At 37.0% G+C, this 288,358-nt stretch overlaps 1 long non-coding RNA gene across 1 annotated transcript; it reads right to left on the bottom strand.

Annotated features, from left to right (window-relative positions):
• Positions 1–95,118: 95,118 nt before the first annotated feature.
• Positions 95,119–267,482, bottom strand: LOC145543402 (uncharacterized). The gene is made up of 5 exons (XR_014080697.1): positions 267,443–267,482; positions 149,077–149,217; positions 128,304–128,522; positions 99,759–99,862; positions 95,119–97,491 (listed from the first exon to the last, which is right to left on the bottom strand). It is a non-coding gene; the product is annotated as an uncharacterized LOC145543402 (long non-coding RNA).
• Positions 267,483–288,358: the final 20,876 nt, after the last annotated feature.

The raw sequence follows: 288,358 nt of genomic DNA, 5'->3' as shown, positions 1-288,358 counted from the left end.
TAGGTCCATACCATGTCTGTCCTTTATTTAGCCCATCTTTGCATGAAATGTTCCCTTGGTATCTCTAATTTTCTTGGTGTTGGCTTCAGGACACTTAATTGTATTGTGAAGGGAATCAAGTAGTGTGCTTCCTTTTGGTGTGATTGCCCTGTGAGGAAGACTGTGAGATAAGTAGACCTTTTGATATCATCTGCCTGAGTACATGCTGACCCAATTATCTCTGAAGGTAATATGAAAGAAGCAAGTACAGTTTGATTGTTCACGCTGCATTTATCTTGATGCATACTTTGTTTCACAGATGGTGAGCTATTTAGGGGTCAAGAAGACGAAGGTTTCAGAGATACTATAGCATAGAGGCTATATGGACTGCTGTTTGTGATATACTATCACAGTCCAAACTATAGCTTTTCCATTTACTAGTTGCATGGCCTCCGTCAAGTTAAGTAACCTATCTGTTCGGAAGTTTCCTCATCTTTAAATCTGGGGTAAAAATAGATTAAAGAAATTAATCCTAGTAAACTGCTTAGAATAATCCCTGGAAGACCGTAAGCACTCAATGTTCTGGTTGTTTTATAAGAGGTGATTTTATGAGCTGCTATATTCCTAGCTTGCCAATTCTTTGTAACAAAGCCAGGTACCGAAGCTGATCTACTGTGAATGTATTTAATGTTGTTCCTGAGTTGTTTCTAACTTCCCAAGGCTCATCAACATATTTTGTATTTTTTTTCTTCTTAAAACCTACCCCAAATTGTATCAACTTCAAGCCCAATGGAACTTAATTGCACCCCTGGTCAAGTAGGGTGGACTGATTTAGATAACTATTCAGAACTTTAAGAAAAACTACTTTATTCTTAAGAATGACAGTAACTAGACGAATACAGGGATTATACAGTAGGACTGTGACCATAACAACGTGCAGCAATGCTATTGTTTCAACCGCTGACTCTAGAGTCTTTTCAGGGGGAAAAGCTATCATTAAGAAAGTAGAGTTTCTTGAAATAGTGGATAGGATTCCCAGACCTTGGCTGCCAGCACTAAGCCATGATAGGAAGAAGAAATTAGAAAAAATTGCTCTATGTAATCAAAAGGGAGAAGAATTTAAAGTCCCCCCAAGCAAGCCGCACAAGGGAGGTGGAAGAAAGGAAAGCAGAGAGAGAAAAGCTGCACTTGGAACAAAGTGACTCCTCTTAGGGAGTCTTCTAAATTCTCAACAAAGTCTTTCAAATTTGTAAAAGTTGTGAGTATTTATTTTGGGAACTGAAGAGGTTGAGTTCTACCCCTGTATAGCTTATGAGGACACAGGGCCTCTAAAAATGTAACAGCCCTGGGAGTATATATAAATCTCAGAGAGGGTGCCATGGTTTGTGTGCCCTCAGAGACTGATGCTGAGACAAGGGTTCTAGTGCAAATAGTTTATTTGGAAGGAGAAGAAACCCCATGTAGGAAGCAAGGAAATGAGACAAGGAAGGAAAGATAGCCCCAAAATGTTCTTTATTAAGCCGTCTACCACTGTGGGTGACTGGACTTAATCCTGTTGGGGAAAAGGGAGCCAGTGTGAAACACACACCTCAGAGTTATTCTCCCCAAAGGACTGGGGTGTTTATGTATCACTGCTGTCAATCATTGGTTAAGGACTACTCCCAGAGGCTATTTCTTTGCACTTTTGCCCCAAGAGATAGAGGTAAATATGCAGGTGCTGGAAGTTGAAAGTTGAATGAGGTGATATGGGCAGGGCACCAACATCATTTACTCCAGCGGAGTTTTGATTTGCATTGACTCTGGAATAGACAGGAATTTAAGGAGAAGTTCACTTGATTTCTGAAGCTCAGAGGAACTCCCAATGTCTCCTGAACTGCATTACTGTATTGTATTTAGTTTTAAATTCACACCCACAAAGCACTGATTTTCCTTTATTTTTTTAATTAGTTTATTTATCTATTTTTTTAACTTTACAATATTGTGGTTTTTTTGCCATACATTGACAGAAAGTCTTTACACAGAATGGCTGGGAGATAACATTATGAGAGAGTGAGTTAGATACGCATTTTCCCCTTGAATCATTCAGCTTCTAATGATTCTCTTTAAATGTCCACTTTCTTTGTCCAAAGTCCTCCTATATTGAGATGGTTTTCCTTTTGCATAGTGCCACTAAAATCAGTTTGAAAACCTTCACTCTCCAATTTTAATACATAAGCTTTAAAATGATATTTAAAGGCATTTATTTTCTCTACGAATTGCTTATCTATTTGAAATGCTCTTATTTCTGTTTCTATGTCTATAATTTAATAATCTGCAGTATTAAGGTTTTATTCTTTTTGCTTTTAAAAAGAAAAAAAATTCCAGATGTAGCCCAAACAGAAAAAATTCTTAGATTTATAAAGAAATGTAGATATCATTCCACTGTCAACATAATACTTTTAAACATATGCACATCCCCTTCTCCAACTGTAGCAGCTCAAAGATTAACTGCTTAACCATCTCACATAACATTGAGTAGTCTCTGCAGGCATCATGTTGGATATGTATAAGTGTTCAATGCATACCTACAAACTGACATGTAGGAAAAAGAAAAATGATCAATGACTTCATTTATCTTGAAATGATTCTCCTAGGTCTGATAGAAACAGAAATGTGAATAAATTCAATGATTTGGAAAATATGCATTATCTTTCTTTCAGTCACCTCTCTAAAAGTTATTAATTGTTGGTTTTCCATCTAGTGTTTCATGTATCTTTTTTATTTTCTAATAGTTTCAACCCCAGTATTGAATTTTCTTTGGCCTGAAAACATTTCGTTCCTTTCCCAGTGAACAATGACTTCCTTTTCTTCCATCCTTTAACTCCCACAATAGAGTCTCAATACTGGGGGCCATTTCACTCTCCATGATTATGAAGACAGCTCTGGTTCTCTTCCTTCACAGTTCCACAAGGGTTATCAACCTGCTTCCTCTCTACTTCAGGTAGAAGTTTTTCTTCTGAACCAATTATCCTCCGTATCTTTGTCCTCTGAAGAATTGGTTTTCCACTCCCAGCTATTTTCTCTCTTAGGGTAAGTTTTCTGTCTGGGTCATTTTGCTTATTTCTCTATCCTCTTAAAAAGTGGATTCCTCTGCCTTAAAGAATTCTCAATTTCACATACTATTTGACATGTTTAAAATTTATTTGATTCAGAGGGAATTTTGTTTTGCTACTATTTGAGAAGTGTAAAGCAGGTCATCAGTTCAAAAACACAGAAACATACGTTACCTAAAGAAAGAACCCACAGCTGTATTTTGCAGGTGCTATAAAAATCATCTCCTGGTGAATTATCCAACTGGGTTTTACTTCCCCTTAACCACCAATAGCTACAGACTCTGGAAATTATTAAACTTTGCAAACATTTTATCAATGATTAAGAAGTGTTTCTTAGTTATACAACCAGTTTTTGTAATTTGTTGGCTATACCCTAATATGTATCTTATTAACAACAAAAGATGATTGAGTATGTACATCAAAACTGATTCTTTATGAAAATAACTCTTAATGCCTAAATATTTGTCTTAAGAACTCCAATATTATATTAGGAAAGGTTGACAGTTGTCACAAACCCATGGTAAAGGAGGACAGACTGCAATAACAAGGACATCCAGAAGACAGGAAGGGACTATGCAATGGCTTTTTGACTCACCCATGAAATGATTCTTCTCATATAATTAGTTAAGAAGAGAGAAACCTGGCAGTTACACAAGGCAAACATATAATCTTTTTGGCCATGGGGCAGAACATGTGTATACTTGGAGGGATTCAGACTTCTCCTCAAACAGTAGTAGTAGGTAATAGAGAATTCAAGTCAAAGTAAAAAGTTTTGAGATTGCCTAGAGGCTCTCTCCACCTACACAATGGACTTAACAGTAAAACCAAGAAAACACATACAGCCGTAAATCTGGCAAGGAGAGACGGTGGCCAAGCTTTTAGTCCTGGACCACTAGAATTATTTTCCATTTAACTCATACACTTGAAGCTGCTATAGTTTCTTCATCCTTCTCCATATAGTCATGGTAATTAGAAGGGTATTCAAATCAATATCAGTGTCAAGCCTATACTTCCGGAGCTGAAAGCCCCTCAGACCACAGAGACTGGAAAGGGAGAGAAAGTTGGTCCTTTCTAAGTGATTAGGCAGTGATTAATTTTTGCTTTTAATCTTTTTTAATTTTAATCTTTTTGATTAAAGAATGCGCAAACTATCACACAATTGCACTCATCTCACATGCTAGTAAAGTAATGCTCAAAATTCTCCAAGCCAGGCTTCAGCAATACGTGAACCGTGAAATTCTAGATGTTCAAGCTGGTTTTAGGAAAGGCAGAGGAACCAGAGATCAAACTGCCAACATCCGCTGGATCGTTTAAAAAACAAGAGAGTTCCAGAAAAACATCTATTTCTGCTTTATTGACTATGCCAAAGCCTTTGACTGTGTGGATCACAATAAACTGGAAAATTCTGAAAGAGATGGGAATACCAGACCACCTGACGTGTCTCTTGAGAAAGCTGTATGCAGATCAGGAAGCAACAGTTAGAATTGGACATGGAACAACAGACTGGTTCCAAATTGGGAAAGGAGTACGTCAAGGCTGTATATTGTCACCCTGCTTATTTAACTTATATGCAGAGTACATCATGAGAAACGCTGGGCTGGAAGAAGCACAAGCTGGAATCAAGATTACCGGGAGAAATACCAATAACTTCAGATATGCAGATAACATCACACTTATGGCAGAAAGTGAAGAAGAACTAAAGAGCCTCTTGATGAAAGTGAAAGAGGAGAGTGAAAAAGTTGGCTTAAAACTCAACGTTCAGAAAACTAAGATCATGGATTCTGGTCCCATCACTTCATGGGAAATAGATGGGGAAACAGTGGAAACAGTGTCAGACTTTATTTTTTGGGGCTCCAAAATCACTGCTGATGGTGATTGCAGCCATGAAATTAAAAGACTGTTACTCCTTGGAAGGAAGGTTATGGCCAACCTAGATAGCATATTTAAAAGCAGAGACATTACTTTGCCAACAAAGGTCCATCTAGTCAAGGCTATGGTTTTTCCAGTGGTCATGTATGGATGTGAGAGTTGGACGATGAAGAAAGCTGAGTGCAGAAGAATTGATGCTTTTGAACTGTGGTGTTGGAGAAGACTCTTGAGAGTCCCTTGGACTGCAAGGAGATCCAACCAGTCCATCCTAAAGGAGATCAGTCCTGAGTGTTCATTGGAAGGACTGATGTTGAAGCTGAGACTCCAATACTTTGGCCACCTCATGTGAAGAGTTGACTCATTGGAAAAGACCCTAATGCTGGGAAGGATTTGGGGCAGGAGGAGAAAGGGACGACTGAGGATGAGATGGCTGGATGGCATCACTAACTCTATGGACATGGGTTTGGATAAACTCCGAGATTTGCTGATGTACAGGGAGGCCTGGTGTGCTGTGATTCATGGGGTCACAAAGAGTCGGACACGACTGAGCGACTGAACTGAACTGACTGAATTTTTGCTTCCCTGGTGGCTCAGTGGCAAAGAATATGCCTGCCAAGAAGGATACATGGGTTCAATCCCTGGGTCAGGAAGATAACCTGAAGAAGGAATTGATAACCCATACCAGTATTCTTGCCTGTGGAATCCCATGGATAGAGGAGCCTGGTGGGCTACAGTCCATGGGGTCACAAAAGAGTTGGATGCAACTTAGCAACTTAACAGCAGCAGCAGCAGTGATTAATTACTGACTGACCACGGTGACAGGAATCCAGGCCTCCTAGTGGATGAATAAGAGACATTTCTTGGTTGCCATTATGTTTTACCTTCTTAAATATGTTACTATTATTTGATATGTGATAATAGATTTCAGTCCTGTCCTCCACTTCCTGCTTTCTGCACCCTTTCTGCATGGTTAGGCAGTGTTTTACTATCTTCTTCTAGCCACTCTATACCCATGTACTATAAAATACAGAGGCATTATTCAACATCCATTGAGAGCAGAAGATTTTGCATCAATATGCAAATCTACATCAAAGGCACTTGATCGTGTCTGACTCTTTGAAACCCCATAGACTGTACAGTCAGTGGAATTCTCCAGGCCAGAATACTGGAGTGGGTAGCCTTTCCCTTTTCCAGGGGATCTTCCCAACCCAGGGATCAAGCCCAGGTCTCCTGCATTGTAGGCAGATTCTTTACCAGCTTAGCCACAAAGGAAATCCAAGAATACTGGAGTGGGTAATTTATCCCTTCTCCAGCAGATCTTCACAACCCAGGGATCGTCCTGGGATTTCCTGCATCGCAGGCAGATTCTTTACCAACTGAGTTATCAGGGAACCTAGCAATGTTCTTAATGCCTCTAGATGTGCTCTTTCAATTTTCACAACAGTAGATACCATTGTTACCCTCACTATTTTACACAGGAAATCTAATTGGCATCTTTGTTGGTGATTTAGTCGCTAAGTTGTGTATGACTCTTGTGACCCATAGCCTGCCAGGCTTCTTTGTCCATGGGATTTTCCAGGCAAGAATACTGGAGTGGGTTGCTATTTCCTTCTCCAGGGAATCTTCCCAGCCCAGGGATTGAATTTGGGTCTTCTACACTTCAGGCAGATTCTTTACTGACTGAACTACCAGGGTTACTGATTGGTACTCTTGAAGTCAAAACAATAGAAGGAGTCAGAATTTGAACACAGGCAGTCTGTTTCCAGAGTCAGAACAATTAACAACTATTTCACCTAAGTAGGATAAAAACCAGGGAGAAATCAGGTCACAGGAACCAGAGTAAGGAAAAGTTTCAAGAAGATAATGGTCAATAGCGGCAAAAGTGCTCAGGTAGGTTATGTAGGATAAGGGTTGAGATGCATCCATTGGATTTAAACACAGAGAAACCACATTGTTGAGGATGGTTTGAGACAGTGGAGACCTGGAGTAGGGTAGTGAGGTGGGAAGATGAGTATAATGAGAAGATACAGGACTAGGAGGAGAGGCCGTGAAAACACTCACTGTTCAATAGTCTTTCCAAAAATTGAACCCTCAAAACAAAGTGAGATGAGATGGCTATGAGAAGGAAGATACAAGTATGGTTTTAAGGAAGCAACTCCAAATCACTAAGGCACATATAGACTTAAAATTAACCAGGTTTGCAGATTTACCCAGTATAAAGCTGGGGACTATATTGAAATGATTTTTTATGTCAGATGCCCTAAGAACATGCTAGTTTCCTACTTTGTTCAGTAAAACACCTGGAAATGTTGCATAAAGAGCACACCAAGAAATGTTTTTCATTCAATTCCAATAACAAAAAAATAAATAAATAAATCTCGTGGTAGGTCTAGACCTTATCTTATGTAGGCAGTATGAGAACCCAGTCCCTATTATTAACAGATGGCTTCGTCTAATATATAATAAAACAAAAACTACAACAAAGAAACTATTCAATATGAGATTATCAATTAAGCAGTCCACTTTCCAAGTTAAGTTTCCAAAAGAGTAAAACAGATTTCTTGTTTTGAAAACATCAGCTAGCTCTAGACATCTCAGAAATATATGAAAGAAACCAGCATTCTTGGTAGCCATAAAAAAGTAAAAAATAGTGTTGTAGAGAATAGCACAAGAGCTCTGTAAAGTGTTTTTGTGGGACAGATGTCCTCATAAATTCTTGATAAAGAAAAAGAAAAAAATGATGTGATGGCAAAAGAGGAAAAAGGGATGTTTTGAAAGGAATGTATTGTAATGGTTCCAATGGAATAAATTAAATGTATATTCTGTGTTTGTGCCTATGTATGTATTGTTCATGGGGATCTCAAGGCAAGAATACTAAGGAATTTGTTATTCCCTTCTCCAGTGGACCACGTTTTGTGTATATGTATGTACTCTATACATATGTATGTGTATGTATATGTATATGTATGCATTTAACTCCAACAAAACTCTAGAAAATATCATTCAGTTCAGCTCAGTCACTCAGTTGTGTCCAAGTCTTTGAGACCCCATGAGCTGCAGCATGCCAGTCCTCCCTGTCCAACACCAACTCCCGGAGCGGACCCAAACTCATGTCCATTGAGTCGGTGATGCCATCCAACCATCTCATCCTGTCATCCCCTTCTCCTCCTGCCCTCAATCTCAACCAGCATCAGGGTCTTTTCAAATGAGTCAGCTCTTCGCATCAGATGGTCAAAGTATTAGAGTTTCAGCTTCAACATCAGACCTTCCAGAACACCCAGGACTGATCTCCTTTAGGATGGACTGGTTGGATCTCCTTGCAGTCCAAGGGACTCTCAAGAGTCTTCTCCAACACCACACTTCAAAAGCATCAATTCTTCGGCGCTCAGCTTTCTTTATACTACAACTCTCACATCCGTACATGACTACTGGAAAAAATATAGCCTTGACTAGACGGACCTTTGTCGGCAAAGTAATGTCTCTGCTTTTTAATATGCTTTCTAGGTTGGTCATAACTTTCCTTCCAAGGAGTAAGCATCTTTTAATTTCATGGCTGCAATCACCATCTGCAGGGATTTTGGAGCCCAAGAAAATAAAGTCAGCCATCGTTTCCACTGTTTCCCTATCTATTTGCCATGAAGTGATGGGACCAGATGCTATGATTTTAGTTTTCTGAATGTTGATCTTTAAGCCAACTTTTTCACTCTCCTCTTTCACTTTCATCTAGAGGCTCTTTAGTTCTTCTTCACTTTCTGCCATAAGTGTGATGTCATCTGCATGTCTGAGATTATTGATATTTCTCCCGGCAATCTTGATTCCAGCTTGTGCTTCCTCCAGCCCAGCGTTTCTCATGATGTACTTTGCATATAAGTTAAATAAGCAGGGTGACAATATACAGCCTTGACGTACTCCTTTTCCTATTTGGAACCAGTCTGTTGTTCCATGTCCAGTTCTAACTGTTGCTTCCTGACCTGCATACAGGTTTCTCAAGAGGCAGGTCTGAACCAGTCTGTTATTCCATGTTCAGTTCTAACTGTTGCTTCCTGGCCTGCATACAGCTTTCTCAAGAGGCCAGTCTGGTGGTCTGGTATTCCCACCTCTTTCAGAATTTTCCACAGTTTATTGTGATCCACACAGTCAAAGGCTTTGGCACAGTCAATAAAGAAGAAATAGATGTTTTTCTGGAACTCTCTTGCTTTTTTGATGATCCAGTGGATGTTGGCAATTTGATCTCTGGTTCCTCTGCCTTTTCTAAAACCAGCTTGAACATCTGGAAGTTCACGGTTCACATATTGCTGAAGCCTGGCTTGGAGAATTTTGAGCATTGCTTTACTAGTGTGTGAGATGAGTGCAATTGTGCAGTAGTTTGAGCATTCTTTGGCATTGTCTTTCTTTGGTATTGGAATGTAAACTGATTTTTTCCAGTCCTGTGGCCACTGCTGAGTTTTCCAAATTTGCTGACATATTGAGTGCAGTGCTTTCACAGCATCATCTTTCAGGATTTGCAATAGCTCAACTGGAATTCCATCATCTCCACTAGCTTTTTTCATAGTGATGCTTCCTATGGCCCACTTGACTTCACATTCCAGGATGTCTGGCTCTAGGTGAGTGATCACACCATTGTGATTAACTGTGTCGTGAATATCTTTTTTGTACAGTTCTTCTGTGTATTCTTGCCACCTCATCTTAATATCTCCTGCTTCTGTCCAGTGCATACTATTTCTGTCCTTAGCAAATTTCATTAGGAGAGTAATTATAAATATATAAATATTAATAAAATGTAGTACATAATAAGTACTCACTAAAGTAGGTATTATTAATTATATAAGATGAAATTCAGTTTCAGACGGCTGAAGGTTAAAAACAATATATTTAAGAACACAAGACAGAAGTTCCAAGGCATAGCAAACTATGGCACAAAGACTAATTTAGAAATACCACAACCAAATGTAGAAATCATAGGGTCACAGAATATTAGAGCTGGGAGGAATTTTAGGAACATTTAGCTGTTTCCTTTACAGATAAGGGAATGACATAAATCTGTTAGGTTTCCAATGAATGGCCTACATGTTGAATTGAGAACTTGCCTCCCATGACACGTGATGTTTTACTAGAGAAGAAAAAAATAATATACAGTAGACGGACAATTCATTTGTGGCTAACTTTGAATGTTTTACAAGAAATAAGAAGAACATGTTTAAATTACTTATAAGAGAAAGTGTCCTAAAGGCAAGAGCAGTTTAACAATGGAATAGCCACCCAAAGAGGTCATTGAGGAAATATCAATAAGACATTCAGAAAGAGATTAAATATATTTCTAAAGGGAATAATAAAACTGGCAATAGAATGCTTTCGGTACAGAGGTCTGAATACAATGACCTGTCATTTTCCCCATAGTCCTGGTGTCTATGATTCACGTAAAATAATCATGACAGCAAATAGAGGTAAGGTGAATATCAAAGGGAGAAAAATCATGAGAAAAAAATCTAAAAGGACTACCAGAACTGACACGATAGTACAGAAGAAAACAATTCTTTTTTTGGATGAAGAGCTTACTAAGCAACATTCTGTTGGTACTTTTTTCTGCCTCTGTCTAGCGGAGCAATGGCAAGACAATCACTTACCATTCTGTCAAAAGACAAGATGTTTCAGAACTTTTTCCAATCCTTAATAGAAGCAAAGGCTGCCTTTAAGTTTTAATGGTCTCATCATTGAAGGGACCAAAAATATAACTTTCATAAGAACATATAAAGAGTCAGAATAAGCATTCAGTGCATTTAGTAACTTGTGAAGGTTTATGCTGATAGCAATAATGTTATAATGCAGGATCATAAAACCAGAAAATGTTTTAGCTGTAAGAAACGTTAAAGATCTTTAAGCAGAAAACTTCATGTGATTGGAAAACCTCATGTGATTAGAAAAGAGTAGTATGGTCAATGCTAAGGTACATTTTAGAATATAATCACACTTCCCTGGTGGCTAAGTGGTAAAGAATCTACCTGCAATGTAGGAGATCCAGGTTCAATCCCTGGGTCAAGAAGATACCCTGAAGGAGGAAATGGCAACCCACTCCAGTATTCTGGCCTTGAGAATTCCATGGACAGAGGAACCTGGCAGGCTACAGTTCATGGGGCCACAAACAGACACGACTGAGTGACTAAACAACAAAAAAATTTGGTAGTTTCTACTGTTTAATGAAAAGTAGTAAACATTCTGTCCATTGACTTTATAGTTATGCTGCCACTTAATTTGAAATGCTTAAATTAAAAGAGCACTGAAACGAAATATCACAGAACAAACACAATTTGCTTGAAGAATACAGGATGATTTCTTCTTGTTTTTAAACTTTTGAAAAACAGAACAGTTCTTAAGTAGTATTTATCTTTTTTAATTTTCTTATAAAATGGGAACTTGCCACTATGGTGGTGGTGGTTTATTCATATGAACTATAGTCCACCAGGCTCCTCTGTTCATGGGATTCTCCAGGCAAGAATACTGAAGTGGGTTGCCATTTCCTCCTCCAGGAAACCTTCCTGACCCAGGGATCAAACCCACGTCTCTTCCTGACCCAGGGATCAAACCCATGTATCCTGTACTGCAGGCAGTCTCCTGCATTACAGGTGGATTCTTGACCAACTGAGCCACCAGGGAATCCTATGGTATACACTTTTTATGTATAATGTAGTGCACAATACTGAGAATGGACTTTCATTATTAATGAAATTATTAATATGGATGGTACAGATATTGGTTCTTTTGCAAAAGAAAAACCAAATGGAAGAGGAGACTGTAACTTTATTTTCTATATTAGTTATTCAATTATTAATTAAATAGGAGAAAAGGAAAGATATACCCACATGAAAGCAGAGTTCCAAAGAATAGCAAGGAGAGATAAGAAAGCCTTCCTAAGTTAAAAAATAGAGGAAAACAATAGAATGGGAGAGACTAGAGATCTTTCAAGAAAATCAGAGATACCAAGGGAATATTTCATGCAAAGAAGGGCACAAAAAAGAATAGAAACAGGGTGGGCCTAACAAAAAAAAGATATTAAGAAGAGGTGGCAAGAATACACAGATGAACTATACAGAAAAGAAATAATGGCCCAGATAACCACGATGGTGTGACCACTCACCTAGAGTCAGACATCTTGGCGTGCGAAGTCAAGTGGGCCTTAGGAAGGATCACTATAAACAAAGCTAGTGGAGGTGATGGAATTCAGGCTATTTCAAATCCTAAAAGATGATGCTCTAAAAGTGCTGCACTCAATATGCTAGCAAATTTGGCAAACTCAGCAGTGGCCACAGGACTGGAAAATGTCATTTTTCATTCCAGTACCAAAGAAGGGCAATGACAAAGAATGTTCAAATTACCGCCCAATTGCGCTCATCTCACATACTAGCAGAATAATGCTCAAAATTCTCCAAGTGAGGCTTCAACTGTACGTGAACCAAGAACTTCCAGATAGTCAAGCTGGATTTAGAAAAGGCAGAGGAACCAGAGATCAAATTGCCAACATCAGTTGGATCATCGAAAAAGCAAGAGAATTCCAGAAAAATGTCTACTTCTGCTTCACTGACTACACTAAAGCCTTTGACTGTGTGAATCACAACAAACTATGGAAAATTCTTCAAGTGATGGGAATACCAAACCACCTCACCTGCCTCCTGTGAAACCTTGTGTGCAGTTCAAGAAGCAACTGTTAAAATTGGACATGAAACAATGGAGTGGTTCCAAACTGGGAAATAAGTATGTTGAGGCTTATGTTGTCACTCTGCTTATTTAACTTACAGGCAGAGTACATTATATGAAATGCCAGGCAGGATGAAGCACAAGTTGGGATCAAAATTGCCGGGAGAAATGTCAATAACCTCAGATATGCAAATGACACCACTCTTATGGCAGAAAGTGAAGAAGAACTAAAGAACCTCTTGATGAAAGTGAAAGAGGAGAGTGAAAAAGCTGGCTTAAAACTCAACATTCAAAAAATGAAGATTATAACATCCAGTCCCATCACTCCATGACTAACAGATGGGAAAACAATGGAAACAGTGAGATTTTACTTTTGGGGCTCCAAAATCACTGCAGATGGTAACTGCAGCCATGAAATTAAAAGATGCTTGCTCCTTAGGAGAAAAAGTTATGAGAAACCTAGACAGCATATTAAAAAGCAGAGACATTACTTTGCCAACAAATGTCTGGATAGTCAAAGCTATGGTTTTTCCAGTAGTTGTGTATGCATGTGAGAGTTGGACCATAAAGAATGCTTAGCACCAAAGAATGGAGACTTTTGAACTGTGGTGTTGGAGAAGACTCTTGAGAGTCCCTTGGACTGCAAGATACCAAATCAGTCAATTCTAAAGGAAATCAATCCTGAATATTCATTGTAGGGACTGATGCTGAGGCTCAAGCTCCAATAATTTGGCCAACTGGTGTGAAGAGCAGACTCATTGGAAAAGACCCTGTTGCTGGGAAAGATTGAAAACAGGAGGAGAAAGGTATGACAGAGGAAAAGATGGTTGTTGGCATCACTGACTAATGGACAGGAGTTTGAGCAATCTCCAGGAGATGATGGAGGACATGTAAGTCTGGTGAGCTGCAGTCCATGGGGTCACAAAGAGTTGGACACAACTGAGCAACTGAATGACAACAATTAATTAAATAAATCTTAGTGAAGGTCTACTTTGATCTAGTCACCAACTTAGTAGGGAGAGTATTTTTCTGACAGAATGTGTTTTAGAATAAAATGAGAAGATAGTCATGAAAAATCAAAACAAGCCATTGTTTTGGAAAAGTACTTTCATAATGAAGATGAATACAAAGTGTGCAGGAACCTAGGAGGATTGCTTTGGTCTATCTGGAAACTTTCAGAAGGAGCCAGAGAGATGATTGTCTTTGATCTGGACCCCAAGCAGACAAGCTAAGTTTAGCAAGAATGTGTTAGTAGTGTTAGTGTCTCAAACAGAGAAGTCATCTTGATGAAAGACACAGCTGTTTGGAAGAACATGATGTGTCCTGGAAATGCTAGTGCCAGAATATTGCTATGCCAAATGAAGAGAAGCAGAAGACAGAACCGGAGCAGTCGGGCAAAGGATGTTCTTGAAATGTAGAGGATTCCTCTTGCCTACAGAGCTTCCCTGGTGGCTAAGTCAGTAAAGAATTTGCCTGCAATGCAAGAGACGCATATTCAATCCAGGGGTGGGAAAAATCCTCCTGGAGTAGGAAACTGCAACCCACTCCAGTATTCTTGCCTGGGAAATCCTAAGGACAGAGGAGCCTGGTCCATGGGGTTGCAAGAGTCAAACTCAACTTAGCGACTAAATCACCACCATCCTTTGCTTATAAGCATAGTGGGGTGGCTGGGAGGAGGATAAATAAGCATCTTGGGCCAGGGTGTAGACACCCTACTTTAAGAATTTACTCAGATATTTCATATCTATGAATCTCAGCATGTCTGCTATTCATCTGAGGTATTTCTAGGGCATGGTGGATGGGAAGTCACTGAGTGATGGGCTGTAGAATTTATATATAGATGTTTGCATTCACTTTTTTGGTTACTACTACTTGACTGAATCTCTTTTGAGGAGCCAAAGGGAAGCTGAGAATTGTAATTCACCTCAGCGGTACTTCACCCTCATTCTGTGACTTCACATGTACTGCAGTCACTACAGCTATGGAATCAGTACAGGCTTTTTTGATATTTCAGAGATAACTACATGAGTTGGAATCAGCAATAAAGCTTTTAAGTAAAACAGTCAGTCCTGTGGTCAAATCCTGGCACCTCCATTATTCTCTGAGTCCATCTTTTTCCTTTATAAAAGAGGCTGAAATATCCTCCTTTAACAGAGAAGCTGATGGTTGTAAGAAGTGGAGAAATGTATCTGACATTTAGTAGGCAGGTGCTATTTTGATTATTTGGCTTTCCATCACACAAAGAATTAGGATGGGTTCAACCTAGTCTTATATGGTCCTCAGGACCAAGCTTGGTGACGCTGAATTTTTAAAACTGCTTTAATAGGTGGGGCTTATGCCAAGAGTCTCCTAAAGCTTGAGCAGCACCTGACGTTTTATTTTAAACAGTTAAAATGAAATACATATTAGATCCCCTGCTTCCCTAAGGAGCAGCCATTAGGTTTTACATTCCTACACATTAGCCTCTTGGATAAATAAACACAATAAGCAATAGAGCACTTTTTCTATTTTTATATTGTGGCAGAAACATCTTGCAAATGCTTTGAGTGTGAATAGCTTTCTAAATAGAGCTCTCTACCTACTGTCTTTTCATTTAACATGAAACCTATCCACAAAGCTATGGAAGCAAAGAGGATTTTCTCCCGTTCATATGGTCAAATACATGTGAGCATATTAGCCCATTTAGGTTGATACCTCCACATTCTTTTCTCCCTCCACACCCCCCAGGAAATATATAATTTATAAGAAGAAATGTGAAAATTTCAATTGAGGCAAATGCAATGGTATATAAAAATACTCAACTGTACTTCAGGCAGAATGAAAGGACATCTTGATTCCAGAGTCTTAACAACTGTTAAAATAGTACAGGTAGGGAAACCAGACTGTGGCTTGATTGCAACAATAACAAATCTCTAATCTTTAAATAACAGCATCAATGTAATTTCAAACAGATTAGAGGATTTAAAAACCTCCCAGAGTAAGCAGCTCATATTTCTTTTTCTTCCCCTCCAGGGAATACTTATTTGGTATCTAAAGTTTATCTCATAATATATTTGTTCTCATTTTTTCCAATGTATGACCAAAACATCCATGGACAAATATAAAATAAAGTATGTGTCATTAAAAAACTATTTTTACCTTCAATAATTTGGCTCTTGTGAAACAAATAACTGGAGAAACTATCCAAAAGGATTTTGTTAATTATTATAATGAGAAGAAAAAAATTATGTCAAAGGTGAAAAGATCTACAGAGAATTTTAAGAACTTTTTAGACCATAAGATCTCATAAGTTACATGATTCACAGTTTTCCTTTTATTAAACAGAGACTTTATAATTCTTTTGTATTTTCCTGCCACTGTGATAAAGATAGATAGCAACAAGAGAACAAGTAATAATACAATGTATTTATCAATTTATCATTTTATTTCATTTTACAGTGTATCTCCCATTATGGGAACTATAGATTTTGTATGTGTCTCTGCTTAAGACAAAGCTTTATAAGTAATATATTTTCTTATTTTAATTAAAGGAAGCAGTTATATTATTTGTGTGGGCTGAGACATCAAGAGGGTAGAATAGAATACATTCTTCGAAGATGTTCTTACAATATGAAACCTTAATACCCATTTTTAACCATTTTTGTTAACAGTGATTGTGCAGTTTATAAAGATTTATGTCTTGATATGACTAGAAAACAAGACAACAATTAGATGCAAGTAGACAGAAATATCTTAAATGTATATGTAAATAGTAAGGAAAAGTAATATAGTGATATACTGTCAATAATCTCAGAAAATTCATAAATATTCCTCTTATATTCTATAGTTAAATTGAAAATAGTATTGCTATTTCATTATATTTAAATTTAATTAATTTAAAAGGTAGGATATAAACATTTGGGAGCAATTCAAATGAGTACCAAATGTGACAGAATTTCAGTTTTATTCTTCACTGAGGATTCAAGCACATGAACATACACAGCTCATGCCCTTCAGGGTTGGGGTAGATAAGTACACTATAGCAATAACTAATGATATGTTTTCTCCTCTCTGTTTCCTACACAGGCATTGAAAAACAACAGAAGACTTCAATATAAAGGTATCAATCCAAGTTTATATGTTTAACTTCCTCCTTTCCTCAAATACTGTTGAAAAGTCTAAGGAAATATAGAAATAAGAAATACAGAATTAAGGATGGCAACCAGTTTACATCTTATCAAGCAGGCAGATTAAGTAAACTACCAACTAATAGATACTAGTTTTAATTTCAACCTTGGTGTTATGGGTTGAATTGTTGGTTCTCAAAATGTATATGTTTAAGTCTAACACTTAGTACCTCAGAAAGTAACAATTATTTAGAAACAGGGTCTTTAAAGAGGCAATTTAGTGAAAACAGGATAATTAGGGTGAATCCTAATCCAAAGAATAGGAAATGAAGACACAGATATAGAGGGAGGAAAGACCACTTGAAGACCCAGGGAGAAGATGGCCATCTACAAGCCAAAGAGGTAGATCTCAAAAGAAACCAACCCCGCAGATATCTTGATTTGGACTCTTAGTCTCCAAAACTATGAGGAAATAAATTTATGTTGTTTAAGCCAACCAGTTTCTGGTAGTTTCTTACAACAGTCAAAGCAAACTCATAAGCCTGGCAAAGTAAGGGCTTACCTCAAAAGTAATTGGAAGCATTTTCCAAACAAAAGTCTGGAAAACTCTCAAGCATGGCGTCATATTTGAAACAATACTATAAACTCAGTTTGGGGTGGCAAAAAAAAAAAAAGGTAGCAGAGAAAAATGATAGAGGAATCAAATGTTAATAGTTGAGCCCTAGACAAGTGGATGCAGCATTTGTCTGTATATTTCACTTAATGTAAGTGAACACTAATGACTTCTGATGGAGACACAAAGAGAAGACAGAATGAGGCTAGCAGCATAATAGATAAATTTGGGTTATCATAAAAAATGACTACAGAAAACCAAAATGTTCAGAACTCCAGCTAACTTCCATAACATCCCTAGTGTTGTGAGTTTCCACTGTCACCTGATGCAGACACCTACAAAATCCAACCAGAAGAAGCTGGAGGGAATGTTGGGGAGCAGACTCAACAGAAAACACATCAAGAAGCTTTGAGAATTTTACAAGAACTCTATATCTTAAATGACTTCTCTCAAAGTCTATTTGGCATAGAGAACTTGAACATTTCAGTGGAGCCTTTAAGCATGTTGAGTCTGGTGGACTTCCACACTGAATGCAGTAACTACATTCATCCTCAAGTCCAACTGGAGACTAAGCACCAAAAGGAAAAGGAAAACCACAAAATCAGGAGCCCCCAAGAGGGAGACCAAGACACATTATTTTAAATATCCCCCAAACTAATGTATACCAGAAGTACTGGTGAGTAATAAATTCAAAGAAATATATATTTAAGTATATTTTTATTTTTTCTAAATTTTAATTCTTAAGTTCTTAGACTCTAACTCTTAGGTTCTAAATTCTTATTTATACAGTTCACTTTAAACTTTACAAATACTTGTTTGTAATCATTTTAAAAATTACTTGACTAGAAAAGATCTAAGCAACAATGATGTAGTGGAATCAGTTTATAACAGTTCACAAGAATAAATTCAGCATGCTTTCCTAATTCCACATCTAGTGGTATGGATGTTTAAAAACTGAAATTTGCCAGGGCAGAAATATTTACACCATGAAAATCAGCAAATTCTAAAATTAGGGATTTTGTAATTCTTCCAGAGATTTACCTGTTAAGTATTTACCAGTACCCATAATTATAATAATTATAAAATGGAGTTTGCAAGTTTGAGAATGAATGATTCAATTCGTAACAATTAAAATACAAGATGTTGAGGTTTGAGTATAGTAAGAATTTCTTTCTTCTTATGAAGCTATAAAAAGTTACTGAGGAATATAGTAGAAGACTTATAAAGTAGGCAGGAAGTCTAAATTTTAGAAAAGATGTCAAATCTCCCCAAAAACTATTCTGTAAATTATTGTAATTCCAATAAAATGCCTACAGTTTGGGAGGTTGATCAAGTTGAAGTTTATTTTGTTCATTCCTGAAAGAAAAGAAATGCTATAGTATAGACAAAAAATGTTTGGAGCAAAATGATAACAGATTTCTCTAACTGGATATTGAAATATTTTATAAACTCATTTTATTAAAAAAATATGACAATGCAAAATAATGATTATATCCTTGAAACAATGTAGAGTATAGGAACTTAAATTTATTATATTAAAAATGACAGCATTTCAAATATGTGAATGAAAGGGCACATCACTTATAAATAATATTGAAAAACTGACAAAATTTGAGAAAAAGAGTTAGATCCTTGTTTCACATCACTCTACTACTAATATGTCGGAAAAACAGGACTCATAGGTTACAATTATAAACTAACTTTGTCTTGTCTCCTTTTTCCTTTAAATGTGATCTGAAGTCTGTTGATAACTGTCTGCCCAAATTGATGACTCTTAGGGACAAGACCAAAGCTGACCCTACCTAGTATGCTTTTGTGCTGAGGGGCATGATGAAGAAATTTTTGATCATAGGAAACACTCAGGAACCTCTGCTCTGAGAAATTTTGTCTACTCTGGAATGCAAGTCAGCCAATCGGCAGCAATTTCCCTTCATTCTAACATCAAAGAACCTATTAAACTAGTCACCTGTCCCTTAAGTTCTCCACCATGCATCAGATAATTATTATCCATCATGTCCTGAAATTTTAAGACAAACTGAACTTGCTAAATGGTCTCCTTAAAGTAAAGGGAGACCCACCTACATCATCCCTCCCCTTGACAATGATAGTAAGATGCATGGTACACTAGGAACTCTGTCTCAAGAATATTCATTCTTTTAATCAGCAACTTTTGACCTTTATTCTATCCTTGATGCAGTAAAGAAGTTTAAGAGTCCTGAAATCATTAGAATATAAAATTTTAGTGGCTGTATAATGTTCTGGTCCCTCTAGATATTTTAGCATAAGGGATCTATTGTATCTTCACACGGTAATATAACTTCCAATTGTAGGAGCTTCCTACACATATTTATAAAAATAAATTCAAAATGGATTTAATATACCATGAAGAATAAGAAGTACATATGAAGATATATTTATAATCTTGAATAAGAAAGGACCTTCATGGTAAAGAATCTGCCTGCCAATACAGGACATGTAAGAGACGTGGGTTCGATCCTCAGTCAGGAAGATCCCCTGGAAAAGGGAACGGCTACCTACTCCAGGATTCTTGCTGGAAAATTCCACTGACTATGGAGCCTCCATAGTCCATGGAGTCACAAAAAATCAGACATGACTGAGCAACTGAGTATGCACACACGTGCACACCTTAAAGGGTAGAAAAGACCTATAGATTTGACTGTATAAAAGACTACACTGAAGGAGACATAAAGAATATTAAAAAGAAATTACAAACTCAGAAAAACACATGTAACATATGTGACAAAGAAATGGTTAATATCCTTATTGTATAAAGATTAGCATAATAGAATATGACAAAAGGGGCATAAACTGGCAAGTCACTAAAGAAAAAATATGCATGACCTTTAAATACATGAAAAGATATTAATCTCATTAATAAACGAATGCAAATTAAAACAACAGTGAGGATGTTGTCTATCAGGTTGGCAAACATTACAAAGATTGATAGTTCTTCATGTTGTTAAAGGTTTGGGGTAACAAACATTCCACACACCGTTGATGGAATTAGTATATTTTAGCAAATTTTGGGATGGTAATCTGGATCTGGTACAATTTATCAATTTATATATGTATCAAGTTATATGACATGCACTGCCTATGACTCAGTGCAGTGATGCACACACAGAGCCCCCTTTCAGGAACTCATTGCCCCAGCTGCTAGGACTGCTGCTGGCAGGAAGCCTTCAGCTGTCAACAGTCTTTGGGTGTCTGAAGAGAACCACCTTTCTCAAGGGCCAGTCTCCTTCCCTGGGCAGCCTGCATCCATCATCTACCTCACTCCAGCATAAGAAAACTCAAGCTATCCCAGGGCCATCCCAGTTTAAAATTTCCCTGGAAGGTCTACTAAGGTTTCCTTAAGACTGCATGGCAGCTAACTGCTCATCAGTTCTGCTTCCTTCCCTTCCAATCCACAGGCATTGCCCCAGAAAAACTTCTTGATATACCTCCTAAGTGCAATCTTATCTTAGAGAGTGCTATTGGGAGACCTAACATGCAGCACCCAGCAATTCTACAGGTAAGATTTCACCATATGGAAACAGACACAGGTTTATAAAGGTATAAGGGGCAAAATGTCCATTGCATATTAGTCTATAAAAGGAAAGGGGAAAAAAAAAAACCCTAAATATCCATTAATAGGAGTGTGGTTAAATATATTATAGAAACTATACCATGAAGTTACAAAGCCAATTATAGAATGATACACATATGGTTAAATTTTTAAATATCCCTAGAGGTTATGTTTAGATATGTATTTATATATGTGTCAAAGAATTTGGAAAGACAGCACAGACTCTCAGCCATGTTTATCCAGGTCTCCACATACTATTGATACCTCTCTGTGTCTGATTTTGTTGTTACTGTTAGTTACATAAAAAGCTACTAAGAAACCCAATAAACAATGGAAAAGCAGGATCACTAAACAGATATAGGCTGAAGGTTTAGACTTGAACCTCTTCTTGGATAAAGAACACAATATGGGCCTTCTCTAACTTTATGGCCACTGGCATCGCCATGTTGCAAGTTCACAAATTATTTTGATTTTCTCAATTAAAAAATATTTCATTAGGATAACTGTTAGTATGTCTCTAGAAACAAAATCATTCCTCATTATGTATGTACATTCACATAAATGCAGAGACAACAACCGAAAATGAAAAGGACAACGGGCTATAACTTTAAACATACAGGTTCAGGGGGTGGTCCTAAGACAGTGGAGGAATAGGATGGGAAGACCACTTTTCCCCCCACAAATTCATCAAAATAACACTTAAACACCGAGCAAATTCCACAAAACAACTTCTGAATGCTGGCAGAGGACTTCAGGCACCCAGAAAGGCAGTCCATTTTCTTTGAAAGGAGGTAGGACAAAATATAAAGGATAAAAAGAGAGACAAAAGAGGTAGGGACGGAGATCCGTCCTGGGAAGGGAGTCTTAAAAAAGAGAGAAGTTTCCAAACACCAGGAAACACTCTCTCCAGTGGGCCTGTGGCGAGCCTTGGAATCTCAGAGGGCAAAATAACCAGGAGGAAAAATAAATGAATAATTAAAACCCACAAATTATGTGCCTAACAGCAACTCTCAGCAGAGCAGCAGCCCAGACACGCGCATCCCCCACTAGCAAGCGGGGGCTGGACAAGGAGGGGCAGGCTGCATTGCTTGGTAAGGACTGGGCCTGAATGCCCCGAGGGCAATCTGAGGGAACTAGCTTGAGACAGCAATCCAGACTGTGGGATAGCTATCCCCCCAAAAGCCGTAACCTAAGACACCATCAGGCCTGCTCACAGAACAAAGGACTGAGCAGAGATAGCTGGCTGCGGACCGGCCCATCCCCTGCCAGAGACAGGCAGGTGAGGGTAGCCAGAGCCGGAAGGGGGCAATCGCGGCCCCAGAGAGACATCCTATACCAAACTGCAAGCAGACTTTGCTGCTATCCAAGACTTCTTAGGATTCTGGACGGTCAACATCCGCTTGGAGCATCGCAACCAGAGATCAGCTCCCCAGAATAGACACACGGCACACCTGAGAAGGTGCACCCGTTGTACACCTAGAAAACTGAGGGGCTGGGATGGAGGAAGGGATAAGTTTCAGCCCCCAACTGCACTCGTCAAACACCTGGTCGCCTCAGCTGCTCGGAACTGGGAAGGGCACAAAACACAGGCCCAACCAAGTCTGCGCCTTTGTGGAGTACCCAAGAACCTGAACCTGAACCTGAGTGGCTTAGACCTGGGAAGTACAGGCAACCCAGGGGCCTGCCTCAGACAGTTCCCGGCAGAGCAACCTAGAGCCTGAGCAGTGTAGACTGGGAAAGCACACACACCGTGAGCAGGGACAAACCCAGGGTGGCTGAATCACTGTGAGCACACGCCAGTGATATTTGTTTGCAGTGTTCCTCCCTCCCCACAGCACGACTGAACAAGTGAGACTAAAAAAAGTGACCACCACCGCCGCCCTTGTTTTAGGGCGGAAATTAGACACTGAAGAGACCAGCAAACAGAAGAAGCTAAAATAAACAGAGGGAACTGCTTTGGAAGTGACAGGTGCAATAGACTAAAATTCTGTAGTTAGCACCAATTACATAGGAAGGGGCCTAGAGGCTTGAGAAGTACAAGATGGACCAAGGAACTATCTGAAAATGAACTGACCCTACACTGTCCACAACAGTTCCAGAGAAATTCCTAGATATATTTTTACTATTATCATTTTTTAAATTAAAAAAAATTATTTAAAAAAAAATTTTAAGTCCCCTATTACTCCTTCAATTGTCATTTTTATAAGCTACTATTACCTTGCAAAAAAAAAGACCCTATTTTTAAAATAAACTTCATATATATATATATATATATATTTTATAATTTTTGTGACTCTGGTTTTTTTTTAATATTGTATTTTTGAGAATCTAACCTCTACTCTAGATTTTTAATCTTTGCTTTTTGGTATTTGTTATCAACTTTGTATCTTTAAGAATCCAATTTTCAGTACACATTTTTACTTGGGAGCGAGATCACTGGCTTGATTGCTCTCTCCTCCTTTTGACTCTCTTTTTTCTCCACCAGGTCACCTCTATCTGCCCCCTCCCTCTTTTCTTCTCTACCCAACTCTGTGAATCTCTTTGTGTGTTCTGGGCTGTAGGGAACACTTAGAGAACTGATTACTGGCTGGATCTGTCTCTCTCCTTTTGATTCTCTCTTTTCTCCTCCTGGCCACCTCTGTCTCCTTCCTCCCTCTCCTCTTCTCTGTGTAACTCCATGGACATCTCTGAGGGATCCAGACTGTGGAGAGCACATAGGGAAGTTATTACGGGCTAGCTTGCTCTCTCCGCTTTTGATTCCCCTCTTCTCCTCCTGGTCACCTCTATCTCCCTCCTCCCTCTTCTCTTCTCCATGTAACTCTGTGTACCTCTCCAGGTGTCCCTCATTTTCATCATTAACCTAGATGTTTTATCATCAGTGCTGTATAGATGGAGAAATCTTGAGCTTCTGTAAGAATAAGACTGAAAACCAGAGGAAGGAGGCTTAAGTCCAAATCCTGAGAACACCAGAGAAATCCTGAATCCAGGAAGCATTAATCGATAGGAGCTCATCAAATGCCTCCATACCTACACTGAAACCAAACATCACCCAAGGGCCAACAAGTTCCAGAGTAAGACATACAACACAAATTCTCCAGCAACACAGGAACATAGCCCTGAGGTTCAATATACAGGCTGCCCAAAGTCACACCAAACCCATTGACATCTCAAAACTCATTACTGGACACTTCATTGCACTCCAGAGAGAAGAAATCAAGCTCCACCCACCAGAACACCGACACAAGCTTCCCTAACCAGGAAACCTTGACAAGCCACCCGTCCAACCCCACCCACAACGAGGAACTTCCACAATAAAGAGGAACCACAAACTGCCAGAATACAGAAAGGCCACCACAAACACAGCAATATAAACAAGGTGAAAAGGCAGAGAAATACCCAGCAGGTAAAGGAACAGGAATGCCCTCCAAACCAAACAAAAGAGGAAGAGATAGGGAATCTACCTGATAAAGACTTCCAAATAATGATAGTGAAAATGACCCAAAATCTGCAAAACAAATGGGAGTTACAGATAAATAACCTGGAGACAAGGATCGAGAAGATGCAAGAAAGGTTTAACAAGGACCTAAAAGAGATAAAAAAAATAGTCAATATATAATGAATAATGCAATAAATGAGATCAAAAACACTCTGGAGGGAACCAACAGTAGAATAATGGAGGCAGAAGATAGGATAAGTGAGGTGGAAGATAGAATGGTAGAAATAAATGAAACAGAGAGAAAAAAGAAAAAAAGAATTAAAAGAAATGAGGACCTTAGGAGAATGTTAAATGAACCAACATTTGAATCATAGGAGTCCCAGAAGAAGAAGACAAAAAGAAAGACCATGAGAAAACACTTGAGGAGATAATAGTCGAAAACTTCCTTAAAATGGGGAAAGAAATAGCCACCCAAGTCCAAGAAACCCAGAGAGTCCCAAACAGGATAAACCAAAGGCGAAACACCCCAAGACACATATTAATCAAATTAACAAAGATCAAACACAAAGAACAAATATTAAAAGTAGCAAGGGAAAAACAAGATATAACATAACAAGGGGATTCCCATAAGGATAACAGCTGATCTTTCAATAGAAACTCTTCAGGCCAGACAGGAATGGCAGGACATACTTAAGGTGATGAAAGAAAATAATCTTCAGCCCAGATTACTGTACCCAGCAAGGATGTCATTCAAATATGTAGGAGAAATCAAAAGCTTTGCAGACAAGCAAAAGCTCAGAGAATTTAGCACCACCAAATCAGCTCTCCAACAAATGCTAAAGGATCTTCTCTAGACAGGAAACACAGAAAGGGTGTATAAACTTGAACCCAAAACAATAAAGTAAATGGCAACGTGATCATACTTATCAATAATTACTTTAAATGTAAATGGGTTGAATGCCCCAACCAAAAGACAAAGACTGGCTGAATGGATACAAAAAGAAGACTCCTATATATGTTGTCTACAAGAGACCCACCTCGAAACAAGGGACAGATACAGACTGAAAGTGAAGGGCTGGAAAAAAAATATTTCATGCATTAGAGACCAAAAGAAAGCAGGAGTAGCAATACTCATATCAGATAAAACAGACTTTAAAACAAAGGCTGTGAAAAGAGACAAAGAAGGACACTACATAATGATCAAAGGATCAATCCAAGAAGAAGATATAACAATTATAAATATGTATGCATCCGACATAGGAGCACCGCGATATGTAAGGCAAATGCTAACAAGTATGAAAGGGTAAATTAACAATAACACAATAATAGTGGGAGACTTTAATACCCCACTCACACTTATGGATACATCAACTAAATGGAAAATTAACAAGGAAACACAAACTTTAAATGATACAATAGACCAGTTAGACCTAATTGATATCTGTACGACATTTCACCCCAAAACAATGACTTTCACCTTTTTCTCAAACACACATGGAACCTTCTCGAGAACAGATCACATCCTGGGCCATAAATCTAGTCTTGGTAAATTCAAAAAAATTGAAATCATCCTAAGCATCTTTTCTGACCACAATGCAGTAAGATTAGATGTCAATTACAGGAGGAAATCTATTAAAAATTCCAACATATGGAGGCTGAACAACACGCTGCTGAATAACCAACAAATCACAGAAGAAATCAAAAAAGAAATCAAAATATGCATAGAAATAAATGAAAATGAAAACACAACAACCCAAAACCTATGGGACACTGTAAAAGCAGTGCTAAGAGGAAGGTTCATAGCAATACAGGCTTACCTCAAGAAACAAGAAAAAAGTCAAATAAATAACCTAACTCTACACCTAAAGCAACTAGAAAAGGAAGAAATGAAGAACCCCAGAGTTAGTAGAAGGAAAGAAATCTTAAAAATTAGGCCAGAAATAAATGCAAAAGAAACAAAAGAGACCATAGCAAAAATCAACAAAGCCAAAAGCTGGTTCTTTGAGAAGATAACTAAAATTGACAAACCATTAGCCAGACTCATCCAGAAACAAAGGGAGAAAAATCAAATCAACAAAATTAGAAATGAAAACGGAGAGATCACAACAGACAACACAGAAATACAAAGGATCATAACAGACTATTATCAGCAACTATATGCAAATAAAATGGACAACTTGGAAGAAATGGACAAATTCTTAGAAAAGTATAACTTTCCAAAACTGAACCAGGAAGAAATAAAACATCTTAACAGACCCATCACAAGCATGGAAATTGAAACTGTAATTGGAAATCTTCCAGCAAACAAAAGCCCAGGACCAGACGGCTTCATAGCTGAATTCTACCAAAAATTTAGAGAAGAGCTAACACCTATCCTACTCAAACTCTTCCAGAAAATTGCAGAGGAAGGTAAACTTCCAAACTCATTCTATGAGGCCACTGTCACCCTAATACCAAAACCTGACAAAGATGCCACAAAAAAAGCAAACTACAGGCCAATATCACTGATAAACATAGATGTGAAAATCCTTAACAAAATTCTACCAAACAGAGTCCAACAACATATTAAAAAGATCATACATAATGACCAAGTGGGCTTTATCCCAGGGATGCAAAGATTCTTCAATATCTGCAAATCAATCAATCTAATACACCACATTAACAAATTGAAACATAAAAAACATAAGATTATTTCAATAGATTCAGGGAAAGCCTTTGACAAAATTCAACATCCATTTATGATAAAAACCCTCCAGAAAGCAGGAATAGAAGGAACATACCTCAACATAATAAAAGCTATATATGACAAACCCATGGCAAACATTATCCACAATGGTGAAAAATTGAAAGCATTTCCCCTAAAGTCAGGAACAAGACAAGGGTGCCCACTCTCACCACTACTATTCAACATAGTTTTGGAAGTTTTGGCCACAGCAATCAGAGCAGAAAAAGAAATAAAAGGAATCATATTGGAAAAGAAGAAGTAAAACACTCACTGTTTGCAGATGACATGATCCTCTACATAGAAAACCCTAAAGACTCCACCAAAAAATTACTAGAGCTAATCAATGAATATAGGAAAGTTGCAGAATATAAAATCAACACACAGAAATCCCTTGCATTCTTATACACTAACAATGAGAAAACAGAAAGAGAGATTAAGGAAACAATTCCATTCACCACTGCAACGAAAAGAATAAAATACTTAGGGATATATCTACCTAAAGAAACAAAAGACCTATATATAGAAAACTATAAAACACTGGTGAAAGAAATAAGGGAGGACACAAATAAATGGAGAAATATACCATGTTCGTGGATCGGAAGAATCAACATAGTGAAAATGAGTATACTACCCAAAGCAATCTATAGATTCAATGCAATCCCTATCAAGCTACCAATGGTATTTTTCAAAGAAATAGAACAAATAATTTCACAATTTGTATGGAAATACAAACCTCGAATAACCAAAGCAATCTTGAGAAAAAAGAATGGAACTGGAGGAATCAACCTGCCTGACTTCAGTATCTACTACAAAGCCACACGTCATCAAGACAGTATGGTACTGGCACAAGGACAGAAATATAGATCAATGGAAAAAAATAGAAAGCCTAGAGATAAATCCATGCACCTATGGACACCTTATCTTCGACAAAGGAGGCAAGAGTATACAATGGAGAAAAGACAATCTCTTTAACAAGTGGTGCTGGGAAAACTGGTCAACCACTTATAAAAGAAAGAAACTAGAACACTTTCTAACACCATACACAAAAATAAACTCAAAATGGATTAAAGATCTAAATGTAAGACCAGAGACTATAAAACTCCTAGAGGAAAACACAGGCAAAACACTCTCTGACATAAACCACAGCAGGATCCTCTTGACCCACCTCCCAGAATACTGGAAATAAAAGCAAAAATAAACAAATGGGACAACAAAGGAAACTATAAGCAAGGTGAAAAGACAGCCTTCAGAATGGGAGAAAATAATAGCAAACGAAGCAATGGACAAATAATTAATCTCAAAAATATACAAGCAACTCCTGTAGCTTAATGCCAGAAAAATAAACGACCCAATCAAAAAATGGGACAAAGAACTAAACAGACATTTCTCCAAAGAAGACATACAGATGGCTATAAACACATGAAAAGATGTTCAACATCACTCATTATCAGAGAAATGCAAATCAAAACCAAAATGAGGTACCACTTCATGCCAGTCAGAATGGCTGCTATCCAAAAGTCTACAAGCAATAAATGCTGGAGAGGGTGTGGAGAAAAGGGAATCCTATTACACTGTTGGTGGGAATGCAAACTAGTACAGCCACTATGGAGAACAGTATGGAGATTCCTTAAACAACTGGAAACAGAACTGCCATATGACCCAGCAATCCCACTGCTGGGCATACACACCGAGGAAACCAGAATTGAAAGAGACACATGTACCCCAATGTTCATCGCAGCACTGTTTGCAATAGCCAGGACATGGAAGCAACCTAGATGTCCATCAGCAGACGAATGGATAAGGAAGCTGTGGTACATATACACAATGGAATATTACTCAGCCATTAAACAGAATACATTCGAATCAGTTCTAAAGAGGTGGATGAAACTGGAGCCTATTATACAGAGTGAAGTAAGCCAGAAAGAAAAACACCAATACCGTATACTAACGCATATATATATGGAATTTAGAAAGATGGTAACAATAACCCTGTATGCAAGACAACAAAAGAGACACAGATGCACAGAACAGTCTTTTGGACTCTATGGCAGAGGGCGAGGGTGGGATGTTATGGGACAATGGCATTGAAGCATGTAAATTATCATATGTGAAACGAATTGCTAGTTCAGGTTCAATGCATGATACAGGGTGCTCAGGGCTGGTGCACCGGGATGACCCAGAGGGATGGGATGGGGAGGGAGGTGGGAGGGGTGTTCTGGATGGGGAACACACGTACACCCATGGCGGATTCATGTCAACGTATGGCAAAACCAATACAATATTGTAAAATAAAATAAATAAATAAATAAATAAATGGATTTTTAAAAAATAAATAAATAAAATAGTCTTTGGAAAAAATAAATAAAGATTTAGTTTCAAATTCTGGTTTGATCTCCAATTCAGTTTATAACCTGAAATACCTCTCTGTGTCTCCTGAAAGATGAGAAGTGAATTTAAGAATGCATGTCTTCCTCAGAGTTGTAAAGATCAGATGCAATTACATCTAGAAAGTTTCTTTGAAAAAAGAGGAAAGTTAGATTTTAACATAAAGGTAGAAATTAGGGCATAAATTTTAAATTGTTTTGCCATCTTGGAGATCTGTGTTATCTCACCTAAGTCTTAGAGACCTATTTATATTGGGCATTCTCATACAGTTCCAGTTCCCATATAACATCTGTGAGCTCGTTTGTTTGTGCCAAATGGAGAAGTATCTACTGGGTCCATGCATGAGAGAAACAGTATCTTTTCTATGATGTATAATGTGTGAGTGGGAGAGTGGTATTCTAGTCCAGGCTCTGCCAATAATTCCTGATATGACCTTCACTAGTCATTTGCTTCACTGGGCTTGTCATTTGATTAAAAATAATAGACACATGCATATATACAGACATCCATCCATCCACACATGCATAAGTAGTTCAAAAAATAGTGACGGTATCAAACAGTGCAATATCTAAGCCTTCTTCCAGTTCAGAAGCACTTTCACTATGTGTTTTTTGACCTATTGTTTATTTTGCTTTTAATATTCAGTTTCTCTGAGCTTCATTAATTAGTAAAATATGGACAAATAGTGGAAAAGAATAACCTCTGGGATCACTCTTGATTCTGACATTTAAAAACCTCTTTATGGAAAAACTGTGTCAAATGTGTGGATGTAGGTGTATGTATGTGTTTCACTTTGGCATCGAAAAAGCAAGAGAGTTCCAGAAAAACATCTACTTCTGCTTTATTGACAAACTGTGGAAAATTCTTCAAGAGATGGGAATACCAGACCATCTGACCTGCCTCCTGAGAAATCTGCATGCAGGTCAAGAAGCAACAGTTAGAACTGGACATGGAACAACAGACTGGTTCCAAACAGGAAAAGGAGTATATCAAGGCTGTATATTGTCACCCTGCTTATTTAACTTATGCAGAGTACATCACGAGAAATGCTGGATTGGATGAAGCACAAGCTGGAATCAAGATTGCTGGGAGAAATATCAATAACCTCAGATATGCAGATGACATCATCCTTATGGCAGAAAGCGAAGAAGAACTAAAGAGCCTCTTGATGAAGGTGAAAGAGGAGAGTGAAAAAGTTGGCTTAAAACTCAACATTCAGAAAACTAAGATCATGGCATCCGGTCCCATCACTTCATGGCAAAAAGATGGGGAAACAATGAAAACAGTGAGAGACTTTATTTTCTTGGGATCCAAAATTATTGCAGATGGTGACTGCAGCCATGAAATTAAAAGACGCTCATTTGAAGAAAAGTTATGACCAACCTAGACAGCATATTAAAAAGCAAAGACATTACTTTGCCAACAAAGATCCATCTAGTCAAAGCTATGGTTTTTCCAGTAGTCATGTAGAGATGTGAGAGTTGGACTTTATACTTTAATAAAACTTTATTACACAAAAGCAAAAAAATAAAAATAAAAAAAAGAAAGCTGAGGTCCGAACAACTGATGCTTTTGAACTGTGGTGTTGGAGAAGACTCTTGAGAGTCCCTTGGACAGCAAGGAGATCAAACCAGTCAACCCTAAAGGAAATCAGTACTGAATATTCATTGGAAGGACTGATGGTGAAGCTGAAGCTGCAATACTTTGGCCACCCTATGCAAAGAACTATCTCCCTGGAAAAGATCCTGGGAAAGATTGCATGCAGGAGGTGAAGGGGATGACAGAGGATGAGATGGTTGGATGGTATCACCGACTCAATGGACATGAGTTTGAGTAGGCTCCGGGTGTTGGTGATGAACAGGGAGGCCTGGTGTGCTGCACTCGGTGGGGTTGCAAAGTCAGACATGACTGAGCGACTGAACTGAACTGCCTGACTGACGCTTTAGCAGTTAGTCCCCAAGTGACAAACCTCAAGTGGGGAGGCACTGACTCATTTACACATTTTAATAATCTTAGTATTTATTTTTGGTAAAGCAGTATGGTGAATGTAAAAGTGAACAACACAAAAATCCTCTTTCCCTGGACAAACATTTAAATAGGAAAAATAAAAATTGTATGGAAAAAATGATAGCATAAGGTAGAACCTAATAAGAAATGCATGAGAAGTATAGATGAAACATTAGAAATTCAGAGTAAGGAGATGATAGTGCTCTCACCTGAGGGAGTCCTGGAAAACTTCACTAACAATATGATCTTTGAACGAAGCCTTAAATATGGGGAACAACCATTCCAAAATTCTTTGTCTACAAAGATCACAGGAAAAAATTCAAGAGCAGTATCAGAATTTCTTCCTCTACCAGCAAGTCACATACTAAGTAAGTTGCTGTTTATTATACATTTTAGAAAGTTCTTGCCTTGTATTGATAGCAAATTAAATGAAAATTTACTGGATTTTTTCCCCCTTGGATTTACTTTTGAAAAAATACCATATTACTGCCTAGCTGACTAGTATAGAAAACCTAAATATCAATATTACTCCAAAGGTGACCTGGGGGTCTCTGAATAGGTGCACTAATGCTACTTATTGATAACATTCTCAATAATAAAGCTATTTGGATGTGAAAGACAAGAAACATGTGAGTTTCTCTCTTGTTTTATTGCCCTAATAGACAAAAACCCCTATAGCCAATAAAGTGAATCTGCTTTTGTTCTTATTGCTTTGTCTTTGAAGTTATTGCCCTTGGTATTAAAACCAATGATAGAGTAGTTATAGATGAGGAAAAACAATGGTCACTTTGGAGTGTGATGCTTACTTCCTAGAAATAAATAAGCCATTTTTAAAAAATAAAACTGACTTAACTCTGTACTAAGATCTCAGACTTAATAGCCACTCCAATTCTCTCTGACATTTAAAAATTATAAGGCACAGCAAAAAAGAAATTCTTAAATGTCAGAATCCTCATAATTTCTTCAACTTTTGCTACTGAATTCTTAACTCTTTCCCCACACCCCCTGCTACCACCCCCTCCTGAGAGTACCACATACACAGCTCTGCTGGTAGCCAGGCCAGTCAGCCTGAGACCCACTTCACATCATCGTCTTCCAGCCGGCTTCTTTGAGAGGCTCCTTCAGAATCATTTCACTGCATCATTAGACATATGTTAAAGGTGGAGTTAATGAAAGGAGAAAGACTGAGAAACTGAGGCACCAGTTCTCTCTCCTGTGTTTCTCTTCCATTAGCTTATCAAGAGAATTCTATTTTTGACCACTGCAGTTGTGTCACATTTGCCTTTTATCGAGTGAAGTCTGAGTCAAGAGACAGCTGAAATCATATGGTAATTCTAAATGGGGAGGCAGTGGCAGGGGATTTAAAAATAATAAGATGATGAAGAAGGAAAAATCAAAGGCAAGAGGAAGACAAGAAGGAGGGGGAAGAGGACAAGGTGGAAGGAAAAAGCATAGAATTTATTCATATTTACAATAGGGGGGACACTTTGGAATCTTGTATAAACCATGATATCAGCACAGTGCAAATGGCATAGTAACACCTCTTTTATATACAAATAACCAGTGTTTGAGGTTCAGAAGTGTATATAACTTGCCTATAATCACATAACTAATAAGTGGGAGAACTGGGATTCAAACTCACACACTATGTCTCCCTAAGACAGGAAGCTGGTAGCTCTAAGTAGATGCTTATGCTTAGGAAAATTTACATATAATAGTCCTCAATCTAAAAATACCAATACATTTCACATGATTTATTGAATGTCTCTTAGTATAATAACATCTTCCAGTCTGTTTCTTCTAGTTTCAGTCATAACACTGAAATAAAGCAGAGACATTCTCATCTCTTTCTTAGTATTTTATGTGAAATTATTTCTTATAAATTCCAATTTTAGAGATCATAAAATAAGGGAAGGCTGCATTCACTTTTTTCTCCTATCAAATTTCAACATATATTCTCAGAGATGATGTGCATGCATATGTGTGTGTGAGAGAGAGAAAGAATAATATGTACACATTACACTGCACTTCATATATTGTTGGGCAACATCTTAGTCAATCCCCTTTTCTCAGTTCCACATTCTGAGGAATCCTGCTGATTCTGTTTTCAGGTTTGGTTTTTTTTCAACATTTACTGACTGCCAACAAAGGAGATTTTATTTTCTACCAGTTTCCTCAATTTAGAAATATAGTAATTATAATTATGGAGAGTATTGCCTAATGTTCTAAAAAAAGGAGATTTAGAAAAGGAAACCTCATTTCCTACTCTATCAAACCATCACATTATTATAGGAACGTTTTCTCTTAATTCTTAAAATATTGTCTAATCAAACAATGCAGAAAAACCTTGATTTGAGTGTAACCGTTTATAGCAACAGACGATTTTATATTGCCTTGTCAGAAGTAAACGCACTGTATTCTCTCTAAATTCTACCATGTGTGCTCATTCTGATTTTGTTTAGTTATTAGTTACTACTACTAAGCAATAAAACACAGGTCAAAAGTATTAAACCCTTGTTGCAAATGCCGCCAAATTATAACAAGGAAATATCAACTGAAAGCCACAATTCCTAGCATTTACTTGTAAAATAAAGTTTAAATAACAGGATTTTTTTTCTTCTTGTAGTGGCTTAAGATTCTGCATTGTTCCCATTGCTTGCCATCCAAATGAAAGTAACTGTTCCTAGCAATTTCTTTATTAAATTCTACTTGACAATAAACTATCTTCAATTATTAAATATTAACAGAGGATTTGGGTTATATTAATTTTGTCTGGCAAGGAATTGGTGCCATATAACATTTCGTGGCTTAGATGGTAAGGAATCTGCCTGCAATGCGGAAGACCTGGGTTTGATCCCCGGGTTAGGAAGATCCCCTGGAGAAGAAAATGGCAACCCACTCCACTATTCTTACCTGGAGAATTCCATGGACAGAGGAGCCTGGCAGGCTATATAGTCCATGGGGTCGCAGAGTCAGACACGACTGAAGACTAACATACAACCATTTGTCTCTAAAGTATAATGAAGGAGGATGAATGTTTATAATACTTGCTCTGGCTAATTCTTCCCAATCCATTTCGCTTCTTTTAAAATGACAGTACAGTTTTGATCTTTTTTATGATGTTTAAGGTTCCATAGAGCTCTTAGAAATGTTCTCTGACTTGTAGTTCTACATAAGGCTATAACACTCATGCAGCTCAAGACAACAAGGGACAAAATAGTGAGACAGTGAGTTACAGGGGAGAGCTTGGGCAAAACCAAGCAAGCAAAGCTAAAAAACAATGCTCTGTGGTGATAATGTTGACTTTTTATTATTACATGACATCTTTCATTAATAAAAACTTACTTGACGAAATATTTGTTCCATTTTCCTCCTTTAATTTGACATCTCAATAGATTTATGGCTAGCATTTCTCAACATACATCATTTTTTATTGGAGTATAATTGCTTTACATTGTTGTGTTAGTTTCTACTGTACAATGAAGTGAATCAACTATATGTATACATACATCCCCTCCTTCTTGGACCTCTCTCACATCCCCCGTCCCACTCATCTAGGTCATCACAGAGCACCAAGCTGAGCTCCCTGGGCCATACAGCAGCTTCCCACTAGGTACCTATTTTATACATGGTAGTGTATATATGTCAATGCTACTCTCTCAATCCTTCCCATCCTCCCCTTCCCCAACCACCATGTCTACAGTCCCCAGGACATGGAAGCAATCTAAATGTCCATCAACAGCTGAATGGATAAAAAGATGTGGTACATATATACAATGGGATATTATTCAGCCATAAAAAGGAACAAAAGTGAGTTATTCACAGAGACATGGATGGATCTAGAGTCTGTCATACTGAGGGAAGTAAGTCAGAAAGAGAAAAACAAATGCCATATATTAATTCATATATGCAGAATCTAGAAAAATGGTACTGCTGCTGCTGCTGCTAAGTCACTTCAGTCATGTCCTACTCTGTGCGACCCCGTAGACGGCAGCCCACCAGGCTCCTCCATCTCTGGGATTCTCCAGGCAAGAATACTGGAGTGGGTTGCCATTTCCTTCTCCAATGCATGAAAGTGAAAAGTGAAAGTGAAGTCGCTCAGTCGTGTCTGACTCTTCGCAACCCCATGGACTGTAGCCTACCAGGTTCCTCCGTCCATCCAGGCAAGAGTACTGGAGTGGGTTGCCGTTTCCTTCTCCAAGAAAAATGGTACAGATGAACCTATTTGCAGGGCAGGAATAGAGATACAGATATAGAGAATCAACATACATTTTTAACAAATGGCTGAAAGAAATGTTAGCAGATGTTAACTTGAAAAAGTGTTTCAAGATCAAAGAAGTCTGGGGAATACTAGACTGCAGAAAGTCAAACAGGTTTTTTTCTCAAGATCTTCTTAGAACTTTTAGTATGATAAACATTTGCTGTGAATCATAAGAAGCATACAGATTTGCAACATTTCTTTAATATATCTGTCCTGTGAAAATTTTTTCATACAGTATGTTTATCAGAATAATGCTTGACAGAATCCATTTTGGGAGACACTGAAATACACGACAAAATTACTGCTGTGTGCATCTTTAAGTGAAAGAGGCAGGCAAAGGGGTGGGTAAATGAAGAGTTTACCTCCTCTAATTCTGAAATAATTGGCTAGAAAGAGAAAGGAATTTGAAACCATTCCAGGAGAAACAATTAATAGAAAAATGAGCATTTTACATGGAAATACTAACACCAACATGATGTGATATGGCATTTTCTTACATAGATGGATTTAACTTTATTCTAACCTCATGAGGTCAAACTGGTCACGATAATTGTGGTTACAGTGTAGACTATCTCAAAAGGTGATGAAACTTCTGTCACTGTAGATATGAAATACAAACTGAATGACTACCTTAAAGCAAGTTGAAGGACAATGGGATTTTGTTTTGTTGGGTAAGATACTCTAAAGAACCCTTCCAACCTTAACAATCTATGGTTCCAAGATTGTAGTTTATAGAAATCTGAAAAGTGTTAGTCACTCAGTAGTGCCAGACTCTTTGCAACCTCATGGACTATAGCCTGCCAGGCTCCTCTGCCCATGGAATTCTCCAGGAAAGAATACTGGAGTGAGTAGCCATTTCCTTCTCCAGGGGATCTTCCTGACCCAGGGATCAAACCTAGGTCTCCTGCATTGCAGGCAGATTCTTCACCATCAGAGCCACCAGGGAAACTCACTTACAGTAATCTGTTCCTGTACAATATTACAAACCTACAATCAGTAGTACATTTTCCTCTTAAGAGATTCTTTAAAGAGTGTCAAAATTGATTATTTGTTTCTTGTCCCCAAATGATTTGGTGACTCTCATAATGTGGGAGGTAGGAATGCAGGAGGCATTCATATAGCACATCTGCTGCTGCTGCTGCTAAGTCGCATCAGTCGTATCCGACTCTGTGCGACCCCATGGACTGCAGCCTACCAGGCTCCTCAGTCCATGGGATCTTCCGGGCAAGAGTACTGGAATGGGTCACCAATGCCTTCTCCAATAGCACATCTACTCGCACAGATTTATAGGGAGAGATTCTTATCTATGTTTCAAACTATTTTTCTCATATCCTATAGAAAATCTCAATGTTTCACTCTAAAATTCTGAAAGAACCTTATCTGTCTCCATAAATCACAGAATTAAAGATAGTAGTCTCAGTTCATGTACTGCAAATGAATTCATGGAATCTTACAAGGTTTAGCTAGCATGAGAACGTATACACATGTATTTTTGAAGATGAAATTATTATCATCCATAAAGACTTTGTGAATATTTGCTATTTATTTTTTTAATATTTATAAATTATACATGTGAACTTGTTAAAACGTTATGTTTTTTAAATAGCTGGTAAAACAACTTCATTTAGCAGTATCATGATATCTGCAACCACTTTGTTTTATATATGGCCAGATGCTAATTTTAAAGGATTCAACAGCCCACATACTCAGCCCAGGAGCTGACAAGGAAAACAAGTTCAGCGTTATGTGACTGCTGTCACTGCAGGACAATGTTTCTCTCCATTGCTAAGTTGATAGCATGAGTGGGAGGAATTATTAGTTTATCTCCTTCAAATTAATGAAGCCTTTACTCTTTCATGAATTGTGTTTATTCCTTACAAATACCGTATCTATTTGAGGAAGATTCAGGCTCCTAGGTTTCTCAGTCTCCCATAATGTCCCTCACTCCAGAATCATGGGTTGAAATTCATTTATTCCTTAAATCCCATATAATTTTTATCATCCTGATGCATTATTTCATATAGTTACATAATAAGGCTTTAAAAGATAGCTTATGTACACATATATGTCAGGGGAGCCTGGCATGTTGCAGTCCATAGTGTCACAAAGAGTTGGATACAACTCAGCAACTAAACAACAGCAATATTCATATGCACAACTATTTAAGCTCTTCTGTCATATAAGTAAGTACTAATAATGGAGGATTCCTACCAATTTTCTTCTCAGCATGATATAAAAAAACAACCTGGAACTAAGAGCTAAAAGATCTCTAGGACCAATCTTTTGCACATATATGTGAACTGTGCCTTTAACTCATGTATCACCAATAGTGTAATTCTCTCCAAGACATACTCCTCAAAATTTAACAAACTCTCAAGACACAATCTTCACACTTAACAAGTTTCCAGTAAAGCCCACTTTCTAGACTACTGCTTTAAAATAATATTATTTAAATGACAATATCCAGTTGAATATGGGTTTCATTCTTTTATAAGATCAGTAGTGTTATTTCATCTATATCTAAATTTTCTATTGACTATATTTCTACTCAATAGAAATTATAATGAATAGGTTATACATTTGCTTCAAAATTGTCAAGGTTAATCTGTCTCCATAAAGTTCATTTCTTTTCACTTATAACTAGGAAAATTCATGACATATGTATTTGGCTTTATGTGTAGCACGGAAACCCTTGGGCTCTAATGTTGAATCTATCACCACAACCCTCAGGGGAAGAGCTAGAAAAAAGGCAGCCTACCATACCAGGGTTATCAACACCCCCAACACACACACATACCCTATCTCTCTCTTGTTACAACAAGTAATATTCACAACATAAAGCATAACTGTGTTGCGGGTGGTCTTTGCCTGGGGATCATTGAGAGAAAAGAGAATTCCCAGATTTTGTTTCTCTATTTTATCCATTTTGTTTCATTTTAAATGAGAAATTAAAGTTAATGAAGACTGTGTGTTGCTTTTTTCCAACTTGATTTAAAATATTCAATATGCACTTATTAGTCAAGTGTGCAAATTCAAATTAGCCAATATGCACTTATTAGTCAAATATCTTATTTACTGACAAAGTATCTACTTGGATGATTAATTCACTGTGAAAGCAAAGTGAGAATAGTGGAAAGAGCGAAAAATCTTATTGTGAATAAGACAGAATTTATTATTGTGAATATGATATAACAAATTCACTTCTTATTGTGAGTATCTTATTAAGAATATGACATAACTTCTTAACATGCTTGGTCAAATTAATAATAAATACATTGATCTTCAGTCACTACCAATTTCAAACACTCAAACTTCAACCATATTTTAAGAAAGCAATAAATAACTAATAGATTTAAATCTATATGGAGCTATAATTTTTTGTCACACAAGTGAAATAAAATTAGTTACAATGAGCATGTGTTGTTTAAATTGCCAGTCAATGGTTTCCTTCATTATTTACTTAATATATTTTTGTTTCTATCATTATATATGAAAAGGAATATTTACATAAGAAATATGGTAAACTATAAATCCTGCTTTTTCCAGTAAATAGTAGAAAAATACTTTATTTTTCATTGTTTTTGACATGATATAATATAATCAGATGTGACTGATGCAATCTGAAAAATCCAGTCACACTATGAAATGTCACAGGAAATAAGGGAAAACTACTTCTTTATCCAAACTGAAAAGAAAAAAAAAATACTTATCATGAAATATAAAAACAAAGGTTTTAGAATATGAGCAAACAATATACCAGCATAGAGTTTGTTCAAATATCTTATATTTAGCCCTTTTGATACATGTACTATGAAGGATATTAGGCTAATATCAGGGATTTTAGAAATTATTTTTTCCACCAGAAAGCATCAGAAATATCACAACCTGAAGCCCTTTTCTGTTTTTAAACCTGTTTAAAATACAACTGGAAACCCATGATTTCTAAAGGACCTCTCATCTGTGGTGTTCATAATTCAAAGTTTGTGCTTTCTCATAGGCTCCAAGGTAATTCTAAATGGACTTCACTTCAGCTGAGCTGTTTTTCTGAGACTGTACCCTGCCTCTGAACTGTGCTAAAATAACCTTGCATTACCCTAATTAGGATTATTCACAATACACATACATATTGCAAAGGGCCATTTTCATTTTCAATTAGTTGAAAAGGATTAGTTGCAGTGATATTCATATGGTCCTGAATGCTATTATTATTAAACCCAATATTTTTTATTGCTCTTAAAATTATGCTTCTTAGAGATGTAACTTAGCTAATGGAGTAAAAAGATGGTCTCTTACTGACAAATCATTCTCTTATCACGAAAACTGTGAAAGTAACAATACATAAACGGAAGAAAATATATGTGTGGTAAAGAGGCTGTTTAATCACAAGTGATGGCAAACGTAAAATTAGTTCCAATTAGAAGAGAAATGCATGAAAACCAATCTGAACATAGCAGATAAAGGGTGGCATGAGAGATTATTAAGCAGTAGCATATAACAGGCCTCCAGGTGCAGTGCTTTCTCATTATACCTATTCTTGAACACCAATATACTGAATGTACAGTAAACCAGAAAAAAAAAAATACTTCAAGAAATAATTTTACACACTGGCTACACTTCAGATGAACAAGTACATGTTTTTTTGGAAGAACAACCATAACATCTTGGTTTTTACTTCCAAAATACACTGGCATGTTAATTGCTTGATCAGCCAAATGAAACTCAATGTAATTAAGACTAGTGCGGGGTTAATTTGATCCATAATTATGTTATATAAAGTAAATGAAAATTGTTTCTTTCCTAAATTGCAATTCATTAAAATTACAGATATTAAAATAAGATACTATAAAATTACATGAAGCATGTACACGTTAATAGCCATTAGTAATAGCTTTATATTTCTATCTAAGCAACAGTTTATTAGAATGCCAAAAGGTTAGATATTTGACCACTCACATGACTAATTTTTTTTATTTTGTTTTCCTGCTCCAAGAAATTATTTTTTAATGAAGCAAAGTTTTCTAATCTTACTCTGTTTTGCCATTTTCTAGTTATTTATCATCTGCTTAAATATTTTTGGATCAATCCTCATTGAATCTTCATTAAAATACAAACATATGTATTTAAAAAATCAAAATGGCATACAGGTATGTACATTTCATTATAACGTCAAATGCTTACAAGTAATTGGAAGATTATTTTTCAAAGGGCAAAGTCTGCATCTCTAATTAGAATTATCATATGTCTATTTATAGAAGATTTTTGTCTTAACTTCATTAAAAAAGAATTGAATGTAAAAAAATATTAATTGAAGGAAAAGGAACTAACATTTATTGAGTGCTTATCCTGTTTCAAGCACAATGTTTTGTGTACTTTAAAGAAGCTATTGTCACCCCCTTATGAAATTGATGTGATTTATTCTTCTTTTACATGTAAGAGAGTTGAGATTCAAATAGATTAAGGATTTTGCCTTAAATCATGGTGCCCCTTACTTGTGCCATTTACTGTGAGCTGGAGTAGGATTCTGTTTCTATTAGACATGATGGCAAAACAAAGAAAAACAATCAATTTGTTGTGAAACAACATAGTGTTTTAGTTCCCACTTTAGATTCTTTTTCATTGAAGATAACTTGTTTATTTCTGTGAAAACAAAAACCAGAAAGTCATAGGCTTTAATCTTTGTGCCCACTCATGTGACACTAAATACAATTTGGCCAAATAATCCTACCATTCCAATTCCCCAAAATTATCTAACAAAGCCTCTTTAGTAATAGAGAAGGAAATACTGATGGTTATGGATCTATCCTATTGAGTAGTAATAAATGCCTTATACAAGATTACACACATGGAAAGACTTATTTAGACTAGGAACAGAAATGATTGTTATACTGCTCAATTGGAGGAAAAACAAAGAGGACTGGTGGAAAGGAGTATAAGACAGTAGAAGGTGTTTCCAGATTCTACTGAAGAAGCCTGGCCTAATATGTATAATGCCTTTACATTTACTTGTTTTGGGATTGAGGACAAGAGTGGTGACTTTGAAGATCTGATATAATTCAAAAGGAAAAGCATTTACAATAGGATTTGCTTATAATACAATACACAGCAACAACAGTGTATCGATTAAAGCCCAGAGATATTAACACCAAGTCTAGCTGAAACTTCAGTGTGCCAAAATACGTTCATTTATTGCTATGAAGCAAGGTATCTGCATACCTGGGAGAATCTGATATACTCTGTTTGCAGAATAAAGTATCACTATATTACTATTAACAGTAGCATGCAAACATTAACAAATATTTCTCAGTAATTGATTGCTCTGTGCTAATAAGGACAACAATCCTTTACATTTCTGGGAAATCATCTGCATTTCTCCTTAAGTTAAAGCCAGATTTCATCCATTAAAAAAAAAACAAAACTAAAGGATAATTGTATTTAGTAAGTCGCCAGAACACATTATTTACAGTAAGCATGTGTGCTTAACAAACCAAATATTTAATATTTCATGCATGAGAAATGGGCAGACATAATTGTCATTAGTATTCCAGGTGAGGCAGAACATGAGAATTTACTCAGCTCTTAAAGAATGAGTCATATGTTACTTAATACAACAAAATAGTTCATGTATATTAGAGTAAACAGTGAAATCACAATAGGAAAAAAAAAATGGATTTGGTTCAGATGTTGAGCTGCTCTGTAAACCAATTATCTCTCCGGAGGGAAACTGCTCTGTCTACAACTACTTAGGCTCTAGGGCCTATTACAAACCCTGGAGTGGGCTGTTGTTGATGTTCTCAAGGGAATTTACCACGTCACACTAGAAATAGCTGACAATAATTAGAAAGCCTGCTTCTGCCAGTATTGCACACATTTTTAATACCTTCCTAAGTATTATGGGAGATAATACACAAGGTCTTTAGAATTCTAGTCATGTCACAACAAGCCATGGAAAGGACAACTAGACAATAGCCCCAAACTGGACTGTGACAGGCTAATTATTGTGGCTTCATTATAAAACCTCTTTTTTACATAGGTCACCTGGGAAGTGTAATTAAAAATGCATTATTGGTGTATTTTTTATTGAAGCAATTAAATTAAAAAGCCAAAAAAATAATTATATGAGGAGCAAATAATAATGTTGGTCAACAGCGTTTATCTAAGAAAGAGAGAACGCGTTAGTGGTTCATTAGCAGTAAATGTGTTAACGGGAATCTGTTTGAAAAATGAGCCATAGAACAGCTTTTAAATACGCAGATTAAAGGATTTATAATGTCAAGTTTAACACAGAAATTACAGATAGTATTACATAACCATGAGTAATAGCACCTTTAATCTGACTTAGTAAAATGATTTACATCATACTTTGTGCTGCTTCAATTGTATGTGTGTTATATGTGCTGCATCTCAGATGGATAATTTCCTTTGTATTTTTTACACACTTATGGATCTATTCTTCCTGTTTTCTAATTATGTGGTACATCTAAATAATTAGATGTTAAAATATGTATTATCTAGGGGCAGGATGCTTGTTGTGGACATCCATTCTATGCAGGAATACCAGAACACAACACCGTTTATTTAGGAAAACTTTAACAAAGCTCTAAATGCATCATGTCAAATCATCCTTCTCTTATTTCAAAATTCTCCTGGTACTTCTTTATATCATCATCATCATCACTCTGTAATTATCATGATCACTAATAATTAATGAATGCTTTCTACTTGCCAGGAACTAAACATTGCCTACATTGTTTAGACATTTAATTCTCTAAATAACCTTCCGAGATTGGTATTTTAATCTCCATTTTTTTTAATGAGGATAATCAATTAAAATGTAATCAATCTCTCTGGATATATCTATATAAATATTCTCTTCAATAAGCTAGTCTAAAATCACAATTACTTTTTCCTCTGTCTTACTGGAAATCTATCATGTCTTAAGCCTGTTTATTTTAACTGGATATTTTCCAAATATATAAAAGCAATAGTAAGCATATACTAAGTAAGAATCTCACAAGCAACCCTTATTGCCCCTTTGGAGAGGAAAATCAAATTCAGAGAAGTAGAGGAACATCAGTTATGAAAGGTTGTGGATTTCAAGATGAATAAGTAAATGAATGGATAAATGAGAACTTTTGTTGTTAAAATATGGGAATTTTGATTCAATAAAAACATTTTTATGGTTTACAAAAAAACAGTTCTATTTATTTTTCATATTAAAGCTGAGTATTGATCTAGAGCTAGTTTTTGCCTTGTTGCTGTTGTTCAGGCACTAAGTCATGTCTAACTCTTTGCAACCCTGTGAACTGCATCATTCCAGGCTATCTCATGTCCATCATTCTCTCCTGGAGTTTGCTCATATTCATGTCCATTGAGTCGGTGATGCTATCAACCATTTCATCACTGAAATTATGTCTTGACATATTATGATTAGCTAAATTAATAATTTTAGTATTGTTATGTTGCATTATTTCTTTATTAATGATATTATTTTTTAATATCAGTAGCACCACTTTTGAATATCTACTGTAAATCAGGTCTTGTGCCAGGGGTTCTACATGCATTATCTCTAAGCTTTCACATATCACAGAATCAAATTATTCTCATTTTAGACATGAGAAATTTGTAGATCAGTCGGTCCAGTGACTTTTTCAATGCCATGTGACTGATAAATTGAAAAGCTGAGATTTGATTTCCAATCTATCTGATTCAAAATTTCTTGTTTTTCTCCAGTCTTCAGCTTTATTTATGAAAGAATGTATAAAAGGTATCAACATAATTTTTAGTTTTTTACATGTAAATCATCCTTAACCCAAATTTCAAATCCAAATTCATTCAAAATTCAGAAATTTCAAGTGACCAAAACGGTTTGCTGAGTAGTATATATTGGTAATTGGGACTTATCAGGACAACTATAATTATTATAACTTTTTGGGCTTCTGAGGGAAAAAAACAGATGAACTAGAATTGCTATGAATTCAGTGTTAAGTATCTTTATAGTAGAGTTATTAAAAATTGGAAATCCAAAATCCATAAGTGATATGCACATCTGTTACTTTGACTATTAATAAATATTTATGTCCTCAATATTAAATACATGGGAAAGTACTGATTTATCATCTATAAAATATGATATACTAAAAACCTACTTTTTTAAATAGCTTGATAGTTTTTTATTATAGTCATGTTTTAATAGTATATTTGCTGTTTACAATAGTAGCTGCTTTAAATTTTTATGGGCCTAATTGTATGTATTGATTGTCAGAACATTATATACAAAGTGAATCAAAAAAACAGAATCTATAATTCACGAAATAGGACCTCTTTAGAGTTTTTCCTTTGAAACATCAAACTAATAGCAATGTCTTGGCATAAGATGAGCTAAAAATTAGAGTCTAGGATAATGGAATAAATATAGTAATGTTAGATCTTTAAAGCATTTGGCAATAAATTGTGAGAACAAAATGAAAGAGAATTAAAGAGCTTGTTCCCAAAGTAAACAGATCTTATTTTAAGAAAATAGGTAACTGGATAATCATTGGGTGGGTGCATTCTCCAAACGGTTATCTTAAACCCTCTTTAGAGCATTGTTCTCCTCTTCTATAACCCAGCTGGAGAAAGATATCATTTCTGTAGATAGTCACAAATAACATAGCTGTTCAAATAGAGCACCCAATACATCAAGCACTTTGGGAAGTTCAAAGTTGACTGTAAAAGACCGGGCTCTGAATATCAAGAACTGACACCAAATTCAAACTAACATACTTGAAATATAGAAAACTCAAGTTCATTTGTCTATAACATCTATCACCTCATGTATCTGTTACCTGTGTCTAGTATAATGCTAATGCCTTATAAATGAGTCCCAGAGGCAGTCCAGTTTACCAAACTAAAGTTACTGAAGTTAATGGAATTCTTTCTGAACCAGCCACTAACACATTGCCTTCCTTTGTTTGTTTGGAAGAGGAGGCGTCATTTCTGGTCACTCCTTCAGGCCTTCTACTTAACATCTGAAACTCGTCCTTTTGATGTTAAAATTTTTCATTGCCAAAATTGCTAAAAATGTTCTCTTGACATACCAGCTCTGATTTCAAGATGTAACTAAAAATAGGGCTACCTAGAATTTAGTACATGCTAGACACTACCTGCAACATGCTTTATATTGTTCAGTTGCTAAGTCACGTCCAACTCTTTGTGACCCCATGGACTGTAGCATGCCGGGTTTCCCTGTCCTTCACTGTCTCCCAGAATTCAGTCAAATTCATGTCCACTGAGTTGGTGACGCTATCCAACCATCTCATCCTCTGCCACTCCCTCCTCCTCTGGCCTTCAATCTTTCCCAGCATCAGGATTTTTTCCAACATATGTCTCACTTAGTCCTCAGAGTAAATATGAGGTAGATAGGACTATTATTCCTATTTTATGAATGAAAAAAATTGAGACTCAGTAAGGTTAAATAGGGCCACACAGATCACAAGTATTAGAGCTGGGATGCAAAATTAGGTCCATTTGACTTTAAACCAACAGTTTCCAACTTCTGTAGCACCAGGGACCAATTTCATTGAAGGCAATTTTTCCAGAGACTGGGGTGGGGGGTTTGGGGTGGGTGGAGGGAGAATGATTTGGGCTCAGATGGTAAAGCATCTGTCTACAATGCGGAAGACCTGGGTTCGATCCCTGGGTGGGGAAGATCCTCTGGAGAAGGAAATGGCAACCCACTCCAGTACTCTTGCCTGGAAAATCCCATGGACGAAGGAGCGTGATAGGCTACAGCCTGTGGGGTGCAAAGGGTCGGACACGACTGAGCAACTTCACAATTTCTTTCACCTTTCAAAAGCATTACATTTATTTTGAACTTTATTTCTATTTTTATTCCACCTCAGATCATCATCATTAGATCCTGGAGGTTGGAGATGGCTGCTTTAAACTCTTGTTCTTTTCCGTTATGTCCTACTGCCTCAACTAGACTATGAAGAAACAATCTCCTTTCTAGTCTCTTAAGTTGACATCCCCATTCAGACCCTATTCTTTAGAATCGATTTTACAGGCAATACTGATTAGAAGGAACTCATGCCTGCCCCAAGCACTGCTGTCCGTCATAAGGCAAGTGAAACATTTAATTCAAGAATTACACTGAGTCCCAAACAATATCTGCGATGCCCGGACTGAAGCTAGAAGCCTATAATTTGGGGAACCTTGGTAGGTAGAAACTTAGGGGGGAAAAAAAATAACTAAAAGTATCACTTTAAAGTTGCAAAAGCTTCTTATCTGACAAGAGATGGAGAATTCTGGACGGATTTCTTCTGAGAAAACCACACTAAAATGGTCCTTTTAGATAAACAAATAAAAACCAAAGACTTCCTACCAAAATGGAAACTAGAACTCCTTCAGATGCAAAAATATACATATTCTCTATATTTGAGACCAAGGAAACTTTAAAAGAAATTTCTTATCTAGGAGGCATGACAGAGTTGAGATGTCATATTATTGAATAAGATATAAGAGAGTAAGGGCCAGAAGCCGATAGATCTGTCATCAAAAGAACATTTGTGAGACTTTAAACAGAAGTAGAACTTCTAGAAGGGGGCATGGCAACCCACTCCAGTATTCGTGGTTGGAGAATCCTATGGACAAGGGAGCCGAGTGGGCTACCGTCCATAGGGTTGCAGAGTTGGACATGACTGAAGTGACTGAGCATGCACACACACAGAATTTCTTCAAAGTACAAGATTTGAACTGAGGCACAGAATTAAGGAAATGTTTCAGTCTTCCATTCTCTGCTCCAGCACGTTGATGTTGATAGACTATTTTGCATGGCATCTTCCTTTTTTTTTCTTTTTTAGCTATCCATTTTAAGTTTTCATGGTATAAATTCTATAACTGACAAGTGATGAATATGCTTTCTTCTTAGCCTTAGTTTGCATATTTTTCTTATATTATCAGGGTCCTGTAATCACAATTATTTTAAAATGATATGAAGTCATTAAAACTGAGTTTTCAAGCATCTTTGGGAAGGATAGACTTGAAAAAGAGAGATCAGAAGGAAAATGAACAGCTAAGATGTTATTTTGTAATATGATGATGGTTAGGACTGGGGCAACAATTATGGCAATCAAAACGAAGGAATATATCTGAGAGACTTTGGTCCCAGTAAGTGGGGAAATGATTTCAAATTTCCCCAAACTTCAAATCTACATCATAACTTTAATTTACTATGACCATAAATTTAATATTTTACTTTTATTTTTTTAATTTCATTTATTTATTTTTGGTCGTACCATGTGGCATGCAGATCTTAGTTCCCCAAATAGGGATCGAACCTGTGCCCCCTGCATTGGGAGCAGGGAGTCTTAACCACTGGACCATCAGAGAATTCTCAATTGTATTTTAAAAGTAGATACTAATATATCCATCAAGGCAAAAGAAATTTATTAAAATGATCATTTTACAAAAGAGCTTAAAAAGATTAATTAGAAGATTAAAGAGAAATTAAGATATTTAAATGTTTTATGTGAAAGAGGAGAGTGAAAAAATTGGCTTAAAACTCAACATTCAAAAAACTAAGATCATGGCATCCAGTTCCATCACTTCATGGCAAATAGAAGAGGAAAAGTGGAAGTAGTGACAGATTTTATATTCTTGGGCTCCAAAATCATTGCAGAGAGTGACTGCAGCCATAAAATTAAATGACACTTGCTTCATGGAAGGAAAGCTATGACAAACCTAGTTCAGTTCAGTTCAGTCACTCAGTCAAGTCCAACTCTTTGCGACCCCATGAACTTCAGCATGCCAGGCCACCCTGTCCATCACCAACTGCCGGAGTCCACCCAAACCCATGTCCACTGAGTCGGTGATGCCAACCAACAATCTCATCCTCTGTTGTCCCCTTCTCCTCCTGCCCTCAATCTTTACCAGCATCAGGGTCTTTTCATATTAGTCAGCTCTTTGCATCAGGTGGCCAAAGTACTGGAGTTTCAGCTTCAACATCAGTCCTTCCAATGAACACCCAGGACTGATCTCCTTTAGGAGGGACTGGTTGGATCTCCTTGCAGCCCAAGGGGCTCTCAAGAGTCTTCTCCAACACCATAGTTCAAAAGCATCAATTCTTTGGCTCTCAGCTTTCTTTATAGTCCAAGTCTCACATTCATACATGACTACTGGAAAAACCATAGCCTTGACTAGACGGACCTTCATGGACAAAGTAATGTCTCTGCTTTTTAATATGCTGTCTAGGTTGGTCATAACTTTCCTTCCAAGGAGTAAGCGTTGTTTAATTTCATGGCTGCCATCACCATCTGCATGGATTTTGGAGCCCCCAAAAATAAAGTCTGACACTGTTTCCACTGTTTCCCCATCTATTTGCCATGAAGAGATCGGACCAGATGCCATGATCTTAGTTTTCTGAATGTTGAGCTTTAAGCCAACTTTTTCACTCTCCTCTTGCACTTTCATCTAGAGGCTCTTTAGTTCTTCTTCACTTTCTGCCATAAGGGTGGTGTCATCTACATATCTGAGGTTATTCATATTTCTCCCAGCAATCTTGATTCCAGCTTGTGCTTCTTCCAGCCCAGCGTTTCTCATGATGTACTCTGCATATAAGTTAAATAAGCAGGGTGACAATATACAGCCTTGACGTACTCCTTTTCCTATTTGGAACCAGTCTGTTGTTCCATGTCCACTTCTAACTGTTGCTTCCTGACCTGCATACAGGTTTCTCAAGAGGCAGGTCAAGGCTATAATCAGATTTAAATTGTAAAAGAATAACTTGAATTATCAAGGAGATGGTACTAGAGAAAGATGAGGCTAGAAGCAGTAAGACTAGTTAAAAGGTTATACTTAGGTCCATGTGAAAAATGTGGGCTCTATCGAAGTGGAAATTGGGGGACACATTGAGGAAATATTCAGGAAATATTCAGAAAACAGAAATGACAAGATTGGCCATTATATATGGGTGGCAAGTAAGAGAAAGGGATTGAGAAAGGTTTCCTGGGTTTCTGACTTGATCTACCCTATGAATATATTGTCTTCTGATTTGGATAGAGAATGCAGGGAGAGGGACTGTTCTACCTAAGGGAGAACAGTGTGTGAAGTTTGGAGCATCTCTTGGAATGTAGGTACTCTAAATCAGCCCCTCTTAAACTTGAATATGCTTCCGTGAATCATTTGAGGATATTGTTAAAAGTCAGATCCTGATTTAGAAGCTCTGTGGTAGGGCCTACAATTGTGCATTTCTAACAAGCTCCTGTATGATGTCAACACCACTTGTTCTCAAAGTACAGTTCGAATCACAAGACTACAGCGTGCTGATATTTTTCACCTAAAGTGCAAACAAGATTCCTGCTAATGACAAGGTGAGGTTTGTGAAAGGAAGGAAGAGAGGGAGGGAAGGAGGAAGAAAGAAAATAAGAGAGGAGGAGGAGGTGGAGGAGGGCCATAGGTAAAGCAGAGAGAATGAAGATGCTGCAAGAAAAATGAGAAGAAATGTGCTTAAAAAAAGAAGCATGGATAAGTAGCAGTTTGTTAGCAACATAACTTTAGTTGCTTTTATGTCACATCTGTGTCAAAGGATACCTATCCCTCCCCATCTAGAAAATATTATAAAGTGATTTTAAAAAAGCTTGTTAGAATTTGCCAAAGTTTAGTATCAAAGAGCCAATGTGAACAAGAGAGACATAAAGGCTGTTCTTTTGAACCCAAAGCTTTTATTTTATTTAACCAATGTAATGAATGTTATAGAAGGATACAGTTGGTACATTTGTAGCAAGATGGCCAATACTTCTTAAGGAGTAATATTGAAACCCAAAATAACATATGAAAAAATTATTTTTTCTGGAAAAAATAAAGAGAAATTCAAGAGACCCAAATCCATCTCCCATTCTATGGGATTTTAGTTTTTAACATTGTTTTGCATGGTTTTCAACATTAGACTGAATTCTTACAGGCTTAGTAGTTTTTAGTGTGGTCCTGCCAGAAAGGTGGTAACCTCCATGACCTCTCCAAGTCCTTCCCAACTCTCAAATTCTATGGCTGTTTCTCCTTTTATCTGTGAAGGCTTAACTTGTCTTTTCCTATTGCATTCAATTCAACAAATACCAAGCATACTTCGTTTTTGTAAATTTAGTAACTGTTACTCATTTTCATTCAATTATTTATTTTTTTCCACCAAATTGTTTCAAAATGTTTTCAAGTATAACTAAAAGAGAAAATAACCAAATGCCCATAAATGTATTCCATTTTAAGAAGCAACCTCTGGTCTATATATTCTCTTTCTCATCATCTAAACATAGTCATAGACCAGGAAATTACTAGGTTAATAGCAGAAAATAATCATTTACCAGGAAAAAATCAAAGGCAAGCTATTTTTAGCATTATCTTACCTAGGTAGTTTAGTTCTATCAAATATCTGTTCTGGTGCCAAATTATGCCAAAAGTTTAATTTTTACTGCTTTTATATAACATATATATGAGTACTAAAAAGTAACTCTGATTACTGAGACATTCTATGAAAGCCATAAATAATTATTTTCATTTTTCATTCAGATATCCCACGTGCTTTAATATTTTACAATAATTAACTCATTAATCCTTACCTACTCTGATGGTACAGGTAAATAATCTGATTAACCTTGCTTTGCTGCTTTTTTTTTTTTTTTTAAGATAATTGTAAAATGACTTGCAGTGCTGTTGTGTCTGGAGGGGGACAGGGATAATAGTCAGTTCTTGACTCTTACAGTCTTCACTGAGACTATTTTACCACCAAGTCTCAGTGAATGAATTTCCACAAAATTGACTGATGTTTCTGTTTCTATTTTTTCTTTGTTTTTCAAAATTTATTTTTTAGCAAACCACATCTTGCTTGCCTTCTTACCCTGTCAGCAGTTATCTCTTTCATAACTTGTTCACTGGGCTTCTTTCTGGCTCACCTCATTACCAAGTTTTTCTGCTTGAATATTCTTCTAGTTGAATGCTTTCTCTTAGTATTATTATACATTGAATTCTTCCTTCAAGACAGTGTATCTTATTGTGTAATATAAAATTCTATTCCATGTTGGCTAATTTTACTTTAAAATTAAGTCATTTGTTCATCCCAGAGGACACTAAATTGGATACCACCACTTCTCTTCCCTTTCTGCCTTTTTTTCTCTTGAAAAATCATTCATATACATTTCAGGAGGAATCATCTTCTCCAAACCTTTTGCCTTAGATGTATCTTGAGCATAACCCACGAGCATGCTAGCAGTGTCAATTTGATTTTTTTAAAGGTTTAATACTTTAATTACATTTTCATATACCAAACTCATTCACTATTTTCTTAACTTCTTTTATAACACAGTCGCTGGAGAAGAATGACAAAAAAATTAACTTTTTAAAGTTAAATAAATTTTAATAAAATTTTAAATAAAAATTTAACTTTATTTTAGCTAAATAATTCTTTTTTTTTTCCATCACATTGAAAATCAGAGCAAAACATCCCAAAGCTTTAACTATCAGTACAGTATGTTTTTGGAATGGAGTGGACAGTTCAGTTCAGTTCAGTTGCTCAGTCGTGTCCAACTCTTTGTGACCCCATGAATCGCAGCACGCCAGGCCTCCCTGTCCATCACTAACTCCCTGAGTCTACCCAATCCCATGTCCATCGAGTCGGTGATGCCATCCAACCATCTCATCCTCTGTCGTCCCCTTCTCCTCCTGCCCTCAATCTTTACCAGCATCAGGGTCTTTTCAAATGAGTCAGATCTTTGCATCAGGTGGCCAAAGTATTGGAGTTTCAGCTTCAACATCAGTCCTTCCAATGAACAACCAGGACTGATCTCCTTTAGGATGGACTGGTTGGATCTCCTTGAAGTCCAAGGGACTCTCAAGAGTCTTCTCCAACAACACAGTTCAAAAGCATCAATTCTTCGGCACTCAGCTTTCTTCACAGTCCAACTCTCACATTCATACATAACTACTGGAAAAACCATAGCCTTGACTAGACAGACCTTTGTTGGCAAAGTAATGTCTCTGTTTTTTAATATGCTATCTAGGTTGGTCATAACTTTCCTTCCAAGCAGTAAGTGTCTTTTAGTTTCATGGCTGCAGTCACCATATGGGATAGCAGTAAAAAATAGTGTACAAAAATCTTGAAATAAAATTATAAAATTAAGGCTACTTCTCCATATATTTTTGCAAATTAAGGCCCACCTAGATTTGAAGATGTGGTCCCATCTGTGAGCTTTAAATAAATGTGAATCTTATATATATATCTCTTGAAGTTATCCTCTGCTTTATGCAACTTCCCTGTAAATAAACTGAATCCAGTGCTAATAGTTTTGCAGAACACTGTATAACATGAACTTAGAGTTAGGTCTATTTCTTTGTTTTAACTCTTTCATGTATCCTTCTAGCTCAGAGAGATACTGAGGGAGTCCTTTTTTGTACGTCTTCACCCTCTGATAATCTTGCAAGGTAACTAGTTAAAGAAAGAAGTAGCATATGTAGCAAATATACAGCAAATTGGTAAATAAAATAGCCTAGCTGGGAAATTATGCTAAAAGAATAAAGACATTAAAGAGGAGGAGAATAAGGAGGACAATATCTAAAGGTATAAATAGCAAGATGATTGAAAAGATGATCTACTAGGTCATTGGTCCTATCTTTAATTTTAGTTTATCAAGGAAGATTTTCATATTGAAACTAAAAAAAATTCTTCCATGTGTCAAGCATTTCTTCTTTGTGTGTACCTGATATGTTTCTCAAAATGTACACCAACAATCTTTCTGCCAATATAGCCAATCAAGTTCATTCCTTACTAGTCTCCGAGGAAACCACTACAGCTTCAGAAATGGACAACAGAGAGTGGAAGAAAACAAAGGGGTAACCAACTCCCCATTTTAATGTCTTAAAAAATGTGCAGTTTTGTCATTATTTAATTGCTAAAAATTAGATATGTACACCCATTATATGAGGACCACCTGAAAAATTCTCCTGTAAGGGAGAATATTTATTTAACCTTATCAGTTTAATTTTCACAGGAAAAGAGAAAGATGTGGAAAAGTTTTGACTGACTGCTCAAATGTGAAATATGGTAGCCCTTAGTTTTTTACAAATATGTTGTGGCAGTTTTGCTTATGGCTATGTCTCTTCTCAGCAACACTCTTTTACTTGCCACCATTCAGTAACGTGGCTTCAGTAACAGTGGTAAACAATCTGCCTGCCACTGCGGGAGACACACGAATTCAATCCCTGGTCTGAGAAGATCCCCTGGAGTAGGAAATGGCAACTTGTTTCAATATGCTTGCCTGGAAAATTCCATGAACAGAAGAGCCTGGACAGCTACAGTCCATGGGGTTGCAAAGAGTAGGATACAACTGAGCATGCATACACACCATGCACTATTCAGTAATATAAGCACTGTTTTCATTTATAAAAATCCACTCTTTCATAATTGTATCTTCCAAATAGACAGTTTATTTATAGATTTACTAGTATATCCAAAACCTTACGTGCTGAATCTCTTGACTCTAAACCCATAATTCCTTCTCAATAGTGTCTCTAAGTTCTCAGTGGGAAGAAAAAGAACTACCCAGCATTTCCAAAGAAAAAAAGTGAGTATCGCCCAAGTAAAATTCCAAACACATACACAAAAAATTAGAAAGTGGTTTCTCCTAAACCTCCTGTCAGGACACACAAACAGGCCTTTGGTATTCACCTTTTTTTAATTTACTCTCCTCAAGCTATGGCTATTTGAGCAGTAGCCAACCAGTGTGCCATCCCCAGGCTTATTACCAGGCCTTGAGTACTCCTGTTATCCTCTAGTATCTAGTTGTTCCTGTAACATATTCTTTTTTTCAAGTAGTAATAACTGCTGTGAAATAGCGACTAGGCTGATAGTAGACAATTGCAGAGAGGCATTAGACAGGACATTTATGCATCCTGCCACATTCTCACTGGCATGTGGTTGTGGTGACAGTAGTGGCAATCTGTTTTGACTTTCCTCACCCTACAGTAAGTGAGTGATGACACAAAGTAGTGCCCTTTCCCTTCCTACTAGGGAAGCAGAAGAGTACTTCTTTTATCTGTCCTACTCCAGGTAGTGCCAGCAGTGGGGTGGCAACACCTCCTTACTCCACTCTGTAACAGCAGCGCCTGAAAGGTGAAGTTCTTTTGACTCTCTTGGCTCTCTTTCAGATCTCTCAATAAGAGCCAGCCACCCAACTAAGCTCTTACAGTAGCAGCAGTGGCAGCAAAGGCAACTCTGGAGGCCCTCAAACTCTTTTGTCTTGCTGTCTAACCACAACAAAAATTAACAATCCTCTGAGGAACTCAATAAAAGAATTGAAAGAATTAGTAAACCTGAAGATAGAACAATAAAATTATTCATATTGAAATGTATAGGAGAATAACAACTTTTAAAAGTGAACAGAGCCTCAGTTACCTGTAAGAAAACATCAAAATGTCTAACATTCACATCATAAAAGAGTCCCAGAAGGAAAGGAGTAATAGATTGGCACAGAAAACATTTGAAGAAGAGTGGCTGAAAATTTTCCAAATTTAATGACAGATACAAATTTAGCAGATCCAAGAAACTCTGCAAACCCTACGCCAGAAACAGGATAGACATAAATAAACAAATAAAAACTTAAAAGCAGTCAGAGAAAAGAATACATTACTGAGAAAAGGAATAATGATTGGAAAGACTATAGATTTCTCATTAGGAACCATGGAGGCCATGAGACAATGGAACAATATTTAGAAAGTGATGAGAAGAAGAAACTGTCAATCCAGAGTTCTATATCCAATGAAAATATCCTTCAGAAATGGAAACAAACTAAAAGAATTTTCAGGTTGAGGAAAACTTATGACATTTTGTTAATAGTAGATCAGCTTTAAAAGGAATGCTAAGTTCTCCAAGTGGAAAGGAAATAACAGGAGAGGGAAACCTGAAAAATCAAGATTGAAGAGAGAAAAGGTGAATTATCTAGGTAAATGAAATATGTAGGGTAGTCAAACTACATTTCTTTAACCAGTGATAGTTGAACTGAAACTTTAATGAAATAAAGGTGTGAAACCTAGAGATAGCTGAGTGGAGCACATTCTAGGCAGAGGGGATAACATGAGCAATGGACCTAGTTGGGAGTGTTTTTGAGAAACTAAAAGAAAGCCAGTGGAAAAAAGTGGGAAGGGTAGTAAGAAACAAATTGTAAAACATAGCCAGGAGTATTTCTCATTAATTTAGATTATCTGTTTGATAGGTAGAACCATTTAAGCCATCATGAGAATTTTGGAATTTAGTTTAAATATAAAAATAAGCTCTTGAAAACTTTTATGTAGGGGAGGGACATAATTTAATATATACCTCTGGCTGCTACATGAAGAACAGACTGCAAAGGGACAAGAGTGAAAGCAAAGATACCAGCTAGGAGCATTGTAGATGTTGAGGTAAGGCTCATGGTGGATTGGACTATGTTTATAACATTGGAATGATTAGTTCGGGATACATTTTGAAGACCGAGTTTGACAGAATTTAATTAAAGATTAGACTGAGATATTAGGGGCGGGGGGAAAGCCCAAAGTGTTTGGTCTAAGTAATTAGGCCAAAAATACCTTAGAGGGAAAAGATTTCTGGGAAGTTATCAATATCAATAAATCAGATTTAGACATACAGGTTTGAGATACACAGTAGATATGCAAGTAGAGATATCACTTAGGCAGATGAATACATGAGTTTGGAGTTTAAGGACTAGATCAAGCTAGGGATAAAAATCTGACAATTGTCAGCATATAAAAAATTTAGAATAAATGGTAAGGTTTCCTATCCAATAACTACAAAAAGAGAACACTGAGGCTTAGGCCCTCTAATTAAGTGATTTGGGTTAGAGGAATAATAACACACAACTTTCTATTTGGTTACCAAATGTTTTCAAGATGTAAGAAAGTGGTCAATTAAAAATCACAATAACAAATATCACATGGATATCTAAGAAGTAAGTATAAAATACTAATAAAATAGAACATAGTAAATTGCCTGAATAGAGTGAACTCTTGATTATAACAACTTTGAAAGTTACCTCACAACGTGTCTACTTTCCCTGGTAGTGCAATGGATAGAAATTTGCCTGCCAATGCAGGCGACACAGGTTCTACTCCTGGTCCAGGAAGATTCATCATGTCTCAGAGCAACTGGGTCTGTGCACCACAAAAACTGAGCCCACGCTCCAGGGCCTGTGAGACACAATTAGTTAAGCCCACGTGCCTAGAGCCTGTGCTACGCAACAAGAGAAGCTACCACAATGAGAAGCCCACACACCAAAACAAAGAGTAGTCCCTGTTCAGCACAACTAAAAAAAGCCCCACAAAGCAATGAAGACCCAGCACAGCCAAAAATAAATAAATAAATAAGTAAATCAATAATTAAAAAAAAAGTGTCTGTATGTTTTACCCACAAAATCCCAGGAAGACTAATGTTCATAAGGTACTCACTGATCTTAATGAACATATAAAAAGCATGGAGTTCAGCACTTCTAAAGGCATTATTTAAACATCAACACAGCTCTGTAAGTTATTTCTACTTATCCAGATAACAAAATCTGACTCACTGAGGTTAAATGACTTGCCCAACATCATATATAAGTGATATAACTAATGGAAGAGGTGAGTAGAAGAGAGGATTATAGAAAAGGAAATGAAAAGGCAACTGCTGCTGCTGCTGCTGCTAAGTCGCTTCAGTCGTGTCCGACTCTATGTGACCCCATAGACAGAAGCCCAACAGGCTCCACCGTCCCTGGGATTCTCCAGGCAAGAATACTGGAGTGGGTTGCCATTTCCTTCTCCAGTGCATGAAAGGGAAAAGTGAAAGTGAAGTCACTCACTCGTGTCTGACTCTTAGCGACCCCATGGACTGTAGCCTACCAGGCTCCTTCGTCCATGGGATTTTCCAGGCAAGACTACTGGAGTGGGGCGCCACTGCCTTCTCCAGAAAAGGCAACTGGGTGAAAGTCTACCTATGGAAGCAGGAAAGCACAGAGGAGAAAGGGACGGGGTGGGGACAGGGTGGGGGGAATGGGTGGGAAGAGTGAATAAGAGAAAGGGAAAAGGGAAAAAAGAAAAGAAGCTGATACTCCCTGGAGTTCAGAAGTACAGATTTATGTGTGGTCTCATAAAGAACACCCCTCCCAGATAGGCCGTGGTTGGTTGGTGTGGTGGTGACATCAGGGGTGGTGGAGGGCAACAGTGGAAGTGTCCACATGTCCAGGTTCCTGAGCACTGGGTGTGGATGTCCATGAGTAATTGGAACAAATTTGGGCCTAGATGTTATGTAACCATAATAAGCATTAATTCCAAAGAGGAGCAGAGAAGGCAATGGCAACCCAATCCAGTACTCTTGCCTAGAAAATCCCATGGACGGAGGAGCCTGGTAGGCTGCAGTCCATGGGGTCGCACAGAGTCGGACACGACTGAAGTGACTCTGCAGCAGCAGCAGCCAAAGAGGAGAGTCCAGGAGAGGATTCTTGAAGAACAAAAAGGAATAATATTATCTTTCATGAAAATTAGTTAAAAGTAATTAGTCATAAAAGGGTTGTCCCCTGAGGCCTAAGCAGCAACTGGCCCTAATAAACTTGCCTGTTTCACCCTGAGGCAAGGAAAAGCTATTTCAGACAGCAAGTAACAATAACTGGTGCTAACAAGAGTATTCAAGAGTAGGTGTACAGTGAATGTTTGTTGAAAAAATAAATATCCACATGAATGATTTGGTAAATGAGTGCCAGACTACGAGTCCCAAGATCTGAGCTCTAAACCTATTTTAATTCCCTAATATATGGGTTATCTTAGGCTAAACACTAAACTTCATTTTTTACAAAATCAAACAAACAAATTATCAGTCAAAATCTCTGCCAACTATGGAACAGAACCCTTAGGAGAAACAAATGAAACTCTGAGGATGAAAGTTAATACTAAGTCCGAATCACTACAGGGATGAAAGATATTCTATTTATTATTTGGAATCCATTGGAAAATGTAAAGTTCTGGGTCAACGAAAGACAAAGATTTGGGATAAAAATCATGGTTTTCATAATAATCCTTTTCAGAAAGAAAAAAGTAATGGGAATTAATTACAGCCAATTAAGGATCCATAAATATACTCTATATTGTGAATATCATTATATTTAAATAAAAGAAAAATAACAGTAAGAAAAAAAACAGTTTGCACATTCTAGTTTAAATTTTTTTCTTTGCTTTTTCCTGTATAAAGTAAGCGAGGCATAAAATAATACTGTGGTAAACTGCCTTATCTCAAAAAGTATAATATAGAATATAGCAAAGTAAAGTAATACATACTGAGTGATCATTAATGGTTACATTATACTTTTCATATGTAATTTACATTTCCTCTACAATTTACCCTTTTTCAGCCTTTACCATTTATAATTTATCACCTTTCTAATAAGCTGAATCTCCTCAGTTATACAGTTTCCAAAAATGCTTGGTAACTATCCTGTTGTTTTCTGCAGAAGAGGTTTTTGTAAAACAGTCGGAGATTCTTAAACATGCTTCTAATAAATGCCTTGCACCCTTAGAGATGTTTCCTGAGCTGTTGTCCAAGTTAATACTGAAGAATAGGGTTTAATGATTTGTCCCTTGAGATTTTTCTGTTGGTTCCTAGAAATGTATAAAGTCTACAATAATCCCTTTATTAAATGCTTGTGACATGCTTTGTTACTATTGATGTATTTTAAAAAAAGACAATTTTCCACAATTCTTGCTTCTATCTGCAACAACTTTTGTTAAGAAAAAGAGAAAGGTTTCATTGTAAATCTATCAAGTTGTAAACAGATAGTTGTTATTTCAGCAGATACCTAAACATATACAATCCAAGCATGGCCTCTCCCTTATTTAAATACACTGGATTTTGCTTCCTTGAGGGAAGAAATTTCTTGCACTAAACCATGTAACATTAAGAGTCCTACATATACTACAAATAAATCAATTTATCATAATATTTATTTCCTAAAATTGTTTGATCTCCATTACATAATTTTCATTTTTATGTATCCAAAAGTATTCTCAATATTAGTTTGTGAGGAAGAGAAAGACAGGAATTTATGTCAACAAAACTAGACACAAAACCCAGCGGCTCATGGGAATGCAGGTGATTAATTCATGCTTTGGCACAATTCTGCGGCCATTAGGAGGCGAGGTCTGAGTTCATTGTAGCATGCTTGATGCTATGCGGCTTTGGCCAAGTTCCCTACTCCATCAAGCTTCTGTATCGTGAAATGAAAGTCTATGAACTTTCTGTAAACATCACCTATGAATCTATAAGTTGCTCACTGAGAAAGGCATAGATTGTGACAATTAGATTTATTTGGTTACCAACAAAGACAATTGATTGGCTAGCTTACAGAGGAATGGAATTTATCAGAAAGATACTGTGCACTCCACAGAAACTATACAGTTGGACAATCAGACCCTAAAAAGAACAAGAGAAGAGAGTAGCTCCCAGGTTCCATAAGAAATAAAGAGCAACTTCTTCAAGGAGCCAGTTTTGCATCTGTTTGTTTTTTTTTTTCCTATCTTTGCAACATTTTCTCCTGTTAGAAGAAGAAAGAGTTCCATGGGCCTACCTGAAGATATAGGCTAGAGGGCATTGAACCCCCTTATTTAAAGTTTTCCTAAGCGGACTCATAATTATGAACAGTATTTATTTTGAAGAACAAGGATCTGTTATTAATTACATTAGATAAGATTAGATTGACTAGAAATTAGACTATCTCAAGGTATATTCAGGGCTTTCCAGGTGGCACTAGTGGTAAAGAACCTGCCTGCCAATGCAGGAGATAAAAGACATGCAAGTTAGATCGATCCCTGGGTTGGGAAGATCCTCTGGAGGAGAGCACGGCAACCCACTCCAGTATTCTTGCCTCGAGAGTCCCATGGACAGAGGAGCCTGGTAGGCTACAGTCCATAGGGTTTCAAAGAGTTGGACATGACAAAAGCAACTTAGGCATGCAAGGTGAATTCAGAAGTGAAGAGTTGATTCTAAAAAGCAACAGAAGGAGAAGCATCAAACATTTAGTTGGTCTTTTAGCATTATCATTGTATTAGACTTTTTGTAATGTGAACACATCTTTTATGGAGCCTAGGATTAATATTACAAATGCAATTCATTTCCAAAGAGTGGAAATTAACTGACCACTGATCAAGAGAAATGGTGATTCCACAGAAATTAGGCTCAAGTAGATACTTGGGTTAATAGATTTGCTTTCAAGCACTGAAAATAGCCAGAGGAAACATTTAGATATATTATATCTCCTGGATTTTTCAAACAATTGAGAAGACTTGTGTGCTATTTTCTTCAAACAGAGGAAACTTTTTAAATTTGATGGCATACAATACTGTTTTACTCGACAAGATTCTCTTTCAAATCACCTCTAAATTCTATGACCAGAGAACCACCATTTTTGCCTCTCTCTTTCATTCATGTGTCCGTTTGTTTACTTGTCCATTCATTGGTTTTTAGCACACAAACCCCCCTACTAGATATAACCCTTTGTATCAAGAAAGTGTTAATAATAAGTACTACCTGAGTGCCTTTGTTCTTCACAAAAGGCAGCGTGGACATCTGGATGTGTGTTAGAAACCTAACAGAGGCACTTAAGAGGCAAAGAGAAGGCAAGCTCTGGAAACAGGGAGGCTGCCTGAGGTCAACTCTACTGAAACTCACTCTGGGTTTCTCCACTCAACAATCTCACCTAAAATCCCTAGTGGCTGATGAAACTGAAAAACCGAATCTATGTGCATTTTACATAAAAGCTAAAGCCCTGATTTTTTTTTAAAGCCCTGATTTTTGTATCAACTTCCCACTCCCAATTATCTGTATTTGTAGCTTGTTTTTGCTTGAAATATAGACAAAATATTTCATAGAGCTAGTTAACCAACAACTGTTATACGTGTTGGACATGATAAACTGTGAGTTTTTCCTTCCCTCAGTTATGTTGTGCCTCTTTAATTTCACTTCAAATTATTGATTTTATTGTAAAAAGCTAAAAATTCAATCAAAATGTTCTTTTTAATATAATAAATAAAAAACAAGTCAGTAACCATTTTTAAAATTGTATATCTATCTCAAACTTGAAGTTTCACAGCTTTGTGGTACATTGTAAAAATATTAAAATATTATATTATAAAACAACAATATGGAATAGCCTGAATTTCTTATGGCAAAATGTTCTTTGGGTCACTGAATTTAATTAAAAGATTGTAACAAGCTTACACTTAAACACATAGAATATGCTTACAATTATTTTCATAATGTTTAAATATCTTAAGAGTGAACAAAATAGATGACCATTTTATTTGTTTGCATGATATTTTTTAAAGTCTGGCTGATTTTTTTCCCACACTGGATCAACTTACCACTTAGCTTTATTTTATCACAGTAATGATGAATTTTGCATTTTAAGTACATACAATCAATAGTTAAAATAAAAGTGTTCTAATATTTAAAAATATAAAAAGAACCTCTGAACAATATTCCTCAAGAGTAGTATAAAGGTAACAGGGTATAAGTAGTTTTTACATTTATCCTGGCATTTATAACATACACTGTTTGGATCATTATAGTAAAATATACAGTGACACTAAAGTGAAATTTCACTTTTGAAATCAAAACTAAAAGAAAAGAAGCATGAGGCAGCCGTCACAAAATACAAATAATTTTAAGTAACTTTTAACTTGGAATGGGAGCATAACTATTTACTGATGGAACATTCCAAACTGAATTGCCCCAGGGCTGAGTGCCATTACCTCTCTTGGTTTTCTTCCATCTGTCTCTCACTGTCTAGATTTTGATTTCAGACTTGTCAAATTTTCTTTTTCTCAGCAGTACACATTTTTGACAGTAGAGGGCACTTTGAATTTAGACAAAGCCCATGAAATCTCTGCATCTTCATTCAGAGAGCTTTTGTTTGACTAGAAAGAAATAAAATGCAATTTTAGTGTACATTTAAAATGACACATTTTAAAACTATGTGATGCTAAAGTTTGTTTCTGTCATGTGAAATCAGTCTCTCAGTATATATTATTTTATAAGAATACTGTAATATGAATTTCACGAAATATCACTGTGTCTAGAAAAGATCTGGGACACAATAAAATAACACACAAATTAGGATCAATCCATGAATGAATAAATCTTTGATTTTCTTCTAGCGAAAAGAGCCAATGAAGAACAAAATTGCATGTCCATATTAAGTGACACATCATAAACTACATCTAAATCCTAAAATTACACTGCAAAAATATAAAGTGTCTAAAGGAAATTGGAGACACAATAATTCTATTTACTCATATCACCACAGAAATATAAAGACTTTCTCCTTCTTCCTCTTTTTATAGCTACTTAAAGAATATTCTTAACGGAATATAAGTTTTCATATAATCTAACATAACATTTTACAAAAATTCCTTCAATTTCACATTGAAAAAAGTATTTAAATGATCTGATAGTCTATTAATTAACTGGTCTTAAGGGAATTATTTTTAGAATTTTCTAAAACACTACATCATGTTGTTGAAATATATAAAATAATTTACCTAAATGTAGTATAATCGTTTTTATAATACAAATGAGTATCTTGATCACATTCACTTCTGTGACAAATGCAATGTTACTTGTAATTATTTTACTCCATTTCAAATAACCAAATAATAAAATGTAATGCATTTTAAAACTTCAAAATAGACAATTGCTTCTTCTGTATACTTCAGTCACATAAAGTAATTACCTCTTCTAATTTAAAGCACCAATTTCTTTCGCACTTAAAATATTTTAATTTCTTCATTTAATTGAAACCAATTATCTTTTTTGCACAAGTTGAAATTTTGAAGTTTGGCTTATTTGTCCTTCCCACCCAAAAATACACCTACTTATGGCTAATTGTGAGGCTGGTAGCTTCCAAACTATGGAGAAATCCCCAGTTTTGCTGTTCAGGCACTTATACTTCAAAATCAATTAATTTAAATCTCCAGCAAGTGAACAACTTGCCTAAACTCTTCAACTGTTAAGTGACCAAGTGTATAAAGACATTGTAACTGTACAGCAGGGTTAAACTGCATATATGGGAAATACTGCAGACTTGTAGGGTAGAATTTAAAAGTCATATGGGATAGGCTTAATGAAGGCAAACAGGTTGATTATAAAAGCCAAAAATGTACAGTTAGTTTTGCTTGAATATTTACTAGAGGAGAGAAATCCATACTAAAAAGGCTTATTTATTGTTTTTGTTTACCTAATTAAGGAAAATAAAATTGAATGCCTCCACTCACCCTGACTTCCAAAAATATGAGAAAAAAAATATATATATATATAAAGATATGTCTCACATATAGCCCTGCCCTGACTAATTTTCATAAAAGAAAACCAAATAAACAGCAATTGCCACTACTCTAAATGTAACGCCGCACTCCCTAAGATTTATCTTTACTCCTTCCCTCATTTATTATTGCTGGTAAACGGTGTATTTGCCACTAACATGGTCTGAATAGATTTGAAACAGTAAGTGTAACAGGCTCAAATGGACGGTGCCTATTATCCCTTCCCTCTTCCCTCTTGGCCTTTAATGGCCTACCACTTCATTCAATCTGTAGCTACATTTGTGTTCCTTTTACAACAAAAAGGGTCATAATGTTGTATCTGATAATACTGAAATTGCCTCATTTGTTCATCTTTCGGTGGCTTGGAGCTGGTCACCCTCTCAAGTGATGCCTAGGTTTATCCCAATCAACTTGTGAAAATTAAGGTCTTGTTTAGTCCCCGGCAATTTCACCCACCAAATGCTTTGGGGTTTGATGGGCCACCCCACAGACAGATGCGAGAGAGGCCCAAGGTCTAACTGGCTCCGGCAGCTCACGCCTGAGGCCGCAGGGACACCTACTAGAACAAATCCGGGTGTCACTGGCGTGCTCCGCGGAAAAAAGAAAGGCGGCTTTGCCAATCCCCAAGGCGAGGGAGAGGCTGCAGCCGGTCAGCTGACGCTGAGAAGGCGAGAGTGAAGGAATGAGAAGAATGTGCTTGCTCAGAAGATGGGAGCGATAGGGACTCCCCACTCTGACCCCCGGCGCTGCAGCCTCGAGGAGAAGCCGGGCCTCCGCACAGCTGTTGCCACTCGGGCTGTCACCGCGGCGGCCGCCGCCTGCGCCACCAGGACGGGTTTATGCCGGTGTTGGGCCGGCCGCGGCAGCTGCTTCTGCCTTGACTGTTGCCCCTGACCCTTCTACTGTTTCTTCCTTGATTTCAGCATCAGCTTTTTTTCTCCCGCCCTCCCTCCCTAACCCCACCACCACCTCCTGGCAGTACCTCTTGTAAAAGGCAGAAAATAGCCTCTACGTTTGCCAGAGAGCGAGGGCGCGGGGAGAGGAGGGTAGGGTGGGATGCGGAAAGCTTCTGACAAAGCTGGGTTCCTGGGGCCCCTCCTGTCTTTCTCTCCCCAGCTCTGTTTAGCATTTTCCTTCCCGCAGCATCAATGCTTTGTCAGCCTTGGGCTGGGAACTAACTCCCCGCGTAGTCTCCACCTCCTCTCTGACTTTCCAGGATGCTTCATGCCTCACCTCTCCAACAAGGGGAAAAAATACCAAAGGGAGAAATGGGAAGTGAATCCTCCAAGAGAACTTCATCGTTGGCAATGCAGATTTTACTGGGATTCCTGTAAGAGCAAACGGATCTTTTCAAGTCCTGGAACAATAAAATAAAAATTAAAATGGATGAATATGGCAGGTTGGGGAGCAATTAACTGGGAATTTAAAAGAGCTCTTCTTGAGGATTTTCCTGACCTGCCCACTCAGGTTACTTCCCTTTCTAAGATCCTCTTCCCCTTTCCAGGCTAGAAGCTGGGTATAACTCAGCTCATAAAAATATGTGGCAGCAATTGGAATTTACCCTTTGACCTTCCCTCTCTCACCACCACCTCTCCTACACACACACACACACACACACACACACACACACACACACACACGCACACGCACACACAGTCACACACAGAAGCTGCAATTCACTATCTAGCCCTGTTTTCACCAAACAGATGACTGTGTCACTGGTGAAAACTCCCTTTTTGCACAAGATAAAACTTCCAAGATCCTAGGATGGGACTTACTTGCAAAAGGAGCTCAAAGCTACATTTTCTCTGGTGCCTATGTGAATGCTGAGATAGTTTGGGTGATAGATTGATAGAGAGACAGAGAGAGACAGAGATTGTACACAAAAGTACACACACACACATAAAACTCTGTCAGTAAATAGCAATCTTTCTTTTAACACCATTTTCTATGGAATTTGTTTTTGTGGGTCAGTTTGTATGATTATATTCAGAATTTCTTGCAGGTGTTCTAGTGACTAGATGTAAAACACAGAAAAGGGGCAGAAAGCTGAGTCTAAAATGTATGAGGAGAATTTTCTAGTTTTTCTTAAAACCTGTTCACCTTTCCAAATAATTTTTCCTTGCCTTTGTGCTGTGAAAGCCCCATTACCAGGTATGGAAAAAATAGTGCTAAGTGTTTCGTACAATTTCTTTTTGTGTGTGTGAAGCTTGAAAAGCCAAGAAAATGGGCAAAATACTGAATCAGGCCACCAGGGCCAGTTCAAATGCACAGAGAGACATTTTTACTGCATTATTTGAACTATTACTAAATAAAATGCTTTCTTCCTCGGAGCTTGGCTAAGTACTAATTTTCCAAAACATGAACACAACTTCTGGTGGAAAGTTAGAACTAATTTAAATGCAGGACTACACCATTGTACCCTCTCAAATTAACAATGTTCCCTTAGCCCTTCCCTACATCCTGAGCATGCAGACTCAAATTACATTAGGAAGGCCTGAAATGTCCAGGAAGCCTTTGAATCTAGAGGTTTGAGAACATAAGGGACAAGTTTTAACACTGTTTTCTCCGTGAATGTGGGGACTAGAAACGATAAATCGAAACAGTTTCTGGCAACTCATTACCAGGTGCCTAAGTAGTGACTGACAAGTTAAAGATATTGTCTGACAGCAATTTAGTTTTTAACATTAAAATAATTATACTCTTCTTTTTGAAACAATTATTTTGCTCCTCTGTGTTTCCACAATATGCTGTGAACACTCACTGGCTTGAACCCACAACCCAGAACATACAATAACAACAATGCATACACAACTACTTAAGGTCTTTACTAAGTAACTCAGCACCATTTTTCTCAAATCTGTATGTAAAGCTCAAATTTTCCATAGTAATTTTTCACATTTGTTAATACTATCTCTGCTTAGCACAGCATAGATGATAATTTAAAAACATCTGTCTATAGGTAACAAATTTTTCTCTGCTGTTTTTATGTGATGATTAAAGTTTGGGGGTTTTTTCCTTCTTTTTAAACTCTCCATTTTGTTTGGAATTCATAGATAAAGACAAATCTGCAAATAAACCTGGATACTCTATCACTGTCACTAGCTTAGTGGTGGTCTGCCATTTTTATTGAAACTTGGGCACCAACTGCTGGTTAGAAATATTTTTCATGGAATTCACTGTACTTTAAATAAACTACTACTTCAAGATCTACCATGTGTCCTTCATTCATCTTTAAGGCACAGAATCTCGTACTTTCTGGGAGCTTTGACTCTGAAATATCTGTCTCATATGCAGTCTCTAGCAATCTCTGAACTCAATGCAATTTTGTTAATGACTTTCAGCAAATTAGGGCAGAAATATGTTTTGAAGGTTTGTGCTATGATTCATCTTAAGCAAAAAAAAAAAAAAATCATTTTGAAAAATCAAGCCTATATTCATTTTCCACTCTTTTTGCCAAAGACTAGTTTTAAAAGGTTTCTGTGTGGGTTTCACATAATGAACATCACAGAGAGGGGAAAAAATTGCTATTCCCTTTGGCATTTCTCCTCTTAAGGTGGTAGAAAAGTACGCATCTGCTTTTCCCGTGGAGAGGGAGATAATATGATAACCTTCTGATTATATACATAAGCGGAAACTGATCAGCTTCTCTTGTGGTTCGTTTTTAAGGGCAAGTTCCAGTTGGATTGTGCTAATGCACATATTCATGAATCTCTCCAAACAGGATTCACGGCTCTCCAGGGAACCCTTGAAGTATGCATCATTGTTTCAATGAAGTATCTTCATTATAAAACATAGGGACTATAAAAGGTGAATACCATTTGCCTCAGCCTAATGTAATCTCTGGCCTGACTTTTCTCCACTCTGATTTCTTTCCTTCCTTTCTTTTGCCTACTATCCTTCCCTTCTTTCTTTCTTTCTCTTTTTCTTCCTTTCTTTCTTCAATTGTTTTTTAACAAACAGAAAAAAATGAGAAAAAATCAAATTAGGTATTAGACAAAATCAAGGAAAAGATATGTTTGCTTTCAAAGCCAAACTTAATCTCCTTTGAAATGTTATGTATGTAGGGGTAGGAATCTTAACTCTAAAATCCAAAACTTCTTTTATTTATACAAATGTTTTATTTGATTAAAAGCAGCCAGCTTATGGAAATGTTTGGTCTCTGGGTGTGCATAAGTTTCTTGAAAACAATAAAGCCAAAGGTGGAAAGTATAAAAAAAAAATAAGTAGGTAAACACCATTAAAGCAGGCAAAGAGGAGAGACACTATCATCAGAACAATGTAATAAAAAAAAAAACAGGCACACAGATTTTTCATCTCATTGGCCTTACTGTAAAGGGTACAATATCTTGAACTGATCAGTCTTTTATTTGTACCAAATATAAATCCTAATGTTTCCCCCTCTTCTCTTTAGAATTCTTCCAGAGAACCTGAGATTTTAAGGAGTTCTACTAATGTGTGTGTTACAAAGAGGTCTTTATTAGAGAGGACATGAATGGAGGTCTAAGTGAGACTACAAAAGCCTTACACTGCACTCGGGTATAAAGGGGTGCTTTATAGGGAAGGAACACTGTCTTTGGGGGATGAAGGACAGTTTAATACAACATCTATTGCAAGGGAACAAAGGAGTTATGTAGCTCACAAATTAGGGTATTCACATCCAGATATATTAGTGGTAGAGTGTAGAGACTTGGAATTCAGTGTAAAATGATCTTGTCCTCCAACAGAGCACTGGAATGTGGCATTCCTTGGATGTAAGTTGTATGGTCATCAAAATAGATTGTACAAGTCACAAATAACTGACACTCGGTGACTCTGCTGCGATTAGCTCCCAAAGATAGTAATTCTTGGTGGCACTAAAAATAAGATGAGACATCTACGATTAAGCAGGAAATGACAAATGCAATTCAAGATACTATATATTCCACTTGTCTTAGTCTCTCAGTGAAAATTAATTGAGGATAATATTTTTTAAGAGGCATAAGGGGCAGAGCACATACAACGTGGAGTCCATGATTTACTGTTGCAGTTTAAGTCACCACTTCAGATGGACAGTCAAATCTCAAATCTCTACCGTTTGATATGCCACGAGATGAGAAAGGGAGACAAGATTTGAACAAAAATTCAAGAACTCAGCACCATGCTACAGGAGCTCCTTGTCAAGTAGACAGGCCAACTACAGTATGCTCCCTCCTCACCACTGAAGTTAGCAAGGTCATGGCTAATTCCATGTTGCTAAATCCTCTAGATTTACTTTCAATCCTTGATTTACTGTTACTGTTTTACATTTGACATTTGTATTTGACACTGTTAACCAGACACACTCTCATTCCCTTGGCTTTCCCATACTGAATCTTCATAACTTTACCCCAGACCCCTCTAGCCACTCTTTTTCACTCTGCTTCTTAGAATCCTTTGTCTTAGCCCACTCCTAAAATGGAAGTATTCCTCTTAAATCTGTCTTCAAACCTTTGTTCTGACTGTTCTAAACCTTCTACTTGGATGGTATCATCTGTTCTCGTGACTTTAATTATCTGTATAATGATGAGGCTACCCCAGTCCTGATTTCTCCTCTGAGCCCAAGCTCATGGAACTCACTCTTTCATTGAAAACCACGTAGATCCCCCATAAAAATCCTAAATTCACTGTTTCCAAAGCTGAATTCATATTGTCCTCCCCCATCTTCCATATTTAACCTATGTCTGTCTCCTGTATCCTCAGTTTAGAAAAGCATTACCACCCAAACCACTACTTAAGTCAGAAAGCTATGAATCATTCTTCTCTTGTATGCTTTATTACAAATCAGTCATTAATCCCTATCCTAAATGTATGGATTTCCCTCCAGATCCATCACCATTCTCTTGGTTCAAGTCACCATGATCTATCATTATGATTATTGCAACAGACTTAATCTGTTCCTCCTTATTGGTCTCCTTACTTCTAGTTATATATACTTTCATCTAATACTTTCTCCCCATTTTCCTTTACAAAATACAAATCTGACTATGACAAAAGTATAATGTGTTTATGTAGAGTGGAGGAGAAAACAGGGAAGATAGATATTACATACAGCATCATACTATGAATACCCAATCTATTAACAAGTCCTTTTGGTTCTATCATAAAAATATGATTTAAATTAGATTCTTCACATAAATTACTGCAACAGTCCATAATTAGTCTCCCTATGTCATCTTTATTATCCTAGAGTCTATTTTTAAGAGAACACTAAGAGTAATAGTGTTACCCCTAAGTCAGATTGAGTTGTGTCTCTACTCAAAAGCCTCTAGTGATTTTCCATTTCATTCAAACTCAAGTCCAACTCTTAATGGCCTACAAGGACCTACTTGACCCAGCTACTGATTTCATGTGATTTCATCCCCCACCATTCTTTCTCTAGTTCACCACAAATTCAACATTTAGCAGCACAGAACAAGAAAATCAAGTTGACCAATGCCAGGGTAATTTTGGGACAGTATCCAGGTTCTATAATTACCTGGTTTGGAAACCTTCAGCAAATCATTTTATCCCACTGAGCATCAGCTTCTTTATCTTTCAAAATAGAATGAAGTGCCCAGTTTAAAGGGCTTTTGTGAAGAAATCAGGTATATAAAAAGATGTATGCCTGCCATTATAAAATTTTATTTTTCCCCATTTAATCACCTTCAAAAGCAATTCAAGGACGATTTCTACTTTAAACTAGTACAACATTAATTTTTCCTGAAAACAGAGTTATGTTTATTAATTTTTAAGCCTAATAGTTCATATAATACCTTATAGTAGACCAGATTTCAAAATGAATCTTTGTGTTACTTTATCCTCAGAAAATTCACTGAATTGTCTTCACTTATCATTACAATTTAAAAACATATAAGGTACTTCCTGGAAGTCCAGTGGTAAGACTCTGTGCTTCTGCTGCAGGGGGTGTGGGTTTGATCTCTGGTCTGGAAACTAAGATCCCACATGTCACGGGGTGCAGCCAAATAAATAAATTTTAAAAAACACATAGAATCCTATTGTCTCTGATAATCTTGTTATAGTTTTCTCTTTTTTAATTTTCTAAAATATTGTAATGTAAGAAAAAAATGCTGACATAACATACTGAATCAATTAATTGAGCTGTATTGAAATTTCTTCAGTAGAATGCTAAATTATACCCTGGAAGAACTCAAATTATTTAGGTTAAGACTTTAGAGCAATGTCATAGGTTTCATATCATACATTAAAAGAAAAAGAAGATGAGTCTGTACTCAAATTCTAATGTCAACTTTTACTAGTTCTGCAACCTTGAGAACACTGTATAACTACTCTGAGTCTCAATTTCTTATTCCATAAAATGTGCTTAATAAATAGTAATCACCTCATAGGAACGTTTTGAAAATTTAATAAGATATGCAAGTAAGACAGCTCAATAATGGTAACTAACAGTAGCAGAGGAAAGAGTAATAATAATAGTAGGATATTAGTCTCCTTATAGTAAGACTAGGATTCTGGAAAAGGATGCTGAGTTATCTTGAAAACTCTATATTATGATTGCTTTCTTCATTCTCTTAAGGGACAACCAAGTATTTCTTCACCCTTTGATTTTTATAATTTTCTTAAATTCTCACATATGATTCAAACATCAAACCTGTTTTTGATAGAGTCAGGAAATCACCATTTGATACTGTTTCTGAAAAGTCAAAGGATCACACTCAGATATCCTTAGCCAGATTTTTCTGAGGCTGAGATTCATTGTCATATGAAGAAAACAGCCATCAAAAGACTTGGTTTTAAAATATGTAGGTTTTATTTTCAGGTCAATACTCACTAGTTATAGGTACCTAAAAACAAAAACAACAACAACAACAAAAGTAACACACACAAATCCATTCATTGAATACCTATTAAGGGCTCTGGTGTCCACTGGGGGTAGAAGGCAGAGAAAAAGATAAATTTCATGTAGTCCCTGACTGTCACAGCATAGTACAGTGGTGAGACATATACAAAGGTAAGTGTGTTCCTTCACTTATTTATTTTAGGCAAATTTAAGAGCCTCCTGTGTATCAGACACTATTCTAGGCAATGGGGCAAGAACACTGAAGAGTTAAATAAATAAACAAACAAAAATTAAAATCTCACCTCATTGAGCTTATATCCCAGTGAACAGAAATAGACAAAAACCAAAATATATAAGTATGATATATGATATGTTATATATATATATATAATTATAAGTTATATATATGTTATATATTATAAGTTCTCCAGGCAAGACTGCAGGAGTGGGTTGCCATGCCCTCCTCCAGGGGATTTTCCCAACCCAGGGATCAAACCCAGGTCTCCTGCATTGCAGGCAAATTCTTTAAAGTCTGAGCCACCAGGGAAGCCATGTTATATAAGTTCTACACAGAATATAGTGCAAGGAAGGAGGTTGGAGGCCCAAGCCTTAAATACATTTATCTCATGAGACCTCACTAAGATGACATTAGAGCAAAGATCTGAAGAAGATGAGAGAAAACTCAGGCAGGTATTTAGAGAAAGAGAATTCATGGAAAGAACAGCAACTACTAAGTCGTTGGGTCAGAAACATGTGTGATGATTGTGGGAAGCAGAAATTTCTTATACCCAGAGCAGAGTGAGCAAGGGGATGAGATCAAAGAGATAGAAGAGAGGCAAGATTGTTCAGGGCCCCAGAGACAAGCCTGTGAACAGATGTCACTTGGTATTACAGGGACAGAATGTGTTGAAGATAGAGTACAGGAAGCGAAGGGCAGAAACAGGGAGATGCAGTAGGCACTCTTGTAACAGTCAATGAGAGATGTGCTGTTGGAAGTTGCAAGAAGTTATGACTTCCCCAGTGGTCCTGTGGCTAAGACTCCATGCTTCCAATGCAGGGGCTCTGGTTTGATCCCTGGTCAGGGAACCAGATCCCACATGCCACCACTGCAGCTAAAGATTCTGCAACTAAAAATCCTGCTTGCCACAGTGAAGACTGAAGACGCTGTGTGCCACAACTAAGACCAGGTGCAACCGAGATAAATTAAAAAATAAATATGCTTTTTAAAAAGAAGTTATCTGATTCTGGGTAGATTTTGAAGGTAGAGCTGACTTCATTTACTGATGGATAGGAGGAGTAACTCTAATATCATATTTATCATATTACAAAACATGCAACCGTAGTCTGGGTCTCTTTTTTCTCTCTTCTTACCACCTCTAAACATGCATACACCACAGATTAATTTTGTCTGAGAGGTTAGGAAAGACTGCACAGGAAAAATAGCATTTGACAGTTTTTCTTAAAGAATGACTAAAATTTCTGACTGAGAGAAAGCAAAAAATATTACAGGGTTTTCCAATTAGTAAATCATTGAAAACTTTGACAAAGTCAGTGTCAGTGGAGAGTTGTAATACATTACACTTACAAAACATGTGAGAGTATCCGTCCACGGCCTGACAGGGAAAAGGCAAAGAAGCATGTGCACGTGGGTGGAGTTGGGCCAGGAGCTTTTGGTTATATGATACAGAACTAAATTCAAATGATTTTATTTAAAAAGGAGAGCAAACATGGCTGCATCCAGGATCAGAAAATATTTTTTAGAGTTTGCTCTATTATTCTCCATTTCTCATCTCTGCTTTCCTATATATGTTGCCTTTATTCTGCAGACAGGCTCTCTTCATGAGGGAGTAAAATGATTGCAATAGCTTCAGTAAAAAGAGAAATTTGTTTCTCCCATACTCTAATATTTCCCATCAATGGAAGAATTCCTGTTGCAAGGAAAAGGCCAATAGGGTTTGTTCAACCTGCAGCCCATCTCTGTACCTCTCACAGACACTGTGTAATGATGGAGAGGTGCCCTATTCCCTCAGGGGAAATGGAAGTGTGGGGCACATAAAACAACAAATAGATACTCCAGTTAGCAAAGGAGTTTAGGTCAGATAAAGGGTCTGATGAGCTCAGGGAAGAAGTTTATATTTTATCCAAAATGCAAACCAACAGATTTTAGGCCAGGAATTAACATGATAAAGTTCACATGTATAAGAGTTAGTGGTTAATAAGGAAAATAGTTTGGGTTGGGAAGGAGCTACTCAGTCTGGTAGCTTGTATCATTGGTTCCAAGTCTTCATTCATCCCTGTATCCACTGCTTTTGTCATATGACAAAAGCAGCAGAGTATATTTCCCCACTCCATGACTTTGAGTACAAGTCAACATGACTTGCTTTAGCAATTAAACAAACTATAAGTGGTGGGCTAATTTCCAACCTAGAACACAAGAAGCCTTCAGAGTCTTTGCTTTCACTCATGTGACACTACAATTGCCGTGCCTGGGCTATATTCTTGTCCTAGGAAGAGGAAGAAAGACAGGTGGAGCAGAGTCAAACTGCCCCAAAGCTTATGTCAGTCTAGATCAACCAACAACCAGATGGAAACATAAGCCAGCCAAGATCAACAAAACCCCTGAGCTCCGTCTAACATAAAGAGCTGACCCACTGATCCGTGCGAATAAATTATTCCTGTTTTAAGCAACTGAATGTGGGGTAATTTGTTATAACAAAATTGTAAGTTTGGCCACAGTTAACTGGATACTGTCAGTGCTCTGATATCGAAGACTGCTATAATAATAAGCAAGAAATAGCAGGCAATAAATCATGATTGTCAAGAGGAGTTACAGAGGGGCATCTAAGTCGTGATAGACACTTAGAGAGTATCTTAGAATGATGAAAGAGTTTCTTACTTAATGAGGGTAGAAGTAGAGAGAACCTTTGGGGCAAATATTGGAGGTGGCAATAGCCAACTTTTGAACAAACTCCAGGAGACAGCAGAGGACAGGGGAGCCTGGATGCTGCAGTCCACTGGGTCACAAAGACTCAGATACAACTTGGTGACTGAACAACAATACCCAACTGGCCCTGGAACTGGGGATCTACTTTAAATGAACAGGACATAAGTGAGGCTGAAAAAGTTAATAATGTCACTAGGAAGAAGATGCAGAATGAGAAAGAATCAAAATCCTGGAGAGCCCCAATAATAAGGATAAGAGAAATAAATATAAGAGAAACAGCAAAACATTATGTTGCTGAAGTCAATGGAGAAAGCATTGGAATGCTTGATTTCTATACTCAATCATTATAGGGACATTAATTTATTATTTAAGGTGTCTTTTTAAAAAATTTTTTAATTGAAGGATAATTGGTTTACAGAATTTTGTGATTTTTCTATCATACATCAACAAGAATCAGCCATAGTTTAAAATATACATTGACAATGGAGAGCTTAGTGGCAATCTTGATGAGATTGACTTTAATACAATGAGAAAGAGTGACCATGTTGGGATGGGTTGAGTGTCAATGGAAAAAGGTGGCAGGTAGTAGGAAATTTTCACAAAGTTCATTAATGACAGGAGAGAGTTTGTTTGACATGTCCAAAAGGAACATGGCGCAACTTAATAAGAAGAAATTGAAGATAGTGAAGAGGGTAACCCAAGAATAAAAACTTGCTTTCCAAAAATCTGTGAACCTAAATTAGACAATAATAATGAAATTACTGTGTGAAAGCAAGGCAATAACAATAATACTCAGAATGCTGAGCATTTTACATGTATTGAGATTCCCCAGTAATGCTAGTGGTAAAGAATCCACCTGCCAATGCAGGAGACACAAGAGACGTGGGTTTGATTCCTGGTTTGGGAAGATCCCCTAGAAAAAAGAAGTAATAATTGCATTTAAATTCTAAAATAGTCCATGAGGTACAAAAAATTATTATTGGTGAGAGATCTGAGGCTTAGAGACATCAAATAACTTGACTAAAGTTACATATAAATCACAAGAAGTGGGGTGGAATTCTGGAGTCAGAATTCTATCCTTTCTTAGCATATCAGATATAACTTTTTGAAGTTTTCTAGTGACTGCCCTAGAGTTTGCAATGTATCTTTTTCACTAATCCAAGTAAACTTTCAAACACTATACCACTTCACACATTCTACAAGTACCTTACAATAAAAAACAATCTAATTTCTACTCTGTCCTTGTATCCATACTGTCATTCATTTCACTTACATATATATATATGTATGTATATATATATGTATGTATGTATGTATGTATACATATATAGACTTAATTGTCTATACACAATTGTCACCCTGCTTATTTAACTTATATGCAAAGTACATCATGCAAAATGCCAGGCTGGATGAAGCACAAGCTGGAATCCAGACTGCTCGGAGAAATATCAATAACCTCAGATATGCAGATGACACCGCCCTTATGGCAGAAGGTGAAGAGGAACTAAAGGGCCTCTTGATGAAGGTGAAAGAGGAGAGTGAAAAAGTTGGCTTAAAACTCAACATTCAAAAAACTAAGATCATGGCATGCGGTCCCATCACTTCATGGCAAATAGATGGGGAAACAATGGAAACAGTGACAGACTTTATCGTTTTGGGCTCCAAAATCACTGAGGACGGTGGTTGCAGCCAGGAAGTTAAAATACACTTGCTCCTTGAAAGAAAAGCTATGATAAACCTGGACAGCTTATTAAAAAGCAGAGACATTACTTTGCCAACAAAGTCTAGTCAAAGCTATGGTTTTTCCAGTAGTCATGTATAGATGTAAGAGTTGGACCAAAAAGAAAGCTGAGTGCCAAATTGATGCTTTTGAACTGTGGTGTTGGAGAACACTCTTGAGAGTCCCTTGGACTGCAAGGAGGTGAAAGCAGTCAATCCTAAAGGAAATCAACCCTGAATACTCACTGGAAGAACTGATGCTGAAGCTGAAGCTCCAATCTTTGGCCAACTGATGCGAAGAGTTGACTCATTGGAAAAGGCTCTGATGCTGGGAAAGATTGAAAGCAGGAGGAGAAGGGGACAACTCAATGGACATGAGTTTCAGCAAGCTCTGGGAGATGGTAAGGGACAGGGAGGCCTGGCATGCTGCAGCCCATGGGGTCGCAAAGAATCGGACACGACTGAGTGACTGAACAACAACAACGATACATATTTAAAGTATACACCCATCATAAATATATATGTAGATACATATATAAATTAAACATACATAATAAAAGTATACATACATGTAAGAATACATAATTGAATACACTGCTGCTATTATTACTTTGAAAAAAATATATCACCTGTTAAACTAAGTATAAAATATGTAAACTTTTATTTCACCTTCACTTTTTCCTTCTCTGGTACTTTTCCTTTCTTTATGTAGACCTAAGTTTCCAACCTGTATCATCTTCCTTCTCTCTGAAAGACTTTTTAATAGTTCCTGATAGTAAGGACTACTAGCAACAAATTCCTTCAACTTTTGTTTGCCTGAGGAAGTCTTTATTTTGCTTTGTTTTTGAAGGATAATTTCACAGGGTACAGAATGCCAGCTGGTATTTTTTCCCCTTAATAGCCTAAATATTTCAGTGCACTTTCTTCTTGCTTGCATGCCTTCTGAGAAGTTGAATGTAATTCTTTTCTTTGCTCCTCTATAAGTAAGGTGTTTTTTCTTCTGATTTCTTTCAAGGTTTTTCTTTTAGCTGTGATTTTCTGAAGACTGAATATCACATGTCTCCGTTGTAGGTTCCTTGGGCATTTATCTTGCTTGGAGCTCTTTGAGGTTCCTGCATGTGTGATTTTGTGTCTGACATTAGCTTTGGGGAAATTCTCAGTCATTATTGCTTCATTTATTACTTCTGTTCCTTTCTTTCTTCTCCTTCTGATATTCCCATTGCATGTGTATTTCATCTTTTGTAGTTGTCCCACAGCTCTTGGATATTTTCTTTTTTTTCAGTCTTTTTTCCTTTTGTTCTTTCATTTTAGAAGTTTCTGTTGATACATCCTCAAGCTCAGAGATTCATTCCTCAGTGAGTCCAGTCTACTAATGAGTCCATCAAAGGCATTCTTTATTTCTGTAACACTGTTTTTGATCTCTAGTATTCCTTCTTGATTCTTTCTTAGAATTTTCATACCTCTGCTTACACTGCCCATTTGTTCTTGTATTACTTTATCCAGTAGAGTCTTTTGCATATTAATCATCATTGTTTTAAATTCCCCCCTTGATAATAACATCTCTGGTAATCTGAGCCTGGTTCTGACTCTTGCTCTATTTCTTTAAACAGTGTGCTTTTTGCCTTTTCTTATGCCTTGTAACTTTTTTTGATGACTGGACTAAGAAAGGCACTGAGGTAGACAGGCCTTTAGTAATGTGGTGGTAAGATATGAGGGGCAGAGCAAGCATTCTGTGATGTTATAGTTAGATCTCAGTCTTTTAGTGATCCTGTGACTCTGGACTGTGAACAAGGGTTTTTCAGTCCTCCCCTCCCCCCAACTCCCTAGGTGGGACAAGATGTCTAGGGTGGACTGGGGCTGGGTATTTCCCTTCTCCTATCTAAAAGCATAGTGGGGGTTGGAACTGCATATTTCCTTCTCTTACACTGATGGCTAAAGCCAACTGGGATTCAGTATTTCTCACCCTTGAGTCAGTTAGGCTCTGACAGAAGCCTAATAGTTTAGGCTCTGGTAAAATATTTTCTCTTGAGGTCAGGTCTTACTAAGAACAGAATGCTCGGATATAATATGGTTCCTTTCCCTCCAGAGGGAATTTTTCTCTAGTATTCACCAGAAGAGCCTAATCAAGATTGTGCAAGTAAAACTCACAAAAGTTTTGGGACTCTTCCCAGGACCAGAATTTTTAACTCTCAGTCTTATCCACTTTAAGCTGCTGGCAATTCTTCATGGGTACTTCAAGTTTTCCTACCTTGACACTGCTTCCCAGAGAGGTTTCTGCCAGGGGATATGCTGTGATTCTCTGTATTCATTTGTTTTTAGGGATAGCGGTTTGCCTTGTGACCTCATTTTTCTGACAAATCTAGAAAGAGTTGTTGATTTTTCAATTTGTTCAGCTTTTTCATTGTTGGTAGGGCAGAGGGACAACTTCCACACTCCCTCAAGCTAGGACCAAAACCAGATGTCAAAACTGGCTTTTAAAATAAATTTCTTAAATCTGCTGTTAAATTATTTTCATAAAGATAGAAATAGGCAAAAAATGTGCTGAGTTTTCTTTTATATTAATTTCACCTAGATGTCTTCGTATTTATTGGGCAATTGTAGATGATTTAGACTGATATTTATAGTTTTATAATGCCAAAGTCATATCACCATGGCATCATCTTTCTTTACATTTTGGCCAGGCTTTTTAGTTGCAAACAGCAGAAATTTTCTCATGTTAACTTAAACTGAAGAGGAATTTATTAGAAGGGTGTGAATTAGCATAAATGAGAATCAGAAAGGCCGGAACACAGGCCTGGCAAGACTCCAAGAGACTAAAGAATAGCCAAAATCCTCTCCATCTGTTTAAGATGTCACCTAAGGACACCTAAGAACCCTTGAGGGATCAAACCATAAATCCTCAACACCACTGATTTTGCTATAAAAACAACTTCAGTAGGACTTATTATCTTTGTTTCAGGTACCTAATATTCAAACTTGGGTAGGAGTGCCTGACTGGACACACATAGGTCACTTGCCTTCCTCTCTAGGGTGTAAGAGGTGAATTGTTTGCCAATATTATGAATGCCATTTACATTTGACTTTGGAAGGCACTGCGTGGTTTGTATAGCAAACTTATCCCCTGGTTATACTTACATTTAGTAAGAAACATAAAACAAAACTAGTAATTCCTTGAGCCCATTCTACTGACCAGTAGGGGAAGATAGCTCAGAGGCGTACTGGGTGTCATTAACCATCTACATAGACTTAGTCAAATAATGGTTAATCAAGGATTAAGGAGTATTTACTAAAGTAGTTTGCTGTGGTTTGGAAGGATACTTAAATTTAGTGAGAGATTTTGGTACAACTTGAAAGTTGCTTATCCTAAGCTTTTTAGAAACTATCTGAACCTGTTCGGTCAGAAAATTGGGCTGCAAATCCCATGATACTAAATATTTCTTATAAGATATCAAGAACATATATGTTTAAATTGGATTAGAAATTTTGCAGAAAGAGCATTTTTTACAGTACTGCCTTATTTCTGACTGATGCCTGTCTTAATCCAGGCCATGCATGCATAGCTTCATGAAATGTGCAGCATCAAATAAATTACCAAACTTTTTGAACCTTGGGAAAAAAAACAAAAACAAAAGCTAAAAGTTTAAAAATTCCTTTATTCAAGCCAAATTGTAACAACCTATTTTAAAAACCTCAAATAAATAAGTTATCCATGTAATCTTGTCACTTCAATTTGTAGATGTTCCTTTTATCTCTGGGCTTGTATACCATACCACACTTACATCTCTGTCTCTTTCTACTATGTGCTACAGACCATATTATAACAGAGTTTCAAAACTGCCAAGCATCATGGGAAAGGTAATATTCATGCAAAAAAAAAAAAAAAGCACAGGAGCTGACATCTGTTCCCTTGATATTCACCTTCAAAAGTTCCTCAGGTGCCCTCTTTCTACTCCCAGCCCCTGCTATAGCATAACTCTAGGATATTAAGCTAAGGAGCCATTTGAAGAAAAAATAGTGGAAAGTGAGTTTGGGCTACAAATTAACATGCCCCTGCATTAACAAAGTCTTTCTTGCATTCAGCACTTTCAACTAGGATTAAAATTAAAAACAATTTCCAAGAGAATAAGAATTAAAAACTCCCATTGTTAATTAAATGCATTTAATTATAAGAGAGCAATTTCTTCCACTAAAAAATAATAAAATACTTGATTATTAAGAGGAACAGGAGTTGGGACTACTTTAACAAAAGGAGAAAATAGGGATTAATGAATCTAAGAAAAGCTAAATTTCTAAAAGAAGAGATTATACATTATTACTTTCATGTAAGCTGGCTAATTAGTTATAATGCAAGTAAATAAGGTAAATCAGTAGTAGTCAGTATTCATATTGAGCATCTATTTTGTGCCAGGAGTATGTGCTATGTGACGATACTGTTCAGATGAAGGAAAAATAGTCCATAACCTCAAGAGTTCATATTTTAGTGTAGGAGGACAGTAATACAAGCAAATGACTCAAACATATTACATTTAAAGATATATTACTATCTTTTATAGAATGTGTGAAACACTTTAAAGCTAAGATTATTCAGAGTCTTTTATTTGATTTAACATTAGAACAAAATAAAATAATCTCAAACTCTACAAACCTGGGCTTCATGCCATGTATATAGTGTTTTATTTTGTTTTTAGCCTAGAAACAAAAAGAGAAATTATAGTTCTCACATTTCATAAATTTTTTTAGTAACTAGATTGTACTGTCATATCCTTAAAGAACAACAATTTTGCTGGTAACAGACAACTGACTTAGATAAAATCCAGTCCTTGCCTGGGAGACTCTATCAATAAAGAGAAAATGAAAGACACTAGGAAAAGGTGTGTGACTCACATTTTGGGAAAGTAGCTGTTGTTAGTTTCAATTTTCTTCAATTAGGATGGATGTTAGTGAAGATGTTGACCCCGTCATTCTGGCTTAAGTCCAGCTTGGGTAATTACATCCTGCCTACTTAAATTCTCTCTGGGTCCAACGAGATCCTTCATTCTCACCTCACACTGTTGTGTGATGATGCTGGCATATAGCTAAATCAAGTCCACATTTAACCCTGGGAATGGCAGTGTCTCTGTGGTGAAAATATGATCCTTCTGCACAGTATCAGTATAAATTCACTTTTGGGGTAAAGGTTTTAGAACATATAATGTAATAAAGCAAAATAAGTCATATGACATCCTTAACTAAAGATACACACACACAAATATCCAATAGAATGAAATGTCTCTGACAGGGTCTCTGCTCTCTGCAGTAATGGGAGACTTTTTTTTTTGCTTGCCCTAGCTGCAAATGTAAGATCATTATCATTAGATCTTTAAAATACCAACAAGCAAAATATGAAGAGATTTAAAGTCACCTTTAAAACCACCCCAAAAGTTCATTCTCAATTATCTACAATCAATGTCATTCTTCTTGCCTAGAAATTGGTACCAGAGAATAAATTCTAAGAGGAAAATTTAAAAGTACAATTGATGCTGACAGTTTATCAATGGAAGTGCATTTCTAAGTCGTGTTCATCTATGCACCAAACCTCTGTTTATTTCTCTGCTCCATCTACTTTGCACGTTTGCCACATTTTTGTAGGGACATTAGACAGTGCTCAAGAGTAACCTTTCCTACAAATACTTCAAACCATTTCTGTAAGATTTAATTTGGTGATATGCATTGAGCTTCATGTACTGTGAGATGGCAAAAATTTTTACAAATGTTTGAAAGTTTCCATGAATATCTCTTTCTGTCTGTAATACCTCTGAATAAAGCTGCTCAAAGTTTATATTGCTTAAAACCAATTTTTAAATGACAATATATACACAAGATTATACTTATGTATTATAGCTATGGTACAATTGCCATATAAAATAAATACCAATTTTAAGATATATTAAGCTAAAAATAGATAAACTGACAAGACAGAGATAACACAAAACACTAATAGGTAATTGGACAAAGAATTATTATAGGTGATTTATAAAGATGGAAAGAGCACAGACAACTTATAAAAGTATTATAACAAAGGCAACTTATGAAAGTAACAAATGAGACATTTTTAATGTCATAGGAATTGCAGTTAAATAACCAACATATAATATTTTTGGCAAACAAACTGTCAAAAATGAAACTCTCAATAATGATAAATATTTAATAAGCATTTTTACATTGTTGGTGAGAATGTAAATTGGTACAATCCACCTGGATGATATTTATCAAGGAGTCCTATTCTCAGTAACTGTATCACTGGGAATCTATTTTAGGAAAATAATCCTTTTAACTAGATGAAGATTTATGGACAAAGGTGTTTATGTTAGTAAACCATAAAATTGCAATCAATCAACTAATAAGTAAAAGAAACACTAAATGCCCAACTCTAGTCCCCAGAGAGCTTACATCTATTTGGGTGAGAAAAACAATAAATAATAATGTGAACTGTAAATTACTTATATAGTACGTTAGATGGTGATAACTGCTAAAGAAAGAGAAGGTCAAGCAGTATAACAGGGAATGGGAATACTTAAGAAGGGGCAGGCTGTAGTATTAAATAGGATAGTCAAAGTTATTCCTCACTCATAATCAGATATTTGAGCAAAGTAAGAAGGATGTATGAAAGTTAGTCTCACAAATACTGATGCAATGAGCATTACAGGCTAAAGGCCCTAAGGTAAAAACATGCCCTGTCCTGTTTAAGGAACAACATACATGCCAGAATGGTCCAAGCAGGATGAGCAAAGGAGAGATAAGTGGTCCATGAGGGTGGGACGGCAGAAGACAGCTAGAGCATGGGTCCTTGTGAGCCACTGCAATGACTTAGATCTACTTGGAATGGCATGTGAGTCCCAGACGTGGGTTCTGGGCAGAGAAATGACTTGGCCTGACATGTTTTCATGGTACCTGTTTAGCTGTAGGCTTGATTAAAAAAAAAAAAATACTGGCTGCCAGAATAGCAGCAGAGAGGCCTATTAAAGAAATCATTATGGTCATATACAGATAAGAGAAACTGGTGACTTGGACCAAGATGTTATCAAAATGAGAAGTGATCATATTATGAAAATATTTTGAAGAAAAAATCAATAGGATTTCCTAACAAACAATGTGGAAGTAAGGAAAGGGAAGGGTAATAGATGATTCCCAGTTTTTTGGCCTGAGAAACTAGAGGGAAGATTTGAGGTCAACTGAGCTTGCAAAGGCAGAAGAAATAGGGTTGAGGATGAGAGAGATCAGGAATTCCATTTTAAGAATGCTGACTTGAGATGTCTATTAGATGTGGACAGAGAGATGTTGAATCGGTGGTTAGATATATGAGTCCAGAGTCCAGAGCAGAGGTCAAGATCAGAGATACAAATTAGGGAGTCCTCAAAAAAATGGAAGATTTATTAGCATATAGATAATATACAAAGTAATGACTCTGGATGAAATCACTAGGAAAGTAAATATAAATGAAGAGGAAAGAGATAGAAGGACAGAGCTTTAGGATTCTCCAATGTTAAGATTTGAGTAGAAGAGGAGAAATAAGAAAAGAGTGATCAGTGAGGTAGGAAAAATAGTGTATGAGGCAGGGGAAATAGTGTATGAGGGAGGAAAAATAGTCTATGAGGTAGGAAAAACAGTGTATGAAGTTCTTGAATTTGAATAAGGGAAGTACACGAAAATAGAAGCATTGTATTACACAATGTTGATAATCAAGATGAAAACCAACAATTGATCATGGCATTTAGTAACATGGAGATCATAGGTAACTGAGATAAGGGCAGTTTTGTGGAGTGACAGGAATGAAATCTTGTTTGGACCAGGTTTAAGATAATATGTTAAGGAGAACTGCATCATCTCTATCAGACAGTCACCTCAATAATTTTATTTTTATGGTTTTTCTATTGTCTAGGACTGACCATATGTGGTGGTTATTTTATTCTATTTTGTTTATTCCTATTGCAGCTATATTCAGAAAATGTATGTTTAAATTGAATAACGGCTCTATATACAACTTCATTTACCTTTTGATAGGAGTATATAAGAAGAAAATCTATCTAAATTTATGCCCTCATGGTTAGTGATTCACTGCAATTTTACTCACAAGATCTTGATATTATTATTATAAAATTAAAAATATATATATACAATTGGCTTTGCTCAAACACAAAGCTTGAAGCACTTAACTATTCTAATTAAGATATGCTGAAACTCTATTTCAGTTTTGAGCCTTACCTATGTATTAGCTTTGATACCAGGAAAACACTGTGTAGCTGGAGAATGTAAACTCTGTTCTTCAGAAGTGGTCCTAAATACTCATGGGTCATCAGGACTTCACAGATGGCATATGGGATGGATAGGAGGCAGTTCTTTGCCAGTTTTCAAAAGTTAGCTCCCTTAGGGATGGATGGTACTCTCAACTCAAACTTATCCCATCTGACATCCTACTCAGTACTTTAAATAGCTTCAGACACTTTGGTAAAGAGATCAAAAGGAGGACATAGATTCTTAAAGGTAGGAGAGAGACTGTTGAGGGTTGGCTGGACAAAGTAGCAAAAAATAAAAACCTGAAAGGAGAAATTAAAGAGGACAAATTAAGGGTACTAATTAATTTAAATATTATATACTTTTCAAAATTGCATGTGACCAATCCCCTCGAAGGGGCTTCCCTGGTGGCTTAGATGGTAAAGAATCTGCCTGCCAATGCAGGAGACCTCCATTCTATCCCTGGGTAGGGAAGTTCCCCTGGAGAAGGAAATGGCTCCTCACTCCAGTATTCTTGCCTGGAGAATCCCATGGACAGAGGAGCCTGTCAGGCTATGGTCCATAGGGTCACAAAAAGTCAGACACAATTGAAGTGACTTAGCACAAAGAAACACTACAACACCAAGACAGAAAATGAAACAAGGCACAAACCAAACAAGTAAACACACAAACATACAAAGATAAAGGATTCAGGGCTAAAGGGAAACCAGTCAAATCATAATTAATCTAATGACAAGTGTTACATATGCCACAAACTGTGTTAAATACTATAAATTATATTATTGAATCTTCATATTAATTCTGTGAGGAAGGTATTTTTAGTTTCTTACTTATAGATGAAGAAGTGAAGCCTTAGAGAATTTAAGTTACTTGTCTAAGTTCAGAGTGCTAATGATTATCAAAAGCTGGGATTCTAGTCCCTGGTTGGCTGACTCCAAAGATGATACTTTTAACCACCTAGACATTAAATTGCATAAAGTGTACATCATAAAGTCTCATACAATTAAAAGGAGTTTATGTTTGGAATCAGAGTCCCAGTGGCCAAAGAAAACAATAAACCACATTACAAGATGTTCAGATGAAACAAACAAAACTTATTCTTAGGAAAAGTAAAATCTTCACTCCCCCATCCCCACAGCCACATACACATCTTCATTTATTCCTGAAAAGGATATGTAAAATGTAGTGGATTCTATCCTCAACAATATCCTATAATAAATATAATACCAAGTTTTGTATAGTTTTTGTTCATCGAGTCTCTCAACACAAGTCAATGCAAAAATTCAAAATAGAATTCTTTAATTGGATTTCAGGTTATGGAAGAAGTAGGAAAGGAATGCAAGCCAGTTAGGCAGCTATCTGATGGTCTGCTAGATACGGTTATCATGGAGAGTATTTAGGATATCTCGGTGGATGGTTCTCAATTGGTGACAGACTTCATCACTTGCCTGCTTCATCACCGGCTTGCCCCCTACAAGGTACAAGGATCTCAGGATAGAAGCATGAATTATGAGGCATATTCAAAATTATTATTTAACATTCACAATATTAAATAATATTATTATTAGAATGCAATATCACTAGAAAGTAAAACACAACTTATTGACTGGCAGAAATATGCAGAAAATAATTATATTCAATAGATAAGCCTTGAAGATTCTAGGAAAGTATGAGATTTTTATGTTTATGAAGCAGGAGCATAGGTTTATAAAGGTTGGGAAACATTGATTTTGATGAGTACGGACCACGTATTCTTTGTGCAGCACTCACTGTAGCAAATCTGAGATGGAATCTTGAAATTTTGTGTTACTGATTAAGAGCAGATACATAAGCTTTAATAATGAAATGAGCCAAAAATAAAGTTTCCATCCTTTCATAACAATTCATAAGTCTAAACATGACCTTAATCTAATCAGATAGTCCCACTTCCACACAGAACTAGGCCACAGGAAAGTTTATGTAAAACAAACAAACAAAATTATCTTTTCCAAATGGTCCTGAGTCCATTTTATAGACAAGCAGCCATTTGCACTCTTACTTATCTCCTCCTTCAAGATTAACATTCTGAGAACAGTTATATTTAGAGAGTAGTTCTGTTGATCATCATTTGGGAGCATGATCATGTAAAGAATACTCAACTTTATAAGATTTTTGTAAGAATTTAGTAGGCAGCCAAGGTCTTGTTGTCACTTGTGAATACATGCTCTTTCTTAACCCTTCCTTAAACAGAAATTATTCTAAACCAAACTATCTTCACTCTGTTTGAAGATAATGTGGTTTGCCATTCTACACAGTACACAGAAAGAAAACGGGCAAATTTGAGGCCAACTTGATGAAGATAAGATAATTTCAAAGAAATTTATTTTATGTCTCCTCATAGACATGGACTTAAAATAAACAAAAAATAAACTTAAAATAAAGAGAAAGTTTAATAACAACATTAGCTTAGAATAACATTACCTCAGTCTCTTAAAATGTAGGGCAATAGATTTGCTTCTTGGTTCTACTTGTGGTAAACAGGCAGTTGCCATGTACCTATAAACACTTGGAAAAAAACAAAAGAACACTTGGAAGTTAAATAATTTCAGCTCTGTGTTTTCACAAGCTGTATATTTCCAGCCTAGAATCAGAAGGCCAATTTTCTCTCTCTACACTCCAATCTTGCTTTCAATCTTCATCCATGGTTCCTAAGCCCAAAGTTTAGTCTGTTTTCCTGGTGGGACGTTATTGTTTCCCTTCCATCAGTGAAAATTATATAAGAAAGCCCCCAGGGTGAATGGTTAGGTGAGTATTGCTGAACAACAAGGTCTCTTGGATGCTACATGTTTCAGTGGCACTCTCAGCCATTAGCACTTGCTCCTGCTACCCACACACACCAACAGCTTCCTGTGATTTCACAGCTCCTCCAAAGGATGGCAGCTTTTTACAGAATCCTGAATAGCTATAGGAATCCTTCACTATCTAAAATCAACTCTAGCCTCCCTTAAAAATTTCAGAGCTAATGCTCAACTTTTACTTAATGAATGAAGTTTTAATAAGCCTTTATGCTCTCCCGAAAACTCCAAGGATGACATCAATGTTGTATAGTTTTCTGTAGAAATAAGGTCATAGTACTTTTGATGTGCAGAAGCCTTTGACCGTATGGATCACAACAAACTGTGGAAAATTCTTAAAAAGATGGGAATAACAGACCACCTTACCTGCCTCCTGAGAAATCTGTATGCAGGTCAAGAATCAACAGTTAGAACCGGACATGGAACAATGGACTAGTTCAAAATTGGAAAAGGAGTACATCAAGGCTGTATATTGTCACCCTACTTATTTAACTTATATGCAGAGCACATCATGCAAAATGCTGGGGTGAATGAAGCTCAAGCTGGAATCAAGATTGCTGGGAGGAATATCAGAAACCTCAGATATGCAGATGACACCACACTTATGGCAGAAAGCAAAGAGGAACTAAAGTGTCTCTTGATGAAGGTGAAAGAGAGTGAAAAAACTGGCTTAAAACTCAACATTCAGAAAACTAAGATCATGGCACTTAGTCCGATCACTTCATAGCAAATAGATGGGAAAATAACAGAAACAGTGACAGACTTTATTTTCTTGGGCTCCAAATCACTGCAGATTGTGACTGCCGCCATGAAATTATAAGATGCTTGCTCCTTAGAAGAAAAGCTATGACAAAACTAGACAGCCTATTGAAAAGCAGACATCACTTTGCTGACAAAGGTCCATATAATCAAACCTATGCTTTCTCCAGTAGTCACGTACAGATGTAAGAGTTGGACCATAAAGAAGGCTGAGCGCCAAAGATTTGACACGTTAGAACTGGGATGTCGGAGAAGACACTTGAGTGTCCCTTGGACTGCAAGGAGATCAAAGCAGTCAATCCTAAAGTAAATCATCCCTGAATATTCATTAGGGCTGAATCAGAAGGAATGATGCTGAAGCTGAAGCTCCAATACTTTGGCCACTTGATGTGAAGAGCTGACTCATTGGAAAAGACCCTGATGCTGGGAAAGATTGAGGGCAGGAGAAGGGGGCAACAAAGGATGAGATGGTTGGATGGCATTATCGACTCAATGGACATGAATTTGAGCAAACTCTGGAAGATGGTGAGGGACAGGGAAGCCTGGTGTGCTGCAGCCCTTGGGGTCACAAAGAGTCAGACATACTGAGGGACTGAGTAACAAAAGAACTTTTGATATATAAAATGAACACAAGTTTCTATCAACTACAGTGTCACATTTCTAGCTATTTTCCTGGAACTGTTGCTGTTGCAGCCAGTATTGTTGTTTCAGGCAGACTAAACTGACATTTCCGTATATCCCTCCTGGCAATGATCAAATACAAGTATCTACACCAGATATTTCTTTTGTCTTGCCAGTTGTAAATTAAGACTATGAAATTACAGCTGAATAACCTAGATTAAAGCTAAAACTATATTTACTCTACACACATACACACACACACACAGTTTCCTTACTAAATAAAATTGCTCCTTTTTGTGCCTCATGAGTTTGCAACATAAGCTTAATTCTGACATCAATATCAAATTTATTCTACTTGTGTTTTTACCCCAACGCAGTGTTCTCAAGGTCCATTTAACATTTTGCATTACCTTATGATTTAGGACCATGACTCAAAAAATATATATATTATCTATTAGCACTTGCACACTTCCCAGATTTTAGAAGAAACCAAATCATACTATGATCTCTTATAGCATAGTATGATGCCACTGAGACCAGAAGAAAGCTGAAGAATCAACTGAGAAAATAATTTTCTTAGGGAGTTTTTTATACCTCTGTGTTGAGTGATTACAATCTTTCTCTTCATTTCAGACTCTAGTCACTGACAGTGCCAGCAGGAAAAAGGTAAGAACCACTATGCAGAGCAAGGTGCCATCAACCTCTGCAGTCATCACCAGAATATATCGCTCTTCAGAGCATTTCATCTGTGGCCAGCCACCTCTGCTATCAATGCACCAAATTCATAAAAAGTAAAGAACCCCATTGGATTCTGCTAGTGTAGAATTCAGAAAAAGAGGAGAAATATAAAATGATATGCTAATGAAAGCATTGAAGTCATCTAATAATTTGAGAACACACTGCATTAATATCAGTAAGAATGCTGGCATTTTTATTCCATCACATGGAATATTCCATGACATGGCATAGTCAATTCTTCTCTTCCCATCCTGGTGTGTGCCTTCTAGCAAAGATCTAACTCATTGTTTAAGGTCCTGCTCCAATGTCTTCTCTTCTTTCAGCTTTCTTTGAGGACAGTTTTCTCACAATTATCCAGATGAAATTAATTGCTTCCTCTTTTGTATTCAGATAATACATTACACAAACCTTAATTTACAGCATTTTCTGCATTAAATTATATCCTGCCACCCACACATATCAACAGCTTCCCATGTTTCGGAAGCTTCCCACCATGTAGTGTGTCTGCACAAAAGAAGAGCTTTTGTTCTTTCCTAGTAGGCCATGAGGACAGTATTCTGTCTCATTATCTTGAAATCTTCATTACCATGCTTTATGCTTAGTATAGAGTAGGAGCTAAGTAAACATTTGTTTCAACTTTTTCTCTTGCTAGTTCTGCTTATAAGAAAAATGACTGCCTTGTATGAACTGTATTATTTATTCAGTATGTTCCAAAACTATGATACTGTATACACTAAGCGATAATAGGAATATGAAGAAAGAAAAAACTAGTTAATGCTCAAAACATAATGGCTTATTAAAAGATACATAAAACTATGGGTGTTTTGCTAGTTGTTCTGTATTGTGCAGACTTTCTAGTTTCATTTATTCATTTTATAAGAAATATAAACAAATGCTCACCAATTTATAAAGCAATGGAGTGAGATCTGAGTTTCAATTCCAAAAATGTTTAACTAAATGGGTTTATATGCTTACATTCTATTTTTAAAACAATATCAACTGTTGATGTCAACCCCAGATTATTGATATATTATATAGCTATGATTACATATAAGTAATTACACATGTAAATAATACTGGTAAGATGTAAATAATACTGGTAAACTAGCAGATATAGAACATACATCCAGCAACAAAATTGGAATCACTAGTTCGTTAAAACCAGAATAAAAAATACACATGATTGTCACCGATAGTATTTTTTGAGAGAACTGTTCTGTACAGCAACTTTTCTACTAGGTTCATTCTTAAGGTTCTTTTAGTCACTGAAAAAGAGAGTATAAGATCAAAGTTCTTCTAAAGTACCAAGAATTATCTGTGGCATATATGCCCCCATTAGATCCTGCAAGATGACTAGATGAGTTACTAACAGTTCAAAGTGGTGAACCAAGAGAGGAAGTGCTTCTGCCAATGTAACATGAACTGAAGCTTTGAAGTCTACATTATAAAATTCTGAAATTCTTCACTCTACCAATTATAAAGAAGTCCTTAAGATAAGACTCTGTAGACATACTAGAGTAGAATTCAAGACTAACTTTACTTCTCTACAGACTTTACTGTATTTCAGTTCATGATAATGCATGTATATTCACATGTATGTGTGTGTAATAATGCATTTAAACATGTAATATGCACATGATAGCCTATTTGCTATTCCAATCTTTTTTATCCAAATTAACAACCCACAAAACTGCCAAATGCTGCTAAATAAGCAATATCTACATGCATATTAATCTTTTAAAATATTTTTAATTACAGAAAATAACATAGCCTGGTAGATCAGACGGTAAAGAATCTACCTGCCAATGCAGGAGACGTGGGCTCGATCCCTGGGTCAGGATGATCCCCTGGAGAAGGGAATGGCAACCAGTATTCTTGCCTGGAGACTCCCATGGACAGAGTAGCCAAGCAACTACAGTCGATGGCATTGCAGAGTCAGGCACAATTGAGCAGACATGACTGACTGAATATTTTAAAATAGTATATGTTCTTGATCCTACTGACTCCAACACAACTGTCACTTTCGTGTCAGTTTTTCAGGTCTTTAATACTTGTATATGTTGGCATAATTATAATCATTGTATGACAGTGAAATCTTTCATTTTTCCTTTACTTATTTACTTAACTACTTCACTATTTGGCTATATAGTTTCTGAAAGTATTTGTTCTGCTAAAACTTTTTTATTTCACTTTTTCTGTTTGCCCCAAAAGTGTACACCAGGTTTGTAATCAATAAATAGAGAAAGGTATAACAAATAAAGGAAAAACCCCTTCAAATTCCACAATATGAACACAAGCAACCACAAATGGAATTTTGCTGAATAACTATAACAGTTTATGATTCAGTACAAAAATATACTTATCAACATATAGGAAGTACATAATTCAAGTAAACAAATTCCTTCTATATAAGCTGCTCTGCAGCCCACTTCTCTCAACAATATTTTGTAAAGGTTTTACCATATCAATGTATGTCTTTTTATACATGTTTCATAATTTACATAGCTGATGATTACAGAAAAATTTTTAAGCATGCTCCCCCACTGAATCTTATATTCATGTATATTTACACATTTGTCTAAGTATTTCCTCCAGATAAATTCCTACTTGGGAATATCAATTTAAAGAATACAAACTGCCTTTTGCAATACAAATATGACACTGATTTGTTCAGGTAGGTCTATATTTTAAAATCTGTCCCATAAGAATTTTTAACTTCTTCCTCAAAATCATGCCATAGCATAAGTGAGGCAAGTGATGCTTTCTGCAGGAAGTTGCTGTGACTCTTACTACATGCACTGAGGAAAACCAGACATGCTACACAGGACCACACACTGAGAAGAGAGATAAGAGCATAAATCAAAAGGATGCACTCAGCAGCTGGGCCTGAATAAGGACAACAAAGTTTGTTAAGTCTTAGGAAGAAAACAGTCTGATGAAAAAGAGAGTAGCTAAGGAAAACCACTTTAAACAGGTTGATCAGAGAAGACCTCTCTGAGGAAGCGACATTGAACTTAGTCCTCTATCACCTGAGTCAAGTTCTGTCTGTTCCAGGACAAGAACAAAGCAAACAAGTACAAAGTTCTGGAGCTGAGAAAAAAACGAAAGTCCAGTGAGTATGGGGTGAGTTGCATGAGATGAAATTAGAGATGGGATCACAGAGAGAAATTTGGATTTTATTCTAAAAGCTGCAGATTGCCACTGAATAAATTTGAGTATGTGAGGGATGTGGGGATGGGGATATGAGGGTGTGTATTTGTGACAAAAACCAGATTTAGAGTTCAAAAAATTCACTGGTTGCTTTGTAGAAAATGTTTTATGGTGAACAAAAATGAAAGCAGAGAAATCATTTAAGCAGTTCTAGGTGTAAAGAATTGTTATGCTTTAGATTACGGGGTGGCAGCAGAAACAGAGAGAAGAGCCTGGTTTCTGCAAGATTTTCTGAGTGATCATAGGTTTTTATCCCTCTGAAGCTTTTGAAACTCACAAACAACAGAATAGTACAATTTTTAAAGCTCAGAATCTTAAGATTTTTATCAGAGGCTTAGAACATCAAGGAAAGCAGATGTTATTGTACATAGTAGAATTCTGGAATAACTCATGAAAATTCATATGGGAAAAATGCAAGGGGATTTTGGTCTTTAAAAGCCATGAAATAAAATAAGTAAAACATTTTCATTCTCCAGAAATATTGCATATGCATGTTTGTGATATTATCCACTGCAGTATTCCCTCAGTACCTTTTTTACAAAAATCGTTAACATGTTATCCATGTGTCCCCTAAAATAGGACACTGTCACTATTGTGCATATTACTTATTGCTTAAACACTGCGCTTGCTACCAAAGAAAACTGGAATCCTAATCACAATAATTCTGACCATTTAAAGCAATGGGCAAAGAATGTCACTGAAAATTGTGACCTCATTACTGGAGATTTTGCTCCCAAGTTCAAGGGAAGTTGGGGCTGTGTGGACTAATTTTAAATTAACAAGCAAGATGACAGGACATCTTTCTAGAGGTTTTAGATTGTCAGTGAGGAGGCAAAGGATGAAAGTTAACATTATTTAGCCCTATTTTAGAAGGTATATCAAACTCAGTTACTCAGGGTTGATTATACAGTCATAACCAGTGTCTTGGCTTCTCTCCTTTCTAAATTCTAAAATTAAAGCATTTCACTAGTCTTTAAAATCCTGGTTTGGACTTCATATTGATGTCTGAGTGCCCTTTCGATTGAGATGAACAAAGCTCATTCTAGTCACTTAAATACATTAGAAACTTGCTTTAATGATACACAAAGGAATATCAAGAAGTTCCACCATGTTGCTAGGCTTTAAGAAGACAGGACTATCTTCGGGGTCCAAACAGCTTTAGTAGGATGACAAATTCCAAAAATGTCATTCCAACACACATAATTAATTCCAAAAATGTACAAGTATTCCTGAGCAGTAGGTACCCTTGATTCTTACTTTAACACTCTGAAAATATGCCTTGTATATGCCTCCATTATGTTTACAAATAAACCCACTACCAGTTGATTATTTTCCTATATTTGGCTAAGATTTTTGAAAAAGAGAAAACTGGGCTGGTTGATCACCATTTTACATTTCTGGGCAGAATTTACATTCAAGGACAAATCATAGATACTTAGGGTTAGGAATCTACTCGTCCAGTTATCCATGTTACCAGGCCTATGGGATAAAGCCCAAAAAGAACTACAAGAACTATTTCTTCAGTGAAGACTGTGGCCAAATGATGGTTACTAAACTGTGGCATATGTGAAAATAACCTAAAGACCTTAATTCAGATGTGAATTCCTACAATCACCAAACTTTCCTCTTCTTCAGTAGTTTTGCCTGGATACCCAACAGACTTCCTTCCTGATAAGGGTAGCCCTTATAGCTCAAATAAGAGAACTTACAATCAACTATAGGAAACAGCTGTATCTGCAGGTCAAAATAGTTTAATATCAACAATTGCATATGGTTCAACATAACTAGAGGGTTAGAGGGTACTATCCTCCTTTATAAAGTTTCTTTTTAGCTGTTCAGTTACCTCTGATTCATCTTAATTCTTAGTCTCCTTTTGTGCCATAGCCCTGTTACTTTGAATATTTCTCCTTAACACTGAAACTCTATACATACACAAACACACAATCTTTCTACCCATTTACTTTTTTGAAAACGTAGCCCTGCCCCCAAATTCTTTAAAAAATACACTTCCTGATTCTAAGCATTTATTATTATTCATCATTATGCATTTTTTGAATGTATGTACATTGCTTTATAGTTTCTGCCTCAGTCTTCAGTGATTTTTGTGTGCATGCAGTCTGAGTTGCCATCATATTTTAAATCCTTTTTAAAGGCAGGAACTCATTTTCTACCACCTTTGCCACAATCGAGTTTCTTCGCTTCTTGTTCTCAGAAGTGTGCCTGTTCTGGATGACTCATTTTGGGGTTAACTGAGGATTCTCAGGTGGTGCAATAGTAAAGAATCTGCCTGCCAATGCAAGAGTCACAGGAGATGCAGGTTCAATTCCTGGGTCTGAAAGATCCCCTGGAGAAGGGAATGACTACCCTACTTTTGCCTGGAAAATTCCACGGACAGAGGAGCCCGGTGGGATCACAAAGAATAGGACACAACTGAGCATGCAGGCATGCCACGGACTGAAAAATCAAAAAGCAATTGTATTTTCAGCATTATAAATGTATAATTTGTAAACATTTACACACTTTTCTATTTATTAGAAACTATTGTAAAAGATTTGGAGAGATAAGAGATTTTAAACTCATATATATGTTTTCCTTATTGTATTTGATGATTTTATATAGTTTTATAATTACACTGTAATGAGGATTAGCTATACTGGGAGATTTATTATTCATGATTAACCTTTCAAATATTATTTTAAAATCACTAGGATTTGGTAGATTGTGAAGCTTTCAGAACTTCACAGGTTTCAGATGATACAGGATTTCTCAACAATGTTTTATAACTTAAAAATATAATCAGCCTGTGGTTAAATTGTGTAGCTCTGAGAAGTAGAGTGGAACTTTCCAGTATCTACCTGGAAATTACTGCAAATTTTCTAATAATATTTTCTAAAAATGTGTTCAGCTACTCCTGCATAATGATTTATGACTAAAGACTATATTATAGAAAATTTTGAGGGTATTTTGAGCTCATGATAATTTCATTTTGCAGACTAGTGCTTAATAAAAAATATAGTTAAGTAAACTGTATCAATCTGATGGGAAAAAAATATTTTCTTCCAACATGAGATCATCTCTTTTTAAGAGGAGCTCAGCTTTCTTATTAAATTTTTAGACAAATAATGATGTTAATGCAAATATATTTAAGAGCTCTCTAATCATTTGGCAAGAAGAGATTCCCACATGGAAACAAGCCATTGAAAATAGGCCATGCCTTCAGTTAACACTACGTCATTTTCCCAAGCACTCTTAATAAATATTATTTGTTGATAATGGTTTATGAAGTCAACAATATGGGTAGTTTTAAAAATACTGGAGATTTTTATCCGATGATCGCAGAATGCTGCCCGCATCGTTTTGAAGAACTGGCCATTAGTTCTGTGATTCCTCAATGCGTCATTCCCCTTCTTGACCTCAGTTTCTTTTTAACACTGTTGGCCTTGTTAGCATACTTAACCTTGAGTTTCAGGGACAATGAATAATACTGGAAGTGTATAACCAAGAGGTGAGAAGGGCCACTGTGTAAATGGAAGAATGTATGTTTTGTATATTATAGTACAAGTCAAACCAAGGCAAAGAAGTAGATTTAACAGAAGACAGATTTCAGTTAGAGAAAGGAAAGGACCTTACAGTAGTTCAAGATAATGAAGACCAAATTGCTTCTCCAAGCACATTCTCCCTTCACTGGTATGTTTCAGGAAGAACTGTACTCTTGAGGATGGTATGAAAAGAAATCTTGCATTAGTAGGGAGTTTGCACCACTGGGTGATTCCTAATGTCTCTTCTACAGAAGCACTTATAAATCTAGGAAAAGCTAGGCACAACCATGTACTTTATTGCTAAAAATATCTCCCAATAAACTTATTATGTCTTTTCAAATTTTACCTTTAATCTCAAATCTTAAATTCATAAAACTGGCATAATCTTGGTATTTTGCTTTCATGCATAAAGTCAAAAAGTATCCAAGTGTAACATCAGCCCCTTGAACTTGAGAAACAAATTAAAAGTTTTGGCTTTTGAGTCAGGAAGACCAAATTCTTAATTCCTACTCAGATATCCAAAGTATTTAGCTCATGAGCTTTGGTTTCCTCATCAGGAAAGTGGGAATAACATGGCCAGTAATTGTATCCTGAAGGACATCGCATGTTATGCTAGCAAAGATAAGACACTTTGGAGATATAGATACTTCTCTAAGACTTGTCATGATATACAGACTGGAAAGTCTTGAGTTTTCCATCTGATTAAAATTTCTGCTGATGTAAAACACAACATAAAGACACCAAGAAAAATAACATACCTTACAGATGGTCTTCCAATCTGCTTAAGAGCATTGCTAAAACTAAAATCTTCATCTTACCAATGTGGGCATTAGGTTAGGCACACTGTATGTGAGTATTCACAGCATGTCCATATTATTTTTTTCTCTCACATTTTTTTTCATGGTATTCTTTATTCTCATCTGTTATTTGTTTCTAAGCAAAAAAAAAAAAAAAGGGAGTTTCCTTCAAGAGGATAAATTAGCTTTTTTTAAGAAAACATGTCACTCAAGTCATTCAAATAAATCTCCAGCATCTTAGAAACTCCTTAAGCATTGTGCTTTTATCCTTGACTTTGGGAATCAAATATCATTAGAGATGCTGTAGAAACTGTGCTCTAGTAACAAACACTAAAATCTACTAGATTTGAAATATGACCCAGATTCTTTTAGGGCCAGGAATAAACAGACAACTTGGGCCTGTGGAAAGCCAGATTTGTGCCAACTTTGACATCTGGATCTCCTTAGGTAGGTTACACTGGGTTTCTGTCCCCTTTGGCGCTAGGGCCAATGCTAAGGCCATCCTTAGACACAGCAGCCACTTTAGAGTCAACCTTTGGAAACCAACTAAAGAAGGTTGTTTCTTCAGGTGGAAAATATGTGGAAAATTTCAGAGGTGTAATTATCCATGTCTGACCCTTAAAAAAAAAAATAGAATTATTTATACAGAAAGCCACTAGAGGTATTTATAAAATGTATCTTATGCATTTTGAACAAGTTACACTTGGTCACTTGATATACTGACAGTAATAAGAGACAGAATTTAGGGTCAAGTCAAAATTGACAATTGTTGAAGCCTAAAACCCATCATCTTATTAATCTATGCTATAATTAGTGGTTTATCTTCTTTCCTTGCACCATGTTATCAAGTCCTCCTGTGCAGAGAAAATATCTTATTCCCTGAATCTGTCAAATATTCGAGATTTACAAGACACTTTGAGAATGTGCTAATACAACAAAATAGCAATAAAAAATGAAAATTGGTAGGTAGCTGATACCCTTCATGGGTTCCACGAAAATAATTATAAGAAACTTTTAATTTTAAGCACAACTTTAATTATATTTCTTCATATAGAGCATACTGACAGTTTTATACTGAATTATTGGTTTATCAGTACTTATTATTGAATTTAACAAATAGCCAGGAAGCCTGTATCTAAAGATAACTATTGCACAACCAAAAGGACCCTGGATTTGGAGACAAGAATCTGAGATCTGATCCCAATTTCTCTACTGAATTGGTGGATGACAATGGAAACGAATTTCAGCTCTCTGAGCCTCAGTTTCCATATTTATAAAACAGAGAAAATCATTCTTTCCTTGTTAATCACATACAGTCACTGTGAGAATTGGATGATATAGTGGATGAGAAATCATGCTGAATGCCCCAACAAGTCATTATCTCTATTTAGCCCTAGACTAGGAATCATTCTTTGCAATTAAAGCAAACCATTTTTTTCACAATAGCTAGAATCATGTCATAGTATTTTCGAGAATGTTGACTCTAGCTATTAGAAAATAGCCACATTTATAGCATTGACTAATTGAAATAACACACACAAAAAAATGTGTTAATGAAATTCTTCCGTTTTCTCTCACCCCTAGAAGAAGCAAAATACTAGAAACTGTCACTGTCCTCAGAGTCTCCACAACGAACATACTGTTTGAACTGAAACAGTGCTTTTTACACAGCAAAAATATACATGATCTCTTAAATAAACTATTATTATCATCAATAATGGCTATGAAAATCTTTGACTGAAAAGCTAAGCAAGAACTTTACAATGGACAGATAACACTGATAATATGTATGTAAATCCAATGACCAAACTAAATATTGTAAAAAGAGACATAATAGATGACATATGATTCCTGGTGCATCACAATGGAAAATATACACCACTTTTATAGCTTCCTTGCGAAAATTCAATCCTGAGTCTGGTCAAATTGGGATGACAGATCATATTAAACAACACCACAAAAATGCAATCAGCAAAATCCAATACATAGGAAATTCTTTCATAAATAAATGGCAATAGAGTGAGAGGAAACTTCATTTGAAATATCTTGTGTTCATCGTTCAGTCATGTCTGACTCTTTGCGACCCCATGAACTGTAGCCCACCAGGCTCCTCTGTCCATGGAATTTTCTAGGCAAGAATACTGGAGTGGGTTGCAATTTCATGAAACAAATGCAATACTGGAAACATGTTTGGGCTCTGATCTGAACAAACCAAATGGAAAAAAAAAAAAAAAAATATATATATATATATATATAGAGAGAGAGAGAGAGAGAGAGGGAGAGAGGTATGTGTATATATATGACAGTAAGGGAAATTAATATACTGTATATTTAGTGATGCTAAGAATTATTTTAACTATTTTAGATATGACAATGTTCTATCTTATATAAAAGAGTTCTTACATTTTAAGGCTATAGACTGCAATACTTATGGATGAAACAATATGATGCTTACAGCTTTCTTCAATACAGTCCAATGACAACAGCAGGAGAGTGAGAATCTTACCCTACGCAGCAAAGAGAACTAGAATTAATGAAGACACATACACAAGAAAAAAAAAAAAATATATATATATATATATATTATGCCCTCAATAATATAATTAGAGAGAATACACACATGGCTGAATTCTCAATTACTGGATGTGTTCCTAAATATAGAGTAATACAAGACACTAGAAATCTCTTATAATGACACTAAGTAATAAATGCATTTTCCAAAGAAGAGAGACTACATCAGTTCAGGTCAGTTGAGTCTCTCAGTTGTGTCCAACTCTCTGCGACCCCATGAACCGCAGCACTCCAAACCTCCCTGTCCATCACCAACTGATGGAGTCTACTCAAATGCATGTCCACTGAGTTGGTGATGCCATCCAACCATCTCATCCTCTGTCGTTCCCTTCTCCTCCTGCCCTCAATCCTTCCCATCATCAGGGTCTTTTCAAATGAGTCAGCTCTTTGCATTAGGTGGCCAAAATATTGGAGTTTCAGCTTCAACATCAGTCCTTCCAATGAACACCCAGGACTGATCTCCTTTAGGATGGACTGGTTGGATCTCCTTGCAGTCCAAGGGACTCTCAAGAGTCTTCTCCAACACCACAGTTCAAAAGCACCAATACTTGGGCACTCAGCTTTCTTTTTTTTTTTTTAACAAATTTATTTATTTTAGTTGGGTGCTAATTACTTAACAATATTATAGTAGTTTTTGCCATACATTGACATGAATCAGCCATGGGTTTACATGTGTTCCCCTTCCTGGACCTCCCTCCCCATCCCATCCCTCTGGGGTGTCCCATTACCCCAGTCCTGAGCATTTGTCTCATGCATCGAACATGGAATGGTGTTCTGTTTCACATATGATAATATACATGTTTCAATGCTATTCTCCCAGAACGTCCCACCCTCACCTTCTCCCTCAGAGTCCATAAGACTTTCTCTATAGTCCAACTCTCACATCCATACGTGACTACTGGAAAAACCACAGCCTTGACTAGATGGACCTTTGCTGGTAAATTAATGTCTCTGATTTTTAATATACTGTCTAGATTTGTCATAGCTTTCCTTCCAAGGAGTAAGTGTCTTTTAATTTCATGGCTGCAATCACCATCTGCAGTTATTTTGGACCACAAAAAAATAAAGTCAGCCACTGTTTCCTCATCTATTTGCCATGAAGTGATGGGACCAGATGCCATGATCTTAGTTTTCTGAATGTTGAGTTTTAAGCCAGCTTTTTCACTCTCCTCTTTCACTTTCATCAAGAGGCTCCTTAGTTCTTCTTCATGTTCTGCCATAAGGGTGGTGTCATCTGCCTATCTGAGGTTATTGATATTTCTCCCAGCAATCCTGATTCCAGCTTGTGTTTCCTCCAGCCCAGAGTTTCTCATGATGTACACTGTATATAAGTTAAATAAGCAGGGTGACAATATACAGCCTTGATGTACTCCTTTTCCTATTTGGAACCAGTCTGTTGTTCCATGTCCAGTTCTAACTGTTGCTTCCTGACCTGCATACAGGTTTCTTAAGAATAGGTCAGGTGGTCTGGTATTCGCATCTCTTTAAGAATTTTCCACAGTTTATTGTGATCCACACAGTCAAAGGCTTTGGCATAATCAATAAAGCAGAAATAGATGTTTTTCTGGAACTCTCTTGCTTTTTCGATGATCCAGCGGATGTTGGCAATTTGATCTCTGCTTCCTCTGTCTTTTCTATAACCAGCTTGAACATCTGGAATTTCATGGTTCACATACTCTTGAAGTCTGGCTTGGAGAATTTTGAGCATTGCTTACTAGTGTGTGAGATGAGTGCAATTGTGCAGTGATTTGAGCATTTTTTGGCATTACTTTTCTTTGGGATTGGAATGAAAACTGACCTTTTCCAGTCCTGTGACCACTGCTGAGTTTTCCAAATTTGCTGACATATTGAGTGCAGCACTTTCACAGCATCATCTTCCAGGATTTGAAATAGCTCAACTGGAATTCCATCACCTCCATTAGCTTTGTTCATAGTGATGCTTCCTAAGGCCCACTTGACTTCGCATTCCAGAATGTCTGGCTCTAGTTGAGTGATCACACCATCGTGATTATCTGAGTCATGAAGATCATTTTTGTACAGTTCTTCTGTGTATTCTTGCCACCTCTTCTTAATATCTTCTGCTTCTCTTAGGTCCATACCATTTCTGTCTTTTGTTGAGCCCATCTTTGCATGAAATATTTCCTTGGTATCTCTAATTTTCTTGAAGAGATCTCTAGTCTTTTCCATTCTATTGTTTTCCTCTATTTATTTGCACTGATCACTGAGGAAGGCTTTCTTATCTCTTCTTGCTATTCTTTGGAAATCTGCATTCAAATGGGTATATCTTTCCTTTTCTCTTTTGCTTTTCACTTCTCTTCTTTTCTCAGCTATTTGTAAGGCCTCCTCAGACAGCCATTTTGATTTTTTGCATTTCTTTTTCTTGGGGATGGTCTTGATTTCTGTGTCCTGTACAATGTCATGAACCTCCATCCATAGTTTATCAGGCACTCTGTATATCAGATCCCTTAAATCTATTTGTCACTTATACTGTATAATCATAAGGGATTTGATTGAGATCATACCTGAATGGTCTAGTGGTTTTCCCCCACTTTCTTCAATTTAAGTCTGAATTTGGCAATAAGGAGTTCATGATCTGAGGCACAGTCAGCTCCTGGTCTTCTTTTTGCTGACTGTATAGAGCTTCTCCATCTTTGGCCGCAAAGAATATAATCAATCTGATTTCGGTGTCGACCATCTGGTGATGTCCATGTGTAGAGTCTTCTCTTGTGTTGTTGGAAGAGGGTTTTGCTATGACCAGTGTGTTCTCTTGGCAGAACTCTATTAGCTTTGTCCTGCTTCATTCTGTACTCCAAGGCCAAATTTGCCTGTTACTCCAGGTGTTTCTTGACTTCCTACTTTTCCTTCCAGTACCCTATAATGAAAAGGTCATCTTTTTCGGGTGTTAGTTCTAGAAGGTTTTGTAGGTCTTCATAGAACCGTTCAACTTCAGCTTCTTCAGCATTACTGGTTGGGGCATAGACTTGGATTACTGTGATATCGAATTGTTTCCCTTGGAAACGAACATGGATCATTCTGTCGTTTTTGAGATTGCATCCAAGTACTGCCTTTCGGACTCTTTTGTTGACTATGATGGCTATTCCACTTCTTCTAAGTGATTCCTGCCTACAGTAGTAGATATAATGGTCATCTGAGTTAAATTCACCCATTCCAGTCCATCTTAGTTCACTGATTTCTAGAATGTTGACATTCACTCTTGCCATCTCCTGTTTGACCGCTTCCAATTTGCCTTATTTGTGGACCTAACATTCCAGGTTCCTATGCAATATTGGTCTTTACAGCATTGAACCTTGCTTCCATCACCAGTCCCATATAACTGGGTGCTGTTTTTGCTTTGGCTGCATCCATTCATTCTTTCTAGAGTTATTTCTACACTGATCTCCAGTAGCATATTGAGCACCCACAGACCTGGCAGGAGCAGTGGCTGCCAACGGTGCAGGAGCAGCCGAGAGGAGCTATCCCACGTCCATGGTCAGGGGCGGCGGCCAAGAGGAGCTACCCCACGTCTCAGGTAAGGAGCAGTGGCTGTGCTTTGCTGGAGCAACCGTGAAGAAATACTCCACATCCAAGGTATGAGAAACCCAAGTAAGACGGTAGGCGCTGAGAGAGGGCATCAGAGGTCAGACAGACTGAAACCACAATCATAGACAACTAGCCAATCTGATCACACAGACCACAGCCTTGTCTAACTCAATGAAACTAAGCCATGCCATGTGGGGCCACCCAAGATGGATGGGTCATGGTGGAGAGGTCTGACAGAATGTGGTCTACTGGAGAAGGGAATGGCAAACCATTTCAGTACCCTTGCCTTGAGAACCCCATGAATAGTGTGAAAAGGCAAAAAGATAGGACACTGAAAGATGAACTCCCCAGGTTGGTAGGAGAGACTACATAGTTCTTGGAAGAAAACTTCATACCTGTTAGAATGGCTATCACCAAAAAGATAAGAGATAACAAATGCTCGTGAGGATGTGGGCAAAAGGAAACCCTTGTGCACAGTTTGTGGTGATGCAAATTGGTACAGTCATTATGGAAACTAATATGGAGGTGCCTCAAAATATTAAAAATAGAGCTACCATGTGATCCAACAATTCCACTTCTGGGTATATATCTGGAGGAAATGAAATCACTGTTCCGAATACATATCTGCACCCCCGTGTTCCCTGCAGCTTTATTTACAATAGTCAAAACCTGGAAAAAACCTAAGTACCCACATACAGATAAATGGGTAAAGAAATGCGACATACATATATATATGTGTATATATATATGTGTGTGTGTATATACACACACACAACGGAATATTCTTCAGCCATTAAAAAAGACACAAAGGAAAATCTGCCAATTGTAGTAACATGGATGGACCTTGAGTGTATTATGCTAAGAGAAATAAGTCAAAGAAAGACAAATTATGTATGTTCTCACTAACATGTAGAATCTATAGAAAACTCAGAAAAACAGATATGAATGTAATCGTATGAGTTTTTAATGTGTACTAATTTACATATTAATAATTGCTGTATTATTTTTTCTGTATTAATTTTTATACTTAAAAAGCTCAATCTGTTTCCAATGGAAAAACATTTCAGAACTGAAATAATGGAGTTTTAAATGTCAAGGTGGTCAAGATCACAAATTCCAGATTTGGCTGACTGTCAAACATTGTTCCCCTCTGTTAGAACTCAGCAGGTACTTGTGAGTGCATTGTTATTGCTACTAGAAGTTTTAGGGAATTAAAACTGGAGCCCATTATACAGAGTGAAGTAAGCCAGAAAGAAAAACAACAATACAGTATACTAATGCATATATATGGAATTTGAAAGATGGTAACAATAACCCTATATGCGAGACAGAATAAGAGACACAGATGCATAGAACAGTCATATGGACTCTGAGGGAGAAGGTGAGGGTGGGACCTTCTGGGAGAATAGCATTGAAACATGTATATTATCATATGTGAAACAGAACACCATTCCAGGTTCAATGCATGAGACAAAGGCTCAGGGCTGGGGCAATGGGATGACCCAGAGGGATGGGATGAGAAGGGAGGTGGGAGGGGGGTTCAGGATGGGGAACACATGTAAACCCATGGCTGATTCATGTCAATGTATGGCAAAAACCACTACAATATTGTAAAGTAATTATCCCCCAACTAAAATAAATAAATTTATTAATAAATAAATAAATAAACAAATAAATAAAAAGCTAATGTAGAGTTTCTACACTTTAGAACACTGAAAAGTAAAAAAAATATCTCCACAAGCTATCCATTCCTCATGTTAAGAGTTGCTGCTTAACAAACAGCAGTGAAGAGTGCTCTTAAATTTTTTACAGTAAAGTAGTCCCTTCCATGTTCTGAGAAATAAAAGTAATGGTTTTCTTAACTGCCTTTAAACACACACACACACACACACACAGCTAATGAATGGCTATTTTAAAGTCAAAACATAAACACCAAATGCTAGGACTAGTCAATTTCTCAGGTGTATCTTGCAATCCATCTGTACCATATGTTAGAATCACTTAATATACCTTAGATGTCTGACTAAATCCTTAGGGAACCATAGTTACTTTTTTCCTGGAACTTTCTGTTTATCACAATATCACAATCAAAGAAAGGAATTTGTCTTCTATAGAACAGGTGATAATAGTCACCATAAGAAGTCATTCTGTAACAATCCACTCTTTGTCTTTGAGAATATTCCGATTTTCATACATATCAGAAAGTGCAGTGTTCCTTTGGATTCTCACTTTCACCAGGCTCAAATGACTTCAAGTAAATCTGTGACTTAAGTATAATTTATGTGCATAAAGACCACTTAATTCTCAGAAACTTGTCCTAGGCTATCAAAGTCTTCTCAATGCCAAATAGTGGTCAAAATATATACAACCCAAAATATTTCTCTACTTCAATGGAGTTATTTAATAACCCCATTTATTTCTTTCCTGTATTTCTTGCAAATCTGTCTTCTATTTCTACTAGAACGAATTTTGCAGGTTTAAAGTCTAAAACCTAAAATTTTAAAAAATAAAGAAAACCAAAAGCCATCTATTATCATTATTCTGCAACAAAATTAACTGGATTAAATGCACGTGACAAGAAAGTGTTACAGTAGAATTCCAAACCATATGTCAGGGGCATAAATTCTGAGTATACTTTGCAATCTTTATTGTTTTATTTATGTAATTTTCTGAAAATATCAAATCTAGTACATTAATGATGGACAATTTTTTTTTTTTTGGTAGAGTTCAGGCAGTTACTAACCAAAATGGTTAAATTCATTAAAGATATACATCATAAGAAAGGAGAAAAGCCAAGGCAGAGTTTTAAGACCAATAAGCAAGCCCTCCATTATTATCACAGTATCTGAGGGTGATCACAGGCATGACATTCAGGGACCTAGGTGGGCTTCTCTCTGAGCACAGTATTTAAAGCACAAAGCCTGATCTGAGTCAGCTAAGCTGACACACAGCTTACAGAGGGTACCCCTTTCAGTTTCTAAATGTTCAGTTACTGCAATGGGAGAAAAGTGCTGCTTCTGTGAACTGTAACTGACATTAATTGTATGTGTCTGTATTTCATCTTCCCTGGGGAAAAAAATCTGTCAGAATATAAGAATTCATGAAGAGGAAATATTTACTGTATTATTTCACGGTAGCCTATTATACTTTCAGAATGTTACAAAGCAGACAAAAACGAGTCATTGTCCAGAGATCACAGAGCAACAAAGGGGAACAAACCTTTCAGAAGAGCTAATATTTCAGAAGTTGTTTGCTACATGTAAATTGACAAAAGAAAAGTAATCTGAATTGTCCTCCAATTAAAAAAAAAGTAATCTGAGTTTCACTTTCTCAAACCTTAGTATATTGTTAACTATAGTAAGGGGGACTAGGGTAGAAGACTTATCTGTTAGAAAAAAAAGTAAATAAAAATGCCCTAAATCTGAATCAGAGGAAAATGAGTTTACTTTTAACCTCTTCCTAGAAATGGATATTAAATTTGGGCAACCCTGTGTAGTGTTTCAGCCAGTATAGGTTAATATTAGAAAAAGTAAACAAAGGCTTGCTCTCTTCAAATATGCAGAGAACATTTCCTTTAAAGAAGTGTGGATATACTGCACTTACCAAACTCAGAGACTTAAGGGGTTAGAAGTAGCCTTAGAATTTGTCTAGTCTCATCCCCTGCTTCAATTAACTATTGGTTTCGTAGGTGGGACAATGAAGGCCCAGAGAGCATCCTGGACTAAACCAAGGTCTTCAACCTAGTATGACGGTGGGTATTAAAACTGAACTATGACAATGTGTGTGTCCCTAGAGTTTCCTCTTTTAATGAGTACAACACACTGTTGCTGATATCTTGATATTAAACTCCAAAAACATATTTTAAACTTCACTGTAAACTCAGTACATTCTTTCAAAATGTTCATATAACTTCCCACAGGTGCCCTTTTCTTATCTTTGGAATAGCACAAGAAACTTCAGATGTTGGAGAACACAGACAATATATCCATCAGCAGACAGTAAGGCAGAATTGTGTTCCTTCCTTCTTATTATGAAAGTTATGTTGTTTCTACATCTACACAACATAGGCATAAATCTTTAACAAATATTTTCCAAAAATCTGAAATCATACTTACTGAACAGCTGAAATAATCACAATAAAGCTTTACTGACTTTTAAAAATTGTGAGATATCCCCTCAGTTCCACTCCAGTATTCTTGCCTGGAGAATCCCATGGACAGAGGAGCCTGGCAGGCTACAGTCCATGGGGTCACAACGAGTCAGACATGACTGAGCAACTCACACACACACATAGCATAACCATTTTCAGTGATAAGGAACAACATTGTTCCTAATCAAAATTTACAAAATAAAGGTAGAATTCACACCAAAGGAACATGTTTTATAGACCTGGGATATATGGAATTTATTTTTCCAAAAGGCAGTGATCTCATTGAAAATAGGACTGAACTAGACTTAATGTGTTTATGTAAAAATAGCAGATACATATTGAGGCTTTACCTATTCATGTTGAGATATACTGAGGACCTGGAGGAGATTAAAGAAAAAAACAACAACACATATTGGGGCTACAAGAGAATTATAAGAGGTAGGGTTATTTGACCTGAAAAAGGAATAAAATATGATTCTACATGGGCCTCAACAACTACATGAAGGTCTTCATTATTGAGAGGACATACCTTTTTAAAGCTCTAAGGAAGATCAAAGACAAATAAAAGAGATTAGATGTGTTAAGAGAATTGTTTAATGAGACCACAAAGAGATTGTAGAATTCTTGCTATATTAGTCCACATCTTCCAAGGAGCAAACAACATGACAAAATTAGATGTTCAAGAGATTGATTGGGAAAAACACGTATGAAAGATAAGGAGAAGCCCAAGCAGGAGTAAGCATGTTAAACTTACAGGGCATGATGCAGGTCTGATAGCTGGAAAAGGACAGAGAGAAGAAAGCAGAACTGAATAGGAAAAGCACAGTTCTGAGAAAGCTTGGGCCAGGCTAAGGAAGAGTCCCAGAAAAAGGACTGCCTTCATAGGAGCGCCTCATTGCCTGGATAGCCTGGTGCTAGTACTCCCCCATGCTTAGTCACTGGCTGGGCGAAGCCCAGGAAGAATGCGGCTTTAATCTGAACATTTAGGTAGATCAGAAGTTGTGACCACTGGAAAATGTCTACCAACTATGTCCCTAGGATCAGCTTCTCCTGAAGGAAGAGCTGAGCCAGTTCACCTGGATTGTCTCCACAGGGACTTAACAGATTACAGTCATCAGTAAAGTTATAATTATTTTAATTTCAAAATGCCAGGGTTTGAGGAAGTGAAAGCAATAACCATTGGTTAACACTTCCATCACATTCACTTTTGTTTTCAACATTTATTTGGCAATATGTTTAAACAAAAAGATACCAAATTTTAAACGGAATTATTCAATCTCAGTCTTATGTTTCATAAATTAAAAACATTTGGTTCATTTTATGTTAAGTAAGCATTTCACAAGAGCTAGTATATTGAATTAAAATAAATTTTAATTCTTTTTTGAAGATAGATCACAGCATATTGCCTTTTATTCTTCTAGACTGATTTAAAGCAAATTGCTTTATGTGCTACAGCAATTTTAAATGTATTTAAAGTGTTTTTTTAAAAATTAGAATTATGTGAAATAGTCTAACAGTTTAAGTTTAAAGGAGGCAATTAGCTGGTTACAACTGAAACTACCATCCCCTATTTAAAATAATGAGGTCTGACAGTTATGGAATCTGAATTATTCATTGATAACTAGCTTTTCCTCATCTGCAAACCACGGCTAACATTAATAACAGAGGTGTAAGTGTGATAACCAAAGAGTCTGACATTAAGAACATACATGAAAAGTGCTAAATTCTTATTTAATTAAAAAGGATCAAGATAGCAATATTTTTCCTGAGAGAAAATCATTAGGCAAAATGTGTTTCCTCATATGCTTTATCTTTCCCTTTTCTGATGTAGATTTTGCATAAGGAAATAGTTGTTTTTGATTGCATGCCACAAAATAATTTCCTACCTATGTACTGTCAGTAAAATATAAGGAAACATAAATATTTCTAATTGTTAAATATTTAAGATAATCATTTTAGAATTCTAGTTCTCTTGTAATCCCTAGAATCAAGTAAATTATATATTCCAACTTCCTAATTGAAAGAGAAAAGTAGACCATAATAAATTACATGCAAAAAGGCAAATAACTCAATTGATGATCATTTAATCGAAGTGAATACTGTGATTACCATGAACCAATTTACTTATTGGCAGTGTAGTACAAAACTCATGGAATAAATCAAGTTGTTGTTCCCCATAATTTTGCAACAAAGAAAGAAAACTTGTAAGAGGTCACTAAGCATAAATCCTTATTGTCCTTTACAGTCAAGTGCTTTAACTAGAGGGAGGACTACCCTTGTATGAATGCATGCATGTGCAAAACTAAAAGGCATGACTACAAACTGTTCCTTTGTAACGTTTGCAAAAAAAAATGTAAACAAGCAAAACTATAAAACCTATCCCCTGGTTTGTTACCCTGGTGGCCCTATGTACCTCTCAACATTGGGACAAAATGAGAAATTCAATTTCTAATTTCCCCATGCTCATATTTAGGTTGTCTACAGCCTACACTAATCAGGTTGACTATATGACCCACTAAACTCAGGATAGCACTGGCTTATGCCTGTTGTTTCACTGTAACTATTAAAAACATATATATATAGTGATCCTGTTTACCTCCAAATTATCCTGATTTGGCCATCCTAATGATACTAGTAATAATGATCCCACTTATTGAGGACTTACTATAAGGCAGGCCCTGAGCTTGAGGCATGTATTACTATTATCTCCAATTCACACTTTAAGAAAACTGAACTTCTGAGAGGTCAAGTAACTTGCCCAAAGTCACCCATTTAGGTTGAGTGTCATGATTCAGACTTTTGCCACCATAAATAAAAATTAATGCTCTTATTCATTACAGTAGATTCTTATCGCTCTTCAATTCATGAAAAGTCATGCCATATTATAGAAAACTGTAAAATGACAGACACACATACATCTCATATTGGAAAAGGCTCTGATGCTGGGAAAGACAGAAGGCAAATGAGAAGAGGGTGGCAGAGGATGAGATGGTTAGATAGCATCTAGCATGAATTTGGACATGAATTTGAGCAAACTCCAGGAGACAGTGAAGGACAAGGAAGCCTGGTGTGCTGCAGTCCGTGGGGTTGCAAAGAGTCGGACACAACTTATTGACTGAACATCAACAAAATATATCTCATATGTGCCCTGACATCAGAAAGCCAAAGAGTTTTATAAAGCATGAGTGGCAAAATAATTTCAGGCCGAGAAATTTACACAAAGAAAAATATACATCCATATAGATGAAGTAAGATAGCACAGCCAGCTAACAGTGCCAGAAAATTCCATATGTTTCAAGTTTTCTCCCTGGTATTCCTCAGCAGCACAACCTAGAGAAAGAGTAAGTGACTCTCGTTAAGACTGGAGTGTCCCAGGAGTCCAAGTAAAGGATATCCCAAAATGGGCTTTCAGATATGTCTCCGTTACTGGATTTATGGCTCAATGCCTATGCATTTGTAACACAGTGGTCTTTTAGTAAGACTTTCAAAAGGAGGATTTGAAAAATGGGTTTTTTTATTAGTGCAGATATATATGCCATAACCTGATTTTTTTCCAGTACAGATGTCAGTGACAGTATACCTATCATGCTCTGCAGATTGTGTCATTGGTCAAGAAAGGACAGAAACCCCAATATAATGATTAATAATCAATGTGTCTGGCCTTTAAGCCCACCCAGAGGAGAAATGAAACACTGATACAGAATCTCTCCCTGAAGGAAGAAAAACACTGAGGGTGGAAAAAGAGGGCAGGATGAGCTACCCTTAGAGGAATATAAATAGTGGAGCTGTCGAGTGTTGGGTTCTGTTTGGTTTGGTCTAAAATGTTGTAAGTGAATGATACATGAAGTTTACATCATAGTTTCTTTTTGTAATAAAACCATTAATATAAAATAAAGCAAGTAAAATATAAGAATATCATTTAGCGGGTTTCTTTTTTTTTTTTGACAGCTGCCCTGATGTGTCCCTTTTTCTCCCGGCTGAAAACAGCTTGAAAACAGATAAATGAAGATTTGACCATTGTGTCTATTACTAATGATATCTGGGCAGGGAATTATTGCAGTTTATTCCCAGACTAGAATCTAGTGAGACTATCTCTTTAAAAACACTAATCTGTATGCCTGCTGTTGCCTGTCTCCTTATTTTTTAACTCTTTTCTCCTCTCTTTCCCTCTCTGTTTTCTCCTGCTGACTACATTTGTCCCCTAAAAGAAAATCTGGCAGAGGTATTTGAAACTCCAGTATACAACTGCCCTGATTATTTTATGCTAATGAATGAACTATCTAGCAATATAATATTTCACTTTTTGTGCCCTCCTGGTGGGAGCATAAGATAAATTCTGGAGTATCTTTAATTAACTAAAGGAAGCAGAAAGAAATCTCTGTGGATTAATAATATTTATGGCCCTAAAATGAATAAAATAACAGATGAGGGTGGGAGGGGGCAACTAAATGGTAGACAAATCTTAGAGAGTTAATTAAAACAAAACTCATGATTATTTTGGCCTTTTTATCTGCATATGGTTCTCATGGCAGGGAACAATAAATAGAGAATTTTAAATGTTCTCATTCTTTCTCCAAGCCTAGTTAGTCTAAATATACCACCCTCCTACACACCTCTTGCTCCCAACCTCCATCGCCATCCTACACACATATTCTCAGACGTGGCCCTCACACCTTCTCACAAAACTCCAGACTTTGTTCACATTGATGGTGGCAAAGCTCCTCAGGCAGGGGCCCTCCCTCAAAATCTGCTTGATTTGCAGATTGAAATGAATTATTTAAAATAAATGAAGCTGCGTGTATACTAACAGCCTAACTGCTTTGTTCCCAAGCATGGAGAGAGGCTATCATTGAAGATTCTTTTAGAAAGAACCAAACTAATTCATAGAATTTGTTTGGCTCTAGTTATTTTCCCAAAAGTTATAGTGAGAACCAAGCTATTAGCAACAAAACTGGTTATCTGAAAAAAAAAAAAAACTTTAAAAGATTGAATAGAATTCATGGATGACAATGGTCAAGTAATCTGAGGCTGATAAAAGAAGAAACAGGGAATGGGTCAAAGACACGCAGATTGGATTGGCCTTGATATCTGGTCTGCAGTAGACACTCTAGTCTTGAAGACAAATGAACAGCATCTTCTTATTTTAACTATATAGGAAAGAAAAAGAAACAGACATGTTTGGGATAAGACTTGTATCTCTTAATGGGATTGTAAATTAATTTCCATTTCATTCTCAATATTTTTGTATTTTAAAAATTTTATATGACAAGATACATTACTTTCACAATGACTACTACTGCTCGCAGGATAAACATAGTAAAATGATATATCAATATACAATATTGTTAACTAAGTAACAGGTTCAAGAAATATTCAAGCCCAGTTCCTAAAGAGAAACCTGGAGCCCCTTACTTGGAAATTAAAATAATGCCTTCTTTAAAAAGAGTTTTGACATCTTCATAGTCTGCTATAATAGTTCTTCCTATAGACTAGTTAAAATGCCATGATAATTGATACCCCCTCAGCAAAAAGCTAAATACATCTAGATCGTTTTCTAGGCTCACTATTAGAAGGAGGTCACTCTGACAACATCTTCAAATAACTATGATTCTTCCTGAGCCAAATCTCATAGTTTTCACATTAGTTCCAGCTTCTACTCTACAGGGTAGAGTGTCAGTGAACCCATAGCTGTGTGAAGCAGCTAGCACTTCTTGCTGCCAGGTTACACCAAAGACAAGTGGAAGGTTCAGGCTTAAATAACTGGTTCTCAAGTTGATAATAAGCATAATTAGTATTAGTCGCTGTCATGTCCCACTCTTTGCAACCTCATGGACTGTAGCATGCCTCTGTCCAGTGGAATTCTCCAGGCAAGAATACTGGAGTGGTTTGCCATTCCCTTCTCCAGGGATCTTCTCAACCCAGGGATCAAACCCAGGTCTCTTGCATTGCAGGCAGATTCTTTACCATCTGAGCCACCAGGGAAGCCTGCTAATAAGCATATCTTTCTTCATTTTCCCAGGGGCCTATGATCTCCACTGGGGAAAGCTGGGGCTGCCAAGTAAGGTTGTGTAGGTTGTGCACACAGGTACTGAGGCAAGGAGGAATACATGAAACTGGAGTTCAGCTCGGACTCCCCACAACAACTTTGTGCCCTGGCTTGAGACTACATCATTTGGGAAGAAAAGTGTCTTTTAGTAATTCAACCACATAGAATGAGTGCCTTTTTATAATTTATCCTCAAAGAGGGAAGCTTTTATAAATTCACAAAAAGGTGCTAGCAGTGACCATAAGGGAAGCTCAGTTTGACAGTTTGACAGCCTCTTAGCTGTTCAATTTCAAACATTCCCCAAGATTCTGAATCTTTGAACTCATTGTTGCAATTTCCCTGACTTATGTCCCATGCCATTGGGGCTCCATTTGGAGATAAAATCTGAAAAATAATTCAAACTAAATATTAATGGTTAAGATCATAATGTGTTTGTCTTTCTAGAAAGCATTTCAACATTTTAACTGATGGCTCTGACTTGTTTCTACAGCCGCAGGAAACTATGACAGGAAGTCTGCCTACTTAAGGGCAGAGCTGGTCCCTCCAGCTCTTCTTTGTACTTCAACAATATACTTTATACATTCTTTAAATTTGATCCAGGGTCTATGCACTCAAAAAATGTGGAGGTTGTACAAAATCATTGGCTCAAGATATAAAAAAATGAAGAGGCCAATATCCGACTATATAGAAAGAGACTTTTAAAAAATTTCAGCTCAAATCCTGAATACTTATAACCTGTGTGACTTTAGTCATGTCACCCCACTTACTTGAATACAGGATTATTTTGAAGAATAAATTAGACATTTAAGGCAAAATGGCAGAAAAAACAGCATGCACACAAATACAATGTGTAAAATTGGAAGTTGAAAAATTCATAGCTTTATGGATCTGGTACCACATATACTGCTGCTGCTGCTGCTGCTAAGTCGTATCAGTCATGTCCAACTCTGTGCGACCCCATAGACGGCAGCCCATCAGGCTCCTCTGTCCCTGGGATTCTCCAGGCAAGAACACTGGAGTGGGTTGCCATTTCCTTCTCCAGTGCATGAAAGTGAAAAGTGGAAGTGAAGTCGCTCAGTCGTGTCCACCTCCTCGCGACCCCGTGGACTGTAGCTAACCAGGCTCCTCTGTCCATGGGATTTCCCAGGCAAGAGTACTGGAGTGGGTTGCCATTGCCTTCTCTGCCACATATACTACTAGCATACAAATAAGCCAAAGATGAGTTCATCGGATTGGGTAATTTTAATAGAAAAATGCAATCTATAACACAAGGGTAGTGATTTTTAATTTGTTTTTGAATTTATAGTATTACTGTGCTAAGATGAAAATTAAAGACCATGGGCATAGATGTGTTTGAAACATTACCAACCATACCAGGCTTACCATGGCAAAATATTTCTTTAACATTAGAATTCCTTCTTGGCCTCTCCCCTCATGGGACTTGTTCTTTCACTGGAATTACTCATTTTAATTGAGAATTATAAAACCACATAGGGGGTATCATCATGCTGAGATGAAAATGACTGAAGTTTTTATAGACTTCTTTTGTGTGGTAGCATGATGATGGCAAGCTCTAGCTTAATTTAATAGATAAAACAGTTCTATTTCTTAAATACAGAAAACAGATGAAATAATGTTTGCTTTTCACAGCCCAGGTCTAAATAATTATATTCCTAATTTTCATCTTCCACTAAAACATTCACAGAATCTTTCATCAATAAAGTGTGCCGTTTCTTAACATTATTGTCACTGATTTTTAAACTGTTTCTATTAACTTCAGGAAAACACACTCCCACTCATACTTCCTATGGGTGTCTTAATATCCTAAAATTTTCCATGATTCCATAGCCAAATCATACTGTGAAAACCCTGCCCTATAAACAAAACATAAAGTCAGTGAAATGTGTAAAGGAAAAAGTTAGTGGTATAACAAGATCAGTTTGTAACAAAATATTTAAACTCAGACTGGGAATTCCCTGGTGGCTCAGATGGTAAAGCGCCTGCCTACAATGTGGGAGACCCAGGTTCAATCCCTAGGTTGGGAAGATCCCCTGGAGAAGGAAATGGCAACCCACTCCAGTACTCTTGCCTGGAGAATTCTATGGACGGAGGAGCCTGGTAAGCTACAGTCCATGGGGCTGCAAAGAGTCAGACACGACTGAGCAACTTCACTTTCATTCTACACAAAATAAAAACATTAAGAATTATATCTTAAAATTAATCCTGCACATAGCATGACTTTGCCCAAAATGAAACAGTAAAAGGAGCATTTTTTAAAAAAATTACTAAGTATCGATACTAAGATTCTAGAATTGCAGACATTTTTAAAAACTGTAATATTAGAAAGAGCTATGGAAATGATGTGATTCGTATGTTTTCCTCTTAAAGATAAGGAATCTGAGCTCCAAGGGTCTAAGTGTTTTGCCCCAGATCAAAAAAAGATTAGACTCTGAGCCAGAGCAACCTGGTTTCCTGATTACTATTTGAAGTTTCCTCAGAACACTGTGAAGCTACTGGATCTGGATTCTACTGGAGGAAGGCAAATGGAAGGATATGTTGATGGAAGCTGAAGTTAGAGAAGGACAATGGGAAGAAGCCTGCAGGAAAGTAAGAAGGAGCAAGTGTGTCTGCACAGAAATCCATCTTCCCCACTTTCCTCACATGGAGCTCTCTCAGTCTCCTTGCGCTTGTTTTTCTAGTCTTTGTTCCTTTTTTTAAAAAAGCCTTCTTATGACTTTGGAAGAAGTCCCATTCACATTAATTTCTCATTTGTCAAATGGTCCATCTTCTTTAAAATCATTTCCAAAATGTTAGCTTTCATTGGAAACCTACTATCATAATAAAAATAACTGACATTTATTGAACAGTCGACCTGTGCTCCCAAGTGAAGAACAAAGATTGATGGCCACCTATAACTGTCACAGCTCCTCCTCTCTCACAAGGCTGCGTACATACCATGACTATATTCCACTTGGAATGCTTACTGTTCTAAGAAGTGTGGAGGCTGCAGTTACGGAGTCTGAGATGAAGTCCTATCAAGACTCTGCATCTTAATAGCCATGCTTCATTAAGCAATTTACTCTTTGATTTAATTTCCTCATTTATGAAATGGGCTAATAGTATCTCATTGATTAAAGGAATTGATACTCTTAAAGCATTTAGAACTTTTCCTTGTAAGCCTCTGGTAAGTTTAGATATTATTATTAGTTTATCTTTAGTTATTTAACTAAATTCTGCTTCTAGACAGAAAGCTCATTGAAAGCAAGGACCATGCGTGACTCATGTTGAGTGCTTTTCTCAAGAGAGATCTTAATTTGGAATGCAGTCCCCGTGATAGAGATACACACTCGACATATTGCCTCTTCCTGGGCACACAGCTTAATTATACTCCGCAGCCCTTTGTACCAAGGTGAAGCCATGAATTGGATCTCACTAATGAACTAGGAGCTACAGTGACTTGTCTCTTCCAGGATGATTAAGCTAAGAATGGCTGTGACTTAGCCATTCTTTCTGTCTTCCTGATTGGGGGTTGGATGTTGAATTTCATGCATTGGAGATGGTGGAACAACTAACTATCAGCCAGGCTCTCTAAATAACTACGTGGAGCAACCTACCATCTTTAACCTGCACTGAACCACAAAGTGAGAAAGGAGAAAAAAGTCTTTGACTTGTTAAATACACTTAAATTTTGCAGTTGCTTGTTACAGAAATTAGCCTGCCATGGTGAGTAAAGTCCCTGTCAGTCAGACATCTCTGAAGAATGTGGAAGACAACAGGAAACAACCACTGAAAAACAGGTTAGTTGCTTTCAGTTTCCCTAGCAGCACTTCTCTCTGAAAACTTTCCTCCCAGGATCACAAGAATAAATTATTTAAACCCTTTAATATATTTTTCTTATTAAGTGTCCATATCAAAGATTTTTTAACGGCTTAAAAACCATTGGATTGTGGAATAAACTCATATTTTCTTTATTCTCATAGCTTATTTTAGATACTGGATAAATGTTAAGTAAACAGTGAATTGAGGTAAAAAGATTAAGGCAGAGTTTTTCTGTCTGACTTAGTCCAGTTCAGTTCAGACGCTCAGTCATGTCCCACTGTTTGCGACCCCATGGACTGCAGTATGCCAGGCTTCCCTGTCCCTGTTCAGTTCCCTGTCGGACTTAACTGAATCTTAAAAGAGACATATAAATCAAAGCATTATGCTCTATACCTTAAACTTATACAGTGCTATATGTCAATTATATCTCAATAAAACTGGAAAACAAAATATTTGAAAATAATAAAATAAAAATAAATATTTGGTACAATTCATCAGGGGAGAAAAAGATATCACGTTCAGCTGCTTAAAAGATAAAATTAACCATGATATTTTGTTATATGAAAACCTACAAGAGTTCTCACTTGACAACTTACTGTCCTAGCATTCAAGGCTCCTTATGTTCTGGCTCCACCTTATCTCAGTCTTTAAGCTAGTATGGTATCATAGTTAAAAACTCAAAGTCTGGGAACTGATTTCTCAGATTTTAATCCTGGCTCTGCTAGCACTGTGTGCATATCCTGAGCAAGTTATACAGCTTCTCAAGCCTCATCTGCAAAAATGGAAATGTCTCATGTAGTTTTTAAGAGGTTTAAATGGATTAATATATCTTATGCTCTTAGAACAGCATCTGACACAGTATGATCAGTCATGTTAATTTTTGTTGTGATTACACATCCTTGTATAATCAAATTTTATACTATAATTTATGCTCAAGGGACTATATTGGTTATGTAGGAGAATCAATAACAACAAAAACAGAAGAATTTGAATTAGAATTTGTCAGGTCAGGTAAAAAAATCTTAAGCTAGAAAAAATACTAGTTTTAGTAGGTTCATGATATATGCTTAATTTAACTGAAAATGTTAAAGAAAGGCTTACACTATGTTTTAAATATGTTCTTTGAAAACAAGCTTCATACCAAAACCCCTTTTCATAAAAATTTTATTAAGTTTTTCTGTTTTTAAACTATACACTCAACATTTTACCAGGAGGGAAAAATAATTTTTATCTTTAGAGATTTAAAAATGTTTAATATTAGAAATCATATTTCAGATAATAAAAGTAAATATCAATTAGCCATATTGAAAATGTGAAACTTCCTAAAGCTTGTTAATGTTGCTCAGTGTACTTGTTAGATATGCAAACAAAAAATAAACTGTATCATTTTTTTGTTCCACAAAGATTATCTTCAATAGTGAGTTTTTAGAGCTCTGTTCACTCTGAGATTAAATATGCAAATAAGAGCTTTCCCATATTTTATTCCCTTACTATTTTTTAATAAAAGATTAACTTCTGCTATGAGCACTTTTGTGTTCTTTAACTTACAAATCCTTCTCCTAATTTTACTTTACTATTTCTGGTTCTATCACCTTGAATCAGACCCTTCTCTTGCTGTTTTTCCAACCTTTCAAAAGCTTGTAGACAATGATGGAGGTAGGGAGAATGCCAGCAAACACAGTTCCAAGACCTCTTTGCCCCACCAGCCCGTAACTCATTTAACAGTATACAAATGATTTAACAATAATACCAGCCGAGTTCCCACAGGAAATCATTTCCATTCCCACCACTGCTTGCAGATGGAGGTCATGTCTCCCTCTCTCCTTAGTCACTGCTCAGCCAAACTATTCATATTTACATAATGCTCCCAGTAGTATCAGGTAGACTTTTTGAAATCAGAGCAGTTTGGAGAGTTGTATATCCAGGAAGGGTTGTGGACGGGAGGACTGAAGAGATCCTGCGCCAGGGCATGGATAGTTTTTATTTGCTCTGTCCTGGAATATTCTCCATTTTCTCTTCCATATCCACTCCTTCCTTTATCTATTCTTCTTTGTGCCCTTGGAGGCTAACTTGTATGGCCTTGTTCTATGATTTTCTGTCGGGTTTGATCAAACTGAGGCACCGAGGAGATCAGAGGGCACGAAGAAACTGGAGCTAGAGTATATATAATTACTGGCTTTCTCCCTGCTGTGCCTCAGATTGGCAATGAGTATATTCCTACACTGACAGACACAGTTTATTGCTGAAGGCCAACTCTTATACCTACAAATATTTCTAGAAACAGTTTTTTCTTCTTCCCTCTTTAGGCTTTCATTTGTTAACATTTCTCCTACCATTGCTAGTCCCAGAGTGATTCACTATCCCTTAGTTTCCCTTAATATTACCTACTTCTTTGAAAATAGTGCCTTTGCTGAAGTCTCTTCTATTGCCCTTTATAAGTGTTCTCTCCTTTGCTTACTGGGATGCAAGCTGATATTGCCCTAAACCTGGATTATACAGATAATATCAGATGGGCTCAACCAGGTTCAAACTGGTGCTATCTAGATGGTATCTAAATAACCAGAAAAGAATGACTTTATTTTTTTCTGAAAATTCAGTAACATTTGTGTTATTGGGAATCCAGAATTACGGACAAATTTAAGGCAAGATTACTCAGAAAAAAAAATTGATTAGAAGTCTATTAACTTCAAAGCTCCTCAGGGAACTTATCATTTCTTTCATGTATTAAACTTCTTAGTCCTCTCATATATCAGCAAATACCTCCATCTGATGAGACCAGCAGATGATACAATGGGTTTGATACTGATCTAGGAGCCAGAAACCCTTGTTCCAGTACCAGCTTTTCACTGATAAATTATTTGACCTTGGACAAGTCACTTAATTTTCCTAACTTCAGCACTTTTTCAGTCTTCAATAGGACAAAGCTATAATTCATAGCCTTTCAGTTCCCACTCCATCTTTAACATAGGCACAGTCCTCTTGACAGCAAAATCCACTGGTGAAGTACTGGCCTGATCATGTGTGCCAAATCCTAAAGTCTATACTTTAATGTGGCCTATAAACCACTCTGCATCCTCATGAGTTAAGTCAATGACAGAGGAGGGAACCTGCCCAGCAAAATGTGCACTGATGTCTTCTCAGCTTAAACAGGATTTTCTACCTGACCTCTCAAAACTCTGTGGCTGATGGGGTGGTGTTTGTGAGCTGAAATTTAAATGTGAATCAGGACTCTTTCCTGACCTAGAAAGGATGGACAAACACTAACATATCATTATTTGATGTCTATTGTCTAGATAAACAGCTTCTATATCTGATCTGATCACACTGTATTATTTCCCTAATAAGCTAAGCCTTTTCACAACTCTGTAGTTTTGAATATACTATTCCCTCTGCCCAAAATATTTATGTTCAAGTTTTCTAATTTCTCCTTTATCTTCAAAACCTCACTGAAATATTAATTCTTGTGTGAAACATTTTCTTGCACTCCCACTTTTTCTCTGCTCCTCCTGCCTTTACTATGACTTTATATTACATTGTTTCTCCCTTTACCTATCGCAGTCCAGTTCAGTCACCCAGTGGTGTCCGACTCTATGTGACCCCATGGACTGCAGCATGTCGGACCTCCCTGTCCATCACCAACTCCCAGAGCTTGCTCAAACTCTTGTCCATCGAGTCGGTGATGCCATCCCACCATCTCATCCTCTGTCGTCCCCTTCTCCTCCTGTCATCAATCTTTCCCAGCATCAGGGTCTTTTCCAATGAGTCAGTTCTTCCCATTAGGTAGCCAAAGTATTGGAGTTACAGCTCCATCATCAGTCCTTCCAAAGAATATTCAGGGTTGATTTCCTTTAGGATTGACTAGTTTTTATCTCCTTGCAGTCCAAGGGACTTTCAAGAGTCTTCTCCAACAGCAGAATTCAAAAATATTAATTCTTTGGCACTCAGCCTTCTTTATGTTCCAACTATCACATCTACACATGACTACTGGAAAAAAACATAGCTTTGGCTCTAAAGATCTTTGTTGGCAAAGTGATGTCTCTGCTTTTTAATATGCTGTCTAGGTTTGTCATAGCTTTCCTCCCAAGAAGCAAGCGTCTTTCAATTTCATGGCTGCAGTCACTGTCTACCGTGATTTTGGAGCCCAAGAAAATAAATTCTATCACAGCTCCCACTTTTTCCCCTTCCGTATGCCATGAAGTGATGGGCCCAGATACCATGATCTTAGCTTTTTGAATGTTGAGTTTCAAGCCAGCCTTTTCACTTACCTCTTTCACCCTCATCAAGAAGCTATTTAGTTCCTCTTCACTTTCAGCCATTAAAGTGGTATCATCTGCATATATGAGGTTGTTGATATTCCTCCCAGGATTCTTGATACCAGCTTGAGATTCATCCAGTCTGGCATGTCACATGCTGTACTCTACATATGCTTCCCTGGTGGCTCAGTGGTAAAGAATTCCCCTGCCAATGCAGGAGACTCAGGTTCAATCCTGGGTCAGAAAGATCCCCTGGAGAAGGAAATGGCAACTTACTACAGTATTCTTGCCTGGGAAATCCCATGGACAGAGGAGCCTGGTGGGGTATATAGCCCATGGGGTTTCAAAAGAGTTGGACATGACTTAATGACTAAACAACAACTCTGCGCTTGAGTTAAATAAGCAGGGTGACAATATGCAGCCTTGACGTACTCCTTTCCCAATTTCAAACCAGTCTGTTGTTTCGTGTCCGGTTCTAACTGTTGCTTCTTGACCTGCATACAGATTTCTCAGGAGGCAGGTAAGGTGGTCTGGTACTCCATCTCTTTAAGAATTTTCCACAATTTGTTGTGATCCACACAGTCAAAGGCTTTAGCAAAGTCGATGAAGCAGAGGTAGATGTTATTCTGGAACTCCCTTGCTTTCTCTATGATCCAATAAATGTTAGCAATTTGATCTCTGGTTCCTCTGCCTCTTCAAAATGAAGCTTGTACATCTGAAATTTCACAGTTAACATACTGCAGAAGCCTAGCTTAAAGAATTTTGAGCATAATCTTGTTAGCATGTGAAATGAGCATGACTGTTCAATAGTTTGAACATTCTTTGGCATTCTCCTTCTTTGGGATTGGAATGAAACTGACATCCTCCAGTCCTGGGCCACTGCTAGGTTTTCTAAATTTGCTGACATATTGAGTGCAGCACTTTAACAGCATCATGATTTAGGATTTTAAATAGTTCAGTTGGAATTCCATCACATCCACTAGCTTTGTTCATAGAATTACTTCCTAAGAACCACTTGACTTCACCCTGCAGGATGTCTGGCTCTAGGTGAGTGAGCACACCATCGTAGTTATCGGATCATGAAGACTATTTTTGTATAGTTCTTCTGTGTATTCTAGCCACCTCTTCTTAATCTCTTCTGCTTCTGTGGCAAAGGAGCTTACATGACTCAATTAAGCCATGAGCCATGCCATTCAGGACCACCCAAGACAGACGGGTCAAGATGAAGAGTTCTGATAAAACGTGGTCTACTGAAACAGGAAATGATAACTAACTCCAGTATTCTTGCCTGGAAAACCCCATGGACATTATGAAAATGCTAAAAGATATGATGCTGAAAGATGAGCCCCCTTGATCAGAAGGTGTCCAACATGCTACTGGGGAAGAGCAGAGGGCAATTACCGTGTCCCCTTAGACCTCAAGAAAAAACACAGAATAAAAATCTGTGCTTTGAGTCATCAAACATTTTAATGAAGAAATGCATGATAAAATAAAACACATTTCTAATGTTAGAGCTGCAAGATATCCTTGCTTTAACTTTCTTTTAAAACCAGTGACTCTTCCTTTGTATAAAGAAAGTGAAAGTGTTAGTCACTTAGTCATATCCAACACTTTGGGACTCCATGGACTGAAGCCCGCCAGGCTCCTCTGTCCATGGGAATCTCCAGACAAGAATACTGGAGTGGGTAGCCTTTCCCTCTCCAGGGAATCTTCCTAACCCAGGGATCGAACCCAAGTCTCCAGCATTGTAGGCAGATTCTTGCCATCTGAGCCACCAGGGAAGCTCCTTCCTTTGTATGGATCCACCCTCAAAGCCAACACACAACTCGCCTGACTAAGAGCAACAACAGCAATAAAACAACTACAAAGTGTAAGGACCTAAAATCCTTAGCAGCAGAAGGGAGCTGTAATAGCTTTGAAAGAAAGCTGTCCTGTCAGTAGACATAGAGCTAGGAATAAGAGAATATGAGGAAAAGTTTATTTAGTGATGGTGGTGCTGATGGGGTTGTTGTTGTTACTATTTTCCCAAAGTCTTTTGAAAGCTGAACATTATGGCCTAAACTGGAGTGCAAAATAAGTCAGCATACAGCTCTCATGACCTCTGCAAAATTTTTACTAGGGTATGTTGTTGCAGTTTCTCTAGTGCAAAATACTCACAAAGTCAGTTTTATCATGGACTTATATGTTCTTAGCTCTAGAAACAAAATTTGCTGTCCTTGTCTCTAAGGACTCCTTAATCTGGCTTGGGGAATTTACCCATAAACAACTTACTCATCTGCATAAATAACTACAAACATATTTGGAGGAAGAGAAGGAAAGTAGAGTGAGATCTGACAAGAAGAAAACAAAATCAACACAGGGAGATATATAAGTACACATCCTAAGGTGTAGTAAGAGATATGGCCAGAGATGTGACTTAGAAAAAGGGGGTTGTGGAATGATGCTGGGAAGGTCTCTGAGACACCCAGGAATCATTGACAAAAGATTTGCTCTATGCTAGGCATTTGTGATTCAAGAATGAAAAACATCCTCCAATGCATTAGAAAAGAACACAAAGGAAACAACTTTACTATTTTTCTTGCTTCTGTTTTTTTTATGGATCTTGTGACTAAACCTGATTCCTTCAAACAGGCATTCACTCTTTGCTCTTAATCCCTGTCCTTATCAATGCAACCTTTTAACATAATCCTATTCACTTGACTTCACTATTAGTCATGTAGTCATCTATTGCCTACATGAATGAAATTTTTAAATCAAATAAATTGTGAGTATTTATGTCTTCCACTCCCCTGGGAGATACTACTTTATGTTTTGAGGAGGATAAACCCAAACCATTTATTGATACATTAATTTATGAGCTTGTGAGGTCTTCAAGAGTAGGAAATCAAGTTTTCAGTTTAATAATGTACCAGCTAGGGAAATTCTAAAATCTAAGCTTAGAATTTTCAGTGGCTGAATAGTCTTTGCTAAGGTCAAAAAAAATTTCAGATTGGATCATTTAAATATTAAGTATTTTTAATAAGGAATATACTAGGGGTATAAAGAATTTCAAAGTAAATTTGTAATTGGTATACTGTAAAGTTTTTTGAACGGTTTTCTCCATTCATTACTTATGTTCTATTGCTGTTATTGTCATTATGTATTTGTAAAAGGGCAGAATAACATTTTATGTCAACTATTGCTACTCATCTAACTACATATAGTCACCATAAGATATGATAGTTACAGCTTTACAGTCTTTTTTCTTTCTTTGTTTTTAACGTTTCAGGAATATTTTAAGACTATCAGAAGAAATCAGCCTTACACTATGCTCAAATTTTTGCTTTATATTTTATTTTCCTATAGTACTACATGACTTGAAGAAGCTAAAAATTGTCAGAATGTTGTCAGGGGCAAAGCATGCAAAAACCAATCTAGTTTTACCAACCTTATTAGCTTTTCTACTTTCCATGCAAAAATTATTTCTGTCAATATTTTAATTTCAACTAGATGGGGCGGAAGGAATGAGTGACATCTAAGCAGATGGTTGTCAGAAAATTGATGACTGCATACAGTAGTGTGATTAAGAATTAGGGAATAAATATATGCAGCTAGTTGTAAATACCTAGCATTTACATACATCCCCCTAGAGAACTCAGTCTTAAGAATTATATTTGATTAATAGAAACATATTTTGATAATATATTTTAATAAATGACTAAAGTGTTACATAAATATTGGCTATGCTTTAAAGGTCCAATAAAAAATTTAGTTTAGGTAGACATAAATATGACCTTAAAATCATTATTCAGCTTTCTTATTAACTTTCTAAACACCTTGAAAGATGTGTGTCAGCTGCTCAAATAGAAAGAAGTATAATTAGAATCATACAAATTATTTGCCTGTGGTTATTAGGGTCAGAGAGGACCACCCCAAATCAGTACACTTTATACCATACTGCATCCTTAAATCAATACACAATTTTGCTTTTTTTGAACAGCTTGGTTTTACGGGCCAAATGTGAACAAGGAACGCCTGTGCAGAGACTTTCAAACTTTTTTGATCATGATCTATCTCATGGGTTGAACTGGGGCCCAAAGAGACGTTAAACTCCTAGTTCCCAGGTGTTCCTGAATGTGGACTTATTTGGAAATAAGGTCTCTGAAGATGAGTTAAGAAGTCTTCGAGTGGGCCTGAACACAACATGACTGTCATTAAAAGGAGAAATCTGCACACAGAAAGAGAAATCCACATATAGAGAATGCTGTACGAAAATGAAGGCAAAGATCTGGGTGATGTGTCTATAAGCTGAGGAACACTAAAGGTTGCCAAGAAACCAACAGTAAATAGGAGAGACACATGGAATAGATTCTCCCTCACAACCCTCAGAAGAAACCAATCCTGCTGAAATCTCGATCTAAGATTTCTAGCCTCAGGACTATGAAAAAATGCATTGCTGTTGCCTAAGTCATCTAGTTAGTGGTAGTTTGTTATGGCAGCTCTCACAAAATTATACAACCCATAATCAGAAAGGCACTGAAATCCACAACAGCCACACCCATATAGAATGTAAAATTTTCACAAAACAATGTTTGCCATTATTCTGTGTGATGCACTCTGATGCTTTCTAATCTACATATTTTAAGTTTTTTTCTGGTAAAAACTCATAAAATTGATTTTTTACAGATTGGAAAATAATAGCCTAATAGGAAGAGCAATATTTAGCTCCTATACATTGGGTCCCTTTTATTTGTTGTAACTGAATAAGATTTGAGATGAGATAACATTTTGTAAGGACATGGTAGACATCACTAATGGAAAACAACATCAAGTCTCAAAAACATGACAAAAATTATTTACAGAAGATCTTTATTATCATCACTACAAACTCTAGATGAGTAGAATTCTGAACAGTCTTCAAGTATTTTTCTGACCTCAGCTGCTATCCAAAGAATAATTCCTACCCCAGTCACATTCTGGTTGTAGTTTATCTTGAACAATGTTGAGCAGGTTTAAGTAGGGGAAAATCTGTGAGCAATGGTTAAATCACTAATCAAATTTTAGTAATCTCTAAATGAGAGGTGGTCTTACTCTTTAGCTTACAACTAAAAAAGGCATTTTCTCACTGGAGTCCCTACTTATGGATTACCAATACTCTGTGTCCTTATATCTATCATTTTCCTTTTCAATCTTTTTTGCTTTTAAAATTCTTTATGAGTTCTCTTACCTCTCACACTGGTCAAATTTTTGATTTCTCCTTCGTGCTAGTATACCTCAATTTCATTGTTTCTATATCTGCTTCCTTGTCTTTTCTTGACTAGGTCTTTTATCTTTCCTTCTTCATCTTTCTCTGGGTTTTTACTGCTTTATCTGTCTCTAATTTACATTGATACACAGCAGTTGTATAAGATAAACTAAAGTTAACAACATATCTTGATTGCAACAATAGGAAATTGAGTATCATTTTTTTTAATTTAATGCATTTTTAACATGTAAATAGTTACTTTTCATATGTAGTCATCCCAATGGCCAGTAGCTCCTGTTAAGGGAAAAAATAAAAGGGTTCTTATCCCTCCTTAAAAAGCAACCCTTCCTTGTAAGTGGTTTCAAAAGTGTTGGTTTGTATATTATTAACTTATTTAACAGAGATGGGGAGTTTAAGAGAAACTTTAAAACTAAAGTGATGGAAATTAATGGCAATGAAATATCAACAGAAACAGAAAAGGAAATTTTAATAGTTTAATTGAAGTCAACAGAAAATTGATTTTCAAAATCTGATTTCTCATACATTTTTAAAGCAGATACATAAAGAATCTTGCAATGTTTCAAGTATAAAGATTTGCTAGTGGACAATTTAATATCACGTAAAAATATGGTCATGATGACTCTAAGGAAGCTACACTTTTATCAGGCAAAATTGCTTATTGTGTTTCTTTTGCATCTCTGAGAATAATTCACCCAGTTCTAGCCTTCACTCTTATGTTCCCCAAAACCCTGTTCTCTCGTCTTCTCCAAACCCCAAATCTCCCAAATACACCAAGTCCTTTTCTATTGCTGCCAAATTCCTCTCTCTTTCAATATAGCACATTAAAATAATAATTCTCTGAAGACTCAGAAAGCAATCCATAAAGACAGATTTGGAACATTATTCAGATTTAAGGATTTCACCACTTACATTTAAATAGGGGAAATGTACAATACCATATTCTCACCTTCCACAGGAATCTCAAACAAAAGAAATCTAGTTAAAAATATTCTTGAACTAAATTCTACCATCTTGCCACCACAAACCTCCTATATCTACCATAATCCATCTGTGAGAAAAGAGAAAGTCAGTTATGTTATTGCTTCTTATACTGAGGTCCATATATACATTTGTTTTCTTAGGAGTCTGGAAAAAAAACTGTGTTTTTTTTTTAAAGGAATCTTTAGGGAGAGGGATTGTGGTAGGTTGAATTATTTGCCCATGTATCTACCATGCACAGATTTCACATTTTAACCATATAACTTTTACTTTCTCTCTCACACACACAGACATAGTGTATTTCCTGTACTCTTGACTTTTGGCTCAGCTATATGACTTACTTTACCTTTGGAATACTAGCAGAAGCAATGCAAGAAGTCATCTAAAAGGTGCTTGTGCTTCCCCTGTACAGATGCTGCCCTCTTGGTTTGGACTTCAGAAAGAACACACATGAAGCATATGCATATTAAAGCCAGGCAAGTACACTTGGTCTTTTAGCCCAGCACAGTCGAGCTCAGCCAGGCCCTAGTCAATTGCCAGAAATGTGAGCAGCCCTCCTGAGATCCTGAAGATGGATGAGAAAAAAAAGCACTTGTGATTTTGTATGCTATTGAGATGCTATGTTTTTTTGTTAATAACTGACTTACCCTATGCAAGAGTAAAAGAAGTTCAAGAATTTTAAGGTCATCACAGTAACTATAAAGCGGGAAAGGTACTAATTTATGTTAGAGGCTAAAAAGGCAAATATATGTGTCTCAATTTTTAAGTAATTACTCTAATGTTAATAAAAGGGTAAACACGATAAATTGGCTCCATCCCTTCATTCTTTCTGGAGTTATTTCTCCACTGATCTCCCGTAGCATACTGGGCACCTACTGACCTGGGGAGTTCATCTTTCAGTGTCTTATCTTTTTGCCTTTTCATACTGTTCATGGGGTTCTCAAGGCAAGAATACTGAAGTGGTCTGCCATTCCCTTCTCCAGTGAACCACACTCTGTCAGACCTCTACACCATGACCCATCCATCTTGGGTGGTCCCACATGGCCTGGATTAGTTTCACTGAGTCAGACAAGGCTGTGGTCCATGTGATTAGATTGGCTAGTTGTCTGTGATTGTGGTTTCAGTCTGTTTGCCCTCCGATGCCTTCTCTCAGTGCCTACCATCTTACTTGGGTTTCTCTTACTTTGGATGTGGGGTATCTCTTCACAGGTGCTCCAGCAAAGTGCAGCCACTGCTCCGGACCTCAGACATGGGGTAGCTCCTCCCAGCCACTGCCCCTGACCTCGGGCGTGGGGTAGCTCCTCTCAGCCGCCCTTGTGTGCCCTTGTGTGTCAGTTGTGGATGGGACTGGTGATACAAGCAAGATTCGATGCTATAAGAGCAATACTGCATAGGAACCTGGAATGTTAGGTCCACGAATCAAGGCAAATTGGAAGTGGTCAAACAGGAGATGACAAGAGTGAACATTGACATTCTAGGAATCAGTGAACTAAGATGGACTGGAACGGGTGAATTTAACTCAGATGACCATTATATCTACTACTGTAGGCAGGAATCCCTTAGAAGAAATGGAGTAGCCATCAGGGTCAACAAAAGAGTCTGAAATGCAGTATTTGGATGCAATCTAAAAAACAAAAGAATGATTTCTGTTCGTTTCCAAGGCAAACCATTCAATATCACGGTAATCCAAGTCTATGCCCCGATCAGTAACGCTGAAGAAGCTGAAGTTGAACAGTTCTATGAAGACCTACAAAACCTTCTAAAACTAACACACAAAAGAGATGTCCTTTTCATTATAGGGGACTGGAATGCAAAAGTAGGAAGACAAGAAACACTTGGAATAACAGGCAAATTTGGCCTTGGAATACAGAATGAAGCAGGGCAAAGGCTAATAGAGTTCTGCCAAGAGAAACGTACTGGTCATAGCAAACAGCCTCTTCAAACAACATAAGGGAAGACTCTACACATGGACATCACCAGATGGTCAACACCGAAATCAGATTGATTATATTCTTTGCAGCCAAAGATGGAGAAGCTCTATACAGTCAGCAAAAACAAGACCGGGAGCTGACAGTGGCTCAGATCATGAACTCCTTATTGTTAAATTCAGACTGAAATTGAAGAAAGTGGGGGAAAATCACTAGACCATTCAGGTATGACCTAAATAAAATCCCTTATGACTATACAGTGGAAGTGAGAAATAGATTTAAAGGAATGGATCTGATAGACAGAGTGCCTGATGAACTATGGATGGGGGTTCGTGACTTGGGACAGGAGACAAGGCTCAAGACCATCCCCAAGAAAAAGAAATGCAGAAAAGCAAAATGGCTGTCTGAGGAGGCCTTATAAATACCTGTGAAAAGAAGAGAAGTGAAAAGCAAAGGGGAAAAGGAAAGATATACCCATTTGAATGCAGAGTTCCAAAGAATAGCAAGGAGAGATAAGAAAGCTTTCCTCAGCAACCATTACAAAGAAATAGAGGAAAACAATAGAATGGGAAAGACTAGAGATCTCTTCAAGAAAATTAGATACCAAGGGAATATTTCATGCAAAGATGGGCTCAATAAAGGACAGAAATGGTAGGGACCTAAAAGAAGCAGAAGATATTAAGAAGAGGTGGCAAGAATACACAGAGGAACTGTACAAAAAAGATCTTCACGACCCAGATAATCATGACAGTGTGATCATTCACCTAGAGCCAGACATCCTGGAATGTGAAGTCAAGTGGGCCTTAGGAAGCATCACTATGAACAAAGCTAGTGGAGGTGATGGAATTCCAAATCCTGAACGATGAGGCTGTGAAAGTGCCGCACTCAATATGCCAGCACATTTGGAAAACTCAGCAGTGGCCACAGGAATGAAAAAGGTCAGTTTTTATTACAATCCCAAAGAAAGGCAATGCCAAAGAATGCTCAAACCACCACACACTTGCACTCATCTCACACGCTAGTAAAGAAATGCTTAAAATTCTCCAAGCCAGGCTTCAGCAATACGTGAACCATGAATTTCCAGATGTTCAAGCTGGTTTTAGAAAAGGCAGAGGAACCAAAGATTAAACTGCCAATATTCACTGGATCATCGAAAAAGCAAGAGAGTTCCAGAAAAACACCAACTTCTGCTTTATTGATCATGCCAAAGCCTTTGACTGTGTGGATCACAATAATCTGGAAAATTCTTAAAGAGATGGGAATACCAGACCACCTTACCTGCCTCCTGAGAAATCTGTATGCAGGTCAGGAAGCAACAGTTAGAACTGGACATGGAACAACAGACTCATTCTAAATAGGAAAAGGAGAACGTCAAGGCTGTATATTGTCACCATGCTTATTTAACTTATATGCAGAGTACATCATGAGAAACGCTGGGCTGGAAGAAGCACAAGCAGGAATCAAGATTTCCTGGAGAAATATCAATAACCTCAGATATGCACATGACACTACCCTTATGGCAGAAAGTGAAGAAGAAATAAGAGCCTCTTGATGAAAGTGAAAGAGGAGAGTGAAAAAGTTGGCTTAAAGCTCAATGTTCAGACAACTAAGATCATGGCATCTGGTCCCATCACTTCATGGGAAATAGATGGGGAAACAGTGGAAACAGTGGCTGACTTTATTTTTCTGGGCTCCAAAATCACTGCAGGTGGTGATTGCAGCCATGAAAATAAAAGATGCTTACTCCTTGGAAGGAAATTTATGACCCACCTAGACAGCATGTTAAAAAGCAGAGACATTACTTTGCCAACAAAGGTCCGTCTAGTCAAGGCTATGGTTTTTCCAGTGGTCATGTATGGATGTGAGAGTTGGACTATAAAGAAAGCTGAGCGCCGAAGAATTGATGCTTTTGAACTGTGGTATTGGAGAAGACTCTTGAGAGTCCCTTGGACTGCAAGGAGATCCAACCAGTCCATCCTAAAGGAGATTAGTCCTGAGTGTTCATTTGAAGGACTGATGTTGAAGCTGAAACTCCAATCCTTTGGCCACCTGATGCGAAGAGCTGACTCATTGGAAAAGACCCTGATGCTGGGAAAGATTGAGGGCAGGAGACGGGGATGACAGAGGATGAGATGTTTGGATGGCATCACCGACTCGATGGACATGGGTTTGGGTGGACTCCAGGAGTTGGTGATGGACAGGGAGGCCTGGCGTGCTGTGGTTCATGGGGTTGCAAAGAGTCGGACATGACTGAGCAACTGAACTGAACTGACTGATGATAAATTGATGGGTTGGGGTAAAATAACAATGCAAGATTAGTCAGAAAAATTAAAGTGAGAGAAAAAGAATATGAACAGGTGGGAAATAGAAGACAATAGGTATAAACCCTTAAGTGTAAACAAAGTACTTCAATTAAAATACTAATATTTTTTAACAAGTTAAAAAGTTTAAACTCAAACTCAGAGTCCTTACTCAAAACTCAACTTTTGTAAGAACACAGAAAGAAAACTCAATTTTAATAAGAATATAGAAAAATTAAATGTAAAATGATGGAAAAAAGATTTAACATGTTCAAACTGAGTTAAAGCAAGCTATTGATGATACATTAGTAGCATATAGAAGACATTTTAAGAAAATAAGTTTTAGCAGAAATAGGGAGAAATTTTTAATAAAGATAAAGGAGATAATCACCAGGAATATATAACTATTCTGAATTTATATGCCTCCAATAACATCTCCTCAGACTTTATAAAGAAATTGACAAAACTAAATAGAAAAATCCATCCACACTCACAGTGAAAGATAACCATATTTACAACGGCAAATAAGCACCCCCAAATTTATCTCTAAAAATATAGATCTATAAAATCTATAAAAATCTGGATCTGAAAAATATGATTAATAACGTTAATCTAATTTACATGTATAGATCACTGAATCCAACAGAGTATATATTCTTTTCAAGTGAATAGCAATAGAAATAAATATATATAATATAAGAAATGAAAATCACAATCTAACTTTCTTATAACATAGAGGCAAAAATCCTAAATAAAAAATCCTAAATCAAATCCAGTGATATATAAGAACATAATATACCACAACCAATTAGATTTATTTCAGGGATATAAAAAATAAAACGTACTATACTAAGTAAATGAACAGCATAAGGGAAAACAGTCAAAATGGTGGCGAAGAAAGACCCTAAGCTCATGAGCACACAGAAATCACAACAATGTGCAGAAGAACCATCTTTGAAAAAGTCTGAAACCTATCAGAAAAGATCTTCTACAACTAAAGACATGAAGAAGAAATGAAAACAAGACTGGTAGGAGGAGTGGACTCACCATATAATCAGACCCCATAATCCTCAGATGCACAGCCCACAAATTGGAGAATAATTATATTACAGAGGTTCTCCCACCAGAGTGAGAACGTTGAGCCCCGTGTCAGGACCCCAGTCTGCAGGTCCAGCACTGGGAATAGGAGCCTCCAGACCATTTGACTTTGAAGGCCAGTGGGGCTTGATTGCAGGAGCCCCACAGGACTGGGGGAAATAGAGATTGCCCTCAAAGGCACACGCAAAATCTTATTCACACCAGAGAGAAGGGTGGTGTTTTAGTCGGTAAGTCGTGTCCAACTCTTGTGACCCCACGGACTGTAGCCTGCAGGCTTCTCTGTCCATGGGATTTTCCAGGCAAGAATACTGGAGTGAGTTGCGATTCCCTTCTCCAGGGAATCTGCCCAACCTAGGGATCGAACCCAGGTCTCCTGCATTGTGGGCAAATTCTTTACCAACTGAGCTACAAGGGAAGCTGAGCCACCTGGGAAGCCTCAGGACAAAGGGTAAGAGCAGTAATTTCATAGCAGAATAGGCCAGACCTTCCTGCTCATCTTGGAAGGCCTCTTGGGGAGGCAGGGAGCAGCTGTGGCTCACCCTGGGGACAAAGATGCTGGTGGTGAACATATCTGAGAGTATTCATCTGCATCTCTCGTGAGGGCTGACATCTTGCTTGGGTCATTAGCCGCAAGACTTGGCCCCATTCAACAGCCTCTAGGCTCCAGTGCTGGAATGCCTCAGGCTAAAGAACTGAGTGGGGGCACATGCAGACCTATCAACAGATAGACTACCTAAAGATTTCCTTAGCCCACAGCTGCCACTAGACACATTCCTAGAAATGGCCGTCTGCCAGAGGGCCGAGACCTATCTCCATCCACTAGTGGGCAGGCACCAGCCCCTCCTGCCAGAAAGCCTGCAGAAACCTCTAAACCAACTTTGTCTAAGACAGGACAGATACCACAGGCACGAAAACTGTGATCCCACAACCTATATACAGAATCCACAAATGCAGGTTAGATACTACTCTGGGACCAGCTGGCTCTGGCACTTGGATGACAATAAAAGAGTGCACTGTTGGAATATATAGGACATCTGTTACAGAGGGCTACTTCTCCAGGGTGAGAAAACATAACTAATCTACCACATACTTAAAAATAGCAATTTAGACAAAACAAGATGACAGAGGAATATATTACACAAGAAGGAACAAGATAAACCCCCAGAAGAAGAACTGGCAATAGGAGACAAGAAATCTACCTGAGAAAGGGTTTAGAGTAATGATCAAAAAAATGATCAAAGGACTTGGGATAAGAATGGAGGCACAGGGCAAGAAATTATAATTTTTTAACAAAGAATTAGAAAATATGGAAAACAAACAAACATAATTGATGAATATAACTGAAATGAAAAATACACTAGAAGGTAACAATAGTAGACATTATTAGCTTTAGTCATAATAACAACCGTACATCACCTTTAGAGTGAATATATAATTTGTGATATTTCCATGTTATGAGAATAAACATATACTGATACACTTAGCAACATAAGTTAATCTTAGAAACACAAACCAGACACAAATTCCATTCACAGAAATTGCATTCACAGAAAGTTTTCAAACAGGCAAACTAGTCAATGGTTATTAGGAGAATAGTGACTAAGAAAGCACGTGGGCACTCACTTATGTCCTATTTCTTGATATATGGTAATTACATGATATTTTTATGAAAAATTGTATGCAAAACATACAATTTACCCTTTTGCAGTAATACTATAATTAAATAAAATATTTACTTAAAAATTAAGAATTTTAAATAGAAACATATAAATTACTGATTTTGAGACACAATAAATTACATATCAAGAAACCACCATCTTCACTTCTGCCCATTCTGACTGACCAGACACAGTGTAACAAATCTAGAAGTGTTGCAGGAAGGGGGACCCCTTCCAGGGCCCGAAACTGGGATCTTGTCTAACACTCGGAAATAAATTGTCTGAGGAGACATATGTGCCGACAAAGCAAGAGATTTTATTGGGAAAGGGCACCCAGGTGGAGAGCAGTAGGGTAAAGGAACCCAGGAGAACAGCTCTGCCATGTGGCTCACAGTCTCAGGTTTTATGGTGATGGGGTCAGTTTTCGGGTTGTCTTTAGCCAATCATTCTGACTCAGAGTCCTTCCTGGTGGTGCACGCCTTGTTCAGCCAAGATGGATGCCAGAGAGAAGGATTCTGGGAGGTGGTGGGACATGTGGTGTCTCATTTTGACCTTTCCCAAACACTTCCGGTCGGTGGTAGCTTATTAGTTCCATGTTCCTTACCAGGACCTCCTGTCGTAAAACAACTCATGCAAATGTTTACTATGGTGCCTGGCCAGGGTGGGCAGTTTTAGTCAGTGTGCTTCTCCTAACAGAAGCAGTGTTTAATATTTGTTGAAGGTTTCTATATGCTGGGATAAATGCATCCCATGAATTAGCACATAAATTCCTCAAACTATGCTATGAATAAATATAATTATCTTAATTTTACAGATGGCCAAACTGTGGTTTAAAGCAACTACATAATTTACTCAAGGTTACAAAGCCCCAGGCATGTCAACACAACACAATTGTCTTTGCTTAATGTTCAATCTCTTGATCCTCACAGACTCCCTTTCTATGAGAGCACTTGACCTGGAGTAAATAGGGAAGTGAAGTATTGCAAAAGATAAGAGTTCCTAGTCCTGGTAAGAGACTAGGGGAAGGGGAGAGGGATTCTTCTGCACCAATTGCATCTAGAGTCCAGGGGTAAAGATGACCAGGTTTGGTGTCTCAAATATAATATCAGAGAAAAATGGACAGGAGACTTCATCTGGGTCCTTCTGTTTATTTGCCTCCTGAGTTCCCCAAGTGGATGAACATTGGAGTCACAATTTAGTCCTGCTGAATAACTAAACCATATTTAAGATACACTTCAGTTCTAACACTATGGTTCTTCATTTCTCAGAAATGTCGTAAGTGTGAGAGATGCTAAAACATTTTTCCTAAGCAAGAGAGTAAACAAATACTGCTATGAGAGTGTTGGATTCAATATTTTCTGAAGTTTCTCCCCGTGGTGAAGAAATGATGTCTTGTGAATAGCAAAACAGTTTCAGGGATGCACACCTTAAATGCTGTCTCCATCTCAAGATTCAAGGATTTACAAACGCTGATTCACAGAGGCCTTTCCTAAAGACTTTGTCAAAATAGCATAGATTTGGAATACATACTCATGGCAATATTATAGAATAAGACGGATAAAAAATGGACTGCCATCCCTTCTTCAATAGAGTAAATCTTTAATATCACAAGGGATGTTATAATTCCCCCAAATACCATCTCATTGTAGGCCAAAATCTAATTTCCTTCCTATTTTCAAATTATAGACACTGATGAAATAAAATGAGCAAGAGAGTACATGAAATATTTTACTTAGAATAGAAGAGAACTAAAATAGTACCAATAATTTTACACTACAAAAGTTCTTTAACAGTGGGGAAGTATGCCAAGAAAGAGAATGTCATTTAGAACCAATTCGTATTTGACACCATTCTGGGAACTCCTGCAAAGAAACAAATGCCTTTGGGAAAAAAGGTTGGACTGAGGAACATAGATTGAAATGAATAGGATTTAGCACAATCATTTTGAAGGTAGAAAATAAAATGGAAGTATCCAATCTTGACAAAATATATGAGAGTCTACAATTAATTTTTGGCATTTTCAAATTCATCCTGTGATAGTAACTATGGTGCTTGATATTTAAAATGATAGACAATTTTAAGTTCTTAAAAAGTAGATAATGCTAACATTTTTGCTGTTTATTTCACAGAACTGAAAAGCCAAACTAAAACAGGTGTGGAATTCACCTTGTTAAGACTGAAGCTGAATTTGAGATGTTAAAAGAAGTTGCAGAGTTTATTAAAAATAAAAAAAATCAGGTGTTGAAATATGTCCCAACGAGAAATAAGGCCACACTCCAAACATGTTGTTGAGAAGTAAAAAAACAAAAAAGTAATTCTGTGAAGATACTGAATGTTTCCCATATATTACTCTGCTATTGTGGTGTTATAATTACATAACTTTTTTAGTTAATGGAAAAAATGAATTCTAAGAAATAAAACAACTTCTTATAGATTCTTCATAAACAGTACCTATCTTATCAGATTGATAAGGTTAAAAAGAAAATTTATACAAAGTGTTTAACATCTTGCAAGGCATATAGTTAGGCACTAAATAAACCTTAAATTCATTATTAACATCTTATTTGTTTCATCACAGCAAGGATTTAAGAGTAAATAAGCAAAACATGTAAAGCAGTATATATTTAAATCTTTAAAATATGAATGCAATTTTATTTTGGAAATAATTTGTGTTTTATTTGGTAGAGTTAAATATCATAGAGTAAAATTCAGATGCTAAGAAGCAATGTTTTTAAAGAAGAGGTGTCATAATTACTAAAGGAATACATTTATTGAGAAACTACTGTGTGCAGTATTTTTGCCAGATGCTGCTTTAGCAACTCAAACTTTAGACTCTGAAGTCACTGCTATTTAGAATGTCACTTAACTCAGAATTTTATTGAGGTCTTCCATGAAAACATGTTTCTTTAATATTTTTTTTTAACCACCACCACCATCACCCTTCATGATGACTGAGTTTAGGAAGGAAATTCTCATTTTAAACAGTGTGTTTTTATAGCAACTTATCAAACAGTGGCCTTTAGTGATTGTTCTGTGACAGTCACTCTATTAAAATCTTGATGTAAACAAGGGGAGAAGGTGAACTAGAAGTGCAGGTATTTGCACAGCATTACCGTCAGGTAAAATTTTTTAAAGATAGGTTTTATGAACCCATTACTTGCAGTCAAGGCTTTTGACTGCAGCATCTGAAATCATTTTAGGAGACAAAATGTTTTGTCAAAACATACTGCTGGGAGTCAGTGTGTAGCTTCTTTTTATGTAATTCAATTTAGTCCTGTTGTTTGCATGAAAGAGAAATTCTAGCTGGGCAGCCATAGTGAGCCAGTAAAAAGTGACAATATGGTGCACATCAGAGGCAATTAAAATTAAATGCTTTTAGTCTTACGTTTTATTTCTTAATAAATGGGTAATTGCGTGTACCTGGTGACAGGATAAAGTAAGTAGATACCAGGCATCTTTGCTAGCTCTGCCCATCAAACATAAATTTATTTTTGAATTCTATATCAGATGAAGGAAAACCCTAAGTAACTATCCTTTCCAAAAATATGTCTGAAAAACAGGGCCCCCATGCCATCAGGGGGAGTTATTTTGACATAGGTAGGACCTAGTTTAGAAACAACAAACAATGGGATAAGATAAATGAAGAAAGATATATTTAGAGCTCAGTCTGATACTAGTGGAAATGTTAAATTATGGGAGGTACATAATCAGTACAAAATTATGGTGGGTAAGTAATCCAGAATCCTTGAGTTTCCAATGCAAACTTCTCTTTCTAGCAAAGTATGAAGTTTCAAAAATACATACATTCTTTAAATTAATATGAATGGACAGAAGTGTGAGGATATGAATAAGCTTTGATCATTTGGGTCCAACTTATTAAACAATTTATACAAGATTTTATCAAATACCTATTATTCACCAAGCACTTTACTTGGATCTGAGAATGAATGCAAAATTAGATGTGAAATTCCTGCCCTCAAGCAATGCATAGTCTGGTGGGAGAGAAAGGCTTGTAAATGAATAAATGCAACAGAAGATTAAGGTCCTACAGAAACAGCATTAAAGTTTACCATAGAGATTCAAAAGTAACTGTTTCTCTCTTAAAAGGCATTGTAGATGAGATTGTTCAGAGTTCAGGACATGTTCCCCATATTGCAGCATGGGTAGAGAAGACATTGCTGGAAGAAGGTTCCAAGCAGTAGACGTGTAAAACAGTATAAAATGTTGGGGGAAAAGAGAAGTGGCATGAGGGTGGGGGTGGATATTTGGAGATTTGGGAGCTATGATATTTACGATTGTGAGTTTACTAGAGATAATTCAGGAGGTTTTGGAGAGACCAGAGAATATGGAGTCATTGATGAAAGCAGAGAAGAAAAATCAGATTTGTATATTAGAAACATTAGTTTAGCAACAACACAAAGTATTAAAGCAAAATATAATCAACAGCAATAATTCAGCTGTCACTTATCATAATTATAGGACTAAGGCCTGGACTAAGGAAGTAGAAAGTAGGGACAGAGAAGAAGGTAGAAAAGAGACATATGGAGAAGAGATATTCTGCTGACATAGAACTGACTGCACCAGTGGAAGCTGACATCAAAGAGTTTCACTGGAAGTGGCCGCCATTTGGAGTTTGGGTGATCAAGTGGGTGGTGGCATTCTTGACTACAATTGTGTGAATAATGGTAATAACAACTAACCCTGAGAGCTTAGACATTCATCATCTCTTTGATTTTTATAATATCTAAATAAAGCAGGCACAATTACTATTTGTCTTAGTGTAAAAAAAAAAAAAAAATGAGGCTTAGATTGGTTTACTAGCTTGCCCAGAGTCTCTCAGATAGTATGTGATAGAAGCTATACTGGAACCCAGAAAATCTTGACTCAAAAGTAAGTTATTCTAGATACTATTATATATCAAAGAAAATGAGCATGGGTTATTTTTGACACACTGAGTTTGAGATGCCTGTTGAGATATTTTGTAGGCAGGTGGATAGAAAAGTCTGGAGTTCTCAGCATGTGACTGACAGTTGAAGCTACAGAGTGTATATACAAGAAACAGAGAAGAGAATTGCAGACAGAAATCAATTATTTTACATTTAAATGTCAGGGAGAAGATAATGAACACCTAAACGAGTCTGAGAGACTAAAAGACGGAGAAGAAAAGAGAATCTTGGTGATCAATTCTACTTTATACTGTGCTCAGATTCATGCGTGTCTGCATGCTAAATTGCTTCAGTTGTGTCCAACTCTTTGTGACTCTATGGGCTATATAGCCCACTAGGCTCCTCTGTCCATGGGATTCTCTGGGTTTCAGTATTCTCCAGGAATACCAGAGTTCCAGGGGATCTTCCCAACCCAGGGATCAAACCTGTATCTCCTGTGGCTCCAGCTGCTGCTGCTAAGTCGCTTCAGTCATGTCCGACTCTGTGCGACCCCACAGACAGCAGCCCACCAGGCTCCTCTGTCCCTGGGATTCTCCAGGCAAGAATACTGGAGTGGGTTGCCATTTCTTTCTCCAACGCATGAAAATGAAAAGTGAAAGTAAAGTCGCTCAGTCGTGTCCGGCTCCAGCACTGCAAGCGGATTCTTTACCTCTGAGCTGTTGGGTAAGTCCCATTCACATCCATACATGTTTGCAAATCTTGCCAGTCATTTAAGACCTAAGAAAAATGTTACCTCCTCCAAGAGGTCCTTTCTGATATTCCTCTTCATAATTAATCTTTTTCCTGAACTCTTTATACTAATTTTCATAATTTTTACCACTTTCTGTCCTTGCAATGTATTGATATATACATTATTTCCATCCACCTATAGTTTTACTCAAGGCAACGTTAATCTTTTTCAGCTTGTATCCCCCTATAATATATTTAGGTGGTCAGTGGCAATTAGCTGAGGGTATGGATTAATGGATACTCTTGTCAAAATGTTAATAAAATTATAGGCATCAAGGAATCTATTGGAAGAACAGAATAACAACCAGCAACATGATGTTAATCCCAATGATAAAACACAAATGCATATGCAACAAATCACTAAAAAATTCCTATCATTGCATTTTACACATGATATTATTGGATTCACACATATTATTATTACAGAAAAAAACTTAAGCTATCAAAGTGCAGGAATGATGCAAATGTACAGCAGACTCAAAAAGTCAGTCAACCAGAGAGGGGAAATCCTTGAAGTCTTTAATACCATGAGTGATACAGTAAGTTGAGACATTAAAAGGTAGTCAGTAAGTTACAATTTTGAAAAATCTTATATTTCTTACTTTAAATTTCAATTTTGTCATTTGCCAATTGTGTGACCTTGGTCAAATTATTTAATACACTGAAGTTTATCTGTTCTTTAAAATTAGAAAAATAAACTGTAATTTGTACAGATGTTAAATTTCAGTATATGTCAAACACTTAGCATAACGGGGTTCATTCAACAAATCATCCAACTAATTACTGTTGTTGCTGCTGCTGTGGTTGTTGCTAATAAATGTTCAGGGAAAAGCAATTAGAATAAATCTAAGTATTTCCTACTTTATCCAGAAGATTATAGACTACTGTAATCCATTATCACTAAGATGTGGTGTTAAATAAAGGAAACAGCAAGATTTTAGAAAAGATGTGACAGACACCATAATCCAGAGATGAAGTTAAGTGTATACCCAGGAAGGATGTCATGCCCTCCTGGGAATACTGGATATTTCCAATTAATACCAACAAGAAGAGAATAGCAGAGGATGAGATGGTTAGATGGCATCACCAACTCGAGGACATGAATTTGAGCAAACTCCAGGAGATAATGAAGGACAGGGAAGCCTGGCAGTCCATGGGGTCACAGAGAGCTGGACACGACTTAGCAACTGAACAACAACAACCATGGAATGCTAGACTAGCAGACCATGTGGTCAACTCTTTCTAATAAATATTTAAGTAAGAGCTATGCTATTTGTTTAATTGTATTTCTAAAATATCAATGTAAGTAAATAATTGTGTGAAAAAATAAAGAATAAATTCTTCTGTATAAAAGAACTGCAAATAATTGGGATAGACACTCTGCCCTTAGAAGGTAGAACATAACGGCTCCTCTCAATAAGTGCAAGCTGTACAAAGTAATTTTCCAAAGAGGAGAGTGTGAGAATGAAGGGGAAAAAAAGAGTAGGTTTACAGTGAAGAAACCTGACAAATACTACCTCAGCCAGGTGACCAAGGGTAACATCAATGCTGGGAGCTCACATATACCTTTGATATACGTGAAGATAATTTTACTTTATCTCTGTGGTCTTCTCCCCCAAAACTCACAGACCCAGTCTAATCATGATAAAAATATCAGAAAAATCTCACTGAGGGACATTCTACAAAACTACCTGATCAATAATCCTCAAAACTGTCAGGGTCATTAAAAACAAGAAATGTTGGAGAGACTGTCACAAGCAAGTGGAGCCTACAGAGATGTGAGAACTAAATGTAATGTGGTATCCTAGACGGGATCTTGAAAGAGAAAAAGGACATTAAGGGGAAACTGAGGAAATCTGAATGACGTGTGAACTTTCAAATACTGAAAATATTGAGCATCAATATTGGCTCATTCATTGTGACAAATGTATCATACTTATGTAAGATGTCAATAATTGGCAAAATGCAGTGTGGGGTCTATAAGAACTCTCTGTACTCCTTCATAATAATTTTGTATATATTAAACTGTTCTAAAATAAAATTTTATTTTAAAAACTAAGAATCTCTGTAGAAAGTATGGACTTTGGTTAATAATAATATATCAATATTGGTTTATTAATTCTAACAAATATAGCATACTAATATAAGATGTTGATAACATAGGAAACAGCATGTAGGTCACATAGGAACTTTCTGTATCATCTTGCAACTTTTCTGTAAATATAAAACCATCTTAAGATAAAGTTTTACTTTTTAAAATATAAGTGTAATAACATTTTAATTAAGATGTTTTATTTTTTCACTTTTCTCAATTGTTATTTCAAGAGGTGCATTCTACCCGGATATATCAGATTTTATGACCTTAAATCTCTACAATTTTTTGAGAGGTGGAGAAAATTCCCCAAAATCTACAATTCACATGCATATTCAATAAAATATTTTTATTGCTTGCTGTTCAGTTCAGTCGCTCAGTCGTGTCCGACTCTTTGTGACCCCATGAATTGCAGTACGCCAGGCCTCTCTGTCCATCACCAACTCCTGGAGTCTACCCAAACCCATGTCCATCAAGTCGGTAATGCCATCCAACCATCTCATCCTCTGTCATCCCCTTCTCCTCCCGCCCCCAGTCCTACCCAGCATTAGGGTCTTTTCCAATGAGTCAACCCTTCGCATGAGGTGCCCAAAGTATTGGAGTTTCAGCTTCAACATCAGACCTTCCAATGAACACCCAGGATTGATCTCTTTTAGGATGGATTGATTGGATCTCCTTGCAGTCCAAGGGACTCTCGAGAGTCTTCTCCAACACCACAGTTCAAATGCATCAGTTCTTCGGTGCTCAGCTTTCTTCACCGTCCAACTCTCACATCCATACATGACCACTGGAAAAACCATAGCCTTGACTAGACGGACTCTTTTAGGATGGATTGATTGGATCTCCTTGCAGTCCAAGGGACTCTCGAGAGTCTTCTCCAACACCACAGTTCAAATGCATCAATTCTTCGGCGCTCAGCTTTCTTCACCGTCCAACTCTCACATCCATACATGACCACTGGAAAAACCATAGCCTTGACTAGACGGACTTTTGTTGGCAAAGTAATGTCTCTGCTTTTAAATATGCTATCTAGGTTGGCCATAACCTTCCTTCCAAGGAGTAAGCGTCTTTTAATTTCATGGCTGCAATCACCATCAGCAGTGATTTTGGAGCCCAAAAAAATAAAGTCTGACACTGTTTCCACTGTTTCCCCATCTATTTCCCATGAAGTGATGGGACCAGATGCCATGATCTTAGTTTTCTGAACGTTGAGCTTTAAGCCAACTTTTTCACTCTCCTCTTTCACCTTCATCAAGAGGCTCTTTAGTATAAGTCTATAAAACAGTATAGTTAATTCAAGCAGATCACCACAGCTGATTTGAAATAGGAACACAAGAATTAAAAAAAGATAATATTTCCACACAATTATAGAAAGGTCACTTTCTCATTCACAATTTCTAGGTTCAACTAGACTGTCTATGTCATATATCGTAACATTGAGATGTGTTAAGTGAGGATTTCTGTTTAGGATGCCAGAAACTGCAGAAATACCAAAGTCACTTATCCTTTTTTGTCTTTTCTTCTACTTGCATGTTTATTATTGTACTTTTTAAATGGTTGAGCCTTGACATGAGAATCCAGAGGGTTGTTTTTTTTTTTTTAAATGGTGTCTCTAAGCATCAGATGTGAAGCATGTATGTCTGCTTTGGACAAGAATTTCATAACTCCATATCAAGCTGCCAATATAACCTTGGCATTGAAATTTGTCAGACTAAAGTCACTGTGTGTTCCATACCGCAGAGAAGTACTTACTGTCTAAAAGAATGTGAATAAAAAGAAAAAACAGTACTAAAGAAAAAAAACTATTCCTATAAGAACTATAGCTAACTATGTCAGTTAGTGAGATTTAAAAAAAAAAAAATCATTTTCAATGAAATGTTATTTTTCTCCATTTTACCGACTATACCAAATGTCCAAAAAATTAAATCTGAATAAATCTTGTTTTCAGTAGCCATTACTACTTTTATGGTAACCTGACAAAATGATTATTTTTGTATGGTATCTTTCTCAGTTCAAGGATTGATCTCCAAGGAAAAGTATCAGGCAAAGATAGATAATGGATGGATGGATAGATAGATGATAGAAGATTCAGTTCAGTCGCTCAGTCACGTCTGACTCTTTGTGACCTCATGGACTACAGCACTCCAGGCCTCCCTGTCCATCACCAACTCCTGGAGTTTACCCAAACTCATGTCCATTGAGTCGGTGATGCCATCCAACCATCTCATCCTCTTGTCATCCCCTTGTTCTCCCACATTCAATCTTTCCCAGCATCAGGGTCTTTTCAAATAAATCAGTTATTCACATCAGGTGGCCAAAGTATTGGAGTTTCAGCTTCAAGTTATATGTGTTATATATCACACATATAACACAAACACTTGAATACAGAAATAGTATATTCTGCATACATTTGTGGCTTGCTTTCGGAATATCTGGGCTTCCCTGGTAACTCAGATGGTAAAGAATCTGCTTGCAAAGCGGGACACCCAGGTTCAATCCCTGGGTTGGGAAGATACCCTGGAGCAGGGAATGGCAATCTGCTCCAGTACTCTTGCCTGGAGAATTCCATGGACAGAGGAGCCTGGTGGGCTACAGTCCATGGTGTTTGCGAAGAGTCAGACACTACTGAGAGACTAACACTTTCACTTCTTTCAGAATATCTATATTCTGCTTTATCAGAAGCCCATTTAGGGTCTCTGTGGTTTCAAGGACACGTAGGTGATCTAACTTAAACCAAGCAGAGCATTTTATCTCTGTGACCACAGTAACTGACTTAGGGGCAATCAGCAACTTAAACTGGCTCATTCATGAAGACAATCAGGACTTCTCTAAGAAATACTGAGACCAACACACTTTTCCTTGCTGAATGTGAGTAAGGAAGCATTTTCCTCTTATGTGACTGGCATCCATCTTGGGAAAACAGACTCTTGAGACTGAAGGAAACTGAGTTCTTAATGACATCATAGAATCAATAAATCAAGCCTTGCCTGAAGCAACTGCTATTTCTAGTCTTGTTAGTTATGTGAACCAGTAAATTATTTTTACTCTAGCTAGCAGTTTAGGTTAGGGTGATACTTGCAACTAAAGGCATCCTAAATAATATACTATTCTTGAATTAAGAAAAAAAAGTGGGGTTAGTTCAGGTCAACTGTCAGGAAAACAGACTCTGTAGCCCAACTGCCAGGCTTCAAATCTCTGGTCTGTGATATATTAGCTGTCTAAACTAAGTTTAGTTTACTTTAGCTTTATGGATCAGTTTCCTCATCTGAATAAAGGAGGTAATAAGAGTACCATTTTATAAGGTGATAATGAGGTTTAAAAGAATCAATGCATATAGAATATAGTATGTGCTACTGACACAAAGTATGTCAGTAAGAGTTTGCTATTATTACTAAATAATAAGCTAATGCTATTTGACAAAAACAAGATAGTTCAGTTCAGATCAGTCGCTTAGTCTTGTCTGACTCTTTGCGACCCCATGAATTGCAGCACGCCAGGCCTCCCCGTCCATCACCAACTCCCAGAGTTTACCCAAACTCATGTCCATCGAGTCAGTGATGCCATCCAGCCATCTCATCCTCTGTCATCCCCTTCTCCTCTTGCCCCCAATCCTTCCCATCATCAGGGTCCTTTCCAATGAGTCAACACTTCGCGTGAGGTGGCCAAAGTATTGGAGTTTCAGCTTCAACATCAGTCCTTCCAATGAACACCCAGGACTGATCTCCTTTAGGATGGACTGGTTGGATCTCTTTGCAGTTCAAGGGACTCTCAAGAGTCTTCTCCAACACCACAGGTCAAAAGCATCAATTCTTCGGTGCTCAGCTTTCTTCACAGTCCAACTCTCACATCCACACATGACTACTGGAAAAACCATAGCCTTGACTAGACAGACCTTTGTTGGCAAAGTAATGTCTCTGCTTTTTAACATGCTATCTAGGTTGGTCATAACTTTCTTTCCAAGGAGTAAGCGTCTTTTAATTTCATGGCTGCAGTCACCATCTGCAGTGATTTTGGAGCCCAAAAAAATAGTCTGACACTGTTTCCCCATCTATTTCCCATGAAGTGAACATTTCCCATGAAGATGCCATGATCTTAGTTTATTATATATTCCATGAAGCCTAAATTTACAGATGATCTGATGCAATTGTAGGAAAAGATTGACATAAAAAAAAATAGACATGATTTAATTTCACTCCCTAGAAATCGTGTAAGTTAAAACAACAGTAACCAAACCCTCCTGAGATTAAACCTATTTCAACTCTTCAACTTCATAAAGCAATGCACTAATTCTTTCAAGGTACATGATTATATTTTAGAAATTTGTATTTTGTCAATTGTCTGAATATACTAAATTTTTAGCAACTTGAATCAAATTAATTAGTTGCTCCAAGACATTTTAAGTCATATTGGTATTCAAATTTGCTTACATGACAGAAAGAATACCTGGTGATCATGATGTTGTTTCTAGAACATAAAACAAAAAACATACTAAGCTTAAAAAGTCATAATTCTAAAACTATCTAAAATAAGCTACAGCATAAAAAAGCAATATCAAGTATCAAACATTTAAGAAAACTAGCAGGGCTAAAACTAAAATTGATAAAACACTAAGCAGTAAGCTAACTAATACTTTCTAGAAACCGGGAAAAAATGCCTTTATTTTATTTGAATGACAAGACCCACCTAGCTCTGCCTAAAACACACCAGGAGCATAGTTTAAAAAAAAGAGCAGAGACAAAACTATACACTTAATACAATTCTTTACACACAGAGGGCACATAACAAACGTTTTTGATTGGACGACTGGGAGAATCTGGTTTAACATTTATTCTTCACCTAACCACTGCAGCTTACAAAGTACCCACAGAGATGTTACACTTTCAAATATTACACATGGCCCACTGAGTACAATTGTGCTGTGCCCTTTCAAAATATCTTCCATTATGATCTTCTATCAATGCTGAATGAAATATTAAAGTGAAGTATGCATGCAGTGATTAGTGATCTTGCCTTTCATTTCCTGAAGATCTGGGAGTGATTTGACTGCTTGCACCAATCCAAAAGGGGGATTAGCTATTAGGGCCTGAAAGAAATCAGTATACAATATCCTAGCAGCATTTTCAGCATGTCTTCTGAATAGGAACAAATCCACATCATTGTATTTATAGAAGATAATATTTTTCTGATGTACTACATTTAGTATCTCTTAGATCCTGTGCTTAATACTATAATAAAAGAAAATCTGTGAGCAATGAACAAGCTCAGTATCTTCGATGTGTTTGTTTCTGACAGATGATGCCCAGCCTCATGACAACTGGTAGACACTCATATAAAACTGCAATAAGTTCCCAGTAAATTTTACAGAAGGTTGCAGATTTTCAATTTTGCTTTTGTTGTTTTACACTACCATAGGAACCTTTAGCTTTTGTTGTTTCACACTATCACAGAAAACTATGAAACCAGGTGTATACTTATCAGAAGATAATAGTTATCTCATCTATGTCAACAATGGTCAGAGTGAAAATGTAATGTGTAGATCCAAAATAAAGTTGTTTAGCCACATATCTCAACTCAGATAAATGGTAAGTATTTCCACAGCACATGGAAGAGGTATGAAGACATGGGAAAGCAAAACATCCATGGTTGAATTTGAAATCACTATTGTCATAAATTAACTAAAAATCTTAAATGTAAATTACAATGGTTAGCAAAATAGGGTGGAAAACTATTCCTTCTTAAAGACACTTAGCTATCAAATTTAAAATTAAGGCTAAAATATTTATTATAACACAGTAGAGGCTGCATTATGGGAGTAAGAACCTTTCAACTGCAAAAGTTAAGAAGCACATAAGATGCAAATACGCTTTTTATGTTGCAGGTATTCTGGAATTTATTCTATTTGAGTCAAAAAGTGGGCAAAGAAATGGCCCTTTGACATATCTAAACCAAGTCGACAAAGAATTGTTTAAAGTATAAGGATTTCAGTAGATGGGTTAGTAAGGAAACTCTCTAAAATATGTTTAAAAAGCAAAGTATAAATGCCCTGAAGATCCTAGATTTTTAAGCAAAATAAACTTCCATTCTGTGAGTGTGTTTTAGGGGGGTCAAAAATAAACAAATGCATTTCCTGAAGTCATAAATAACAATTTCAAGATTGACAAGTATTAGAAATCTATAAGTTTGTAGAGGTTGCAACTGCAGTTGGCAGCTCCATGTAAAGCTGGTTACAAAAGCCTTGTTTATGCCTTGTATTTTATTTCATTCAAGTTGCAATTTATGGTAAGGTCTTTGCACTAGCGCATTTTCCACAAAACTGACAATGTGGGAGGTTAAGGATGACAAACAAGTGGTAGGTGAGCCCCACTTACCCGTGCTCACCAGTGAAAGCCACTGTTCAGAGTTCATTGCACTCCCTGGAACCCGCTTCACAATCCTTCTCAGCACAAGACTCCAGGCAGCCACTCAGCATGAGCTGAACGTCGTTTACCATCCTCACAGTGGCTGGAAATCTGCTGTGATGAGAAATTATTTAGAAAGCTTAGTTGAACTATATTGACACAATTAAGGTAATCCTTTGTCAGTTTTCTGGGCCCAGATTCAGAGGAGACAAGCACTTCTCTGCAGGATGTGTCATTGTCAAATAGTAATTACTAGTATTCCAGGGGAAGCATGCTCAGAACAGGTTCAGGAATAGGAAAGAGTTCAAATCTCATCAAACTCAACCCCCTCTATTTTCCAAATAAGGAAACTGAAGACTACAGAAATGAAACGACTTGTACAGTGAAACCCACAGGCGTAGGAAGATAGAACACAAGATTCCTTCCTTTTTTGACTTCCAGCCAAGCACTTTAGTTTTTGCATAATATAGTCTCTGAATTAAATATATATATATATTGTTTATCCTTCCCAGTGTATGTGAGTGAAAGACAGAGACTGAGAAGGGTGAGAGGAGAGACAGAGCCGGGGGGGGGGTGGTTGGGGGGGGAGAAAGGGATACAGGAAGAAAAGGAGGAAATGAAAAAGGATAGAACTTTGTTCAATGTACTCAACTACCCACTGATGAGTTGAAGTCACATCAGTAGGATTCAATTATTTGAAAACAGCAGACAGAAAGAAACGGTGTTGTTGTTGTTTAGTCACTCAGTGGTGTCCGACTGTCTTGCAACCCCATGGACTGTAGCCCGCCAGGCTCCTCTGTCCATGAGATTTCCCAGGAAAGAATCCTGGAGTGGATTGTTACTTCCTTCTTCAGGGCATCTTCCTGATGCAGAGATTGACATATGTCTCCTGTGCTGGCAGGTGGGTTCTTTATCACTGAGCCATCAGCGAAGCCAAAAATAAACTGTACCTAATGACAAATCCAATCCTCTTGATACCTAAATTTCCTTAGCTGGCGTGTGATAACCATGGGTGTCATAGTGGGTGGTGACTGCATTTGAGCACATCTGCCTTTCCACAGACCTGGAGAGTTAAAATGCAGGCATTTCAAGGTGAGTTTCTCTCTCAATCAGACTCAAAAATTCAAAAGATTTGAAAGCTAATAGCTATGATATTAGGATTATGACAGATGATCCTCTTTCAGACACCTTTATTTTCTACTGACAAGCTGTGGTTAAAAATTAAAGTAAAAAGAGGCCTCCTTTTTGGCTGCACATTTTTAATAGACCTGAAGCCAAAATAAGTCAGACTAAATTATGGGAGTAAATGACCTCCCAGGAAGTATTAGACTAAATTCCAAAGTATTGTAAAGACTTTCATTTGATCTTTTCAGATCCACAGCCTGAAATTCAAAATCTGTATTTAATTTTAGATTGCATTTACCAACTTTTAAATTTTCTTTCCAAAACGATATATCATTTTTAAAGATAAGACACTTTTAACTTGTATTTCCTAAAACTGCTGACTATCATTTCTTTATTCTTTCACTCTATAAAAACAGATATAGGTATAATTAATTGCCAGAAGTATTTGGAGTTGGGTGCTATAATGGATAAATCACTGACTTTCAGTTAAAAGACAGCACTTTAAACTCAACCTTAGCTCCTAAGTGAAATGATTCTGATCCAAAATGAAACTTTCAGTTCACACCTGAGAAAGAAGCTGAATAGAGGAAAAAAGAAGACTAAAAAGAGACAAGGCTTTATAATCCCTGCTCTTTTCTGTTATTATTGTTGTTTGTTTTGGATAACTATATCTTATCCTCAATGCATCTTTTAGCAGGTTGCAAACAGGTGCACTCATTTTCAACACAATCCTTTCTCTAGTTCCACAGATGCCTTACTTGAGCAGCTTTCAACAATAATGCAGGCCCATTAACACCTGTAAATCATTCCACATTCTCTAACAGAGACCGCCCACTCTTGGCAGGTAAAATGAATCTCTTGTTGGACCTTTTCTGTAGATGCTGACTACATGTGTCTTCATTAGCATGTTTGTAAAGATTAGTGAGGCATTGGCTAAGATAAAATACAAGTACACAACAATAGTTTGATTTCATAGCTAAGGCTTACCAAAATTTAACTGTCATCTGTTAATTCAGTTTTAAGCCTGATTGATGTGGTAGAGATCAACAAAAACAAGAAGTAATAAAGTCAATGTGTACAACCAAGGAATCAAAAATATTATTCAGGTTGTGAAGCACGTGATATGGGGACTGATACAATGAAATTTACATTTACTACCCCTGCTCTAAAGTATTCACATGGCTTTGATCTAAGTTTGACAAGCACTGCACTTGGTTTTCAGATACTGTACAAAAAATTGTGTATTCTACTCATATTTACCAAACTTATTTTCTATTTCCCTTGATCAGTCTTCCAGGTTCCAATATGGCCTTAGGGAAATCACATTGTCTTTCTATGCCTGTTTCCATGACTACAAAGTCAAGAGAATAAATTTTGGTCTACCCACCCCAGGTAGAACTAACTGATGGCAGGGTGAGACAAGTGAGGAGCCAAGGGCACAAAATTTAAGGAGGCACTCACTCCTAGGCTCATGCAAATGTAGGGACATTTAGTTGCAGCGTTGAAACTCTCACGACCTTAAGAACGAGTACACACTCAGTCATGTCCGATTCCTTGTGACCCTATGGACTGGAGCCTGCCAGGCTCCTCTGCCCATGGGACTGTACAGGCAAGAGTACAGGAGTGGGTTGCCATTTCCTTCTCCAAGGGATCTTCCTGACCCAGGAATCAAATCCGTCTCTCCTGCATTGGCAGGTAGATTCTTTACCACTGTGCCACCTGGGAAGCCCCCTTAAGAGTACCTTCTTAAATTTTATGCCCTTGTTTTCTAAACAGAAACAAGAAGGTCTACTAATTTTAAGAGGAGTAATTGCCATATATATATATGTATATACGTGTGTGTGCATATAAACAGCACATTAAAACTTAAAACAATTAAGGACAAAGATAAATTCCTAAAAGTAGGTTTATAAAAATGACAGTAGTTGCAAAGGAATAGTTAGAAAAATATTCCACTTTAAACATAAACAAGGAAATCCATCAAAAAAGAAATGACAGATTTAAAACATTAAAATTTTAAAAAACCAACATCAAATGAATCTCTAAAAATCTCACTCTGGTTGCAGAATCATTTTCATTTTTATAGGTATGAAAAAATTCTCTTTTGATGAAATATTTCATATCAAATTTTCTAATTTTTCTTTTGATGAAATATTTCATATCAAATTTTCTAATTTTTCTTACTTTTTCCTTTCCTATCAGTTGTAAATATTGTAATGAGTGCTTAGTCTGGTGATATTAATGTATATTGTATTATTTTAGTACAGTTATAGTGTTATTGCTAAAAACACAATGCTGTGTCATCTACTTTGATAACAAAATAATTCACACTCCACTGTGCCTTTATGCATGACATTCAGAGGTCATATTTTCTTTTGCCATGGTGGCTCTCCATTGTGTAAGAAAACAAAGTGTTGCAGTTCAGCAAAGTGTATGGCTCTCAGAACTCAGATGAGTTAAAACTGCAATGTGCAGTGCACTTAGCAGCAATGCAGAGAGATGAGAGCATCATATACAGTCTACATCACAGTGACTGCCTAACTGCTGTTTGCTGGGAAAGCAGCCAGAGAAAACACACAATGAGTGAGTGTGATTGCTTTTCAATAAAACTTTATGAACATAAATTTTACATAGTTTTCACATATCTAAATACTATTTCTTTTGATTTTTTTAAAAAACCATTTACAAGTGTAACAACCAATCTCAGCCTGTACCTGCATGATAAGTTGCTTCAGTTGAGTCTGACTCTTTGCGACCCTATGGACTATAGCCCACTAGGCTCCTCTATCCACAGGATTTTCCAGGCAAAAATACTGGAGTGCGTTGTCGTGTCCTCCTCCAGAGGATCTTCCCGACCTGGGGATTGAACTCACATCTGCCTGTGTCTCTTGAATTACAGGTGGATTCTTTACCCACTGAGCCACCTGGGAAGCCCACAAGTCATTGAAAAAAAAATCAGGCAGTGGGCAGAATTTTGCCTATGGGGAATAGTTTCCCAACTCCTACTTTAAATAATGATAAAAGATGTTGGAGCTTTAAAATACATTCAGAAATAAGACAGATAAATGGAGTTAAATGTCTTAAGATGAAAGTAGCTCAGTTGTGTCTGATTCTTTGCAACCCCATGGACTATATAATCCATGGAATTCTCCAGGCCAGAACACTGGAGTGGGTAGCCTTTCCCTTCTCCAGGGGATCTTCCCATCCCAGGGATCAAACCCAGATCTCCTGCATCTCAGGTGGATTCTTTACCAGCTGCGCCACAAGGGAAGTCCTTAAAGCCCCTGTATTTTCTAACAAGTGGAAAAAGTAATGATTTAAGGTAGAGTCTAGTAAGTTAAGTGTGTACATTATAACCTCTTAAGTAACTACTAAAATATCAATATATTAATGTATAAATAAAAAGGTGACAGAGCAGGAAAATGTAAAGAAAAAAGAAAAAATAGGATAAATAGAAAACAATACTTCAGTGGTAGATTTAAGCCTCTCAACATCCATAATTACTTTGAATTAAAATGAACAATATATATATATATTAAAATCCAAGATATGAGACTAAACATGAAATTGAAGACAACTGTATGCTGCTGACATCTTTTCACATAAGGAAATAGGCTGAAAGTTAAAAAAAAAAGAATAAAAGCTGGTACACATATATTAGCAAAGTAGATTTAAAGTCAAGCAGTATAACTAGAGACTAGGAGAAAAATTTCATAACAATTAAAGGGTCAGTTAAATGTGAAGATACAACAATCTTAATTTTGCAAGCATTAACATGAAAGATTCAATATACATAAAGCAAAACTTTACACAGCTTAAAGGAAGAAAAATCTCTGAAGTTAAAGATTTAGTCTGTGTATAGAACAAGCAAACAAAAAATTAACACATAGAAGCTTTCCAAAATGACAGAACACATTTTTTTTCCACACTTACTTAAAACATTTAACAAATTGACATTGTTATGGAACATAAAACAATTGTGAACAATTTTACTCTGAGGGTAATGAAATAAAGCTTGATATAAATTATAACACACTACTAAAAAATCCCCCCAAATTAAGTAATTAGGAAGTAAAATAGTAAATAACTCATGGGTCAAAGAAATCACTATGGAAATTTATACATATATATATATATATATATATATATATATATATTACTACTGATTGAGATTAGATATTCAGTTCAGTTCAGTCACTCAGTTGGGTCTGATTCTTTGCGACCCCATGGAATGCAGCACACCAGGCTTCCCTGTCCCTCACCAGTTCCCAGATCTTGCTTAAACTCATGTCCATTGAGTCAGTGATATCATCCAATCATCTCCTCTGTTGTCCCCTTCTCCTCCTGCCTACGATCTTTCCCAGCATCAGGGTCTTTTCCAGTGAGTCAGTTCTTTGCATCAGGTGGCCAAAAGTATTGGAATCTCAGCTTCCAGCATCAGTCCTTCCAATGAATATTCAGGACTGATCTCCTTTAGGATGGACTGGTTGGATCTCCTTGCAGTCCAAGGGACTCTCAAGAGTCTTCTCCAACACCACAGTTTGAAAGCATCAATTCTTCGGTGCTCAGCTTTCTTTACAGATACATATCTAATGACATGTATTAGAAAGCTGAATTCTCAAAATATGTGGGATACAGATGAAACTTTACTTACATGAAATCTGTCATCTTAAATGGATATTGTAAAAGAAGAAAGGTACAAAATAAATGATCCGAAAATGACTCTCAATTAGGCAGGGAAAAGCAGTTAAGTAAACAAAAAGTTAAGTGGGCTTCCCTGGTAGCTCAGTTGGTAAAGACTCTGCCTTCAGTGCAGGAGACTGGGTTCGATCCCTGGGTCAGGAAGATCTCCTGGAGAAGGAAATGGCAACCCACTCCAGTATCCTGGCCTGGAAAATCCTATGGACAGAGGAGCCTGGCAGGCTACAGTCCATGGGGTTGCAAAGAGTCAGGCATGACTGAGCTACTAACACTATAAACAAAAATCAAATAATAATAAAAATAAAACTACTAAACATTAAATAAAAAAGTGTGCAATAGCAAATTCAACAAAGCCAAAGATTTGCCATTTTAAAAAAACAGTAACATTTGTAAACTCCAAGAAGAATAATGAACAGTGCAAAATTCACTGATCACTCATTGTTGTGTTACTGGTTTGTTTTTATCATACTGGATACTTGAAAAATAAACGAAATGAGAAAAAAATAGGGAAAATCAGTTTTAGTACAGGTTGATGACAAATGCAGGATTATCCAGTCTAAGAATTTTAAGGTCATATTTGTCTAGGGGAAATGACTTTGCAAATAACATTCCTGATGAATATTTGTTTTTGTTTTTTTTTTTAACTGTATGTTATCATATTGCATTTATTTTTCCCAGAGCAAAGAGACTGGGTCTATCAGTTTCTACTGACGATATATTAGTCTAAATTTACTCTCAATGTTTAAACTTTAAAAATCCAAAAAGTTGAAGATTCTCAGTGGAGCTATCCATTATATCATGAATTACTAAGGTTTTGTATTTCAAGGATCACAAATGTTTAAACTGTGAACATATTTGATCTCATTTGCCTCTAGGAAGACAGAGTTTTCTAATTGAAAAATAAAGCAAAAAAAAAAATTCCATCATTTCTCCTATTTGTTTTTATATTTCTGGAAAAAAAAAAAGATGGGGGTAATGAATTAATAGACGTTCAGTTCAGCTCACTTCAGTCACTCAGTTGTGTCTGACTCTGCAACCCCATGGAGAGCAGCAGACCAGGGTTCCCTGTCCATCACTAACTCCGGGGTTTACTCAAACTCATGCCCATTGAGTCAGTGATGCCATCCAACCATCTCATTGTCTGTCATCCCCTTCTCCTCCCACCTTCAATCTTTCCCAGCATCACAGTCTTTTCAAATGAGCCAGCTCTTCACATCAGGTAGCCAAAGTTTGGAGTTTCAGCTTCAACATCAGTCCTTCCAATGAATATTCAGGACTGATTTCCCTTAGGATGGACTGACTGGCTCTCCTTGCAATCCAAGGGACTCTCAAGAGTCTTCTCCAACACCACAGTTAAAAAGCATCAATACTTCGGCGATCAGCTTTCCTTATACTCCAAATCTGACATCCATATATGACTACTGGAAAAAACATAGCCTTGACTAGACAGATCTTTGTTGGCAAGGTAATGTCTCTGCTTTTTTAATAGCTGTCTAGGTTGGTCATAACTTTTCTTCTGGAAGTTCATTTCAGTCGTGTCCGACTCTTTGTGACCCCATGAACCGCAGCACAACAGGCCTCCCTGTCCATCACCAACTCCCGGAGTCCAACCCAAACCCATGTCCATTGAGTCAGTGATGCCATCTAACCATCTCATCCTCTGACATCCCCTTCTCCTCCTGCCCTCAATCTTTCCCAGCATCAGGGTCTTTTCAAATGCATCAGCTCATCACATCAGGTGGCCAAAATATTGGAGTTTCAGCTTCAACATCAGTCCTTCCAATGAACACACAGGATTTCCATTAGGATGGACTGGTTTGATCTCCTTGCAGTCCAAGGGACTCTCAAGAGTCTTCTCCAACACCACAGTTCAAAAGTATCAAATCTTCTGTGCTCTGTTTTCTTTATAGTCCAACTCTCACATCCATACATGACCACTGGCAAAACCATAGACTTGACTAAACGGACCTTTGTTGGCAAAGTAATGTCTCTGCTTTTAAATATGCCCTCTAGGTTGGTCATAACTTTCCTTCTAAGGAGTAAGCGTCTTTTAATTTCATGGCTGCAATCACCATCTGCAGTGATTGTGGAGCCCCCAAAAATAAGGTCAGTCATTGTTTCCACTTTCTCCATTTATTGCCATGAAATTATGGGACCGGATGCCATGATCTTTGTTTTCTGAATGCTGAGCTTTAAGCCAACTTTTTCACTCTTCTCTTTCACTTTCATCAAGAGGCTCTTTAGTTCTTCTTTGGTTTCTGCCATAAGAGTGGTGTCATCTGCATATCTGAGGTTATTGATATTTCTCCCAGCAATCTTGATTTCAGCTTGTGCTTCCTACAGCCTAGCGTTTCTCATGATGTACTCTGCATATATGTTAAATAAGCAGGGTGACAATATACAGCCTTGACATACTCCTTTCCCGATTTGGAACCAGTCTGTTGTTCCATGTCCAGTTCTAACTGTTGCTTCCTGACCTGCATACAGGTTTCTCAAGAGTAGGTCAGGTGGTCTGGTACTCCCATCTCTTTCAGAATTTTGCACAGTTTATTGTGATCCACACAGTCAAAGGCTTTGGCATAGTCAATAAAGAAGAAATAGATGTTTTTCTGGAACTCTCTTACTTTTTTGATGGTCCAATGGATGTTAGCAATTTGATCTCTGGTTCCTCTGCCTTTTCTAAATCCAGCTGGAACATCTGGAAGTTCACGGTTCATGTATTGTTGAAGCCAGGCTTGGAGAATTTTAAGCATTACTTTACTGGCATGTTAGATGAGTGTAATTGTGCAGTAGTTTGAGCATTCTTTGGCATTGCCTTTCTTTGGGATTGGAATGAAAACTGACCTTTTCCAATCCTGTGGCCACTGCTGAGTTTTCCAAATTTGCTAGTATATTGAGTGTAGCACTTTCATAGCATCACCTTTTAGGGTTTGAAATAGCTCATCTGGAATTCCATCACCTCCAAGAACTTTGTTCGTAGTGATGCTTCCTAAGGCCCACTTGACTTCACATTCCAGGATGTCTGGCTCTAGGTGAGTCATCACACCATCATGATTATCTGGGTCGTGAAGATCTTTATTGTACAATTCTTCTGTGTATTCTTGCCACCTCTTATTAATATCTTCTGCTTCTGTTAGGTCCATACCATTTCTGTCCTTTATTGAGCCCATCTTTGCATGAAATGTTCCCTTGCTATCTCTAATTTTCTTGAAGATATCTCTAGTCTTTCCCATTTTATTGTTTTCCTCTATTTCTTTGCACTAATCACTGAGGAAGGCTTTCTTACTTCTCCTGGCTATTCTTTGGAATTCTGCAATGAAACAGGTATATCTTTCCTTTTCTCCTTTGCCTTTCACTTCTCTTCTTTTCACAACTATTTGTAAGGCCTCCTCAGACAGCCATTGTTTTTTTTAATTTCTTTTCCTGGGGATGATCTTCTCACTTCCACTGTATAATCATTAGGGATTTGATTTAGATCATACCTGAATGGTCTAGTGGTTTTCCCTACTTTCTTGAACTTAAGTCTGAATTTGGCAATAAGGAGTTCATGATCTGAGCCACAGTCAGCTCCTGGTCTTGTTTTTGCTGACTGTATAGAGCTTCTCCATCTTTGGCTGCAAAGAATATAGTCAATCTGATTTCGGTGTGGATCATCTGGTGATGTCCATGTGTAGAGTCTTCTCTTGTGTTGTTGGAAGAGGGTGTTTGCTATGACCAGTGCGTTTCTCTTGGCAAAACTCTATTAGCCTTTCCCCTACTTCATTCTGTACTCCAGGGCCAAATTTGCCTGTTATTCCAGGTGTTTCTTGACTTCCTACTTTTTCATCCCAGTCCCCTATAATGAAAAGGCCATCTTTTTTGGGTATTAGTTCTAGAAGTTCTCGTAGGTCTTCATAGAACCATTCAACTTCAGCTTCTTCAGCATTACTGGTCAGGGCTAGACTTGGATTACCATATTGAATGGTTTGCCTTGGAAAGGAACAGAGATCATTCTGTTGTTTTTGAGATTGCATCCAAGTACTGCATTTCAGACTCTCTTGTTGACTATGATGGCTACTCCATTTCGTTTAAGGGTTTGTTGCCTCAGTAGTAGATATAATGGTCATCTGAGTTAAATTCACTCATTCTAGTCCATTTTCAGAGAAGGCAATGGCACCCCACTCCAGTACTCTTGCCTGGAAAATCCCATGGATGGAGGAGCCTAGTAGGCTATAGTCCATGGGGTCGCTAAGAGTCGGACACAACTGAGCGACTTCACTTTCACTTTCCCCTTTCATGCACTGGAGAAGGAAATGGCAACCCACTCCAGTATTCTTGCCTGGAGAATCCTAGGGATGGCAGAGCCTGGTGAGCTGCCGTCTATGGGGTCGCACAGAGTCGGGCACGACTGAACCAACTTAGCAGCAGCAGCAGCAGTCCATTTTAGTTCGCTGATTCCTAAAATGTCAGTGTTCACTCTTGCTATCTACTGTTTGATCACTTCCAATTTGCCTTGATTCATGGACCTAACATTCCCAGTTCCTATGCAATATTGCTCTTTACAGAATCAGTTCTTGCTTCCATCACCAGTCACATCCACAACTGGGTGTTGTTTTTCTTTTGGCTCAGTCTCTTCATTCTTTCTGGAGTTAACAGACCTTATCTCCTTTTAACTCAGTTGGGGATTCCCATACTATGTGGACCTTGTAAATGATATGAATAAAACCTCAGTCTGCATAAATTTATAGGTAACTCATTTTTACCAGATTATTTTTTATCACATCAAAACTAAAATACTGGGTATTGTGAAACAATAATTTTAATTTCTATATTTACTTCTTAAAGCCATCTTATAATTCTTTTTTTTCTTATAGGATTATCTTTGTCAGACACTTTATGCTTTAGCATTGGGAATTCAAATAACAATTTATAAAAATGAACAGCGTTCAAAGATACTCTACAATGGAATTTTCCGACTTTGGCTCTGAATTAAATGATTATTTTCTCTGTATAGAAACTAGAAAGTAAACATATTTGATGAGGAGGAGGAGGAAGGGGGGAGAATAAATAAAGGAAACAGAGAGAAAGAAAGTAGATGGAAAGAAGGGAGTGAGAAAGTGAGGAAGAAAGGAGGAAAGAAAGGAACGGAGTGAGGAAAATTAGGAGAGAGGGAGAGCGAGAACTGTAGTTTTCTTTTGGAGGATAGGTCAATTAAACTTATTCTGACCCTAATAGTGATGAAGAGACTTGTAAAGGCTTTTAACAGAGTGAGCAATGAGATTTTTACTATAAAAATGCAACTCTGGCTATGAAGATAAATTGGACTGCGGGGGTCCAATGAAAGCAGCTAAGAGTAGTAAAAAATAGTCCTAGTCAGAAAACATATTAATAAAAACCTGGCCTGATATGGTAAATAAAGAAGGAGATAGATTCAAAATATAGATTTATTGTGAAAGTCACTCAGTCATGTCCCACTCTTTGAGACCTCATGGACTACACAGTCCATGGAATTCTCCAGGCCAGAACACTGCAGTGGGTAGCCTTTCCCCTCTCCAGGGGATCTTCCCGACCCAGGAATCGAACCCATGTCTCCCACGTTGCAGGCAGAGTCTTTACCAGCTGAGCCACAAGGGAAGACCAAGAATTAAACTTATATCAAACATATACTGTGTGAATAATGTACAAAACACTACCCATAGCACTGTTTTCTGATTGTCCTGGCTTCTTATCGGCCAAATTCAATTCAATATCTAGCTGTACTATAGATATTTTAAACTTTCTCTGTGTCTATGTCATTCTCATGTTTCACTGCACTATTCCAAATCCCGTCTGTATATATAGGCTATCTTCACTTAAGCAGACAAATGCCACCTCAAACTCAACAAGTCTGCAATTTCATATTTAACAACTACCACTTCTACCCAATAATCAACTGATAGCCAGATCACTCTTATAAACATCCACGTTTAAAACCCTGAAGTCCCCTTTTAGTCCTTGATATTTTAATGTTGTCAAATTCACTATTAAATTTTTTTTTCTTGTAAATATCTCATAGGTTTGTCTTTTTCTCTCAGTCCTCATTGCCATGCCATCATGTTCTTACTCGATGATCTAATAGCATGGTTACTGTCCTGATTTTAGCCTTCAAGTTGGCCCCCTAATGATCTTCAGCTGATATTCACACCTTCGTGTAGTTCCTCCAACATATTATCAAAGTTGGTCTTAAGACCAATACAATAAGGGAGAAAAGAAAGTATGTAACTTTCCATATTACATTATAAAAAGACATCAGCTTCCTTCTTGAGGACATTCTCTCTACTTTCTTATTTTCTCTCTTATTCTAGAATCACTCATTTTGGTGGAAACCATCTGCTAGGCTGTAAGAACATTCAGGAAGCCTACATAGAAGTCTGTGTTAAGTAATGGAGGTCTTTAACCAACAGCTAGTGAGAAATTAAAGCCTGCCAATAGCTATATGACAAAGCTTAGAAGTAGATTTTGAAGCCCCAGCAGACCTATCTTGACATTTTGTGAGATAACTTGACCCGGAACCCTCAAGCTAAAATACTCCCAAATTTCTGATCTTACAAAACTATGAGATAATAAATATTTAATATTCTAAGCTGCTAAATTTGGATGGGGGGTTGTTACACAGCAATAGATAATGTATATAATCTCCATTTTATATATGCTTGTTGTCTTGCTATGCTTGAGTCGATTTCTCTGCTTACATTCCAGGCCTTTTTATTATCTGATTCCATCCCTTCCAATGTAGACCTCTGAACAATCAAAGTTTCTCTGAACTTAATTGCTTGAACCAGTGTTCCCTTTGCTTATGTTTTTCCACCTTCCTGAATATCTTTTATCTTTCCTTATCCATCTTCAAGGACCACATCATGTATAATTACCTCCAGAACACCTTTTTTGATAGCTCTGTTCTGTGCATTGATTTCTTGTATAGAGTTAACTGAATTTTGCTCTAATTATTTCATGTAAGTTGGCTGTGCAGAGTTCATTACTTTGAATCCATTCCCCAACCCTCACCACCTTCACAATATCCACCTCCTTTTCACTCAGTTTCTAGATAACCACTAATTAAAGGGATGTTTAATCCTATCACCATTCATTTTCTGAAATGTTTGTCCCAACAAAATTTGATCACAATAGCATTTTGAAACCAATGGTTATTTCTTGTGATCCTTACACTGATGTTATTATAACCTCATGTAATTGTACAAGTGCTTAGAAATGTTATTAATATCTTAGAATAAAGAAAAGAGGTCTGTAGATTGAAAGTATACAAATGAAATTTGCATAAGATACAGTCAAATAGCTTTCATCATATTAGGGAATTTGAAACAGGGACAAACAGGAAAATATTTTAATATAAGTACTGATGGATATAGTCAGTCTTTAATATTTAAGTCATGAAAAATCTAGAAGAAAAGTAAAAAAATGAACAGGTGAACTAATAAGATAACTATAATAAAGTGACCATATGACTTTAATCTCACTCTTAGGAAGTTACTTCTTTCTCTGAAATTAGAAACTTTGCCTTATTAAAATAGTCAATCGTCATTTAACCATCCTTTCCTTATTTTTAATCCATGCTTGGTGCCTAAGTGTGGTGTCAGTGGACTTATATAACAAGAAGATGAAAATGCAGATTCTTTTTTTATGGGACTGTTTTGTTAATTTGTGGCTGAATTTTTATGTTAAGGTCTCATTTTTTTAATTGTTTCATGTTAGTGCAGCTTATGTATACTACTGCATTTGTATATTGCATATACAAAATCCTAAAATAATAAAAGAAGTAAGAGATTTATATTTCTCCAAACTTGAAGGATTCAGAGTAGTGAATGAGGAATCTTCTATCAGGGACACTCTCCCAAGGGACTCTGGTAGCTTTTGAAGTTCTAAAATCTAATGCAAACTATCTGGTGTCTTAAAATAATTTTTTAAATAATGAAACCTACATAGAATCATGATTTTGAAATCAAACTAAGCTTTTCCTTTTAAGCCTTTATAAATAAAATTATATTAAGGGGAACTTTGTTTCAGACTAATTACCAAGTATCTTTATTCTAAGAGGCAATATCCAACATCATTTTTCAGGGAAATATCCTCTAAAGAGTTTTAAAATTTCTAAAAATCAAAAACAAAAAATAAAACTACAGCACAAAACCCTGGAAATACCAGGTGATTTTAGGAAAAGTCTAGAAGCAACTAAAGAATCTCAGCACCAGTCTGAAATGTCACTTATTCAAAGTGAATTTTCTCCTGAGCATCCTCGGAGATTTTATGCTCAAAGATCAGATAGGGATGCTTTTGGTGAAATGAAACTTCAGGGAGACAACATAAATTTAGAATCAATTTTACAAAAGCTAGACAGTTGTTGCTGGAAAGATACACTTACCATTCATTTATTAATACAAAAAATTTTACAAAAGGTCTACTCTGGCCAATACCTGCCTCTATTCTCTAGGTACTCACTATACAAATACAGTAAGTATGTATGTATATAATGTATATATTTCTCACTTTAGTACATTCAAGTTATGAGCCAGGTACCACGGGGTACAGAGGGCTGAGAATTTAATGCTATCTGAAGACACAGGATAGGGCTGAAAGGAGGCTTGCTAGAGAAGATAACAATTGAGCTGAGTAGTGAAGGATGAGAAACAATTTCCCAGGTGGACAAGAGGTGAGAGGAGAGTGTTCAGAAAAGAGAAACAGTATGATCAAAGGCAGAGAAGCAAGAAATCCCATGGTTCCTTTCCAGGAATGGGAATAACTAATCCAGATTGAGGCACAGAGTACAGTGTGGACAATGCAAGGAGTAGGGTTGGATGGTTGGTAAGGGGCCAACCATCAAGGGAAACATTTGCCATACAGAGACTTCTGACCCTAAGAGTGATGAAGAGGCTTGTAAAGGATTTTAACAGAGTGAGCAATGAGATTTGTACTGTGAGAATGCAACTCTGGCTATGAAGATAAATTGGACTGGAGGTGACCAATGAAAGCAGCTGCTGCTGCTGCTGCTAAGTCGCATCAGTTGTGTCTGACTCTGTGCGCCCCATAGATGGCAGCCCACCAGGCTCCTCTGCCCATGGGATTCTCCAGGCAAGAGTAATGGAGTGGGTCGCCAGTGCCTTCTCCGGAAAGCAGCTAAGAGTAGTAAGAATAGTCCCAGTAAGAAATTATATTAATAAAAACCTGGCCTGATATGGTAAATAAAGAAGGAGATAGATTCAAAATAGAGATTTAATGTGAAAGTTGCTCAGTTGTGTCTGACTCTTTGTGAGGCCATGGACTATACGGTCCATGAAATTCTCCAGGCAAGAACACTGGAGAGGGTAGCCTTTCCCTTCTCCAGAGGATCTTCCCAACCCAGAGATCAAACCCAGGTCTCCCACATTGCAGGTGGATTCTTTACAAAGTGAGCCACAGGGAAGCCCAAGAGTATTGGAGTGGATAGCCTATCCCTTCTCCAGCAGATCTTCCTGACCCAGGAATTGAACCAGGGTCTCCTGCATTGCAGGTGGATTCTTAACCAATGGAGCTATCAGGGAAGCCCAAAAAAAGAGATTTATTAAGGAAACATAATTACAATTTAGTGACCAACTAGGGGTTTCCCAGGTGGCTCAATGGTAAAGAATCCGCCTGCAAAGTAGGAGACATGGGTTCGATACCTGGATCGAGAAGATCCCCTGGAAGAGAGCACAGCAGTATTTTTGCCTGGAGTATTCCATGAACAGAATTCCATGGGGTCTCAAAGAGTTGGACACGACTGAAGCATCTTAATACACACACATGGAAGGACCAACTGGATATATAGAGTTAGTAACTGTAGTATGACTTCCACATTCTGAGTTGGATAGCAAGGTAAAGGTTACTATTCTGAACCAGGTTATGGTAGATAAAGGACAAGGAACTAGTTTTCACACTGCTCTCTTGATATATTTTACAGTCTATTGAAAATAGCCAGTGGATTATTAGATATTTAACTTAGACTAGCAAGAAAGAAGCCCGAGTTCAAGCTATAGATTTGGGTGACACCAACAGAGCTGGCATTTAACACCTTAGAAGTAGATAAACATGTCTAAGGAACTGTGACAAGAATATAGGTGTCATTTCAAAATTAATAGGCATAATTTTTCAAAATCTACTACATATTCAGGTTTTTATAGCTTATCCTGCTGTACCTATCCTAGAATCTTGGAAGAGAATGGATATTTTAGGATGGAACTGATCATTTGAGCAGCTGATCAAATGCTGGACAGACTGACTAGACTAGAGATGGAGACACTGACATGAATTTGATTCAGTCAGTAGTAGATCATGAGAAGGTTCAATGGTGAGATGGGACTGTAGAACATTAGAAGGAAGGTGAAGGTAGGAAGTGCACTAAGGAGTGAGGAGAAAAAATAAAATAGAAATAATCATTCTTTCAAGAATGGGTATCACCCCCAGTAGTCATGTATGGATGTGAAAGTTGGTCCATAAAGAAGATTGAGTGTCGAAGACCGGATGCTTTTTAATTGTAATGCTGGAGAAGACTCTAGAGAGTCCCTTGTACTGCAAGGAGATCAAACCAGTCCATCCTAAAGGAAATCAACCTTAAATATTCATTGGAAGGACTGATGCTGCAGCTGAAGCTCCAATACTTTGGTTATCTGATACAAAGAGCCACTCCTTGAAAAGACCCTGATGCTGGGAAAGATTGAGGGCAGGAGGAGAAGGAGGCGACAGAGGATGAGATGGTTAGATAGCATCACCAACTCAATAGACATGAATTTGATCAAGCTCCAGGAGATAGTGAAAGACAGAGGAATCTGGCATGCTGTAGTCTAAGGAGTCACAAACAGTCAGACATGACTTAGTAACTGAACAATAAAACCACCACCAAGAAGTTTAGCTGTGAAGGGAAAGAGGTAGATAAGCTCCTAGAGAGACAGCATCTAGAAAGGGACATCCATTATTTGACAATGTTTGTAGGCTGAATTGAAAGCTGACAACAAAACTTTTAGTTCATAATTACTATTTTCCTTTGAGAGAATGAAACAAAATTACACATATTTTCAGGAGCTGACATTATAGCTACTCAACTGCCCAACTGCCAGTTATTAACCAAGTTTAATATTTGGCTGCCATCTTACGAGTATCTCCCAGTCATTTATTTTCCACAAGAACCACACAACTCAAAATTATCATTTATAAATTTTAGAAGAGAATAATTTTGTTGATTCTGTGCCTATTCAAAATCTCCAGTAGAATTCATTTTTCTTAGAAGTTTCTCCATCTCTCCCACAGATACAGGGGCCAAATGATACACTTCTCATTAAATTACCAAGGGGTAACAGTTGAGGGAGATAGTAGGGATGACAAAACGGTTCTTCACTTTCTCAGATTACAAACAGCAGCAGGAGAATCTAACATTTTACCCCAGGAGAAGGGGAAAAGAAAGAAGAGGAAGAAAAAGAGGGAAAGGGACAGGAGAGTAGAACCATAAAGATACTTTTTTTTTCCAACTCATGTATTTTCTCTAGTGTTCCAGAAATAATTAAATTAATAAAAAGAAACCTTGATGAACATTCTCTTTATCTGAGACATATTGTTTGCTTTGGGATAAAAATAACTATCCTGAAAATTATATTTTAAAGAGAAATGTGAGTACCTAAAGACAGATATTTTATGTAAGTGAATAATGATTAAATCCTGAAAGTGAAAATTTTGAATACTTCTTAAGTTAGTGAAAATTAAGAAAAAAATATGTAAAATTTGTTTCAGCTTTTTAGGAATCTTCTAGTATTCCTGAATCAAACTTTGTACCTAACTGCAAAAGATTATTTACATGTATTTTACAGAAAGTTTGTGATACCTGTAAAGAAAGGGGAAGATATCAAAGTGATAAATTGTTTGTATTTTAATTGAAAGGAAAAGAAACCATCAAATGTGAAAAGGTTAAAAAAATTAGATCAAGTTACAATCAAAGAATCCCTAATCCCCTCCACAGGTGCTGTTTATGTGAACATCTACTTACTGGCACTGATAATACAAGGGTCTGATTGCCCCTGTTGCATGAATGTATTATCTATGTTTTCCATTAGCATTAATGGGTGTTACATATGCAAAGGAAGAGAAGAACAGACTCCATCTATGACTAATAACAACAGTGCTTTCCACTCTGGTGTAAGCTTCCTAGGAAAGCATATTTTATCATCCAGTTCAACAAACTGGACTCCTTCCACGGGACAGGTAGAGATATAGTGTATCTACATAAAACAGAGAGTTTAAAAAAAAAAAAATTGCAAAGGCGGAACTAAATCTCCAAGACCTGGTTGTTACAGACCTTGTCAATAGTTCAGATTTGTGTAACAACATTAGACTTAGTAAATTGAGCCCTCCAGGTTCTGAGGCACTGAGTATCTTCCACACTCATCAATTAATACTCCTGACCAGTGTTTTGTTTTTCTTTCCCCTTGGGAAATGGGAGGGTGGACAGAGAAAAGAATGAATATTCAGCCCTTGGTAACTTCAATTAGTTGCCAACCAAAGATTTTATCCTAGTAGCAAAACCAGGAGGAAAAAAATATTTTAAATTAATTTTAAGTTGCCTACATTTCTAGAATGGCATTGCTTTAACACAGCTATGCAAATGAGTCCAATTTAGCATCTTGTATTCAGCTGGAAACCATTGCTAAATGATCAGGATAGCCAGTCACAGATATTAAAATGAATTATATCTAATCTGAATTTTAGTCACGCTACATTAACTAATAGAAAGTTATTAACATTTCAAGGGAAAAAAAGCTTTTGCCTGCAAAATTAACAGTGGCTGAGATGTGACCTGTGAGCCATGAAGCCTGATCACTGTAATGACAGTGTAATGGCATATTTACATTAAAATCTCTGCAGCTAATATAGGATTCAGAATTGGACGGTAAGTCGAGGATTATTTAGTCTGGCCTGTTGGCCTTTCTCTAAGTAGTTTTTTTTTTTTTTTTTAACTTCAATACAAATCTGAAACTTTTCATTTCATGACTATTTATGTGACCAGTTTCTACAGCTCAGTCTCTCCATCTTTATAGGACTAATTTTTGCTTTCATTTTCTCTCTTGCTTGTTTTTCAATATTTTTTTTATGTATAACTGTGTTTCTTTCTCTCCTTGTCCTTTTTTCCTTCTTACTTCCACCGGTTGGTTTCATGGACTCCAGCAAATTGGGGCTCAATTGCAAACCAGTGGAAGAAAGGGGAGCAACTTCTTTTTCATTTTTATTATGATTTGGTTTCAAAAATTAGACCACTTTGATTTTTTTAAATTTTATGTTTGCAAAACACACACTGGAGAAGGCATTTCTGCAACAAGCACTGGTTTAAAATGAGTAAAAATACAACTATCCTTATTAATTTCTAGAAATATGGAAGGCATTCAGGTTATCAGATTGTTTTTTCTATAGTCAGTTTAAAGGTTAAAGATTCAACGATAGCACTCATTTACCCTGTAGATTTAAGTCATTGCTTTTCTTTTTTTCATTGAGGTGAATAAAAAAGATTACAAGCAGAATAATAGGAAGAATATTAACAATAAGAAGAATCAAACTGGACATTAATTTTGCAATTTTATAAGTGTTTGGACTTGAAAGAACCTTTGTTAAAGAAATCATCTAGAGAATGGCATAAAATCTAGATTAGAGAGACATAAGTTCATAAGTTCTCAAATATGTCATCTGTAGACTAGTTTATTTTTTAACCTGTCAAATTTGCAAATATTGAACTCTGAACAAAACTTTGATAATGAAATATAATAAAGAGGCATTTATCTTTTTTAAAAGGACAGAGAACAAAAGACAAATAATAGGTTCTTTTAATGCAGTTAATGTTCAACACAGATATTTTGCTACAATTCTGCTTCAAAAATTAATTCAATCCCTTCTTCTCCAATCATAATAAACAAAGTATATACATATTTCTAAACTGTAACTTCTAACAATTTAGTATTTTATTGCCTTTTCCATTTTCAAAGAGGGTGTTGTCAAATATCCCTTTGCCTTTCTTGAATTTTCAAGTCTTCTAAAAGAAGGCTTTATCTGAAGGCAAATTATCCTGCTTACACTATGAATTTGCACACAAATGTATTTCAGCACAGACATGTGTCAGTTATAAAGGACGTCATGATAAAAATGTCACCTCAGTTCCATTTCCCAATTAGAAAAAGAGTATCAATACGGTGACACTGGTTTGACTAACATGAATCTATGCTAATGTCTGCTAGGCTAATATCTATAATAACTACAGACAATGCATTTGTAGTAAAATCAATCCTTCACTCTATTTCTTAGATCTTTGATAGAGTACAGGCATATTATAAATGTTGACTGAAGAAATAACTAGAAATTTGAGCTGATGTAATGCGTTACTAATTAAGTTTAAACAGTTTGAACTTTATTTGATATTTCTGAATGCACTGTCGTATTTTGAATTTTTTAATAAAAAAATAAAATTCCTAGGCTAAAATAAACTAACAACTAGTGTCTAATTTTTCTTCTAAAACCTATTTCTCTCTCCTGATTCACCAATGATAATGGATACTTCTTCTGTTTTTAGGGAATATATAGAATCTACATAACTTTGACTATAAACATTAATCATATAAAAGCTTGCTGGTTAAACTGAATCACAGGATGTCAATAAAACAACAATATTTCCAATTCTGGATACTTGGTAACACCCTAAATATGACAAGGCTCATGTTGTATTAGGTATTTATTTTCTAATATGTTAGACATGTGATCATGTTCTTAAAATTAGCAGTATAAATGCTTGGAAAACAAGACATAGAGCCTTACTTAATAACAAATAAGCCATATGTATCTGCAGTTTACACTAAGGTCAATTATAAAATTCAGAATAGATTTCCTACACACAAATTTCTTGGCTGTACTATTAAAACTACTTGGAGGTTCCAACACCCAGACTTAGATTTGTTGTTCTTAGAAGCAAGAGGGAACACTGCTAAAATCCCTTTTCCTTTCATAATTTTGTGATTTCATTTTGAAAGGAAGAACAAATTATATATTTATAAACGGGTCCAGGAGATAGGAGGCTGGTGACCTCTGAGAATATTGGTGCTTTAGGGGCGAAAATGACAAAAATATCTCCTTACGTTCTTGACCAAAAGCATCATCTGTATCAATTTTTTTCTTTCCAAAATAGCATGTGGTGGCCTTAGGGAGATGGAAAGACTACACCGATTTTCATCTCTTCTTTCTGTCTTAGGTTTTCTTGCCTGCTATCCATTTGGTTTATGGATTGACAGTTCTAATAAGCAAGTACTCTGTAAAACACATAGGATAGTTCTTTTTAAACAGTGGTTATGCAAGTCTAATAATTGTATTTAAGTGTAGTCATTAAATCGTTTACACAAAAATCTATCTTTCTGCTGTTTTACTCAGTTTTCTCAACAAATTCTGAGGCTATGAAGATAATAGTGAAGTAAATATTAATACAAATAACCATAACAATTTTTTTTCTGAAAACTCTTGCACACATATAAAAAGACTAGACTGAAATACTAATACAATACAATGTGGTATATGTAATAAATAATATATATATATGTGCGAGTGTGCTCAGTCACTTGGTTGTGTTCGACTCATGGTGGCTCAATGGACTGTAGCCCGCAAGGTTCCTCTGCCCAAGGGATTCTCCAGGCAAGAATACGGAAATGGGATGCATTTCTTACTCCAGGGGATCTTCCTGACCCAGGGATCAAACCCACATCTCTTGTATCTCCTGTATTGGCAGGTGGATTGTTTACCACTAGCGCTACCAGGTACACAAACACACAACCACAGACATGCACATCTATTAACTCATTATTGAAACAGAGGCAATAGGCTGCACTTGTTTAGAGCACAGATCCCAAAGCCAGATTCCAAACTAAAGTTCTTGGCTTGGCCATTGTATTAGCTGTGTGACTTCAGACACAGCTAGTGGACTTCCATCTCCTCATTTATCAATGACCATTTTTTACCAATTTCATAAAGATTTTTGAGGATCAAATACTTTGGTAGTATGAAGCACTTATAATAGTGCCTAGTTTATATTAAGTGCTCAATAAATATTCTCTATGATATTAAGCATTACTATTGTTACCATTATTAATTACATCACCATCTACAAGAAACAGAAGACAGAATTACAGGTAAAAAAGTTTAAATAATTCATATCTATCATTAGACACTTTGGTTTACAAATAAAAGCATAGGTTATGTAGGGCCAAATAATAAATATATGTGTTTCTAAGCAAGAAAGAAGGAACTCCTCTCTGTTACCCCATAAACTGTAGCCCACCAGGATCCTCTGTCTATGGGATTTTCCAAGCAAGAATACTGGACTGGGTTTCCATTTCCTTCTCTAGGGCTTCTTCCCAACACAGGGATCAAACCTGTGTCTCCTGCACTGCAGACAGATTCTTTACCCACTGAGCCAATGGATATAATTTTAAGGGTATAACCAAAGTTCTCTCATTCATATTTGCCTCTGTATCAGCAATTCATGTCAGCAATTCATTTAAGCTTTCTGGGACTCCATTTCCTCTCCTATAAAATGAAGAGATTGAAGTAGATGATTTTTAAACTCTTTCTGATCTTGTTGATATTCTCTTTGTTATTATTCAGTAACAACTTACATTTTTAAAGATAAAGGAAAGTTTTAAAATCCTTATATATAAATGTCTGAAATATGACATCTATTCCTTAGCTTGCACTTTTCTTTCTTGAGCTTTAGCAGAGAAGAATATGAGTAATAATAGGGCATATTTCCTCTACCACCCTCTTCTCCTTTTGCCTTCATTCTTTCCCAGCATCAGGTGGCAGAGTGTGAGATGATTAGATAGAATCACCAACTCAATAGACATGAACTTGAGCAAACTTCAGGAGATAGTAGAGGACAGGGAAGCCTGGTGCTATAGCCCATGAGGTCGCAGAGAGTTTAACATGAATTAATAACTGAATAACAACAGGGCTTACATAAAGAGAAAATGATCAGATTTACAGAACATGGGGAACATTATTTTAATGTGGAGATGAGGGCCCCTAAACAAGAACTACAAATACATCACATCAACTCCAAGGACTGACAAGCATTCTAGGGTATGTAGAAATCTCCTAGCCAACTTACCAAAGCAAAAAGACATCAAGCAAAAAACAATTAAGTTTTCTATGATCTTGCAATCTCACTCCTGGGCATATATCCAGAGAAAAATGAGGTCCTAAAGGACACAAACACCCCTGTGTTCACTACAGCACTGTTTACAATAGCCAAGACATGGATGCAACCTAAATGTCCACTGACAGAGGAATGGATAAAGGAGATGTGGTACATATACACATGGAATATTACTCAGCCATTAAAAAGAATGAAATAATGCTATTTTCAGCAACGGGATGGACCTAGAGATTGTCATATTAAATTAAATAAGTCAGAGAAAGAAAGAGAAATATTATATGATATCACTTACATGTGAAACCTAATAAAAATGATACAAAGGAACCCATTTACAAAGCAGAAACAGACTCACAGACTTAGAGAATGAACTTATAATTACCAGGGGGAAGGGTACAGGGGAGGGATAGTTAGCGAGTTTGGCACTGATATGTACACACTGCTATATTTTAAATGGATAATCAAAAAGGGCCTACTGTATAACACAAGGAATTCTGCTCAATATTATGTAATAATCTAAATATGAAAAGAATTTGAAAAAGAATAGATACATCTACACATACAACTGAATCACTTTGTTGTAAGACTGAAACTAACACGACACTGTTAATCAACTATACTCTAATATAAAGTCTAAAATGAATACATAGATAAAATTTTAAAAAAATACAATAACCCACTGTGATTCTGAGAATCACAATAATGTCTTCCTGGCTAGAGTAAGACATTGAAACCAACAGAGGAAGGAACCAAGACCTTTTTCAGGATCAAACTCAGTTGTGAAGTACATATATACAATGGAATATTACTCATCCCTAAAAAAAGAACAAAACAATGTCATTTGAAGTAACCTGGCTGGACCTAGAGATTCCCATACTGAGTGAAGTCAGTCAGAAAGAGAAAGACAAATACCATATGATATCACTTACATGTGGAATCTTTAAAAAAGGCTACAAATGAACTTATCTACAAAACCAAAATAGAGTTACAGATATAGAAAATAAACTTATGGTTAGCAGGGGGTAAGAGGGGAATGATAAATCAGAAGGTTGGGACTGACACATATACAGTACTATATACAAAATAGGTAACTAATAAGGACCTCCAGTATAGCACAGGGAACTCTACTCAGTACTCTGGAGTGGCCTATATGGGAAGAGAATCTTAAGAAGAGTGGATTTATGTATTTGTATAACAGATTCACTCTGCTGTACACCCGAAACTAACACAATATTGCAAATCAGTTATGCCCCAATAGTTTTTTTTTAATTGAATTAAATTAGAAAAAGAACTTAGTTGTGAAAAGTGTATTGCAACAAGACTAGGAAGAGAAAACATCCTGTATTTTTGGTGAAGATGCAAAAATCATGCTTGTATGCAGCAGGCCTCATGGTGTAGATAAGTCTGATTATCTAAATCATTTGAATTTTTTCATTCTCTTACTTTTAAGAATGTGACCAAAGTAGAACATGGAAGAACATATGCATTTGTGACCACAGCTAAATATATGTCTTATCCTTTCCAGACACAGAACTTCTTAAAAGACAGGAACCTATACTTCGCAGAAAGTGAGGCATGTCAAAAGACAGCAGTCTAGTGGTTAATTAAGCTGGATGTCATGCCAGCTTGGGTTTGAATTTGGCAATATTTCCTGCCTGTGTAGACAAGTCATCCTTTCTTTCAAAGACACATTTCCTCACCAACAAAATGGGAATAATAATAGGGCTGTTGTGACCTAATACTTATGAAAGACTTACAGTATCCAGCAATGGTATTGATTAGGAAGAATGGTAGCAGTAATATTAAACATTTTAAAATATGGAGCATTTCATCTTGGATACAAAAATATGGGTAGAATAGTCCTTCGATTTACTGGGAAAAGCAGTAACATCACTTGTTTGCATTTACCAATGGCCTTAGGAAAGTCTGCACTCGCTCAAAATTATCTCGACTTGTTCAAAGAGGGGGAATAAAATCAACAGGATGAAATTTATCAGAGATAAATGTAAGTATTAAACAGGAGATTATTACAAGTTAGACTTGAGACTTCTCTTCACGTGAAAAGAACATGACGATGGGATAAGGCAGTAAACGTAAAATGTATTAATGAAGATATAGTGTCCAGATTAAGGAGATTAACATCTTAACCACTGAGGAATGAAAGAAGTCTGAGGAAGATGTAGGCAGGAAAGAAGAAAAGAAATAATAAATGTGCAACACTTTGTTATTATCCCTCTATAGTCAAAACAGTATCATATTCAAGAGGTAGTCCACTAATTCTGTACCTTTCTAGAGCCCATAATTTGAATCAAAAGAATGAAGAGGAGGCAGATGTTATCACATGTAAATTTATTAGTCAAGGTTTAGACTAAACTGCTTCAACAAAGAAACTTCAAAATACAGTGGTGTTGGAAGGAGATGGAATGGTCCATGGTAGGAAGGTGGTCTAGACAGGTAGAAAAAATCTACTCTATGATTTATCCAGGTATTTAAACTGGAAAATCAACCAGTCATCTCCAACATATGGCTCCATTCCTAAGTCTAAAGTTACCTCTGCAGTTGTTGCCACATCCCAACTACCAAGATATTCAGGACAAGTAGTCTTGTCTATAAACAGATGACCTGGAAGTCCACAAATTACTTTAGCTCACATCCTACCAGCCCAAACTTAATTGCATGGCCACATTTGAATCAAATCCCTTATAATTATACAGAGAAAGTGACAAATAGATTCAAGGGACTAGATCTGATAGACAGAGTGCCTGAAGAACTATGGACAGAGGTTTGTGACATTGTTCAAGAGGCAGTGATCAAGACCATCCCGAAGAAAAAGAAAAGCAAAAAGGCAAAATGCCTGTCTGAGGAGACCTTACAAATAGCTGAGAAAAGAAGAGAAGCTAAAGGCAAAGGAGAAAACGAAAGATATACCCATTTGAATGCAGGGTTCCAAAGAATAGCAAGGAGAGATAAGAAAGCCTTCCTCAGCAAGCAGTGCAAAGAAGTAGATGAAAATAATAGAATGGGAAAGGCTAGAGATCTCTTCAAGAAAACTAGAGACACCAAGGGGACATTTCATGTAAAGACGGGATAAATAAAGGACAGAAATGGTATGGACCTAACAGAAGCAGAAGATATTAAGAAAAGGTGGCAAGAATACACAGAAGAACTATAAAAAAAAACAGACCCTCATGACCCAGATAACCACAATGATGTGGTCACTCATCTAGAGCCAGATATCTTGGATTGTGAAGTCATCAATATGAACAAAGCTAGTGGAGGTGATGGAATTCCAGTTGAGCTATTTCAAATCCTAAAAGATGATGCTGTGAAAGTGCTGCACTCAATAATGACAGCAAATCTGGAAAACTCAGCAGTGGCCACAGGACTGGAAAAGGGCAGTTTTCATTCCAATCCCAAAGAAAGGCAACGCCAAAGAATGCTCAAATTACCACACAATAGCACTGATCTCACACGCTAGCAAAGTAATCCTCAAAATTCTCCAAGGCAGGCTTCAACAGTACGTGAACCGTGAACTTCCAGATGTTCAAGATGGATTTAGAAAAGGGAGAGGAACCAGAGATCAAATTGTCAACATCCATTGGATCATCGAAAAAGCAAGAAAGTTCCAAAAAAACAATCTACTTCTGCTTTATTGACTACAACAAAGCCTTTGTGTGGATAACAACAAACTGTAGAAAATTCTTCAAGAGATGGGAATACCAGACCACCTGATCTGCCTCTTGAGAAATCTGTATGCAGGTCAAGAAGCAATAGTTAGAACTGGACATGGAACAACAGACTGGTTCCAAATTGGGAAGGCGTACATCAAGGCTGTATATTGTCACCCTGCTTATTTAACTTATATGCAGAGTACATCATGAGAAATGCTGGACTGGATGAAGCATAAGCTGGAATCAAGATTGCTGGGAGAAATATCAGTAACCTCAGATATGTAGACGACACCACCCTTATGGCAGAAAGCAAAGAAGAACTAAAGAGCCTCTTGATGAAAATGAAAGAAGAGAGTGAAATAGCTGGTTTAAAACTTAACATTCAGAAAACTAAGATCATGGCATCCAGTGCCATCACTTCATGGCAAATAGACGGGGAAACAATGGAAACAGTGAGAGACTTTCTTTTCTTGGGCTCCAAAATCCCTGCAGATGGTGATTGTAGCCATGAAACTAAAAGATGCTTGCTCCTTGGAAGAAAAGCTATGACCAACCTAGACAATATATTAAAAAGCAGAGAGATTACTATGCCAACAAAGGTCCGTCTCGTCAAAGTTATGGTTTTTCCAGTAGTCATGTATGGATGTGAGAGTTGGACAATAAAGAAAACTGAGCGCTGAAGAATAGATGCTTTTGAACTGTGGTGTTGGAGAAGACTCTTGAGAGTCTCTTGGGCTGCAAGGAGATCCAACCAGTCCACCCTAAAGGAAAACAGCCCTGAATATTCATTGGAAGGACTGATGTTGAAGCTGAAACTCCAATACTTTGGCCACCTGATGCAAAGAACTGACTCATTTGAAAGACCCTGATGCTAGGAAAGATTGAACATAGGAGGAGAAGGGGACAACTATGAGATGGTTGGATGGCATCATCAACTTGATGGACATGAGTTTGAGTAAGCTCTGGGAGTTGATTATGGACAGGGAAGCCTGGCATGCTACAGTCCATAGGGTCATAAAGAGTCGGACATGACTGAGTGACTGAACTGAACTGATCTCACTGTTAGAGAAGTTGAGAAATGTGGTCTCCAGATACATCAGCATAAACCAGCCAAAAGTCAATGTGTTGGGGTGGGAGGGAGGTGTGATCATTAATTAAAGAGAGAAGTGGAGAATAGACACAAAGAAGGGAGAAGTTGAAAGTTTCTGCTACAGGATCATACAAACATTATAGCCAATCAGTACTAGAATTATCACTCTTATGAGCCTACAGCACTTTATTATTATTCAGAGTTAGTCACGGATACAATAGAAAATATTCCTGAATTCAATAGTGGATGGCACTATATGGTAAATGTGGTTCCTTCTAACCTTGACATTTTGTCATTTTAAAATGGCCTTTCAACAAGTTTTCTCTGCTTAACACTCTGTTGGATGGAATTTGAAAGTGACTACTCTATGCCCTGATGTCTCATTCCACTTCTTGTATCATTAGGGTAAATGGCTATATTCCTAACTTCTGTCAGTGCAGATACTATATTTCATTCATCATAATTTAAAGGGGTACCTATTTTTAAAATAAACATAAATGAAATGTTAGTCAATCTCAGACCTCAACTCAGCCATAACTCATAGTATTATACATCTAATATTTATTTTTTCAGAAAATAAAAAAAAAAATGGTAGAAAGTTAATAGATAATTTTGTAGCATATATTCAGTTAAAAATATATAGCTACTGCATTCTTTAACTATTAATTTATATGAGTTATACTAAGGATCTGTTATGAATGTTTGTTATAGACCGATATTACAGATAGGCAAAAGTTTCTCCAAATGAAACTACTCACCTTTGGTGGCAGCGGGGGAGGGGGTAATATGTGAAGGAAAAAGAATTAAAACTTAATCCTGGCTGATTTTTCTGAAGTTGTGACTTTTATGACAAAGATGTAATTTATGACAAAGATGTAATTCAACAAAATGGAGGCAGAGGGAGGAAATCAGTCAATTTGTCAGTTTCATTCTACTAGTTACTTTTTTCAAACTTTGACCTAACTGTCCCATAAAGATATAGTCTCAAAAGGTTTACTGTATAATTGAAAGTTAAACTTGAATTAAAACTACACAGTGCCTATTAGACATTTCTGTGGGAATTAGAGGAGGTGGAGGATGCCTCCCCCAAAGCAATGACTTGTTCAGTTTAGAAGAGGCTGGATTTACAGTTTTGCCCAGACCTTCAGTCATTTTCATGCAGTATACAAATGCACAGTCTTCTGCAGCACTGAATCATTTTGGGAGGGCTGAGCAAAGAATTAAATTACATGTAAAGCTTTTCTTCAAAGGGTTCATGTTGTTTCTAATAGAATATATTTACTGTCTTCAGATAAGATAGTAAATTGTGGTAAATAAACATGATTTGTCTGGATTCACTTTTCAAAATAATAGTAAATCCAATGAGAATTTCAGAATACCTCAAGAGTAGATTCTTTATTTCATTCAGTAGTTAGGGGAATCTTTACTCTCACTCAGGCTTCATTTTTTTAAAGATCACATAAGTGCTCATGAAATTGAAACTCTGGTAAATATTGGGAAACTTACCCTTAGTGACTATTTTGATTATTTTCTCTCAGTAAAAATTAATTTACTCACATAAACCCTTACCTGTCTTACACTGACAGACTGTATTGGGAGATAAATTAGATACATTTATGATTGAATTTCAAGAGCTACAAAACATGTATTTATGTATATGCATACATATGCACAACAGTAATTTATTTCTCTTTAGAATAAGTAATGTTAGAGAAAATTTATTATTCAAATCCAGACTCAGAGTTGAGTAATCTAAAAAGGACTTACTTCTAAATAACTAGATAAGTATTCAGAATTAAAATTAAATATTTTTCAGAATTTTTCAATCTGGCTGCAAAGTAACACATTCAGTTTTCCATTGTTTCAAGTAAAAATGATTGAAGTGCTCATGAAAAATCGTGCTTCATGTGTGATTAAACTGATTTATTTCTACTTCTAATTCCATTTACTTTAATAAAATGCTAACATTAAAGGAGTGATCAAGGCTTAAGATGCTGACAGGAAGTTTAATTTTCAAGTAAAATCATGGGATTGGAGCCCATGCTTGTCTACACCATGATCACTGGCATTTACAGGAAGGAATTTGTGCAATGGGCAGGAAGATTATTGCTAACGCCTTCCAGAGATCATGAGGCTTGCATTTAACAAACATAACTTTATACTTTCCAAGGCCAACCCCTAGCTAGGAGTCAGAATATAGCCCCTTGGCAATTAGGCTGGGGACACGGGTTATTGACTGACGTACCATGAAATACCACCAGACCTTAGAAGGGGAGCTCACTGCAGAATGTGCTGACACTTAATTGAGACAGTAAGATCTCCATGGCAAATTGTAATATGTAATTTATGCCATTCATGTATCTGCTGCAAACACTCCAATAAAATAAATTATTTTCTAGCACGGAGAAAAATCACAAACTGCTAAACCTTGAAAAGTACAGGATTTATCTCTACCTACAGCCTTTGGAGTTTTGTTCCTTAGTCTTGCTTAAAAATCTTTATGACCAGCATTTGACTTCCATTCAATATTTAAAGTACATACTGATTTTTTTTTTTTTTTAGCATTTTCCTTGGAAGACAGCCTGATAGCTCTTTCTCCACAAGAATGCTTAAATGATTGACACCCGACTTGCAAGTGGAAGTGGGTAATCAAAGAGTCTACAGAGATCCTTTTTATTTGCTTCCTACCCCACACCAACTCTTCCAATTCAGTAATTAATGTCTTCTCCTGGTAACTTAGGAACAGCAAAGGAAATTTAGAGATGTGGCCATATTACCCTGTATCAAAACTCCCACTCTGACGTATTCTTTTTTTTTTGGCAGCACCACCTGGCAAACCTGGGACCCGTGCAGTGGAAGCACAGTCTTACCCACTGGACCACCAGGGATGTCCCCACTCTGATGAATTCTTATGATTATTTCTCACTTCTTATGGTGGAAGGAGGAAGTTTTCATGTGAAGTTCCTTCACCCTCTCTATCTTGTGGGCAGATTCACAGAAACAGCCAGGGTCACACAATCGAACAGCAGTCAGATTCCTCTCACCACGATAGAGCAGAACCCTTCCCAAGTACTGAGCTCAGAGAAGTCAATAGAATCACATTGAGCTTGTCTGAAGAGAAAAATTCACACCACTCCAGGATCCACCTTAATGGCTAAGCTCTCACTAACCAGGCCCTAGACCACAGACCTTTCCCTCTTTCTTCCTTTCTTATTAAGATTTCCTACTATATCTTATATAGCATTTAGCTTCTGATATTAGGTTTGTTGATATCAAAAATTAATTCACACTACAGTGTTAGGAATTCACCATAGTTTAAAAGTTTTATCTTTCCCCAGGGACATCAACATTTCAAGGAAGACTTCCAGGAATGCAATTTCCTAGTTGTCAGAGTGAATGTCTAAGGGTAGGAATTTCAACCAACCAATAACACAGGATGCCAGGAGTGATATTTCAGTGACTTCCACTCCCTATATCATAGTATATATAATAGTTTTATTTAGTGAGCTCCATCCCAGACACTACACTATGTATATATGGAAAAGGACCTCATTAAACAACTTCCTCTGCCTACTTGTAAGGTTGATGCATACCCAGCAAAATACACACAATATTTGGTTCTAACTAGACTATAAGCTTTGCCTAAACTGAGTAATTTAAGAATTATTTATTTCACAAAAGTGCTGTGTGTGCCAATTATTGCCTAAGCTTGAACTAGTTTCTGACGACTCAAAAGTGAATTATACAAGACTCATGAAATTTAAGGATTCATTGTCCCATAAGATATAGCTCATAGTCAAAATATATAATATATGTATTATTACAAGACAGGCTATGGAACTAGTCAACACAACCTCCCTTATAACTCTTCCTGCACTAGTGAAGTTGCCAGTTTACTTGTCTGCTCCCTGCCCATCCCCTGATATCCTTGCGGGACAAGACTGTATCTTACCCATCTTTGTAATTTACTTACCTAACTTCAGGATACAAAACACATTAGATAAGATAGGCAGGTGTGGATAGAGAAACTGACACTCAGAGATGTTGAGGGTCTAGTCACAATGAAAAACTAGTAAGATCAGAAATGGATTCAAATCTAGGTCCTTTAGCTGTAGGTGACATACTCTTACCTTAACATCATTCATCTGTTGACATTTCTTTTCAGGAATCAACCTGATGGTAATGTACAGGTAAACATAAATGCTAAGCATATACACCTACAGTCATTTCTAGTAATCTACAGATCACCTGCATGTAAATTACCTGCTTTGTGGCGTATCTGTTAGAAATGACTGCTATCAGAGTGGTTTCCACGTGCCAGTGCCATAAATACAGCTCTGCACCTTCTCCCCTCATTACTGCTTGCACAGGAAATGCAGACCACAAAGATTCTAATATTAGCATAGGAGCAACATAATTTAAATAACAAATCTGATGCAACCTACCCATTGCCAATTGACAAAATTTAATATAAATGGTTCTTAAGAGATGTATATCCCTGCATTAATACAGATAATTATTAATATCTCTGCATTAATTACAGATTAATTTAGAGTTTATTATAAATACTTAACTTTGCTGTAACTTACATTAAGAGATTCTGTTTTCAGTAGGGGTATTTAAGAATATTGATATGTTCTTTCCTCTCTGAAGCTGCCCACCTCCAGGACACACTGTATATCCTTCACTCTTGGAGGCCCAAAAACTCATGTAATCTTAGAAGGTAAATCTGGGAAATGCAGCCCTCTCTATTCAAATTGCCATGACACCATTCCATGGAAAGATTTGCTAGAGACCCGCCAATAGTAAAGCTCCCAGGTGAGCTTTGTTCATACAGGAAAGTATCTTTCCATATACAGAGGGCAAATTCAGACTTGTCACAAGTGGCCATTTAATCAGGAAACGATTCTCTAGACATCACTTGTATATTTATTTTTCAACATGTAAGTTCTCAGGTATGATTGCAAAAGACCAACCACAATGAAGTTATAAAATTAAACATACACACACACAGAAATAAGACTCTGGTGACTTAAAAAAAATTTTTTTTTGTTCCTTCTTTCACCAAGCTTTTTCCTACTCCATCCAGATGGAGAGGACCACAGAACAATCTGAGGTAGCAGAGGTGTCACCAAGCATAGTGCTGCTCTGAGGACCACGGGGAGAGTTTTCATGAAGACTTAAATAGACTCAAAGTCTTTTGTCCCTTCAAAATAAAAAGTCCAGCACACTTGACAATGAACCTGTTATTTTAAACCTTGAGGGTTTTAATTTTATACATAATAGAGTTCGGAAATGAACCTATCATATAGTTTTGCTCAGAATTCAGATTTATATTATGTACTCCTACAGATGCCCTAAAATGTACTCAAGTGGCAGGGTGTTGATGACATATACTAAAGTGGCAATCCTAATAGCTGTCTGCATTGCACAAACTACTTTAGCAAACTACTACAGGAAACCCTTTTCATCCAGCGCTGAAGACAAGCAGTTAAACATATATAGTAGCCCAGCTAGTTATCATCTTGTTCTCACTGAGAAGAGACAGTTATCTCAAGACAAGCATATGCAAACTTGGGGTGGAGGGAAAGGAAAAAAGTGAATGTATATTCAAGGTTTTCTAAGGCTATTTAAGATGAGATAATTGCCCTCCTATTACCTGGTTCTGAAGATTACATCACAAAGACTAAATAACTTTTTGTGTGTGTGCGTGTGTGTGCGTGTGTGTGTGTGTGTGTATAAAATCACATCAGCAAGTGTAGTCATTAATTGGGAGAACAGAATGAATGGGGTATCTGACCACGAAAAAGACAAGATAAGAAACATTAATCAAGCAGCATTTAATCTCCATTTACATCAACTTTCTGAAGAAGCACCTCCAAAACTAATATGTTAGCAATATAAACATAATCATAATTAAAGAGATAAATTTGTCTCTTTATTTTTAATGTAACATTCATTCCATTGACGAAACTATTTTTCTCCATTTCATGTTTGAAGAAAAGATCCAATGTGTCAATTCAAAATTTGGTTTGGCTTTGCCACATTGCAGTTATCCAAGCCAACAGATTCAGCACAGCATACCATTTTAATGTAATGATATACCACTGCTTCTAGACCCAGCAATAAGAGGAACATCCAAAAACAGGCATAAAAAACACCCATGAAGAAATGACAGAGCTTGAAGTCAGCTTGAATAATATCTGAATCATAAATTCTTGCAAGCAGAGGGAGAAAAAAAGACAAATGGAGAAGCAAGGAGGAGGGGAAAAGGGCAGATGAGTGGCTCATTCTACCCACATCCAGCACTGAATTTAGGAGCTTTATGCACTTTCCTATTTCTTGCTGACAGGACTCCAGGTATATATCAACTGACCCACAATCATGGATGCATTAGAAGTTCTGCTTCCACTGTATTGAGGGAAGAGTGTGCCCAGTTTGGTACTCATGCATTTTGCATTCTGGCTACAAAGTACGTGTATGTGCACAGTTGTGTATAATGGATAATGGTGCATGTTTTGCACCATCCACGCTGGCTTTCTTCAAACTTCATTTTCCTTCCCCAGATATCTGCTGCCTGTCTTCGCTCCTGCAGAATGTCACCATTTGATGGGAACTCTGTAAATCTATATTTAGTGCCTGGGATACACCCTTTCCTCCTAACACCCTCAAGATGGCTGAGATCAGCACTCCTGTCAATAGTTTCCAGGTTTGAACTCTGGGGAACTAGGCTACCTCTGGAATTTTCATCACAGATGAATAAAGCTTGGGGAATATCACAAAACCCATCCTTTCTGATGAGCACATTCAGCTAGAAACTCTAGTATCTTCGACCACTACTTTCCTTTTCATCAATATTTAAATTGAGATTTAGGATGGGTATGTTGCTAAAAATCTGGATTTCTTACTAAAAAACAGAAAATATAATATGATGATATACCACCTTACACATTCAAGGAAAAAAAATGCCTTCAGAAGGCCAAATGCAATGTTTCCATTGGCAAGTGTGGGTGGTGACCTTTGTGCTGCTATACATATAATGTGCTCTGAGGGGCTTTCATCCCCCCTCCAGACTGTGAACACCTTGGCAGCTGAAGTAACACACAGCATCCAGAACATGGGAGGTTTTCTATAAATGTCTACAGAATTCATTGGCAACATCAGCAGCTTCTTTAAATATTGGGGGTCTGACTCCCCTTTTTTATGTTTATTATTTTCACTTGGGGATATCTAAGAAGATTTGCCTTTCCAGCCCAAGAACTAGATAAGCATCAGGGAAGAAAAATCATTAGAGAGGTAAGAGAATTCTATAAATAACTCCATGCCCTTGACCTTGAACCCTCCAGGTTCCTATAAGTAGGCAGCTTTTTAGGAGCAGGCTACCCCTATTTTGACCTTTAAGCTCATTTTTAATATTAACCACTATAGCAGACATTAAGAAGACCCAAGAAGCATAAAGTGTCTGCAGAGCTAAGCAGAGGAACTCCTTGTACCCAAGATGAACTTTCTCTATACTATATTTGTATATTGGATTTAACTCCAAGCTAAGCTAGATATGGGAGAAAATAGGTATCTGAACAATTATTACTTGGTGAGAGAAAGGTGGAGTAAATATAAACAAGCAGAAGAAAATCCAGGTTTTAAATTGCCTTTAAGTGTAGTTTGAAATTGTGTAGTTAGTACCCTGTGGTCAGTACTGCTTTCTGGAATGCAGCATATCTGTGAGCAAAAACTTTTCTGTAACTTATATTCTGGATATTTGCATGTTTTATTTTCAATTCAGCACTCCTGGAAAGAGTTCTGAAAGCCATAAGAAGGCTTAAATAATGCTATAATTAAAGACTAGATAGCAATTAGAATGTTCAAGTGTGTTATTTTTGCTTTAAAAAGAAACATCAGAAATATGGTTTCTGTAATGATATCATTTTCTGAAAGGAATCCGATTGCAGACAGAGAAGCTTTCGCAGAAGCTAGGGATGTATAGCTTGAGAAACATTGATTTAAAGTGAATACTTAGAATCACATTAACCATTGTTCTCCTGGAAATACCTAGTTAATTATTGATAAACACCCCAATGTCACGATCAGGTTCAATACCCAGGGCTCACACTGCCTGGTTTTTTTGGTGACCTTCTACATCAATAGCCATTCAAATGTTCAGGTGGCTTCCATTTCAGGTTTTATTTATTTTGGTTTACATTTTTCTCCCCTCATAATAGAGCACAAGGTCATTCCCACCTGCATTGTTCCAAAAAGGTTACCCAGCACACATTAGAAGCATGTGGCCCATGCGCCAAATATAGCACATGGCTGTGTTTGTTTTGGCTTCCAGATGTTTGATAGATTTCTTTAGATATGGATATGTTTTCCTGTTTGCAAGAGTTCTCACCACTCCCTAATGCTTTTACCCACATATCTGCAATTAACTTCTTAGTCTCTAAAGACACTTGATTGGAAAGCCCTAGCCTAGCTAGAGTCTAGGCTTTACCTGATGCAAGAAATATTCTTTATTCCATGCTATTCCTCTCCACATTGTTCTCATATTTCACTTGACTGATTTGATTTAGCACTAAAATTTCACAAACATTCATTCATTGTTTGTTGAGCTTCTTCTAGATGTCCAGGACTAAACTGGCCACTGGTGACAACAGTGTCTACTGGTGATACATCATGCCTACACTCACAGAGCTTTCAATCTTGATGGGGATGAGTGCATATGAACAAAAAATAAATAATTTTAGGTGGTGATAAATATGATGTAAAGAAAAATGAAGCAGAGGAAGAAGATCGAGAATGACAGGGGATGCTATTTTCAACCAGGTGTTAGGAACATTCTCTCTGACAGGGTGACATCTTAGCACACACCTGAATAAAGTAATAGGATGAACCACAGGCAGATCTGTGGGAAGAACTTCCCAAGCAGAGATCTCCTCTTAGAGAGAGTGTTGCTTTGTTAGAGGTAAGAGTGCTAATTCTAGAATAACTCTTGGTTTCCTCAGTTGATTATAGAAGAAAATTACCAGTGGTTTATTACTTAATTCTGTATTTTTTTACATTTAGTTGTTTTTTTTTTAATGAAGTGAAAAATAAATCAGTAATTTTCAAACTCTTCCTTCACTATTACAACTTGACTTGATGCTTCTGTTATCACCGAAACAAGGATAATAGAAATTTACTATTCTAAAGGAAAGTATCTATTGAAAAAACTGATTTTAGAAAACTCTCTCACTAAAAATTGCAAGGTTACTGCAAACAGCAACAATAATGACTAACAAACAATGGCATGATTATGCAAAAAAGAATCATATTCCTTTGGCGAGTACCTTTTAAATAATAGAAAAAAATGAACACTCTACGTTTTTAAAGAAAGAGTAAGTAGTGGTTCTAAATGAGTAATTAAGAAAGCATAATCTTTGTGTTTTAAGATAGCAATAATTTCTAAAGAGATCTGAGAAATCATTTATATCAATTCTTACTTTTGAACAATAAGAAAACTAAAACTCTTGAGGGATTAAGTGGCCTGTCCAAGGACAAAGAATCATTCATTGGTCAAGCTAGAATCTGAACCCAAGGTTCCTAATTTTTAGACTGATACTCTTACAGCTGTATATATTCCATTCCAATAATGAAGTTAAAAAATCAAAAACTACCATTAAGACTTGTTAACTTCTATGTTGTGAGCTAACACACAATGACTGCAATGAGTTTGATATTTTCTCAGTGTATCCACTATGCCCTCCACTCCTTGACTACAGGAGTTCTATCAGGAAGGCTAATTTGTACCTCTCTATATCAAACACCCCAAGCCCCAGTTTATGGTTATGAAGGGCAAGATTAATTTAGGAGTTTCACAGATGCTTTAGAAAGGCATTAGTGCAGCCTCTTGGATCAGAAAAAAACAGATGTCTAAGTAACAACACTCAATAGAGTCTAAATCCTGTTCAAGGTCTTTGCAGATGGTGATCATGGGAAAGAGGAACCCAAGTTAGCTGGCTCAGTTTATGCAGAATCACTGGGTTGCTAAGTCCATTCTGATCTCCATCTTGTGTATGTCTAATATGTCAATTTACTGCAGAAATAGTCATTCATTATATCTTTGCTCATATTCTTAAAGTGAAAAAACATATCTATGAAATATCTCATAAATAAATTAGTTGAAAACTGTTATAAAACATCAATATATAATAATTTTAAAGAGTTCTTCAAATTAATTTGATTTTCAAGATTAACCTAAACTTAAAGTTACCTAGTTACTTTTTTGCTAACACCTAAAATTAAATTATTGATCATTAAAAATCCCTATCACCAATAAGATACTATTTAAAAATGCTATGTATTTTACTGTCAGCAAAATAGCATGATATTATTCTTTGCAAACTTCCTATTAATAACATAAAATGTCCAAATCATTAGTTTCAATATCTATACAGTAAACTCACAGAAATGTATCAGTTGTGGATCCAAGTTATACGTTCAGCTTAGTTCAATGGATACATATTGAGTTTCTACTATGTGCTAAGAAGATAATAAAAATATTATTTATTTTATATTAGATATATTATAATATAGATATAATATATATCATAATAAAAATATTATAGAAATGATCCCTGAATTCAAAGAAGTTAGATTTGACTTAGCGTTTCAGTTAGATGTCAGAGGCCTTATAATATTTTATTTGTTTATATTTTATTTAGATTATAGTGAATCTCATCCACCCAAAACGAATCCAACAGCACAGGCCTTATGCTTTAGGTATATGCTATGGACCTGTATAATCCCACTGATTTGCAGAAAGTGGGACATGCTATATTCTGAAGAGAACACATGGAGAGGAAGTTTTGGCTTACACATAATAAGGCTTTCAATAAAATCCTGATGATTGACCAGTAACTCAGTTCTTCTGTTCCAACTTGGTAACCAAGGAAGACATCTCCCACAGTGAAACCCTTTCAGAATATCAGGAATCTCCATGCTGTACCCCTCTGACATAAAAGGGATTCCAAAGATCCAGTGCTACAGAAGAGAGGAGAAAAGCAACAGGATTCAGGGAAGTTTCTAGCAGTGAAATCAAAAGTGTTTGGCAATTGTATATATGAGCCATTTCAAATCAGACACTGCTAATTCACAGTGGGTTTCACATGGGTTCATATTAAGTTTTAGTGCATACTCTTTATCCTCTGTAAATCTTGAGAAGCAAAACAGGGCAATTGATTTATTCTAGAAATTAAATAGTCAGAAAAAACAATCAACTCTTTCTCAATTTCTGAAGGAAAGCATTGCAACATATACAGAAGTTTTAGATTAACTAAACAGCTTAGTGTTGAATATATTTTTTTAAAGGAAAAAGGAAAAAAAAATTAAGATAGTTATAGGATAGTCTTTGAATTGAAATACTGGATGGAGAGATGAAATACCCAGTAGTGTTCTTTTGTCCCAGAGAACTTTCTTTTAAAGAATTTGTAGTCTGGGGAAGAGTATATAATTTGTCACTGCCAAATAAGTGCTTTACTTTGTTAAAAATCTATACATCTTTATTTTGATATTTCTAAATAATAAAATCAAAAAGAAATATACTCAAGCAAAAAAGCTATATAATTTTTCTAAATATAATAATGGCTTACAGATTCTAAGTTGTAGCAAATATCCTGAAATTTTAGGTCAGTGATATGAATATTCAATTAAAATTTTAATTATGAGATATGGCCTAAACGTATCTTGCAAGGACACCAGATGTTTGAACACAGACAAAAATTCAGATATGTATTTAAAATATTAACTTAAATGTAATATGAAGTAATATAAAAGACTAAAACTTCTTAGAGTGTACAGTCCAGCTCCTTTACTTTAAAAGTGAAGAAACAGAAAGCCAGGTAATTTCTTTCATTCAGTTGCACAAGACTGCATACTTTACCAGCAGAAGAGAACTCAGCTTTTTCTGATGCTTACCAGTAAACTGTGCTACCTCTAATTAGCGTACTGAGTTTTTAAATAATAGTGAACTACTGATTAGCCTGTACCTTATTAAAAATGAGAACATTATTTAGACTTTCCAAAAAGAATGTTTTCAGAAAAATGGGTATCTGCAGTTAAGAACAAGAAACTGCCAGAAAAAGGCATGAAGAGGAGAAAATTTTAATCTGCTTCAATATTTTGACTATTTCTGGATATCTCAGTAATTCAGCATTTTGTCCATCAATTTAGACATTCAATCCATGAAGCTAAATCCAGTTAGAAACAACAATGATCTGTGAGAAGAAAATCCTCAATATTCAAGACAGTATTTTTTTATGTATCTAGTAAACATTGTAGAAAACAAGCTAATTCTGATACGGGTAGATTGAATTAAGTCCACAGAGGTTAGCAATTGAAAGGAAAATGAATTACCATATTTTGGAGTTGTATACAGTCGGCAGCCCTGGAATTTGTAGCCACAATAAAGACCACAAATGTACAAGGAAGAAAAGGCACAAGGTTAGATAGCATCTACCAAACCGGCCCTATTGCAATTGATTCCAATTCTAGCTTCTCTCTGACCCCACTGTTACCCTCAAATCCCATTCAGCTTCCATGCCGAGTTTTTTATTCTGCTGCTGTTTTCTTCCAAACCACCATCCATGTTCCACTCATCAACCACCGCTTTAGAAAGCTTCAGGCTGGATGGCCAGGCATGAAGTGCTGGCAGGTGGTGTAGCTGTTAGCCAGCCTTGTGTATCACAGGAGATCTGATGCTATCAAATTCCTTTTCCCCCAAAGACTAAAGAGAGCAAGCCTCTGTGAGCATGCAGGAGGGGGATGAAAACAGTTTGTCTCCTGAGCAGCCAGCCTTTGTCATATTACAAATGAAATCACTTCGGAAATTTAGAGAATTAATATCATAATGAAGACGGGAGTACCCATTAGGGTGGTCTAATGTTGCTCTGGAGAAATGTGATGGATGCCCAGTGGCTGCAAGCCCTTATTTGCAGAGAGTCACCTCTGCAGTTGCCATTATTAGGAAGATGTCTGAAGCAGAGGATCAGACACAACCATTGCGAGATGAGATAGTGTTTGACTGGTTTCCAGGGAACCGAAGGATACAAGCTTAGTTGTACCTGTCACTATGGCTCCCAGCATTTTCCCCCCTTAATGTCTTTTTTAGCTGTAGGAAGTTTCTCTTTAAAGATTCAGTGCTTTCCTAATGGCGTAAAGTGAGTAATGGAAAGCATATAAAAATGCTACCTAGATTACAAATGGATTCGGTCTATTTTAAGGCAATGTGTGCTAGTCCTAAAGAATGATTTTGTTTAGATTTACTTTTCTCTTCAAAATAAATTTAGCCAAACACTTTGAAATGAACACACCACTGGCATTTGCATGTTCATTTAGCCTTCTGTGTTAAATATCTCTTGCTTTCCATGGCAATATACATGCCTACTCAAAAGCTGATCTGCTTTTGATGTTCCTTTCTGTACTAAAGCCTCGAATACGGTACTTTCAGGAATTATTGCAAAATGTAATTGACTCATCCTTTCTCTCTTGTACTGCTTGCCAGTGACATCAGTATACATAATAGGAAATGGGAAATTTCCAAAACCCCACATCAATTCCAGATTAGATAAAAAGGAAGAAATTTCTCTGAGAAAAATCTGGAATGGTATAAAAGAAGGGAAAGGCTTAATATTTCCTGGACAGTAAAACTATGTACCTACTTTTCTCCGCTTCACAACTAGTCCTTTTGTCTCTCAGATCTGAATTTTCACTATTTGTATTTCTTGTTACTATGCTTCCCATCCACTGAGTAATATCCCTGCTCAGCCATATTTTCTTCCAATGTCTGTCCCTTTTCAAGATGGGTTTATAGAGGATTCATTTTCTTGATGAAGTCAAATGCAATTTTTTATTTGAGGCTGCTATAAGGATACAAGCACCCAGATTTTGGAAATCTTGGTCAATTACAAATGGGAACAACTCAGAAATTATTCCCAGTTCTTTTCCCAGTATGAAGAAAAAAAAAAAAAGCTAAACTTGTTTATTTACTAGTTAGGGATTAAACTTTGACTGTCATAGGATTTGGTTCAGTGAATCTCCTGGTTCTTTCTATTGGGCTACCTTTGATTTCCTGTTCTCTTCTATATTCAAACCCTTTCAGAAAAGCCAACCTAAAGGGTGAATAAAATCTCTCCCATGGAAAATGGTGAACCAAAACCAAGGTTCATCAAAAAGATGAGCTAACTACTTTCTGAGTTGTCTCTGGTCCCTTTTGAAGCGGACACAAATAACTTCATTCATCAATTGTTATTACCTTTTGAAAACAGTAAATTCTACTCACTCTCCAAACACAAAAGGTTGCTGATTATCCATATGCATACCTTGCATATCCATTTGGTACTCATTATATTTCAAACTTGCACTTCATCACTTATCTTATGTCTTTAACTTTATCACATATCCAAGTCATTTTCCCCCAGCTAGATTTTAGTCTCCCTAAAAGCAATAAATACTTGTCATTATAGTACTGAGTCCAATATTAGGTGTATTGTGAGGACTCCATAAATATTTACTAAACGAAATAAAACTGATATAACCAGTAAATGCTATGAACTCTCTAAAACTCAATGTAAATAAACAAGTCCCCTATGAGGAAGGGAAGGTATATGGTCACTCCTCTGTGTTGTCTTACATTTCTTTCCAAGCTGTGACATGCACATTCTAATAATAAAGAAGTGCATCCTCCACAACACAAGTGAAAATGTCCTAATGAAAGTAATGTACCCCGCCAGCATACAGATCCTGAGAACAACAAATGTGATCTTGGCCAGAGAAGAATCTAATGAAAACAATCACATTAAACATAGCTCTTCCCTGCTCAGTGCTCAGTAAGTGAGCAGCAGGCTTTCTCTGTCTAGCTTACAGAAAACAGGAGGTAGCAGTTTGCAAGGAGCAGCGTTTTAATGTGATTGGACTATAACAGACAATCTATTTACAGCATGCTCTGGGGAGCTTATAAACAAATGTTGAGTAATTTCAGCCAGCAGTAATTACCCTTGCAGCTGACAAGGATAGCATGAGACTTTCTCCTTCACCTTCAGCCCAGTCCAGAAGGCAGTGTACACAATGCCACTTCTAATTATTTCTGCATTTCTATGGCTAAAGACCAAAGTGTGTTATTAGAGAACATTTTAGAAGCTTTTTAAAAGCTTATTTATTAGGACAATTAAAAGTCATCACTATGACAGCAAATAAAAGGTTCCATTCTCAGGAATGCAGTATCAAATGAGCTTCTGCCCACTTACCTTTAAGGCGATATGGACTTGTTTTGTGCTGTCTATTGTTAAGAGCCAGAGCCTAAAGCTTGGTAATAAAAAGAAATAGTATCTGGAATGCATTTGGCTTAATTCTGAGATATGCCTTTTGCTCTTAACAATTTCCAAGCAATGTAGAGCATATAACTGAAGTTATTTCTCAAAAAGCATAGAATTTGGAAACGTGTGTTGCTTGATTACAGATGCTGTTGGAGGTAAAATATACGTAGTCATACTATCTCTCTTCTTCTACCTCTCACCAGAGAACTAGATTACCTTGACTGGTTAAAAAGGTTTTATCTGGAGGGGTCACTTATATTGCATCAGTGTGACATAAGGAAGATGTTAAAAATTCAGAGATCTAAAAATAAACCTTTGGCAGATAGGCTTCTAACAGAGTACTGAAGGAGTAAAACAATTACGCAGAGCAATCACCCTGAGCGTTTGTAATTAACAATCAAATTACTTCCCAGAAGAGTCCAACAAGACAACTTTTGTTGAACATTTCTATACATGCCAAACTACCCCAAAGTAACTGGGGAATCAATGAACTGGGGTGTGTGCCGGTTCTCCAACACCACGGCCGGCTTGGCGTTCACTGAGCTTCTGTCCGCCTGGGTAGGTTCTGTTCAGATCCCCACGATAGGAATTGACAGCAGATATCTAATTCCGCAAAGTATATTATTTACATTTTTTGATACGTTACATTACATTACATTCTGTCATGTTGCGTTTCATCAACAACGGATAGAATGTTGCATAACTGCATGTGACATGATGACAGATTCTCTCACACTACACACACACACCACAAAACTTTTAGAAGCCGTGTCTGAGGCAATATATTTGAATTTGGCCCTAAAAGGATCCTAGAGGCTTTTTGATGATGACCAAAGCCATTTCATGACAATAATATCATGTTGCCCTGTACAGCAACACCTAAGCTTATTCAATGTCTATGTTGCCACGGGTTTGTAAAGATTTTTAAATGTGTCATTAAGATATACAATGGACCACAAAAGCAGTTTCTGAATGTTAAACAATATGCTGAAAATTAGCCTCCTTGAAAGAAACTTTCAAAAAACAAATTTGAGTTTAACAACACACCATCACATGCACATCCCTGCCACTGCTCTGCTCTCATTGCTGAGATGTGGTTGGCAGATGGACAATAATTTGTCCTTGTTCTTTAGACTGGCAGGTGTCACTTTGGCCAGTGTGGGATGTGAGTGACAGATATTTTACAGACTTAGAAATGAGAATGCAGAAATCCAAGAGCACCTCTGGGATTTCCCTGGTCATTTGTGGGCAGCACAAGGGCAGGGCAGACCTCTGTGCTAACACAGGACTGCTAGTTGCTGCCACTGCTGCAAGCTGCTGCCGATTCAGAGCATTTTGAATAATATTTCTATTAGCAAGGGTGTGCTTCTTCTTTGATGGAAGCATGAAGAAAGCTGCTCTCAAGGCTGTCCACTGTATATCATAAACTGCTCTAATTGTTTTCCTGAGCTTTAGTCAGAAATCTGGTAAAAGCTGATTTCAAGGCAAAATTGCTTACAGATAGCACTTTGGAACATGCAGGTATTCATACACATTAACATAATTTAACAAAAAGCTGGAAGTTTGTTTCCCTCCTCCATCTAAAAGTGTCAAATTATTTTAGTTTTACCAAAAAAAAGAAAAGAAAAAACTTATTAGAAGATATTTAAAGGATGATAATGGAAAATAAGAACAAACAGAATGTAACACAAAAACAAGAGTATGTCTCTTTTCTACCTGGATATAATTGGGAATTTATTTTAAGGGGGTTGATCTAAGTTTTACATATTAAAATTAAAGGGAAATCAAACATTTAAATTGCAATGTAATAAGAAAACAAGCTATAAAACTTCATGTATATCTAAGCTATATTTTAAGCATGGAATTTTAGGCTCACCTTTCTCAATGAGGTAAGAAAAATTGTTTAAAAATACAATTATCCAAATACAATAGCATATAAATATACATATTTATATAGTACTGAGGGTTATAAGAATAAACTACATAATAAGTATAAAGTATGCAGTGTTTGAGGGTTATAAGAATAAATGGTTAAAATCAGCAAAAAGTCTAAAGACTTTACAAACAAAATATTCTCCAAAATTTATAGGAATATGGTTAAAACAGAAAGATAAAAATTATTTTTTTAAATATGATTTAAAACTATTAAGGTACTTATTTTTTTTAAAATACTATTTTTGATGATAAGATTCCAAAGAAAGGAATTTCTCCTAAGTTTGAGTCATCCCTGAAATTTACGTACCATAAACACAATACTAGATTTGTGCTTTTCGTTAAGATAATAGCAGCTATATAAGATACACCACTGTTCATTAAATGTGTAGAACTCAGGGAGTTTACCCAAACCAATCTGATGTAGAGAGGATGCATTTTTAAAAATCAAAGTTCTTAGCGCAATTGCTTAAAAGAACAATTATATACAATGATACACAACAACATGAAAACTAAGTTTTAGTTACAGGGATAGTTATCTGACTTCATTTTGCATTAATTTCCTCCAGACCACTGCTGAAATATTACCTTGCAAAATTAAAATGGAAACCATATGCTGATCAGGGAAAACAATGTCAGAACACATTTCCACATTCACAGAAAGAGTTAACACTGAAACTGTCTCCAAAGAGAAAGAAGATATGTTGACTCAGATTGATGTTCGAATATGTTGTTTAATGTCATTTGCCAAATGTTGTTTCATTTTTAAAGCAATTACTTATGTTAAATAAATTGAACCATGCATGCAAGCAGCATGATATGAAATTAGCACTTTACTGCAACTTCAGGAACAAAAATAAGAATTTTTCCCCCAAGAATAAATAAAACTTCTCCATGAAAAACAATAACATACTGAAAAATAACATACAGTCACAATTACTTGTTTTTTCCCTACTTACTAATGCAAAGATAAATTGTTCTTCTTTGGAAATCAAATATTTTCCTAAGCACCGTGTTTCTTTCATTAAACGGTATTCTTTATAGTGATCAAATATAATTAGCAGTAACAAGTATTTAATGAAAACAAACTGCTACTTCCAAACCTTTACTATATGTTTTGTCTAAATTCCACAGATGCTCCAAGGATCACTGTTTCCATCACAAGTACAAAAGCAAGCCCCTCCCCCTCTCTACCCATCTCTATTTGCCAGTGGCATTTAAAACAACAGTAAAAACAACAACCAAAACTTCTGTAATTCCAAGGACTTTAATTCACATTAAATCTTCTGCTCCTCTCAAGGCATTTCTTCCAAAGAAGCTTAACACTTAGCAGTTCAAATATTTCATCAATTTCTTGTTCAAAAATCCCATTTGATATCTTCATATAATGAAGCATTACTCTGGTATCTTTATTAGTAAGTGACCAAAATAAGAATAAAAGTGCCCATGCTGGACTCATTGATAGCGAGGTGCTATAGTAAGTCTTCTGTAGTTAATTGTGAGTGAAAAGGGGTTTGGTTTTGCAGCCTCATAAAACTTTTCCCACATGGCTGAATCCACCGTCAGAAGACGTTAGGCAACATTAACTGCCTGCACGTTTCTGCGAGGCTCTCCAGGAACAGCTTGGCACTGGGGCTCCAATGCTGAGAACCTTGGGACATAAGACATCAGCGCCTACCTTTCATCTTTGCTGAGATTTGGAGTGGGTTCAGACCACAGAGGCTTCTTAATTCTTACTAATTCATTTGCTTTCCTGATTCACTTGGCTTGGGATAACCTGAGAATGCTAATGAACCTGCAAGGGGAGCTCTTAGTCCCTTGTCTTTGAATGTGCTCGGCATGGATCGAGGGCGTTCTGTGAATCTTGCAAGAGGAAAAGAATCTTATTAGCACTGATTGCTAGTCATGAGGTTTCCTCTAAAATTTGCTTTTGTGTTTTAACTCTTGCTTGCTTTCTGCTGACTAACGGGGGAGAAAAGTTAGATTATTTATACAAATGATGTATGATGGATATTTCTGGAAGCTGGGGGGATGTCTTTGCGGTGAGATTTAAATTAAACCCTAGCCACTAACTTTTGGTTGGTGTCCAATAAGCAACTGTGTTTCCTACTCATTTCTGTAACTGATGCTAAGTTATTTTTTTCCCATAGATAAACACAACTGCTGTACCAGGGAGGGAGAGTTGTCCAAAGAAATATCCAAAGCCTCTTTAAAAAAAAGAAACTATTTTAAGATTTAATTTACACTAGAGTTCTCAAGTTCAGAGGCATTTCCTGTGGTTTTGGAATTCTGTTGAATTGGCACTTTTGCTTTTACAATTAGTGTGCTGTGGACCTTTAACTTCTACCCAGGTAAGAATTTGTGTTTGAGATGAAAAAGTCAATAAGTGAACTGGGCAAAGTGGTGTGTTTTAGTGAAGCAATAAAAAGGGCAATTTGGGTCTACTAGTCTAGCCGAAGGTGATCATTCTTTAGATCTTGGGACACCAAACTACCGACCAAATTAAATTACTCCCTTGTCCCATTGTAACTGTGCTTTCACATGTTTAGTTTTCACATGTTCATACACAGACTGCCCATGCACATGCTAATCAAAGTTAGATTCAGCAGCTGTGATGGAATCCATGCACCCAGGGGCAGAAGAGGGCTTGACTCAAGAATTAGAAAGGGACCTTGGTGGCAGAGCAGAGTGCTAACACACTCTGGTACTTTACAAGAGGTGTGTAACCTCTGATGTCATGTGCTTATCCCCCATCTGGGGACTCTCTTACCATGATTTTAAATTTTCTCCACATTCTGAGTGACTGGTTGAGGCTTAATGAGTTTGGATGTCAACCCACGACATCCATATGTGATGTTAGCAAGTGAGTAGCATGGGCCCAGGCCACAAAACTAAGCCATAAATCATTGCCACGTTTAGAACATACAGAATACCAGAAATGCTAGAGCAGAGAAGAGCATAGAGCTCATCCGATCCCACTCCCAGGGATTTAAAGATGACAAAACTTAGGACCAAGAAGGTTGGAAGACTTGTCTAAGGTCAAACAGCTGTTTGGTGAGAGAGCTAAGAAGAGAATTCAGTGTTCAGATACCAAGTCCAGTGCTCTGTGTAAGACTGAGCACACGAGCACTGGAGTTTCCATACAACTGTTCTGACGTTATAGTGCACATGTTCAAGGGCTTAAAGCTAAGGAGAGTGTTTTAGCAGCAAGCTGTCCTTTCCTCCACTTCCTCTTGCCTGAAACCATTTGCTCTGCTTCCATTTTGACTCTTTCCAAGGACACCCCCTTTGAAGTCTTCCTGGCTAGAGAGTGTCTCCACTTTCGTTGACAAATCAGAGATCAAATTTCCACCCATTTGCTTTCTTCATATCACGCTATGCCCCTCTCTCTCTGGGATTCTCCTTATTTTTGACCAAACTGGGCAAACCATTACTAAAATAAAATTTACTTACCATTTATTTCTAAATCCATGAAATCACTTGCTCAGTGCAATTTCATAAAATCTGTCACTTGCCATTTTATTTTATATTGGAGTATGACTGAAAGCTGTTCAACTTGAGAAACAATTATGAAAAACACATAAATGCTTCCATCAAGGGAACATGGTCATTTCAAAGAATACAGAACAGTGATGAAGAGCTGTTAAACCTGGGCTTAAATCCCTAGCTCCCACCCTCACTATGACCTTCAGTAAGGTATTTAAACTCATTAAGGCTCAATTTTCTCTTCTATAATATTTAAGGCTTATGGAGTCCTTCAGAATGCCTAGTACATAATAGTCTCTCAACAAATGTTAGCTATCAGTGTTGTTATTATTATTTTCATATTATTATTATTAGTGGCCTTGTTATTCTATTGGTATAAATAATATTAAGGGCTTCCCAGGTGGCACTAGTGGTAAAGAACCCACCAGCCAATGCAGGAGACATAAGAGACATGAGTTCAATTCCCGGGTCAGGAAGATCCCCTGGAGGAGGGCATGGCAACCCATTCCAAATGCTTGCCTGGAGAATCCCATGGACAGAGGAGCGTGGAGAGCTATGGTCTATAAGGTCGCAAAGAGGACATGACTGAAGTGACAGCGTGCATGCACACTCCAGTAGGGAATAAGTAAAGGAGCAATATTAATTTTAAAAAACACTCATGTCTGGAGCACTGCAAAGCTAAAGTAACTGAGGACTGAATGGATTGGGGGGTTGTCTTAGAGAAAGAGGAGGAAAATAAATGTGAAAAGCTAATTCAGGGCTCCAATCTGAGAGACTGAAAGTGATGACATTACTTGTCACACTCTGAAGGCGTGAATCTCCGAAGCAGGTTCTAATGAAGTGGCTTTGATAACTGTGGATTTGTGTCAGATGAGGGCAACAGAGAGCCATCCAGACAGGCAACTCTGGAGGCCTGGAAGACCATGCATTTGGTTTGATAACCCCTAGGGGAAGCAGCAAAGCTAATTAATGCTGATGTGAGAGCCAGTAATGAACCCTAACCAGGACCAAGTATTTCTATTGGGTCCAGAAGAAAGTCAAGAGTAGAAGTTGAGGACAAGATAACTCATCATGCAAGAAAAAGAAGAATGGTTTAAACAGAGCTAGAGTGGTGTCAGGAGACATAACAGCAGCCCCACATACAGAGATTCCCTCAGAAAATCTTGTCTGTGATCCCTTGAGGGGCAGCAGACCAAGAACTTCCAAAGACCTGGCAGCTGTCTCTGGCCTCTGTGAAGGCCCTGATGACTCTGAAACAAAAAGAGAATTTTAGAAGAGACAGTTTGGGGTGGTGGTCATGGGGGGAGAAAACATGGTGTGTGCTTTAATATTCATAATTGAGGTGGGAGTGGGCGCTTCCAGAAGAAATGACCAGCCAAGAAAAAAAGTATGACCCAAACTTAGAAATTTGAGAAATCATTTACAAGGGTCAAAGAAACTAATATTTATTGAGCATCATTGTGCTGCTCCTTCTCACTTAATCCTATTTATCCTATGAAGAAGGCACTGTCATCCCTACTTCTGAGATGCAAGAACTGAGGTTACAAGAAGTGAAGAAATGTATCCAAGTTCATATAACCTCAAAATGGAGGTCCCAGAGAGTCAGGATTGTTATCTGCCTCATATCAAAGCTCTTTCCACCCAACCCTGCCACTCAAAATTGAAGAAATGAGAATGCACAAGTTCTCTGAGGGACCAAAAAAAAAAAAACAAAACAGAGGCAAGAGTCAAAGAAGTCAAGTAGTGTTTAATGCTACAGTGATTTCAGGAATTAGGACTGATAACACACTGTTGGGTTTGGCAATTAGGAAGACACTGGTGACCTTGGGAAAAGGAATTCCTGTAAAGTGATGAGGCCAGACGCCAAACTGTCAGTGAGAGGGGGTGGTGAGGGAATGATGGCTGGAATAGTAAATTTCCCTTTGGAGAAACTTGGCAGTAAAGTAGTAACTCCAGAGTACCACGAGCTGGAGACACATTTTTCTTTCATTAGGGAAGATGTGAAAACATTTGTGGACAGTGATGACAGAGCCACTAGAAATCAATGTTCATTCAGAAAAATAAGGGCATAATTACAAAATGCAGTTATGCAGAAGGAAAAGGAAATCTTTACCTGGTAAAACTTTACTTAAATGGTAAAAAAAAAGAAAGGAAAGAGAGCTAAAATTATATACACTTACTGAAATGGTATGAAGGACACAAGTATAGAGGTATTTGTGATATCTCTATATAGAGATATAAGTTTGAGTGAGACAGAAAATAGGAAAAACATGTCAGATACTTTTGATCAGTCAAGCAAAAGACAAAGTATTTGCTGTAAATAAGATGTCTTGAAGTAAATCTGGTGGCCAACAACTATGGATGAATAAATAAATGACATGGGAGAAAATCTAGACACACACTTGGTTAGTGTCAGAAGGGACAGGATTCACCAAATAAAATCTCATTATTAAGCGAACTTGAGTCCTGAACAATTCTATGTGTGTTCAAAGTTCACAGGTCAGAGGTGTTATAAACCAACATTTCTAGGGCTAGCACAGTCCACCTTGAAAAAAATGCATCCTATTGCAGCCCTAGTGGAAGAGAGACACACTGATTGTACAAATAGCATTAATCTGGCCTCTGCGAGATGCAGTGCTTAATATGTTGCATTGAAACCAAGACAGATAAAATGGTAGCCGCGTTCTCTGCCCACCATAAACAGAGTAAATGGCCAGTACGTTGCTCTCGTAGGCAGAGTATAGCAGACTTTGTCTTGATGCCTAAACTCCATCATTAAAACAAAAGCCTATAGGTAAATCTAAACTTATCAAAGAAGAACAGAAGTTTTGCAGGACTCACATTGTGGACATTTAAAAAAAAAGCTTGCCTTGAATCAATATTTGATTTGACAACTCCCTTTGAAAGGACAGGAAAACCTGGCTAATATATCAACCTAGCTATTCAAAGAGATGAGGCAGAGTAAGGAAGAGAGGGGGTGGGATCCTGCTGCGTTTTACTTTTACCCTCAAAAATCTATGACAAATCAACTTCCCTTTATTGATAAAGTATTATCTAACAACTCAGTCAACATCCAAAGTACATACTTGAACAAGATAAGACGTTAAAAATGACCTTTTTGTCAGTCTTAACACTGAGGTACTTGAATTCTGAAATTCAAATCTAATTTTAAGAAAGTAAAAAAAAAAGACTTTTTTCTCAGGACTGATGTCATTTATTACTTTGTCTCAGTACTCGTGCTATCTGAGGTTAAGATTCTGTTAGCCTGACACTCTAGACACATCCATGAATTCAAACTTCTCAAAAAAACACTTCTATAGAGGCACATGTTGATTTAGAAAGTGTCCACATGACAGTGAAACAATCAATTCAGAGAAAAAAAATCAATCAATTCAATAAAAACATCAAACAGGCTGTTTGCTGTCATGAAGATCAAACTACTGTTTGACAGAACTTTTACTTTTTAATCAATGGTATTGATGCCCACAAAACAGCCCATGTTCACTGTATGAAAGAGGAACCAAGTTGCTATTCGTGAAGTTATTTCAAGAGCAAAAATGAAAACCTCAACATCAGGCCAGAATTTTAACTTCCATTTTGCAGCTCTTCCCATCATGTGTAATTTCTTTCTTATTAACCTTCTTCAAAAGGAATTTGGTTTTGGAATGGGTGTCATTTATTATGCAGCAAGATATAGCTCAGGTAATGTTGTCATCATACTGAAAAGCATCTTATATGTTTATCTTTAAAAGAAAGGTAGTAGATTTTCACCTTCCTTTCTTTAATGTGCCATTCTTTGTCTTTCTTGGCTGATAGCTCTAGAATTTGTAGCATATACATCATTATCTAACTGCCAACTGTTTTCAGAGGAGCTGTTGCTTTAATTTTAAGAATCTGCAGAGCCTCTTTCTACCACACACAGCAGTCAGCATGGTACACGTGTACAGAGAACGATCGGGTTTGTCCTGCAGAGACTCTTTGTACCCAGCTTTGCCCGTGAACAGCAGCGTGTAATGAGCAGCAAATGCATAGTCATGCCTCTTAAAGGTGTAGAGTGAAACCATTTAAAAAATGCCAAAATAAAAACCATATTCCATAAATAAGCCATTAGTACAATCACACAGTTCTACAGGTTTCCTACTTAACCTAAGTGTTTGGTGATTATCATGACTCTGATTAGCTTCCTCAAAACTTCCTTGAAGTCGAGTACAGTTGATTGGGCAGTTGCCTTTCAAGAAGAGTTACATGAACTACACTTTGGGAGATTTCCAACTAAATCTGTGAGTGAATGATGAAAGAACCAACATGCAGATTGGAGGGAAAGTAGGTGAAGACTCTATGAATATTATTAAAGGTCTGTGCAATCATACCACAGGCACTGAGCTACAACTGGAGAAAAAGATGCGTGTCCCATCACTTCTCTCTAACTCATTACTTAACAACCTAGGTTAACAGATAGAGATGCTTCCGAGTTTCAGAATGTGATTTTCAGTTTGTTTGTTTCTTTTTAAAGACTGAGTGGGGCTTGGAAGTACTGAAAATGTAAAATTTACTATCTGTCCTGATCTCTAGGGTCTGTTTTGGGACATGAGATAATGGGAAATAGATCTACAAATGATTGCTAGGTAACCAAAATAAAGCATTCCCCCCCTCAACTTCCTTTTCTTACAACATAGGTCAAAGCAAATATACCTAACACTCCACTATGATCAAACCTGGTCTTGTACATTATGTACTGTTATTGTTTTCATTAAAACAAACAAACAAACAAAAAAGGCAAGAGAATTAGTCATTTCAGTTGTAAATCTGAGTTACAGAAACACAGGTGGAAATCATAGTTCCTCCCTTTTCACAATCTTCCCCATGGCTAAAATCAACAAGGTTTTAATGAGGTCTAAAAGACAAAGACGTATCACCGCTGGCTCCTGCCATGCTAACACTCAAGTGTACCACCATTATTGCTCTAGCGTCATTCTGATCTTTAGGTATTGATAACAATCCTTGATGATGACATGAGTGGATCAAAATCATCTGTTTGAGAAATATAAATCTGTACCCTATGACTTTAGCAAGGCTATTAAGAAAATCTGACATGAAAAATAAACAAAGGTATAATACCCTAGACCATCAGGTGTTAAAATATCACAAAGGACAATCAGAAAACAACTATTTTTAAGCTCCCATCAGGGCTATAAGCTAATAGTTATATAAATACATTGCAGAACTGAAAGATGGAAGCTGTTCTAAATTTTCAGAGTTTGTCACAATATAGCATTCTATTTTAAAAAATAGACCAATGGAAGATGCTCTTCTTTCGAAGACATTTCTGTGCTGCTTTATACACAAATTTCTTTGTGGATTCTATTTATCTTCTAGCCAATTCTTTTTAAGTTCAAAAGTAAGGACTGTCCCAATTTCCTAGGTTCTTATGAAAGAAAGAATAAGCTATAGTAGCTCAGTCACTAAATGTAATGTTGCTATGAAATTTAAAGGCCATGGACCAACTAAAAGTTATGATTGTAGAAAATACCACCAATGAAACATCTCATTTAGACTTCATATAAGTAATGAGCAGCTGACGGTGTGTTGGAAAAGTCCTTATAAATATGAGGCCATTAAGAGGATGCCTATCTTTCATATTTTTAATTAAAAATTTTGCTGAGATAATTGTAGATTCACATTCAGTTATAAGAAATAGCAAAGACACATACTTTGCCCTGTTTTCCTCACCGGCAACATCTTGCAAAACTATAGTACAAAACCACCATCAGGAAATTGACATTGATACAATCCACCAGTCCTGTCCAGACTTCTCCAGTTTAACTTACACTCATTTACATGTCACTTTATGTTTTAAAGATTTCAATATTCCAACATAAGAATTATTTTTATTAAACTTTGTTAAAGTATGTGATGGGTGGGTGCCATTTGGTGCCTGAATTTAAAGTTAACTATCTCCCTTGGTTCTTTAGTTAGCTATTATGTCTGATCAAATTTAACTTTAAGAACTGATTTGCTACATGAGAGTGATGGTGCATAGTTCAAGACAAACGTTAAACAAGAAGACGTAAAATGTTGCAAATAACATGGCTTACTTGTCCCCCCAAAACCAGGTGCTTTGAAGAACACTAAAATAATATGAGATAGATCTTTAGACTCACCCCTCTATGCAGCAATGGATTGATTTGTCATTATTTTTATTGGGTGCCCTTTGGGTATATAGTTCTATATGAGTGAAAGGAAACAGTTTTACAGTTAGAGACACAACTGGAGGACCCAAACTCCTGAATTCTTGGCTGAATCCTATGGGAAACCTCCTGAATATAATCCCCAAATGGCAACTTTGATATTTTCTCCATTTTCATTATAGGGGAATGCAAAAGTAGGAAGTCAAGAAACACCTGGAGTAACAGGCAAATTTGGCCTTGGCGTACAGAATGAAGCAGGGCAAAGGCTAATAGAGTATTGCCAAGAGAACGCACTGGTCATAGCAAACACCCTCTTCCAACAACACAAGAGAAGACTCTACACATGGACATTACCAGATGGTCAATACCGAAATCAGATCAACTATATTCTTTGCAGCCAAAGATGGAGAAGCTCTATATAGTCAGCAAAAAAAAACCTGGGAGCTGACTGTGGTTCAGATCATCAACTCCTTATTGCCAAATTCAGACTTAAATTGAAGAAAGTAGGGAAAACCACTAGCTCATTCAAGTAAGACCTATATCAAATCCCTTATGATTATATAGTGGAAGTGACAGATTTAAGGGACTAGATCTGATAGAGTGCCTGATGAACTATGGATGGAGGCTCATGACATTATACAGGAGACAGGGAGCAAGACCATCCCCAAGAAAAAGAAATGCAAAAAAGCAAAATGGGTGTCTGAGGAGGCCTTACAAACAGCTGTGAAAAGAAGAGAAGCAAAAAGCAAAGGAGAGAAGGAAAGATATACCCATTTGAATGCAGAGTTCCAAAGAATAGCAAGGAGAGATGAAGCCTTCCTCAGTGATCAGTGCAGAGAAATGGAGGAAAAAAAATAGAATGGGAAAGACTAAAGATCTCTTCAAGAAAATTAGAGATACCAAGGGAACATTTCATGCAAAGATGGGCACAATAAAGGACAAAAATGGAATGGACATAACAGAAGCAGAAGATATTAAGAAGAGGTGGCAAGAATACACAGAAGAAATGTACAAAAAAGACCTTCATGACCCAGATAATCATGATGGTGTGATGATGTGATGACTCACCTAGAGCCAGACATCCTGGAATGTGAAGTCAAGTGAGCCTTAGGAAGCATCACTATGAACAAAGCAAGTGGAGGTGATGGAATTCCAGTTGAGGTATTTCAGATCCTAAAAGATGCTGCTGTGAAAGGCTGCACTCAATATGCCAGCAAATTTGGAAAACTCAGCAATGGCCACAGGCCTGGAATAGGTCAGTTTTCATTCCAATCCCAAAGAAAGGCAATGCCAAAGAATGCTCAAACTACCACACAATTGCACTCATCTCACACGCTAGTAAAGTAATGCTCAAAATTCTCCAAGCCAGGCTTCAGCAATACGTGAAGCATGGACTTGCAGATGTTCAAGCTCAATTTAGAAAAGGCAGAGGAACCAGAGATTAAATTGCCAACATCCATTGGATCATTGAAAAATCAAGAGAGTTCCAGAAAAACATCTATTTCTGCTTTATTGACTATGCCAAAGCCTTTGACTGTGTGGATCACAATAAACTGTGGAAAATTCTGAAGGAGACGGGAATACCAGACCACCTGACCTGCCTCTTAAGAAATCTGTATGCAGGTCAGGAAGCAACAGTTAGAAATGGACATGGAACAACAGACTGGTTCCAAAACGGGAAAGGACTATATCAAGGCTGTATATTGTCATCCTGCTTATTTAACTTATATGCAGAGTACATCATGAGAAATGCTGGGCTGGATGAAGCACAAGCTAGAATCACGATTGCTGGGAGAAATATCAATAACCTCAGATATGCAGATGACACCACCCTTATGGCAGAAAGCGAAGAGCCTCTTGATGAAAGTGAAAGGGGAGAGTGAAAAAATTTGCTTAAAGCTCAACATTCAGAAAACTAAGATCATGGCATCTGGCCCCATCACTTCATGGCAAATAGATGGGGAAACAGTGACAGACTTTATTTTGGGGGGCGCCAAAATCACTGCAGATGGTGACTGCAGCCATGAAATCAAAAGACGCTTACTCCTTGGAAGGAAAGATATGACCAACCTAGAGAGCATATTAAAAAGCAGAGACATTACTTTGCCAACAAAGGTCCATCTAGTCAATGCTATGCTTTTTCCAGTAGTCATGTATGGATGTGAGAGTTGGACTGTAAAGAAAGCTGAGCACAGAAGTATTCATGCTTTTGAACTATGGAGTTGGAGAAGAATCTTGAGAATCCCTTGGAGTACAAGGTGATCCAACCAGTGCATCCTAAAGGAGATCAGTCCTGGGTGTTAACTGGAAGGACTGATGTTGAAGCTGAAGCTCCAATAATTTGGCCACCTGATGCAAAGAGCTGACTCATTTGAAAAGACCCTGATGCTGGGAAAGATTGAAGGTGGGAGGAGAAGGGGTCGACAGAGGATGAAATGGTTTGATGGCATCGCTGACTCAATGGACATGAGTTTGGGTAAACTCTGGGAGTTGGTGATGGACAGGGAGGCCTGGCGTGCTGCAGTCCATGGAGTCGCAAAGAGTTGGACACAACTGAGTTACTAGACTGAACTGAACTGTTTTTCGACTTGTGAGTTAAAAACTATATGGTATAATAAAGCAGAAAGTATTGACACGGTAAAATTGAAAAAAAATCATTTGGTTTTTCTCCTCTGCTTTTAGAACATTTGGGGCTTCCCTGGTGGCTCAGATGGTAAAGAATCCACTTGCAATGCGGGAGACCTGAGTTCAATCCCTGGGTTGGGAAGATCTCCTGGAGAAGGGAATGGCTACCCACTCGAGTATTCTGGCCTAGAGAATTCCATCAACAGAGGAGCTTGACCGGCTACAGTCCATGGGGTCGCAAAGAGTCGGATATGACTAAGCTACTTTTACTTTCACTTTAGAACATTCTGTTCTCAGTCATAACAGTAGCAGAATCTAACATTGATGTATTCACTATATACCATGTTCTGAGTTTAGCCCTGTTTATGCACTACCTACTTTCATTACTACCACACCCCAAAGTAATCAAAGAATTAGAGACTTGTCATTTCCCCCATTTCACAGATGACAAAACGGAGACCTGCATCATTTAACTTACTGAAGGTCATGCAACTGTTAATTGACAAAGCGGGGTTTTGAATTAGTTTCTCACCACAATGTTCATAACTTGCTCTTACCCATTACATTGTAATGCTTTCCCTTTTATTGTCCATGTGTTCTCTCCTATGTTGGGTCAAAAGAAAAAAATAACTTCCAGGAGCTATTGTGTTTTGGCAACAGTCACTGAGATTTCTCTGCATTGTGAAAGTACTACACAATGATCTGAAATAACAATACAAGAAGAAATGCCCCTCAACCATTCCACTTCTACCCCGAACAGGAAGACTAAAGCAAAACAAAACAAACAACAACAAAAACATGAAAATTAACTTTCTCAAGAGTAACTCTGCTGCTGCTGCTAAGTCGCTTCTGTCGTGTCCGACTCTGTGCAACCCCATAGACCCACCAGGCTCGCCCATCCCTGGGATTCTCCAGGCAAGAACACTGGAGTGGGCTGCCATTTCCTTCTCCAGTGCATGAACGTGAAGAGCGACCCCATGGACTGCAGCCTACCAGGCTTCTCCATCCATGGGATTTTCCAGGCAAGAGTACTAGAGTGGGGTGCATTGATTTCTCCGCAAGAGTAACTCTGATAATTCACAATTTTGGAGCAAAGTAGCAGTTAGGACTTCCCTGGTGGTTCAGCAGTCAAGAATCCATCTGCCAATGCAGGAGACACAAGAGATATAGGTTCAATCCCTGGGTCAGGAAAATTCCCTGGAAAAGAAAATGGCAACCCACTCCAATATTCTTGCCTAGGAAATCCCATGGACAGAGAAGCCTGGCAGGCTACAGTCCATGGAGTCCCAAGAGTTGGACACAACTTAGTGACTAAACAACAACAGTTACAGTGCTAGTTTGAAAAAAAAAATCCCTAATGGGTAGTAAGTCATTTGCCCACCACTTGATAACCAGCAGCAAGAGTGAAAGTAGAGTCTTTTTCCAGGAAAAGACCAGAGGGTAACTAAATAGTAGGCACATGTATATCCTATGCTTTTATCCAGAAGCACTGAATTTATGAGTTCTCAGAGGACTTTTAAAAGGCGTTAGAAGAATCCAGGGCTGGTAGTCTTCAGAGGACACTGTGCAGAGAACAAAGTCCTGGAAGGCATCAAATCAAGGGATCCCACCCCTCTAAGAGGTGGTAATAAGTTTCAGGAGACGCCCACAGCACCAAATGGATCTCTCAGGGCTTATACATAAAATACCTTCATTCCTAAAGGCATCAACATTCCTGCCTAAAGAGCCTTCATTATAAAAGAAAGTAAGCAAGTACACTTCTATCAGACTCACAGACTGACTGCCTGCAGCCTGCAATCCTGAGAATGAGGAGCCCACGCAGCGCACGCTGTTTGATGAGTAACTCAGCAGCAAACTGAACCTTGTGGCGGAGCCTGCTGGTGTGCACGCCCCATCGTACAGAGAGACAGATGGAGGTGATGAGCTGGGGATGGCTTCCAGTGCAGATGGGGTATGGGAAAGGTGGCTTGTTAATAACACTGCTGCTCTAAGCAACTTCTTGTCAGCAGTCAAAGTTTCAGGATCATGGACTTGTGGCTTCTTGAAAATTGCTGCAGGGCTGACATAATTCCTAGTGTAATTCCTGGTGTAGTTCCGTGAAAAAAATAAGAAAAATCTTATAACGCTCCACAGGGCTATGGTAAGGCCAGTGGTATGAAGTGACTGACATTTGATGAAATCTAGTCTTGCAATATTCACACTCTTCAAGAAGATTTTTCGAGTTGATATTCATGTCAACCACACCTTTATTTATTTACTTTTTAAGCAAAAGCAAACAATCAACCTCAAACCACTTTCTTTCTTGAGATCTTTTTCTAAAAGGATTGTCAATGCATGCTACATTGATGTGAGAACAATCAAGTATGTGGCTCACTATAGAAGGAGTTCATTTTCAGACAAGGTATCAGGCCAGAGTACTGAAATTTCTGCAATGGGTCAGGTGATCTTTACTAAAAATGTGATTAATGCAAAACCAAATAGGAAGATTAATTTGAGCATTGTTGGAATTTGACAATGTAATTACACACTAGGTTTTTTCCTCTCACACTAATACAGATTATTATAAAATGATGACATTCTTTTCTTTTCAAAAACTACAAATCCTGATAAACATTATAAATGTATTCCTGGGATAAGCCATCCTGAATAAATGTCCTACTGAGACATTTCTTACTGAGTAAGTTCAGAATTGACACTGAGTATGTCAGCAAGTCTTAACTAATTTATTGATCCTACAAAATGGACAAAGGTTAATCATTCAAAATGGAGCTTTGTCAAAAATTAGATGCTGGTGTGCAGGTATTGATAAATTATAAAATGTATTTCATAGTTTCCTTTTTTCTAAAACCACTTTCTTTCTACCACTGTGAACTCTAACAGATGGATTATGCAAACAGAGTGCTGGATGGGGCTCCACTTACATCGCTAATAGGAAAACCCTAGTTTCTCAGAGCTTAATGCTAGGTAAAAACAATGATAAACCCTTATATTTTTGGTGACGTGTTCATATAGGCCAGCCACACATTAACACTGAAACATAGTTTTCCTACCCAATGAGTCAGTCATTTGAAAATATTATTGTATTATCTAAACATGTCATCATTATGCTGTTTTTAAAAAATGATCAAGGAGAAGATGTAGAGTCCAAAGTTCACAGAGAAAAATGCTGTCAATTCAACTAGATAGTTGAATGTGAACATCATGAGATGAAATTAAAAACCACAATATATACGAATGGACATTTGCTTACTTGAAAACCACCTTAGCCCAGAGAATGTAGAGAATGTTAGCTCTAGTAGACCCAAAATAACATGGCTGCTGCTAAAGCTAGAGAAGACACACATCTACCTGATTTGATTGCATAAACATTTTATTTCCTACCTTCTTTGCCCTCTATTATAATCAATAAACATGATTCAGCTTAAATGGGTTCTGGACTCTGAGTTCCAGACCCTCTTCTATCACATAATATACATATCTAGTGAGTTTTTCAAGCTCCAGGAGTTTCAGTAAATCATGTTTACATAGTTTTGGGCATCATTGGAAGAGTAAAGTGAGATAATAGATACCACATATCTTTGATATCCGTAAAGCACTATGTATATAAAGATTGCTTATTATTACGATTAATATCAAGATTTAGGATTAAAGCATTTGACCCACCAAAAGGCTATTCTGTGCATAAATGTGCATGATAGTAGTAACTCTTCATTTGGTTAGTGTCAATGGGGGTAATTCATTAGAATCTGTAGGAATGATGCTATCTGATTAAACTAATGCTGGCTGAACACATCCTATGTACAGGGTTTTATGGGAGGCCAGTTAACTTATGCCCTGGAGAAGGAAATGGCAGCCCACTCCAGTATTCTTGCTTGGAAAATCCCATGCACAGAGGAGCCTGGTGTAGGTTACAGTTCGTGGGGTCGCGAAGAGTGGGACACAACTGAGCAACTTCACTTTCACTTTCAGTTAACTTACAGATGGCACTTATCCCAAACTAGTACCATCAACCCCGACTTACAGATCAAAATACCAAGGTTCTAAGAGGCTCAGTGTTTGCTCAAAGCTACCTAACTTTTAGATTGTAACAGAAATTATCTATAGCTAGAAGCATCACCAGAAAGAAAGAAAATTATACTGGATACCTAAAAAGTCAAGTTACATGTTCCAATCAGTGTGAGGACTAAGGTGACAATGAAACTGCATATTTTTAAACTGGCTCTTTTCTGTGTTGTGTAGGACATAAGAGAGAAATATTGCTTCCATCCCTGTCTCTCCCTAAAAATCAATGTTGTTACACAAAGCCACCTACTAAGAACTAGCTGGGGATCACCAGAGGGGGGTAAAACTCTGTAGACTGTAGTCATGCTGTATGCTAGATAACGGTTGGGAGTGGTTGCAGCCAGAGTCTGTGGGGTCTATGTGAAGTGCTTCAGAAGCAAAGGACCAGCAAGCAAAAGTTAAAAAAAAAAACAACTTAAATAAACATGACCTATTAGGGCATTTTATCAAGCTGTAAGACAAATAGATTCCTCTTTTCAAAGAAAAAAATGTTGATATATTTTTCTCTTTCACTTAATCTCTGACTGCCTTTCAGGTGATGGGGGAAGGGATGAAGTTGGAAGTGAGAGCAAAGTGATGAAGGAAAGCAGCGGAGTCTGTCTCTCAAACATTGCTGCTAATCTGCTCCCTGCTGCCAGCCCTGTCACTCAGCAGTCTCCTAGGGGCAGAGAACCAGGAAAGGGAGCCGTGGAGGGAGAAAAAAGAAGCGACAGGGAAGAAATGGGTATGACTGGGGGGAAAAGGAAGCAGTAAAATCTTGTTTGTAGTAGACAAATGTGTACTCCTCCAAAGCCCTTAGTCAAGTTTCCATTCAGTGTCAATCTCTTTTCATGTATGAATGTAGGTAGGTACCTATCTACCTACCTACCTTCCACCTGGCTATGCATTAATAAATTATAAGTGACTTCTCATGGAGAGCACTTGGGTTTATTTTTTAATTCATATTTCAGCATTTCATCTACAACTAGCTAGGTATATATACATAAATAGGCTCACATACTCTAGATGATAAATGAATCAGATAAATCTACTTATAAATAGTTATTGATTTGCTGCTCTCTGCAGTATTGTCACTATTGCCACTTCACACAGTAGACACAAATGATCTATTTTGCTTCAGGACCTTCAGTTTGGCTGTAAGACAATGAAAATGATGTGCTGCTAGAAGATAGCCCGTTAGGTTTTTGTCCTAAAGACACTGAACAATAGGAGATGAATAAGTAGGTGAGCTAGAATCATTCTCGTTTGCTCATTCCCAGTTAATCTGCAACACTCTTTGCTGGGATAAATCATCCGACAGGAGTCTTTACTATGGAAGAACAGCCCAGCAGGTAATACACACAGTCAGTAAGCTGCCAGCTTGTTGACAGCCGGTGTGGTGGATTTCATACTCTATGGGGATGTCAGCTTCTAGGGAGTTCAAACAGAAGCGCTAGTGAAGACAAACTCCAAGACAGTAATTTTGCCTGTCAGGAATGCATACCAGCCAGATTTAGCAGTGGCCTGACATGTCCAGACTCTAAAGAATATTTTGAAAGGACAGGAAAATCACCTAGGATTCCTTTGCTAGCCATTCCCAGCCATCAGAAACCACAGCCTTAAATTCAAGAAGGTCTCAGCAGGAGAACCAAGGGTCATAGGAAGATATATTTCCATGTGGCAGGGGCAGACGGTCTACCTGGAACTCCACTCACTTCCAATGCTGTCTTCATTTTAAACCAGAATCCTTCTATCCTCAGAGTGCTTCTTATGACAGGTGAATCCACTGCACTGCAGCTCACAACACCTTCCACCGTGGATTTTTATATCATGCATAGATTTCTAGAAATTGTTTTCTTCATAAAAGAAAAAAAAAGGCTAGCAATGGACAAGAAATGTCTTCTGAATAAGACAGATTTTTCCCTGCATGAAAGCCTATGTTTACCCCACAAGTACCAATATATTTTTACTTTCCCTCAGTGCCTGGATCTTATTAGCAAGACAAGCAGAAGGTATTTAAAGTGTTTAATTATAAAAAGCAGTTACTAATCAAAATGTGAAGGATCTCATTCTAGAGTTACTACTGACTTGAAACTTCTACTTTACAATGATTAACAAATAAGAATACTTCTTCAAACACCATTAACTTGGATTTTTTTTCCTTCATAAAGAGAAATGTCAAATGGATGGCAACTCAGCAGATCGTCCTAGACTTTTTATATAGACTATCTGCCTTAGTCAAATCAACCAAGCTTTGTGTACATGATCCATGTACTTAAACAGGGAGATAATTTTCTAACAGAAACTGCAACATATTGTCTGCAGTTGTATAAGGCATTGATGATATATCTATAAAGATATTTTCTTTTGTAAGTTGGTTTCAGGTCAATCGAAAAATCATAGGCAGAAGATAGATTAGTTAGATAGATTGATAAAGATAGTAAGTAGATATTGATTTAGATATAGAAAAAACTAGATATAAAGTGATAAGTATTCCTCACATTTTACTTTCATGTGCCATTAGCACATAAAGGTCCTATATTTGAATCTGGAACCAGCAAGTGAGAATGTTCTTAACCTCAGCCCTAAACACCAGTATTTCATACTCATCTTTGAACTACCCACCCTGGCCTGCCTTATAAGGCATCAGCAATATCATATATTCTCATTCTAATCTGGCCTTGTTTAGAATCAGAACTCCCTGGAGGATAATAAGCAATTGTCCTAAGATGATGGTGGGGGTTCGGGTTCGGGTATAGGGCCCAGGGGGATGCAGGGAGGGAGGAAGACAAGGCAAAAATATCTCGGTGCTCCAGGAATTCAATCAAGTGGCCCTACTTCAGGGCAAAGGTATGCTAATCTTGATCCTATCTGAACAACAACTCCTAAACTGTACTATTTGCTCAGCACTACCTTTGCATTTACTTAGTATCAATATTTTATTCATATATTTATTTTTAATCATTGTTCCATTGTTCTTTAGTTGCATGGAGTCAGTTTTAGCTTGTAAACTCTTAGAGGTAAGAGAATATGTTAGTCTCACTCTAATTAACCCCCATCCCATCTTTCAATTCTGAATGTAAACAATAAGCACTTAATCATATTGTTTATTTATGGGTTTAGTAAGACACCTTTACTATCATTTTGAAGCATATCATATTCTTCTACCTTATGTAAGTTCCAATACTGTACAGCTCTCTTTACTTATCTACAGGATTATAAACCCTTCCAGAAACAAAATGTTTAGTAAGATATCTGATAATAGTGAGGTCCCAATATATATTAATTAGCCTTTTGAGACAGTATCCAGAATGCTAAGTTCACAGGCTTCAGGTTCTATCATTCTCACATTAAAAGCTCCATTATAACTCTTTGTTGTTTGTGCTTAGACAAGTCACTTGATACATCTACAGGTAATATTACATTCTCCACAGCCTTTGGCGTGAACTAATTCATATGAAACACTTACTACAGCTCTGGTTGTATGACACAAACTTTAAAAAAAAAAATACTACCATCCCAATAGTTTTTGTCAGGCCATTTAATATTGACTCTCCTTTTGGAGACTTCTGGAACTTTTTCAGTTACAACCTAGGCTTTTTTCTCTCCTTCTGTTTCTGTGTCCATCCAATCTGATTCTTCTGCACACACTTCTCTTTCTTCCCTGGATCCTTAAATGTGGAGATTCTCTAAATTTCTCATCTCAGAACATTTTTTTTTCTCAATACCTTCTAGATTTAGACCACTTCTTGCACTCTTAAAGGCTGCATTTCTATATCATCATGTATAACCCTGCTTCATATATCTCAGAGGGTAAAAGAAGCTTTAAGGCAGGAACACCTTCATCTTTTGCTTTCAATCTTTCCCATCATCAGGGTCTTTTCCAATGAGTCAGCTCTTCACATCAGGTGGCCAAAGTATTGGAAGGCAAAGGGAGAAGAGGGTAGCAGAGGATGAGATGGTGAGATAGCATCACAGACTCAATGGACGTGAATTTGAGCAAACTCTGGGAGATAGAAAAGGACAGGGAAGCCTGGCAGGCTACAGTCTATGGGTCACAAAGAGTCAGACACAACTTAGTGAATGAACACCACCACCACCACCTTCCCCTCATCAATCTTTAAGCCCACCTGCATCGGTCCTTTCCTCATTTTAACAATTCCGTACAACACAGGTTATGTATCTTTCCTGTAAAAAAACAAAGACCCATTCCTCCACCTTTACGGATCTCATCAGTTTCAGCCTTCTCCGTGGCTTTGTACATCTGTTTTCACCTCCTGTTCTATTTAATCTTTCCCTTTCTACCAAATTTTTTCCCTAGGCGTTCAAATATGTTTTATTGTTCTTCCATTTAAAACAAAACACAACAACAAGCTTCCTTTTTCTCTACATCTCCTTCCAGCACATGCTTCATATTTTTTTTTTCCTCTTTTAAAATTAAGCTTCTGGAAGGCACTGCCTGTTTGCATTTCCTCCACTTCCTCATCTCCTGTTCACTCTTCAGCTCAATCCAGCCTGACTTTGGATCCCATAGACCAAAACAAATTTCATTTAGGTCACCTGTAATACCGATGATGCTATCTAATGGACACTGGTCTGCACTTATCTTTCCTGACTTATTAGAAACATAAGTAAAATACTGGTGTACATAGCTTGTTTCCATGACACTGGACTCTCTTGGTTCATCTCAGACTCTTCTACATAATTTTAACTCCACTTTGACTAGTGTCACCTTACCTTCTACCCTATCTCTAAATGTTGATGTGCCTCAAGTCTTGGCTCAGGTCTGTCTCCTCACTCTTCTACCTTGTCCCAGCAATATCTTCAACTGGTATGTCTTTAAATACCTTCTATGTGCTATATATTTCTATATCTCTGTCACTGCCTACACCCTGTATTCTGAGCTCAAAATACTTCATAAGCCATCTACATATTATCTCCAGTTAGAATTGTTATAGGCACCTTAAACTTACATTTTCAAAAACTGGGCTCTATTTTTAAATTTTTCCAGCCTAGGACAATGGCATCCCCATCTACTCAATTATTCTTAAAAGAAATCCATCCACGTTCATACCTTCTTCTCTCTTACTTTCCATCTACGATTCATCACCAAATCTCTCAACTCTGTCTCTACTTTTCATTAACACTACTACCATGACAATCCAATCCCTGTCATCTCTCACTGGTATTATTATTTTTTTTTTTTTATAGTTTTGGCCATGCCACCACAGCTGTGGGATCTTAGTTATCAACCAGGAATTGAACTTGGGCCCTCTGCAGTAACAGCTCAGATTCCTAACAACTGGAACACCAGAGAATTCTCTCTCACTGGTATTACTGATATAACCTCCTAATTGAACTATCTCCTTTTTTGATCTCCATTATCCACCCCACCTTTGAGAAAGCACACACAGACACACAAAATACAAATCTTAAAAGTCATCTATAATTAGTCACTATCTTAAATCCTAAAATCTTTAGCATGGTCTAAAAAGCCTTGTATGATCTAGTCTTTCACTCTCTTTACAATTTCATCTCAGAGTTTATCTCCCTTTTATTCTCTAAGCTTCAGCTGCTCTCAGATTCTTCGAGTTCCATGAATACTTACAGCTTTCTCTAAGCTCAGCATTTCCATACATGCTGTTCCTTCTGCCTGAACTATATATCCAGCATCCTTAGCCCAGGTAAGTCTCTTTTTCTTCAGGTTTCTATATAAACACCTTCAGAAAAATCTTTCAATTTCCCATAATTAAAGTCAGATCTCTGCTATAATGCCTAATTCTATCATTAACTTTTTCTTCATAGAACTAGCAACCATTTAAATTATATGTCAATTTGTACAATATCTGTCTTCCATGGTAAGATCCATGGAGACAGAGACCATGTCTACTTGTTTACCACCATTTCTGTAATGCAGAATTAGGCAGATAGTGGGTACTCAATATATGTTTTGATTGAATGACTATTCAACTGTCTAAAATCTCTGTCTAGCCTTAATCCCACTTCTGAAAATCAAATCTCCATTTTCAAATGCCCACTTGACATATCCACAGAAATAAAACACCTTAACTTCGCAAATTAGCAAACAAATATTTTATCCCTTCTCAACCTCCTCCCTGCATTCCCTATCTTTGTTATTGGCATTCATCACCTTCCTCCCTTTTGAAATCTGCAAGTCATTTTTATTTCCTCTCTTTCCCTCTTGATAGCCAATTAATGGTCCAAGTTGGTCACTTCTTCCTCTGTGGTATTTCTCAAATTTATCTTTCCCCTTTTATATCTACTGCTAACTTTCCATTCAGTCCTATACCATCATTTTCCTAGACTCACTGACTGGCCCGTCTGCCTCCAGTATTTCATTTAGTCTCTTCATCTTCTACATTGGAAAGACTGAGATAGCATAATGGTTAGGAGCACGGATTCTGAAGACATTATGCCTGGACAAAAATCTGACTCTTTTTTTCCTAACTCTACCATTATCAGATGGCTTAACCTTCCTGTGTCTCATTGTAAAAGGAGGCTAGTAATGTTAACTACATAAGGAAATATGGTGAGGGTTAATTGAGTTAATATACATTACACATGCCCAATCTTGATTCCAGCTTGTGCTTCTTCCAGCCCAGCATTTCTCATGATGTACTCTGCATATATGTTAAATAAGCATGGTGACAATATACAGCTTGACATACTCCTTTCCCGATTTGGAACCAGTCTGTTGTTCCATGTCCAGTTCTAACTGTTGCTTCCTGACCTGCATTCAGGTTTCTCAAGAGGCAGGTCAGGTGGTCTGGTATTCTCATCTCTTTCAGAATTTTCCACAGTTTATTGTGATCCACACAGTCAAAGGCTTTGGAATAGTCAATAAAGCAGAAATAGATGTTTTTCTGGAGCTCTCTTGATTTTTCGGTGATCTAGCAGATGTTGGCAATTTGATCTCTGGTTCCTCTGCCTTTTCTATAACCAGCTTGAACATCTGGAAGTTCATGGTTCACATATTGCTGAAGCCTGGCTTGGAGAATTTTGAGCATTACTTTACTAGCGCGAGATGAGTGCAATTGTGCGGTAGTTTGAGCATTCTTTGCCATTGCCTTTCTTTGGAATTGGAATGAAAACTGACCTTTTTCAGTTATGTGGCTACTGCTGAGTTTTCCAAATTTGACTGAACTGACACATGCCCAACAATACCTGACACTAAGCACTCCATAAATGCTAGCTACTACTATCTTATTGTTAAGACTAATATTCTAAAAATTCAGACTAAATCATGTCACTCCCCATCCATGCCTCCCCAGTGCCAACAGAACAATACTCAGACTCCTATTTAAGACATTCAACAGTTTGAACTTAACCTATTTTTACCACTACCCAGTTCAATTTTCCTCAATTCATAAATTCCAAAAATACCAGATTAATTCAGTGTCCCCAATTACAACATTTACTTTTGTGTTTCCATGCCTTTGATTATTATATTTTCAACTTGGGAGGCCTACTCCACATCTTAAACACTTACACATTCAAAGTCAAGACTACTTCTGTGAGGGTATCCCTGTGTATCTTCAGTTCAGTTGCTCAGTCATGTCCAACTGTTTGTGACCCCATGGACTGCAGCACGCCAGGCTTCCCTGTCCATCACCAGCTCCCAGAGCTTGTTCAAACTCATGTCCATCAAGTTGGTGATACCATCCAACCATCTCATCCTCTGCTGTCCCCTTCTCTTCCTGCCTTCAATCTTTCCCACCATCAGGGTCTTTTCAAATGAGTCACTTCTTCGCATCAGGTGGCCACAGCTTCAGCATCAGTCCTTACAATGAATATTCAGGACTGATTTCCTTTAGGATTGACTGTTTGGATCTCCTTGCAGTCCAAATGACTCTCAAGAGTCTTCTCCAACACCATAGTTCCAGAGCATCAATTCTTCGGCACTCAGCTTTCTTTATGCTCCAACTCGCACATCCATACACGACTACTGGAAAAACCACAGCTTTGACTAGGCAGACCTTTGTCAGCAAAGTAATGTCTCTCTCAGTCAGAATTAACTACTTTTTATTGTGTCTCCCCTAGCAATTGTGCCTCTATTTAGCACTTATTTTGGTTTGCTTTACATTATATTTATTACATCACCCCCTTACCAACCACCCCCAATGATACAATAAGCCTGAAAGCTCTATGACATAGCAACCATGTCTTAAGCACCTCTGTATATCACACAATATTGGTAGTGCTATCTGGCAAGTTTACCAGAGAAAAGCAGAAACTCAACAGCTATTTGCTGAATTTAACTGAAAAGGAATTGGGTAGTTAGATTTGACAAAAATAACACACTTTCCCTTTTCAGACACTACCTAGACAGCATAGCAGCATTTATTATTGACATTATTGCCAAATATTTAATCATGTCTTGTATTGGTGAAAAAACACTATTTTAAACATTTTGTTGATATAAACTATTATTGGAAATTCCCTGGCAGTCCAGTGGTTAGGGCTCCATGCTTCTACTGCAGGGGGTGTGAGTTTGATCCCTGGTTGAAGAACTAAGATCTTGCACACAACACAGCATGGCCAAAGGAAAAAATACATATATACATATATTTAAAATGTACATATATATTTATATATTATTTGTGTGGTGGTTTAGTTGCTAAGTCATGCTTTACTCTTTGAGATCCCATGGACTGTAGCCCACCAGACTCATCTGTCCATGGGGATTTTCCAGGCAAGAATATTGGAATGGGTTGTCATTTCATTCTCCAGGGGGTTCTTCCCCACCCAGGGATTGAACTTGGGTCTCCTGCACTGCAGGTGGATTCTTTGCTAATTGAACCACCAGGGAAAGTGCTATATTTGTGTATATAAATAAGCTAAATATACATAATATAATTTATATAATTATATATAAATTATAAGTATATAATATACTTATATATATTACATAGTAATATATATACTTTCTATTTTAAGATTTCTGTGTGTATATATACTTTCTATTTTAAGATTTCTATGTGTGTGTGAATATATATAATATATATATATATATATATATATACACTATCTTAAGATAAATTATCTTACATTATGTATATTTATCTTATCAGTAAACTATTTCCCAATAATAAAAACCAGGGATATGACAGCAGTCATTCAAGCATTTTATATTATAAAGGTTGACAAAGCATTCTGAAGCCTTTATTTTTTTTTTTCCAAAATAAAAAAGAATGCTTTGTTCACTCTCCTACATAATCTCTCTGTTTGCCAAATTTCAGAACAGTGAGAGGTTTGAATTTTTTTCTTTACAGTGAAATTATTAACCTGAGGAAATGTAATATCTTCAGGGGATAGTAATGGGATTCTGAACAAAAACTTGAAATTGCCTAGAGATGTAGTGTAGGTTAACTAGAAGTTTTTATTTCCCCCTTTCCAAACTGCAACTTGCCTCTGTATGGAGCAGGATTTTTGTCTTTTTGTCTTTGACCAAACTTGAATCTAAGCATCCGGTGCTCTTTTAAAATAGTTCAGTAAGGCCAGAAAGGAAAATGGGCTGGCCAATACCTACGATGCTTGATTTTTAGACCCAATATCAGTCAAGTCAGGGTATCTCCTGGCTAGGATCTCATCTCATTATTTTTTCAATTCATATTGGATCCACTGTTAAGCTATTTTCAGTCATACACATTGACCTAGATTCTCCCACAGTGTAAGCTACTCCCCAGGAGTATGCTAGGTACTTGAGGAAACTGCATTAACACTTTCAGGTATGGTATGATAACTGGTTTTCTGGTGACTAAAATGAGCTACCTCCCAGGATATTAAAAGATACATTCATATCCTAAAGAGGATTTATTCAGCTTCTCTAAGTGTCTGCTGTGCAAACCAGGGGAACTCAGAAACAAGGAGAAACTGTTCACTAAATAGAAGGAAGGCAAATATTTAGATAATAGATTTTTTAAATCTTCTAACAGAAATTACAGTGAACATTTATCAGTTAGATCTTCATTACATAAAAGTCTCTGATCCAACACTAGAGTCAGCACAAAATTAAAGTCCTGTTTTGAAGATCATAAATGATAACTTCCCCATGAAAGCGTCCTTCTCCCTATCAGTCTCTGCCACCACCCATCAAAGGGTATTCTGAAATCATTTAAAGGTGCTTCTTTACTTTTTTCTCAATTGAACCTTAAAAGTAGACATATATTTATCTTTCTAACCACATTATTAGTTAGTAGAGAAACCCAACTCAAACTAGCTTCAGCACAAGCAGGTGATTATTGTTGGCTCTCCTGACTAAAAAATTCAGGGATAGATGTTAGAATGGAGTCAGGGGATCAAATACCAGCCAGCTCATTTCAATTTCTCCACTCCTCGCTTCTTCACCTCTCAGCTCCCCTTTCTTCTGCATTTGGCTTCATTCTCTGGTAGATTCTTTCTTCATAAAGGTGGCCCTTTTATAGCCCCAGGCATATCAGCTTAGCAAATCAGCAAAAAACAATGGTTCAGTAAAAGTCCCAGCAATGAATCTGTGAACTGGCTTGAGTCTTTTTATCTTCAATATTTCGCCCATTTTGTCTTCTACATTGGATAGACAGAAAGCGAGTAAAGCATAGTGGCTAGGAGCATGTGCTCAGGGTCTTTATGGGTGATTAAAAACCCAGCTCTGCCCCTTCTTGACTGTGTGACTTTTGTCAGTCCCTGAATGAGTTACTGCAGCCGGAAGACTGTAGACTGACTGCATTATGTCCCCACCCCTGGGCAGGCACAGTAGAAGTGAGATCCATTCCTTCTAGTCTGAGATAAGTAAAGAGAAAAAAAAAAAAATCAATCAGCTGTTATAAGAAAATGAGTAGGCAAAAATTACAGACATCTATCTAAACTACTATGTGAGGATAACTAACATGCATCTTAGGGTTAAATACAAAATGAACACTAACAGCGTCGGCACCCACATCAACGTTTTCTGATACTGTATTGTTGTTGCTTGTTTACAAATGTATCTCTCTCAATAAACCCTGAGCCTCTCAAGGTCAGAAGCTGTTTCTAGTGAGGCAAGGAGTATCTAGTATGAGGAGAGATTTAGTAAATGTTTGCTGAATATGGGAAAAGTGGCTCCAACTTCAAACGACTTTCAAGAATACATTTACAAATACACTTGCACGTTTCATTTTACTCCCAAGAATTAGGCAGCAATAGTTACTTAGAAGAAGACTACACAATTCAGTAGGATTTAATGAGCTTCCTATTGTTAAAAAAAAGTACTGATGGATACCACTATCTTTGATGTTTACTGCCTGTTGTATAGTACTTGAAAAAATACCGGTGAGGGGACAGAGATGAATTAGAACTTAAATTAAGCTAAGGTTGTTGATGGTTCAAATTTATTACCATCAAAAAACCTGTTTATTTGCGTTTTTGAAATATGCCAGTGGGTTTAACCCTGTGCTTAAGCTAAGATTTCTTCTCTCTTCATTAGAATCTCTTCTAGGCAGGAACAGAGGTGTACACAGAAGTCCATGTTGAGACTCACACTCATTTTTGGTGGCACCCAATTTTTATGGCTCCAAAATAAATTTACTGTCTACGATTATCAATTCATTTTACAGCTTAACTTCTTTTTAAAAATGGCCACACAGAAGCTTCAATAAATATCTGGCTTGGAAACAGGCAAGACAGGAGCAAAATGTTCTCTTATGGTGGTATATAAACTCTTCCAAGCCTTGAAGAGGTTATTTGCTAAACGTCTAAAAGAGTTAATGATCTTCCAAAAGGGAATAAAGATCAAACTCGGTGTCCTCCAAGCGGCACTAATGGCCCAGTACACTAAATCTTTTACTCTTCTCTAAGTGACTTCAGTCTCTTTCTTTTTCCCTATTGAGACTAAAATCCTACCTCTTTAAAGAGGATAAAGGATGAAACTACTTTACATTGCATTAAAACCATATGCTGCCCAGGAAATTCAACATTAGCAGGCAGTAAATTACACTTTTAATCAGTTTGTTGTTCCTGGGTGTTGCCACAAACATATTGCAGTATGTAGTACCACTTAGGGGCTGGATAACCTATCCATGTCTTTTGGAAAACGTGTTGTATTAATGATGGACTTCCGTGTTAACTCAATCCCAACCCCTCAAGCTGGTTTAAATCATAGCACATCATTTTTAAGTATAAGCAATAAGTGCTTTGGTGCAAATTAATTTAGATTCCTCTGTTTTGCAAAGTGAAATTAAAGAGATTTTTTTTTTTAGCCTAACCTCGACTACCTATTAAAGTTGTGTATATAAATAAGCCAGGTTATCTTTTTCCTTGTGAGAAATGCTGTTTTATCTAACAGCCGCTCTCCTAGCAGTTCAGTACCACACCACTCTAAATTAGGACACTTTATCTTAAGGCTTCATAATCTTACACGACTATAATTGGAAAGTTTATAAAAAAAAAAATCCTGCTTTGTAAGCTTGGCAGCTGAGATAGAAGGAGGGAATGAGAAGGGCTACAGCAGAATTACACCATCACTGCTAGCCTGACTCCGCTTGACAGAGCCGTTTAATATTTTGACAAGACAAAATATAAAGCAGCATTTTATTCTGTAGAGACTTCACTAGACACAAGCATGGAAGTGCTTGTGATCAATAAAGTTTGCGGTGGAGAGTGATTTATTTACAGCAGGGTATTATGTAGAGAAAGAGCTGTGATATTTCCACAGGCTTTGACGGCATAATGGGCCCCTCTCAATCCTTACATGGAAGGGTTAGATTGTCATGGTTGCTCAGGCAGTATTCAAACGTTATCTGATCAGCCTTAAAGACTTCAGAACGAGACAGATGATTAGTTACCCTAAACGATCCTCATCATGCAGAAATTGATGATTTAATATAGTCAATGACAGACGATTCCATTTGTACTAGATAAAGTGTCTGCGGTTTGTATCAATCATAATAGAGTTATTATTGAGCATAAAAGAAAAGCATGTTTAATATCATTAATTCCAGATATGTCGCTTTCCACATCTGGCATTCATCCATAGACCAGAACCACTCCAGGCTATCATTCCTGCCTCTATGCTGGCGACTCCAGTGTTTTTTGTAATTTCAAAATGTTTTTCAGCACCTCCAGCTAAGCGCAATAACAGTTTACAGATTACCTATGTCATCACATTTTGACAAACTTCTCAATCTGATGTGACCTTCATCTTTAGCCATCTGCTTGCCTTTGTTTCTGCTCTTTTTTGATAAACCTCCACAGCTTAAAGCTGTAGTAGTTTGTTCCATACACTGTACTTCTAGGTCAACACTTCACCTGTATAAATCCAGAAACGCAGACTGCAGTGTAAAGATGGTGACCTGGGTTCAAGTCCCCAGGTACCTGACCCTCCCTCACCCCTTTAGTTATATTTTTCATCATTCACGTCAATTTCATTTTGACTGTATGGAGGGGAAAGCACACAATCAGAAAAAAAGGAAGTACAGGTGGGAGTTGGGGTGAAGGAAGAGAGAAAAAAGATTAATTAGTACACCTGATAAGTTATAAAAGATAGGAAAAATGTCATTTCTAAATTTGCCTTCTCTGCAAACAGTGTAACAATGGGAAAGCCATGTAAATAATGAAGGAAGAGACACAAACTTTTCAGAGAACAAAATTATGGTTACCTAAATTAAATATGTTTCTAATTTTAAATACTTTAACTTCCAAGTGATATGTTGAAATAACAACAACAAAAAGTTCAGCTTCAAATATCACACATCAACTTGTTAGGGAGGAAAAAACTCAGTTAAATGAAAGAAAAGAAACCTCTCAGATTTAAGTTACTTCTACTCACAAATGTTTTTGCAGTCCTCTAAGTTGTAAAAGAAACTAGGGGTCTCTTTTTTCTTTTCATAATAAGAGTTAATTTGGAGATGATTTTTTATGTATTTATTTAACAAATACTTATTGAGCACCTACTATGTGCTGGACACAGTTTAGGCACTGGGGATACAAGAAGAACAAAAAAGACAAAATATTTGTCCTCATAAAGCTCACATTATAATGCTGATTACTAATAAAAGGGATTGTGAGAAGTTAAACGGTTAAAGAACATTTTCGAAGATTAAGAACAGGATCAAAATAAACCTCAGGAAGATAAAAATCAAGACCTCCCACTACCTTCAGAGGTGTTGTTTAGTTGCTAAGCCATGTCCGACTCTTTGCAACCCCATGGACTATAGCCCACCAAGCTCCTCTGTCCATGGGATTTCCCAAGCAAGAATACTGGAGTTGGTTGCCATTTCTTCTTCAGAGGATCTCCCAACTCACAAATCAAACCTGTATCTCCTGCTTGGCAGGCAGATTCTTTATCACTGAGCCACCTGGGAAGCCTCAGAGGTGTTAGGTGTTAGGTATATGTACGTTGGGAAGCAAAAAAATTTCATCACTCCTAGATTAATTTAGTCTAACTAATTTTCAATTAGGACTTCCCAGGGGGCGCTAGTGGTAAAGAACCTGCCTGCCAATGCAGGAGACAAATGAGACATGAGTTAGATCCCTGGGTCAGGAAGATCCCCTGGAGGAGGGCATGGCAACCCATTGCAATATTCTTGTCTAACGAATCTCACGGACAGAGGAACCTGGCAGGCTATAGTCCATAGGTTTGCAAAGAGTTGGACACAACTGAAACAACTTAGCATGTATGCACACAATTATCAATACTAATATATTTGTTTCCTCTCACTTTGCTCGAGGGGGTAGAGTAAAAGAGATTAATACTTCTTCAGGGGCAAAGAGTAAGTTTTCAACTTTAGCTCCCATTGACTTATCATTATGCTTTAGTTATCAATGCCTCAACATGACTGGTTTTCCATGACAAAGTCCAAAATCTTCTCCATATATGATTGCTTCTTGTTAATTATAGAGGTAACTAAAAGGTTACATAAGCACACATATATTAATAGCTTTCCAATTATTTTGTTGAAAACTGTTGATGACATCTAAGGTGTAAATATTAAAGTATTCAAAGCAATAACTTAGCAGATTAGCCAAATCACATTTAAGTATACAAATTTTATGAAAGACCCTCTATAGTAGTAAAATACTCAGATTTCTAGTTTTGAAGCCAGGCTCCAAAATTTTCTGACTATTTGACAAATTCTAAACCTCAGGTTTCTTGTTTTCAAAGTAGGACAAAAATATCTGCCTTGTCTTGTTGCAAAAGGTTACCTTAGGAGTGATTTTTAGAAGTCAACTATTTTGCAATAAGAAAAACCTGAGGTATGATCTAGTCAAATTCTTTCATTTCATTAATGAGAAAATAAAGGCCCAGAAAACTTAACGAGACTTACTCCCGGTTAGTCAACTTAATAGCAGAACCAAGATTAAATCATTGTTATCAATTTCTTGTCCAGTGATCTTTCTTTTCCTCCATGAGATAATGGAGTAAAAATGCTTTGAAAGCTATAACATGCATAAAGAATATGGTATTATAATGATGGAGATGGAGCAAAATGATGTGATCTTTCTACGCCTTTTGTATTTGTTAAAAAGACATTCCTGAATATCTTACAATGGATTCTACTAAAAATTAAAAGAAAATTTATGCAAGACATATTAGATTTCTGATAACAATGATTTCACACCTTGCATAAAATTTTATATGCAGATAAGACTAATGAATGTCCATCAATAGTCATCATGTTAATAGATCATGCCACGTTTGATACTTTAGTTCTCTAATAATTTATTCAGTTGTCACTACCAACATCATATTGATTGAACCTTATAAAATAATAAATCATGGTTTTATTTTATTCCTATGACTAAGGTTAGGTTTCTAATATCTTTTTGATAATCTAACATTCTCAAAGTAGACAGCAGAAACCAGTAAACAAACACCCTGTTATTTGAGGAAGACTTTCTGTTCATTGATGGGTTTAGCCTTGACACTAAAACGTATATAGAGAAAGTGTCAGTCAACTTTTGACATGCAAAATGTTTGTGTCAGACTCACACAAAGCAGGATCAGAAAGCAAGTGACCATAAAGTCACCTAAAGCTAAAAACCAAAAGCTTTCTGAATCAGAGCCTGAGAAGAGCAATTTCTGGTTCTACTTAAAGCTCATTACTGATTTTACTTTGACCATTAATCAATTCATTGGTCCTCAACATATTTTAAATGGCTATGCCTATTTTCTCCCTCCAAAATCATTGTGTTGACAATTGTTAATTTAGAAAGTAAACAGAAACAAAGAGATTTTAACTATATAATTGTAGATTTGCATGTAAAAGGAAAATGGAATCTATATGGTATTAATAAAATTGAGACTGTGGTCCTCCATTTCAGTTCACAAATCTAAAAGGCTAAAAGACACTTGCTCCATGGAAGAAAAACTATGACAAACCTAGACAGCATATTAAAAAGCAGAGACATCACTTTGCTGACAAAGGTCCATATAGTCAAAATCATGGCTTTTCCAGTAGTCATGTACGGATATGAGACTTGGACCATAAAGAAGGCTGAGTGCTGAGGAATTGATGCCTTTGAATTATGGTGCTGGAGAAGACTGCTGAGAGTCCCTTGGACAACAGGGAGATCAAACAAGTCAGTTCTAAAGGAAATCAAACCTGAATATTCATTGAAAGGACTGAAGCTGAAGCTGAAGCTCCAGTAATTTGGCCACCTGATGCAAAGAGCTGACTCACTGGAAAAGACCCTGATGCTGGGAAAGACTGAGGGCAGGAGGAGAAGGGGACGACAGAAGATGATGAGATGGTTGGATGGCATTACCAACTCGACGGACAGGAGTCTGAGCAAATTCCAGAAGACAGTGAAGGACAGGGAAGCCTGGCGTGCTGCAGTCCATGGAATCACAAAGAGCCAGACACAACTGAGTGACTGAACAACAACAACCATCACTTTGAACTTGGTCAGAGGCATAGATATTCAACTTAGAACTAAAATTATGCAAGAAGTTAATGTGATGCAAAAGGAGGCAATTGAAAAGGGTTTTCCAATCAATTTTCCACTTCTGAACAACAATCATTGTAAGTAGCAAATAATTCTTCAAATAGAAAAATAAAGAATGTCGGTTTGGATAACTTTTCTCATTTCTCTTTTAAAGACAAAAATGCTACTCTAAAATGTATTAAGTTTCTTATCTGCACTTACAGGCTAGCAGGAAACCTGAAGCTCTAAGCTTTAGAAATTTCTCTTGGCACATACAATTTAAAAAATTAGGGATAATTTTAAAATTTGTTATTTCATCAATAAATATTTTATTGTATATGAATGCAAGGCATTTTTTTAAATACTCTATACTTATTTTCCTCTCATTTCTGTATCTTTGTTTACAATATATCTTCATCCTGGAATTTCTTTCCTTTTCATCTTCTCCTATAAAAATAGTACATTTCCATCTAGCGCCAACTAAAAGTTAAATTTAACCAGAAATCTTGCTCTGTTTCAGGCTTTAAAAAAAAAAAAAAATTCCTAAAGCTACTGTGGTCTGCACTGCATCCTGCAGGAACATGCATTATTCACTAAACACATATTTAGTGCCTGGCCTAAACAAAATTTGTATTAGGCACCAAGACTATTAAGAGGATGACGCATGAGACGGTATTCCACCTTATGGAGGAAAAGAGAGGAAACTATGCATCTGGTTAACTCAGAAGAAATGTTTTACATATTATCTCATTAAATCTTCATGGCATGTCAGTAAGGTAAAATTATTACCCTGTATCTCACTTATACCATCAGTGAGAAAACTGAAGCCTTAGGAGATTGGGTTACTAACCCTAAGATTTCAGAGACAGATTGTTTCCTAATCATTTTCAGTTTATAAATCTCATCCCCACAACCACAAGGATACCCTAGTTTTCTGAGAATTTGGGCATTACTTTTTAAACTCTTTTTCAATCTATGACTTGCTGGGAAAAAAACATACAGTATACTCACTAAAATGCTTACTGACTCATTGCAGAGTATGAGTTCAATTCAAATCTTAGTGAAAAATCTAAATGTTTTAAAATAGATATCACAGTTGGAGTGCTTTTCTGTATTATTAATAAGGATATTAAAATCATTTATGGTCTAATTAGGACTCTCATAAGGCTGAAGGAAAATGAAATAGATAAAAAACTCAAAAAGCAAAATATTAATAAATCCTAGCTTCTTTCCACTATGATAAAGCTATAGAAATATACAACTGTAAGTTCACTTCAGAATTTTGCAAATTAAAGAGTTCAAATTCACAGACACCCTATCTTACCTATAATCCAAAAAAAAAAAAATCAAAATATTCTCAATCTTTCAAGCAACATGCATTTCAATTAAAATAGCAACTTAGAGTATGTATGTGTGTGTGCCTGTTAAGTCACTGCAGCTGTGTCCAACTCTTTGCGACCCTATGGACAATAGCCTGTTCAAACTGGATTTAGAAAAGGCAGAGGAACCAGAGAGCAAACTGCCAACATCTGCTGGATCATTGAAAAAGCAAGAGTGTTCCAGAAAAACATCTACTTCTGCTTTATTGATTATGCCAAAGCCTTTGACTGTGTGGATCACAACAAACTGGGGAAAATTCTGAAAGAGATGGGAATACCAGACCAACTGACCTGCCTCCTGAGAAATCTGTATGCAGGTCAAGAAGCCACAGTTAGAACTGGACATGGAACAACAGACTGGTTCCAAATGGGGAAAGGAGTATATCAAGGCTGTATATTGTCACCCTGCTAATTTAACTTATATACAGAGTACATCATGAGAAATGCTGGACTGGATAAAGCACAAGCTGGAATCAAGATTGCCAGGAGAAATATCAATAACCTCAGATATGCATGTGATACCACACTTATGGCAGAAAGCAAAGAACTAAAGAGCCTCTTGATGAAAGTGAAAAAAGGTAGTGAAAAAGTTGGCTTAAAACTCAACATTCAAAAAACTAAGATCATGGCATCTGGTCCCATCACTTCATGGCAAATAGATGGGGAAACAGTGGAAACAGTGACAAGCTTTATTTTCTTGGGCTTTAAAATTACTGTAGATGGTGACTGCAGCCATGAAATTAAAAGATGCTTGCTCCTTGGAAGAAAAGTTATGACCAACCTAGATAGCTTATTAAAAAGCAGAGACATTGCCAACAGAGGTCTATCTCGTCAAAGCTATGGTTTCTCCAGTGGTCATGTATGGATGTGAGAGTTGTACTATAAAGAAAGCTGAGCACCGAAGAATTGATGCTTTTGAACTGTGGTGTTGGGGAAGACTCTTGAGAGTCCTTTGGACTGCAAGGAAATCCAACCAATCTATCCTAAAGGAAATCAACCCTGAATATTCATTGGAAGGACTGATGCTGACACTGAAGCTCCAATACTTTGGCCACCTGATGCAAAGAACTGACTCATTTGAAGAGACCCTGATGCTGGGAAAGATTGAGGGTGGGAAGAGAAGGGGATGACAGAGGATGAGATGGTTGGATGGCATCACCAAGTCAATGGACATGAGTTTGAGTAAACTCCGGGAGTTGGTGTTGGACAGGGAGGCTTGGCATGCTCTAGTCCATGGGGTCGCAAAGAATCGGACACAACTGATTGACTGAACTGAACTGAACTGGACCATAGCCTGCCAGGTTCCTCTGTCTATGGGATTCTCCAGGCAAGAATACTGGAATGGATTGCCATGCCCATCTCCAGGGGATTTTCTGGACCCAGGGATTGAACTCATGCCTCTTCCATCTCCTGCATTGTCAGGGAGGTTCTTTACCACTAGCACCACCTGGAAAGCCAAGAGTATGTATGTGCATTATCTTAAAGAAAACCAGGCAATCACCAAAGGCAAAATGCTGCCTTTAGATCACTGTGAATAATCTGGACTCAGATTCTGTCTTTTCTTTAAAGAAAACAAAACAAAAAAATCTCATTTAAGATAAACTAGAGAAAGGCAAATTTGAAATATGGCTCATTATCCTTTAATGATACTTTTTACTATGTGTATATTTTCACATATTCACATACATATTATAGGGAACAAAAACATCAGATGCCATTTGAATGTTACAATAACATTATATGAATTTGAAGATAAAATTCCTAAGGGAAAAGGAAAACTGTGGGAATGGAATTTCAAGTGTTAAAATACAGTTAGGAAATATTTCTACAAACCATGTCATATTCTTAGAAATTAAAGTTTTATTCCTGCTAGGTTTCTGTATATGTCAGGATTAAATACTTGTGTTTCATAGTGGAAAGACACTTCACATCTCTAAAATAATAAAGTAAAAAATTGGAAGTATAAGTATGTAACATTAGAAAGAATATATTATTAATTATCTGCATACTGGAAATGTCATTTAGAAAATACTTAATCTCAAGTAGCCTATTTATCCCTGATACTCAGTACCCTATGCACCTATTTCTCTTTTGTCAGGATCAACATGCATGTGAAAGGCTCTAAATGGCCAGGTGCTATGGCAAAGAATTACACACATGCCACCCTGGCCTGTCCTCCTAAGGAATGTGGATATAGTGACTAAGGGTTAGCTGCCAGGGCTTAGGCTGCCTTAGTTCAACTCCTGGCTCTACCACTCATTAGCTACTTGACTTAGTATGGATTACTCAATTTCTCTGGACCTCAGCTCCATGATCTTAAAATAAAGCCAAGTAATTCATGTCTTATGAGCATGCCATAAATATCAAATGAGATAATGCATATAAAACACTTAGTACAATGCCAGGCACATAAATAATGGTCAAGAAATATTGGCTATTATAACTACTATTATTAGCCAATAGGAGCTTGTCAGGAAAACCAAAGTGCCGTTAGAGTTTAAGTTGTTCAATAGCAAGGTCATGTCAACTAGTTTTGTGTTTTTGATGCATTAGTGAACGTGGATTGAATGACAGGCTTGAATGTGTAAGTGAAAACCAATAAATACAAACATATCAGATATACATATTTATGTATATATATATATACACACACACATATATACATGATATAAGACATAAGATATTATATATACATAAGGTCTTCGGCAAAATTATCAGTCAAGTAGATTTAGTCAACTCATCAATTAAGTGGAGATAATAAGCAGATCAAACAAATATCTGACTGAATTGACCCACTGACTGACTAAATTCATAGGTTCACTCTTGTGGTTCAGTATAGTCGAGACCCACTAATATTTAAGGAAAAGAAACACAAAGTCAGTTGAGAAAATAAAGTGAAGGATTTCAGTCTTAAGTAGAGCAAGGATAAGTATACAGAAGCTGAAGAAAGGGGTACACGGCATATTTTTACACCGGTGGAAGCAGGGAGATTGCAGAGTATGAACAAAGGATGTTTAGGCAAAAAATGCAAAGTGGAGGAGGCAAAGGGTCTGAAAGTAGAAACTCACTTTCTTTCATAAGAATAGCATTAGAAAAATAAATACACTATCTTGGAGAAATTACACCAAGCATTCCAAAACCATACAAAATAACTGCTGAGGTAGCCAAGTACTTGTCCCTAGAAAGGAATCCCTCCACTTTGAGCCTTACTGAAATCATTAGTGCATTAAACACACACACACGAAAACAAGCATGCAAGCAAACTTGTGTACACACACACAGAGTCCCTGTCTCTTGGTTGCCTAAACTAAAATTTCAATCACTCTTAAAAGTTCTGAAACCATAAATTTCAGTATAAACAAACAACAAACAGTGACAACAACAACAAATCTAACAAATAATCTTTAAAACAACCTCTGTATCTGGAATATACAAATTAGTTACAGACAAAAATCTACGTTCCTGATTGCAACTCTGGCACAGGTCTGATTGTAGTGACTACCACCACTCACTTATTGCATTAATTTTTCCAGGGTCAGCTATCCAATGACCCACCATCACAGATAATTCCACTTCTATGAATTTGCTTCTTGTCACAGTCATATCAAAGGAAAAGAAAAATGAGTTAACGGCCAGCACTTAAGGGTTGTTGAAGTGGCAGAAGGTTCAGTTCCTTTAAAACAATGACTCTTGCTTGACGTTGTATGATTGCAAGGTAAAATACTGTCTTACCTGAAAGAGCCTTTGTCTATGCCAAAAGGAAATAGTGTGTCTATTCCTGAAAGTGAAATATGGATCTGCAATTTTATGAGAAAATGTGTCATTAGTCATTGAATATATTCTGAGTATATTTTTAAAATTATTTCTATTCTGTCTTACAAAAGATATTAGGGACACTGCCCTCTATAGTTTTCTGTCTCTGGCGCTTTCTCTCTCTCTTACCCACATAAACACACACACATACACATTCCATACACATGCCAAAATGATGCTCTACAGTTGGAATTCTGGTATCCCAACCTTAGTGCTCTTGAATCTGCAATGTGTTTGAAAGAGAGGTGTTACATTCTTCACAGTGAAGGGCAAGATTGAATCAATCACTGGAATGTAGTCGGTCTACTAGACTGAAGTACCACTTATCACAACACAGTTCTATCAAGATGGATGTGTGTAGAAAACAGACGCAACAAGGCACTACAAGAGCTGTTGTACACTCGTGAGGCTGAGCAGAAAAGTTAAAAGAAACGCTCTAAGGAGTTACCTAGAAAATAACATCTAGGAGGACATCCTGGATACCTAGGCCTTTATAATATGAATCTTACCACACCAAACTTTCAAGTCAACATGAGTAAAAGAACACAGAGTGAGTATATCTGCAGAAAGCCTCTGTAGTTATGAACGAAAATTTCTGAAGTCAGTCCAGGTCTCAACATTCGTTGTGACCTATCCTGCAAGATTTCTGTTCTCAATCACTTGTCAGTGTCATCCTCCATGATAAAAATTAGCAATGTGTGTCATCATGTTTGACCAAATCATGATTAGTTTGAGGAAAATCACTAGCAAGTATAAAGAAAAATGTAAGAAACAAAATTCAGAAACCTAAATAATAGGCATTGAAAAAAATACTTTTTCAAATGGTTTGCTCCTTGAATGAATAAAAACAAACTCCATATTTTCATTTGCAATGAAACAAGTTAGATTTCTGGCTTTAATCTATCTTCCACCAAATTAAGGCTGTCTCATAAAATTAATGGATCCAGAGAGGCTCTATAGTGGGCTCTGCAGTAGAACTCACAGTCATTCCTACTTGAACTCAACCCACTTCAACTGTTCCACTGTACCAGTTCTTCCTTTATCCTCTATCACACACACAAAAAAATCACTATACCAACTGGCTGTCTCTCACCATGTGTCTTAAGATGACTGACTCATAGCATCAATTTTAGACTTCTTTTGATCCTTCACAAATCCCCAAGTGTTGTAAATCTTCAGATTTTGATCATTTCCAGCACCAGTTTGGTCTACCCCACACTAAATTCTCCAATCACTGTTGAAATTTTTCATTATTGCTTCCCAATACAGGGCTTACATCTGTCATAAGAGGTACACTCCATGCGTTAGTTCAATAAATGAATGGATAACTCTTACCTTCTAATTATATATTCACTCTATTTTTTACTCATTTAAAATAACTTGAAAAGCATGTTCACACCTCTATACTGATTCACTATGCCCAACTGCTAATAATTACCCCATCTCAGTTCCTGTCTTTAATCCTGATGATCATAAAATGCATAAGGCCAGTACTTATACAAATGGCCTCTGTCATTATGACATAAGATCTAAATGAGGGACTTGGGGCTTTTGGAAATTACATCTGTGAATTATCCAGGATAAAGTTAGTATGTATGTGGCAGGTAAAATGGTCAGAAGATATACTCATTGGCATGTAGAAAGCATTCAGGTGAACCAGATGCAGGCTTAAGGAGTCCACAATTAAAAATCTTGGAAGAACTTTAAAGCACACAGGTGGAAGAACATGGCTGACAGTTCAGAGATATTAATACAAATATTCTATAAAAAAGTCAGCTATTATCCTTCAGTGATGTTTGTTCACATTGTATTCCATGCTGCACCAAAGATTAATAAGTATCACTTCATTTACTTTCAACATGTTTAAATATTTCACTTCACTGATGAGCTATCACAAACATCAGATCTTAGTAGGAAACACTGGTAAATTTAGAGGCACAGAATTGTACAATTAAAATAGAAAGATAATGTGTGTGTCACACTCACTTATTGTAATGAGTATATCAGTGACAATTTTGAAGAGGAGTGATTGTTTCCTAAAACCAGCTCACTCCAACTATATGGACAGGAAAAATTCTTTGGTACTTTGTAGAAAACAGTATGTGCAGAAGTTAAGCTATACTGCAGGGCTAATGTTAATTGCCTTTTAAATGGTAAGGTGGTTTGCAACATACTGTAACACAAAAACTCTCTGCCTTAGTGGAATTTTTACTTCTAATCTTGATGGTTCTAGAACAGAGTCTCTGGCTTCTCCCTCTTTATCGCCCCCCCACACACATACACAAATACACACCCTAACATCCCCAATTTCCATAATCTTTTAAAACCAAAGCCATAGGTCAGGTTAGTTCAATACCTGCAGAGAGAACTCTGAATGACATTTAAGTCAACCTTGGAAATAGCCAGTCATCTCTTTGCTTAGAATGAATACCAAGAATGTCAATTTCACTTATTTTTAAGTAACAGTGCAGGCACTGGAAAGAGAAAAGGTTGATGATGTTGTGTTTTTGGTTTTTGCTGCTATTGCTATTTCTTTTTAGGAGTTTTGTTTTGAGTTTTGATTGTGTGGGATTTATTTACAAGCTGCTAACTGGAGGTTAAAGATTCAAAAACATAATACTATTTTTGAGTTTATAAAATCCTGCCGACCCCTGATAGCACAGAAAATTCCATATACTACAAGGTCAATTTCTTGAACTGTTGACGAATCTATTATTTTACTAATTCCTAATAATTAATTGTTTCCACATACTAGTCTTAGTTATCCAAAAGAACTGTCAATTCTGGTCATAGGGCAAAATTTTATTTTTTCATGGGAGACACAGAGAAGGTAATAATTACGATGTAATGTGATAGAACCTATAATGTATTGATAAAGAGAAACCAAAGGAACTGTGCAGAGGGCTGCCTGACAAGAACTGTGACCCTGTATCAACGGATGCAGCCAGCTCATGTTGATCCCTCAGGGAGGACGCTGAAGCCATAAGTAGCCAGATTTTTGTCTCCTTCTTCTCTCTCATGCCCTACTTGTGCTTGTCAAGTGGCAGCTCAACCAGAAGCTGGAGAGCAAGAAAGCAATTGTGGCTGTCCAAGTAGGTCCACCTTCCAGAGCACAAAGCAGGTGCTTATGGGTGGAAAGTAGATCTTGAAATATAAATGAAAGATAGCCAACACAGACATAGACTTGAGGGTATGAGTTTAGTTTTGCACATGACAAGCGGCATATGTTTATAGGATATTCAGTTGAGGATACAAATTCAGGGTCTGGAGTTCAGGAGGAAGATTTGTGCTGAACAAATGGATTTAGACCTATTAAACTACAGGTAGTTGAAACCATGAGAGTAGATGTAGTAACTAATGAAGGGTAAAAAAAAAAAAAATAAGAGCCAAAGGAAGAATCCTGAAGAACTCTAACAAGGAAACAGTGCACAAATGATACAAAAGGCAACACTGACTAGGTGAAAAGAGAATCAGGGGATCAAATTATCATGACGTACTGGGAAGAAATGGTCAAAATGGGTAAATGCAGTGCAGAGTTCAGATAAAATAAGGACTGCAAAATGTTCATTCAATTTAGTAATGAGATCACTGGTAACCTCGGTGAAGACAGTTTGATTGGAGAAGTGAGGATATAAGCCTACTGCAGTAGAAGAAGCCTAGTGTCCTGGCAATTGATAAAAATTAGAGCCCAAACTTAATTGCATCATTGGGAGGTACAATCCCAAGGCAGCAAGACCAGGGGAAAAAAAGAACACGAAGCAGACAAGAAAGAAAGCAAATACAGAGTGCATTATAAACAGTCTACAGATTTTTGAGAAATCCAGCTAGCCAGCTGCTTGGTGTCTGGATAAGCCATATGGAACCACCCATAGTGTGGAACAATCCAATGGAAGAGGGAAAAAAAAAGAGAAATTCATCTTCTGGATCTTCCTCTACTCCACCCTCTGTCTCCTGCTACACAGCCCTTCAGGGCAGTCACTGCCACACAGCTCTGCATCTGAGTCCTAAGTTGTAGAAGAAACCAGAGCACTGTGGACATAGTAGTCAGCTTAGATCTTGGCACTGGAACAACTGGGACTCTTTCCTACGATCCAGGCCGTGCTAGTACCCAGCCTCCATTCTCAGGGATTCCCGACAGATAGTAGGTGAGGAGGCAACTTAGGATACAGGAGTTCTCCACTGAGCAAGCAGCCAAGAACCTAGGAGGCAGCAGGGCCAAACAAATCTGGAGAGGTACAGAAAGTGAGTGGAATACAGGTAGAAAGTGAAATCTGATAGCGCAGACAGCTCCTTCAAGAAAAGTGAGAGGAGTTGGATAAAAGGTAAAGAGGAGTCCAGCAGAGGAGTTTGACTTAGTGGGAAAAGCACAGAGTATAGCCAGATAGCTTGGGTTTAAATTCTTGCTCAACTTCTCACTATCTGTGTAATCCTTAACAATTCATTTGACTTTTCTCTGCCTCAGGGTCTTTATCCATAAAACGCAGAAATAATACCTCCTCCATAAGGCTGCTATGCGTTACTTATATAAAAGATTTAGAACTGTGTCCAGCACATACTGGGCATTATTTTAATGTTTGATAAGGATTAAAAGAGGATTCTTTTGTTTCACAGACAATTGAACATATTTTCATGCTGAGGGAAGAAAAGAGAATTTTAAGGGAAACTGAATATACAGGACAGATAAGGAATTACTGATGGAAAAAGCTATCAGAAAGGATAAGATTTCTTAGTTAAGTAAAGGAATTAGTGCATAATAGGCACTTACTGATTATATTCTTGCTGAATGATTAGAAATAAGTATTAGATCAAATAAAGTAATTATGTATGGCTTGTGTGTGTGCTTGCTCAGTTGTGTCCGACTCTTTGCAGCCCCATATATAGCCTGCTGAACTCCTCTGCCCATGGAATTTTCCAGGCAAGAATAACTGGAGTTGGGCACCATTTCCTACTCCAGGGATCTTTCCAGACCCAAGAATCAAACCCACTTCTCTTGCGTCTCCTGCATTGGCAGGGGGATTCTTTATCACTAGTGCCACTTGATAAGTTCATATGTATGGTTTACATAAGCAATATTGTAGTAGTTACTAGTCTAATTCTTTAAAGAGCCTCTTGATGAGGGTCAAAGAGGAGAGTGAAAAAGCTGGTTTAAAACTAAATATTCAAAACACTAAGATCATGGCATCTTGTCCCGTCATTTCATGGCAAATAGATGGGGGAATGTGGAAACATGGACAACTTTATTTTCTTGGGGTCCAAAATCACTGCAGATGGTCAATGCAGCCATGATATTGAAAGATGCTAGCTCCTTGGAAGAAAAGCTATGACCAACCTAGACAGCATATTAAAAAGCAGAGACATCACTTTGCTGACAAAAGTCCATATAGTCAAAACTATGGTTCTTCCAGCAGTCGGGTACAGATGTGAGAATTGGACCATAAAGAAGATTGAGTGCCAAAGAACTGATGCTTTGAATTGTGATGCTGGATTATGAAGACTCTTGAAAGTAGGAAATCAACCCTGAATATTCACTGGAAGGACTGAAGTTGAAGTTCCAATACTTCGGCCACCTGATGTGAAGAGCCAACTCATTGGAAAAGACTCTGATGCTGGGAAAGATTGAAGGCAGGAAGAGAAGTGGGCAACAGAAGATGAGATGGATGGCATCACTGACTCAATGCACATGAATTTGAGCCAACTCTAGAAGACTGTGAAGGACAGGAAAGCCTGGTGTGCTGCAGTTCACGGGATCATGAAGAATTAGACATGACTTAGTGACTGAACGGAGAAGGCAATGGCATCCCACTCCAGTACTCTTGCCTGGAAACTCCCATGGACGGAGGAGCCTGGTAGGCTGCAGTCCATGGGGTCGCTAAGAGTCGGACACGACTGAGCGACTTCACTTTCACTTTTCCCTTTCATGCACTGGAGAAGGAAATGGCAACCCACTCCAGTATTCTTGCCTGGAGAATCCCAGGGACGCGGGAGCCTGGTGGGCTGCTGTCTATGGGGTCACACAGAGTCGGACACGACTGAAGCGACTTAGCAGCAGCAGCAGCAGCAGTAGTGACTGAACAACAGCAATTACTTTTAAAATGTTATATAATAATGGAATTCACTGTACACTTTAAAAGCCTGGAATAAATACTGCTTAGTGAATGAAGAACTGAAGCAATGATTAGATGAAAGTTAATATTTACTACTCTGCCTATTCAGTTGCTACCTTTTCCAGCCCAATCTGTATTATAACCCTAAGTCTTAAAATTAATCCAGAGTAAGGGAGGCAGAGTATTATGTGAGCTCAGATTCATCTGCCGTTAGAGCCTGGAATTAATTTGATGGTATGTGAGGAGCCTGCATTCCATACTAAGCACTCATGTATTTGTCATATTACATACAGCTTTTCTCTGAGGCAGTCATGTTCCCTAGTCTGTGTGCCTAGGTATCAGCCTTAAGTTTACTATTCAGAGCTCCAATTACCTTCCAGAATTAAAGTTCAGCCCTTAACTTCAGCCCATGTACTTGAGTCTTTGGTTGCCTTCCTACCTTTTGTCAGAGTAGCAAAGGCTGGACTCTGTCCCTTGACTCCATCCAATGGCTTGGTTCCCTCTCCTGATGACTGACAATGCCAAAACACAATGCTTCTCCCAAACTGGCTGCATGGCCATTACCTTAATTTCTTTCCAACTGGATAATGGATGACTTGAGCCTACATCATCTCAGGTTCACCAGGTTTCTCTGGAAATTGTAATACTAGACTGCTGTTTCCTTTCTCTAAAGCTGCCACTAAAATCAGATCATTTCCCAGCTTTCTTTTCTTCCCCACTGGCCTATTTTTGCAGTGGAGATTCCAACAAACTTGATGATCAAGCCTGTTTCAGGTAAACAAATCCATTCAAAGCATGATTTTCTGCTTCTCCCAAAGACAATGTGAAAATGTTAGTCAACTCATGTTTGTATACTTTCTTGTAGAAGTACTGTTTATGATCCTAAAAGGCATACGATGTAAACTTATATGTTAGCTTCAATGGGCTACATTTATCAATTCAATGATACATTAATGGGCAACATTTTTAACACTCCACAATCCTACAACTTTTCCTTTAATACCAAGGTGAACACCAGCCAAGTTCTCGAGTTCTTTCTGTGGACAGCCTTCTGATTCCAGAGGCAGTTTAATACTTTGGAAAGTACAAGGGCTTTGTAATCAAATAGTCATGAGTTCAAATCCTATCTGTGAAAACTACTTTGTGTCACTTGGGGCAAGTTATTTAGGCTCTGAGCCTCACTTTCTTCAGTTGTAAAAAGACGGCTGATAATAACTGCCACAGAGAGTTGTTTGAAGGACAAATGAGATCACAGATCAAAAGCACTCAATCCAGTGCCTGGGATTCAGGGAAAGGTAATTCCCTCCCTTTTCTTTCCTTTCTCCTGGTAATATGAACTAAAGATCAAACAGACTTCAGTATTACTCACAATCAGTTCTATTCCTGAAGATATCCTACATTTTTTATAAGCCACCCCGATATCAGAACTATGACTATCAAAGCTTAATTGTCTGAGTTTTTGTCCATGTGTAGATTAAGCAAAGTTGACCAATTACATAAACTGGAAGCATTTTAAAGCATTTTAAAAACAGAAGCTTATTTATTTAATCATTCTACAGCCTCTGGTCATTCTGAGTGAGCAATCAGCCGTATTGTTATGGCACAATTTTGCTGCTGTGAATACAAGGCATATATGTGTAAGGTTCCTTTAAAACTGTGGAGTTTTACATTCCCTTTCCCCAGAATTGGGTCTGTTTAATCCCTTCAACCAAAAACCTAAAGCTTGAAATTTTTTTCTTGAATGCACCTAATGGTCAGGAACTTTTTCAACTACCAGGAAAAATATCACATGCATTTCTTTACATGATCATTGAACAAATGGATGTGTCTGGTAGCTTCAAAACAGGGCATGAATTGATCCTCTTAGTGCATCAGGACAAAGTACGTGTCACGGCAGTTCTAAAGATGGTCTCAGATATCTCTATTAAGTTCTGTGTCATCATCCAAGCTACCAAATTCATGACTCATACTTCCTAAATTTTATATTTGCTTCAGCCCCTATGGAAATTTGGTCCCTAGATTCTTTGAGATGCCACTTACTGATAAATGCAGTCTACATTCTCTCCTCTTGGACTCTATAAATATTTGATCCATCGAGCCTGGTGTAAATGACACCAGCAGCTTTCATTTTCCAATTTTCTTGGGACATTTGTTCTTGACACCCACCCAACATGCTGTGGGGAAGCCCAGGTGTCTCATGGAGAGGTCAACAGACAGAGGAACCAAAAGCCAGAATCAACTTGGCAGCCATGTTAACAAACCATCTTAGAAGCAGGTCCCTAACCTCTTTCGAGCTTCCCGAGTTGTCCCTGCTGAGCCTTGCCAAAATTTTAGATTCAAAGGCACAATAAATGATTACTATTCTTTTCGACACTAACTTTTGAAGTGGTCTGTTGTACCAAAATAGGTAACTGGAACAATCCCCAGAGGTTAGACTCTCCACGGAGAGGAGTTCAAATAATATTTGGAATGTAATCAATGGGCTATAATCATTTATCTTTAAAAGGGTAATGGCCCTCAATTTTCTACAGTTTCTATCTTTTCACTTCTTCCCTCTGCCGTTACCTCTCTGATTTCCTCTACTGCCTTCTCCTTTTAATCTTACATTCTTGGTCTCATCATAGCTCTTCATATATACAAAACAGGCAGCCAAATCAAGAACTTTGTATTACTGTCCCTCTAAACCCTCTTTGCCCAGATACCCTCTCAGATAATCTCCTTCAAATCTCAGCTCAAATGTCACTATCTCAGTGAGAACTACAGTATTTAAAGTTTATATTCACTTTTACCAGATGACTCATTATCTCTTCTATTCTGCTACAATTTTCTTCATAACATTCATTAACTTACCTATCATTTATTTCTCCATCAGTAAAGTGTATGATCAATAAGGACAATGATTTTTGAGGGTTTTTTTCCCCTTTTTGTTCACCAGTGTATTCCCAACAACATGGGAATATTGTATTTGGTGTTCAATAAATAATGACTGAATATAGAGATTGGCTATTGCTATTCCGCTTCCCAGGTGGCTCAGAAGTAAAGAATGTGCCTGCCAATGCAGGAGACACAAGACACATGGGTTCTATTCCTGGGTCAGGAAGATCCACTGGAGGAGGAAATGCAACCTGCTCCAGTATTCTTGTCTGGGAAATTCCATGGCCAGAGGAGCCTGGCCGCTACAATCCATGGGGTCACAAAGAGTCAGACACAGTTAAGCAACTGAGCACACATGAACTCAGAGTAACTACTTAATATTGAAGCAGTTACTCCTACCCATGAGTCTTCTTATATGGCCCCCTTTGAAGGTCTTACGCTATCATTGTTTACCTCTTAACTATACGGAGGCAGAAGGACAGCGATCACATACAAACTTTATTGGATGATTTTTCTATTCTTCTCACAGGGTTTGAAGTCCTCTGACACAAACTAAGCCACTCTATTCCGTTTATCTACACTGGCTCAGTCAGGATGCTACTGTTATTTTGCACCACAGCTGTCCAAATACTGAACCATAAAGCAGGAAAACTGCTATTTGGCACCATCTCAGCATCCTTTGAGCTTCCCAGGTGGCACTAGCAGTAAAGAACCTGCCTACCAATGCAGGAGACTTAGGAGATGTGAGTTTGATCCATGAGTCAGGAATATCCCGTAGAGGAGGGCATACCTACACACTCCAGTATTCTTACCTGGAGAATCCCATGGACAGAGGAGCCTGGTGGGCTACAGTCCAGGAGTCACAAAGAGTCCGACACGACTGAAGCAACCTAGCACGTCAGCATCCTTTACACTTGCTCTCTCATATGTGAAAACTAGGCTTTTCTTAGCACCCACAGTCTAGATTCTCTGCCTCATAAAATAAATTTAGCTTTTATCTTCTTCCCACCTATATCGGTCTCCTCTAAGATGTTAATGACTGATCGCAAATTAACGTGTTAGCTACTTTTTAGAGGAAAATCTAAATTTTAACAGGGGATTTCTAAAAGAGCAATGATTTATTTTAAAAAAGAACAAATAAATTTTAATAGGAAATTTCACACAATGCAGTTGAAATGATACTTGCAAGCAGGGTTCTTTCTAGCAGCCTTCAAAAAAGAAAAAAAATCAGGCCATGTAGCAACTGTCATCCCCGTTTCCCTTTATACAACAGCCTACCTAGCAGTCAATGGGCACTGCGTATCTAGACATACAGCTACTGCCTAAGGAACCCCTCAGGAGCTTAGGGGCTTTGAGGCTGAGTGGGCTCCTGAGACCCTTCTGGAAGTCACACTACTCAGGCTATTAAGGTGACCCTCTAAATACTAGAATACACCGCTCACTCAAAAAGGAAGGCTTGCAGGCTTTGTAGGAACCTCTAGGATCCACAAAATAATAGATTTGCATGCAGTACCCATTTCAACTAAATCCTCTCATGGTTTGTAGGAGAATCTCACATGCTGAAAATCACTTACTCAGCCTAAGAGTTTAATTATTCATTTGGTTCTGAGCTGCACAAGGAATGCAGCAAAGGCTCAACTGAGTAAGACAGACTCTGAGCAAGGAAAGAGCCCACATCAGTGTTTCTAGGTCTTTTCATAAGAACAGATGCCAGCAAAGGATCTGCAGCATTCATAGTGTGGGGCCCATGTGAAAGGCTGAAGATCTCGCTAGTGTTTTATCATGAATAGCTGTTGTCCATGAACTCAAATTCTTGAAATAGAAGGGAGGAGAGGAGGAACTTTTGTCTTCCCTGGCTTCTCTTGACTTTTTGAAGGGCTATGTTCACTTCTTTGGGTCTGATTCAGGTGGCCAAATAGTAATGCTTTGCAATCCTTAGCTGAGTAGCAGTTGACAGATGTCACAGAATCAGCTCAAAATTACAAGAGGAAAAAAATTATGTATTATGATGTTAGTTATTAATCAAAGCAGTAGATTAATAACTAACATTGTTTCTAAAACAAGACCTGTTCTTTCCACAAAGAACAGCTTTCTTTCAAGAAAGAACATTGATCCAAGCTCTAATGTCTACATCTCATTTTTAAAAATAGTAACTACCATCAAAGTAGATATTGGGAGACTTTTAGGTGCCAGACTGTATACTTTAACCTTCCTAACACAAATTAGGGAGCCCCATTTTACAGAAGAGGAAACTGGCCAAATTACCTGCCTACTAGTAAATGGGAGAATAAGAATCTAGGTCTCTCTGTCTCCTGTGCCCAGTATTTACCACTGCACCAAGGTATAATAAAAGTATTAGTCACTCAGTTGTGTCCGACTCTTTGAGACCCCATGGACTGTAGCTCACCAAGCTCCTCTGTCCATGGAATTCTCGAGGTAAGAATACTGGAGCGGGTCGCCATTCCCTCCTCCAGGATATCTTCCTGACCCAGGAACTGAACCCAGGTCTCCCACATTGCAAGTAGATTCTTTACTGTCTGAGCCATCAGGGAAGCCCAAGATATAATATTGCACCATCTTTATTTCGAAGCCCATGGAAGTTTAGAAGTTAAATACTAGCAGATATTTATCCCCAGCAGGTAAGTCAAATATGTCCGTCATTGTTGTTCAGTTGCTAAGTCGTGTCTAACTCTTTGGAACCCCATGGACACCAGGCTTCCCTGTCCTTCACTATCTCCAAGTTTAACTCTTCCTATATATTTAAGCATGTAACCTGCCTCACCAAAGAACACTCAAAACTTCAGCCTGTCTAGATGTCCATCAACAGTTCAAAGCCCTGCTACCTAAAAATGATTCTGCTAGTTTCCTGGAGTTGTAAGACCCAGTTCCTGATATCTGCTCCCTCATCTTAACTCTTGAATCCAAAGTCGTTTCTGCATTAACCTTAGCAAGGTGTCTTGAGTCTGAAAGGGTCATTCTATCAGGGTTATTTAATCCAGTGGAACATATAACAGATGTATCCCTTTAAATACAACCTGTATGCTGATGATTCACATTTATACTTCACTTCAGCCTATTCTGAGTTCCAGATTTATAATATTAACTACCTCCACAATATCTCCATTTGGACATGCACTAGGCATCTCAACATAGTATGGCCAATACAAGAACTCCTGATTCCATACAAGGTCTCCATCTAAAAACATGCCATTTTGATGTCTCTCTTTTCCTACCATCCCATATCCAATCCATCAATATGTCCTATTGTTACCTACCATTTCTTACCAATGCAGCTGCTAAAATTAAATTACAAGCCAATATCATCAACAGCCTGAATTAGATCCTAATGGGTCCCCATAACTCCACCTTGTACCCTACAATTCACTTCCTACACAGCACTTTCTAAAATATAAATTATATTAGTCTTATGCTTCGATACCTCTCATGAATTCCCATCATTATACAATAAAACAAAGACATGACACTGTCTATGAGGTCATAATGATCTTGGTCCCACTCACTTCTCCATCCTATCTCCCTATAGTTTCCAAGTCCTTTTGCTCTCTTGAAAAGTCCAGAAGTGTTCTTCTCTCACTGCCTTTTTACTTGCTATTCCCCTACTCAAAGTAACTGCCCTCCTTAAAGAGACCTTCTCTGCTACCTCAGGTAAAGCACCCTTTCACTTCTATCATTTTCCATCACTTTACTACCATTTTATCTGATTGGAGGCACTTTCAGCAAACAGACTTGGCTTCATTATTCATTTATGTGTTTATTATCTCCTCTATTAGAATATATTAATATGTTCCTTTAAAACAGGGGCATGACTATTGTTCTCTGCTGAATTTTCTGTGCCTAGAACAGTGTCTGACACACGGAAGGCACTCAGCAGGTAACTGTTTATTGACTCTTGAATGGATGATTCCAGAAAAAGAGGTATCAGACTCTAATCTAGAGAAACACTGATAGAAGGAACACCAAGATGAGAGACTGCTACTTGCCTTGACTTCAAGTAAAGAATGTATACTTCGTATTCCTCTGGTATCAAAGGTCAGGACTCTTTCTCACAACTAGAACAAATTGAGTAAAAGTCAGTGACTGCTCTATTTTCCTAAGTCATAGTTTCTAAGAAGTATCAGCCCCTGAGAATCAATTTATTGAGTTTTCCCTCGAGATCTTGATAGAACTAGGCCTGTGTCACCATTTTATGGGAGAGAAGTCCTCTCAGAAAAAGTAGTCTTATTTATGGAGCCATACCCAGTCCCACCACAGGTCTATAATGAGTTCCTCAGATTGCAGCCTGGGTCAGCAACCACTGTTCCTGAATGCCATGTGAATTCTCTGACTCTTGAAACTTGTGAATGAGATAATCAGAGATGACCCTAAACAACCCACTAAAATATGAAGTGATCCTTAGGTTTTTCATGATCTCTCCTATAGGCAGCTACCAACACTGCAGGACACAGCTCCTGAAGACATTCACCTCCCCAGCATCTCTGCTAGATGCTCCACACCTGCCTGTGAGCATCCCAGAGCAGCACAGTAAGCTTGGTGGCTTCACTGCTGAGGGCCAGGCAAGTGGTATGAAACCTGTAATTGAAGAAACGATTCCACTTCTGCAGATTAGAGGCAGTGGAGTTTTACCTCTAATTTTCTTTCATACATTATTCTGTTAATTAAATGATTTATAGTTTTCAGTGGAAAGCAGAACAGGACTGTTGGAAAAGCAATTGGGTATCTGACACCTATGTGATCTTGGTCAAGTCACCCAGCCCCCTCATACTTCAGTTCTGTCACCAGCTCTGCTTCTTGTTTATACTGACAGTTAATGCTAGTCCCTGCTTTGTCTGAGAGATGGGCCTCCTGTGCTCCATAAGTATTCATTTGGTGGTGATTATCACCTCCCAGTCTTGGTTTCTCTGTTACTATGAAGTTGTTAATATTTGCTACCAGATGGTATTTTCAAAATAACTTGGATAGAAACTGCTATTGAAATGCTAATGATTACCTAGCTTATTCCAGAGGACCAATTCATAACTCAGGGTAAAATCAGAAGACAGTTGAAGTACCCTGGGGGAGATGAAGAAGAACAAAAATCTCATGGCCTAATATATAAGGGACTGAGCAGCTTAACTGTTACCATTTATAAACAAGAAAGCACAATGACAACAATATGTTTTTTTTTGTTGCCGAGCCACACAGCTTGTGGCATTTTAGTTCCCCAACCAGAGATCCAACTCAGGTCCTCAGGAGTGAGAGTTCAGAGCCCTAACCACTGGAACACCAGGGAATTTCCCCAATAACACATATTTTTTAAACTACCAGTTTCTGATTATTAATTTTAAAAGTGAATATTTCTGTGGGAAAAACTACTATGAATGAAAACATAAACCACTTTCAGTTTGGTCCTCAGAGCAGAGCATCAGCACCCTCTGAGAGATTTGGGGCCTCCAGCCCAGACCTTCTTAATCAAAATTACCTGGGTTGGTCCAGTGATTTTAACTCTGAGTTATCCAGACGATTCTTACACACACTAAAATTCAAGAAGCACTGTTAGTGCACCAGCATTACGTATAATAGCACAGGGATCTCAAACTCAAATGCTTATAGAGGCAAAGCCAATAATCAATAGTGACTCAGCCCGGTTTGAACTTGTGAACGGGAAAGTGCAGGTCCCATTTAAAGGAAACAGCTACCATTCAGCTTTGGCTGATGCTGTTATCTGGAAATGTGAGTCCATCACTGTCAAACTTCCGAATATTTCAAAGGAGGCCATACATCTAAAATTTCAAGTAAAAACTGTATCCTGAAATGCTATCAAATAATGCAAAATTTTAAACAATACTCAGGTAGAACAAAAGTTCTGGTCTGAGTATGTATAGAATATTTGAGGAAGAGCATAGAAGTCTGTGGGTAATTCACATGAGACAAACAGGAGATGAAGCAGGGAGAAGAAGATTAGAGAGAGAAAGATTAGAAGCTATAGAGCCTCGAAGGTAAGAAAGGATTCAGATTTTTCTCTGATGAAATGAGAAGCAATTGGAGGGCTATGAACAGACAAATGGTATAATATAATTTGTAATTATAAAGATTACTCTTATTACTGTTTTTCAGTGGCAAGGCTAGGACCATCACTAGATCTCCAGCATCTCACTGCAAGAAAACCTATAGTTGTATTCATGAAAAATTCAATCATTTGACGTTATACACCTCGGTATTAGGTCTGGACAGAAACTATTAATATTAACATAGTGGATTCCCGGCAACTGTCTCCAGTTTGTCATGAGCACTTCCAGTGATGCCCTGAAATATTCAAGGTGGCCAATTCTATTTTCAGACTCCTCTAATCCTTGAAACTAAACCTGAGTCTCCTTTTCTTTTGCTTACCATGTGGCCAGTGTTGCTCTAGAATTCAGATCTAGGAAAAGTCAAATCTATGTTCCATGTGATTATGCTCCATTTTTTACTCAGGTTCATTTAACTTTTCCAATTTAATATGGTTTTATGTTTCCTCTCAATGTTCCTTTTAAAGGGAATGCCAAAATTTAAGGACAAATGCCCTGTCAAGTCAGGTCATCACAGAACGAACCAGAAAATAGTCAGGATATTGTGGTCTTATCTTATTATGCTATTTACTCCTATCATGCCTGTTGTTGGGCTCCCCTTGTGGTTCAGCTGGTAAAGAATCTGCCTGCAATGTGGGAGACCTGAGTTAGAACCCTGGGTTGGGAAGATCCCCTGGAGAAGGGAAAGGCTACCCACTCCAGTATTCTGGCCTAGAGAATTGGCAAAGAGTCAGACACAACTGAGCAACTTTCACTTTCACTTCATGCCTGTTGTTAAATCAATTTCTTAAGTACTTTTTTTTTTCCAACATCCAGAAATTGTACAGTAGGTTTTTTGATGCAAGTGTAGGATTCTACATTAATTCCAGCTACATTTAATTTATTAGAGCAATGTTGCCAGCTATAAATTCATTTTGATGTGATTGCTGCCCAAAATATTTGTATTCTTCCTAGTTTTGCAATATCTACAATTGTGATAAGCATACCATTTGTGTCTTTTAGTCATTCATATAGTGTTGAATAAGACAAAGGCCATTGACAGGTTTGTGAAATCCTTTAACCTCATTAAGTCACACTACTGTCCTGTAGCCACAACGGACATTAATTATTTACTGTGGCAATCTTCTCTACAGAACTTGGGCCTGGTTTTAAAGTCCTAAACACAGCACTCTTAGTAGCCACTAATCAATGATATTTAGCATTTCAGATGGCAATAATTTGACGTCCCGAGCTCAGAACAAAGCACAGTGACATGCTTCAGATTCACACCTATCATGTTTGCTATGGCATGCTATTAAACTTACTTTGCATTGTGCACTAAGTCTTCTCTTGTCAAGCTCAAAAGTACTAAAAAGTAATCATTTTTAAAGTTTCACAAAACATGTTTTGTCTGCTGAAATTTTAAAAATGGTGATCATTAAACTTCACCAGGTGCCATTTCCTCAAGCTGTCTCCCTCTCCAGTCCATTCTCTACATCACTAGCAATTATCTGCTTTCACTCATCATCCATTTCATTCAATAAACACATTTTGTATGTGAGCTCTTTTTCAGGGGATTCACAACCTAGAAGGACAGACACACATAAACCCTTCATTACAATGTAGCATGGGATAAAGGATAATTTTCTTTAAATCTTGATAACAAGACCATCTAATCAGGCACAAAGGAGATAAGAGTTCACAAAGAGCTTCTTGTCGATACTGTTTGTGTGTGGATGGGTGGGTGTGCGAGTGTGCATGCACATGCTCAATTGTGTCAGACTCTTTGCGATCCCAGGGACTGAAGCCGGCCAGGCTCCTCTGTTCATGGACGGCCAGGCTCCTCTGTTCATGGAACTTTCCAGGCAAGAATACTGGAGTGGGTTGCCATTTCTTTCTCCTGGGGCTCTTACCTGACCCAGGAATCTAACCTGCATCTCTTGCATCTCCTGAATTGGCAGGTGGGTTCTTTATTAGCTGAGCCACCAGGGAAGCCTGATGAGTGGAGATAAATTGAGTGGATGTAGGAAAACTGAGAAAGGCATAAAGGAAAAATAGGGTAAGAAAACAGTATGGACTGGTAACACTGCCTGAAAAGTACGAAGGGATAAATTTTGGTAGGCCTGGATCAGAAATAGAAAGTCTAGATGAATCTCTCAAACTATTTCCATTCTGCAGCTGAAAGAATTTAAGCAAGGAATGACACAATCAGGTTTGAATTTCATATGAATCACTGAAAGCAATGTTGTAAATATGATAAATGAGGCAAGACTAAAAACAGTAACTTAAAGATCATTTCACTAGTCCAGGGAAAAGATGAGTGTCTGAATCAAGACAGCAGGGATACAGAAGTAAAAAAGAAAAAAAAAGAGAGAGAGAAAGATTAGAGAAAAATAGAATTATATATAATGTAATAAAACTTGTTGAGTGATTTGATATAGAGAAGCAAACAAAGAAGCATTAAGAATAGTTGTTCTGTTTGAACAACTCGGATGACCATACCGGTCATCAACTGAGAAAGAGAACAGGGAAAGAAGTTAGGAACAAATTGGACCATGTTTAATTTAAGATGTGTGGGGACATCCCACGTGGGGATGTCTTGCAAATAGACTGGTTTTTTTTTTTTTTCATTTTTTTTTTAATTGAAGGATATTTGCTTTACAGAATTTTGTGGTTTCTGTCAGACACCAATAAGAATCAGCCACAGGCACACCCATGTCTCCTCCCTTCCATCCCCTCCCTATCTCACCCTTCAACTTTTTAGTCTCCTTAGTGTGAAGGAGAGATCAGAGCTAGAGATTATTTGGTTAGTTCTTCCCCATGGAATTTAGGGTAATGTCAGACCTAGTTTGTCATTCTAAGTCTTCTCTTAACACTGCATACCTACATTTACAGATACTAGCCTCCTAATCATGTCAACATGTTTTATTCCACAGCCTTGCATCTTTCTACAACATTAGAACTGCTTTCCCCTTTGAACACATATACACAAGGATATCATACATACAGTGTGAGGTAATGGTCTAAGTTCATTTTTACATATGGCTATTAAATTTTCCTAGAATCATGCCTTGAATAAAACTTAATTATCCTATTAAATTGTATTGTCAACACTATAGACAATCAATTGACCAAAAATATAAAGCTTTATCTGTGGCCCTTCGGTTCTGTTTCATTGTCTTATTGATCTCATAGCAAGACCATATTTCCTTGATACTACAGATTTATACTAAAGTTAGAAATTAGATGGAAAAGGAAATGGCAACCCATTCCAATATTCTTGCCTAGAGAATCTCGTGGACAAAGGAGCCTGGTGGGCTGCTGTCCATAGGGTCGCACAGATTTGGATAGGACTTAAGCGACTTAGCAGCAGCAGCAGCAGCAGCAGAAATTAGATAATATACAAGGCTTCCAACTTGTCTTTCTTTCTCAAAATTGTTTTGGCTATCCTAGGTCCTCTGAATTTCCACGTAAATTTCAGAAATCAGCTTGTCAGCTTCTAAAAATGATGACTAATCTGTTCAATTTGTCTAATGCTTGGGTTGGTGAATATATTCTCTCTTTATTTTCGGATTTAGCTGGTTTGAGTCTATTTTTTGCTTTGTCAGTCTCAGTTCAGTTGCTCAGTAGTGTCCAACTCTTTGCGACCCCATTGACTGCAGCAGGCTAGACCTCTCTGTCCATCAACTCCCAGAGCTTACTCAAACTCATGTCCATCGATTCGATGATGCCATCCAACCATCTCATCCTCTGTCGTCCCCTTCTCCTCCTGCCTTCAATCTTTCCCAGCATCAGGGTCTTTTCAAATGAGTCAGCTCTTCACATCAGGTGGCCAAAGTACTGGAGTTTCAGCTTCAGCATCAGTCCTTTCAATGAACATTCAGGACTGATCTCCTTTAGGATGGACTGGTTTGATCTCCTTGCAGTCCAAGGGACTCTCAAGAGTCTCCTCCAACACCACAGTTCAAAAGCATCGATTCTTCGGTGCTCAGCTTTCTTTATAGTCCAGCTCTCACATCCATACATGACTACTGGAAAAACCGTAGCTTTAACTAGATGGACCTTTGTTGTCAGTCTACCTAAAGGTATATCAACTTTGCTGAACTTTTCAAAGAACCAGTTTGGTTTTTTTAGACTACACCACACTGCGTAACAGATTTCATTTTCCTGGCCACGGATTGAACCTGTGCCCCCTGAAGGGGCAGTCTGAAGTCTTAACTACCCAAAGAACCAACTTTTAATTTCACTCATTTTATTATTTTTTTATTGATTTCACTCTGATATTTATTATATTTTTCCTAATAATTAACTGCTGTTCATTTTACCCTCCTTTTCTTCTTCCTAAGATGGAAGCTTAGGTTATTGATTTGAGGCCTTTCTTAACAACATAGACATTTAAAATAAAATTTTTCTCTAAGCACTGTTTTACCTATGTTTCCTACACTGTGATATGCTGTTTCTATTTTTATTCAACATGTTTTCTAAATTTTCTTCTGATTTCTTCTGTGGCCTATAGGTTATTTAGAACTGTGTCACTTACTTTCCAAATATTTGGAATTTTCCTAAAAATTATTTTTATTGATGATCTCTTAAATTTAATTCCATTATGGTCATATAACATACTTTGAATGAAGTCTATCTTTTAAAATATACTGAAAAAAATTTTTGTGGTCAAGTATATGGTCTATCCTGGAAAAAAAGTCCTGTGTGCATATGGAAATATGTATTCTGCTATATTGAAAGATATGTTCTAAGTTTATCAAGTCAGTTAAGTAGATAGAAACGTTCAAGCCTTCTATATCCTTGCTGAGTTCAAGTCCTCTATATCCTGGCTGATAGTCTGTCTAGTTGTTCTACAGTTATTTAGAGTAGCTTGGGAATTAAACACCAGGTTGAAATTTCCAACCATAATTTGTTGTTTTATTTTTTCTTCAATTTTGTCAGATTAGGCTTAATATATTTTGGGTTTCTGTTGATAAGTGTGTTTATAGTTATAATGGTTATTTGTATGTATCTGATATTGGCCCTTTTATTATCATGAAATGTCCTTCTCATATTTCTTTTCTTAAATTCTACTTTTGTAAAATTAGAGATGCCAAGGGAACATTTCATGCAAAGATGGGCTCAATAAAGGACAGAAATGGTATGGACCTAACAGAAGCAGAAGATATTAGGAAGAGGTGGCAAGAATACACAGAAGAACTGTACAAAAAAGATCTTCACGACCCAGATTATCACGATCGTGTGATCACTCACCTAGAGCCAGACACCCTGAAATGTGAAGTCAAGTGGGCCTTAGAAAGCATCACCACGAACAAAGCTCGTGGAGGTGATGGAATTCCAGTTGAGCTATTTCAAATCCTGAAAAATGATGCTGTGAAAGTCTGCACTCAATATGCCAGCCAATCTGGAAATCTCAGCAGTGGCCACAGGACTGGAAAAGGTCAGTTTTCATTCCAATCCCAGAGAAAGGCAATACCAAAGAATGCTCAAACTACCACACAATTGCACTCATCTCACACGCTAGTAAAGTAATGCTCAAAATTCTCCAAGCCAGGCTTCAGCAATATGTAAACCATCAACTTCCAGATGTTCAAGCTGGATTCAGAAAAGGCAGAGGAACCAGAGATCAAATTGCCAACATCCGTTGGGTCATCGAAAAATCAAGAGAGTTCCAGAAAAACATCTATTTCTGCTTTACTTACCATGCCAAAGCCTTTGACTGTGTGGATCACAATAAACTGTGGAAAATTCTTAAAGAGATGGGAATACCAGACCACCTGACCTGCCTCCTGAGAAACTTGTATGCAGGCCAGGAAGCAACAGTGAGAACTGGACATGGAACAACAGACTGGTTCCAAATCGGGAAAGGAGTACGTCAAGGCTGTATATTGTCACCCTGCTTATGAAACTTATATGCAGAGTAGATCGTGAGAAATGCTGGGCTGTAGGAAGCACAACCTAGAATCACGATTGCTGGGAGAAATATCAATAACCTCAGATATACAGATGACACCACCCTTATGGCAGAAAGTGAAGAGGATCTAAAAAGCCTCTTGATGAAAGTGAATGAGGAGAATGAAAAAGCTGGCTTAAAGCTCAACATTCAGAAAACTAAGATCATGACATCCGGTCCCATCACTTCATGGGACATAGATGGGGAAACAGTGGAAACAGTGTCAGACTTTATCTTTTTGGGCTCCAAAATCACTGCAGATGGTGATTGCAGCCATGAAATTAAAAGATGCTTACTCCTTGGAAGGAAAGTTATGATCAACCTAGACAGCATATTAAAAAGCAGAGACATCACTTTGCCAACAAAGGTCCATCTAGTCAAGGCTATGGTTTTTCCAGTGGTCATGTATGGATGTGAGAGTTGGACGGTGAAGAAAGCTGAGCGCCAAAGAATTGATGCTTTTGAACTGTGGTGTTGGAGAATACTCTTGTGAGTCCCTTGGACTGCAAGGAGGTCCAACCAGTCCATCCTAATGGAGATCAGCCCTGGGTGTTCATTGGAAGGACTGATGTTGAAGCTGGAACTCCAATACTTTGGCCACCTGATGCAAAGAGCTGACTCATTGGAAAAGACCCTGATGCTGGGAAAGATTGAGGGCAGGAGGAGAAGGGGACCACAGAGGATGAGATGGCTGGATGGCATCACTGACTCGATGGACACGAGTTTGGGTGAACTCCGGGAGTTGGTGATGGACAGGGAGGGCCTGCGTGCTGCGATTCATGGGGTCGCAAAGAGTTGGACATGACAGAGCGACTGAACTGAACTGAATATAGCTACTCCATCTCTGTTATGATTACTGTTTGTATGATAGATCTTTTCCCATATTTTACTATCAACATATTTATATCTTTGTAACTTAAGTGACTCTTATACAGCATATAGTTGATTCTTGCATTATTATTAGTCTGACAATCTCTTACTCTGATTGGAATGTTTAATCTGTTACTATTAATTACTCATATAGTAGGATTTATACTTGTCACTTCACTATTAGTTTTTTAATAATATAATAACTTCATTCTTCTTTTCTGCTTCCTTTTGTGTTAAATATATTTTACTATTATGTGTTTAATTCCTTTATTAATAATGATATTTTCTCAGTGTTGTTCTAGAAATTGCAACATACATCTTAATTTATCAAAATCTGTTTTAACATTGGCTTAATTCTAGTAAAATATAGCAACATGTTCCTGTATAGTTCCATTTCCTCCCACTTTTTTTTGTGTTATTTTTATCACATCTAGATGTGTTACAAACCAACAGAGTGTTATAAGTATTGCTTTAAAAAATCATATTCTTTAGATAAATCAAAACAAGAAGTGAAAAAACATATTGCTTTTTTTTTTAAAAAAAACATTTCCCTGTATCCTTTCCAGCACTATTTATTTTTTCATGTAGATTCAAGTTACTCTCTGGTTTTATAATTCTCTTCACCTGAAGAAATTCCTTAAAGAATCCATCAGCCAATGCAAGAGACATGAGTTTGATCCTTGGATTGGAAAGGTCTCCTGGATGAGGAAATGGCAACCGACTCCAGTAGTCTTGCCTGCAAAATCCCATGGACAGAGGAGCCTGGCGGGCTACAGTCCATGGGGCTACAAACAGTTGGACACAACTTGGTGACTGAGTAACAACAATAAGTCTCTAAGATAGGCCTACTGGCAACAAACTCATTTTTCTTTTCAACACTTTAGACATGTCACTACACTACCTTTTTGCTTCCAGTTGTTCAGATGAGAAATCAGCCATTTTCTGACCATATTCTCTTACAGGCTTTCAAGATTTTTTCTCTGGCATTGGGTTTCAATACTTGATTATGACAGGTCACGAATCTCTTTTTCTTTATCTCATTTGGAATACACTGGGATTCTTGATCCTGTATATGGTTGAACAACAAATTTGAGAAGACTTTTGACCATTATTCTTCAGATATGTTTCCTATATCTCTTTTTCCTCTCTTGTGGGAAGTGGGACTCAATTATGCATATGTTGGCATACTTGATGTTATCCTACAGATCTCTAAGGTGCTAATCATTTTTCTTTAACATTTGTCTATATTTTCTTAACTGGATTATTTCTACTGATCTATCCATCATCTACTGATCTATCTTCAAGTTCTCTTGTTCTTTCTTTTGCCATCTTATATCTGCTATTGATTTCATCTAGTGGATTTTTCCCTTCCATTACTGTACTTTTCAACTTTAGAACTTCCATTTATTTTTATGTTTCTATTTCTGTATTGATATTTCCTATACTATGAATCATTCTCATATTTTCCTTCAATTATTTAAACATGATTTCCTTTAATTATTTGAAATATTTACAATTGCTGCTTTGACATCTTTGTTAAAGAGCTAGGTCCTCAGAGACAGTCTATTGACTTCTTGTTGTTGTTTTCCCTCAGTGTGGGTCACACTTTTCTCTGCATGGTTCTTTATTTATTTACATTTATTAAAAGGTAGATATTTTAGATTACATATTGTAGCAACCCTGGATGATATATTTCCCCTGAGAACTATTGTTCTGAATATTTTTTCTTTCATTCTTGTATATTTATTTTAGTATCTAGTCAGGAATTAATCTGTGGAAGCTGTTTCCCTCATAGTGTGTGGCTACCAATGTCTCTGTTCAGTATATTTTATACTAATTTTAAATTTTAGCCTGAAGTCCAGTGGGTCACCCCATGTATATCTGTGTAGTACTCATCCAATGACTAGACAGAGGTGTTCAAACTCCTCAGGTCAATACAGCTTTTCCCTTGTGTGTAGGTAAAGGGTCAAGTTGAGCTAGTTTTCAAGTAAAGGAACCAGGTGTTTGACTTATCTCTGGCTCACATTTACACTCTATATCCCCAGTCTAGAAACTCAATCTTTTTCCTGTTGCTCAATTCTAGTTTTCCTGTCTCAAATTCTGCTACATATTAAAGTCTAAGGCCTAGTCCTATTCTTGAACTGATTATCTAACTTTGTATTCATTCCCCGCTGCACCCTGACACTGGATGCTTCACCTACCACCTACTAGCCATCAGTAATCTCTTCTGATACTGGGTTTTCTCTCTTATGCATATCACTTTATGGTTTAGCCTGACAAATGGTTTAGCCTGTCATAAGTAACTAACCTTCCACCCTAGGTGAATAAGGTCAATAAAGAGGAAATTTCAGAGAGACCATAGTTTATTTATCATGGTATTTCTTATGCCTGTTACAGTGTGGTGTTTTGCTTTTTACAATCACCTAATAAGTGTTTGTGGCATTACGTTAAGCAAAATCACTACAATTATTTTCCCTAATTCTCTCCTTAACCCTATGTAAATTTTTTAATTTCCCAAATCTTAAGAAAGTTTTGTAATTTCTGAGCTTATTTTTTATATGCTGCTTATCAATCAGAGAAAGGCAATTTAAGAGTGGTATTAAAAACTTCTTCATATATGCACACATACACATTTACAAATTTATGTTAAGAGATTTAGAGAATTAAAATATCATAATTAAAGAATCTCTTTCTGTTTTAGCAATGAGTTTGGCCTGAGTAAGTAACCATCATGACAGCCATACTCTCTCACAAAGAAACACATGAAATAATGATTCTTTACTGGAATAATATGCATATTAATTAGTTCCTACAGCACTTGAGAAACTTTTGTTCTTACCATTAAGGTCAGAAAATGCATCCGCCTTAGTTAGCAGCACAGTTAAAAATCCTGAAGCAAGTTGGGGTCACATAGAAGACTGGGCAACTCAAAGGAAGGGCAAAACCAGAGAGAAGAATTTTTCACAGCCCTGAAATGATGCCATGTGATGTAATCAAGGCACTATATTTTGGGCATCCTAATCCCTATTACCCACAATTAGAATGGACAGTTCTATTCAATTAGTACATGACCAGGATGGCTTTGAATTTAGTGCTGAAAATAAAGGCATGCCACATTAACATTGAAATAATCAAATAAGAAGCCTCAAGGGAATTCAGAATTTCTCTTAACAACTGGCACCAAGCTATGAATAATAATATAAGAAATTTGCTTAAAGAATTTTAAACTTGAGTTATAATTTACTCTAAGGTAAAATGCCAAAATTGCCTCAAGTTTGTCTACAAACTGCCAATCAGCTTTTAGATTTTAAAGGTTAAGGACACCCTCAATATAAAAACCTCCATGCACAAATCAACAAAGGGTTTTTCTTTCATTTTTATATTACAGAAAAACATGCTGATATTCTCCACAGTAAGATACTCTCATTTACTAATCTCTGATTTCTAAAAGTCTAAACTTGACCTAGTGAAATATACAGATACATAACCTAATCTGAAACATTCTGAGTTAATCCCAAAGAGTTAAATTATGTATTTTAGTCCAGTGAAATATTAAATTGTCCTAGTACATTAAAATATCATTGTAATAATAATAAACTCAAGGCAAATAATTGCAAATAATTCTAGAGTGTGGCAAAGGTTGGTGGGAAGATAAATTCATATATTTGGAGAAGCTACACAAACTGGTTTTGAGTGTTAGGTAACAGTTTCTTGATCAAATCCACTATAGACACACTTCACTTGGGAATGAACTAGATGATTCCTTAGTGTAAGGAAAGAATATCATCATATATCATACCTGTAAGCTGAAGAAAAAAAATATACTTTCAAAACATCACATATATGTTGAAAGGAATGAAGAAGCAAAATGGCCAAATGTGGCAGGTATTCTTACATCATGGGGCTGGAGACCTGAGTTACACTTCTTGTTTTGCCACATCTAACTTTGGGAAAGTTAATTTGACTCTCTGAATTTCAATGTCTTCATCTGAACACGAGGTTATCAGTATCAGATGATCTAACAGAGGTTCCAAAATGGCAACCTGTTGTGTGGATCTGGCCAGTAGATATATTTGGTTCATATTGGTGTTTTTATACAACAACAGGATTTTCAACTAAAATTTTTCACATGAAATTTCTTTTTTCTTCTTTTAACACAAAAATCTGTCCCAATACAGTGTTGAAATTACCATATGGCAACACTTTGCTTGAGCTGGAAAGTGACTGCCCTCTACAGATGTAAACTCCCTTTAGCTGGTTTCAGTTCTTCTCTTCAGGTTTTGTTTTTTTTTCCTTTTAATTATTATTTTTATTGAGGTAAAGTTGTTACAGAACATTATATCAGTTTCTTGTGTTCAACATTATAACTCGATCTTTGTACATACTACAAAGTGAATGCCACAATAAGTCTAGATACCGTCTGTCACCATAATAATCGATCCCTTTCACCATTCCACCCACCTACCTCTACTCTTTAGCCTTGAACAGTCATCTGCACTCACCCAGCACATTTTAGTTATTTACTATATCTGCTTAGCCCTGTAGGCATTTGAGATTGTGATCTCTAATTCATTAGGTCCCTTCAGGCTCAAGATTCTGTGACTCTTCTTATTAATAAAAATACTTTAGCCTGTAATTTCCTAGAATGGTTAAGTTTCTACTTAGATAAAACCAGAGAGAGTGGATAAGAGAACGGTTGCGCTCTAGGGAACAGATACATTCAAGGAAAACAGGAGGATGGAGTATCGCTCATTTGGATAGTAGACTTAGACCATCAGGGCAAAACATGATTTCCCTGGGAAATGTGGACATAGAAAAAATGTCACAGCTTGGACAAGAAAGTGCAAAAATAATTTTAGAAATGGAATCAAGGAAGAAAATAATCCTTTGTTTTAACAAATGCCCTTTTGAAGCCAGACAAGGTACTAGTCTCACATTATTACTTGATTTGTTAAACATCATGAGCTGCTAGGTATCTCCCCTATTGTAATGATGAGAAAATGTAGGCTCATAAAGATTAAGTAACTTGCCCAAGGGCACACAACAAGTAACTGTCAGAGGCAGAATTTGAATCTAACTCTAGAGCCACACATCACCAGACATGGGAAGAATGAACATACCTTGTTTGATTTGCAAGAATATGACCAAGTTCTGCAGTTTTATTAAAGATGCCCTTTCCAAGAAGTATAAATATGTAAAACTTGGACCCTAAATCAATTACCTTGTCACCAAATTTTCCACAAATTTTTAAAATAAATAAAGTGAATGCAAAAGCACAAAAACAAAAGCATATCAAGAAGAGCAAAAGGCATATCTAACTGACCAGGCTAAGAGGCTGCCAGAACATTACTTTGCTGACAAAGGTCCGTATAGTCAAAGCTATGGTTTATACAGTAGTCATGTATAGACGTGACAGTTGGACTATAAAGAAAGCTGAGCTTCAAAAATTTGATTCTTTTGAACTGTGGTGTTGGAGAAGACTTTTTGTGAGTCCCTTAAACTGCAGAAAGATAAAACCAGTAATCCTAAAAGAAATCAGTCCTGAATATTCTTTGGAAGGACTGATGCTGAAGCTGAAGCTCCAATTCTTTGACCACCTGATGCAAAGAATGGACTCATTGGAAAAGACCCTGATGCTTGGAAAGATTGAAGGCAGGAAGAGAAGAGGACGACAGCAAGATGAGATGGTTGGATAGCATCACCAACTCAATGGACATGAGTTTGAGCAAGCTCCAGGAGTTGGTGATGGACAGGGAAGACCGGCGTGCTGCAGTCCATGGGGTCGCAAGGAGTTGGACACGACTGAGCAACTGAACTGAAGTCAATTAACAACTGAAAATTGGAATACCTTCCCCTAAATTATAGTAGTATCACATAATCAACTATATCATTGAGCCTAAAATATCTTAAGGTCATTCATTCACCTTGAAAAATTTAGATGTTGCTGTTTCTGAAAGTAAATATAAGTCAGAAGACATATCTTATGGCAATTTTAAAATATTAGGAAGAATTTTGTAAATGCTTACTAAGAACTCATCTAGTCTTATTTCAACCATTTCATGGATGTTCACGTGAATGCCTATTTAGTCATATTCTGTTTTCACAAAATTGACGTTATGACAAGATCCTTATTCAAGTATGAACTGGTGAAAATTTTCATAGACATAATAAAACAAGAATACTCAGCTTTTCTGAATTTTATAGAGTACTGGGGGCAATATATGTTATACCCTGTGCCATAGTTCCCTTGATCTCTCATGAAAAAAGAGGAACTCCAATTACATATGAGATCAAAGAAAGACAAATATTATACAAAAGCTGCCTTTCAATTTTTGAAATATGGTTGTGTTCTTTTAAGGTTCATTGTATTCCTTTATAGTGAAAGTGAAAGTCGCTCAGTCTTGTCCGACTCTTTGCGACCCCATGGACTATACAGTCCACGGAATTCTCCAGGTCAGAATACTGAAATGTGTAGCCTTTCCCTCCTCCAGAGGATCTTCCCAAACCCAAGCGTTGAACCCAGGTCTCCCGCATGCAGGCAGATTCTTTACCAGCTGAGCCACAAGGGAAGCCCAAGAATACTGGAGTGGGTAGCCTATCCCCTTTTCCAGCGGATCTTCCTGACCCAGGAATCAAACTGGAGTCTCCTGCATTGCAGGTGGATTCTTTACCAACTGAGCTATCAGGGAAGCCCTGGTATGGTCATCACTAATTGCAATAAGATTTCAGAAAAATAATTCATCATATTTATTCAGTCATGTTTCTTTCTTATCATGTTATGCTTTCAGTAGTCCATATTCTCCTAAAAAATACTGAATTAGATAGCTGTAAAAGATCTTACACAATGAATTCTTTTTCTGTATTTTAAAGATGAGGAGTATAAGAAACATTTATTTATGATCCAAATTTAAATCACTTTTGCTTTAAAAACAAGGCCAAATAGCAAAGCCTCTTCTACTGTTTGTGCTCTATAGTATAACATCTCTTGATTACTCTGACAGAGTTCCAGTCACAGGTTGTGAGTCAGAAAGAGGTTTTTCAATGTCCAGCAGCTAAATGTGTCAGCCATGACATTTCTGAAAGTTCTATTTTTATATACACAGAGAGGAAAAAATCACTTCTTTGTATCTGTCCCTTGCAAAATTCTCAGTTTAACTCCAGCTTTAGATATGTACAGTAGTGAATGCATTCTTAGTTAACATGACAAGTGACTGATATTTTTAAACTGGAATAATGCATGTAATGAAAAAATAATCTATACAAGTTTGTCCCATCTGCATTCTTATTCCCTCTTTTAGTCATAAAGACTGTTAAAACGCAGTTGAAATAATACAAAATGCAATTCAAATCTCACTATTGTCCTAATCCTTTTTTTCTACTCTTATATAGCTTATCTAAAAATGTTGAAATGTAACTTGCTTGAGTTATAATATTATGTGAATTAAGAGTCAGCATTGTTTGGAAGCTCCTTTTAATTGGTCTACAGGGAGGTTTTCTGTATATATTAAAATGATTGTATGTCTGAATTATAACGAACCTACCTTTAAACTCCCTTTGTGTTTAAACATGTATTAGAAGCAAACCATTTTAATACTTCTTGGAGCAGGCTTTATTGCTAAAATTATTGGTTTGGCAATCTTGGCATAAATGGAAATTTCTGATTGGCTGTCATATCAATGTCAGTGGAGCCAGGAAGTGCATGGCTCTGGCTGTTTTCCTTATTTTTATTTATAAATTCTGTTTCATAACAGCAATAAGATGCTTCAGGCCTTGCAGTTCTAGGGGATTATTGCACTTGTCAGGTGGTAAAAATCACTGGCCCCTCTGCCTTGTGCCTCAGAACACCACTAGAGGCATGTAATCACTGAGAAATGCAATTCCTAGAATTTCTTAATATTTTATAAAGACATATTTAACTTTTAAAATAAATGATCTATTTTGAAGGTTGGAAGTGGCATAAGAGTATTCAACCACTAGCTAAGAAATGAACAAAACTTAGGTCATAGAGGCAGAGAAAATGGCCAAGCAGTGACCATCTTTCAGTAAGTCCAAAAGGATATATAAATCTAGAATAAAGTATATTTTAGATGTAAATTGAGAAGCTGGGCTATGAATAGTCAACATATTTGTATATTAATATAAATTGTCTTACCATAATACTGTTTGTTTTCATCCTTATAAATAAATATTAATATATTTATATACAAAAACATGATATAGATTGCAAGTATAAGTACATGAAAGTCATACTTGAAAAAGCGTGATTTACTTACACTGAAGGAAAGGATACACACTTTTTTTCCTACTAAAAAAGTCCTACCTGATATAATTAGAATAATACTTAGTAAAAAAAAAAAAAAAAAACCTTGAAAAGTATACTCTTGAAAATGTAAGCAGGTTGATTTCTCTAATAAATGAAATGCAAAATTCAGACACAAAGTATACAACAGTGGATAGATTGAAAAATGAAGATTAAATTTCTATTTGTAAGTAATTGTTTGAAAGTAAATTTCTGTATTTTACCAATTGTTCTAAATAACAATGTAAGCCAAAGGAGACCAAATTATCTTTCCAGGGAAAGAATACCAAAGTTTTTCTTGGAAAAGGGCCAGTTTTAGGTAGGGGGTGTTTATGGCCTGGGGAGTTACTGTAGCAATAGAAAAAGATTAATAATTTGCACATGTTAGATTCTTGGAAGGCAGGATACAGCTGTAAAGAATTAACCCCTCTTGAGAGATGTAAAAACACAGAGCAGCGGAGAGGAGACCTATTGGGAGGGACTAAAAACTATTCAGGCTACAGATGTCCTCAAAGTGAAGCAGAAAAAGTACTTTTGGGAACCAACATGCTTTTGTCTTTGCTTATAAATGGGCAGATAACTTTAAAAAAAAATTAGACAAAAGGAGCAAATTGTGTCCCATTAAAATGTATTATTGAAATATTAAGCAAGCACTATAATGAATTGCTTAAAGAAATGAATACTACAATGCTTTTCTCAAGGATGACCTAAAATAAAAGCCACTCTGTTAAAGGAAAGTGTGTATATCTGTGGGATGATTCTCTATACCTCTAACTTTCTGAAAGGTTGCTTTATTGACTGACAAAGAATTTTTCGGAATATATAAACCTATAAAAAAAAAAGCAATCAAATGAAAATGTTTTTTCAATGGCTAAAAGAGAGTTCCAAATGCTATTCTAACGGAAGTTAGTGGTTGATTTTTGCTTCTTGGGAGAGAAAAGTGGCTGCTATGCTTCAATGAAAGAAGCCTAACATAACTTTTACAAAGATTTTAAAACACAGGTTTAAAGAGTGATGATACTACTGAAAACATAAAATCTCCTCGAAGTGAATCCCAATCATCTTTTCAATTTCGATTGAGCCTCAAGCAGAGATGGAAAAAATACACACCCAACTTAATGTATAATTCAGTACCTTGGTGTTTCCTTCAAAATACTGTGTCAGTGGTTCTCAAAGTGTGGTCTTGGGTCCCCTGGGGGTCCCTAAGACTCTCTCATGGGCCTTACAAGGTCAAACTTATTTTTGTAATGACACTAAAACATTGCTTTTTTCACTTTCATTGTCTCCTGAGAGTTCAAGTGGACTTTTCAGAGGCTACATGACATGTGATGACATCATCACCCTGTGGTTAATGGAACATGCACACATGGGTACTCTTCTATTTAAGGGGATTTTCTAGGTAAACTCCTTGGGGTCATTAGTAATTTTGTATAAAGTAGTCTGGAGACCAAAAGTTTGAAAGGTATTAAAATAAATATGGTCACCTGACCTACTTCACAATAACATCCTTGCCTGTACCTTTGACGTTTGCAATGCTTTCTACATAGTGTTAAACACACTGCAGTTGATATTATTATGATTAAAGAGTGAACATACTTGTTATATGTACATTTCAAACTCTGTTCTTAGCAGCAGAGCCTTTAAAAATCAATGAAAGAAAGTTGTGTCATCAGCTTATCTACTTATAGATAAAAAGTAGAGCTGTCCCCAAGGGAGGAAGAAACATAGACCTGCCTATGGGGCTGCCTCCAAAAACTCCGCCAGTTTCCTGAATTCCTACTGAGACACTGGGAAAACTACCTAACTGTTAGATTTTCCATACACACAGCACAGACAAATATATATATAGAGAGAGAGAGAGTGTGTGTGTTGTTCTACACATAATATTTGATTTGATTTCAACAACAATCTGGTGAGGTATAAGAAATAGATGTTACCCCACAATAAATACAAAGAAATAGGAAATACAAAGATGGGAAATAAACTGTCCAAGGTCACACACTAGTAAGTGATACAGCCAAGCCTTACACTGACGCCTTCCAATTCCATGTCCAGAGACCTTATCTCTAGACCATTCTAGCTCTACTTGGCACTTTAAACTGCTCATAAACTTAAGCTCAATTTTTATAAGTATTATATATTTAGCTCTCTTCTTCCCTAAGAATGGAGAGAAAAGAGACCCTTGTACTCATTCTGAGTTTTCCTCAAGAATTATCTTCTAAAACTCTACCTTGGCGAGCACTTCAGTGAAGGTAAGAGTCACTAGGGAGATTTCTGTTAACCTTGCTCCCCAAATAGTAAATAAACAAGCAAATAAATATGAGAGGACGAAGAGGAGGGAGTAATCATTCAGAAAAGATATATATCAAGAGGACACTGATTCTGCTTATACTCTTTTTTTTTTTGCCTAATCCAGTCTCCCAACCCTTTAGTGAGCATAAAAGCTGAAAGAGAGGTATTAAGAATTTAAATTCTTCACATATTATACACACATGAGGTGTTAAAAAGGTGTATTTTAATTGAAGAGTACTCACCTTACACCCTTATTTCAGGTAAGTAAAGAAACACAACAGGATGAACAGCTTTCTAAGGTCATATAGGCAACAGTTAAACAAAGTTAACAATTAATAAGGCAAATCTATAGAATATTTGATTTAATTGCTATATTGTTTTTAACCCCTCATTAGGCCGTTGTTACTAGACCAGCTTTCCCTGTTCTACCAATTCTTCTTCATTCCTCAACCTCCAACAATGGTACCCCAACTTTTATCTGCAGCTCAGTCATGTGTTTTGTGGGGGAACAGGACTTCAGCAGGAGTATGAACTTTCTGAGGAATAGGTCAGTCTCCTACTGAGTTGGAATTCTCAACCTTCTTGGGGTTGCCTGGCCCAGATATTTTTGCTAGACCGAAAATTCAACATGGTCATTATTTCAGACTTCAGAGGAACATTCACAAGCAGATCTGATCTGTCTAAAGCCACATTAAAAGCTCCTGAATACCACCATTTCTATTAACCAGTGTATTTCGAATAATTTTTCACTAAAAATAGCACCACATACCAATCGAGTAAAAGTATTTGTCAAGCTGTGTTAGTTAATAGTAACTCTAATATAAAGACTACAGAATGTTCAGAGAAAACGAATCTAATGATTTAACACAATCCTATGCTTAATTAACACAATAATGTTTTGCATACCAACTTATTCTACTGTTTAAAACTGCAATTTATCACACAAAATAGAATAATATTTGACTTACATAATATTTATAATCACTATGGTGTATATAATGTACGGTTAAAAAATAAACAGGCATATTAAAAATTTTAAGAGTTATTTTACGCAAAAATTGATACTCATCAGGCAGCATCCAGTCTAGCACACGGAAAAGAACTCTGAGGAGCTGAACAAAATGAAAAACTTTTATGGGCAGATTGGAGCAAGAACAAGGAAGTTATACTAGGCCAAAAAGCCAGGTTGTTTATTGCAAGGTTACTTTCCTTTAGGGATGACAGGATCTATCAGGCAGATTACCTAACTAGCGCTCACATGTGATTCCTGATTGACTGATTTAGCATTCCTTTTCTGGGAGAGCCAAAACTGTAACTAAGTCTCAGTTTGATGAGGTAAGGCTTAGAACAAGTCACTCCACCTGGGGCTTGTTGTCTTATTTTAAACAGTACACAGGGCCTTTGCCAGGTGGGTGAAATTTATTACACCATTTTACAAATACTAATAATAGACACAGAAGTTAAGTAATATTCCTGGAGCCATATCCCAACCCGTGGTACTACTGAAACTGCAAGTTGTTTTTTTTTTTTTTTTGCTTTCCAGTTAGGTTCTTAAGCTTCTAGGTTACTTCGAGATTATTTTACTATCACAAATGTTTTCTCCTACCCAAAGCATTGTTTATTGAATATCTACAATGAACCAGGGAATTTTACATGTTATCTCTCTAAACCCTCACACACCACCCTGCTAAAAAATGATTATTGGTGAGTCCACTGAAGTTTAGAGATGTTAAGTAATTTGCCAGACTTGGATCCAATTGAATCAAGGTCCTAGTCCCAAGTTTAAGAATCTACCTTTCACTACCTTGCTCCACTTTCTTCTACTACAAGTTGTAAAGAAAAACATTTCTGCAAACAATCAAATATAATTACCCACAAAGGCTAATATATCCCAAGACAACTTAACAACAATTTATTTTTAAGGAAAAAAAATAAAATGACAATTTTTTCCAGTAGTTAGACTTTTCTTTTATTGCTTAAATCTGAAGGCTATAATAGCTTAATTTTTAAAGTAATAGGTTACTAGAAAAAATGAGAAGTGATTAAGAAAAATTCATTTTAAAGCAGGAATCAAAATTTAGCAAATGTATATTAATCTCTAATTATGTTAGCATTATGCTAAGTCCTAGCCTCATGGAGCTTACTTTCTAGAGTATTTTGATACAGAAATAAGAGGATACAAACAAGAAAAAGAAAAGAGGAAAGAAAAGTTAACTACAAACACCTGCAGTTAAAGTAGGGATGAAGAACCAAATGAGGCAGCAAAAAAAGCTCCATCAGGCTGTTTTACAGAAAACTTCCAAACTATTTTAAGTCACAGACAATTGAAACTTGCTGATTTTCACTAAGGAAGAGTAAGGTTTAGTTTCAGAAATGACTGTTCTGTGTCTTTACCTTAAGGACGTCTTCAGCCCAACAGGAACATCGCGAGAGAAGTCCAGGTGGCTAGAACCGCCCTAGCAGTTTCCCTTCTTTTCTCTGATTGGTTCCTCTCCAGACAGGAAGTCCTGCTCTCTGCCTGAGGCTTGTGATTTGTTATGCATGGCCTAATTGTGGTTATAGCCTAATGCCAGGTTTATCAGTTTTTAAATTTTCGATTAACTAGTCTGGTTATGCTAACGACTTTATTATCCTGATGGTATGTGCATGTGGAGCCTTTTTAGTGGTTTAAAGGAAGAAGATATAACTGCCCCCTGCAGGCCACCACCATAAATTGGCCAGCCCTGCGGGGCTTGCTGGTGGCACAGAAAAGTCAGGGTTTGGGGGCAGAATTCTGTTGTAGCTAGATGAGTGGGATACCCTATTAACTTGCCATTGTGACAGCAAGGTTTGGAAGGAATTTGTTTTGTATGATATTAAGGCAATAGAGCCAGATTTTAGCTCACTAGTAACAAAGTAGCTGAAGTAGTCCCAAAGTAAACACATTCACTTTAATAAAAACAACTGAAACATTTACCTACAAATATCCTCTTCAGTTAAGCGCTTCCGGAGGAGGACCTGGAAGTCTGTTTATTTTTCCCGCAACAGCATCAGACATTTTTGCTAGGGAAAAATCTTTGTCTACTTGACTACTTTAATCTTTTTTTTAATCGGGGATTGGAGAAAGACTTAACTCAGTTACACCCCTTGTTAGCTTTTGTAATTACTGCTCAAGAGAAGCTAAGTTGCTTACTTCTAGCTCTTGGGTTGCTTGGGGTGGGGGCGGTTGTTTTTAGAGTCCCCTTGAGATAATGATTCTTCTGGCTCAGTCAGAAGAAACAATCTGCAACAATGGCAGTCCCCAGAGTGACACTTCTCTAGGGGCCTAGATTCAGCTGTCAGTCACCTTCAGCCCAGAGCCATCAAATCCATTTACACAAAAGCTGGTTATCACAAACCTTTTGAAAAGCTAAGTAAAGAGGAGATTTACCCATCCCTGAATCTTCATTCTTTTTTCTTTGATTCCCTCATTTCCCCTATCTTTCCTTTTTTTTCCCCCTAACTACCTCTGAGAACTTCTGGGATTTTCCCCCTTCTTTTGTTCCATCCTAGAGCTTACACTATTGTTATCTTAAAGCTTAAGCTTAAGCTTGAATATAACTCTCCAGATATACAGAAATAAATACCATACTCTTGAATGAAAATTTTTAATTCTAATAAGTATTTTTGTCTCCAAAAGCACAGGATTTTCTGAGGGTTGAGAAAGGATTGTTTAACGTTATAATGTTGAAAAAAGTTCTGTGAGTATTTTAAATATTTCTTTCAGCATGTTTGGCTGTGCATGTACGTTTGTGCATCCCTTCCTATTGTATACATACCTTTTTATTTTTGTAATTTTTTGCACTAAAGTGACTATAATGTAAAAGCTTGAATCAGTTTGCAACTGAAATGATCCTCAACAACCTATACAAATAAAAAAACATATTGTGTTGTGTAAATATTACTGAATTTCAAGTATAACAGTTCTTTCTGTGAATTCTATAACTTTGTAATTGTAAGGAATGGATTTTCTTTCACCAAGAAAATGAGAAATTATGGTCATGCTCTAGAAGTTCTGATTTTCTCTGTGTAATGGTATTATTATAAACATTTAATTTAACAAATTGAAAGAGTTTTAATTAGTGAAAAGTATAAATAAAATGCTACATTAAAATGCAAGTTTATTTCGTTGATATGTGTATGGTTGCCAGAATTAGACTAAAAAACTATTGACTAGTATAAAAAAATGGCTTGAAGGAGCATTTGTAATTAGCCTGTCAATTATAAGCAATGTAGGGCTTCCCTAGTGGCTCGGATGGTAAAGAATCCACCTGCAATGCAGGAGACCTGGGTTCAGTCTCTGGGTTAGGCAGATCCCATGGAGAAGGGAATGGCTACCCACTCCAGTATACTTGCCTGGAGAATTCCATGGACAGAGGAGCTTTTACATTATAGTCCCTTTAGTTCAGAAAGTTGCAAAAAGAAAAAGGTACGTGTACAATAGGAAGGGATGTACAAACATACATGCACAGCCAAACAGATGCTGAAAGAAATACTTAAAATACTACGGTCCATGGAGTTCCAAAGAGTTGGACACAACTGAGTGACTAACACTATATAAGAAATTTAGTGTAGTGGCTATGGAAAGAGGCATCAGATAGCCTGGGCTTGGTAGAGGTGTTAGGCCTGGAAACAAGAGCTGCTGCTGCTGCTGCTAAGTCGCTTCAGTCGTGTCCGACTCTGTGCGACCCCATAGACGGCAGCCCACCAGGCTCCTCCGTCCCTGGGATTCTCCAGGCAAGAACACTGGAGTGGGTTGCCATTGCCATCTCCAATGCATGAAAGTGAAAAGCGAAAGTAAAGTCGCTCAGTCGTGTCCGACTCTTAGCGACCCCATGGACTGCAGCCCACCAGGCTCCTCCGTCCATGGGATTTTCCAGGCAAGAGTACTGGAGTGGGTTGCCATTGCCTTCTCCAGGAAACAAGAGCAGGTCAAGGAAAATCATACTTATAGCCAAAAGACACTTTATAAACAACAAGATATTTCACATACAATGCAAACAATGTCACTAAGACCAGTACTAACATTACCAGTTGCACATGATATAACCCAAGTTAATTCAGACACTCATCAAGCCCTGATCTCCTAGTCACTACCAAAAGGGCACGAAGTATTTCACTAAAAAATAATTGTATGTTTCATTTATTCATTCAACATTATTTCGTGAGCATTACTACTACTTGCCAGGATATAATAGTGAAAGGATCTTAAGTAACTTACCATGTGGTGGAAGGAACTAACAGTAAGTAGGTTTTGATCAAATTAGATTATCTTCAAGTAAACAATGAAGTCTTATTTGAAAAATTCATTTTTTTCGTTAAGACTGTATAACAATGTTAACTATGTCCTAAGAACACTGTTAGGATTTAAGGACATAAAAAAATGAGTAAAATAGGGACTGAGTCCCAAGATAGCTTCCTACTTGCCTAACAGCATAGACCACTGTTATCTCTTCAGGAATCTGGGCCTGCATGGTTTGGATCTTGCTGAACCCTTAGACTTCTTTGTATGTGCTCCATTTTGCTCACATCACATTCTCAATACATGAGTTTTGGGGGTTTTGTTATTTCCTCTCAGTTGTTGAAACGTGTCAGCTCTTTTTCTCCTCAGGGCCTTTGGGATGCTTGTGGTTCAAGTTTGTAAAATTTTATTATGTGGTTCACCGCTGAACTTACTGTGAGGACAGTAGAAGTAAGTTATTAGCTTTTATGGTTGAATGTTACCTCTGATAGGAAATTTTGATCTCTTAATCCACTAGACTCTGATAACTTTGTATTAAATATATAAAATAAACTCTTCATACTGTCACTCATCTGTTTGACAGATTCACTAGCTTTTTTTTTCTATGCCACTATCATTACAATTGTGTATTTCAATGCAGTTATACAATTGTGAAAATTTGTTTTATCTAAATATTAATCAAATCCCAATATAACAGTTCTTTCTGTGAGTTCTGTAACTTTGTAATTATAAGGAACTGACTTCCTTTCACTGAAAAAAGGAGAATGGTCATGCTTTATAAATTCTGATCAACTCTGTGTACTCTCTAGATTATGTAGTATTCATTTCCTGAGACTGTTCAGACAAATTGCCTCAAACCAGGTGGCTTAAAGCAACAGAAATTTATCCTCTCAGTGTTTAGAAGCCTGAAATCAAGGTCAGCCATGCTTCTCTATAGGCTTTGGGAGAGAATCCATTCCATGCCTCCCGCCTAACTTTTTGTGGTGCCTGCAATCCTTGGCGGAGAAGGCAATGGCACACCGCTCCAGTACTCTTGCCTGGAAAATCCCATAGAGGGAGGAGCCTGGTAGGCTGCAGTCCACGGGGTCGCTAAGAGTCGGACACGACTGAGCGACTTCACTTTCACTTTTCACTGTCATGCATTGGAGAAGGAAATGGCAACCCACTCCAGTGTTCTTGCCTGGAGAATCCCAGGGACGGCAGAGCATGCTGGGCTGCCATCTATGGGGTCGCACAGAGTCGGACACGACTGAGGTGATTTAGCAGCAGCAGCAGCAATCCTTGGCATTCCTTGATTGGTAGCCATACCTCACTAACCTTTTTGCTTCTGCCTTTTTGCCTTCTCCTCTTCTGCCCTGTGTCTCTCCCCTGGGTGTTTCTTTTAAGGACATATTATGGATTTAGGACCCACCTAGGTAATCCCAAGAAAGGCAATCCCAAAGAAAGGCAATGCCAAAGAATGTTCAAACTACCGCACAATTGTACTCATCTCACACACTAGCAAAGTAATGCTCAAAATTCTCCAATCCAGTCTTCAACAGTACATGAACCGAGAACTTCCAGATGTTCAAACTGGATCTAGAAAAGGCAGAGGAACCAGAGATCAAATTGTCAACATCCATTGGATCATAGAAAAAGCAAGAGAATTCCAGAAAAAACATCTACTTCTGCTTCACTGACTATGCAAAATTGACTCTGTGGATCACAACAAACTGTGGAAAATTCTGAAAGAGATGGGAATACCAGACCACCTGACCTACCTCCTGAGAAAGTTGTATGCAGGTCAAGAAGCAACAGTCAGAACCAGACATGGAACAACAGACTGATTCCAAATTGGGAAAGGAGTACATCAAGGCTGTATAGTGTCACCTTGCATATTTAACTTATATGAAGGGTGCATCATGCGAAATGCTGGACTGGAATCAAGATTGCAGGGAGAAATATCAATAATCTCAAATAATGCACATGATACCACTTTAATGGTAGAATGCAAAGAGAAACTAAAGGGCTTCTTGAGGAGGTGAAAGAGAAGTGTGAAAAAGCTGGTTTAAACTCAACATTCAGAAAACAGATCACAGCAAATGGTCCCAGCACTTCATGGCAAATAGATGGGGAAACAGTGGAAACAGTGACAGACATTATTTTCTTGGGCTCCAAAATCACTGCAGATGGTGACTGAAGCCATGAAATTAAAAGATGTTTGCTTCTTGGAAGAAGAGCTGTGACAAACCTAGATAGCATACTAAAAAGCAGAGACATTACTTTACCAACAAAGGTCCATCTAGTCAAAGCTATGGTTTTTCCAGTAGTCTTGTACAGATGTGAGAGCTGGACTACAAAGAAAGCTGAGCACCAAAGAATTGATGCTTTTGAAATGTGGTGTTGGAGAAGACTCTTGAGAGTTTCTTGGACTGCAAGGAGATCCAACCAGTCAATCCTAAAGGAAATCAGTCCTGAATATTCATTGGAAGGACAGATGCTGAAGCTGAAACTCCAATACTTTGGCCACCTGGTGGCAAAGAACTGACTCACTGGAAAAGACCCTGATGCTGGGAAAAACTGAAGGCAGGAGAAAGGGACGACAGAGGATAAGATTGTTGGATGGCATCACCAACTTGATGCACATGAGTTTGAGCAAGCTCTGGAAGTTGGTGATGGACAGGGAAGACTGGCGTGCTGCAGTCCATGGAGTCGCAAAGAGTCAGACACGACTGAGAGAGTGAACTGAACTGACTAGTTAATCTAGATGTTGTCCTTGAGAACCTTAGTTTCATTACATTTGTAAAATATCTTTTTTCCAAGTATAATAGCATTTACAGTTTCTAGGAATTCAATGTGGACATGTCTTTTGGTGTATCTTCATTTAACCCAATATATATATATAGGAACTTATTCATTTGCTATTTTATATTTTTCATATGTTTTCCTTTCAAAAACAAATTATTCATGGTGCTTAATACAACTTGAATGATTAATATATATATATTCAACATTTAGCTTTAAAATAGTATTTAATCTATCAGATTTATGATTAAGAATTTCTATAAAATTTTGATGACCTGGTCTAGGATTGTAAGAATTTTACTGAGGAAAATATTTGGTTCACATTGTGTGTAGGAAATTATATACCCTTTGTCCTTATCATAGGCTCATTTTCATAATCTAAAAAGGAAGAGGCTGAGGTAATGACTATCAACTTCAGCCATATGTTGCAATCATTTATTTGAAGTATTGACAAATAATTAATGGTTTGATAGAAAAAATACTTTAGAGAAACATACACATTACAGTTAGCAATAATTGGGGAAATTAGCAAATTGAACATCCAGTATGTTTTTTTTTTTTTTTTTATTTCTTATACTTACAGGGTAGCCTTACTTATAAAAGATTAGAAAGACAAATAAATATGTTTTTTCTCATACACATATATATAATCATTATGAGTCATATGGAGAAGGCAATGGCACCCCACTCCAGTACTCTTGCCTGGAAACTCCCATGGATGAAGAAGCCTGGTAGGCTGTAGTCCATGAGGTCGAGAAGAGTCGGACACCACTGAGCGACTTCACTTTCACTTTTTTACTTTCATGCATTGGGGAAGGAAATGGCAACCCAGTCCAGTGTTCTTGCCTGGAGAATCCCAGGGACAGGGGAGCCTGGTGGGCTGCCGTCTATGGGGTCGCACAGAGTCGGGCACGACTGAAGTGACTTAGCAGCAGCATGAGTCATATAGAAATAGACACTCACGTTTGTTAGCTAAAATATTCACAGATTACAGCTGAGTTGATTGTTTCTAAGATTACATTTTTTCTTTATTCTTTTTTTAAAAATTATATTTAATGAATATTATCTTCTTTCGGAAGTGTACTTGGAAGTTAGGAACTAGGGTGAAGAAAGAACGTTAGGTAAGGAAACTATGGTTTAGAGAATGACATTTTGAGAAAAGGAAAATAGCATTTGAAACAAAAGTGTAATGGACTTCAAACAGCTACATTATACATGCAAAATGTATGCTGCTGCTGCTAAGTCGCTTCAGTTGTGTCCGACTCTGTGCAACCCCATAGATGGCAGCCCACCAGGCTCCGCCGTCCCTGGGATTCTCCAGGCAAGAACACTGGAGTGGGTTGCCATTTCCTTCTCCAAAGCATGAAAGTGGACATTGAAAGTGAAGTCGCTCAGTCGAGTCCGACTCTTCGCCACCCCATGGACTGCAGCCTACCAGGCTCCTCCCTCTATGGGATTTTCCAGGCAAGAGTACTGGAATGGGTTGCCATTGCCTTCTCCGGAAAAATGTATAAAAATGTGTAAAAATACTGGAAAATAGTACTTAAATGGAAAAAATTCACAATCTATTGCACTGTTTTGTTTGATTAGGAAATAAAAGACAATTTTTATTTTTAACTAAACTCTATAGGAAATTATGATTATCTCAACATGAAACATTGTATCAAAGCCATAGCAGTCCATAGTTAACACAAACCTTTTCATCGATTGGCTGGGAGCTATTTCACCTAGCCAGAGAGTTCTTGTGTCTCAGATTTTCACTTTTACAGTGGAAGACTATCTGTCATCCATGATTTTTTGTGTTGATAATGAAAAAAAAAACATTAATTTTTCCATCTGGTAGCAAACCAGGCACTTAGGGAGGCATATTAACTCTATCACAGCAGTAGCAATTCACCAAATCAGACTTAAGTTGCCTCAACTAGTTTTTCTTTCCCTGATCTCCAACCCTCCAATATTGGAGTTATTAATTTACTGGCAAGGAATGATCTAGTCACAGCAGAACTGTGTAAGGGAATTCTGGGAAATGGATTGAGTTGAGAAAGATTTTCTATTTAACAAAGATTCCTCATTATAGATTGCTCTTAAAAGGAAAAACAGATGATAAAGAATGTTGGAAACTGATGAGAGCAAAAAAGGAAAATAGAAGATTATGTATGTGTATGTAGACTGTGTGTCTGTCTGTCTGTGTTAACTTGAGAATCTTTGACACAGGAGTGAGTGAAAACACAGTGATATGTTGGAATCTATTTTGCAGTCCCAGCTATATTGTTTCAATCTATTCTTTATAACCATTTCCAGCTCTCTCTTTTTCTCACACAGCACCAGGATTTACTCAATGTCATTTCCAAAAGTAACACCTCAAAAAACACTTTCAGAAACAGTTTCTCAATTCCAGGATACTGATACTTTTAGCATCCAGAAAAGAATTTTTGATAATCATTTCAAAGACCATGAAAATAGCATGAACACTTTTCCCTCAGAAACAAATTGTATACATTGTACACACATTAACATGGATGAAAAAAAATGGTAAAAATGAAGCATAAAGGCTAGAAATATTCAGTGTTTCACCATTTATGTTTGAACGTATATGAATTTTATCTAAAAATCTTGATTTTTCTTTCAGTTATTTTTGGAACAGTTAAGATGTATTGAGATTCTTTTGTAGATGGCAAGGTTTTATTTGGAAAGCTAGAATAAACGTTTTCTTTTACAAAAATTCACTTTATTTACTTGGCCAGTGAAGTCTACTCCCTCCAAGGTTTGCTTTTACTTTTTAAAATATTTGTTCCTAGATTCTTAAAAAACCTAGAAAGGAAAATAAACTCATTGTGGAATATAGTTTACTTTTTTAAAAAACTTTTTGGTGAAAGGGTGGTACTATTTCCATTTTAAAAGAATCAAATATATTACAAATGAGGGAATCTGCTTTCTATTGCATGTATCAGTGTACATAAGTACATATTTATGTAGGTATATGTGTTATTATCTTTATTCCCTTATTTTCAAAGAGAGATGTGTATCATGCGTAGTTTAATGATCCAGACCATTATTATAGCCCGTAAGTATGGAAAAATCATGAAAAATCTTTTGGCTTAGATTGAAAGTAAAACTCAGGTCTGAGATCTTAACCATTTAAAACCTTGAAATCTCATAAATTAAGCATCATTGAGCCAGGTCCCATCCTTCATAACAACTCTCCAGAGAAAAGCCTAAAAGCCGGGGCACTCTAAGATGAGCTGTGGATGATTCAGTAGGTGGCACAATTTTCACTGAGTCAGTACTGAACTGATGCCCCAGCATGGTATGAGGGGGCACTGCACTGCTGGAGGTGTCGTCTAATGGATGAGGGTAAAACCAAGGTCTTGACCACCAGCAGTTATTAAAAATCCCATGGCACTTTTCAAAAGAGTAAAGATGATGTTAAACCCTGTGTCCTGGCTAATTTCCAAATTGGGCAATTATATTCTGCCTACTTAAAATTTCTCTGTAATTTTAGTTGAATAATATATTCCCCATCTTCTGCCCTATGCTTTTGCTATTTCCAGTTTAGAGGTGAGTTCATTTCTGTGGTGAGGGAAGTGATGCTTCTTTGAAATATGTCTTGCAAGGTCTGAGATCAGAGAATGAAGGTACGACATCCATCTATCAGAACAGGTGCCATGTTAGTTTGTTTCTCTTGTGATTAGGCTGAGTATAAGAAAATTACCAAATAAGTGTCTTTAAAAATAGCCTCGTCAGGTAGTCAGAGGTGCTATGCTTGCAAAGGTTTCCAAGATGGATATTTTAATTCTATTAAGTTGTGACTAAGAAATGAGGCTTCTCATGAAGTGAATATATTATGTAAATACTAACAATTTAAGCATAAAATTATAGACATTTAATAAGAATAATTAAATTTTCCAACATTTGCCTAGCAAGGCCTATCATAGTCACTCTAAAACATTAGTTACCATATCATTTTTCACTTATAATATATTAGAATTCTCTCCAGACCAATATTTGTTAAGAGAGAAGGTCACCGTTGGGGAACAAATGGAATGCATTTCTTAAAAAATAAAAATAATAAGATAATTGTTGGTTAGCATGCCTTGGATTTAGATAAAACATACAAAAAAACATTCCTAGGGAAAAAACCAATAGTGGGCTGTGTAAGGCCAGACCTATACTTCTGAACTGTGTTTCCAGTTTCACACAATACTCCTAGAAAAAAATGTATAGTAGGAATTTAGTCTCATAGATGGTAACATTTACATTTATCCTATTTAGATGCTTGCCTATAAAATGATAAAAACTATCAACAACTCATTTTTCTTAAGTACAAAATATTTTTCTGCAAAAAACAAAGATCAATCCAATTTCTTGGAGAAACTTCAGAAGTACTTTCATATGTTAACTTTTTGGAACAAAATCTTTCCAAGTAGTCTTAAAATGCTGTGTTTCTTTTTTTTTTCTTCTTCTTTTTTTTTTAGGTTTCTAACAATTTTAAATTATTACAAAGACTTTTCCAACTAACTTCAAGTCATTCTACTTTACAGATATATTATAAACTTATTTTGTGCTCATTAATATTAGAGTTAATACCAGAGAATGCTTCAAAGCAAAAGAAAATTTTGGCAGCATGCAGAGACAGTACTAAATACCAGAGTAAATAAACATAGTAATACTGTGGCTGCCTAATAAAGAAATCACTTGAATAGAAAACATCATCTATAGAATTTGAACTTGCCTTCAGCAGAAAATATTATAATGTTTTTAGCCTAGCTTTGACAAGTACAACAGTTTTGAGTAACAGTAAGGGTTCACTTTGTAATAAGAAAAGTAGTCACTCTGATCACTTTGTCTTTTTAGTATGCAGCCCAGAGGATTGAGAAAAAGATTACATTTAGCATAATTAACATATATGTAAATGGAGATCATGGCTATGAATGATAAATTTTCATAGCAATTTAAATCTTGTACAAATTAATCAACCATACAGACACTTGATTAATGAAAGGCAGTGTCATTTTAAAATGCAACATGTTAATATATATTACTGTTATCACAGATCAAAGAATCTTTAAATGTAAACAAATTAGAACAAAGTTCAATCTACATTTTTTAACAAATTTAATTCCCTTGTAATTATGATCATAGCTGAAAAATTATGTCATTCCACTTTATATTTATTTACTAATTTTAGTGAAAAGTTGTAGAAATGAATTTCGGGTACTTCATCATAGTGACTGAATTCCTAAAATATAGGATTATAGCACAGTACAGTGAATACAAAAAACAATTACAAATTGGATGAAAAATATTTATTCCCACGTCAGGCCAAATTTAGAAGTTTTCTTCTAATTTCCCGTTTTTGCTCTCACTAAGGGAATTATATTAAAGAGATTGCTAAATGACTGATATTCTCACTCAGTACAATGTTTGAGATAAATTTTACTGAGAGCTATTTTTCTTAGTCTTTGAGGGATTAAAGGGAAAACTCTTGCAGACTTGAATTTATTGAGGATAGTTTTTATTTTCATGGTGAAAATGATCTAATTTCCAGAAAAAAAAATCCTTTTTAAAAAATATAAAATTTACAGTTAATAGATGTTCAAAATTTAAGGTCTGAAATGAAATAGAAAGTTCCTCTATAATTATGTTTTCTCCAAGCAGAAATTAGGCATAAAAAAAAAACAGGCTGCCTTGCAAAGTCAATATAATTCTATTTTACAAGGGAAACCCTACAGTTGGTCATTAACTTTTATCAGTAAATTGGAAGCCTAAGTTGTTGCCAAATTTACCACTTAAACCAGTACATCACAAAATGTAGTGTTGATAAAGAATTGATAAAATAAATCAAGAAAGAAAGCATCCTGTACTAGATGGAAGGATGAAAGCAATGTGACACTGAGTTCTATGTTAAACTCCTAACAGCAAACTATGTTCAATATGGCTAATAATTATCAAGCATTTTCTATGTGCCATATGCTGTATTAAGAATTGGCACTTTAAAAATACACATTTGTGATTTAATTATTAAATCATTTAATCCTGATAACACCTCTATAGAAAAGAATTATTACTTCCCTGAAATAGAAGAAAACTTGGAATTTTGATCTTAGTTCTCAAGGCAAAGTTTGTGTTCTTTAAATCCTATGCCATACTGCCTCTCCATGACTATGTGACATTGTTTATCATCATCTTTATATCTAGCCTCTTAAACAGTCTCATTAGAGCTATAATGCTGCTGCTGTTGGTATAGGAGCTCACTGGTATAGGAGCTCAGTGGTTCTACTAATGCACAACAAATTCTGTAAAAAGTTTAAATAGAACTACAGAATCATGAATAAAGTTTAACCCAGTCTGTTGGAATTGTAATAAAATCTGCCTTTCATACATTTCATTCCTTTCCTGGAATATGAGGAAAATAGTTGAATAGATAGATAAAATATTAGAAAGCCCATTTAGTCATTAAATGAGCATTTACTTCTTAGCCAGGATCTTCACTAAGTGCTAGGACTACAACAGTAAACCAGGCTCCTGTGCCCAGGAGTATACAGTAGAGTGAGAAAGCCACAAAAGTAAACTGCCAATCATAAGACTTCGTGATAAGCTAAGGGTTAATTCATGTTGCTATGGGAGTACCTAAGACAGCCCTCAGTGATGGAAAAAATAATTAAACTCTAAACTTAAGTAGTTTTGTACAGCATAGTAAAAGTGGGAATTCTAGGGAAGTCAATGCTTCAGTGTTAGTCATTAAAGGTGTGACTTTAAGAAAAAACCTTCAGGCAAAGCAAAGATTGCAAGGATCATAGGGACCACCCAGTTGTAGACCATACAGGCTTTTAATGAATAGTATAGAAAGAAATGATGATCATTACATTAAAGTCACAGAAAACTCCTAAATAAAAGTAGTTTAAACAATTTTTTTCTCGCACATTCATTAATTTAAGATTAAAAGATTAAGATTAAAGGAGTATGTCAAGGCTGTATACTGTCACCCTACTTATTTAACTTATATGCAGAGTACATCATGATAAATGGCTGGCTGGATGAAGCATAAGCTGGAATCAAGATTGCTGGGAGAAATATCAATAACCTCAGATACCCAAATGACACCACCCTTATAGCAGAAAGCAAGGAACACCTAAAGAGCCTCTTGATGAAAGTGAAAGAGGAGAATGAAAAAGTTGGCTTAAAACTCAACATTCAAAAAACTAAGATCATGGCATCCAGTCCCATCACTTCATGGCAAATAGATGGGGAAACAATGGAAACAGTGACGGACTTTATTTTGTGGGGGCTCCAAAATCACTGCAGATGGAGACTGAAGCCATGAAATTAAAAGACACTTTCTCCTTGGAAGAAAAGCTATGACCAACCTAGACAGCATATTAAAAAGCAGAGACATTACTTTGCCAACAAAGGTCCATCTAGTCAAAGCTATGGATTTTACAGTAGTCATGTATGGATGTGAGAGTTGGATTATAAAGAAAGCTGAGCACCAAAGAATAGAAGCTTTTGAACTGTGGTGTTGGAGAAGACTCTTGAGAGTCTCTTGGACTGCAAGGAGATCCAGCCAGTCCATCCTAAAGGAAATCAGTCCTGACTATTCATTGGAAAGACTGATGCTGAAGCTGAAACTCCAATACTTTGATGTGAAGAGCTGACTCATTTGAAAAGACCCTAATGCTGGGAAAGATTGAAGGCAGGAGGAGAAGGGATCGATAGAAGATGAGATGGTTGGATGGCATCACCGACTCAACAGACATGAGTCTGAGCAAGCTCTGGGAATTGGTGATGGACAGGGAAGCCTGGCATGCTGCAGTCCATGGGGTCGCAAAGAGTCAGACAAAACTAAGCCACTGAACTGACTGACTGAAAGGAGTCCAGTGCTGCTTTAGCAGCTCCATAAAATCACAAAAGATGCAAGCGTCTTCCTTCCCGCACAAATATTTCACCACTCCTAAGATGTGGTCCTGAATCTCACAGTCCAAGATCGCTGTTAAAATCTAGCTTTCATATCTATCTTCCAGGCAAGAAAAAAAGAAGAAGAAAAGAAAAAAGATTCAACCCTCTTTTGTTTTTAAGGAGACTCTCCTGATGTACCCCTGAACACTTTCACATGTATACATATTACTTGTTTGTTGTTGTTATTTTTAGTCACTAAATTGTGTCAGACTCTCTGCCACTGTGTGTCCCATGTCCATGGGATTTCTCAGGAACCACATGTCCAAGCTTGTGGCTCAGCTGGTAAAGAATCCGCCTGCAGGTTTGATCCCTGGGTTGGGAAGATCCCCTGGAGAAGGGAACGGCTACCCACTCCTGTAGTCTGGCCTGGAGAATTCCATGGACTATATAGTCCATGGGGTCGCAAAGAGTCAAAGACGACTGAGCGACTTTCACTTTCACATGTCCAGACTCCTTTGTCCATGGGATTTCCCAGGCAAGAATACTGAAGTAGTTTGCCATTTCTTCCTCCAGGGTATCTTCCCAACCCAGGGATCTAACCCATATCTCCTGCATTGGCAGACAGATTCTTTACCACTAAGCCACCAGGGAAGCCCATATATCTCTGCCAGAACTAAATCAAATGCCCGTACATTTAGCAGCAAATGAAGCTAAGAAATGTAGTCACTTAGATGACTGACCAACGAACTCACCTAAAACATGGTGCCTGTCACAGTCATGATTTTATTTTCTCAGCTCATAGAGGTGGCAATCACTATAAATAGAGAAAAAGAATGTTTGCTTTTTTTCTGCCTTAACCTTCCCAAGATACTCATTCCTTTTGAGCAGATTGAAATCTTTGCCACCTTATCCGTTTTGAAGGTAGGGCATAGAAGCTCACTGCTTTCTGATTCTGAGATATAATCAGTAAACATAAGGTATCTTTTAATTATAAATTGAGTCTTGAGTATGTGTGAAAAATAATATTTACATAGCATTCTTAAGATTAAAAAAACTAAATGCTCCCTTTTCATGACTCTTAAATGTCAAATTATTAAAATTGTAATGGTAGTATAAATATAAAAGATGATAATTAAGTCATTTCATCATTCATTTATCTGTTTGTTCATTCTACAAATACATACTGAAAGTACCAGACTGTTCTAAGTGCTGAGAACACAAAAATTAGCAATACAGTTGAGGTATGTTATGAATTCTAATGAGAGAAAAAAGATAATGAACAAGTAAATATATATAAACATTATAATTTCATATATTTTAAGTGATCTTATGAGCTGAATTTTATCCCCACCAAAATTCACGTGTTGAATCCCTAACTGCAGTACCTCAGAATGTGATTGTATTTGGAGACTGGGCCTTTAAAGAGGTAGTTACATTAAAATGAGGCCCTTAGAGCAGCCCCTAATCCAGCCTGATTGGTATCCTCATAAGAAGAGGAGGTGAGGACACACAGGGCGACAGCATGCTCCTGCGTGTGCATGGAGGGGTGACTATGTGAAGAGGCAGTGAGAGGGTGGCCATCTGCAAGTCAAAGACAGAGGCATTAGAGAAAACCAACTATGTGTGGACTTGCAGCCTCCAGAACTGTAAGAAAATAAATTTCTGTTACTTAAGCCACCTGATCTGTTGTGTTTATTATGGCAACTCCAGCAAACTAATATAGGTGCTAAAATGAAAATAAAATAGTAACTGGGAGATTATTTAGATTGGTGGTCAAAGAAAGAAACTTTTTTTGAGTTATAGCTGATTCACGGTATTGTGTCAATTTCAGCTGTACAGTAAAGTGATTCATATGTATATAGATAGATATTCATATATTATTTTCCAGACTCTCTTCCATTATAAGTTTTTATAAGATATTGAATATAGTTTCTTGTGCTGCAGAGTGAGTCCTTGTTGTTCACCTATGTCACATGTAGTAGTATATATCTGTTAATCTCATATTCCTAATTTATACCTCTTTCACCTTTCCCCTTTGGTAACCATGAGTTTATTTTCGTGTCTGTTTCTATTTGGTAAATTCATATTATTTTTTTATTTTCTTTTATTAATTTTTAGATTTCACATATTACTGATATCAAATAATATTTGGCTTTGTCTGGCTTACTTCGCTTAGTATGATCATCTCTAGGTTCATCCACTTTACTACAAATGTCATTATTTCATTATCTTTTTATGACTAATATTCCATTGTGTGTGTGTGTATGTGTACCTTCTTTATCCATTCATCAGTTGACAGACATTTAGGTTGCTTCTATGTCTTAGCTATTGTCAATAAGGTTGCTATAGACGTTGGGGTACATGTATCTTTTCAAATTAGACATTTCATCTTTTCAAGATATATACCCAGGAGTAGGATTGTTGGATCATATGGTAACTCTATTTTTAGTTTTTTAAGGAAGCTTCATACTCTTCCATAGTACTACACCAGTTTACATTTCTGCCAACCGTGTAGGAAGATTCCTTTTTTCTCCACACCCTCTCCTGCATTTACTATTTGAGACTTTTTGATGATGGCCGTTCTGACCAGTGTGAGATAATACCTCATTGTAGTTTTGATTTGCATTTCTCTGATAATTAGTGATTTTGAGCATCTTTACATGTATGTGTTGGCCATTTGTATGCTCTCTTTGGAGAAATGTCTCTTTAGGTCTTCTGCCCATTTTTTGATTGTTGTTTTTTTCTTTGATATTGAGTTGTATGACTTGTTTGTATAGTTTAGAAATTAAGCGCTGGTCAGTTGCATCATTTCCAAGTATTTTCTCTTATTCTTTATGTTGTCTTTTTGACGTTTTTTTTGTTTGCTTGTTTTTAATAATTTGCCTTGCTGTGCAAAAGCTTATAAGTTTGATTAGGTCCCACTTGTCTATTTTTTATATATATCAACTTTTAAACTGAGACCAAAATGATGCAAAAGAATCAACCATAGAAATATCCGAGGATGTATTAATGTGTTCCTAGAAGAAGAAACATCTAATGCAATGATGCATTTTGTCATAAACAAAATAAGCAAAAAGCCAAATAGACACATATTAATTTTCCTCATCAAAAAATTGTTTGCTCAGTGGCTCAGTTCATGGTGTTATGGAAGCCTTGTGGAGCACAAATAGAAAGTGATATAGTAGGCCATTAATAATGTTATAGTTACTATTTCATTGCACATATGCTTGTCATTGACTACTTAGTGTCTAAACAACTTTATAGTTTTAGTTACAAATTTAACTAATTTATTAGCTATTAGCCAAATATTCACTTTATTCTACAACCACTAGTACACTAATCTTATACAAATAGATTATGACTACGGAATTGAACTCTTTCAGATATGATAGAAAAAAAATTAGAGCTTGGTTCTAATTCAGACTTATCTTCTTAAATGAGCCTTTTACAAAATAGTCATTTGATACCTAAGAATACAAGACATTAAATAGTTTAATGTTTTCTCCAGAATGCAGTAAAAATGATTATCCTTGTTTTTGTATTCTTTTTTGCCAAATAATCAACTTGAATTTCACACCATGACTTTTTAAAAGACTGTCATATTATGTAACAGCATCTTTCTCAGTTCTTCCTACCATTTTTGTTACTAATGCTTCCACTCAAATTCTAGAATTCTTTACAGATAAAAAATAATAAGACGATGCTTTACACATTATTGGAATTGACAAGCCTCTTATTGTATGGTGACAGACTTAAGCAAAAGGAAACAAGCTGTAATTTAGTCAGTATTAATGTAAACAAGCATCTTATTTAGAAGGAATAAAAAGATCTACAGAAATGCATTTGTTAACATGAGAAAAAATTTGCAAGAGCCAAATTCAGAGTACCTGAATATTCCTGATTAGTAACAGAATTCCTAAATGGGAGGGAGAAAAGGCTTATATTAGATAACTTGGCCACAGCACTTTAATGATTAAGAGCAATTTTGTAAATGTGACACATAGGCTAGAAAATTCTATATGTTTTATGTATTTTTTAACATTTTCACTGTTATATGTTTTTTATATATTTTTCCTCTTATGTCAAAGGGAACATTTCTAACTTATACCTCATACCATTTTATAAAAAAATTAAAATAACAACTCTAAGCAGCACTAGCTCAATTTAAATCCCATTTAGTGGTCCCAGTATAGTTTTTATATAATGCAAAAAAAGCCATCATAATTTGCATTCCATCAACTATTCCCTTAACTCTAGAGAGCTATCATGCCACTCCTAGAGTAGGTCTCTAGGGTTGAAGCCTGTTCTATCACTCCTACGCTAGATCTATTTGGTAGTAAAATCAGGGTTACTAGCCTGGTGCCCCTTACCTGGGAAAAAAAAACTCTGTATTAACCCTGTCTTCCCTCTTCTCAGAAAACTGATAATAAATTTTGTCCTTTTACTCTCTGCTTTTTTTAATTTCTGGCATTCCAGAAGTTGTTAGACTTGTCTCTCCAGCTCTTTCCTGGAAATAAGAGACCTGACATGCTGTTTTAATATTCTAATTTTTTGGAATTTATCTGCTTTGAGCAGTTTCTCCTTTTCAGTCAATATTTTTAAAATTACCAGCAGCTATCTCTCAACACATTCCTACAAATACCATCTCTCTCCATTTGTTTTATTTCTAAGTCTTTTCTTTTCTTCTTTACCAGTCCAACTATTTCACCTGTAAATGGACTCTTGGACTCTTAATAATCTCTCTCTCTCTCTCTTTTTAGAGTTACCTTCTAAGGTATTTCCATGTCTTTAACTTACATTATAGTAGCTTTGCTGACTTAACCAAAATTATGCTGGAAAGCATAAGCTTTGCAAAATATCAACAACACCAGTGAATCAGAGTTTGATGGGATCAAGTCTGAGTTATTTAATGATATTGGGCATCTGGTAAACTTAGCATAAAACATTATTTTTAGTTCTTTCTGCTCAGTATCTATTCACAGGCGTAATATTAACTTTTAAAGTTTTGACATTTAAAGTACTGAAATGAAAAATAGAATCATTACTTATTTAAAAAGTCTCTTCAAGATTCTAATCATCTAGCTGGAGTGAATTATAGTATTGAATCCCTATTTGTTACCTGATGTCTTATGGGATTCAGAAAACATGACTGCTATCTTTCACTGAGGGAGACCAATAGTACCCATTGTCTGGCTCTGCCACTTAAGACCCATCAGCTAATATAATTATATTTTCTTTCTCTGTTACTAACTCTGCCCTTGTTGTACCTGTTCTTAATGAAGAAGATTTCCCAACCAAAATATTGACATGTTCTGTGAAGAATGCTTTCAATTACATTGACAATAACTCCTCTGACTACTTTAGGAGAGGATTTTTAAAAATGTACTTTCAATGTATCCTCACAAGTGAAACCCGGTCTTCAGAAATTGTAATATCAGAACTTAAAATATATGAATAGATTTTCCAGAAATCCACCTTTATCTAAATATAGAATAATAATAATAAGGTCACTTGTGGCCCAGATTTATTTCTCCAACATGGCTACATTTAAAAACTCAATGGGAAGGCATCTAAAAACCTTGTACAGCAATCTTTGTTTTCAACCAAGGAAACCTAGAAGTCTGTGTTAGAACTATTAAGATGAATATAACTGAAGACACTGGATTGAGATTCTTGCCAATTTACCACAAACAATTTAACACTATATATGAATGTATAGGCACTAATTGTTGTATAAATAGCAATGCATCCTTGTTAAGAGAGATGTTTCCTAATAAATGTTAGATTTAATAAGAAATTTATTCTCTCATTTGACATTTGTCCCCTTAAGGATCTAGCGGAAAGCTAGCTTAATACTAATGCAAAAGCTTAAGCTTTGGCTATTCAATATGGCTGATAAATGATTCTCTTAAATTATCTCACTTCAAAATTTCCATGAAACTCACATAAACTTAGATTCTTTGCTTGTATTAATATTTAATATTTAGATCCACTTTATACATTTTTGTTTTTTTTTGAGAAATACTGTAACTTATTAAGAATTCTAACATAAAAGGGATGATCTGCAATTAAATCATATTTCTTAAGAATTGTTTGTTACCATTTCTGACAACTTTTTCCAAAACTGGCATATCTGTATGCTTACAGCATTAGGATAAGTCTCAGTTTCCATGAAGAACTGTATTGTCAATCTATTAACATTGACAATGGGGGCAAGAATATACAATATAGAAAGACAATCTCTTTGACAAGTGGTGCTGGGAAAACTGGTCAACCACTTGTAAAAGAATGAAACTAGAATACTTTCGAACAGCATACACAAAAATAAACTCAAAATGGATTAAAGATCTAAGTATAAGAACAGAAACTATAAAACTCTTACAGGAAAACATAGGCAAAACACTTTCTGACATAAATCATAGCAGGATCCTCTATGACCCACCTCCCAGAGTAATGGAAATAAAGGCAAAAATAAACAAAAGGGACCTAATTAAACTTAAAAGTTTTTGCACAACGAAGGAAACTATAAGCAAGGTGAAAAGACAGCTTTCAGAATGGGAGAAAATAATAGCAAATGAAGCAACAGACAAAGAATTAATCTCAAAAATATACAGGCAGTTCCTGCAGGTCAATTCCAGAAAAATAAATGACCCAATCAAAAAATGGGCCAAAGAACTAAACAGACATTTCTCCAAAGAAGACATACAGATGGCTAATAAACACGTGAAAAGATGCTCAACATCAGTCATTATCAGAGAAATGCAAATCAAAACCACAATGAGGCACCATCTCACGCTGGTCAGAATGGCTGCTATCAAAAAGTCTACAAGCAATAAATGCTGGAGAGGGTGCAGAGAAAAGGGAATCCTCTTACACTGTTGGTGGGAATGCAAACTAGGACAGCCACTATGGAGAACAGTATGGAGATTCCTTAAAAAACTGGAAATAGAACTGCCATATGACCCAGCAATCTCACTGCTGGGCATACACACCAAGGAAACCAGAATTGAAAGAGACACGTGTACCCCAATGTTCATCACAGCACTGTTTATAATAGCCAGGACATGGAAGCAACCTAGATGTCCATCATCAGACAAATGGATAAGGAAGCTGTGGTACATAAACACAATGGAATATTATTCAGCCATTAAAAAGAATACATTCGAATCAGTTCTAATGAGGTGGATGAAACTGGAGCCTATTATACAGAGTGAAGTAAGCCAGAAAGAAAAACACCAATACAGTATACTAACGCATACATATGGAATTTAGAAAGATGGTAACAATAACCCTGTATGCGAGATAGCAAAAGAGACACAGATGTATAGAACAGTTTTTTGGACTCTATGGGAGAGGGAGAGGGCGGGATG

The sequence above is a fragment of the Giraffa tippelskirchi genome, chromosome 3, assembly GCF_054371585.1.
Source record: "Giraffa tippelskirchi isolate mGirTip1 chromosome 3, T2T-mGirTip1v1.2.pri, whole genome shotgun sequence".
NCBI classification, from domain to species: Eukaryota; Metazoa; Chordata; class Mammalia; order Artiodactyla; family Giraffidae; genus Giraffa; species Giraffa tippelskirchi.
Note: the sequence above shows the minus strand (reverse complement) of the source record. Positions and strands in the feature narration are given on the sequence as shown.